At 37.6% G+C, this 227703-nt stretch overlaps 1 protein-coding gene, 1 long non-coding RNA gene and 1 other non-coding gene across 3 annotated transcripts; all 3 read right to left on the bottom strand.

Annotated features, from left to right (window-relative positions):
* Positions 1-4867: 4867 nt before the first annotated feature.
* AMMECR1 (AMMECR nuclear protein 1) lies at positions 4868-132800 on the bottom strand. Its single transcript, XM_032250943.1, has 6 exons — positions 132169-132800; positions 73319-73429; positions 27063-27177; positions 13164-13254; positions 11679-11775; positions 4868-9421 (listed from the first exon to the last, which is right to left on the bottom strand). Exons 1-6 carry the CDS (start codon positions 132636-132638, stop codon positions 9307-9309), a joined length of 999 nt encoding a protein of 332 aa, XP_032106834.1. The 5' UTR covers positions 132639-132800; the 3' UTR covers positions 4868-9306.
* LOC116531920 lies at positions 108289-111230 on the bottom strand. The gene is made up of 2 exons (XR_004260641.1): positions 110734-111230; positions 108289-109989 (listed from the first exon to the last, which is right to left on the bottom strand). It is a non-coding gene; the product is annotated as an uncharacterized LOC116531920 (long non-coding RNA).
* A 13820-nt stretch (positions 132801-146620) lies between the features above and the next one.
* Positions 146621-146760, bottom strand: LOC116531961. The gene has a single exon (XR_004260658.1). It is a non-coding gene; the product is annotated as a small nucleolar RNA SNORA67 (small nucleolar RNA).
* Between the last annotated feature and the right edge of the window lie 80943 nt (positions 146761-227703).

The raw sequence follows: 227703 nt of genomic DNA, 5'->3' as shown, positions 1-227703 counted from the left end.
CGCTCTTGTTACCCAGGTTGGAGTGCAATGGCGCGATCTCGGCTCACCGCAACCTCCGTCTCCTGGGTTCAGGCAATTCTCCTGCCTTAGCCCCCTGAGTCGCTGGGATTACAGGCATGCGCCACCATGCCCAGCTAATTTTTTGTAGTTTTAGTAGAGACGGGATTTCACCATGTTGACCAGGATGGTCTCGATCAAACCTATTTCTTATACATCACTTCTCTTCCAGCCACCTTGCGTATTCCTGCTAAGGAGCAAGAGAGCCACATTATGGGAACAATCTCCTTCACTCAAGAAATCATGATCATGCCCAGTATGGGGTGATTTCTGGTGCTGACATATTGGAGTGCAAGGAAATATAATTTCTCAACAGGGGCAGTTACAACTATGTTCTAATGCCACAGAGGTGGAAGCTATTTAGTGAAACCCTATAAAAAACTCTAATGTTACCTGGGCCCCAGTCTGAAGGACTTTACCCAACTAGACCAAACTCATATGCTCCTTACAACTTTTAGCCCAGAATGGATTATTAATTTATCTTACAAAATTATACTATATTTATTCTGGAACCAAGCAAGGTGCTGTGCCTCTGGAGGGACAGGCACTCAATAAATATTGATGGATCATGTTGAGCCTGACATTTGGGAGGAAAAGGCCAAAAAAAAAAAAAATCAAATGATGGCTTCCCAAAAGCTCTCAAAATAACTGGGTATGTTGAGGCTCCAGCAGTGGTTTTGATTGTCCTGTGGGATCCTGGGGTTCTGTCAAAACAGCCTCAAGTTTCCAGAAACTTTTTTTTCTTTTGATGAAGTCTTGTTCTGTTCACCCAGGCTGGAGTGCAGTGCGCAATCTCAGCTCACTGCAACCTCTGGTTCCCGGGTTCAAGCGATTCTCCTTCCTCAGCTGCCCGAGTAGCTGGGATTACAGGTGTGCACCAACATGCTCGGCTAATTTTTTTGCCATGTTGGCCAGGTTGCTCTTGAACTCCTGACCTCAGGTGATCTGCCAGCCTTGGCCACCCAAAGTGCTGGGATTACAGCGTGAGCCACTGTGCCCGTCCCTCCATAAACATTTAATTAAAAAAATGTGTGTGTTGAAATACGCTGTGTTTTGCAACTGTAATAAAAACAAAAGACACTTAACAAACATCTAATAAGTTATATCCAGAATGGCAACTGAAGACCACCAGTGCATTAGCAGAAGCCGTCAGATTACTCATTTGTCTTCAAACCTCAGGAGTCATGCTTCTCCTGCCCAGACTTCTTGTTAAGCTTCAGATAGCTGTGGACTGTGCTGGGTTTTTACACTTTAAACCTATTATGTACACACTTTCATAAAATTAAGCAATCTGATCTCTGTGCAAATCAGGACCTTCTTGTTGAATAGCTAAAACATAGAAATAGAGTGCTGAGACTATTCACTGTCATTCAACCCAATTGCAACATTTTATAGTCATCGAAACAACCTTGTTCTCATTAATAAGTAGCTTGTATACATTTGTGCTTAATAGCAATGAAATAGTGTTTTCAATCTGATTTTTAACATAATGAGGTGCCAACTAAGATTCTGATTGAAAAACCAAGAGCTTCTCCCGTCATGGAGGGAGACTAAAGGGGGAACAAATTATCCACCCCTTGTGACTTGGATATGTGCCTTTAGAATGGGAGCATGAGCTCAAAGATGCCATGGCAGCTGGTGAGCATAGAGGCATGTAATTCAGCCACTGCCCAGCTGTGTGCTGCAGACAAGAGCGCATACCCTACATCTCACTTCTGTCAAACTAAGTAATCGTCTGTCGTGATGAAAAGCTGCCAAGCGCACCTTGTTGGTTTACATACAGCATACACCCTCCACCAGGTCTCCGGGCGGGTCCATTTTAAGATACATAGTTAGTACCTTCAAAACATAATAAAGAGGTAATTTTTAATTTTTTAATCGATACATAATTGCACATATTTATGGGCTACACAGTGATGTTTCAATACGTACAATATATAGTGGTCAAACTAGGGTATAATTAGCAAATCTGTCACAGCAGACATTTATCATTTGTGTTGGGAACATTCAAAATCCTGTCTTCTAGTTATCCAAAGATTTATCTTTTTTTTTTTTGAGATGGAGTTTCACTCTTGTTACCCAGGCTTGAGAGCAATGGCACGATCTCGGCTCACCGCAACCTCCGCCTCCTGGGTTCAGGCAATTCTCCTGCCTCAACCTCCTGAGTAGCTGGGATTATAGGCATGCGCCACCATGCCCAGCTAATGTTTTGTATTTTTAGTAGTGATGGGGTTTCACCATGTTGACCAGGATGGTCTCGATCTCTTGACCTCATGATCCACCCGCCTTGGCCTCCCAAAGTGCTGGGATTACAGGCGTGAACCACCGAGCCCGGCCCAAAGATATATCTTAAATTCTTAACTATAGACACCCTATAGTGCTATAGAACACCAGAACTCATTCCTCCACCCTACTTGTATTTTTCTATTATTTAACCCAGTGGTCTCCAACCTTTTTGGCACCAAGGACTGGTTTCATGGAAGACAGTTTTTCCACAGATGGGGCAGGTGTCATTAGATTCACATAAGCAACACACAACCTAGATCCCTCAGACGTGCAGTTCACAATAGGGTTTGTGCTCCTATGACAATCTAATGCCACCACTGATCTGACCAGAGGTGGAGCTCAGGTAGTAATGCTTGCTTTCCCACTGCTCACCTCCTGCTGTGAGGCCTGGTTCCTAACAGGCCATAGATCAGTTGTGGTCCACGGCCCAGGGACTGGGGACCTCTGCTTTAACCAACCTCTCCCTTTTCACTCTTCCAACCCTTCCCAGCTGTTAATAACCACTATCCTACTCTCCACTTCTATGAGATCAACTTCTTTAGCTTTCTGTGTCTGGCTTATTTCACTTAACATAATGTCCTCCAGGCTGATCCATGTTGCTGCAGATGACAGAATTTCAATGTTATTTATGGCTGAATAATATCCCATTGTATATATATAGCAATTTTTTTTTATTAAGGGGTCATTTCTAAACAAGGTTGCAACCAAACTCTTGGGGTGAGGAGGTAGATTGGCTTCAGAACAGTGCTTGAGACCTAATGTGATTCTCTCCAATTCTTGAAAGATTTCTTCCAACAAGTTTAAGCCTTGGAATATGAGATTGTCCCATCTGGGGCTACAGGTGTCAAGGAAGGTATTTTAATGCAGTAGCCAAAAACAGTATACCCCTGGCTTTCCTCACTTTCACCCTCCCATTCGTTTCTTCCTCCTGTAGGTGAAAAGCTTGAGCATACAGATGGGAACCTATCAGAGCTTCCCCAGTCCAAACCCACACTTGTCTTGGCTTATGTGGCTGAAACTTCAGGAAGTGGGTAAAGCCATTCTCTGAATGGGCAGTCATTCATTGGCTCTCCTGGCTGGCAGCTCTGAATCCAGGTGTGACTTCCCCACTGCAGACTTCTCCTTCCCTCAATACTGATAGGACCTCTTAGATATGGTAGTATTTCCCAGCAACAGAGAGACACTGCTTCATCCTACACGCCCACACTTGCCTTCGGAAGCAGTAAAGCATTTAGACAGTGTCCAGCGGGGCATGAAATCTAAAGTGGAAATGCTGAAACTGTGGGAAGAATTTAGGTAGGTGGAGTGTGATTACTGAAGTTGAAATTTGTCCAGACCAGAGTTAACCACTAATGCTATAAAAAACAATGCTGTGGTCTCATTAAACTACTTCATTCTACCTGAACCTATTAATATTGTCTAAATGATTAAAAAATCTTACATCCCATTAAATATGAATGATGAAAATAGGTAAACCCTGAGCAGATGGCTGCCTTTATGGAGCACTGTTCAAAACCGCAATAGTCCTCCAGGATCTGTGAACAGTTTTTAGCCACTGTGATGGACATAAGCACGGGTCACAAAATTCACATGGTTACCAGGGCTTTGGGGCAATGTAACAGAAAGTCATCCTGGATATATTCAACTAGCAACGGATCTTAAAATGTGCATGATGAAAGTGAGACAGCAAATGTTTTAGAAAAAGCCAAAGGTATTTCAACAATGTCCTTGGTAGCCTTTCCAGAGAGAAAGGGATAAGGCAACAGTAGGCAGAGGCAGCACCCTGAGAGAACCCTTTCTTGACATAGGCTCTTATCTGGCCCTTGAAAGTCACCAGTTGCCCTACCCTGCACTACAGGTGCTTCCCCCAAGCACAAGTTGGGGTTACCAATCTGGAACTGGAAAAAATAAGTGGTAATAAGTGTAAGCATGTGGTATGCCTAGTGTGTGTATGGGTGCATACAAGCTCTGAAAATGCTCAATCGCATTTTCAGACTCTGTACTGTATTCAGAAAATGGACAAGCCTTGGTGGTAGGAGAGAGGGTCCCCACATCAGATGATTTCACTGAATAGCACTGCTGCTTCCCCCTACCAGATAACAATGAGGAAATGCCCAATAACCACTGACTGATTTGGAAGAAATCCAGAGCAGACCTAAGCACAGCAAAGCTCCTGCCAGAGTTCAAGTCTGATACTTGCCTGAGATCTATGGCAAAGGATCTGAAGGATTCTTAAAGGATCGATGTGGCCAGGTTAGGGTGTCCAAATAAAGGCTAATCTATATCAGCAAACCAGGATTCAGAAATAGACAAAAGGATAACATTGGCAAATCATATGGCAGGGAGCAGTTGCCAGCAGGTAAGGTTCCCCAAGTGTTAGTTTGGCAATCAATCAGTGTCTGTTCCTAACTATATTCCTTCAGAGCCTTCAACTGTTAACCTTTTAGTAAGAAGTACCAACGAGACCAAGATCCTATGATGAGACAGATTAAACTTAAAAAAGAAACACAAGCTTATAACTCAGTTTTAACATTTTATTGGGTAAATGATTTTAAAGGTAATAACAATAGTGTCAAAACTACTACAATATCTTTCCACAGCCATACCTTACAGACCCACATAAACCTTCTCATATTTTTTTCTTTTTGCTCATATTTAATATTTTAAAGCCATACATGTCATATAAAATGCCCATTTCCAATAGTTTCTTCAAACTATTAAGCAATTAAATGTGGAAGGAAGGAGGGCCTACTTATACTGGAAGGGGTTTCAGGTAATCTGCGATGTCTTACGGTAATCAAAAAACAGGTTGCTAAGAGAGAAGGAAAAGAAGAGCTACTCCAGGTAGCTTTTTGCTCATTACAAGTCTCACCATTGTATCACCAAGAACTCATTATTATGCTGGTGACCGATTCAAAGTAATTTTGGGGAACATATAAAACACTAAAATAACTTAGAAACTAGATCCAAATATTTCAAAAGTAATCAACTTTGATATACAAAAGTAGTCAGAGGTGGTTACAAAAGTTTGTTTGCTCAGTGCGTCTATGTACCAGCGCAGTTACTGGGTCCAGAGCAAAATAAAAGGTTCATTTTCTTCTGAAATAGTAATAAAAAACAAGGAAAACATATCTTTGTATATAAAGGATCAATGCTGGTCTTAAGAATAATGTCATCAGAAACCCTTAAATCGAGAGGCACACAATGGGTTTCCACTTTTAAAAAATAAAAGGAAAGTCACCAGTTTATTTAAATGGAGGAGGTGCTCACACTCCTCAAATAAACTTAATTCATTTTAACATCACTAGCAAAAATCACTTAGAAACTGTACAAAAATAAAAAAGTTAACACATTTAATCCTGCAAGGTTTTTGTAAGGACTGGAAGGCAGGCTTTTAAAGCAGCATTTGGGCATGGCTGGGGGCTTCTTTGGTTTGATCAATCACACATAAGAGATGGAACCTATTCCAGATGACAGTTTCAAATTTCCTGCACATTTGAAGACAAGAGGCCAGTATACAAACTTCCGGTGTGCTGGGCATTGGGACTGTATGTGCTGGACTGAAAATATTATAACTGCTTTAAGCTTTAAGGGTTGGGGGAAGCAAGCCTTGCACTTCCTCCATCAATTTCACCGACCTCTCATGTTAGGGGAGACTACAGAGGACAGTAGCACATTCTCGTGCAGTCAGAAGGCCACTTGAGGGGTGGGGGACAGTTTGTTCTTTTAGAATCTGGTACCTGGCTGACCTTGTTTCAGAACAAGAAAACCCTTCCAGAAATGGAAGCCTTTTGCTACATACCAAAGCGAAGTACATACTACTTCCAAGAAGAAAAATACCCAGTTGCATTTGAAAACAAAAAACTTAAATGGAACAAATTAACATTTAAAAGGGGCTATGTAAACTTTGTGCTACTCAAATGAAGTTCAAGTATTACTTCTGAGCTGTTTAAAGATCACTGAACTCATATAATATTCTGATGATAAGAGTGCAATTCACATTTGTGTTTCTGAACAAATAAACCACAATTGGCTAAAACACAACCTGTGCAATTAGAATCTTTGTCTGAGTTAAAGACATGCTACATATTTCAACATGTTCAAAGTTAATTCATACCACATATTTAACAGCTTTGTATATATGACAAAGGTGAAAGGGTCTAGCATTTGTTTGAAGCACACCATTACAGTTTGTATAACACCCTTTACACTACAAAATCTTTTAGTCAACAGCTACTTAGAGACAAAATGCACTTTGCATTAACTTGAATACAAAAGGAGACAAAACTATCCTTTTCCCCCAAGCCATGTTGGGAAATATTGCTGACCTCGTCCTTTGAAGCCTGCAGGATGGTTATTTCTTCAGTATAACATTATTACACTGCTAAGAAAATCTGTATAACATCTGCATATATCAAGGATTTTAAAAAATCTGATATGATTTTAGAGTCCGCATGACCAGTCACGTGACCTGCTCAAGATTGATTAGCACCGTTAAATACAAACACACATATATGTATGTATGTATAAGTATATGTACACACACACATCTATGTATGTAATAAATCTTTGCTAAAAAACTTCTAACCATAAGCTCACCCGGGACGAGGAGCCTGTTGAACTGATGAGATGATGGATAAGATGGATTTCACGATAATATTGGTCTATTTTGTCTCTCTTCAGTTTGCTTGTTTTATTTACTTTTTTTTTTTTTTTTTTTGCAGCAGACAATATCATTCAGCTTGTGCTCAGCAGTTTCCCTATAAGGGTAAGAAAGTTTCTATCAGGTAGCCACTTGATTTTATACTGAAAGACTAATCTGCTCCAAAATGCTCCCAAGTAGAAATGACAGGACTCAAAATCTCTTTCTAAAGTCCAACAGCTTTTTCTGACCAATCTCTAGATTCATTGAAACTGGCTACCAAGATTGCATTTCAGGCTAACAATTGGCTTCTTAGTTTAAGGCATCACAACTGAAAATGGTTATCTCAACAATGGATGCTGTGGATGAAGGAATACCAACAAACTTCTAAGAACTGTCATCAAAAACTAAAGCAGTTTGCTTTGCCCCAGTGGCAAGCAGAAGGAATTCAGCCAATTATATCACAAACTAGGAAAGGATTTTTGAATTTCGAACTAGCAGTCTGTCACCTGTCACAGCAACTATATGTATAAGCTATATCATTTTGATATTCAGTGATATTTCTTATAGTTTTAGAATATATATTCTGCAGCATACTTTAATTCATCACTTGATATGTTGGCTTCCTGTTTGAAAAAATTATATATATTTTTCCAAAGGTGTGTGTGTGTGTATGGTATATATATATGGAAAATATATATATATATAGATATATATATATACACACACACACACCATGTATATACACACACACATATACATGGAGAAATATATATATATGTACACCACATAGACACACACAGACACACACACACATAACCATAAAATGAAGGCCATCTTTCTCCAGAATAATCTGTCATTTTTCCTGGGGATATATGTATGGACCTCCTATTGACCTCAGTAAGTTCTCTTTGTATGCATCATGGGAAGACTATCCCTGCAGATGCTATTTTCTAACTATGGCATATCTGAATGCCAACTCCATTTTCACAGGTGTGACATAACATCTTATCAATGTAGTAAATGTGTTTCTATCAAAAGTATGTAGTGCAGAAAGAGATTCAAGCTATTTTATAGTATCTCTCAAACTCTAGTATTGTCCCCATGACAAACATATCTGAAATCACGGCAAATATGAACTTTCGTTTCACTCAATTATTTTTACCATATCTTTAGATGGTAGCTAAAATTGACTCTAGCCAATCATGATATATTGAAACCTAGAGCTAATGAATTTAAATTAATATAAAATAGACAAATGTCTCTTTTTGGTTATTTGCTCAAAATAAATTTTTTCAGCTTAAAAAAATACTTGAGTAAGAAATTTGTCTAATCTGCTGTTTCACATATAGAAACAATAAAATTTTACAAGAATATTTTTCTAAATTGCCTTTTTTCTAACCTTTCTTAATTCCACTTAATTATATTCTTCTCAAAGGCACTAAATTCTGTATCTGCTCTCTTCCTAATATTTGCTGCTCTTATAAATGATTCCTGTAGCCTTTTTGAAAGGTAGTTTGTACTTTCTCAAAACAGTGTTTTAGTTTGCAAATTGGTTCTATAAAGTGGTCGGGCAGTCTCTTCTATAGTAACCAGCACAATAGGCATAAATGATTTCTTTCCCTCTGTGACAAGCCCTATCATGGACCTTTGAATGCTCACGACTAGAACTAAAGTTCATATATCTTCACCATGGAAAAAACATATACTTAAGGAGTGAAGACACAACTACTAAACTGTCATAGCAAAGTGAATTTCAGACAAAAATCAAGAGTAATATACAAATACCTGAATTTGATATGAATTAATCCAAAACTCAGGTATCAAAAAAAAAAAAAAAAAAAACATAACTATCTTACTGAGGAAAACTAAAGACAAACCCAAGTAAAATCCCCAAAAACTGCACACTTTCTTCCATCCACAGTCAAAGGAAGGGAAGGAGGGAAGGAAGAAGGAAAACAGGAAGAAAATAGGAAAACAGGAAGCAAAACAGGAAGAAAGGCAAGAAGGATGGAAAAACAGAAACCTGACTGAGATAGCAAAGCAAAATTCCACATAATATTGTAGGGAACAAAAACCCCAAAGTTATATATGCTGCAAAAAAATCAATTATCTAAAATAATAAAACAGGATCTTAACAAATGCCATTTTCCTACCCGTTACCATGATGATCTTAACTGACGACGTCGAAGCTTCACCATGGCAACGGAAACTATCATCATAAAATGGTACAGTAAACGAGATAGCTAGACCAAGAAGGTGTAGGGTCTCCTGGGAAGAGGTCTGCAGAGAGGCCCAGTGACTGGTTGTGCGGCTCAGTGTCAGGAATAATGGTTGTATGGCGGAAGGGGATGCCCAATGCCATTTTGGAAATGATGATGCTGGCGATGAGCAAGGTATTCAGCATAGCTCAGGGTCATCTTTTCACTACGATACCTGAAAGAAAGTCAGGGAAGAGAAAAGTTAGCATCGAGACATAAGTAACATGCCATTGTCAGAGCTAGGAAGGACCTTAGAGATAATTTTATAGATCAGCAAATGGGGTCCAAGAAAGAAGCAGTGACTGCCCAAGGTCACAGAGGTAGTAACTAGCAAAGCTAAGATGAGAACCTGGAAATCCAAAGTCTGAGTCCAGTGCTCTTTGCACTCTACTATTCCTTGTTTAAATTGTTCTTTTAGAAATTCTTATTGCCCCTTCAGCCTCAGTTTTCTAACAGCAGTATGCATCTCTTCAGTTGATTCTTTTACTGTTCCTTTCTTGGTCCACACATCTACTTAGGTCTTACCATTAAGTAACAACAACAACAACAACTTTTCTTAATCCTGGTATCCTGAACTCTTGTTTTTCCCCATGTCTGGCTTTCTTTTCACTGCCACATTTCTCAAACAGTTATGTGTATTTTCTGCCTTCAATCCCCATCTCACACTACTCCTCAGCTCAGTGCTCCTTGGCTTCCGCTGCCACTCTTCCACAGAAATCGCTGTCAGAAGGCTGCCTCTGATTCAGCTTGACTTTTCTATTTGCTCACCACACCCTTTTTGAAGCTCTCTGGTACTATGGGTTCTATACCTCCACATGCCCCTGGTTCTCCCCTGCCTCTCAGATTGCTCCTTATCTCTGAATGCTCCTATCCCTGCCTTGTAGAATTTTTTTTGTTTCTGTATTCAGTTCTTTTGACTCTATACTGTTCACCACCCCCCCACAGTGAACCCTATCCTTATAATTTCAATCATCTCTAGCCATGAGCTCATATATTTTCATTGACCTACTAGACATTTCTATATAGATATCCTAAGAAGCACCTCAAATCCAAAATCAACGCATAAACTTACCACGCTCCTCTTGTCTCTACTTTGGTTAAAGGATTACGTTGGTCCCTTTTATCTAGATTAAAGCCTTGACTTCCTTATTTCTAAATGATGACCCAGTCCTTTCATTTCTTCCACAATATTTTCATATCGATCCCCACTTTTCTTCCCATCTCACTGCCACAGCTTTAGTTAAGGTCCCCGTTGCACCTCTTTTGGACTGTTGCCACAGATTCTTAGATAATACCAATGCTTCCTGGTCCTATTTCCAATTCCATTCTTTTACCTCCCCAACTCCATCTGATTAAAATCCTTCAATAGCTACCTACTGCCTATAGAATCAGGTCCAAACTAATTACTCTGAAACTCAGGACCCTCACTGGTCTGCCCAACCTACTTTCTGGGCCATATTTTTCTCTAATGATCAGCTTCTCTATTACACTGAAAGACCAGCCCAATCAGACTATTTTGCATTCTCCTAACTTGCTTTGTACTTCACCACACTTGACTCACAAGGTCTTCCTTAAGGGAATCCCTTTCCTCCTGCACATTCTGTCAAATATTCTACCAATTCTTCAAACCGAGTCTGCAATTTACCTCTTTGAAACCATCTGTTATCCCCCTCCCACTCTCTTAGAAGTCTTCTTTCCCTACTTCATGGGAATGGATCGCATATTATCCATTATATTCTGGCTTAGATTAATAATTTTGTCCATGCCCCTTCTATTTTCCTCCACTGTGAACTCAAGGAGAGCAGAGATGGATGTATTTTTGAATTTGTAACTCCTCAGAGCTGAGAATAGGCCATTTTCAGACTATAAGCATTCAATGTAGTTTTATGGAATTCAAATAAATGGAACCAGCAGCCCATTTTCCTAAAATGTTTGGTATTTTCCTTTTAAAATAAGCATTCCTATTTTGCCATGCTGAAATTTATATAGCATTTGAGTTTAGCTCACTTGTGTTTTTTCAGCAAGCTAGCAAGCTTTCATGGTAGACTTCCATCACTGCCAAAATTCTGAGGTTAAATTAGAATTTGAGGACTGTTTATCAGAATCCTGGGGTTCTGCTAAGTAATGTCAAAAGCTAGCCAATAGCTAATTCAAGTACTTTCTCCAATAAAGTAGTCTAAAGTCTCCAAGGGCTTGCTCGTACAAAAGCCAGAGTAATCACACAGAGCTAAAGATGGGAAAGATAGGCTCATACATCATACAGGGTTTACTGCCAAGCAGAATTCCATTGTATCCACCCTCAGTATGACCCTGTCATTCATTTCCACTCTGTTTCAGAAAAGAAAGTGTAGAGAGACCAAAGAAATCAAAGGATTATAGCGTACACATCAAAATGTACAAGTTAGCCTTGTGCTAGAAAATGCTTTCTGTACCTGGTCAGTTTTATGGTTTTCCTGAATTCATTAGTAATTGGAGCTTTGTATCCTCCTTTCCTCAATAAGGAGTCTATGGTCTGAATATGGTCCCATCCTGTGGAGAGTTGACCAGATAAAATATCCGTCAAGCACATGTAACAAACACCTTTCATTAAATGCAAAATGACTTTGTAGAGGTCAGCTATCACTGTTACCAAATGCCGTCAAATCTTTTGGTCCTAAAAACAATCACACAGAAGAACTAAGATTTCATCCTTTACAAGAGAAGGGTCATCAGCACATTCCTTAAATTCTAGCTATCCACAGTGTCAAACAACATTGGCTCCTTTATTTTCACATTTGAAGGCAAGGGGTCTAAGGGGCTGGCAGAAATTGCTCAGTCATGACTGTAACAAACCATATCTGTTGTACTTTCCTCTAACAGTGGCATCTTTAAAAGGGAGGGAAAAGCCTGTATGCCATTTTGCCAACTCAATAGTATTTAGGACTACCATACTACCTCACAGTAACTGTTGTCCCTTATGGTATCTTCTGTAATCATTCAAGTTTGTGTGCAGTATTCAAGGGTATTTTTATTAGTTCTGACATGGACGGTATATCTGAGGCACTCTATCTTTTACGTTTGCTTTACAAAGTTAATGATACTAGGAGATTAAGACATTTTCTAAAGCAACCCAAATAAATCTTCAGGTGACTGCCTTGAAGACTTTCTGATCTGCGGATTTAATGGTACGAAATTTTGCTATTAATGTATGTCACGTTTATAAGACAAACATGGGAAAACCGAATTACAAATGATTTCTGATGAGAAGAAAAGCTCCCCAAGATAAAAGATTCATGTCAACTAACATGAAACCAGAATTTAGTAGTTGCTAAGAAAGGACAAAATACTTACAGAGTGGAAAGTTATTTTGTGTTACAATGTTGGTTCATACAGTTCTATGCTCTATGTGTGAAATAGGAAAATTCTGTTTAGGAAGTGTAGACCAAGCATATAAAACACTAATACTTCATGTTTTCTCAATGCTCTGATCTTAATGGGAAACTTACAATCTTAATATTAGCAGGATGAGTAATGGCAAGCACCTAAGAATGAAACATTTGATACTTACAATGACAATGAACTATGTGGCTGATTGTCAAACAAAAAGCTTGTTTATGCCACAATGGAATATGGGAAAAGACATTTCAAATCAGTAGCAAATTGTTGCCTAAAATGAAACCTAACTAATGTAAATTCTGCTTTTTAAAAAATTTACACTTATGGGTTTATGCCATCAAACTTCAATGGAGGGATTCAACTGCTGTGAGTACTTCACCGGCTTGATACAGACATTGCAGTGGCAGTGATGGAAGAGTCATTTCTTATAATTTGACACTGTTCAATTATCAGACATAACTGCAAGGTCAGATAATGCATTTCAATTTGTATATTTGTTTAAATTCTTCACCAGATCATATGAAATAAAGTACAACAATGACCTTGCTCCTTTGCAACCTCCGGTAGGTAGGTGGCGGTGCGTTTTGATCCTTTTTCATTGATGAATTCTATTCTAATGCCATGTACACCCACCTGAAAGAAATTGGCAGTTTTATTAGTACAGTCTTCTTCATAGAATCAGAAAGAAAAGGTTATAATTTAATTTTCAAGAGAATGCAGTTCTTCCTTTCCCCTTGTTTTTAGAAGGACATATCAGTTTTCTGTTTCCAAAGCTCTGACGTTGGATTTGAAGGCCATTACGATGGCCATAGAGACGGTAAATACTGATTTGCATGTGCCCAACATGTACTAGGCTATGATATTGTGGTTGGAAAACCAGAACAACTATTCTGAAGCTGTGTGTAGAATAAGACGGTTGATGGCAAAAATCCTGCCCCCACTCCCAAATTGTAGCTCATGCCAATAAGGAACTAGAGACAAAGGGGACTGACTTCAAAGATATAGCAAACGACCATCCTGTTTTGCAGGTACTCACCACTTCTGATTAAGTTCCAAAATTTTCGGTGCTGATCCCCGCCCAAACTGTCTACTCCCTTTAAAACCTTAAATTATATGTAGGCAAGCAAACACAATCAGATAAGATTGAAAAATAATAATGAAAACAACCAGATCCTACGTCATCACCCAGTGTAGATAGTATTTCTTTATAAATGCATAATAGCTTAGAGTGGGCTAGTGGCAGACCTTCACTGTCCATCTACACCATTGTCTTCACACAGCTCTACTAAATTTAAGAATAAAGATTTCAAATCACTTCACTGTAGTGCATTATTGCTGTCTCCTTATATACTAGCCCAGAGACCACTGTAACTTTTTTATGTAAAACAAGCTTGTGGTGATATCCTTAAAAAGGGCATCTACGTAACTGTGGGCAATTCTTGCTGATTTTTTTTAAATAATGTGCTTTTCCCTTGATTAACATATGATCGAAAGGAATATGTTCTTTCCCCTCATATCTCACATAGAATAGTGTACAGAGCTAAAGATCAAAATTAAAAGTTCTTAACTTCTTTGTAAACATTGATAAAAATGAAATTTCAAAAGCATAATGACCCCATTCTGTTCTCTCAGATCTGTGGTTGCCTCATATCAATGGTTCCCAAGTGGAGGGTCAGGTTGTGCAAGGTACTGGAATGAAGATGTAGGACCAGGTAAACGTTATTACCCAAGATGGAGGCTTCTTTTCAGAGCACGTGAGTAAAGTCATAGCTCTTTATACTTTCTATGTGTATGGATGTAAAGGTCTAGAAGAGGAAAAGGGGTCAATGAAAACTTCTTTTGTTTCTTCTGCCCTCAGCCTCAGATTTTCCAATTTTTTCAGGAATAAAAAGTCCTCTGGGAAAATCCATTTCATTCTTTCCTCAGTTCTTTACACATCCATCCATTGGAGCCTGTCAGGTCTTCTGAAGAATTTATGTTTTTTTAAAAAAATTATTATTAAAGCACATCTCTGGCTATTTCTTCTATCTATTTAATATCAGTATTTTTATGAATCTCTTTCTACTAAAAATGCAACCAGGGCAGATATTTAAAAACGAACACAACACTGCCTCCCATGCCCTGTGGGAAATGACTTTACACAGCTGAGAAGAAATATGAGTGCTTAGCTATCAGACATTTCCAGGATAAAGGATATCCACTAATCTCTCCAGTGCCTGATGAGACAATGACAAATTTGCAACACTTTCTGTATACTGACTTGCTGATCAGTAGCTTTGATGTTTTTTCTTTGACAATATCAGATTCCTCATAATTTGTTTTAAAAATATATATATACAGCATAAGTAATTTATACTCCATCATCCACTGAAGTGAATTTTGAAACTTCAACTCTATTTATCAAAAATCTGTCATGTTAAAATTGAAAAGAATTTTGGTGTTTATTAAGGTGTCTAGTCAAAATTGTGATAGGAAGAATGTCTCCCTATCTGTGAGATGAGAGTGTCAGACAAAATTAATGATATTTAACTGGCATGGGGTGGGAAGGGGAGCTGCAACATTTATCATTAGTTCAGGAGGTTTCATGCTTCAAGAAATATATTTTGGAAAAAGAACAGCTCCCCAGGTAATTTTTACTCTAATTGAACTAGGTAACCTCTAATAAGCATTCTAGTTCTGACAAACTGTGGCTACATATTAAGATTTTAAAACGTGATTTAGGCAAATGGGGGTAATTTAGACACTTAAGTCCTTTCTTTACAGGAGTACATCCTGTATTCTTGAACAAAAATGTCAGATTTTTAATGTCTAGTAATTTAACAATTAGAAGAAGCTAAGAATTGTACGGTATGTGAATATCTTAATTAAGCTGTGCGTGTATGGATACAAAGGACACATTGGCCAAAACAAAAATTACTCACAAATAAGACTGCTTTATTTACTCTGCATTTTGAGAAGGTCCCACCATCAAATTTGATAAGAAAAAAAAAACCCAAATTCTCCAGTTTTGATTTAGTAACACATTTACAACTTTTAATTATTTTCTGGGTTCCTATGACTCTGAACAATTGAAAGCCACTGTAAATTGAACTGTAAGTATAGTGGTTTTAACGTGACTCCTTTTCATGAACTTTTTTCATAGGTGAGAAATACTCTCCACAAAGCTACAAAGCCAAAACCAGAGTGGCTCATTTTTTTCAGCTAGTAGAATCAGGAGAATGCTAATAATGATTTTAACAAAATCAAATCATAGTAGCTTTCTTTCTGTCACCTACTGAGCAACACCATTTTCTTTCCTCCTAGAACCACAAGCCACTAAATAGTCATACTGCACAATCAAAACAGGAGAAGAGGAATATGGCCTGCTGTGGAGAATGACCAATTCTGGCCAACCTGTGGAAATCACTGGCTTTGCAAAGTCAGTCATCTCCAATGAAATGAGCACCAAAACTAATTCCATATTGTTTCAGGGAGGCATCTATCACAGATGCAACTCTAAAATGTAACCCTCATGCATAATAATTGAATCTTCCCTTATACAGATTGGAGAATCCTTTGGCCCAACAACATCCCAAGAGAAAAAGGCTATAGCCGCAGTTATAAACTAAATAAAAGATCATCGAACCAGGGAACTGGGATTCCCCGAAGCAGATCTTTAAAACGCTACCACAGTAACTTTCTCTTTCTAAGGATGGATAAGGAGACAGCGTATGAGAATACCATGTCACCAAACATACCCTTAACTAATCCTGCCACTATCTGAAGTACAGACAGGTGGGTAAAAACTGGAAATTTGCAAATCTAGCCATATGGGTCTGCAGGTTATTTTCAAAATTACTAGAAGGTCTATGAAAATAAAAATGCTTTCAAGGTCCATCAACTGTGATAATATTCTTTTAATCAAGACTATACTTTTGCTAAGCAAAGCTATAAATCAACTCCAATGGTAGTAAATTAAATGTAGGACTATAGATAAGAGGATATGGAATTAAGCAGAGCTGTATCTGTGTGTGCTGATAGAACATTAAGACCAGTTCAACGGATTCATATTTCATGCTAAAAAAGCCATATTTATTCCGAACCATTCCATAGCAAGTGATTTTTATTAATGCTATTATACAATCTTTTGTTTTTAACATTGTTCAGAATGATTAAATATCAAGATTAATGTTAAGACCAAAAAATATATCTTGATTATTCTGGGGTTGATTATCCAGTTTAGGGATTATGCATCCCTAGCTCCACCTGGCCTCAGCCCCATCCTCTTTCATCTCTTGTCCATTTCTCTATTTTTTCACTCCTCTATCAGACAGCAGGTGATCACAGAAAAAATAGATACATACAAATTAATCAATTTTGCTACACAGTAAAAGGTTTGGTAGGAGAAGAGATTACAAATAATGGCTAAAATGAAGCTTTGAGACTGTCTGCAGATTTCATTTATCCTTATTATCTAGTCCCGTGTTAGAAATGTGGCTTCATTTAAAACTATTATCCTCTAATGCAGTGACCCTCAACACAAGAGCATTTTTAAAAAGTACCCTCTCCCATATTATATTCCTTATAATTGCACAGTCAAAACTTAATATTCCCTAGTCTGTCTAATAAGGCAAGTGCTAGCCTTGTAATCCACAAGCAGCACTACAAAAGGGTCTTATTTTTACTTGTGAGCCTTGTCAGCAAGCGAACAATGTGAATATGCTGAAACATTAAAAAAAGTCATCTGGCTAAAAGCATAAATGAGTATAAAATGTGCTGTTTGAGTTGAGTAGCCTCCATGTAAACCTGACAGTTTGAGTCCACAATTACCTCCACAGTCCTGACCCTCAAAGCTTAATCTTCCCCTGATTATATCCTGGCCAACAGAACCACTCTACTTCCTTGGGTGGCATCTTGTTTTAGCAAATACCATGGTCAGTTCCATTCTTCCCTATTTTCAGAACCAAATGCTGGGTTTCCCTGTAATCATATGGCCATGGCTTACTCTACTCATTTTCAGTGAGTTATCTGAATAACATAAAAAATATCGGGAGGTCAAAGAATCGAAAGTTGTATGACATGTCTTTTTGGATGAAATCATTTGGCAAAAATATGCTTTGCAATTAACAAAGCATCCAGTTGCTGGCTATTCACATAAGAGTGACCTGCCAGGCTCAATATGCCAGTCCAATTCAAGTGAATGAAAGGACACTGTTCCTAATGAGAGGAGCTCAGGATGTTTGGCACACCCCCTAACCTTTAGAGGCTGGTATCACAGAATAAATGCATGCTTTCTCACAAAACAACCCTGGGTACCACAGACAGAAACAAACACTGCTTTGGACAGTCCATGGGTCTGACTCAGAGTCTGGTGTTTCTTATATTCCTAGGAGTAAAAAATTGTATGTGCTATATCCCCTAACAGCACAAAACCTACGGCGCAGCATGGTCCACTCTTGAACTTACTGCCCCACAGTACCTTCTGTCATGGTCCAGCTTAGCCTTTTGAAAACGGTAACTCTTCCTTTTCCTAGTGAAAGCAAATTCAACATAAAAGAGAAAAATATTTCAAACTTAAGGCTACCCTAAGTTTATTCTCTTGAATAATTCTTTGAGCTACAAAAGTTAAGAATTTAATCATAGAAGCTGATAAGGTTTGCACAGATCCTAATGAACCACTTTTCCCAAATCTGATACTACCAAAAAATATTTAGATGACATATTATCTCGATCTTCCCATCAAATCCCCAGTTGTTACTCTGTATCACTTCAATCTGCCCATCAATTTGAAAAGCAATTCTGGAGTTCTGAAGGTACATATCTATCTAACATGATCCCTTCATAATTTGGCCAAATTGTAAATTTTTAGAACAGTGTTGCTGTAATTCAGCTTTTGTTTTTGCTCAGTATTATTTACTTTTGTAAACCTCAGAAACTGTAAACATGCATTTTTTTCTGCTTATAAAAGTAGTATGCGTGTCTTACAAAAAAATTCCCTTTAGAGCCAGGTATAGTGGCTTGAGCATGTAGTCCCAGCTATTGGGGAGGCTGAGGCAGGAGTACCATTTGAAGCCAGGAGTCTGAGACCAGCCTGGACAACAAAGCAAGACCCTGTCTCTAAAAAACAAACAAATAAACAAAACATCCTTTTAGGAAAGCATAAAGGAGAAAATAAAGATGGCCTGTAATCCTAGTACCATCTGCCTAGAGGTAACTCTTATCTTAGTGAAGTAAAAAATACTTTTCTCTTGAACCAACTGAGATACCACCACAGACTATATTTTAGGCTGCTTTTATCCATTATCTGACCAGTTCCTATACCTGTCTTTACTTTCAAATATCCTCTGAGATGCTTTTGGAAGCAGAATACCAGAAACATAAATCAAAAAGGATAACTGATTGCAAAGTCATCACCTGAGCATGACTAACCTTTTAACATACTCTAACACCTCTGCTTCATCATCTGTCTCAGCTGAAGGGTTTTTTCCCCCAGTTGTTACTTTGTAAAAAGATCCCCTTGACCAAAATATATATATGTTGCTCTTCTCTAAAATCCCTACAAATTAGTCACCTTTAGATTAGATATTAGCTCAGTCTCCACGAACCAATTCTTGGCTTTTACAGAGCTTACCAAAAGACCAGTTAGTGCCAATTTTGATTTATGTAGGAGACTTAGACATTTTGTCTATCAGGAACACAAACCTGCCAATTTATTTCAAAAAAAGCCACTGAACAACAATCGATAATATTTAATAGCTGACAAACACCCCTAAAATACCTGAACTCTCTAATAGTCACCTCCATAAACTTTTAAGTAAAATTTTAAATAAAGTATGGCTAATGAAAAGATGCTCTGAAAAACTCTGAAGCCAAACATGTTCATATATCTTTTGCAATGAAGGAAACTGTTCTTACTCTAAGGTTTTGCAGAGAACAAGTGACATCTCAGAGTGTAATTAAGGGGGAAAAAACCCAATTCTCTGTAATGATTAATTATAATGAGCATCCCATAAAAACTTAACATCCTAAAGCTTCCCAAGGAACATTCAGGCAACACAGGTGACCTTTAAATAAAATGTCTGCTTTCTATAAAAGTTAGAAAAATGCATTCCTTCCATGTTTTAAAAAAGGGAATAAAGGAGTGAATTTACAGACAAGAAAACTCAAGTTATAAAATTTTCTCAAAGCCTAGAGATGTGACTTAGTTTACTTTTCAAAGGCTAGTGGGGACAGTGTTGGGGGATGGTTGAGGAAGAAATCACCTCTTAGCAAACATACCTGATATGAAATAATGTTGTTTGCCTAATAAGAAATTAAGAAAAATTAAATTTTATTCAAGTTAGAACTGTACATTGAGTATCTGACTCAATACAGTTTAACTTAGTCTACAAATTTGTTCCTAAGAAATTACATGTGGGTTGAGTTTACATAAATGAATTAATCTTAAAGCAAAGAGGAAAACCATAAAATTCTACAGTGAGTCCTACTGCAAAGCAAAATATTTATTCATAATGTGAATAATTGCTCCCTAATATATTTGCCTAATTTAGATTTAAATGTATAATGTTGATTTAACACAGGATGATACAGTAATTAAATGGAGACATTAACGGCTTAGAGCATTTTTCTTCCTTAAGGGAATTCTTTTCATAAAAAGGAAATCTAAAAGGTACAACTTATAAAAAATGGACTATTTTTCACTTTTGTTGCCTACATTTAAGCTGGCAATGGCCAGTTTAAAAGTTAGGGACCTCTTCTTAGGACTTCTAAATGGCAAGTGGTGATTCATTCTCTGGACAATGAAACAGAAGCCATCTTTAAAAAGGGAGTAAGTCACAGAATCACATTCTGTCAGAGTCCAAAGAGATCTTAGGTATCACTTAGTCCAACTTCTTCAGGCTCCTGAAGAAACTGAGGTCCAAAAAGGTCACAGTGCTGGGCAGTGGAAGACAGGAACAGAACCCAGGTCTCCTTATTCCCAGAATTCAGCACTCTTTTAATTAAATGCTGAGGATACACACACACATACAGACAAACCATACATGAAAGAATAGGATATAACAGAACTACTAGCGAAGGGGCAAGGAGTTTATGGACTATGGGGGGAGCAGCAGGCTAACTCCCTCCAACCGGTAAACATGCTGCAAGTAAAGCTGAAGGCAACTTGAGACAGCCTGAGAAGGGACTAATAAGCAGCCCATTTTGCTAAGGGAACCAACAGCTAATGGAAATTTGTATGCATTAAATCACCTTCTAGGAAGTTACTTTACTTTGTACAGCTTGCTTCCCCGCTAGGCTTCTTATACACTGACTTGTTGATGCACAGCAAATTCTTTCTAGATGGCCAGGAAGCCTGAAGCCTTCCTTTCCCAATGCTCCACAGCACTTAAAAAAAAAAAAAAAAAAAAAAAAAAAAAAAAAAAAAAAAAAACATTTAAAGTAGAGCATCAAGAAAGGACTAATCATAATGACAGTGACATCTTATACAAAAATCTCAACGTCCCTGGGAAAATATGTACTGTGAAAAGCATTTTCCTGGATATATGAAGCCCGTATTTCTTTTTAGGTTAGAAGAGAGACAAAATATGATATATATTATAGTTGGGGAAAACTAACCAAGAGGGGAAACAGAACATATACAACTAGAAGTCATTTCACTGGGTGACTTCATGAGTCATGCTTACCATCTGCGTATGAAAAGGAACTCTGTTTTCAGTGGCACATTAAGAGGAGCTAAAAAATGTAAACCTTTAAGAGGGGAATGAGAGTGAAAAGAACATTAACTTCTAAAATATGTGGGAGATAATGACGGTAGCCAATTTATTCATCTCATCTGTTTATTCTCATGAAGGCTGTTACAAAAGCACCCTATTATTAACTGCAACTGAACACGTCATAATTGAGCTGTGATCACTCAAGAGGTGTGCTTTGGAGGTTGCTTTTAAAGTGAAACACAGCTTTCTGAGTACCAGGAGTCCAACAAGGCTCAAGTATAATGACAGATGCTTTGGTACTTAAGGGACAGAGTGACATTGGGGGCCTGAGGTATAGCTTTATAGTCTAGGGACAGATTTTTGGCATCATACAAGAACTGTGCTGGCCAGCCCCACCCAGCATGGGTTGATTCCATGTAAGTATTGTGTGCTACAACGGAGCAGTCTGTCTTAGGATCAAATGTATTGCCCAGGTGGCAGTTGTATAGACAAAGTGAGATACCAGTGATCCAGGGAGCCAGATATAGGAAAAATGACTAATGGTTTGTGAAAATGTCATTGATCTTTTGAAATCAGATCTAAGGAGTTACTTTAGAATACAGAGAATATTTTTACTTCATGCCTCAAATGATCTTGTCTCTAAAGCACAGAAGTAAAAGATGCTTGATTACAATTTAGAAAATATTTTGACTTCTGTCAGCAAATTGCTACATTAGCTTCTACAAAATCACTGGTAGCATACTTGCTATACAAATTCTTCTACAAACAAAACATTTATTCATTTACATCATCCTGAAAATGAGCAGCTATGAGGTGACACACATAGAATCAGCCCTCAAGTCAAGCTCCAGTCCATTGTAATGTCTGGTTTTATAACCTTTCAGATTTTTAAAAAGGAAACATGGCTCCTAAAAGTTTAACTCTCCAAGTTCCAGGCTATGTCATTTTGGCAGGCTCCAACATGCTACACGAGTTTTTCTTTCTTTATAAAGCACCATGTCTGTCAATCACCCTGTCATTCAGATTTAAGAGAATGCTGTCAACTGAAGAACACAGAACAATGGTGATGAGTTTCTGTGTTCAAACACAAGGCATATCATGTCAGATTTCTCTAGGGAAGCAATTTTCCTTATTTAACAACCATCTTAGCCTTGCAGGTAGATATTCCAATTTATCAGTTAATGAAATTTCTCCCAAAATTATTAACTCTTCATCCTTCTCATACCTACTAGGGCAATAAGTAGATCATGATGTGGGCAGTGATCAGTGATTCTTGGAAGGGTGTGGCCACTGCTCTAATATGTCCTTACTACCTTTTGTGGATGGCTGTTATTTTTAATGAATACCCAGATTCCTCCAGAGGCTGCCTATAAACACTTACTTTAAATGTTATAATTACGATTCTGAGGAAATACAACATAAGGAAGCATTGTTGATCAGTCTATCAATTCAATATTGACTTGAAATTAATTACATCTACTTGTAAACCCATTTATCAAACATCCCTCACATTATCAAACAGAAGCACTCTAGCTCCTAAAACAAGCGCTAAAGTAAATCCTACTTTCCTAATAACTATCAATATAAAATTAGAGACATGTTATCAAAAGAAAGTTCCCAAATAGACTGAGTTAAAAACCCTGAGTGAAAAAGACAGTAAGATGGTAGCCAGATTCATGGCAATTCATTTGTTTCCTGATCATCTGAAAATCAGGTAGCTATTACCACTGGTCATGGTCACATTCCTCATCCTCATGACCACAGGGATGTTTGTCTTGTCAGTGAAGGTATGTACCTCTGTGCTTTGGGGCTTCTAGACTTTGCCCTCTTCCTGCTTTGATCTGGGAATTTTCATCCATTTAATTAGGAATTCCACTGCAGTAACCAGTGGGGGTCAACCCTCAAACTGGACTTCCACCAGAAAAGTGCTATGTTAGAAGCTTCTGTTTGTATAAAACATGCTCATTATCTATCTTTGACTTTAAAATTCTGTATTATAATTCCATAATAATCAATCTCCTTGTTTTCCTCTGTGGCATAAACATACACAGGACTTCACATTTCAGGTTAAAATTGCATACTTATGGTGAATAGGATATTTAATTGTTGGATGAGAAGTTGTAGCTATTAGTGTGAAATTTCTTGTGAAGCATATACTTTCATAAGATACACTGGCTTCTCAAAAAGGAAATTCAAAATATAATTAACTTACACAAAGATAAACCATAAACAAAGACTTCTCCTCAATCTTTTAAATAATAATTGTATATTCAATATGATTTCAGTTATGTAACCAAATATGCAGATTTATTGATACAAAGACAGATAAAGAATGGGAAAAACATTTTTAAAAGACTTAGTATAAAAAAGATAATGGAAAGAAATATTCCAAAATGTTAACAGTAGTTATTCTCAGAATGATGTAATTATAAATGACTTACATTTCTCTCACTATATTTTTTAATTAAAAAAATTTTCTTCTTTGATAAATTAAAATTACTAATAAGAATAGAGTATATGAAGTTTATTTTCCATTTTTATTGTAGTAAAATACACATAACATAAAATTTGCAATTTTAACAATTTTAAAGCGTACAATTCAGTGGTATTAAATACATTCACCATGTTGTACAACCACCACCACTATCTAGTTCCAGAACTTTCCCATCACTCCAAAAGGCAACACTGTACCCATTAAGTAGTCACTTCCCATTTACCCCTCACCCTTGCCCCTAGCAACAATCTGCTTTCTATCTCTATGGATTTGCTCATTCTGGATATCTCAAATAAATGGAATCATACTGAATGTGGCTATGTTTCACTTCTTTCAGTTAGCATAATGTGTTCATGGTTCATTCATGTTGCAGCATGTAGTTCATTTCTTTTTATGGCTGAGTAATAATTGCATGAATATACCACATTCTATTCATCCATTCATTTGTTGATAAACATTTGGGTTGTTTCTACCTTGTGGCTATTATGAACAGTACCAGTATGAACATTCATGTACAATTTTTTGTTTCAACACTTCTTTTCAATTCTTTTGGGTATATACCTAGAAGTGAAATTGTGTCAACATATAATTTTTAATGCCTTTAATTCTGTTTTGGCATTCTGTGTCTAAAGTAGTAATGTTTTTTCAGAATCGTTAGGGATAGCCCTCAGAATATCATCCCTACCATACTATTACTCCATTTTCAATCACTGAGTAAGGTACATTTGTTTTAAGACCAAATCCCATTATTGTTCTTAAAAATATAATTTCTACCTTTACTCTTTGTACCCAAATTTGTCTTCTGCCAAATACTTGAAACAATGATGAACTAACTGAAAAGGACAAGCTTTTCCTCTTAGCATAGTCATTCTAACAATAACTAATTCACTTTCAAGTGCTTGTATATTAAAAGTACAAAAATGTATATTTTTTTGCTTCAACAGGAAAGTAATACTTAATAGAAATTAATATTTAATTCCCTAAAATATATTAAATACACAATGCCAAGTAGGAACAATATAGAATCTTCTAGAAATTCAGGCTAGTAGCTGGTGACAAAAGAGGATAAATATGCCTTGAAAGAGTATACAGTAGAATACACAGTACTACTTCTTAAGTATATAGTAGAGTACACAGTACTACTTTCCCACTCTTCTAACAAACAAAAAGCTGACATATCTTATGGATATAATAGCCCAATAATATCAAGGTTAATTTTAGCTACAGACGGTGATTCAAGTGGGCTAAAGATGATGATGGTGTACTCGGTGCTTAACCATCCCTATGTAACAGCTGTTGGATTCTTTCCTTTTTCCTTCCCCCAAAACACATGGACACACATTTATGTAATACTAGTACGTTCATGTTTGTGACATACACACATGCACACACACAGAAACACACATGCCAGAACTGTACTTCCAACTCAGTAGCTGCAAGAGTAGAAGTGTTCTTGCAGCTTGCTCATCCCCCTTAGATCTCAGGCTTTTCCCATATAATCACTCCCACCCCCACTACTACATACACAACACCCTGCAATCCAGAAAGCAAAAGTAAATCTGGCTGCGGAAGAAGAAACAGCTGCCTTAAAGCAGTAAAAGAACCATCCAAATTATAAAATATGTTAATAAGTAAGGAACATGATTTGGGACCACTTAAAAATAAAGTACTAGGGAATATTTCTATAATATATGTAGACTTCTCTTTAAGAAAAATCAAATAAGAGCAACAAACTTATAGAAATAATAACTTAGAAATTCCAAGTTTACAAAAGGTTTTCCACATTCTAACTTTGCTGGGAACAACAGTATAAATTTATTTTATTTCTTCTTTTGCAAAAATCATAAGATGTGTTCATATTCTGATAATACTCCAGAAAATCTTATCACAAAACCCAGAGGGGACTCTTGCATTCTACTCTCTGTAGAAAAGATTTTTTTAATGATACTCCCCCAAAATTTTTAAATAGCTCTGGTATAACAACAATAATTTATATCATAGAGATTTTTTTTTCAAATGAAGAACATTATGTCTTATTCTGTATATTAGAAAACGGAATTGCAGTGGAGTAAGTAAATTGTTCAAAGTCTCACAAGGAATCAGGGCAAATCCAAAATTAAATTCAAGTCTAATAAACTGTGAAGAGAGTGATCTATCCCCAAGGCAGAACAGTTTAGTCACTATGGGGGATGGTCATCTAAAACAGCAGTAGAATTAAAATCTGTCATAAGGATACAATAATGCCATTTATGAGTGTATGTGAGACAGAATGCTGTATGTATCACTGAGTTCCTATTGTTTCATTCTCATAGCACTTATGTCTTCATACTTTCTATACACATTTACTCTGCTACTAAATTGTGAGATGCTTCATGGTGGGAACCGAATCTTACCACTTTTGTATATGTAGCACATTGCCTGGAATACAACAGGCATTCAGTAATATGGGCGTTCTTGTGTTAAAATTTCATAGACCCATAGACCCACACTCAACATCTCCTCCCAGCCACCAAAACAAATCATGATGAGAATCTCTGAACTTCACTAACAATGTTAGCCAACCCCACATGCTAAAGAAGAATACAATTATGATCATTATAAGCTACTCTAATAATAGCAATACACAGAGATACCCTAGATATAACCTTATTTGTTAGGGTGTTTAAATGTATAAATTAATGTAGCCAAGAATGAATTCACATTATTTAACTCTAGTTAATCAGTACCTTGTTACTATCACAAGCTGATTCTGCCAAATGGTATATTATCCTAACTAACTATTTCTTCTTGTTTCTGAGATGTATCCTCTGACCAACTAGTTACATAGTTGGTGGTGGTTATACCAGAGTGCACCAAAATGAAAATAAGAGTGGTTTCTAAGATGTATCCTCTGATCAACTAGTTGTATAGTTGGTGGCGGTTATACCGGAGTACACCAAAATGAAAATAAGAGGAGAAATAAATTCCAATCAGTCCTTCTTACTACTTATCAGCAGCTTTTATGAGGTGCTTTGATGAGGTAGTAGGATAAAAATGAAAACCAGATTCAGTCTGGGGATTATAACAACACGTGACACTTTGTCCTTTAAAAACTCATTTACTTATATTTCAATTGTGAGGTTTATTTATCCATATTACTCTTGACCTCCATTACAACAGAGAATGGGCTGAAAGAGTTATTTTCTGGGCCTAATTTTTAACATCTACTCAAGAGTTACCTTCACTGTTCTTTAAAAATTTTTCTATAATCTTACCTCCCAGTCCAAATAATCACAGACATCTTCAAAGTTAGTGAGCAGAGACACTGAGCAGAAAAGCCGTGGCAGCTCATCCCTTGTCATTGGGGGAAAACGGCTATCTTTAAGGGCACTGTTAAAAACAAAGCAAATATTAAAGCAATCACTGGATATAAAAGTTCCAAATTTCAAATGCAAACAATTACTTGAAAAAGGTAAGAGTTTCAAAAAGAATCAGTAAAATGTCAAAGGTATCAATAAGCTTCAAATGTATTCAAAGTCCCCAAAGATTTTAGAAGTCACCTTTGGTTTTTCATTAAATAGATTGTGTTTGCTAGCCAATCTTGTGACCGCTTCAATTGTAAAGAGTGAATGATCAATTACATTTCCTGTACAGCCATTTCCTGGTGTCTTTCCCTGCTACTTGTGGAATATAAGAATGTTTTATTTTGCTTTTGAGAAGAATAAAAACTAGGCTAGTGGAAACTTGTAGGAAGATTTCAGAATCCAGTGCTGGTGGCAGTAAAAATAAATTATATATATGTATGTGTGTGTGTGTGTATGTGTGTGTGTGTTTACATATACATATAAGTGCAAACACACACACACACAAACACATACACACACAAACACACAAATATTGTTTTTAAAAAGATTACACTAGGTAAGCCAGTCACCATAGAACAGCACTCAAAGAATTCAAAGGAAGATGAAAATTTCATTTTCTTCAAGAAAAAAAAAACAAAGAAAATGGAAATAATCATGCAAATTATAGACTAAAAATAAGAATTTCAGGCCCCCTATAAAGGATAATTTAACATATGACTCAAAAATTGTGGAACGACAGGAAATAGGGCTAATCTAGGAAATAAAAGTATGATTAGGAGACCATTAATCACGTCAATGAACTTCTGAGTGCATCAACTCTGATTGGATCCTATAATCAGGTATAGTATATCATAGTGCCAAACTCTAGAAAAACCCCACTGTAAAATGTGGAAAAACCATAATTCTTCCTACAGTGGAACAGAAACTACACACACATACACACACACACACACACACACACACACAGAGTTCCTTGTACTTTTAAAAGAAACCACTTCCTCATCAAGAAAAACAAACATACCTCTGATTGCCTACTATATTAATGGCACTACTGGCATTCATGATATCCATCTTCAAATGTCCTAGATAGTAGCCAGGCTTAGAAATACTTTCACAGATTAATCCTCAGAGGTTACAAACTCAGACTCTACAAACTGCTTGGGTCATAACACAGTTCCATAGCCTTGAAAATAATCTAATTCATTTTCCAGTGATTTTCTCATTGCTGAATTTTCTTTTTTTCATTTTCCCATCTCTTTGTTTGCATTTTGAAGCTCACTCACTGCGTTTGTATATTTGCAATGCACTTGGGTGCTCATTTTATCCTGCTATACAAAGGAAAATGCTTATAGGACGATATAGAGATGTTATACATGTATAAAAGTATAAATGTTTTTCCCACTCAAGAAGCCAATATTAACCAAGAAAATCAGGAAATCTGTGATAATTCATACTCTGAAAACAGCATTTCACTATTTTGTAATTTAATGACGTAAACTCCCTATGGTTTGGCTTCTTTCATTTTTCTACTGACAAAAGTTTTAAAAAATACTTCCAAGTTTTCATTCAAATCCAAGATAAAGACATGTGTGTATATATTCCACCACCCCCTCCACATACAGGAAAGTTCTAAAACACAGACCAGAAGAATTGTATGCATAAAAAACAAAAGGCCAATCACATTTTCAGTTTTACTGTTAAAAGAAGAAAAAGAGAGGAAAAGACACGTTATTCATTATAATAATATAAAATGTAATTTTAGGGAGTTATGGATTTTTATTATGGTAAAATATACATAAAATTAGTATTTTAATCATTGGTAAGTATATAGTTCTGTAAAATTAAATATATTTGTAGTGCATCTATCGCTACCTTCCATCTCCAGATCTTTTTCATCTTTCCAAACTGAAACTCTGTACCCATCAAATACTAACTCCCCATTCCCCCCTCCCCTAGTCCTGGTATAAAATGTAATTTAAATATACTTTTATAATTTCAAATAGTTACAGTAATACAACACTAATGTTTTTAATCCATAACAGTTTTATTGAGATATAATTCACATACGACAAAATTCACCCATGCCTTTTAGTATATTCACAGTTGTACAACCATCACCATTACTCAATATTAGGACATTTTCATTATCCTTGAAAGAATCTGTATACCCAATAGCAGTCACTGCGTATTAGCACCACTCCCAGCTCCTGGAAACCATTAATCTACTTTGTTTCCATGGATTTGCCTATTCTGGACATTCTGTATTAATGAAATCATACAATATATTACCTTTAGTGTCTGGCTTCTTTCACTCAGCATATTTTAGATATTTCATCCATGTTGTAGCATGTATCAGTACTTCATTCTTTTCATTGCCTAAGAATATTTCCTTGTAGTTTTGTTACCTATTCGTGGGTTGATGGACATTTGGGCTATTTGCACTTTTTGGCTATTATGAATAATGCTCCTAGGGACACTGATGTATAAGTTTTAATGTGGGTATATGTTTTCATTTCTCTTGGGTAGATAGCTAACAGTGGAACTGCTGGATCATAAAGGTAATTCTACCTTTAACTTTTTGAGGAACCAACAAACTATTTCTCACAATGGCTGCACGATTCTACTTTCCCAGCAGCAATGTATGAATTCCAGTTTCTCCACGTCCTTACCAATGTTTGTTATTTGACCTTTTGAATACAGTGCTAGACCTCCTTTAATGAAGCACTTTTAGTACCTAGCTCTGGCTTTTTCATTTAAAAAATACACATGCTGAAGTAGCTATACAGTTAATTTCTCAATATTTTGAGGCAAGTTATCATTTTGTTTAGTTTCCTAGCAGACCAATTAAAGATAAGTTTAACTCAGTGCAATTCAAACTATTTCATATCAATGAAATTTTCAAATACTTAAAATATAAGTGAGGATCAGGCTACAATGCTTTTCTTGTGACATGGAGCCTTGTTGTTCAATCATTCTAGGCTTAAGAAAAAAAAAAGAATGTTTAGAACAAGGAGTTAGTGGGAAAATGGTAGAACAATTAATGGGATAAAATGACAATAGTGCCTCATCATGTCAAGATTCAAAGATACTGATTTCAAAGCTCTGAACGAGTAAAGGTATATTAGTCATGATGGAAATAGTTTGATTTTTACAGAGACATTTAAACAAGACTTTTGACTCTTGTATTTTTTAGCCAGCTCTAAGTATTTTTTCATTAAACTTATAAACACAGAAAAATTCCAAATGCAGGAAGCCCTCAGTGTCTCTAAATGTAAATTTCTAGGGAAATTAACTAGGAATGAAAGCCTAGCAAGGATTTAAGGGATTACAAAAAGATGAAAATGCAGCTGGAGACTGACCTCAGAGCTGCCAGGCTGGTGTGGAGAGCTGATAAACAACAAGATTCAGCTTTCCTTAACCAAGCTCTCTTTAGAATATGCTATGCTGAAATTGTGCTTTTAGAGAGAATATTGCAATCTGGAGTTGGGCAGTGACTTGCTCAAGGTGACCCAACTAAGTTAATGGCAAGGGTAGGAATACAACCAAGATTTTCTTACTGAAGTCCAAAATTCTTTCTAGTACCTACACTTTAGTTGTCACCTTTGCATGGATTAGTTTTCAAATTTTAAAATTAAATGCTTGCCTTACCTGGCAATTCTGATCTCATACCTGTGGTACCTCTACCTAAAGATGAAAAGTAATAATTCAGTAGCATTCATTAGTAGCCAAAGGGTAAACAGAACTAGGCTTCCTGTCTACTGGAAATCTGCAGGAGTAAAACAGATTTTAAAATATTAATATTGTCAATAGAAGGCATTTTATATCAAAGTAGTATCTGCCAATTTAAATTCTAGGCAGCCTAAATAACTGACAAGGGGGTCCTGTAAGTAAATTAATATGAATTTCTCTCTGTTAGAATAGGAAATCATTTTCTAATGTTTAAATATTGCTAGAAAAACAAAACAAAACACTTACATATAAAACCAGTTGGCACTCCATCACCCATATGATGGATGGGTAAGCTTTAAAAACTTACAGTTTAGTTCACATACTAAATTCAAACATACTCAATTCAAATTGGTACCTTCTCAGGAATACACCTCACCTAATTGAGAAGGAGCATTAACATTTGCCAAACTTAATATATAATGTTATATAGTACTTTAGTAAAAAGGAACATTTTAAGAAAAGAAATTAAGAGTTTAGCTTTGAAAGAACCAAGGAGTTCGTGACTCTATGCTAAAAAAAAAAAAAAAAACTATGCTAAAAAGAAAAAAAAAGTAGCTGAAAAGAGGCAAAACCTTAGATATTACAAGGTTCATCGTAAACAATAGAGCATGCAACAGAAATACCTTAAGGGACTCTGTCTAGCTATTCACTCATTTGTTCATCCACTTTCTAAAACATTGTTGACCTTATAACTGCAGGAAAGTTATCAAACTAAGAGGGGCTTCATATTACATGTAACCATTTTTCAGGACAAGGAAGTAATTAAAACCCAAATTAAAAATCCCTATTTAGACAGGCAAAGAGAAGCAAATCAAGTATGTAGTAGTCTAAAACTAAAAGCAGTTTCTTCATGAGGGGTTTCAACCACCAGGAAATTCCATATTCTGTCATTCCCTGCTAGAGCTTCTGGAATAGAATGCATATGTGGCATGTCTGAGCTCCAGAAACTCAGAATACTAGAATCCTAAACCCACATCTGAAAAATTATCTACCTCTTTCTCATTAAGTAGTAATTTTAGCTTCCTAAAGTTCAAGAAGTAATGCATATAAAACAAAACACAAAAATGTGACGACTATTCATCAAACCTAAGGGTAGAGAGGAAGAACAGAAGATACAATTATGGTTAAGGAAGAAGGAAAGGTGCCTTACTTTGGTGAGGGCTGTGACTCAAAAGAAAATTTTCCATTGTAAGCTACATGTACGGTGTTAATTGCGAGATGGTTTTCCTTTTATAGTAATAAACACAACCTACTTGCTGCTCAGTAAACATTAACATTTATTAATTTTAATATATTTGGTTAATATGATGGGTAATTCATGGGGAATAGAGGAAAGAACTAAGGGATGGAACAAGAAGAAGAGTAGACAGGAGAGAATGAAAAAGGAAAAAGGAATATATAAAAGGAAAAAGGAAGAGAAAAGCAAGAAGCTGAAAAAAGAAGTAGGAGACAAAGTACAGAAAAGAGGGACACCTAGAAAGGGCTCAAATAGAGACACATGCAAAGAAAGAAAGAGAAAGCAAGAAAGGGAGACTGGAAAGGTAAGAGAGAGGAGAGGGACATAAAGGGCAACGGGTTCAGTAGGTTTTGATATATATTATCTGGCTCTTATTCTATGAGATTTACTTAGGCTTTAGAGTGTTACCACTTACTGCCCTCTGAGTAAAGTTCCTGAAATGCTCTGATCTTGAATTCTTAAAAGCCTCTACTCTCTACGACATAGCCATAGCTGCCCACCAGGAAGGGAAAATACCCTGTGAGCTGCCAGCTGTGCTGACCAGCAAGTATCATCAGAATTTGCCTCCTGGGCCACAAATTCTTCCTCACTAAATTAAGAGAATTCGGTCTTAATTTGATTTAGTGGAGCAGAACTAAAACTGGAAAATAAAAGCTACATAAAGAAACAGATGGCTAAATGTTTGTATATACAGAAAGTATTTCTTATTTCCCTCTACAAAATGTCTACATAATGCTTTCTCTGCAGAGTTTCTAGATTTACTCTATCTTATTTTTAGAAATGAACTACTAGAAACTATTTTTGTTTAAATTATTTTTTTCTGATGAAAATTTGCCAAAGTAAAATGAATATAATTTAATTTTCTCTTTATGACTGGTTCATCTTTAAAATGCAATATAACTGGGTCATATGTTACTGTACACCATTGACAACAGCACTCTCAAGGCCTTAGCAAGAAAAAAAAATGTGTGGTTTGGAAAAGAGATTACGATATGACCACTAACAATTATAAACTTGGAAATGTGAAGATATGAGAATATCTCTACCTTGAAGAGACTGTGTAACACACAAACTGGCAAAATTTCCAGGGATCTCATCCATGTGTTCTCTTAAGTTAGGATACACTACAAAACTGAATGAACCACCTCTTGAACTGAATTGGAATTTAGAAACCTGGTCTACAGCTCCAAATTAGTATTATTTCCCCAGACCCATCAAAAGTGTGTCTCCAAGGTATAACAACAGTTCCATGTGACTTACTGCCAATAAATATACGTCCTAAAATGCAAAATTAAAGTCATCATTAATTCATGAGCACTATTTCACAGTTCTGTAGAACATAACATATTAGAATGTCCAAGAGCTTGGGTTCTGGAGTCAGATATACTTGCATTTGGATACTGGCTCCACTACACACTAGTTGTGTGACTTTTGGGCAAGTCTCTTAATCTATGCCAGCCTTCATTTCCTCATTTATGAAATGGTGATCATAACAGTACCCACCTAATGGAGCCACTGCAACAAGCAAAATTATAAATAATTGCATAAGTGCCTTTATTAACCTACATGCTCAGTAAGTAGTGGCTGTCAAAGAACTCTGATTGATCATCTGCTTATTTGGTAACTATATGTCCACAGGGCTGCCCCATATCTTGGCTCTGGTTAAAGGAAGGGAGCCACAGGACTAAGCTGTGCTATGGGAAGAACTAAAAAAGTTATCTTCTCCAGGAATTAAATGTGCCCATCTCAGGAGATAATGGCTACCTTTTCAGGTTCTGGGGTTTTCATTTCATTTTCTTTCATTTTCAAAATAAGTATTAAACACCTGCCATATGCTTTTTATTATGTAAGGAGCCATGGAGAATATAAGAATAGTAGATTACTAAATAATTTGTGTGTGTGCGTGTGTGTGTGTAAAATACTTGTTAAAATCATATGCCACAGGAATGCTGAGAGGAATAATCAGCAGGTTAGCTCTCTTTTTGGAAAGACTTCTTTTACAATTTACTACTGGTTTACTGGTTACCAACTGACTCAGAGTTACAGGGAGTTTTACAGAAATAAATAAGTAAATATATATATATATATATATATATATTTTTTTTTTTTTTTCCCAGAAACAAATCTACATCAAGTAAGGTGATTGCATCTTCATCAAGAGTTTCCATTATCCTGGAGGCAGGCATTCATACGCTGCTTTGAAACATTTTCTTAGTTTTCTTGAACTATAGTTTTTAAATCTTTAGGGCAGGAATTAGTCTTTTACTTCTGTAGAAGAAATATTTATCAAGAAATAAAGTTCCCTAAATAATGTTCGATGATTTTAGTTATATTATTCTCTATCCTACTATTTCCGCCATAGCAAAATTCTTAGGTAAATAACAAAACAAAACAAAAAAGGAAAACAAGAAAAATAATTTCTAAGCAGCAGATACAGAATGAGAGATGAGAGATTCCATAGGCAGCAACCGCTTTTCTCATCTAAAATAGCGGTCTCCAAGCTGTTTTTATTTAAATTAGTTTTCTATTTTTTTAATTAAAAAAATCCATGGAATCTCTTTAGAGCTGCAGGACATGTCCCCACTACCACATGGGGACTGATTGACAGTGTCGTCTGTCATCACCAGGATCCACACAGTTCTGACTGAGCATTCTTATCACTAAAAAAAGTTTGAGCACACATCCTCAATATGTATATTTATAAAGTATATACTTACACTACTATCACAGGCTAATATATCAAAGCATGATACTTAGAATAGGCTTTGTTATTCAAGACAGCAGGTATAAATTAAATAATGTTCTCAATCATTTCTTGTTTTGGGGCTGACATCAGATCTGATTAGATTATTTTTGTTTTTGCTTCATGACTTGGCTAAGAGGAAATTCATATATGTGTCAGATAGTTCACCATGTTCTCGCCCTTGCATTATTACTATTATTATCAACCCATTTTTTTTTCCTTGCAGGAATCTTCTTAAGCCACTTGTCCATTCTGTGTAGGTTAGTTTATCTAGCTTTGACTGACCTACACACAATACTCAAATAGCTTAAGAAGATTCCTGCAAAGAAACCACAGGATGAAGATTATACAGGTTAGAGTATCCCTTATTCAAAATGCTGGGGTCTAGAAGTGTTTCAAATTTGGGATTCTTTTGACATGTGGAAACATCTGCATTATACCAGTTGAACATCCCAAATCCAAAATTCTGAAATCTGAAGTATTTCCTGTTAGCGTTAGTTACATTGGTACTCAAAAAGTTTTGGATTTTGGAGCAATTCAGATTTCTGGATTTGGGATGCTCAACCTGTACTAAGAACCAGAAAGCTACTTAACCAGGTACATGTAAACTGAAACATGTTGCAATATGCCTAAAGTGAGCAAAAGAATGTGCATGCCACTATGAACTCTCACTAAATCAAGAGACTTCACACTTTTCTCAGGATCCCTCATTTAGAGTATATGACAGTGACTCTCCAACATGGACCAACGGAGAGCATCAGGGTCAATCCATAAATATTAGTGCAGTTTAAATACTTTCTTATATTTTATCTAAAATGATCATAAATAGAATTTCTAATTTTTTTTCTCACCCCAAAATGGATCTTTCAGGTGCATCCCTCTGTGGATGTCCTAAAGCTCCTAATCAAGCTCTAGAAGACTGGTCCCAAGATATTTGGACATGGCACTATGAGCAAAAGCAGCTTTAAATCTCAAAGAGCCAATATCTGCTAAGTACCTACTGTGAATCAGGTACTATACATGTATTATCTTGTTTAGTCCTCAAAACAACTCCATTCTGTAGAGGAGGAAGCTCAGGTTCAGTGATGATCAGTGAGATCAAGTAACTTGCCAACAGCTGTAAAAACAGGTAAGAGAGCTGACATATGAAGTCAGGACCGCCCGCCTCTAAATCCCATTCTCTTTTCATAGTACCACTTCCAGAATGTCAGTAGATCAACATAAATGTATACACATTTAATCAGTTTTAAGGAATTTTTCCCCAACTTATGTTTCCATTCACAGGATGTAACTAAAAGTATTTAGTATAAATGTGAGCAGTTTCTGAAAATGTCTAAGGAAAATGGTACCTTTTTAATGAAAGTGTTAGCTTGTTTTTGTTCTCTTCTTTCTCCATTTTGATATTGGTGACTCAGAGCTGCTGCCATTGAAAAACATCTGTTTTATCTAAACTTAATAAGCCTTATTAGTGGGATGCTAAGGCTTCCCTTATTCTGAAATTTGAAATTTAATCTGCTGGAAGTCATAATAGCATTACCAAAGTACTAGTTTTGGACATATCTAGGCTGGTGAGCATGTTTCTGATTTATTAGTTTTGCTTTTCCAACCTGAATGAATAAGCTCTCTCATACTCAGTACAAGAGTCATGCCATTCTTTTCCTTCCCTTTTTCCATGGTAAAACATGTGTTGTCACTCTAACTTATGTACCATGTTAGGCTGGTTCAGTTGTCCTTTCTAAAACTATTGCCAATCCTATCTGCTGAGAGGTAGGATACTGGTTCCTATCATGTAGCCTGTTTATAATTTCCTGTACGTGTCACTGATGGGAGACTAAAGGTAACTAAAGAAAAGAATGAAGTCAAACTTAAAGATGAGGTACAAAGTAAAATTATCAAGTCTGTCATACTGAGAAAAAGAAGGAGAGGAGCCCAATCTTCCCTACTACCTCATTGTAATGTTTTTCATCTTTTTTTTTTTTTTTTCTTCTCATCTTCCCTTTCCCCACCTTTCGGATGTTTTCCTCTTTTTGGTCCTCTTTGTACTCTAGTAGAAAGAATAGTAAAAGGTCACAAGAAGGACATGAAAGAACAGAATGTGGGTGGTGGAAGAGAAGAGGACCACAAAGACAAAGACATACAGCGACTGCTTTCACTGCTACCTAGTGCTGGTGAGGCTAACTCTGATAAGCCAGTATGCAAGGTGGCCTCGTGTTCTTATACTCTGCCACTGGGTCAAGATGACCCATTCCCTTCTGTACAGGTCTTAATGTTCTAGTCCAACCTTTGGGGAGTGGATGCGTAATAGTGACAGAGAAAAGAACATGATCCACTGCCTGCTTCTTTCAAACTTGACAAGCACAAGAGGGATCCGGAAGAAAAGTAGAGTACCTATCCCCACAGCCTAGCTGCCTAACCAACGAATATTAATGTTTATTGAATCACTCCTTGATCTGTGTATTTTTAAATGTCATATTTCTCTATGGTAAGTATAACTGCATGTCTGTTTTTATCCCCTCTGTAATTGCCCTCACATTCATTTAAATGGAATTATTTTAATTTGTATCACTATATGGTATCTTTGGAGGAAAGAATCCTTTAAACTACTCATATCATCTTTATTTTATATGATTCTTCATCGTTTCCAAAGCATCTTCACATCTTTTATCCTAGCTGAACCTCAAAACAGCCCCATGAAATAGACAAAGCTCATACTATGTTATATTAGAAATCATAATAGGTGTCCTCCAAGAACAAGGCCCCCTAAAGTCATGGGGTCAACCAAATGTCAGCTAGAAGCACTTAGAGATCATCTAGTCTACATCCTTCATTTGATTTTGGGGGTAATTAAGAGCAAAAATCTGCATGCCCAAAGTCACAAAACTACTTAGAAGTCAGCTACATCTCCTGACTTCTCCCATTCACTGATCTCTCCATCATTCTTTCATATAATCCAATAACACTCCAGAGCAGATGTTCAAGATGCAAAGAGGAAAATGATGCCTAGGGCACCAGGGAATAGCTAAAACAGTAAAACAGTGAGCTGCCCAACATAACTCAACACTGACAGGCACCTGGCACGTGTCAGTATGCTGAAGCCAAGCAGAACTTAGAAATTAAGCAGATAAGGGTGGGGGAGCAGCAGAGCACCAACTGTGTGTGTGTGTGTGTGTGTGTGTGTGTGTGTGTGTGTGTAGAATGTAGTCTTAACTAAGCAGATAAAGGTGGGGGAGCAGCAGAGCACCAACACTGTGTGTATGTGTAGAATGCAGTCTTAACTATTGCCTTCCTCTGCATTTCTAAACCACTCCACTCCCTCCTCATCTTGCTTCTTACACACTCCTAGTAGGGGCCAGTCTCTCCTCGCAGTTCATCCATTCTGTCCCATCATTTCTACTTAGCTGCTGAGTTACATAAAGGATTGTTCAAGGGAAAAAGTTATACATTTTAAAAATAGACTTTTAAATTTTCTTTTATCAAACTCTAAATAGAGAATCTGTCCCTATTGTAAAAGCAACTGTATGTTCTGGTTGTGCATATATAAAAAAAAAATTGGTCAGGGAAAGATAATCTCAACATTGATTTTCAAGTAAATAGTACAATGACATGGGTAGATTCTGTTCAGGTCAAATATGTGATTTTTGATGTACCACTAAAGTCTCATACTTTAATACAACCTACTTTCTAATCTCTCAACTTAGAACAGGTTTTACTTTACTACTTTCAACAAACATGATTACAATGAGCCTGAAAAAATATAATAGGACATTTTAACTCTTCATCTCTTGTCTGGTCATATCTTAAGAACCTAGTTTTCAAAGAAAAATCTCACTTATATAGTTTTCCATTCTATTTCTATTAAAAGTTATTTAATTCTCCCATTGAAAAGGTCCTACTTTTGTTTCCATGAGAGAAGCACATGGGGTAATAAAATATGTTGGAAAAGCTTCAAAATATGCTGCTGAAATAATGGCAATTGCTGATTCTGTACTATGCTACATATTAGGAAAACCACAATAGATACAGAAAGGAAATAGCATCATTTGAGGATGAAAAAAGGGTAATGGACAAAGTTCATGCAAATTAAATTACAGTCATGTGATAAAAGCTCTGTTACCCATAGTGGCAAAACTTTTCATGAATAACTGGCAGTCCTAATGATTACTGATATGAGGGCATAACCATGAACATGAACTATTTCAGCAAATATGTATTGAGTGCCTGCTATGTGCCAAACACAAGTATACATCCAGGAGCATGCTATGTTCAATTTCAGTCCTGTGGACCTCCTTTTTTCATGGAAGTTCTACTGCACTACAATAACATATATATGAATTACTCAAAGCACCCAATGAGTACAATTATTATAAACTAAGTCACATTGCAGAAATATAAAACAGGAAAAGAAAAAAAGAGGAAGGCACTAAACTCATAAGGCCTTGCTACTTCTTAAAGTTTATGGATAGTAGCCTATCTGCAGAAATGTATCACACTAAGAAAAATCCTATAGAAATCCAAATTAAAAATGAACTTTTGGACTCTTTATCCCCATGTATATGTTATAGGTATAACTTCAGCTCTAGGAGTATGGTGATTGTGCTCATTTTTACTCACCATTACATACCCAGCGCCTAGCACACAGTAGCTGGTAAACAAATATTTAGTGAATGAATGAAATAATATAGGAAGGTAGTTTTATATTTAATAAACATTTATTGGCAGCATAATAAACATTAAATGGCATTACTTGTTATATTTTAATAAACAGTTAATGTTTCCCTACATTCAAAATATCCTTTTATTCATCAACTTAAAAACTGTTCTGCTAAAGTGTGTCTTGCCCTGTTTTTATTTATTTAATGCTATTCATTTAGAAGGTGTTAACTGGTCTTTTTAAGTCTTTAGATTACTGTACAAAGTACAGCAAAGTTTGGAAACATTTTTCTATCTAAAACTCATAAGCTGCTATAAATAGATAAAAAAATATACTTCCATGATAAAATTACAGAATTACTTTGATCTCACAGCCTCTAACACCTCCCTGAAAAAAACACATAAACTTTGCATCCTGAAGGAGCTCCATGGCTTCTTATGTTTGTGGGGCAATTAATAATAATATTTTATTGTAGTTTGAAACACATAAGGATCCATATTAGTCTATTTTTATGCTTTTCTCACCTTCTTATAAAGGAAGATCTTATGAACTGGATGAATCATAGGACATCAAGGGCAGGAATAGACAAAAAAAAAAAAACATAAGGTAACAGAGTCTTTAAAAGAACATGGGCCTAAAGGAAATCTGACATTGGTACACAAATTTTTGAAAATCCTTCAAAAAGTCCTGTGGCTACTCTTCCTGTTCTCTGTGGGATTTCAGGTTAGTAGGCAGTCAAAGAGGAAGGAGGACTTGTTGAAAATCAACTCTCTGAAGCAATGAGAATTGTCTAGTAGAAGAAGGCCTGATTCTAGGAAAAATGGGTGGGAATGGTGCATGCCTGATAGGGCTACTGGGATATATGTCACCTAAGAGGTTCTTACAACTTGCCAGACTGATAGGAGTTAAAATATTACTATGCACCAGCACGCATTCTCTCAATCACATTAGACTTTAAAATTCCAAGGTCTGGTTTGCCATTTGCAAGGAATAATATTAGTTTAGAATGGTGCTCAAAGCGTGCTCCACAAATCTGAGAGACCAGGTTATAGCACCTCATTCTCCTTTGCCACTGCCATGTCTTCACTCTCACCCCAATGTAACTAAAAACCACTTCTTAAACTTTGGTAAACAACTTTAAGAAAACTGAGAGAATGCTTTCTGCAGACTTAACTTGCCTGGAAATAATTATCACTGATGGAAAACAAACTTTTCATAACAAAATAAAACCTCACTAATTTGAATTCTATTTCAAAATTTGTGTTAATTCAAACATAAGTAAACTGAAAGTTTTCCTTAGCAAGTTTGAAAAAGAAGGGTCTGCTAAGCAAATCAACTTTATAATTGAGGTTGTAAGGGAAGTACAGGACTTGCTTAAAGAGAACAAATTATTTCAAGGACTGGGGAATTAACCATCTACAGGCACTGTAACATCCTAATTGCAAATCTTTTGTGTAATATGTTAAAAAGCAGGTCTCTGGAGGACTTCTACTTGGTAACACACCATTAGCCCATTTTGAGTTACTGGTGACACTAAAGCAAATCAGTGTCATGGAAACAAGCAAAACTATTTTTAAAATAAATATTTCATTCATTCTTTATAGTACACTGGGCTTCCTGCAATTATTGTGAATTTGAGAGCTTTTACTTCCACATTGGTGTTGCTAGATCCTCTCCTACAGTCTTTGTCGCACTCAAAGATCTCTAAGTATAAATCTTACAGTCAGTCACTAATAAATGAATCAGAAATATAGCTCAAGCTCAGCAGGTGGTTTTCCCCTCACAGTGTAAACAAAGCCTCCAGGAAGTTCAAACTGGGCGGAGCCCACCGCAGCTCCGCAAAGCCTCTGTAACCAGACACCCTCTCTAGATTCCTCCTCTCTGGGCAGGGCATCTCTGAAAGAAAGGCAGCAGCCCCAGTGAGGGGCTTATAGATAAAACACCCATCTCCCTGGGACAGAGCACCTGGGAAAAGGGGTGGCTGTGGGTGCAGCTTCAGCAGACTTAAAACGTTTCTGCTGCTGGCTCTGAAGAGAGCAGTGGATCTGCTAGCACAGTGCTCGAGCACTGCTAAGGGACAGACTGCCTCCTCAAGTGGGACCCTAGGGAGACATCTCCCAGCAGGGGTCGACAGATACCTCATATAGGAGACCTCCAGCTGGCATCTAGTGGGTGCCCCTCTGGTACAAAGCTTCTAGAAGGAACAGGCAGCAATCTTTGATGTTCTGCAGCCTTCACTGGTGATACCCAGGCAGACAGTGTCTGGAGCGGACCTGCAGCAACCTCCAGCAGACCTGCAGCAGAGGGAACTGACTGCTAGAAGCAAAACTAACAAACAAAAAGGAACAGCATCAACATCAACAAAAGGATGTCCACACAGAAACCCCATCGAAGATTAATCCATGAAGATGAGGAAAAACCAGCACAAAAAGGCTGAAAATTCCAAACACCAGAATGCCTGTTCTCCTCGAAAGGATCACAACTCCTCGAGAATGAGTTTGACAAATTGACTGAAGTAGGCTTCGGAGGGTAGGTAATAACAAACTTCTCCGAGCTAAAGGAGCATGTTCTAACCCAATGCAAGGAAATTAAGAACCATGAAAAAAAGGTTAGAGGAACTGCTAATTAGAATAACCAGTTTAGAGAAAAACATAAATGACCTGATGAAGCTGAAAAACACAGCACGAGAACTTTGTGAAGCATACACAAGTATCAATAGCCAAATCGATCAACTAGAAGAAAAGATATCAGAAACTGAACATCAACTTAATGAAATAAAGTGTGAAGACAAGATTAGAGAAATAAGAATGGAAAGGAAAGAACAGAGCCTCCAAGAAATATGGCATTATGTGAAAAGACCAAACCTACCTTTGATTGATGTACCTGAAAGTGACAGGGAGAATGGAACCAAGTTGGAGAATGCTCTTCAGGATGTTGTCCAGGAGAACTTCCCTAACCTAGCAAGACAGGCCAGCATTCAGATTCAGGAAATACAGAGAACACCACAAAGATACTCCTCGAGAAGAGCAACTCCAAGCCACATAATTGTCAGATTCACCAAGGTTGAAATGACAGAAAAAATGTTAAGGGCAGCCAAAGAGAAAGGTCGGGTTACCCACAAAGGGAAGCCCATCAGACTAACAGCAGATCTCTCTGTAGACACCCTGCAAGCCAGAAGAGAGTGGAGGCCAATATTCAACACTCTTAAAGAAAAGAATTTTCAACCCAGAATTTCACATCCAGCCAAACTAAGCTTCATAAGCAAAGAAGAAATAAAATCCCTTACAAACAAGCAAATGCTGAGAGATTTTGTCACCGCCAAGCCTGCCTTACAAGAGCTCTTGAAGGAAGCACTAAATATGGAAAGGAAAAACTGGTACCAGCCACTGCAAAAACATACCAAATTGTAAAGACCATCAATGCTATGAAGAAACTGCATCAACTAATGGGCAAAGCAACTGCCTAGTATCATAACAACAGGATCAAATTCACACATAACAATATTAACCTTTAATGTAAATGGGCTAAATGCCCCAATTAAAAGACACAAAGACTGGCAAATTGGATAGAGTCAAGACCCATCCATGTGCTGTATACAGGAGATGTATCTCACATGCAGAGACACACAAAGGCTCAAAATAAAGGGATGGAGGAAGATTAACCAAGTAAATGGAAAGCAAAAAAGAAGCAGGGGTCGCAATCCTAGTCTCTGATAATACAGACTTTAAACCAACAAAGATAAAAAAAGACAAAGATGGGTATTATATAATGGTAAAGGCGTCAATGCAACAAGAAGAGCTAACTTTCCTAAATATATATGCACTCAATAGAAGAGCACCCAGATTCATAAAGCAAGTTCTTAGAGACCTACAAAGACTGATACTCTTCTTAGAGACCTACAAAGAGACTGAGACTCCCACACAATAATAGTGGGAGACTTCAACATCCCACTGTCAAAATTAGACAGATAGATGAGATAGAAAATTAACAAGGATATTCAGGACTTGGACTCAGCTCTGAACAAAGCAAACCTAACAGACATCTACAGAACTGTCACCCCAAATCCACAGAATATACATTCTTCTCAGCAGTACATTGCACTTATTCTAAAACTGACCACATAATTGGAAGTAAAACACTCCTCAGAAAATGCAGAAGAACAGAAATCATAACAAACAGGCTCTCCGACCACAGTGCAATCAAATTACAACTCAGGATTAAGAAGCTCACTCAAAACTGCACAACTACATGAAAACTAAACAACCTGCTCTTTGAATGACTACTGGGTAAATAACAAAATTATGACAGAAATAAATAAGTTCTTTGAAATCAATAAGAACAAAGACATAACGTACCAGAATCTCTGGGATACAGCTAGAGCAATGTTTAAAGGGAAATTTATAGCACTAAATGCCCACAGGAGAAAGCAGGAAATGCCTAAAATCGACACCCTAACATCACAATTAAAAGAACTAGAGAAGCAAGAGCAAACAAATTCAAAACCTAGTAGAAGACAAGAAATAACTACGATTAGAGCAGAAATGAAGGAGACAGAAACATGAAAAAACCTTCAAAAAGGATCAGTGAATTCAGGAGCTGGTTCATTGAAAAGATTAACAAAATAGATAGGCTATTAGACTAATAAAGAAGAAAAGAGAGAAGAATCAAATAGGCACAGTAAAAAATGATAAAAGGGAGATGACCACTGATCCCACAGAAATATAAACTACCATAAGAGAATAATATAAACACCTCTATGCAAATAAACTACAAAATCTAGAAGAAATTGATACATTTCCTGGATAAATACATCCTCCCAAGACTAAACCAGGAAGAAGTCAAATCCCTGAATAGACCAATAACAAGTTCTGAAATTGAGGCAGTAATTAATAGCCTACCAACCAAAAAAAGCCCAGGACCAGATGGATTCACAGCTGAATTCTACCAGAGGTACAAAGAGGAGTTGATGCCATTCCTTCTGAAACTATTCCGCATAATAGAAAAAGAGGGACACCTCCCTAACTCATTTTATGAGGCCAGCATCATCCTGATACCAAAGCCTGGCAGAGACAGAACAACAATAGAAAAATTTCAGGCCAATATCCCTGATGAATATTGATGTGAAAATCCTCAATATAATACTGGCAAACTGAATCCAGCAGCATATCAAAAGCTTATCTACCACAACCAAGTCAGCTTCATCCCTGGGATGCAAGGCTGGTTCAACACACACAAATCAACAAACTTATTCCATCACATAAACAGAACCAATGACAAAAACCACATGATTATCTCAATAGATGCAGAAAAGGCCTTTGATAAAATTCAACACCGCTTCATGCTAAAAACTCTCAATAAGCTCGGTATTGATGGAACGTACCTCAAAACAATAAGAACTATGACACACCCACTGCCAATATCATAGTGAATGGGCAAAAGCTGGAAGCATTCCCTTTGAAACCCGGCACACGACAAAGATGCCCTGTCACCACTCCTATTTAACATAGTATTGGAAGTTCTAGCCAGGGCAATCAGGCAAGAGAAATAAATAAATGATATTCAAATAGGAAGAGAGGAAGTCAAATTGTCTCTGTTTGTAGATGACATGATCATATATTTAGAAAACCCCATCATCTCAGCCCAAAATTTCCTTAAGCTGATAAGCAACTTCAGAAAAGTTTCGGGATACAAGATCAATGTGCAAAAATCACAAGCATTCCTATACACCAATAACAGACACAAAGAGAGTCAAATCATGAGTGAACTCCCATTCACAATAGCTACAAATAGAATAAAATACCTAGGAATACAACTTACAAGGGATGTGAAGGACCTCTTCAAGGATAACTACAAACTACTGCAGAAGGAAATAAGAGAGGACACAAACAAATGGAAAAACATTCCATGCTCATGGATAGGAAGAACCAATATTGTGAAAATGGCCATACTACCCGAAGTAATTTATAGATTCAATGCTAACCCCCCATCAAGTTACCACTGACTTTCTTCACAGAATTAGAATAAACTATTTTAAATTTCATATGGAATTAAAAAGAGCCCGTATAGCCAAGACAATCCAAAGCAAGAAGAACAAAGCTGGAGGCATCATGCTACCTGGTTTCAAACTATACTGCAAGGCTACAGTAACCAAAACAGCACTGTACTGGTAGCAAAATAGATACATAGACCAATGGAACAGAACAGAGGCCTCAGAAATAATGTCACACATCTACAACCACCTGATCTTTGACAAATCTGATAAACACAAGCAATGGGGAAAAGATTCCATATTTAATAAATGGTGTTGGGAAAACTGGCTAGCCATATGTAGAAAACTGAAACTGGACCCCTTCTTTACACCTTATACAAAAATTAACTTGAGATGGATTAAAGACTTAAATGTAAGACCTAAAACCATAAAAACCCTAGAAGAAAACCTAGGCAATATCATTCAAGACATAGGCATGGGAAAAGACTTCATGACTAAAACACCAACAGCAACGGCAACAAAAGCCAAAATTTACAAATGGGATCTAATTAAACTAGAGAGCTTCTGCACAGCAAAAGAAACTATCATCAGAGAGAACAGGCAACCTACAGAATGGGAGAAAATTTTTGCAATCTATCCATCTGACAAAGGGCTAATATCCAGAATCTAAAAATAAACAAATTTACAGGAGGAAAACAACCCCATCAAAACGTGGGCAAAGGATATGAACAGATATTTTTCAATATAAGACATTTATGCAGTCAACAAACACATGAAAAAAAAAGCTCATCACCATGGTCATTAGAGAAATGCAAATCAAAACCACAATGAGATACCATCTCACACCGGTTAGAATGGTGTTCATTAAAAAGTCAGGAAACAACAGACTCTGGAAAGGATGTGGAGAAATAGGAACGCTTTTACACTGTTGGTGGGAGTGTAAATTAGTTCAACCATTGTGGAGGACAGTGTGGCAATTCATCAGAGATCTAGAACTAGAAATACCATTTGACCCAGCAATCCCAATACTGGGTATATACCCAAAGGATTATAAATCATTCTACTGTAAAGACACATGCACATTTTTTTTTATTGTGGCACTTTTCACAATAGCAAAGACTTTGAACCAACGCAAATGTCCATCAGTGATAGCATAGAAAAAGAAAATTTAGCATATACACACCATGGAATACTATGCAGCCATAAAAAAAGGATGAGTTCATGTCCTTTGAAGGGACATGAATGAAGCTGGAAACCATCATTCTCAGCAAACTAACACAGGAACAGAAAACCAAAAACTGAATAAGTGTTTGGTCTTCTAGCTCTACACAACCACTCCCTCTGCGAGCATGCCTCACTGCCTAGGAGTCTTAGTTACCTTGTCACAAAGAGAGCCTAACTAATTATATTGTAAGCTCCTGGATTTGTACAGGTTTCTCTTAAGCGTAAGACATAGTCATAAGTGGGAGGTTAACAATGAGAACACATGGACACAGGGAGGGGAACATCACACACCAGGGCCTGTTGGGGAGTGGGGAACTAGGGGTGGGATAGCATTAGGAGAAATGCCTGATGTAATTGACAGGTTGATGGGTGCCGCAAACCACCACGGCACGTGTATACCTATGTAACAAACCTGTGTGTTCTGTACATGTATCCCAGAACTTAAAGTATAACAATAACAAAAAAGGAAATATAGCTGAAGCCTGCTGACATAGTTTGATTCCTTGCTTACTGTCTGACTTAAGGGAGTCACACTACCTTGTGGGTACCTCTAGCTGTAAAATAGGGGATTGGAAAAAAAGATTTATGTACCTGAGGTTATAGACTTACCCAAAAAAGCAAACATAATAAAAACCCAAAGCAACAACTAAACTTCTTTGGAAACCTGTAAGTTATATACTAAACATACAGTCATTATGAAATAAATATCAAATGCAAACTCACCGAAGTAGCATCACTGTCCAAAGGAAGCATCCCTGGAGGTTGTTACTCCTCACACATCCACACTGGCTTTCACTTCACTAGCACAGGGCAGTCTTCCAGCTCTCCACAACCACTCCCTCTACAAGCCTGGCTCACTGCCTAGGAGTCTTAGTTACCTTGTCACAAAGAAAGCCTAACTACTCTAATTATATTGTAAGCTCCTGGATTTGTACAGGTTTCCCTTAAGCGTAAGACACACAAAACTAGCACATCATGGGTGCTGTACAAATTTTGCTTGGTTTGAGGTGCTAAGACTCCTTCTTTTCATATACAGAATGGTAAATCAGAGCAATAACATTAAAAATGGCTCCAAGATTTCTTGTTTCTATAGAAACCTTCAAAATATCAGAACTACCAAATGTGTTTTCTTAAGAAAAGTTGGTACACTAAAATTGATAGATACCCTTTCAAAGGCCTATGCAAGAATATTGAATAAAATAATCACAGGCCAATGTTCCAACAAAAGTGAAGTGCTAGCCAGTAAGTTTCACAAGGAAAAAAAATCTCCAAAATAGTTTTGGGCAAGAAAGTCACCAAAAAAGTCTCCTCTCTTTTAAGATGTTAAGTCTCTTTGTATGCTGTGTTAATCATCTTTGTCATCTCTGTATCATCAATGTTAATTAAGAGTAACAAGAGGGCCCACAAGTCCAAACTCATCTACAACTTGACACCCTAAGCTTGTAACTCTTTAAATGAGAATTTTGCTTTTTAAATTATGGCTTGGCTTGGGCAAATATTTAAGGTAGCATACACAGGGCACAAACCAACTGCTGAGGCAGAGGGAGGCAGCTCTGAGTTTTTCCAGTTTGGTAACATTTTTCTATAGAACGTTATACAAGTCATAATCCATACCTGGCTAAAACTAAGCATTGACTACTAATTTTCTAAATAAATACTAAGAAATAAATGTAGTCAAAACAATTTGGACACTTATCTGAAATTGTTTCACTATTCAATGCTAGGCTATTACAACATATTAGCATTAAAATACATGTTTACAATCTGTTATTTGAAATGGTTCTTTTTAATAATGTGTACAATAGCAACCACCCTGTCATTTTCACTGAATTTCAGGGCTTCTCTTCTCTTCAGAAAATACAAGTCAACGTCTGTACCAAAGGAATTGTTTTGCAGTGCTAGCTGTTTTCACTGCACCATACGAAGTTGCTCAAAATTGAGTGACCCCAGAAGATAGCTGGAAATGTTAATTCCTTTGTTAATATAAATTACTACAATGAAAACTGGACTCTTTGCCTCCAGGAAACTTACCCCATCACCTAACTTTGAGAGTCTAGGCAAGTCAAAGAAGCCAAGATGTCACAGGGCATTCCTACACACATTGCAGAGGACCTTTGGATACAGTTACGCCAATCTGAGAGTTTCGTAGTTAGAACATCACTCAGCTACTATATAAAAACAACTCTTGTAAATTAAAATCATATTCACAAAACTTCTGGAAAATTCCCCAGAGGAGAAGAGATTATCCAAAAGCATTGTTAAATAGATGGAAGATGCTCACTTTTATCATAATAAAAAAATTCAGTCAGTTTCCATTGTACTAGACAAATCAACAGATGTGCTGTTTACCTTTAAAGATGCCTGGAATCTATTTTAGTTCAGCCTTGAAACCCAGCCGGTCTTAGGTAATAAGAACAGATATTTAAACTCCATAACAACCACCCAATGTTTACAAACATTTATTTCTTTATAGATTTCTCATCCACAAAATGTATTTTTGGTCAGAAAGAAGAATTTTAAGGGTTCAGCTGTATTTTCTAAGCTTTGCTTTGTGGCATGGCCTAAGAGAAAATAATGATATCAAGGGTCATTTCCCATTATTTTATTATAATTTTAAATAAAATATTGAATAAGACAATATATATAATACTCTATTTCAATATATATATTCAATATATAAATTACTCTATTTCACTGTCACTACCATATCCTGAAAGCAAACAATTTTCAATAAATTCTTAATTTAAAAAAAACTTCAACATTCAAATTCAGAAAAAATATAATCTAGGATTAATTCAAAATTACTTTCACATTAAAAATGACTCTTTTACAATGTGTCAAATGTGCTCCTCATCCTATATTGCCTATCACTTTTCATCTTATCATCCCCCCCTGCCCCCATCATCTAAGAAGGAACCTTTGGAGCCATCTTCAAGTCTTCCCTTTAGCTTACTTTACACATATAGTCTCATCTTGTTCAATTACAACCTTATCTCTGTTACATGTCTTTTTACATCCCTCCTGTTACTAACCCAATTCAGGCCTGTAGCATCTTTCATGTGGAATATTTAAAATTAGCTTCATAACTCTTTGGTCTCTAATCTCTATCCTTTCTATTCCATCCTACATATCAATATAAGCAGCCCAAGTCAGGGATGTGACTTGGGCTGCTTGTATATATTCCTCTCCTCATATATATTTCTCTGTCTCCTTATATTTGGCTCAGGAAGTATTTTGGATGCATAATGCATATCTTCTCCATATCTCCACTTCTGAATGTTGAAATTGAGTCGTATATGTCCATAGAGGTTCAGCTTACATGTCAGTTAGTCGGCAAAACCTTCCCCAATCTATCCAACCAGAGCTAATTTCTCCCACTTCCAGTAGCATCATTTCTACATTTAATGCAACATGTATTACATTCTTCCTTATAGTTCTTTTGTGCACATGCCAATTTCCCTTAAAAGACTACAAGCTCTTGGGCACAGACATCATGTATTGTTGATCTTTGTAGCTAGTCCATAGTACAGTACCTAGTACAGTACAGAGTTAAGTGCCCGATAAATGTGGAATTAAACTGACTATTATGTCAGCCTGATATAATTGAGAAGGAAGACTGTCAGGATTTATAATAAATTATGTATTTAACCACAGCTGTGTTGTTTTAACTGCTACATATTTAGAGAAAACACTGAATGCATCTTTCAATCAAGCTTTGAAATGATAGTAACTATTGTAAGTTTGAATTACCTTATGTAGAACAGCAAGAACACTGAAATCCGTAGTAACAGTGAATAACACTGTAGTAACAGTGAATCATGCCAGTGAAAAAAGACCTTTTACAGTAGATTCAGCTGTACAAGTTCAACCAATAAATGACAAAGGCCATATATTTTTTTAAATCCAGAATATAAAGAGGGCAATATTAAGCATATTAATGAAACCTAGCTAAGAGACGCTGGATACAGCACATTAGTTCTGAATCAGTCACTGCTCCATGCTGCAGCTGGTTTTGGATCCTTTCCCACTGAAGGTCTGAGTAGATGTGATCCCACTTAATTTCCAAGTCTGACAAAATCACAACTTGGAAGTGGCCTGACTACTGGCAATTGTTAAGCACAGTAAATCCCTTCTCCTTCTGTAACCCCCTCAAATGTCCTGCATTCACAACTCTTTTATACCAGATGTTTTGTTGAAATTAACACATTCCTATCAAATGCATATCAAAAGGACTTTTCTCCCTACTGCAAGGGAGCTTTATTATATTGAGCATTCCATTTAACCTCCAAACTGTTTATTTGTTACATAGACACTTATTGTATAGTATTTATTACAGGGGGAATGACAAGGGAAGCTGGGCTCAGCATAGGGTGGGATCCATTGAGGAGTGAATATTCCCACAGTTAATGATAGCAGACAAAAGCCCTTAGAAGACACATCTCAAAAGGACTTTTAAAAATTTGCTAAATACAAAATGTCCCAATCCCTAACCCAAATCTTCTTTGTGAAAGAGATGAGGTACTGTTTTGTTTGTTGAATGCAAGTTTTATTTTTGTATCAACACAGCATCTCTAGGTGGTTTCATGCATTAGCAGAATCAAGCATCATTAACTAGATATTAATAAATGGCAGGATGTGAACCTATGACCTAGGATTGTTCACCTGAAACTTTGGTCCTCCCAAAGTTTTCAGCCGTCACAGAAAGATCATTTCTGAAAAGCCATCACCCACTCACTCAACCTTTGTAGGACCAGGAACTACAAACAAACTTCACAGAAATGTCCATCTCTCTCTTGTAGGGACTTAAAAATAATATATGGACAGTAGTGCTACTGTGAATAAAATGTCCTTCATAAAACAATTCCAGTAAGCAGCCCTCATGGCACCTCTTCTTATACAGTGATTGTAAGTTACAATTGCCTGCTAGAGGTAATATACAGGATGTTAAATAGCATCCCCATTTCTTTTCTCCAGGCTATTTCCGTTTCTCATCTCATTTGTACAATTAGTATATATAGATTATTCCATGGGAGCATATCTTAAATTTATATTTCAATTGTTTCATTTTTTATAGTAGCACAATTTAATAGCTGTGACTAGAATACCTAAATATTCCATAAGAATTGAGTGTTCCTATCCTATATTAAGTGAAAACTGATCCAGTTATAAAACGAGTTACAATTTCCTTGATTTAAAACTATAAATAGAAAATAAAATGCCGATACATCTCAAAATAAATCACCTTTACAAATTGATGTTTTTTTCCTATGACTTATACTTTCAGAGATGCTTTAATCTTCATTTCTCACTTCCTGTGCATAGGCTGTGGCTCCTAACACTTCCTTTATCTTACTCAGCTAGTAAACAAATACTTCAGTATGCTAGATGAAATGACTCTCTTATTCAAACATTTATTTTGCTCTATGCCTAATCCCTCATAGCTACTTAGGGGATGCAAAGATGTGAAAAATATAGTCCAGGTCCTCAAGGGACTACCAATCTAAGTAGGAAAGACAATCATGTAAGAAACTACACTGCAAGGCAAGATGAAGCAAGTGCTGTAACAGAGGTTCCAGTAATGTGTTATGAACATACAAGGGAAGAAACAGTAACTCTAGGAAGTTAGGAGACATCATTGGGTGAGTCCTTTGGGAAATAGAAGAAATTTACAGTATAAAAGTATAGAACCATGAGCATTTACTAGTATATTTGCTTTGAACATTTTTACTTTTCTGGAAGGTCTTCTTAGTCTTGAACTAAAATGGGCTACACTTTAGGCAAGAAACAGAATCACAACAATCAACTCTAACATTCTAACTTAGCAGAATTTCTGCTTTACCATGTCCCATTACTCTTTCCTCCTACCTCTCTGACTTATGACAAAAATGGCACTTACATATGCTGTGTAGCCTCACTGACATCCCAAAGTCTAAAAATGTTACCAATTTCTGGGCTACCATCTATAGCCCTTTGCTGGTTTCTCTTCGACTACATCATTAATTTGTCATTTTGCCATGTCAGGTATGTGGGACTTGAATGTGTGAAATAAAAACTTCTTACTGTGGCAAAATCCTTTTAAAACCTATTAAGAAACATGTGACATGGGCTGGGCACAAATGCTCACTCCTGTAATCCCAGCACTTTGGAAGGCCAAGCCAGGTGGATAGCTTGAGTCCAGGAGTTCGAGACTACCTTGGGCAACATGGTGAAACCCCATCTCTACAAAAAATACAAAAATTGGCCAGGTGTGGTGGCTTGCACCTGTAATCCCAGCATGTTGGGAGGCCAAGGCGGGTGGATCACTTGAGCCCAGGAGTTCAACATAGTGAAACCCTGTCTCTATAAAAAATTCAAAAATTAGCCGGGTGTGCTTGTGCCTGTAATCCTACCTACTTGGGTGGCTGAGGTGGGAGAATCACTTGAGCCCTGAAGGCAGAGGTTGCAGTGAGCCCAGATGGCACCATCGCACTCCAGCCTGGGCGACAGGAGTGAAACCCTGTCTCCCCGCTCCCCTCCAAAAAAGAAACACGTGTGACATGGACAATGTCCCAACCAACCCTGCTATTAATTTATTAATTTTATTATTAACAGGCACTATATGAAAACAAGTTTGAAAAGTATTTTCACTGTCAAATTTAAAAATACCTATCCTGATAACAGATTTCCAATAATACTTGTTTCAGACAAAGAAAAGTTTTTAAATGGATCAGGAGCAAAACAGAAGGTACTGAATGATGCTTGTGACTCTAAAGTTTTCATTACTGTTTGCCACAAAATTTTAAAAGAATGCATCATAAAATACTTAAATACAATAGAAAGTACATTTTAAAAATCTTTGCCTTTCAAATACTCAGATCCTCAAATCCCAGCTACAGTACAATCTGAAGCTGACAGTGGTGGCTCACACCTGAAATTGCAACACTTTTTGAGGCCGAGGTGGGAAGATCACTTGAGCCTAGGAGTTTGAGACCAACCTGGGCAATATGGCAAAACAATGTCTCTACAAAAATCATGAAAATTTTGCTGGGTATAGTGGTGTGCACCTAGAGTACCAGATACTTGGGTGGCTGAGGTGAGAGAATTGCTTGAACCTGGGAGGTCGAGGCTGCAATGAGCTGTGATTGCACCACTGCACTCCATCTTGGGTGACAGAGCAAGATCCTGTCTCAAAAAAAAAAAAAAAAAAAAAAAAAAGAAAACGATGACTTTATTTTTTTGAACTTTACTATTGTAAGAAATCTAAGTTCAGTAAGATGGACATAGTCCATGATTACATACTTTCAATCCTTCCTGATATCAGTCATGGATATATTTGTGCTCCATTTATGTAACTGTTTTATGATAATTTGTTCTATCAAAAACTGCCCCTAAGGAACTTCAAATTGCAAAAATGAAAACTAAGGCAATATATTTGGTCTTAATTACTTAGAAACTTGAAATTTGTTTCCTTAATTATACTTTCTAAGGAACTGACTCACTTCTTAACTCCTCAATGATGTCTCCCTTTCAGCCAGTTGAATGAAGAGAAGAGCAGAGTCAGGACTTTTATTCACAGTTCTTTTATGATGAATCCTTCCCCTGAAGCTCTCTCGTAGGCAGTGGATTTCAGAGAGTTGTGTCTGGCTAGAATCTAAGGGCTAAACTAGTATTCCATGTAAATTTACTGATATTAAGTGCAAATGTTGTACAGAAATAAATTAATCACTTCTTGGTCTTTTGGCTAAGATCAAATTTAGAAAGAAATCAAAGTTTGGGGAGTATGTATCCCTGAGAAGGTGTTAAATTCTGATGGGACTATGGAAGTTCAGAATACCAAACTGAACTGGGAGGATAGCTGTGAAGAAAAAAGGCATATTGAGGGAGACAGTGCCTCAAGATTCTAAAAGGAAAGGGAACCCAAGAGAAGTTGAGACTGGAATTAATGGACTAGGAGTACAAGGGAGATTTAACTGAGTTAAGAAACTGAGTTCCCAAATGAAGAGAAAGGTTATTCAGTGATTGTTTTTTTCTGTAAGTGGACACCAGGGTATGAATATCTATTAAGTCAGTGAAACAAATGTCCATAAGAAGCTTTCACCAGGGAAGGGAGAGCGATATTATTGGAAGGGAACAGTATCGCACAGTGATTGGCAGCACAGGCTTTGGAGGTAGATAGAATCAGGTTATGTTATTAGATGTCATTCAGCAAATTACCTCACCATCTAAGCCCTAGTTTTCCCTAACTGCAATATAAGTAAAATACTTTCAACTTCATATGGTTGTTAGAAATATTAGGTGAAGTAACTTACATAAAATTCTTAGGAGAGTTCCAGCACACACACACAAAACGGAAGTTACAAGTACGATCGAGACATATAACAAGTAGAGGCATGTTTAAAGAAAAGTGAAATCTAAGATAATAAACTTAAGGTTTTGCTTTGAGTTTCTCTCATACTGATATCCTGTTACTCTTGCAGTTTTGGTTGAAGTCGAATAGTTCTAAGGCTATTGTTTATTTTATGGATGTATGCCTAAACTTGACACAAGGCAGATACCTCAAGAGTAAATCTTTACATTACAAAATGATTATTACAGGGTTCCTTGAAATTATATGCTTTTTTGAAGAAAGAAAAAGAAAGGAAGAAAGGAAGGAAAGAAGGAGAAAGAAAGAAAGAAAAAAGAAAGAAAGAAAGAAAGAAAAGAAAGAGAGAAAGAAAAGAAAGAGAGAAAGAAAAGAGAGAGAGAGAAAGAGGGAGAGAAAGAGGGAGAGAGAATGGAAGTCTTGCTCTATTGCCCAGGCTGAAATGCAGTGATGTAATCATAGCTCAGTGCAGCCTCAAACTCCTCACCGCAAGCCACCCTTCCACCTCAGGCTACCCTACCAAGTATCTGAGACTTCAGGCATGCACCTCTGTGCCAGGCTAATCTAAAATAAAAAGTTCTTTTTTTTTGAAAACTGTTTTCTAAAGTGACTGTCATGTTTTGTATTTCCACCAGAAACATATGAGTTTTGCTCCAGTTGTCCCATATATTCACTAGCATGTTGTATTATCAGTTGTTTTATTTTAGCAATTCTAAAAGGTGTATAGCAATTCTAAAAGGTGTCTTAATTTGATTTTATTTTGCACTTCCCTAATGAGCTATGATGCTGAGTATCTTTTCTTTTTTTGTGTGATTATTTTAATTTAAATTAAATTAAACATTTGATTTCTCAGTTGCACTAATCACGTTTCAGAGGCTCAAAGGCCACATGTAGTTAGTGGCTATCTTATTAGATGGCACTGATTATCAAACATTTCCTTTATTGCAGAAACTTCTGCTAGACAATAGGATGCCTTAGCTAAAGTCTTGAGTTCTTTCACGTCAGAATTCATGGCTAATCTTCAGTAGGAATAGAGGAATTTTATAAGACTATAACATTTAGTCCTAAAGCATTCAAAGTCCAATTTTCTCATTCCATGTTACAGTTAAAAATTTCTGTAGTTTTGATTTAAAAATTACCTGACCAGGCTGGGCGTGGTGGCTCAAGCCTGTAATCCCAGTACTTTGGGAGGCCGAGGCGGGTGGATCACGAGGTCAAGAGATCGAGACCATCCTGGTCAACATGGTGAAACCCCGTCTCTACTAAAAGTACAAAAAATTAGCTGGGCATGGTGGTGCGTGCCTGTAATCCCAGCTACTCAGGAGGCTGAGGCAGGAGAATTGCCTAAACCCAGGAGGCGGAGGTTGCGGTGAGCCGAGATCGCGCCATTGCACTCCAGCCTGGGTAACATGAGTGAAACTCCGTCTCAAAAAAAAAAAAAAAAAAAAAAAAAAAAAAAAAAAAAAAATTACCTGACCATATTTGCTATCTCCCCAACTAAGCTGGAAGCCTTTTAAGAATAGGGCCACTTTTTATCGAATTTGCCAGTCTGTGTCTTTTGATTGGGGCATTTAGTCCATTTACATTTAGGGTTAACATGGATATGTGTGAATCTGATACTGCCATTTAAAGCTAGCTGGCTGTTTTGCCCATTAGTTGATGCAGATTCTTCATTATGTTGATGCTTTTTATCTTTTGGTATGTTTTTAGAATGGCTGGTACTGGTTGTTCCTTTCTATGTGTAGTGCTTCTTTCAGGAGCTCTTGTAAAGCAGGCCTGGTGGTGATGAAATCTCTGAGTACTTGCTTGTTCACAAAGGATTTGATTTTTCCTTCACTTATGAAGCTTAGTTTGGCTGGATATGGAATTCTGGGTTGAAAGTTCTTTTCTTTAAGGTTGTTGAATATTGGCCCCCACTCTCTTCTGGCGTGTAGGGTTTCTGCTGAGAGATCTGCCGTGAGTCTGATAGGCTTCCCTTTGTGGGTTATATGACCGTTCTCTCTGGCTGCCCTTAGCATTTTCTCCTTCATTTCAACCCTGGTGAATCTAACGATTATGTGCCTTGGGGTTGCTCTTCTTGACGAATATCTTTGTGGTGTTCTCTGTGTTTCCTGGACTTGAATATTGGCCTGTGTTGCTAGGTTGGGGAAGTTTTCTTGGATAATATCCTGAATATTTTCCAGCTTGGATTCATTCTCTTCGTCACATTCAGGTATACCTATCAAACGTAAATTAGGTCTTTTCACATAGTCCCATATTTCTTGGCGACTTTGTTCATTCCTTTTTACCCTTTTTTCTCTAATCTTGCCTTCTTATTTCATTGAGTTGATCTTCAACCTCTGATATCCTTTCTTCTGCTTGGTCAATTCGACTGTTAAAACTTGTGCATGCTTCACGAAGTTCTCGTGTTGTGTTTTTCAGCTCGATCAATTCATTTATATTCTTCTCTAAGTTGTCTATTCTCATTAGCATTTTGTCAAATCTTTTTTCAAGGTTCTTAAGTTTCTTTGCATTGGGTTAGAACATGTTCTTTTAGCTCACAGAAGTTTCTTATTAGCCACCTTCTGAAGCCTGATTCTGTCAATTCATCACACTCATTCTCCATCAGGCCTTGTTCCCTTGCTGATGAGGAGTTGTGATCCCTTGTAGGAGGAGAGGTGTTCTGGTTTCGGGTGTTTTCATCCTTTTTGCACTGGTTTCTTCCCATCTTTGTGGATTTATCCACCTGTCATCTTTGTAGTTGCTAACTTTCAGATTGGGTCTCTGAGTGGACGTCCAGTTTGTTAATAATGAAGTTTTTTCTGTTTCTTAGTTTTCCTTCTAACAGTCTGGCCCCTCTGCTGTTGGTCTGCTGAGGTCCACTCCAGGCCCTGTTTGCATGGGGATCACTCGCAGCTGCTGTAGAACAGTAAGGGTTGCTACCAGTTTCTTCTTCTGCTATCTTTGTCCCAGAAGGATACCCGCCAAATGTCAGTCTGAGCTCTCCTTTATGAGGTGACTCTTTGGGTTTACGTGGGTCAGGGAGCTCCTTGAGGAGACAGTCTATCCTTTATAGGAGCTCAAGTGCTGAGCTGTGGGCTCCGTTTTTCATTCAGAGCTGCTGTGTGATTTCCCGTGTGGCGACCCACTGCACCGGCTGAAACAGTGGCGCTGAGATTCGTAGCGCTTTTTTGCCCAGGAATCTCCTGGCCTGGCTCGCTGTTTCAGTCCCATTTTTAGTCAGCTGAATAGGTGACTGTGCCTTCCTGGAGCTCCATTCGCCAGCTAAAAGGGCACACAGTCTCATGTATTTTGTATTGAGAACCGCTGCGCCAGGGCGCCGGCCAAGAGTCGCGCTGGCGACCCGTGGGGCTTCTCTGCCTGGGAATCTCCTGGTCTGTGGGCAACAAAAATCCATCTGGAAATGCAGCGTCCACTCACTCTCTGTGCTTTCACTGGGAGCTGCAATCCTGAGCTGCTCCTAATCGGCCATCTTGGATCTCTCTCGAAATTATATGCTTCTTAACTAAAATTAACAAACTCACATACTTTTACGGGTACTTTTTCACTTTTTAAACATCAAGTCACATATAATATGGGTACTTTTTATTCTGGAATTTGTATTGATAGACCAAGGCAATGTCAGGAGACCTGTGTTCTAACTCTAGTTCCAACTCAGTGTCACTGTTGGGATCACTAAAATATCTAGCACCAGATAACTTCTGGAGTTGGCTGGACCCTAGAGCCCAGAGATTCCAGCTAGAATCTTGGAATCTCTGGGCTCTAGGGTCCAGCCAACTCCAGAAGTCTAAGGAAGACTGTGAGAGAAGCTGTGGCAGCATTAGCTTCAACGGTTTCAATAATAAGGGAAGAATTAAAATTTGTATGGGTGGGTGGATGGGAGTGTAAAGCTGTGCATCTTACCACTCCTAAACTCCTAAAGACTCAGATATTACTCAGAGGGTTAAGTTTAACCACTGCTGGTTAATGCAGCTTTCTATCAAGAATAAAGTACTAACTGCAGGAAATCTTTGACTTCTGGCACTTCGTGGTGACTGGAGTTACGGCAGTAGAGTTTTGAGGTGTTTGAAAATGAAATGGGCTACTTACCTGGTAGTGACTTCCAAGTCTACAGAGATGTTCAGATAGAAACCAGATGCCCATTACTCAGGAAATTTTTAAAAGGGATTAAAGTATCTGGTAGGGATTAAACTAGATGACTTAATATAATCTCTTCTAGCTCTGTGGTTCCATGGCAAGAATCAATTCACATATTGCATCTTCAATCACTTATAATGAGATCAACCTCATGTCAATTTGCTTTCTAAAGTGTTCTGTATAAGGATCCTTGTCCTCTGGCTCAGTCTAACTCCAAGTGGCCTTAAACCACCCTTTGTACTATCAATCGGCATTGGCAACTCTTACTGGCTCAAGTATGCTGGCAGCAAGAAAAGGTAACAAATGTAAGCTAACATATGCAGACAGAAAGAAAAGAGAGTAGAATGGTTATCAGGATCAAGTAAAGTTGCTACAAAGCAATGAGACCGGTTTTTGTTAATTTGCTTTGATGTTGCTTGGTAAACTACTGTGGAGCACAGTTTCAAAAGGGAGAGACAAACATAAAATTAATAATTATAATCAAGTGTTAAGTGTTATAATAGAGGTCTGAACTAAGTGCCGTGTGAACTCAGAGACTGACCAATTTTCCTGGGGAGTGTCAAGGAAATTTCACAGAGGAAGTAATGAGCAAGCTGAGTCTTGAAGAATGAGTAGGAGTTGACTGGGTGGAAATGGGGAGAGGCAAAGAAAAAATGTTTGAAGCCAGAGAGACATGGAAGAATATACTTGGGAAGTGGTAAATAATTGTGCATGGCTGAAGCATGAGGTTAGGTCCTCAAGTGCTACACTTCTTAATAAAAATGGGTATTCCTCTCTGGTGATAAGGAATAACAGGCACTCTTTTAAGCAGGAGAGTGAGACAGATTTGTGTCAACAAAGATGATTCTCGTGATTTGTGTAGAAGGGCTTCAAAGGGAAGCAGGGAAACCAGTGAGCCAGAATAAGAACCCAGACAAAGACAGTGGCAGTGAGGCTGGAGAGGATGAGGTGGACTCAAGAGATATTTGTGGGGCAGAACCAACAGAAATATAGACTGATGGCATTTTGCTCAATGGTTAGTTACATATATGTGTGTATTTTTTAAAGAATTACATAAGCAGAAATGTGATGGTGACTATAAGGTCACTGATTTAGATTCTTGTTTCTTCTCATATTATGAAAATTCTTGCCTACCTACATATGTCCAAAAGAAAAAGAAAAATCGAAATTGCTATAAATATATTTAAAATTTCATTTCTTGGCCATTCTTACTACTTAATTTCTTCCTGAAGTAGAAATATAAATATTTACTATGCATGTACTACAATATAAATATTTACTACATACCTAGTATATATGATACTTCATATACATATATATATGTGTGTGTATATATATATATATCCTAATCCTCACAACAAGCTTACCAGTTTAGAATTATACCTATTTTACAGATGAGAAAATCAAGACACAGTAGAAATTCAGTAGCTTCCCTTGGGTCACAAAGCTAAGAATTGAGGGATTCAAAACTAGAACCCAGATATGGCTACCTTTAAAGCCCATGCTCTTTCTACAACCTCATACTGCCTCTGTACTTAAAAAACAAGTATCAAACAAAAATATGTAAAATGAAAAAGCAGCCAGGCATGGTGGCTCACTCCTGTAATTCCAATACTTAGGGAAGCAGGGATGAGAGGATTGTTTGAGCCCAGGAGTTCATGACCAGCCTGGGTAACATAGCGAGACTCTGTTCCCCACAAAAAGAAAAGAGAAAAAAATATCACTGTTATAAAAATGACTGCATCATTATAATAGTCTATTTTTTTGAGTATTTAAAAGTGTTCATGATAAAATGAGTTTTAAAACGGAATTTTAATGTCAAACCACTCACACACAAAAAAATGCATTCAATATGCACTCAATGAAAACTGTAAGAAACCAGCCACAAAAAGACCAGATAATTTCGCATCTAGGTAAAGTAATAAGACAAAGGATTATACTTTATAATCCACTATTTCTAAATGCTGATAAAAATAAGACATATTTATTCGACTAATATTTCCTGAATGCCTACTATGAACCATGCACTGTTGTAGGCCTTGGGGAATATTACAGTAGTCCCTGCCCTCATGGAACTTACATTTGCATTAAGAGAGACTCACAAATGTACAAGTAAATTTACAGTATGCCAGGTGGTGATAAGTGCTATGAAGAAAAATGAAGCAGGGTAAAGGGACAGGGAGAGCCAGATATCAAATGCAGGCCTTGCTATTTTACATATGTATCACTGATAATGGCATCATTTGAATAGAGAACTGAAGGGAGTAAGGAAGCCAAGCTACATGTCTACCTAGTAGAAGACTGTTGCAAGTAAAGAAAATCCAGGCCGGGCACGGTGGCTCAAGCCTGTAATCCCAGCACTTTGGGAGGCCGTGGTGGGTGGATCACGAGGTCAACAGATCGAGACCATCCTGGTCAACATGGTGAAACCCCGTCTCTACTAAAAGTACAAAAAATTAGCTGGGCATGCTGGCGCGTGCCTGTAGTCCCAGCTACTCAGGAGGCTGAGGCAGGAGAATTGCCTGAACCCAGGAGGCGGAGGTTGCGGTGAGCCGAGATTGCGCCATTGCGCTCCAGCCTGGGTAACAAGAGCAAAACTCCGTCTCAAAAAAAAAAAAAAAAAAGAAAAGAAAATCCAAGTGCAAAGGCCCTAGGGAGAGACCATGCTTGGTGTGTTCAAATAAAAACAAGGAAACCAGCCTGGCTAAGCCCAAGAGAATGAATGGAAGTGGGAAGAGGGGAGTGGGAGATGAGGAGGATGAGGAGAGAGGGGCAAGCTGAGCATGGTGGCAGCATTCATTGCAGAACATTAACTTTACTCTGAGTGAAATATATGTTTTTAAAATACTTTGGCTTTTACTCTAGGTGAGAAAGGTAGACACAGGAAAGCTTCTTATCTCAGATATAAGGATTGACACTAACTGAGGAGAGTTCAGTCATGCCAATGGGTGTGTTTGTGCCATTTCGGCTAATGGGGTAGATGTGCTGCTCTGGGCAACTGGTAAAGCCTATGAAGAGGAAGCTGCAACAGTATGAAAAAGTACATATTCTTACACAATAGCTACCACACCTTAGTGAGCTGATGTGTGAGGCACAGAAACATCTCAATACACAATAGAAGACAACTTTAAAATGTAGACTTTTTTTAAAAAAATGTACTTTTAAAAAGAACAATTACATTTTATAACATGTATTTACATATCCATGAATTTAACATAGCCATCCTTTTACCACTGAAATATTTAAGAGTTGCTTCAGCTGAAATCCAGTATTATCTGAGATGACTCTTATTCCTAGCCACTGTACTTTATTAGAGGCAGAAAGAAATCTCCCTTTTTGACCATACCATTTTCAGGCCTACTGAAGTCCAACCAGTGTTGTTAGTTCTACTGTGGCTCCAAAGGCCTTTTGTCTAATGTCACAATGACATTCTTCAGAGAGCTTGTGAAGAGAAATTAACATCTAAAAATACTCTTTTTTCTTTTATATTCAAAGCAATTATTATTATAATTAACTATTCATGAGATAGCTAAGTTTTCGGTAATCTCTTTTTTTCCCTAAAACTTTATTTCAAAATTATTCACTTCACCATTAATAAGGTGTATGATTAATGCTCTGTGCCATTATTACCAGGCCTGCCCATTGCCGGCAACGGATTTTGAGATAACCCATTTCCTGGCACCCAAAAGTTAAATTACTCTTTTCAAAGTGTACTGATCTCCCCAACACTTGCGTAAGTATTACATCTACGATTTTGTCACCATTCTTTAAATCAGAACTAACGTTAATCTACATCAGTGCATGTTAAAATGATGTAATTTTAACAAATTCTTACAGTACAAATCAAAACACTACTAGTTAATATTAGACAAGAGTATCTTACAAACACTACATTGCATATTACCATGCAATCTGAAACATTACATTTTATATTTTTGCATGTTTAAGTAACTGAAGTTTCACAGAATTTAACAGCAAATAAAGTTTAAAAAATTTAGTTCTGTACAATAGTTTCAACTGTCTCTATTTTACAATCTATAAGGCTCGTGTCATAGTTCAGCACCAAAAAGATCTACAAAATTTCTCATCCAACCTGTGTGATGGTTTTTGTTTGGTGGTGGTGTTTTTTACAATGAAAGTTTGAGAAAATGCTACTCTCAGTTCTTGAAGTGGAATACTGCTAGTCAGACCGTAAAAACTTGGGTTGTATCTTATTTTCATTGAACAGATATCAAAATAGGAAAGAAAAAAGAACTGTGTTATACCATGAATTTAGGTTGTCAGTCTATATGTTGAATTTATAGCACTGAAGTATCAGAAGTAACCTAATAATGCTCTGCCCTTATCCTTCCCTTCCATTTAAAAATTTTGAAAAGGCAATCAGAAAAATGTTTGATTTATTCTTTAAAATAAGGTGAAAAGAAGGACTACAACAACAAACTTTCTCATCCACAGCTCCAAACATCTCAATGTTGTTAAGCATTATCTACGCTGAACTGATTCAGGAGCACACCTAGAGCTACATTCACAGCTCCTGAATGTACCATGTTTTCTATACCAGAAGTCTGCTCAATGGCAGTGTCTCTCTGTTCAGAGGTCATTACAATAACTTTTGTCACAGCTGGCCTGGACTTAAAGCTGCATTCCAGATTCCAGAGCCAGTGTTTTATTGTCTTAACTCTATTCTTCCTCTTCAAGATTTGTCAGTTTTAGGGAAAGGGCACGGTTTTTTTTGCTACTTTCAAAGGATTTGTGCATACCTCGTTTTAAGATCACATTGTTTGGGGTATTCTTAGTGTAGCACATTTCATATGCTGCAATGATGCTAAAACTTGGGTTTGGTCCTGATTCACCCACATGCTCTGTCTGAGCCCCACTGTAATCAATGCCTGGGATCTAGGTTACAGTCTTTGATGTGGAACAAAACAAAAAGAACTGGTCCAAATAGGGATTGAACCCATGATCTCATTAGCAGTACAAGTCTAAACAGCAGTGTACATTTGTTTACTGTTCTTCATATGCAACCCAACTCCACTCATTTCAAAGGCTTAGGATGCTTCTCCAGACCTAGCTAGGAGGCAACTAAAGGTCATCTTAGAAGAATGGCTTGGGTTAAAAGCAGCCTGCAGAACTTGAAAGAGATTCTCTTTCCTGCCATCTTCAATGAAGTGGTTACAGTTGGAACCTTTTAAATCAACTTTGTAGAACATATAAAGTAGCCCTGAAGGTAGTTGTGTATAGCAACAAGAAGTTGAGTTCTGGGCAATACCTTTAATTAAAACTTCTGAAGAATGTATTTTATGATTTTTTTCTAACTTTCTCTTTTACTACTAGAAAGGATACAAAAATTAGTATTTCGATGTAGAAATAAAGAAAAAAACAGTGTTAAAAATGGAGACAATAACATGCTAATCTAATTTGAATAAGTCTATAGTTTCAGTATGTATATTTACAGGATAATTTTTTGAGCTGAAGTAAAGTTAATAAAAATGAGTTTTCTGAACATGAGATCAAGTATAAATCTGTACTTTATGAATCCAAATGTATTATTTTTACTTTTAGCTTTTAAATATACTGAGAAGAGCAGTGCACATTTGGTATTAACAATCATTAGAGTTTCATTCTCAAAAGAATGTATTCAATGCAGTCGTGTATTGCTTAATGGTGGGGATGCATTCTGAGAAATACGTCATTAAATGATTTCATTATTGTGTGAACATATAGAGTATACTTACACAAACCTAGATGGTATAGTCTACTACACATCTAGGCTATATGATATAGCCTATTTCTCCTAGGCTACAAAGCTGTACAGCATGTTACTATACTGCATACTACAGGCAACTGTAACACAATGGTAAGTGTGCATCTAAACATAGAAATGGTAGAGTAAAATTACAGTATTATAATCGTATGGGACCACTGTTGTATATTCAGTCCATTGTTGACCAAAATGTCATTATATGGTACACGACTATATTGTTTTCGATCTTTAGAAATTCCTAGCATCCATGATACAATTTTCCAATAGAAAATTTTTTAAATGTTACAATTTGTCCATGTCTATTTTCTTATATAGATACATTTTATTTCTTTGGTTAACAAGAAGTAGATCAGATAATGTAGTTCTTTAGGACATGATTTTTATGTTGAAAGTTTGTTCTTTATTTAAAAATTGAGAGAGAATGTAAGAAAAACCAGAGTTGTTTCTAAGAAAAATATACTTCTGATGCAAGATAAAGGACTTATGATGCAATAAGTATTTAGTATTTAAAGATCAACAAATTGTTATCAATAATGAAAAGTGAGTTTTTTCCACGGACTGCTACTTTGGATAGCCATATTTAAGACAGTTTAAAGTTAGAGAAAGGCAAAGATCACAGAGAAGGGCTTCATTTATTTTGCCTTGTATGGGATTCTTTCAAAAAGTATTTCTCATGCTCATAAAATCATAACTAAAATTTTAATATTTAATTGCTATACTAAAACCTCAACTTTCAATTATTTTAAAGTACTCAAATTCCTCACGTTGTCCCCTTAAAAGTGGTAAAAGCATACAATTTGCATGATACTCTAGACAGGAATAATCACCTTGAGTTATCCATCTTATTCTTCCAGAACACTAAGACACAAATCTGTCCTGTTCATTCAGGTCCTAATGGCTCAAAAACTTTAGATAATTATAAGTAAGCCGAATATTTATTATGTAAATATTCAGACAAAAGAAATACATTTTTAATGTCTGTAGTATCATTTTAGGCCACATCTAATGTAATAATTGCATACAATATTTGTGTTCTAATTTAGCTTTACCTGAAAAAATGAAGACTATCTCAGACAATGACTCTTAGGAAAGGAGACAGATACCAGTTTACTGTACTGAAACAAAACATGAATTCACTTTAACAGGATAAGAGGAAAGTGGAATCTAAACTATTTGCCAAGCCTCAGAGCTATCATCCAACTAGGTTCTAGCTAATGTTTGGTAAACTCTGTGTGTGTGTACATGTGCACACACTCTTTCAAGAGTCCTCTATTTCAAAGGCTTTTTCTTTTATGACAAGATCATTTTCCCGTTTAAAATATGTACTACAAATTTCTTAAAATATAAGTACCCAACACCTTATATATGGTTACTTTGATAATAATGATTTATACACATCCTTGTAATTTTGACCTTTTTGGCCCATGTAGGATAAAAACAAGTCAGAAAGTGGTATATACTGTTTTGCTTTTATATAAAGTGAACTAGGGATGAACCAAATAAAATAATTTCCTTTAAATACATTTCAGCTTTTATAACAGATACAGAGTAGTAATCATCCAGTGTCACCTCCTCTGCTTCTTGAGAAAAACTGCTTTCTACCTAGGATTACAATTATTTGGATAACTTCTTATGTCTCCTAATATATCATAAACTCCTAAGGCAAAATTAAGACCAGATTTGCAGTATGAACTGTTTAAACATGATTAAAACGGGAAACAGCCTCAAAGGACCAGAGAAGTAAAGTTTATAGACAGATTAAGAACAGGGTAAATTTCTTGTAGTTCACTTTCTCCCTATCAAACTTAAGAACCAAGATCCCTGGCGCTGAAAGAGCCCATTTTCAGCTTCCCCCAACACCACCTTTACACAGATGGCCTTTTCTGCCTCAGGCATTTTGCCTGTGGCTCTTAATCAAAGCAGTAGGGGGACTCCAACTGGCAACTCTGAGGATCTGAAAGATGTGATAAGGAATTAGAATCTGATGTACTCACTACACCTAATTTCTGTGGCAGTAGGTGCCATATGAATTCTGACAATTCTCTACAATTCAGGAGCCATTACCCATTCTGCAAATGGTTCCTGCTGTTTAGTTTCCACATTCTGCTGGGCATTTTGTGGCCACATCTCTGCACATTAGCACAACCTTGGGATAATGAAGTAGTACATTAATCTCATGGCTAACATGAGGATTCTAGATTTCTGCAGCTATTTCACAATGCTTTCCTATGGATAATTTTGAGTAAAGAGCAAACAACAACCAAGGTTCTAAATCGTACCTCAAATTAAGTACCTATAAAATCTGACAAATCTTTCTCATTTTGTAATTAACACACTGAACCTATCAAATTAGGTATAAGTTTTAGGACTCGGGCCACCATCTCTTTTATAAAAAGGCAACAAATGTAGGTTGTAAATTAAACTAATTAATTTTGCATTGTTTGTGATACATCTAATTTATTTCTCCAAAATGCATACTTTGGCCAGGAGTCCTGTGCCACAAACACTTGCCAAGAATAATTTGGCCTTAACATCTCCAGAATGAGCTTCCATAATAACAATGTACAGTGAGAGATGTTTTGTATAGTTTTTCTTTTCGTAAGAAAAATCAATCTGGGAGATGCTGCCATAAAGACTAACATTAAATGAGAGGGAGGAGGAACTTCTTTAATCTAATTATTCACAATGAGCCTAGAGTGGTTACCCAAATAATCAAAAATAAAAATGATCATAAGATGGTCTACCATGACAAGAGAAAACGTTATGCTGCTTATAATGGTTTTAAACTCATGCTGCTTTAGAAAAATGCCAGATTACAACACCAAAATATAAAAGCAAATTCAATTTACAATGAATCTAGTCACCCAGGAGTACTCAATCTAGCTAGGACCTTTGAAAGTAATAAAGTAGGTTGGTTAGCTATTTTCAATATCTCAAAAAATCTGATGGAAAGTGAACATTTGTACCACGCAAACAATTAATCCCCCCCACAAACTCCCCTGACACACAACCCCACTAACCCACACAAAACAAAATAAAACTCCAAAACAAAACACGGCACATCACCTTTTATATGGTCACACTGTTCCCTAGAAAGGACTAAATTTTCATTAGTAATTTCTCAGAATTAAGTATGCAACAAAAGTGGCATAGTTCAGAATCAAGCTCTAGAACTACCAGCACCTGCATAATTATTTCATTGCCAAGAGGTCTAAGTACAACAAAGTAAAGGAGAAAAAAAGAAAGAAAGTTTTTTAAGTATGGTGACAAACCACATTCCTGTTTTGCTGAATAAGAATACATCTATTAATTACTTACGTGTTCTAGAAAAATTACTGCCAACTTGAATTTACATGACGAAACAGATCTGCATCTTGCTGGAAAATTTATTAGCCAAAATGTTAAAGAATCTTTTTTGACAGAGATGTTTATATTCATCTATATTAGTTGTAATTCTCCTCTCTATAAAAGTATGTATCCTAAGTACTAAAATTGGGGAAATAAATCTGCCTCTGCTTTCTAATATGTAAAAGCCATAAACACAATACTGGAAATAATCTCCTTCAGCTCAAAGAATATTTCTTCTTTGAAGTCTTGAGCAATGATAAATAGGGTAATTTGTGGACTTTATCACCAAATTCTAAGGATAGACTTTTATCAATAATTCTCAGCTGTCCATCCTGCTTCGTATTTTCTATAATCTTTATTGCTTTTATCCAGATCCTTCAAGGTCAGGGAAAGAATAGTCTATTTATAATAGTTTCATGTACTTCTCACAAAGTTTTCATTATCTACAGAGAAAATAAGTATTTTTACAATTGAGAAGAAATCTGCAGCCTATTCATAATATTTTATTTCAATTTAAAATCAAAATTTCAATTAGGACAACATAGAACTTGACTATGACAAGTACTTTGCATTAAAAAGACTGTTTATATAAATACTCAATTCGGAATAGGCATTTCATTTGAAAAAATACCTGATCATATTTGAACATGCAACTTGACTATGACAAGTGCTTTAATTTTAAAAGTTTTAATAATTTTATTAAAATTAAAATTAAATTTTATTAGAATTAAAAGTTTATAATTTTATTTACAAATAAAAACCTAATTCAGGATAGGCATTTCATTTTTTAAAATACCTGGTCATATTTTTAAGAAAGATTTTAGATTTAAGGGACTACACACAAGCTAGATCATTGCCTTCTATAAACTGGTTAACTTTTAAAAGGAAAAGGGTACTCAAACGGATATTTTGTATCCATGTTCATTGCAGCATTATTCACAACAGCCAATAGGTAGAATCCACTCACTCAAACGTCCACCAATGGTTGAAAGGATAAACAAAATGTATCGCATACATAAGATGGAATATTCAGCTTTAAAAAGAAAGTAAATTTACACATGCTACCACATGGATGAACCTTGAAGACACTGTGCTAAGTGAAATAAGCCAGTCACAAAATGACAACTATCATATGATTCCACTGATATGAGGTACCTAGAGTAGTCAAATTCACAGCAACACAAAGTAGAATGGTGTTTGCCAGGGCTTGGAGGAGGAAGAATGTGGAGTTAGTGTTTAATGGATAAGGAGTTTCAGTTGGGGAAGATGAAAAAAGTTCTGGAGATGGATGGTGGTGATGACGGTACAATAATGTGAATGTGCTTAAGGCCACAGAACTATACATTTAAACACGGTTAAAATGGTAAATCTTATGTTACATATATTTCTGCACAATAAAAAAAAGATGTAATTGAGGAACATTCTGAAAATTAAACAATAGTCTATCTAATCACAGATGAATCAGATATCCTAATTTTTAAAAAGATGCCTATACCTAGAATGTCTTTATTGTAACTGTTTATTTTTTGTTTTGTTTTCTCTCTCCTTTATGCCCCTATCCCCTAAGTTCATTTAACTCTATTTATTCATTTTGTGAGTTACGGGTTTTAAGGTGGGATGACCAGATTCTAAGAATCACCAATTTTTATGTTCAAAAAAATTGTATTCTTCAAGTTTAGTCCATGTAGCCAAAGAATACAATTTCCTATCTACAGTAGTATTGTTTTGTAATAAGCTTTATCCTTTAATACAATATTAATTCAAGTCAATTTTCTTCTGTGTGGTCTATACAACTCTGAGTTATATACTCTCCATAATACTATCTATGGATTTTCTGGAATTTTAAATAGCTTTGCGAAATTTCAGTCTTCACTCCTAACTAGAATTTTTGAAGGATTACTGATCTATGATTTATAAAATTTATAGTAACTTGCTTTCAAGTTCATTATTTTCATGACAAAGCTGCAAAACATAAATTATCAGAAAATTTTGTCTCATCTTAAATGTATTGGTTAGGGGATGGACTTTGTAGACACATGCTCTGGGTTTGAATCCTGGATCTATCATGTAACAGATGTGTGAGTGGACAAATTATTGAAAATACCTAATTCTCAGTTTCTTCACTCTGAAAATGTAGATATTAGTACTTAAGAGTTGTTACAAAGATTATGCACGTAAAGCTCCTCAACAACGTCTGATGTAGTAAATTCTTAATAAATGGTAGTTGTTAACAAAAATAATCATAATAACATAACATATAAGAATGATAAGCACACTACTGGACAGAAAAATATTATATTCCAACTTTTAAAAAATGACTCCTTACAATTTTTGATGCTAAAGTGAATCCAGGAAAAAAGATTGTTATTTTGTAAGACTCATTTTCTTTTGTTCATCTTTTCCAAATAGTGTGATTGTTAATATCCTGTTAAACAAAAGAAATTAACCCAAACAAAAATGAGAAGTAAAACCAGGTATGTGCATTTGTGTAAGTAAATACACACACACACACACACACACACACACATATACAACCCTCTTTAATGTGCTATATACAATTTGAGGAAATTGTATAGAAACATGAGAAAAAAGTTGAAAAGTAAACAGAAGGGCCTATAGATTGCAATGAGGGTAAAAAGGTATACAAATGTAGGCAAATTTCCAAGTTCAACTATTTGAACAATTCATTCAGAATCACACTATTATCAGAAAATTATACTGTAATTCTTTTGGTTATTACCCTAGGATATAAATGGATAAGAACAGAAAAGTTGGATGTTTTCACCCCTTGCCAACATAGGCAAAAGAATATTTTTCTTTAAATAAAACCCAATTGCTACCACAGTTACTACTATGCAAGATTTCTAAGGTATATAATGTTTGATAATGGGATTTCTGATACAATTTCACTAAAAAGCACAAAGGGTTTCTATACTACCAACTCTTACTACTCAAATATAAAGTAATATTCTGTTTTGAAAACAGACTTGTGTTTCCAAAAACATGTTCCTTTGAACACTCAGACTTTGGGGTGAGAGGATAATAGGGTCCTATAGTCAAAGAAGCCTGGAATCTGCTACATTCTATTTCTCTCTTTTAGATATACGTAACACTATTCACATAAAAGGTTATGAGAAGTCCTACAGTGAGCAGAGCTGTTGACATTTTTTAACCAGTGTTTCCAAAACTTATTTGGTCACATAATTATTTTCTTCAGGTAGTGCAAAGGAACCAGCGTTCCTCATAACAACTTATTTTGGGAAATGTACAATAAATTGCCATTGATTAGTATTAAATGTGCAATTTAATATGTACCTATCCTAAAAAGGTAACCACTGGCAGAATTTGCTGAAGTCCCAAAAATGAGCCTGGTTATTTTTTTTTTTTTTTTTTTGGGAGACGGAGTTTCGCTCTTAGTTACCCAGGCTGGAGTGCAATGGTGCAATCTCGGCTCACCGCAACCTCCGCCTCCTGGGTTCAGGCAATTCTCCTGCCTCAGCCTCCTGAGTAGCTGGGATTACAGGCACGCGCCACCATGCCCAGCTAATTTCTTGTATTTTTAGTAGAGACGGGGTTTCACCATGTTGACCAGGATGGTCTCGATCTCTTGACCTCGTGATCCACCCGCCTTGGCCTCCCAAAGTGCTGGGATTACAGGCTTGAGCCACCGCGCCCGGCCGCCTGTTGTATTTTATGTCAGAAAAAAAAAAAAAAACTAACATGCCTAGACTAGTACTTATATTATCTTTAACAATTTGTATTTATTTCCAGAATATGTGTTTCAACCCTTACAGCCTGTATGTTATTTAATCAAGCCCAAACACCCAGTTTCTGATACCTGTGGAAAGCTGAAAAATGAATATGATCTTCCAAGCCTTTGCTTTTCTTTCTGGGCTTCACTGTAAGTGGAGAAAACCCTGCAGCTGTGAGCTACTGCATACCTTCAAATATGGGAAAAATATGGGAATACTAAACTCAGTTACAACATTTTATTCACTGGTGCTATGAGCCTGCATTTATGCAGTTCTACAGTAAAATAATGAATGATCCACATTAATCCTGAAATAAAACAGTGATTATTACTTCATTCTCCTAACAACTCTATTAAATATATAGAACAAAATACTGTAACTACTATTTTACATATGGAGGTTAAGCAACTTGCCCCAAGTACCAATAGTCAGCAGGGAGCAATTTCTTGTTGGACAGACACTGTGCATATTACAACTATAGAAACTGTATCAGATAATCACCCTAAAATGTGAACAAAAACAGGAAATTCCTTTGTTAATAGCTTATTATTTAAGGAATTTTCTTCTTTGAAAAAATTTTAGATCACAATTTGCTTGAAATCTAAACTTGAACCAAAAAAATCATATCGTGTGCTAGATAGCTTTTTGTGAATTCAGAAATTAAGAACAAAGTTTTAAACAACTGTAATGAGGAATTACTTTGTCCTTGTGTTAGATAAAAGAAAATAAGCAAGCTACAATTAATTCTAGGTGATGTATGAATGTGAATGATTATATTGCTAGGCTGTGGAATCACCTTCTTCCTAGGCCCTCCTTTCAATTTCAGAAGTACTTAAAAATGTAACAAAATGTGTAAGATGAAAGAGACAACAGTTATTTTAAAAAAACATAACAGGGAAGAAATAATGACTCTTATTATAGAAATCACATATTTTGGTAACCCATGGACATTTAGTCATTGGTTTTCAAGTTATACAAAGTAAGCTGGCCATTAGAAGAAAAAAAAAACACTTCAAAACATCGATTTCAGAATACATTAATCACAGTATTTTATATTATGATAATATATATCAGTAACATTTTACCAAAGAGGAATTAAATGGGCAAAGACAAGGAAAAAGCTGACATGAAAGGAATCAAGAACATTGACAACTCAGTAAAGGAAAAGGTGTTAAAGTATCAGATTCAAGTTTCATTAAGTTTTTGGTTTTTTTAAATGTAAAAGCAGAGGTAACAAAAATTGGTTTTCACCTGGTAAGTGTGTACTCCCTGAGTCCTGAATGCAAATTCATGGCAGAAAAAGTACCTATGCATCCACGTAATCTTTTGTCTCGACCAATCTTCCATGTTACAAACAGTGGGCTGTAATGGAAGATAAAAATAGGGTAAATCAATCAATTCAATTCAAGCAAGTATTTATTGAGTGTTGACTGTCTGCTAGGTTAGGTGCCTGAGATATAAAGACCAAAAGACAGGCCTTCAAGGGGTTCAGAGGCTACCCCAATAGGACTACATTTAGCAAAAATTATATTATACTACAGTATATTGAGTGTATCCTATATGTTAGGCATCTCAATAAGTGTTTTAAACAAACTAATTATGTTAATCTTCATCAACACCTCTAGGAGGCTGATACTAACATTCTATTTACAGATGAGGGAGTCTCACAGTTGATACATAATGAAGTAGGCACTCAAACGTGGGCAATCTTAACTATAGAGCCTTAACCATCATGGCTAACTGAGCAATTCCAAATTTAAACCTCAAGTTACTGACTTATTTATAAGTCTAATTTGGAAAATCAGGGGGAAAAAACAATGATTTTCATAAATACTTCCTGAAAATATCGGGGCTATGTACTGTGAAAGGTGCTACAAGGATGCCTAAAACATAGTCAATGCTCTTTAGGGGCCAGTAAAAGAGGCAGGCATAATGAATACACAGCTAACTAATACAAGGAAAAAGGAAATAGGTACTATAAACCATGTCCAAATGCCATAATTTAAGCTACTGAGATAGAAGAAAACTTCATCAAGCTTGACATTCTTTAGCTTGACCTAGAAAAATCAGTAGGGTTCAGAGAGATGAAGGGCAACAGCAGACATTAAAAAAATAATACCGTGAAACCAGAAAAATTATTTTAATTTTTATATAAAAGTATTACCTACAAATACAATCTCTCAAGCATCAAAGAACGAAGTGTCAATTATAATAAAATATCATCAAGAATAATGTGAATTTAGATGAAGTTTAATATAGTAGATGTTTGGATTCTGCTGCAAACTACTGACAGCTTTAAGTAATGGTTAAGTCTAAATACAATTATGTTCTAATTAGAGTAACTTTGTATGCCAGTTTTTATGAAATAATTTACCCATTTTAGGACATTTTGTAAAAAGATAAGTATCTTACAATTGGGGATGGTCTATGGTAATATGAGTATTCACAGTAATACTGGAATTATACATTTCTGTTTTCTAAAAATTTAAATTTTAAGGGGATATACCATATGTCATTTTTCCTCTAATACACTGGTGAGTTTAAGAATATTCTTTCTTTAAAATACTCTTTAGTGAGTCATCAGCAGATGGATGAAAAGATATCCCATTCAAGTACTTCAATCACCCACCTAAAACATTTAAATTATGCTGAGCTCTGAAAACCACAATGGCAGATAGATTCCCAAATAAATAATATATACAAACCAGGGTGAAGTACTAAGAGTTACCATCTTCCAAGATCCAAATGTCCAGTGGCATTCAAAAAGACGACTAAAGTATTAGGTCAAGTTACTGTCAACATTAGCATTCAATTGAAAGATGACCTACACTAACGATACTAAAATATCAAACAAAAGGTAAACGCCAGGTTTTCTGCTTACTATATCATATGTACTAAACCTCTTATAATTTGGTTCTAATGCTCCATTTGGAAATTTTTCTCTAACTGTTCTTGATCAGGAAGACAAGAATTAGATGGAATTACTTTCTCACCAATTCTTTCATTACTCATATAAATATCAGTATCTTAAAATTAAAACCTTATCTTTAAGGATGAAATTCACCTCTTCATTTTTCAGTTTCCAATATGGTATAATCAACATCAGCAACTTTTTTTTTTTTTTTTTTTTTTTTTTGAGCCGGAGTCTCACTCTTGCCTAGGCTGGAGTGCAGTAGCATGATCTCGGCTCACTGTAACTGCCGCCTCCTGGGTTCAAGCGATTCTCCTGCCTCAGCCTCCTGAGTAGCTAGGCTCACAGGCACGTGCCACCATGCCCAGCTAATTTTAGTATTTTTAGTAGAGACGAGGTTTCACCATGTTGGTCAGACTGATCTCGAACTCCTGATCTTGTGATCCGCCCGCCTGGGCCTCAAAGATGCTGGGATTACAGGTGTGAGCCACCACCCGTGGCCTGTCTCTTCTTTTAAAAAAAAAAAAAAAAAAAAAAAAAAAAAAAAAACTTTATTTTTTGATTATAAAAGTAGCATATGATCATAAATTAAGAAATCAGAAATATAGAAATATATCAATCCTCTCCCATAACAATGGCTCTACAATCTATGTAAGACAGGTCTTTTGGCAGCTTCAGAATGAAGTGAGTCTCACTGTAATATAGATAATAGCATGTTTTTAAAATACATGATAGTTTCTCAGTAACACAGAACTACACTGTATATTCTATTCCTCAATGACTTCCATGAGAAACCTAAAAGTGTGAGTGAATTCATTTCCTATCAAAAACACTAGAAATGAAAGTCATTTAAAAGTATTTTACCTTCTACTTTCTTATTTATCCCAGGAAATACATACATACACCATTCTTACTATAATATAACCCTATCTGCTCAAGTAAACATTCAAAACTTAAAGTATAAATAGAAAAACAACACAAACTAAACACTATACTATGAAGTATGTTGCAGGGCACTCAAACATATGATGGGAGAAATTATTTTTTAATACTTTCTTATAATGCCATGCTATCACTGATGAGGGAATCATTAATCCAGAGCTTAGGGTACTGGAGGACAAGCTGCATTTTGCAAGGCAGCCTGAGGAGCAAAGATGCTCCAAAACAAGCAAGGGCACGGACATGTAAAAGTACACAGCACATTCAGGAAACAGGAAGTAGTCTGATAGTCTTGATAACTTGCTATGGGCTCTTTCAGATTTAACACTTCTTTGAATTTGAAGTACTGTGGAATATGTCTTCTCAAGAGCCCTCTTAAGACGTATAGCAGATACAGAATAATCTATACTCTCCCTATCCTTACCTGCCCCAGGCAACATCCACTTTGGGAGTTGGGATTGCAGGGAAGTATCTGTGTCAAAGATGGGAGGGAGTGCTACTCGACAACCTCACTGTGTTTAGGACAGATGCCTGAAGATGGAAGAAATCAGACTTTTAGTAGACAGAATAAAACGATTCATTAAAAATCTGGGACTCTAATTTCTTATTTACAAATGCTCTAATATCTTTTATAAAGTACATGTGTATGGAATTAGAAACAACTAAAATACCTAAAAGCAACATTTAATGGAGGAAAAAACTCGAGAAGTTAAGCACTTTAAAGTAGACAAACATAATAAACATCACTGAGCACAAGAGATTGCATCTTGTGTGTGATAACCACTTTGTACAGGGCAATGACTATGAGAACATTCAATATATATTATATAAAAATAGGAACACATTTTTTTTTCATGTAACACAGAGCGAAGGAATAGGCAATTTCATTCATAAATGTGCTATGAAAACATGTATGAATTCCCAAAAAGACCTAAGACATCAGCATAATCGGAGGCAGATCAAAGTAGAAAAAGGGTTTTGGGCTGGTTGAGAGGAACTGCTCAATGAGAAGAAAATACAGAAAACAGTTCATAGTAAGACAAAGATTGACTATTTTGGGAAAATGCTTTTGCCATATGGTTTGAGGCCACCTACATACACTGAAAAAATACTACAAACTAGAAGAGGGCTCAAAATGAGATGAAAAATTAACAGAAATGTTTATCTGAAGGTAACCAGACAAAGCTTTTTAAGTAATTGTCCTACTTTCAAACATTTTGTACCACTAAGTTCTGAGAAACCTTTGGAGAAAAGCACTCCATTTTTTCATGTCTGTAGAAAGAAACAGGAAGTAACCATTTATTCTAGGTGAATCCTCCCTGCCAACTAACAGCCAATACTATCAGGTCAACAGTAGCTCTAAAGGAAATGTAGTTGCATAAAATCAGCAAAAGTATGAAAAACAATGTGAATCTGAACAGAACACTCCCCATCTATTGATGTGAGACAGAACAATTTAGAAATATGTTTGCAGGCGCAGAATACAATTAGGTGATACAATGAAAAAGGTGTTATTTACTTAATAATATTTTATCTTAAACCCTATCTCTCCTACCATATCTAGGCAAAATAGAGGTTACAAAAAAGTCTTAGTCTACTGCAAGCCTCCACTCTGCCAATTTGCTCTTCTTTAGAATAAGATTCTTTAGAATGAGATTTAAAGGATGCAACATTAACAAAATAACATCAATCTCTACCAATGCAATAATAATTAATAGAAGGGGATGCTCAGCAAGGTTATTTATATTGGAAGGGGGATATAGGAAAAGAGAAGCCCTGTAAGTTGTTCTGTTCTTCTGCCATGGATAATGATTATTTCTCAACTGTATTCAGGTTTCTCAGCAATCTAGCTCAAAATACAACTATATTCCTCATAACATCCAGCTAAAAATACAATAATTCCCCAGGATCTAGCAAGTTAGAGAAATACAGAAATGATGGCGTCTTCTTTCCACCACTAGGTAAAAATGTTTCACTTCCTATTTCAACAAAAAGAAGCTTTATATTTCATTTCTAAATCATATAAACTACAGATTCAATTCATAAAAACATACCTAATATGGTTAAATCATGTAATAGAGCTGCCATAATAAAATACTATAGACTAGGTGGCATAAACCACATAAATTTATTTCCTAACTCTTATGGAGGCTAGAAAACCCAAGATTAAGGTACTGGCAGAGTTCAGTTACTGATAAAGGCTCTCTTCCTTTACTAGGCTTTAAGGCTGCTATACGGCCACTTTGTACTCACATAGCCTTTCCTCTGAGTGTGTGCAGGGAGAGGGACAGCACGAGTTCTCCAAGTGCCTCTTAGAAGTACACTAATCCTATTGGATCAGGGCTCCATTTTCATGACTTCATTTAACCTTAATTAATTTCTCATAGGCCCTATCAAATACAGTCACATTAGGGGTTAGGGCTTGGACATAGGAATGTAGAGGTTGGCAGGGGTGGGGGTGGTAGTGGTGGTTACAATTCAGTCCATAACAAATCCCTAACCCAAACTTTAGTACATAAAGTGTATATAACAATGTATCTAAGGTCATTCACTGTGAATCTTTAAGAGATAATTCATTTGCTTTTCATTTTACAGGTGAAATACAAAAAGAGATCCAGGCAGACAGTGCAGTCACTAAACTGGTTATTGTTACAACCTGGGAAGTCCTCCAAAATTTCTTACTACTGGTTTAATATGGGGTTTTTTTCACCACTACAGGAAAAAAAAAATGTGAGTAACAAACTCAGATGTCTTCTAAAAACCCAAAGAATAGGAAAATCCTATGAATACTACATAGCACCACACAGGTGAGCATAAGCACAAATCTCTTCCTCCCAGTAGGGAAGAGAGAAAGATTAGCTGAGAAGCTACCAGGACAAACTAGAAATGCCGCATCAGCCTAGAAACACTATCCCCGATTTATAAGTTTCTACATTATCACCATTAGACACTTAAACAGCAAGGTCTACCATTTTATGTTTGATGGCTTCCCAACACGCTTTCTGATCTCCCCCAGCCTTCTCACTTCATTTTTTCCTATTCTCTAGCTGAACTTCATCAAACCCAGGTCTTCTGTTAAATACATATTTCCTCCAAGTCAAAATTTCCATTTATTATACCATTGGTTAACAACTCCTCAGCTAGGTATTGACCTGATTATCTGATTAAGTAATTCATATTATAGAGTGTATGAGACTCTTCCAGATAATTTGAAATTCAAATTGGGGGGAACAGAGAGAAATAGGAGGGGGCTAGTCTGAGGCAGGGGCAAGAAGGTACGATTCAGATGCATTTCTCATCCAACCATTTGCTGTAGATAAAGAAAATGCACTAAGTCACCACTGTATCCTTATACCACACTCCTCCCTCCAACCTTTGTATAATAAACAGCCTGTATGCCATAGGGCTTAGGAAAATAAGGTCACACTGCTTAGACAGATAGCATAAATTAGTATAGGAGACCACAAATATCTGAAAGTAGGGATCAGGAATGACCAATATTTAAGTACTTTTCTTTGCCTGGCGTTCAAAAAAATTCTATCATAGCAGCATTATATTCTCTTTCTCCCATTTGTATAATTCTAATTTAACTGACAAATACCAGAGGAAAGGAGGCAGACTTAAGTCTAACAGATGATTGGGAAGGTAGAATTTTTTGCTGTTGTTAATCAAGGGTAATCACCACAGACATACAACCAGCCAAAGCACAAGCATACTTCAAGGGATTAGCTTGATTCTGCCAACTTTTGAACTGAAAGAACCATTTCTTCCTTTAGCAAGAGCAAATCAATAATTTTCACCAAACAACAGCAACAAAAGTAGTCCCACACTTGATATGCTGAGACAATCTTATAGTTTTTTAGAGTCCTAAATTAGATAAGAAAGACTACCTTAATTGGAAAAAATAGTATTTTTGCACGTGTTTTCTTAGTTTACACTGCAGTGGGTATTAAATTTAATATATAGTAACATTTTAAGGGAGAAATAGCTGTGGTTTTTTTTGCCCCTAATAATAGGAACACACCACAAATCTCTATTACCTGGAAATCCAACTTATTGATTTTAAATGACACTTTGCTATAGATTTCAAAAATAATTTCTATTTGGAAGTCCTATTCTGAAGCCATTTGTTCAAAAGGCTTTAAGGTTTGAGACATAGCCTTTACTACTAAAAAAATTAATTATTTTAATATAAAACAAATCAGACAAGAAAAAGAGCTTCTATTGACGTCTTATGATTCTTAAGCTAAATGTTAAGCCAAACTAAGAAAAACCGAAGAACTAAGTCCAGCCATTTTAGAATGAATATTAATTGATACAGTCAACTCCTATTTTTTATGCCATTAAAAACCTGTATGGACCTTTGTTTTTGGTATTTCCATTTGACTGTGTTTGCAGGATGGTCAGGGAATTCATAACACTTAAAACAATGAAAACAGTTAAGGCTTTTTTGTTTTTATTTTCTTTTAGTTTCAGGGTTTACATGTGCTTGTTGTTACATGGGTATATTGCATACTGGTGGGGACCTGGTTCCTAGTGTACCCATTGCCCAAATACTGAACACTGAACTGGATAGGTAAGTTTTCAACTCTCACTCCCCTCACACCCTTCCCACTTTTGGAGTCTCCAGTGGCTATTATTATTTCCATCTTTATGTCCACATATACCCACTGTTTAGCTCCCATTTACAAGTGAGAAAACATGGTATTTGGCTGTTTCTTAGTTTACTTAGGATAATGTCCTCCAGCTCCAACCATGTTATTGCAAAGGACACGATTCCATTCTTTTTTTTTAATGGCTGCATTGTATTTCATGGTGCATGACATACCACATATTCTTTATCTAGTCAACTGTTGATGGACACTTACATTGGTTCCATGACTTTGCTATTGTGAATAGTGCTGTGATTAACACATGAGTACAGGTGTCTTTTTAATATAATGATTTCTTTTTCTTTTGGTACATAACCAGTAGTGGGACTGGTGGGTCAAACAGTAGTTCTATCTTTAGTTCTTAGAGAAATGGCCATCCTGTTTTCCATAAAAGTTGAACAAATTTACATTCCCTCCAACAATGTATAAGTGTTCCCTTTTCTACATATCCATACCAACATCTGTTGTTTTTGACTTTTTAACAGTGACCATTCTGACTGGTGTGAGATGATACCTCAATGTGGTTTTAATTTGCATTTCTCTGAGGATTCACAATATTGAATGTTTTTTCATGTGTTCGGTGGCTGCATGTATGTCTTCTTTTGAGAAATTTCTGTTCATGTCCTTTGCCCGGCCTTTAATGTTTTGTTTTTTTTTTTTTTCCTCTTGTTGTTTGACTTCCTTGTAGATACTGGATATTAGTCCTTTGTCAGAAGTGTAATTTGCAAATGTTTTCTCCTGTAGGTTCTGTGTTTACTGTGTTATTTCTTTTGCTGTGTAGATGCTTTTTAATTTGATTAAGTTTCACCTGTCTGTTTTTGTTGCATTTGCTTTTGGAGTTTTCATCATAAATTCTTCACTTAGGAAAATGTCCACAAGAGTTTTTCCTAAGTTTTCCTCTAGGATTGTTAGTTTCAGGTCTTACATTTCAGTCTTTAATCCATCTTAATTTTTGTATGTGGTGGGAGATAGGGATCCAGTTTTATTCTTCTGCACATAGCTAGCCAATTTTCCTAGCAACATTTATTCAATAGGGACTCCTTTCCCCATTATTTTTCACGACTTCGTTGAATCAGTTGGTTGTACATATGGGGTTTTATATCCAGAGTTCACTATTGTATTCCACTGATCTGTGTGTCTATTTTTCTACCAGTATCATGCAGTTTTAGTTTTAGTTACTATAGCCTTATAGTGTAATTTGAAGTCTGGTGGTGTGATGACTCTTGACTTGGTCTTTTTGCTTTAGGATTGCTTTGGCTATTCAGGGTCTTTCTTTGGTTCCATATGAAATTTAGGATTGTTTTTTCTAATTTCATGCCTGAAAAATGACATTGGTAGTTTGATAGTGATTGTGTGGAATCTGTAGATTGCTTTGGGCAGTATGGTCATTTTTTAAAATATTGATTCTTCTAATTCAGGAGCATGGGATGTTTTTCAATTTGTTTGTGTCATCTATGATTTTTCATCAGTATTTTGTAGTTCTCCTTGTAGAGATCTTCTGCCTCCTTGGTTAAATGTATTCTTAGATATTTTATTTTTTGTGTGGCTATTTTAAATGGGATTGACTTCATTATTTGGCTCTCAGCTTGAACATTGTGTATAGAAATACTGATTTTTGTACATTGATTTCGTAACCTGAAACTTTACTGATGTCACAAAATCTAGGAGTCTTCAAGGAGTCAGTTTTGTTTTCTAAGTATACAATCATATCATTGATGAACAGAAATAATTTGACTTCCTCTTTTCCAGTTTGTATGCCATTTATTTTTTCTCTTGCCTGATTGTTCTCGCTGGTACTTTCAGTGCTATCTTGAATAGGAATGATGAGTGGACATCCTTGTCTTGTTCTTAAGGGGAATGGTTTTAAATTTTCACCATTCAGTATAATGTTGGCTGTGGGTTTGTCATAGATAGCTTTTATTATTTTGAGGTCATGTATCTTCAATGCCTTATTTGCTGAGGGTTTTTATCATGAAGGGATGTTGTTATTTGTTTTGGATTTTGTACCTACATATTTCTACCACCAGCTAATGACCTATCTTATAGCATCTTGTCTTCCCCAGAGCCCACTCAGTTAGTAGAAATAGAGTAGAAACGAAGTAAATATACTAATTGATTTAAATATGAATATTAAAAGAGCTAGAAAACTATCCATCTTCTTCATTCCAGGTTTTTATGTTGTTTTCTACTCTAAAGAGATCTGATGCTAGCTTAATAAGTAAGACTTGCAATAAAACTGTGATGTGTTTGTTTTTCACATGTTTTCTGGATTTAGAAAGGTAACTGTTAATGAATTTAAGATCCTTGTATTGGATTACTCACTCCAATGAAAGAAAAGTGCTGGAAAGACAGCTTTATAGCAAGCCCCTCTCACTTTAGGGAGAAGAAGAAAGGCAAGATCAAGGGATAAAGTCATCAACAACTTGAGACAGTATTTTGTGTCATGGCTATGTGTGTTGCTTTTGCTTCTGCCTCCCCTTCCTTTACCTTTCAGTAAATAGTTCTGCCTCTGGAGAACCTCTACTATGAAATATCCAAGAGGTTGAGACATTTTTAGATAAAACTGATACCTTGTCTCCAAAGTGCTCCTTTTTAAAAACCAACTTTATTAAAATATAGTTTATATATAATAAAAGCACCCATTTTAAGTGTAAAGTTTAATGAATTTTGGCAAATACATACATATACGTAACCTAAACTACAACCAAGGTATAAAACATTTCCATCACCCCAAAGAGTTTCCTTGCATCACTCTGCAATCAATCCCCTCCCCACAGTTCTGGATCCTGGGGCAAACACTAATCTGCTGTCACTATATAGTTCTGCATTTTGTAGAATTTCATATAAATGGAATCATCCAATATACAATCTTTTGCTTCAATCTTCACTTAGCATAATGCTTCAGATACTCATTTATGTTGTCTGATATTTTCTATTGAAGAGTAATATTCCATTAAATGGATATGTCAGTTTTTGTCCACTCAACTATTGATGGCTTTAGGGTTGCTTCCACTCTGGGCCTATTATAAATAAAGCCACTATGATACCTGTGTTCAAGGCCTTTTTTACAAAAACAGCTTTCTTGCGTATAATTGATATAAATAGAATTGAACATATTTAATTTGTACAATTTGATGAGTTTTGATATATGCAAACAATAGTGATATCATCACCACAATCGAGGTATTAGACACAGCTAATACCTCCCAAAACATGTGTCCCTCTCCTTACATCCCTTCTTATTTGTCCTATGGTAAGAACACGTAGTATGAGATTTACCCTCTTAACGAATTTTGACGTGCACAATACTCTGTTGTTAACTATAGGCACTATTTTGTATAGAAGCTCTTCAGAACTTATTCATCTAGCACAACTGCAACTTTATACCTGTTGAACAAATCCCCATCCTCCCTTCCCCAATCCACTGGTAACCACAAATGTATTCTATACTTCTATTTGTTTAACTATTATGTATCTCATAAAAGTGGAATTATGCAGTATTTGTCCTTCTATGACTGGCTTATTTCACTTAGCATAATATTCTTTAGGTTGAGCCAGTTGTTGCAAATAACAACTGCTACACAATTTCCTTGTTTTTAAAGGCTAATATTCTGTTGTATGTATATACCACATTTTCTTTATTCATTTGTCTATTAATGGATACTTGGGTTGTTCTCTATCTTGGCTACTGTGAATATTGTTGCCGTGAACATGGGATCCGAGATAATTTCTTCAAGATCCTGATTTCAATTCTTTTGGATACAAACCCAAAAGTGGGATTGCTTTTTGGTAGTTTTATTTTACATTTTTAGGAACTTCCATGCTGTTTTCCATAGCTGCTGCACCGTTTTACAGTTCCACCAGCAGTGTACAAGGGTTTCGATTTCTCTAGCCTCATAGATTGAGTTAGGAAGAATTCTATCCTACTCTATTTTCTATGAGTTTGGTTTATTTGTTCCTTAAATGTTTTATAGGCTTTACCATTGACTTCATTGGAGGCTAGAGTTTTAGTTATGGGATAGTTTTTAATTACAAATTTACTTTATTTAATAGATATAAGGCTATTCAGATTTACTAGCATTTCTGAGTCATTTTGTTAAATTGTGTCTTTCAAGAAATTTTTCCATTTCATCTAAGTTGTAGAATTTATTGGCACAAAGTTATTCAGAATATTCCCATATCATCCTTTTAATGTCTGTAAAGCTGTATGTCTATTCTTTCATTGTGGCATTGGTAACTTGTGTTAATTTGTGTCTTGTCTCTCTTTTTAATCTTTATCAGTCTAGCTATTGGTTTATCAATTGTATTGATCTTTTTAAAGAGCAGGCTTTCATTTTTATTGGTTTTTCCCTATTTTTTGTTTTATATTTTCCTTATTTGAACACTTCTATTATTTCTGTTACTTAATTGGAGTTTAACTTGCTCTTCTTTTTCTAGCTTCTTAAGGTAGAAGCATATTGATTTCACTCTTTCTTCTTTTAAAGCTATAAATTTCCCTCTCAGCACTGTGTTAGTTGCATGTCATAAACTTTAATATGTTATATTTTCATTATCATTCAGTTCAAAATATTTTTAATTGCCCTTATGACTTCTTCTTCGACTAATGACTTATTTAGGGGTGTAATTTTATATTATTTCCTAATGTTTGAGAATTTTACAGACACCTTTCTGTCCCTGATTTCTGACTTAATTCCATTTTAGTCAGATAACATACTGCATATGACTTTGGTTGTTCTAAATATATTGAAGGCTTGTTTTATGTCCCAGAATATGATCTATCTTAGTGAATACACCTTGTGAATTTGAAAAGAAAATGTATTCTGGTAGTGTTAAGTCCAGTGTTTTATAAGTGTTGATTAGGTCCAGTTGGTTGGTAGTATTGGTCATGTTTTCTGTCTCCTCACTGATTTTTGTCTACTTGTTCTATCCATTTGTGAGTCAATAATGTTGAAATATCCAACTCTAATTGTAGCTTTGTTTACTTATCCTTTTATGTGTATCTGATTTTTTTTCTTTCATGTATTTGTGAGGATCTGTTAGGTACATACACATTTAGTATTTTGTCTTCTTGAGTTAACCACTTTATCATTATGACATGGCCCTCATTCCTGGTAACACTGCCTGTCCTGAAGTCCAATTCATCTCTTATTGGCATAGTAACTCTAGCTTTCTTATGAATATTTATATGATACATCTTTCTCTGTCTTTTTGCTTTTAATCTACCTGTGTCTTTATCCTTAAACTGGGTTTCTTATATACAGTATGTGGTTAGGTCTTGCATTTTTAATGCAGCCTTTTAACTGGAGTGATTAGACTGCTTACATTTAATATAACTGCTGAAAGAGCTGGGTTTAGGTCTACCATCTTTATATCTGATTTTTGTATTCTATATTTCCCATTTGTTCTCCACTTCTCTTTTTCTGTCTTTAAGATTAAATAAGTATACTTTAGTATTTTATTTTATCACCACTGTTAGCTGTTATTTATGCCCTTTTTAGTAATTTTTCTAGGTCATATCAGATGCATCTTTCTCTTATTGCAACCTACTTTCAAGTAATATTTTATCACTATAATGTAAGGACCTTAACAGTATACTTCCATTTCACCCCTCACATCCCTTGAGGTTACTGTTATACCTTTAACTCCTATATACCTTATAATCCTATAATAGATTATTAATTTTCCTTTAAACAATAACCTAACTTTTAAAGAATTTTTTAAATGAGGGGGAAAATGTTTTTTATATTTACCCTTCACTTGCCACACTGATCTGGCACTCTCTTCATTACTTTGTAGAGATCCAAGTTTCCATCTGTTATCATTTTCCTTCAGCCTGGACAGTTGCCTTTAAATTTCTTGTAGTTCTGGTTTGCTAGTGATAATTCTTTTCATTTCGGTCTGAAAAAATATATTTCACCTTCATTTCTTTTTGTCTTAAGTTCTGAAGGATATTTTCACTGGAATCAAATTTGAGATTGGCAGTATATTTTTTTCAGCACTTTAAAGATGTCATTCCATTGTCTTCTGGAAGCTTCCACTGTATCTGAAGGGAAGCATATGGTTCTTATCTTTGTTCCTCTGTCTGTAATGTGTCCTTGTTTTTTCCTAGTAGCTTTTAAAATGCTCTACCACTAGTTTTCAACAATTTGATTATTATTGCTTTAGTGTGGTTTTTCTGTTTGGGATACATTGAGCTTCTTGGATTTATGGATTTACATTTTCATATTTGGAAAATTTCTGGCCATTATTTCTTCAACTATTTTTTTCAGCCTATTTCTCTCTCTCCTTTTCTTATGGGACTCCAATTGCAAGTATGTTAATCTGCTTGATATTGTCTCACAGTTCACTGAGGCTTTTTTCCTTCCATATTTTCTATTGTTTCAGATAGGATAATTTCTATGTATACAAATTCATTGATATTTTCTCTGCAGCATCTAATTTGCTATTTATTTCATCCAATGAATTTTTCACTTTTTACAGTATACTTTTCAGCTCCAGGAGTTCTATTTGGTTTGTATATCTTCCATTTTTTTACTCACTATATTCATGTTTTCCTTTGAACCCTTCAATACATTTAATAGCTGTTTTAAAGTCCTTGACTGCTAATTCTATAACCATCATTTCTGGTTCTGTTTCTACCGATTGACTTCCTCCTGGTTATGGGTCACAATGTAGTGCCTCTTGAAATGTCTAGTAATTTTTTGTATGCCAGATATTATAATCGTCATATTGTTAGTGTTTGGAATTTGCTATCCTCCCTTCAAAGAGTGTTCAGGTTTGTTTTTTTATGCAGTTAAATTATTTGTGGATAATTATTTAAAGTCCTTTAAAGTAGCCTGTACTACTAAAATATGACCCTTCTTGAGTCTCTATGGAATGCCCTGGGCTATGTATAACAAGGTCTCACAATCTTTGCTCTAGGAATTCATATGTTTCTCAGGTGTGTATGAGCTCTGGTAAGTTTTCAACTTATAGCTCCTGAGCAGTGGTTTTCTGCCCAGCCTCAAGTGTTGCCCTTGATACATGCACAGATTCATATTCAGCCAGAGATAAAGGGAACATCTAGGCAGATTTCTGGAGCTATGTCTCTGAGTAGCTTACCCTCTCCAGTACTCTGCTCCATAAATTTCTGCCACCTAGGCCTCCCTGAATTCCTCTCTCTGTCTCACCAATTCAGCAAGATTACAGGTTCTGCTTGGGTTCCCCCTCACAATGCTGTGGTCTAGAAACTGCCTGCTGACAAAAAGTCAGGGTGATGATAGAGCTCACTTCATTTGTTCCCTTTCTCTTAATGACCACAGTCCTGTGCTGTCTGTTGCCTGATGTCTAAAAACAATTGTTTCATGTATTTTTCTAGTTTCCAGTTGTTTACGGGAGATGTGAGGTGGAAAGGAGCAAGTCTTGTACCAGTTACTCCTTTGTGGACAGAAGTAGAAGTCTCAAAGCCCTTTAACTCTAAGTCACATAAAGGTTCAAACTCTGTGGTAGGTTTCACATATAAAATGTGAGAAAACCTATCACAAATAAGAGAAGACTAGTGCCAGAAGAAAAATGGTTCAGGAAGTAAAAGGCAAAAGGGACAGATCTCTTCAGCTTTGACAGGTGGTGAACTCTTAAAGAAGAATATGAAATGACTCAACCAATTTCAGGGCAACACACTACTCAGAACCCAAAGGTTAGATATGTCACTCTTAAAAAATTTCATATACTGAGAACTCCAAAGTCCAAAGTAATGAAATTTTTAAAAAATCAAAGCAGTCAGGTAGAAACTGAACTTGACAAATATGTCAGTTACCAGTCACACTGATATTTCCTTCTTTAAGCCCATGCCAAAAATAGCTCACTCCTCTTATTCTCCCTCCGTGAGTTTAAAAAAAGTACAATCTAAACAACCTTATTTATAACTCTTAAAAAATCATGAGGAAGTCATTAATAATAATGCATTATGTCTAATGTATGTGTATTCTGTTACTGCTATTTTTAAAGAGCTATTTTTTCAGCTATGGTGATTTAAACAATCTTACAGCACAGCTATTTACCTCACTACTGTCGTAGAAAACACTGAATTTATCAGTCTTACCAGTACAAATCTTGCAATAACAATGCCATATCTATAGAAGGGCAGTCACCTAGGACAGGAACCTTACATTAAGAAAACCAGACATGAAAATTTCTTTTATGATGGAACAAAGAAAAAATAATGTGATGTGTACCATTAAATTATATCAAAAATTATTTTTAAAAAATTCCTCACTAACACATCAGGCAAAGGTTTGATACTTAAATATGTTCAGATAACAAATGAGCTAGCATGTAATCTGGGAGACACAAAATTAAGTAAGTTTCCACAAAAAATTAGGATAGCAGTAAGTAAGCCAATGTCAAGCCTTTGAGAAAGCTGAATTCATGAAAGACACTGGCTGAGAAACTGAGGTAATAAGGTAGTGAAATAAGGATAATTGCTTACCTATAAAGCAGACTTCTCTCTTTACACTTCTCTTTAGGCAATCCTATATAGCTGCCTACTTCAAAGCTTATAACTTTGTAAACAAATGAAACAGAAGCTAAACAAAGGGAACAAACTCCCTAGAAAGATAAGAAAGAACACAGTAGCCACCAACAGCACCAGTACAACAACTTCCTATGTATATTTAAATACTTAGGTGTAAAAAGCCTCCAGCTGAACTGCTGGGTACATGACAGAAGACAAATTAGTCAAAGGTAGTGTATATGGTCTGGAAATGGCAGGTACCTGCTCAGCTTCATCACATCAATACAAGAAAGCAAAATTTGCCACCTAAGCTATTGAACATGCTCATCCCTAAAAGCTAATTTTTCCCTAGACTTCCACCAGTCCTCTCCTTTCATCAGCAAGAACAAAACACCAAACCACTGCTTCTTAGATGAATCCCACAGATAAATCTACATGTACGTGTATAAATGAATTTCATACTCAATCCAGAATTTCTACATAGCTGTAGAATGAAAGGCCAAAGAATATAATTTCCTACAGGGACTACCTCTCACACTCCTTCTTGACATTAAATACTAACCAAATATCCAGCTAAAGAGGATATCTGGATTATCTATATGTGTCTCTGTTGAATATTACTAGATTGATTAAAAAAAAAAAAAAAAAAACTTTTGTATTTGAAAAGAAGCTTTCAGTGACCAGTTTCATGCTTTCAAACTTGCCCAGATTCTTTCTTTATTCTGCCAATACAAACATACCACAGAAGCACCTCTGTTTCAAAGAAATGAAACTGAATAATGGAAAAACTATTCCAATTAGTTATTTAATAAACAGTTTATCAGTTAAATATAAATTGTTTTCTATAGGAACACATTTGTGATTCTGTAGTCTAGGACAGTAAAACTGCCAAATGATTACTTTACTTAAAATAGTTTCATATTGGACTGCAGAATTATGTAATACATGTAAGTGTCTAGTCCAACATATGATTTAATAAAAGGTAGCTCTCTTTCCCCCCAAATCTGTCTGGGAATATCAGTTTGATTAGAGAAAGCCGGATTATAAAGTTTAAAAAGAAACAAATTTAGTTTTGTTATTTTGGGAGTATACTGACACCTACCCATCCCCCTCCTTCTCTATTTAAGCAGTACTTAATAAATGAGGTAAATAATAAATGAGAGTAACTGGTTATGAATATGCCAACTTTGTGTATGTAAGTAAAAGTTCTTTTATACTTAGAATGAAGTTGATCTTCAGTCCATCCAGCCCACGTGAATGATTAATTCCAAATATGGAAAAAATATGACTGGAAAACAAACCAGTAAGGTTTCTATTGCTGAAAAATTTTTGAAATAATTTCAAAGCATATAAGGAAAACTAATTTTATCTGAAAATAAGATAAAACCCTTTATTTTAAAATTAAAATTGTATAAAAGGCAGATATAAAAAGGCATTTTTCAAATTATCATGACAATATATATGTGTATATGGGTGCATATATACACACACACTACTAAAAATAGCCAATTTTTATTGAATATTTACTATACAGTATAACAGGCCTTTTAAAAATAAGTACTTAAATGTAATAACTCTTTGAAATCCGTATAACAACCCTATAAAGTAGATGCTATTTTTATCCCATATTTTAAAGATAGGGAAACTGAGAATTAGAGCCATTAACTTGTCAGTGGTCACATAGCTGCTAAGTAGTGGGGTCAAGATTTGGACCCAGGAATTGTGGTTCCAGAGCCAACTCTCTTTATCACATACTATGAATGTATGTGTACCACATATTATGAATGTGTGTGTTGTTTGATGTAAACCACTTGAAAAATGATATTCCAACATGGAACTGAATTATTGGCTTTAAAGAAGAATACCTAGGAATTAAAGTAAGTGGAAGTAAAATTGTTGATACTACGTGTCATAAAAATAAACATTAAAACGATAAAAACAAAAATTAGCTAGAAAAAACGCTCTAAAGCTGAAAATCTGGAAAAAATTATGTCATAATAATATAAATGGACTGGATATTCATAAAAGGCATCCTTACTGAAACGATCAAAATACTTACATAACATTTTTATTCACTATAAATTCAATACATGTTCATTATAAAAAAGTCCAGAAAATACAGAAAAGTAGGAAGGAGAAAATAAATATCATACACAATTTCATAACCCAAAGAAAATGAAAATTTACAATGTTTCCTGATACTCTTTCTATGGAAATATTTTCACATTTTTAAGATCATACTGTATGGTTTTGTTTTTCAACTGAATTGCATAAACATTGTCCTACATGGTTAATACTCTTCAAAAATATTTTAATGCCCCCATGATATATCATATAGGTAAACAATAATTTAAGTAACTATTTCCTTGATAAACTGTGAGGGACATTTTTATTTATTAAAGTTTATCCAGGTCTCAGATTTATTTTCTAAGGATATTTAAGAAACTGAATTACCAGATCAAAGTGTATGAACATTTTTTATTGCTCTTGATGCATTTTACCAAATTGCTTTCCAGAAAGTACCACTAAAAAGATTGACTTAGTTGAGTTAAAATTTCAAGAATATTTATTTACAACCAGCATTTATGAATCATTTTAATTGGTGGCAGCTGCTTTAAATGTTCTCATTGTTAAACCAGTAAAACACCACAATGAAAACAGACTGTCTTAATTTAAGGTCAAACGGCAGTTATAGTTTAAAAATTAAACTCAAGTATATTTGCCTCATGGTAAGACTGGCTTCTTTCCAACTTGCAGACTCCCTGGTTCTTCAAAACTTTTAAAACACTTAAATCAAAAAGAACTTACTCTACAGTAGTACACGATAAAACTAGAAGCATTTGAGGAGGCTGCTTTTTTATGTTGTGTTTTGTTAAACATAGTATAGCTAAATACATATTTTAAAATACATCTGTTTTCAGTGTTCTTGATGTGACACTCTATAAGGCAAGACTTTACATTTAAAGGATAAATGACAAATACAACTCTAATAGTATTTGCTGTGAGACTGTTTCTTCAAAGGTGCTTTATTCCTAACAGCCTTCCTCTACAATCTGTCTTTGTTTGGCCATGCCCTTACACTCCACTCGACCAGGGTTGCTCACAATCATACAAGAAAGCAAGATCTTAGTCTAAACAATGGAAAAGAAGGAAGAAACTGCACATGGATGTCAGAGACAATGTTCCTTTCCTGAGGCCATCTTCTCAATAACTGACTTTTTAGATGGTCTAGGAGGGGTCACTGACAGATACTACAATTTAGTAATCTCATGACTTGAGCAAAAACTTAAAAATGCTTTATTTTTCTTCACAGTACACATCAATACACATTTGTGTATTTCCTACTCATACAGCAGAAACTCCAAGAAAACAGAGGTTGTCTTTTGTATGGTCCTATTCCTATCCCGTGACACATAGTAAGGGCTAAATATGTTTGCTCAAAGAATAAATAAAATAGTTTAATACAAAAGAGCAAATGAGAATACATCACACTAGAGAGTTTTGTTATCAGTCCAGGCCCAAGAAATACTGTTTTTGGAATGTGTAGTATAGTCTAAGTATGGCACACAGAATTTACATCAAAGACATAAACAACTTTCTCTGACCTCTAGGTAGAGTTTAAAACTCCCACACTTAAGAACTATCTCTTAGGAAGATAAACATCTCAGAGATAAAATTAGGGGAAACCTAAGAAATATTTTGTCTTAGAGTTCTAGTAATTGGATAATCATGTACCAAAACCTCAGATTCAAAAAAAGAAATGTGGCATAGTAGGATAAAACTGCTGGAATAGGGCAGGGAGAGGAGGGGTGTCAGAAGACTTAGGCCAACGCCTCACCATCCATCAGTCAAAACACCATGAAGGAATCATCCATTCCCTTCATCCTTGGACACAGATATGCAAGATGGGGACTGCCTACTTGATGAACTTCTACAGGAATCCAAGGATACTATCCGTTTAAAAGTTCCTGGAAATTGCTAAGTATTATAATGCTGTCAATAAAGGTATAATTATTAATGCTATCATCATTTTAGGTCAGTGAGACCTCTACTAGGTAGACTCCCAATAATTGTTAATTTCCTTTCTTGGATACCTTGAAGAAGTAAGGTTGCTCTGAGATTATCATTTGTAATAATAAATATAATTTAGCAGGTAGTTCTTAAAAGGATTCCATATCTGGGAAATGTAAGATTCTGATGCTGATGGAGTACACCATGAGAGACTATGCCTTGCTCAATCAAGTATTTCAGGACTTTAAGAACATCAAGGAGGGAAGCGAGCATTAACATTCGGTGAGAGCATATTATGAATCAAGTACTATTAGGTGCTTTCATATGCATTTTATTCTTCTCGGCAAGAGTGGCTTACTTGCCCAAGACACTGTTAGTATGGAGCAGACATGACACTACCAACCAGGGATATCTGACTCTAAAGCAACAGAAAAGGTTTATCGTCTCCAGCTATGAGTGAGCTGGCACAACATTTCCTTTTTATTTCAGTCATTCTTATGGTTGATATATGCGTTAACAAAAAAATGTTGATCCACTGTATGCCATCAGGAACCAGGCTAGCAGGAAGAAAATTCTGAGTCCACAAGGAAAAGGAAATTCTTAATCTGGGTAAGGTAGTTAAATCTGGCCTCTATGTGCAGGTGGGTGTAAGAGACAGCCCATTAAGCATGCACTGGATAACTGTTCAAAACATTTCTCATGTAAACTAAAGATATCTTTGGCAACCAGAAAAGTCAATTTCTAATATTCCCCTTCTCTGGTTCAGGAATTTATGGAGAGATGACTAAGGAAGTCTATTACCAAAAAATGTATATACCTAGGCCAAGTGAAATGTTCTGCCTGAAAATACCTAGAGAAATATCTGTTATCTTAATCTGTTTGGACTATTTACAATAAAATACCATAAAATGGGTAGCTCACAAATAATACATTTATTTCTCATAGTTCTGGAGGCCAGGAAGTCCAAGATTAAGGAGCTGGCAGATTCAACGTCTGCTGCATGCCCATTCCTCATAAACAGCAACGTCTTGCTGTGTCTCACATGTTAGGAAGGATGAATGAGCTCCCTTGGGCCTCTTTTATAAAAGGGCACCAATCTCATTCATGAGGTCTCTACCTTTGTGATCTAATAACCTCCCAAAGAATGCAGCCTCTTAATAGCATCATCTTGGGAATTAGAATTCAACATATGAATTTGGTGGAGGGGGCGGTCACAAATATTCATGCCATAGCACCTAGTAAGAGTCTCTTTTCCTCCATAGGAACACAATACCAGAGAAAATGTTTAATCAAAATAAAATGAAGCTGGGCACGGTGGCTCACGCCTGTAATACCAGCATTTTGGGAGGCCGAGGCAGATTACTGAAGTCAGGAGTTCGAGACTGGCCTGATCAACATGGTGAAACTCCATCTCTACTAAAAATACAAACATTAGCTGGGCATGGTGGCACAGGCTTGTAATCCCAGCTACTCAGAAGGCTGAGACAGGAAAATTGCTTGAACCCAAGAGGCTGTGGTTGCAGTGAGTTGAGGTCGCTCTACTACACTCCAGCCTGGACAACAGAGGAAGACCCTTGTCTCAAAATAAATAAATAAATAAATAAATAAAAGTAAAAATGAAAAAACAAAATGAAACTAGATGGCAAAATGTCTCCGGAGGCAGGATGGATTCGACGCAAAAGCTAGTTAGGTCAGGGCAGGACAGAACCAGAGTGGGAAAAAAAAGAGTAAGGCATCAAACTTCAGAACTAAAAATCTGAAGACAAGAAATAATAATAGTACAGTAGAAAGTCTCTTTCAAATACCTAGAAGTTTTTCAGCTTTAGTCACCACAACTGGAAGGAGGGCTTGGTTTTGTGTTGCTCTGACACCACATGGCTTGTTAGACTGCAAGAATCTAGAAATCTTCCCTAGAGAAACCTAACATCAGGGTAGCTAAAAAGTTGTATGGATCCTACACTGCCACCCCTTTTTAGGCAAATTTGCAAGCTGGCAATTAAGACAGAATCTTAAGGCATCATTGATAGTTATAAGGTAAGGGCAGTGGCCATGAATGGCAGGTTCACAGGCACAATTCCTTAGCATATATTCTTCTCAAGCCATCATATACCAAAGAATTTGACCTAGGGGAAGCCAGAAGACAAAATTAGCCCACTCTTCAAATTCCTCTGACTTCTGTATCTATACTGGATGGTGGGGGAAGGTTGGGGTGGAGAGGAAGTAAACAATCATAAAGGAACTATGCAATCAAGCTTGGCCAAGGCCACAAAGTAGCAAAGAATGAGTTACACATACGTCAGTCGGAAATTCATGGAGTTCTCCCAAGGTAGTCATCACCGGTGACGGCAACAGAAGTTAGAGCTAAGAAAAGTCAAGGACGAAAGCCATAATGAGCTCTTCATATCCTTTAGGTCTTAGACTATCACCTCCTCAAAGAGACCCATCTGCCATCCTTTAGACAGGATTCTCAACCCATCTAAAGTAAAAGATAGCAACTCTGTTGTTCTCTATGGCAATCCCTGCTTACTTATCCCAATAAAATTAGTTTAGTCATCTGTCCCACTAGACTATAAGCTTTATGAAACAAAGACCCTGCCTAACCTTTTCATTATTATACCCACAGTGCTTAGCACAGTGCCTAGAACACCGTAAGTACTGAATAATGATTTGCTGAATAAAAAAATGATTAGTATGTAACAATGACTCAAAGTGTGATCCCTGGATCAGCAACATTGGCATCACTGGGAACTTACTAGAAATTAAGTTTTAAGCTTAATTTTACACACTTAATTCTCACACTTACTGAATCAGAAACCCGGAGTAACAAGCCCTTCAGATGGTTTTCATGCATTCTCAAGTTTGAGGACCACTGGTATACAAGAATAATGTATAAAACTTCACCTACCAAGAGTACAGAAATATGTATTTCCTGAGTTCTGTTCTATTATGGGGTTGGAATCACTGGTCAGTTCATCCACAATTCTAAGTCTGGTATGTGCACAACTAGTGTCTTATTGGAATGCAGCAAGGATTTCCAAATGCAGGATCTTGAAAAACTAACTTAACCTCTCTATTTCCTTATCTGTGAAAAGGGAACACCATCAACCTCACAGGTGGTTAGGATTAAATGAGATTTTTTTAAAAAGGTACCCAAGTTCTCATACAAAGTAAACCATAAATGGTAGTGGTAGTACTGCTTCTTACTGAATGTGTTTCTGGAGGCCTCTGAAGATAAGTATCTCACAGAACAGTTTTCAATGAACCCCAAAGTACCCTGGGAAAAACAAAAGTGTCACATTTTTCAAAAGAGTATATCCTATTACCAAAATGCTAGGGTACAAGTAGCTTTGTGAGAGTGTAAAAATACACAGTTTGCTGGACTCCAGAGGCAAGGAGACACCAAAGAAAAGAGATAAATTAACTCATAAAGGGTTAAAGTAAGGGGAGGAAACAAGATGGGAGCAAATTCAGAGACTGCTGGCAGTCAGAATGGCAGGGTTGAAAGAGCAAGGCTATGCTGTGATGAACTGTTTTCAGTTGGTAAGAAGGAAGTCCTTATATGCCTAATGTCCATATTTTCCAAGCCCAAAACTTACATAAAGTCTTATTAAGATAAGTATACTTATGGACAGAATGGGACAAAATGAAATCAGGGCTGTCCTGGGAAATCCAGAATATATGGTTGTTATCTAGAAATGATCTATTTTTAAAAGAACCCAACCCCAGCATGGCTAAAGAACCAGATAGAGTTTCACATTACCCTTATACAGTCTGTAGTTATGATTCACCTGAATTATGAACACTGAATGGGCACAAGACCATTAAAAAAATTAGAGCATGGGCCAGGTGTAGTGGCTCACTCCTGTAATTCTAACACTTTGGGAGGCCCAAGCAGGTGGATCTCTTGAGTTCAGAAGTTTGAGACCACCCTGAGCAACATGACAAAAACCCGTCTTTACGAAAAAATTAACCAGGCATGGTCAAGCGTGCCTGTAGTCCTAGCTACTCGGGAGGTTGAGGTGGGAGGATCACCAGAGCCTGGGAGGTTGAGGCTGCAGTGAGGTGTGATTCTGCCACTGCTCTCCAGCCTGAGTGACAGAGTGAGACTCTGTCTCAAAAAAAAATTTAGAACATATATGAAAAGTTACTTAGCATCATCTTCTCTTTCCTCCCATTCCACCAGATCCTTCTGATTTCATAAACTCATTGGCCATCTGGAGACCTTAGTTTAGAAAAAATCATGAGGCTAATCCTTAGTATCCTACATTAGTTACTACTGAATCTTGATACCAGTTCAAGGGTCCTTTTGGACTATCTGATTACCTTTGATAGCCAGGAGGGCCACAAGGTGCTTCAATACTAAATTATGCTCATAAGTTAATAGTTTCTTGAGATCCAATAGACAACTCAGTAGAATTTTCAACCACTGGTTAAAAGAGATAATGGTCTTACTGCCAATGATTCTGTCAACTGTGAGGCCTGCTACTATAATGTGAAAGATAGGTGGGTTTAAACAATTTGTCTTCTTGTGAAGGTGGTAGGTTTAAGAAAGATAAAAGAACTTCAGCTATGAGAACTCAAGAGTAGAGTGTCAAAAGAAGGGGTGAAGCATAAACTATTTCTTACTATTGTGTTACTTTTCCATATGGGAACATTTTTCTCAAATAGAACCAAAATGCAGAGACACACTAACTGGTGTAGTCACCTAATGTGACTGAGACTGACAAGGAGTTGTTGAATCAGAGGATCTTTTTACTTCAGGCAAGTGCCTCCAGACCCAGTTGAGAAAAAACTTTCAAATTGTTTTGGTTTCCTCTCCAATCCTGGAAAATACAAACCATCTTGTTGTAGTTGTAGGGAGGACATCTATTAGACCTCAGAGTTACAGTAATGAGGATGTCTTGTTCCGATTTCTATCCGGAGCAGTTCATACTTCCTTATGTACCCAGGGGCTCCCTGGTTTCCTGAATATCATAATCAGTGTGTATACTGATGCTCAGAATTCCTGACCTCAATCATTTCTTATACCTCAATCTTCTAAGTTACTAGTCTACATGACACTTTCTAGTACAGGGTAGAGTTGTGAATACTATACCCCTAAAGGACTTAGTCTGTTACCTGGAAGCAAGTCAAAACTAGGTATTCAAAACTTCAAGTTGTCTGTATTAAAAGAGACTAAAAAGAAAGCTAAGAAGTTTCCTTGTCCCATTCTTTCACAATACAGAGAATGGGTTAGACAGTGTACAAGGCCACCCCACAAGGATAAACAAGATAAGATGAGAAACTGCAGTTGAAGCGGTCAATTTAGTACAAAAAACCATTAGTAAGCACCTTCTCTACTATTTTTGCCATGCAAAGGACCATCCTTACTCTTCAGGAGCTTATACTCTAGTAACTGAAGGCGAGAAATACATGAATAGAATTTAATATTAAGCAGTAAATAAGAAAATAGCTATGAATGAGGAATTATAGGACACAGAGGACATTTACCTAATTTGGGAGTTCAGGGAAGCAAGAAAGGGGACCATGATTGGAGAAAGTACTTTAGCTCAGTATCTGTGTCTTGGAGCCATCAAATAGCATAAATCAAAAATAGAGTAAAAGGAAGGCAGGCTGGAAATCTCTCAAACAGCTGAAGTAGCACCATGGCTTCTGAAATTTTTTAGGTGGCAAACTTTGATGAGTGGAGAGTTCTCCCTTAGCAGAATGCCTAATCACCTACCCACCCTCATACACCTTTACAGAAGATTTGATTTGGTCGAAAAACAGGGAAGCGATGCAGTTATGTAAAACAGTCAGCAGGATGTACACCACATAATAGGTTCTCAGCAATTTCTCTTGATTTCTCCCTACAAGCTCTACCAGAATTTCAAAAGTCAGATTAGGCACTCTTAGAAACTGACAGAATACTAGAGCTCTTCAAAGTATACCTGCAAGCAAAATCACAGACATTACTCTGCAGGGCTTCATCAATGTATGGCTGACAGAACTCTCCAAATTCATTAGAAATGGTACAGCCCTTCTCTGGATGAACAATGCTAGCCTAACATGAGCCTCTAGATCACCACTCACATTATTCAGTTAAATGCCAAACTATACCATTTCTTTCCTGTACTATTATTTGTACTTATTCTTTCCTCACAAATCTAATTTCACAGCTAATTCTTATGTAGACTAGAGTCTACTCTGGACTAATATTTTCTTCAATAATGACTCTGATTTAAATGTGACTCATCCCTCAGTTATTCAACCATATAACTTCTACAGCATTCTCACATAGGTTAGAAAATCAAGTCAAAATGAATGAACAGATGCTTTAATTTTAAGCCACTCCACTCTTCCCTCTCAAGAATTCTCAAATAGACTTATTTCCCAATAGCTCTCTAAACAAAACTACTTACTCATCTCTGTTTATAATCCTTGCTGACTAGAATGTCTAGTTCTCTCCCCCTAAATCAAATTCTAAATCCTTATGATTTGAAACATAATTGAAAACTGTCCATGAATCCTTCCCCCAACAAATAAGTCCATTAACTTCAAAATGATTAATATGTTTCCCTCATTCCCATGTTTTATCACAAATACCCAACTCCCCATTATGCACATGTGGCTATTTCTACCTCTTTTAGTTACCCACTTGTGGCCACTTAAGTGAAGGCACTGGAGCAAGGCACATAAAGCCAGTTCACACAATGAGGGAAAAAGTCAAGAAAAGGAGGCAAGGATATTACGATTTTATACTATCTACACTAGGATCCCTCAAGAAGCAGAGATAATGAGAGATGATTCTACACAGACACATACAAAATTTAATTACATTAATGTATGTTAAAAACTGAAACATACCAGTCATAGAAATAGCCACCTGCTTAGTTAGAAAAGATAGTTTACTTACATATGTCCCAGTGGAAGAGCAAGTTGGTAAATTACTCTACTTATACTGGAAGTTTACAGGCCAAAATTAATATAAAACATGTATGTAGATAAACACACATACCTACTAATGTGCCCAGCCTATTCATCTCTGTAAGAATGCTTGCCAAATCAAAAATGCACTATTCTATTCATTATATTCCTATTAGTCCACAGTAAACTGTCAAATACACAGATGGCACTCAAATGGTAGTTGACAATGCTCTTCACTGCAAATCTACAGCCAAATTTAGGAAAAAATTAATCGTTAATCATAAAAATGCTCAAGAAAGCATCCTGCATGTTACAGCATTCTTATAATTGTACTGGAAGATATACTGTAATTTACTTAGTATAAAACCATGATTCAGAGTTGCACACAATCTGATTTCAGCACTAAAGCTGAAAAATAAAACATACTGGAATCAATCCAACTTGTTTTATTTCCTGGGATACAGGTAGAAACCCATTATAGTTAACATGAAGAAAACAAGAACTTCTATATAACAATGTAATATCCCATAGTGAACCCACAGTACTTTGTTTATTGGGTTACGAATAACTATTTGTAGCAAATAATCAAGGAAAACAAATACTCCAATGCTTTCCCAGTAACAGTTATTCCCTATAATGAAAAAATATTTATGTGTTGCTAGCAAAGCAATTCTCACTTGATGATCCACTGTGAACATTAGATCTAAAGAGCATTTCTCCCCCTTTCCTCCCCAGTTTTATTCATCCCAACTTCCCCAATGCTTACCTCTTTACATCATATATATAAGCAAACATAACCACCCAATATTGATGTCAAGCTACATTTGCAACTACTATTATCTATTTTAACTTGTCACTTGTATAAGATTTACATGCCAATTAGGCTGTATGAATAGTCTGCTAATTTTATTTAGTTACATTGCTAATATAAAGTCCACATAATAGAATATGCATTTTTTAAAAAGTACATGTCTATTCTCACATATCTGTAGCAGTCCTGATATGTACCACATATGATTCCAATGATGTAAGTTTTAGTGAAATATTTAATATAATTAAAATTTTATAAAACATTTCTGGTGCTTAACAGTAATAAAAAGGCCAGTGTTAAAAATGGACAATTTCCCTTCTAAATCAATGGCATATAGAAGAGTTGATGAAATTTGGAATTTTTAGGCCACAAGATTTATGCAACTTCTCAGAATTCTACTTATTGAACATGAGTGTACAATACATATAAAGTACTTCCCTGCTTGCAATGTCACAAGGTCCACTAGCTTATTTTCTTCAATACTACAATGCTTAATGTTTTTGAAACTGCAGCAACACATTATTAGTTGGTTGACTTAATAACACACTCTTTTTCTCTCCTACAAGTGTGGAGTGTGTGGGTAGTTTAATTGAAAATGATTTTGGTTAAAAAATTTCATGATACCTCTTGAAGTACTGAGAGGCAGATTTAAAAATTCACTCCTCTTAACTTCCTCACCTTAAGAAAATGTTTAAACAAAAATTCACTTAGCATGCTTATAAAAACAATGTTCTATGTAGATTGATAATAGTGGAGTGGGGAAGAGAAGGGAAAGAAAATATAATGATGAAAAAAAAAGAAAATATAACGATGAAGACAGGAGGCCTCTGGCATCAAAGCAGCTTACTATCCAATGTGGGAGGTACACACATACATAAATAATAGAAAATATAAGCCAGCCATGGTGGCTCACGCCTGTAATCCCAGCACATGGGGAGGCTGAGGCGGGCAGATCACTTGAGGTCAGGAGTTCAAGACCAGCCTGGCCAACATGGTGAAACCTGTCTCTAGTAAAAATATTTTAAAAATTAGCCGGGCATGGTGGTGCGCGCCTATAGTCCCAGCTACTTGGGAGGCTGAGACAAGATAATCGCTAGAACCAAGAAGGCGGAGGTTGCAGTAAGCCAAGATCACACCACTACACTCCAGCCTGGGTGACAGAGCAAGACTCTGTCTCAATAATAATAATAATAATAATAATAGAAAATATACAAGACCAAAGGTACTAAAGAGAGGTGACGAAGGTTAAGACGGGAGGATGGGAGCACATGCTAAATCTGAAAGGGACAGCTTCAAAGTTTCACATTGGAACACTGATGTCATATTGCAGAATTTAAATGACACTCCATTATCCTGCATATGTATTCCCACTTATGCACAAAGAGATATACATGCAGAGGTGCTAAAAACAGTTATCTAGGTTATATTCTACTTTCTCAAGCCATGTGCCTATGGGATTACAACCAGCCAGAGAGGACACTTTTTTCTAATTCACACAAAAGCAATGTAAATGCTAGCAGTGGCCCTGAATACACAGATTTTATTGTCTCCTATCTTTCCCTATACCAGCAATACTACAATTTTAATGCCCATCGATAAAGGACTGGCTAAATAAAATACCCATACAATGGAATATCTTGCAGGCATTAAGAAGAAACAGGTGCTGCAGTCTAGTTGATATTGTGACAATCAATATTTTAGTATTGATAATACACTATAGTTATATATCACCAGTGGGAAGTTGGGTGATGGGTACACAGGATTTTGCTGCGCTATTTTTGCAACTTCTTGTGAGCTTTTAATTATTTCAAAATAAATAGTTTTTTAAAAGAAAAGAACCAGGATTTGCAGGTGTGCTGATACAGAAGCATCTCCAAGGATATGCGGCAATAGCAGCTCTCATTTATTTCTGGTGGGAATGCAAAATGGTACAACCACTTTAGAAGACAGTTTGACAGTTTCTTACAACACTAAACATACTTTTACCATACACTCCAGCAATCATGCTCCCTGGTATTTACCCAAAGGAGTTGAAACCTTATGTCCACACAAAACCCACAGAAAATGGTGTTTATAGCAACTTTGCTTGTAATTGCTAAAACCTGGAAACAACACGTCCTTCAGTAGGTGAATGAATAAACAAACTATAGTACATCTAGACAATGGAATATTATTCAGCACTAAAAAGAAATGAACTATCAAGCCATGGAAAGATGGAGAAGAAACTTAAATGCATGTTGCCAAGTGAAAGACGCCAATCTAAAAACACTACACACTGTATGATTCCAATGATGTGACACTCTGAAAAAGGCAAAATTGTGGAGACAGTAAGAAGATAAGTGGTAAGGAGAGAGAAATGAATAGGTAGAACACAGAGGATTTTCAGGACATTGAAAATTCTATGATATTATACTGGTAGGTACATATAACTACACATTTGTCTAAACCCTTAGAATGTACAATACCAAAAATGAACAGTAACGTAAACTATGAAGTTTGTATAATAATGATGTGTTAATGTAGGGACATCAATTATAACAAATGTACCACTCAGGTGTGGGATGTTTTTAATGGGGGAGGCTATATACATGTGGGAGCAAGGAGTATATGGTGTATCTCTGCACCTTCCTTTCACTTTTTTTTCTTTTCTTTTCTTTTTTTTTTTTTTTTTGAGACGGAGTTTCACTCATGTTACTCAGGCTGGAGTGCAATGGCGCGATCTCGGCTCACCGCAACCTCCGCCTCCTGGGTTCAGGCAATTCTCCTGCCTCAGCCTCCTGAGTAGCTGGGATTACAGGCATGCACCACCATGCCCAGCTAATTTTTTTGTATTTTTAGTAGAGACGGGGTTTCACCATGTTGACCAGGATGGTCTCGATCTCTTGACCTCATGATCCACCTGCCTCGGCCTCCCAAAGTGCTGGGATTACAGGCTTGAGCAACCGCGACCGGCCCTTCCTTTCACTTTCATTGTGAGCCAAAATTGCTCTAAAAAATAGTCTTTTAAAGCGTATCTCCAGGCCGGGCACTGTGGCTCATGTCTGTAATCCCAGTACTTTGGGAGGCCGAGGTGGGTGGATCACTGGAGGTCAGGAGTTCGAGACCAGCCTGGCCAACCTGGTGAAATGCTATCTCTACTAAAAATACAAAAATTAGCTGAGTGTGGTGGCGTGCACCTGTAATCCTAGCCACTTGGGAGGCTGAGGCAGGAGAATCACTGCACTGCAGCCTGGGCAACAGAATAAGACCCAGTCTCAAAAATAAATAAATAAACAAAATAAAATAAAATAAAATAAAATGTATTTCTAGAATTGTCTATTAACTGCAAAATATATGTAGAAAACTGCGTATAGTATGCTACTCTTTATGCAAAACAAAAAGGTATGCATATATACATAAATTCTAACAGCATATGCATAGACTATATCTGTAAAGATACACAAGAAATTGGTGGCAGCAGCTGTTGCCTTTGTGAAGGGCAACTAGGTAGCTGGGAGACAGGAGTCAGAGGGACATCTACATCTCATTGTCATCTTGTGTTCGGATTTCACACCAGATGAGTATACTACCTTTTTAAAAAAGTTCATTCCAGGAGAACAGTTTCCTGTCAGAAGATTTTAAAGTATCCCCACCATCTGGTATATACTCCTTCATCTAGTTTAGAAGGTCCAGGGATCATGGGATAGGATTTAGGGATAAGGTCTTCCAATGATATAGCATTCTGAGTTCTCCTGCTAGGCTGTGAGCTACTGAAGAGCAAAGGACCATAGTATTACCTGTACCTGTCACAAAGTCTGACACATTTAGGGAACCTGATTTTCTTGAATTCATCTGACGTGTTATCCTGGCCATTCCTTTTGACCTACTCTTATAAACCCAGACACAGAAGGATTCTTTACCATTCACTCTGCCCCTGTAATGATGTTTTAAAAATTAACTCATTAGCATAAGTCATCGTCATGTCAACAACTGTCTATCCCTAAATATCAATGCTGAAAAAGATGGAGGCTTATTCTAGTGAAGGCAGGATTTTTCATGGAAATATGATTTATACATTTCCTTTTTATCTTAATATCTCTATGTTTGTGAACCCAATGACTCATAAGACATCTTAGCTAAAATCTCCCATCTACAGTCATCATCCTGTAACTTCTAGAGGCTTTGTTTATACCTATATAAGGTACTTACTTACTTGTATTAGTTATCTGAATTATATAACTTATCTCTCATACTAGAGTATAAACTTCTTAAGGGCAGGGGAGCCTTATCTATCACAGTATTCCCACAGTTACTTTTATCTAGGTCAATTATCTCTGAAGACAGTTCATTTAATTAAAATTTCATAATTTAAAAATTAAATAACTTTTAAAATATGATTTAAAACCAAACTAATTTGCTTAAAATAGTAAAGTGGGTTTGTTTTGAGGGTAGTTTTCCAAGCATATTATAGAAAGAAACTATGCTATTATAACTAGACCAAGCCTCATCCCTTGTGGATGTTGCTCTGTCTTCATGGAGGTGAGATCAGCACTTTTTCTATCTATATATTAGCACTGTGTCCTTTCTCCCTTCCTCAATCATGTACACCTTGCATCTAAGCTAAAACATTTCTAAAAAATTGCTAACTCTTTTGAAACTTGGTAAACAAATGCTAAATAAGGAGACTAAGGTCCCTAGCAGGGAGAGGGGAGAAGATGGTAGTCCCTTCTGAGAGTACCAGTTCAATAGCTTCCTACACAAGGAATCTTGTTTTATCTGCTGGACATTGCTGACCCTGACAGCCAGCTCCAGAAACACTGCAGTACTGGCTTGGTGTTAATAGCAGATGGTTCAAGATGCATTAAAAACTGCTGAAAGCTTTTATTCGTTTGGTCTGCCACGGTAGTTCTTTCTCAAATAAACAGAACTCAAACCAAGCTAAAAGGAAAGCTGATTTTCTCCCCAGAGGAACAAATCAATACTATAATGTAAGTTATAATGGTATTTATGATACTGAACTTTGTTATTCTGTAATTCATTAGGTGAGATAGGTTATACTTAAACTCCATTATAAAAGGTAATTCTTTTTCGTATTACAACTCTTTACACTTGTCCTTAATGGAAAAACACGCAATTACTTTTGCACCAACCTAATAGTAAGTCTTGATGAGGGCAGAAACCACATCTCTTCCATCTTTGAATCTCCCACGCTGCCTTAGGTATAGTAAATTTAAAAAATACTTGAATTAATTTTTTCAAGGATGCATTGAATCTGCTCATTAACAGATAACTAAATTCTAAAATCCAGAAACCTCTATTTAAAAAAAGACTCAACAGTTTTATTGATGTGCCGTAATTATTTCAGAAAAAAAATTTTCAGTTTATTTAGAGACTCCACCTGAGCTAAAACAACTTTCTGGGCAATAGCTGTATACATTTAGTGATGGACAATTCACATCAGACTGAAGATCTCTTGAAATTGTTCTGAAAGAAAGGCAGAGAAGCTCAGAGAGATTTTTTAACTGTCTTCAGTTTCTTGAGAAGTGTCATGGAATTATTAAAGATATTAACTTTAAAATAAAAAATAAATATCATTAAGCACCTTATAGGAGAGGGCAGGGACATGTAACTAAACCACACTTGAGTATTGCAACTCCCACAATATTAGAAATCATACTTGGAAGAAGCAGGCAAAGTTTAAATTCTCTTTGGTATAGTCTTCTCATTTCAAAAACTGGAGCAAGAATAAATTCATAACTCATGAAAATGTGCTGAGAATTAATTATTATACATTTTCTCTGTATTTTAGTACAGTTAATCTAGAAAGGTACCAAATATTCTACTTAGGCAATATACTTATACATGTTTACAACATATGAAATTGCCAACGAAAGCTTAACTTTGGAAATAATCCATAACCTCACTTTCAGAATCTAATCTGCATACCAAAGCACTGAAATTTCTAAAGCTAACTACCAATCCTTTACTTTAGTTTGAGTCTCTTTCTTAATGGCTGCCTTAAGCATTATAATTAACATTTTAACCTAACACAATCTAGTTCAGATTAATACCAACCAGTGTCAATAATATACAAAAATTCTGTTCCCCTATAGCTCTGTTCCCTCCCTCTCCCTCTTTTGTGCTATTGCTGTCATTCAAATTATATTTTTATATGAAATAAGCCAATTAGTTTTGTATTTTATGCAGCTGCTATCCTTTAAATCAAAGACTTATTAACAAACATACCTTTAAACTGTCTTTTATGTTTACCTATATAGTTACCTTTACAAGTACTCTTTATTTCTGTACATTCAAGTTAATAGTTTCCTTTCATTTCACCCTGAAGGATTACCTTTCATATTTCTTACAAAACAGGTCTGCAGCAACAAATTATCTGTTTCTGTTTATCTGGGAATGTCCTAATTATCTTGCATTTATAAAAAATAGTTTCGCTAGATATAGAATTCTTGGTTGACAGTCTTAATTTCTAGCATTTTGAATATTTCATCCAACTGCCCTTCCAACTCAGTTTCTGATGAGAAATTAGCTATTAGGCATATTGAGGCTCCCTTGTCCATGACGAGTCCCTTATCTCTTGTTGCTTTTAAGAATCTTTTTGGGCCAGAAGGCTCACACCTGTAATCCCAGCACTTTGGGAGGTCGAGGCGGGCGAATCATGAGGTCAAGAGATAGAGACCATGATGAAACCCCGTCTCTACTTTTAGTACAAAAATCAGCTGGGTGTGGTGGCATGCACCTGTGGTCCCAGCTAGTTGGGAGGCTGAGGCACAAGAATTGCTTGAACCTGGGAGGCGGAGGTTGCAGTGAGCCGAGATCATGCCACTGTACTCCAGCCTGACAGCTGGCGACAAAGCAAGACTGTCTTAAAAAAAAAAAAAAAAAGAATCTTTTTTTCTCTCTCAACAATTTGACTATCACTGTGTCTGGGTGTGAATCCTTTTGAGTTTATCCTACTTTGAGTATATGGAGCTTCTTGGATGTTATATTTAATATTTTCAACAAATTTGGGACGTTTTCAGCTGTTATTCCTTCAAATGTTCTTTTACCCCCTTCAGAGACTCCACCATGTATATGTTGGTATACTTCATGGTGCCCCACAAGTCTCTTAGGTTTTGCTACCCTTTTTTTTTCTTTTGTTCCACATATGATAACAAAAGTTAACCTATCTTCAAATTTCTTGATTCTTCCATCAGCTGAAATCTGTTGATGAATCCTTTTAATAATTTCTTTTCATTTCATCTATTGTAATTTCCAACTCCAGATTTTCTATTTGGTTTTTTATAACTTCTCTCTTTCTCTGTTGGTATTTGGTAAGAGCATTCTCATGTTTTCCTTTAATTCTTCAGCCATAGTTTCCTTCTGTCCTTTAAATAGGTTTACAATAACTGATTTAAAATTTTATCTAAGTAAGCACAACATCTAGGCTTCCTCAGTGACAGTTTTTATTGACTGCGTATGTCCCTGAATTAAGTACCAGTTTGCTGTTGGTTGTATTTTAATTTTTTTTTGTTAAAAACTAGACATTTTAAACAATATAAGGTAGAAAGTTTGGAAATCAGATCTCTTCACCCTCAAAGTTTGTTGTTACTGTTTGTTTAGTGACTTTCCTGGACTAGTTCTGTAAAGCCTATATTCCTTGTCATGTGTGTCCACTGAAGTATCTGTTTAACTACTTAGTGATGAGCTAATGACTGGCATATTTTCTAAAATCTTTTGAACCAAGAGATCTTTCATCCTTTGCCAAAGGGCCCTGTGTTGGGTATGCCTTCAATGCTCTTACAGTTTACAATTCTGCCTTAGCTTCACTTCTTGCTTCCACAGGGTCTAAAATTCAGCCAGCTCAGGCAGATACAGTATTAAACAATTGCTGCTGCTTGTTTTCAACAAATGTCCTGTGGATAGGACTTTTCCACTGAGTCAGATCAAATAAAGACAAGCCTCATGAATACGGCCTTCCCAAAGAGCTGCAAGACAGGTCAAATAGAGACAACTATCTGGGGATATTTGAGGAGCTTGCACCTCTCCAGGGGCTGCAAGTTTTCACAGCTACCATGGATGCAAGGTTACTAATTTCTGGGGATATTGTGGATCTGATGAAACGTTGATTGGATTAGGGCAAGTTAAAGTACAACAAAGCTAACTTTTTTTTAACCCAAAATCAGCTGTTTTATTGAATAAATGCTCCTTGGGTTGCTGGAAGCTTTGGGCTATTTTTAGAAATCTGAAAAACTTGTTTTTGACAATTGTTGTCAGATATTGCTTTTATAGAGAAGAAGATTTTCTGAAGTCCTTACATTAGTATTCCAGAAATCCGCTCTTTACTTGAGTTTGAAAACCATTCTGGTATTGGTGTCTTCTTAAAAGGTTGTAACCATCAGCTCTTAAAATTGCCTAACAAAATATGTGGGATATCTGGTGATATGTGCAGATAAGCTGCTAGGTAAAGTCCATAAACATCTATAGAATTAGAAGAGAGAAAATATGATAAGCTTTGATTTATATTCTATTTTACCTTTGCTGACCACAGGGAAATAAATGTATTTTTGAGAACAGATGCAATTAAAAAAGCATTTATTGTTATAAACATTTGGCTGTATTTCAACTATTTTTAAAATATTGCTTTTTAAAAGATTCACATACTTTAATTTTAAATAAAAGAACATGAGAGACTATAAATGATTCTAGTCATGGTAAGACTGACTGCAACGCATCTAGTTCAATGCCCGGAGTCATAACTAAACAGAAGGAAGGTTACTAAGGTCTCAGTGTATTTCTTTGATGAAATGAGAAAATGGTCATTATAAGGTCTGAGTCTTATAAGGAACCAAACATTTTTAAAATGCATTTTACTAGAACATTTACTATTTTATCTCATACAATTGATTATTCATTATAATGATGCCAAAACAAATTACAAGTTTGAGAAAGTTTGACAACAATGGTAGCATGATCCTAATACTAGATTAGGATATGTTAAACTACAAGTGGTTTCCCATTTACAAACTTCTGGAGTCCTGAATGAGTTTAGTTGCAGGTATGATATGAAAACAACCTTACACCTTTATGTGTGGCTGATGTAGGAGAGAGAGAGAAGAGTAAGGAAAAAAAAAAAAAAAGAACAGATACTTTCTAGATACCTGTCCTGTTTCTCTTAATGTAGCACCTACAATTGTATATGAGACTCTGGGTTTGGGAGTCATGCTGCAAGAGGAAAAATATTGAGTGTCAATCACAATGAATAAAATACTCTAAGAGTTATTACAAAGTCATTAAGAACTTTTCTTGGAAAATCAACTAAAATAAAGCAGATAATACAGAGGAAATCACTCATGAAAATCAACAACAGTAGTCTCAGTGATATTTATGCTATCAATTATGCAGAGTTTCAATGTTCTATACATATTTTAAAAGACACCATGAGCACACTATAAAGGCAAATAACATGATATGTTTTCATTACTATAAATCTTTAGACTCCATGGACCTAAAATCTGCAATTTCAGGAATTTATAAGCAACCATTAAGGTCCTTAATTAAATACTTTTCACTTAATTATTTTATTTATATTTTACATTAAATTTAATTAAGAAATTAATTTGAAGAATTTGAAACTTGTATATTTTAAAGCTAATAGGTGTGGATGAATTACTAAGTTGGTAATTATCCTATCATTTCACTAAGTTTGTATGTTTCCTTCGCATTATAATCTATGCAACAACTCTAGAAGTGATACAAAATTTTGTTTTTGAAAAAAATAAAGCAATTTTCTAGTGTTGGTGATTAACATAAGGAAATGTTTTAGTGTTGGTTCTTAGACAAAACATATTAATTTTGGATAAGTTAAAGTCTAATGTGTTAAATTTAGCTTTGACTCAGATCTATGAGATAAACAGGTCTACCATAAAATACTTCATGAGGGAAATTGCGCTTTCAAAGATAACTTACATTCCTTTGGCTCAGGCTTCTTCAAATCTGTTTTTCTTCATCTAAATTACATTAATGTAAGAAAAGACACATTAAGCATTTTCAAAACAAGAAATGTATTCCCTTTTTAAAACATTTAATTGAAAAGTAAAGATTTTATAGATCAAGGTATACAACAAAATTTGTTATATGTATACACTGTGTATATTCACAATTAAATTATCACACCCATCACCACCCTTGCTGTATATAAGATCCTAAGAACTTGTTCATCTTATAATTGAAAGTTTGTACCCTTGCTCAGTATCTCCCCATTTCCCTTACCCCTCAGACCTTGGCAACCATCATACTACTGTTTTGATGAGTCTCACTTTTTTAGACTTCACATAAAAAGTGAGACCATAAAGTATTTGTCTTTCTGTGTTCAGCTTATTTCACTTAGCATAATGTATTCCAGGTTCACTCATGTTGTTGCAAATGACAGGATTTCCTTCTTTTATGGATGAATAATATTCCATTTTATATATTTCTTTATTCACTTTCTGTCAGTGGACACTTAGGTTGTTATCTTGGCTATTGTGAATAATGCTGTGATGAACATGGGAACACAGATATCTCTTCAATATGTTATTTTCTTTTTTTGGATATGTACCCAGAAGTGGGATTGCTAGATTGATCATATAGTTCTATTTTTAATTTTTTGAGGAACCTCTATAACTGTTTTCCATAGTGGCTATACCAATTTACATCCCAACCAACAGTGTACAAAGGTTCCCTTTGTCCATATCCTTGCCAACACCTGTTATCTCTTGTCATTTTGATAACAGCTATCCTTAACAGGTGTGAGGCTCATTGTGGTTTTGATTTGCATTTCCCTGATGATTAGTGATGTTGAGCACTTTTTACTATAACTATTAGCTATCTTAGAAACTATTTGCATGTCTTTTTTGAAGAAATGTCAATTCGGGTGTAAAGGTATTACTTTTGTTCACCAAAGGTAGGATATTCAAAATATGAAAATAGCACAATAGTCAATTAGTGAGTATACTGTGGAAATCGGTTTTCTACTACAGTTATTTCTTATCTGTGAAATGCCCATTTGTTTGTAACATAGGATTGTCCTTGGTACATAATCACTGAATCAACACATCATTAAATTAGACTTTTCAAACTTTTCAACTGACTTACACCTTAGGAAAAGAAATTAAAGGTATGAAATAAGTAGGAATTGAGTGCTACCATAAGTGGCCCATCACAAATGGCAAATTTCTTCATAATGCTTTATTTTTGTGAATTTACAGTCTACATTATAACATACCTATGTTTGTTTCAATATCAAATTTATGCTTTGTTTTAATTCTGAAAATCTGACATTCCAAGAAAAGACACTATGTTTACCCTGTGGCTTCATTTATCCTCCAGCACACCACCACATAGCTATCTATAGTTTCCAATATGTTTAGATAAATGTTTCTTTCTTTCCTAATATGTCTAATATTATCATACTTTCTTTTATTTCTTCAGCCACGGTTTCCTTCAGTTCTTTGAATAGGTTTACAATAACTGATTTAAAGTTTCACCTAGTAGCACAATATCTAGGTTTCCTCAGTGACAGTTTTTATTGACTGCTTATGTACCTGAAATAAGTGCCACAGTTTACTGTTAGTTGTATTTTATTTTTTTGTGGAAAACTAGACATTTTAAACAATATAAAGTAGAAAGTTTGGATATCAGATCTCTTCTCCCCCAAGGTTTGTTGTTACTGTTTGTTTAGTGACTTTCCTGGACTAGTTCTGTAAAGCCTATATTCCCTGTCATGTGTGTTCATTGAAGTATCTGTTCAACTACTTAGTGGTCAGCTAATGACTGACATATTTTCTAAAATGTTTTGAACCAAGAGATCTTTCATCCTTTGCCAAAGGGCCCTGTGTTGGGTATGCCTTCAATGCTCTGACAGTTTACAATTCTGCTTTAGCCTTCATTTCCTGCTTCCACAGGGTCTACAAGTCAACCACCTTAGATAGAGGCAGTATTAAACAATTGCTGCTGCTTGTTTTCAACAAATGTCCTGTGGATAGGACTTTTCCACTGAGTCAGATCAAATAAAGACAAGACTTATGAATGGGGCCTTCCCAAGGAGCTGCCAAACAGGTCAAATAGTGACCATTATCTGGGGATAAGATATTTGAGGAGCTTGCAGGGGGTCTTAATCTGGAGTCCATTAGAAGGTCCTAGTCTACAGTCCAAGGATAGATTTCAGGGGTGTTAAGAAACAGGCTTGTACTTTCCCGGCCAATGTTAGTTGATAGTCCTTGAATATTCTTAAGAAGGTGGCACTTAAGACCTAACGCCATAAAAACCCTAGAATAAAACCCAGGCAAAACCATTCAGGACATAGGCATAGGCAAGGACTTCATGACTAAAACACTAAAAGCATTGGCAACAAAAGCCAAAATAGACAAATGGGACCTAATTAAATTTCAGAGCTTCTGCACAGCAAAGAAACAATCATTAGAGTGAATCAGCAACCAACAGAATGGGACAAAATTTCTGCAATCTACCCATCTGACAAAGGGCTAATATCTAGAATCTACAAAGAACTAAAACAGATTTATAAGAAAAAAACAAGCCCATTCAAAAGTGGGCAAAGGATACGAAGAGACACTTTACAAAAGAAGACATATACGAGGCCAACAAATGTGAAAAAATGCTCATCGTCACTGGTCATTAGAGAAATGCAAATCAAAACTACATTGAGATACCATCTCACGCCGGTTAGAATGGCGATCATTAAAAAATCTAGAGACATGCTGGAGACGATGTGGAGAAATAGGAACACTTTTACACTGTTGGTGGGAGTGTAAATTAGTTCAACCATTGTGGAAGACAGTGTGGTGATTCCTCAAGGACCTAGAAACAGAAATTCTATTTGACCCAGCAATCCCATTACTGGGTATATATCCAAAGGATTATAAATCATTCTATTATAAGGACACATGCGCATGAATGTTCATTGCGGCACTGTTTACAATAGCAAAGACTTGGAATCAACCCAAATGCCCATCGATGATAGACTGGACAGGAGAAATGTGGCACATATACACCATAGAATACTATGCAGCCATAAAAAATGATAAGTTTGTGTCCTTTGCAGGGACATGGATGAACCTGGAAACCATCATTCTCAGCAAACTAACAAAAGAACAGAAAATCAAACACCAAATGTTCTCACTCACAGGCAGGCATTGAACAATAACACATGGACACAGGGAGGGGAGCATCACACACTGGGGTCTGTGGGGGAGAACTAGGGTAGCGACAGCGGGGGGTGGAGAGTTGGGGAGGGATAACATGGGGAGAAATGCCAGACATAGGTGATGGGGAGGAAGGTAGCAAACCACATTGCCATGTATGTACCTATGCAACAATCTTGCATGTTCCTCACATGTACCCCCAAACCTAAAATACAATAAAATACATATTAAAAAAAAAAAAAAAGAACGTGGCAGTATAGAAAGCTTCTATGGAAACCTGAGGAAAGATATGAAACTTCTAATCAGAAAAATGCACTTATGCAAATATTTGCATGAATTTTCACTATCTCTGCCAACCCCTTAAAATCCATTCTTAGACACTAAATAAAAACCCCATGACTTTAAACATATTAGGAAAAAAAAATTATTTAAACATTTTGAAACCTACAGTTTAAAACTAAACAATAGAAAAAGAAGGAATAAATAGTACCAAATAGTTTTTCAAGCATTCCAATCTTCCATAGGAATGGAATCATAGAGTAAAAGATTAGCAGGTTATTAAAGCCTATGCCATACTTCACTAAGAACCATAAACACATAGTCCTACCATCTTGAATACACATACATGTAACCAGGTCAGTCTCTAACTAGCAAACAATATCAAATAAATCCACAATGATCTTATGGTTTCAGTTATACACATAAGAGAAAAAGATACCTACTTTGAGGTAAGGCACAGGAAGAGGAGGTACAATGGGACATCTCACTTATTCTCTGCTTTAAAATCACCCTAGAAAAAAATTCTAGAAACTTTTTAGATTTGTACTGCCCTGAAACCAAAATTCACCCAGTTAGACAGTATTTATACACTCCTGTAGACACCCAAATCCATTGTTTGAAAAAAAACTTGATAGTCATAAATTTACACCTCCCCATTCCCATCATTCCACCACAGCCCCAAAACGGAAAACCAGCAGGACCAGTAAATAACTTTGCTAGTGGTAAACATTGCTAGAATTCACATAGTAAAAATTCTATAATGAAGGTGCTACCAAACCTTCAAATATTCAAGATTATTGCTCTTGAAAATGGCAAAGCTCCAGAAAGAAATTAGGTTGAAGAAGGGGTAAGAGAAGAATTTTCCTAGGCCAGGCACAGTGGCTCACGCTGGTAATGCCAGCACTTTGGGAGGGGAAGGCAGGTGGATAGCCAGAGGTCAAGAGTTTCAGAGCAGCCTGTCCAACATGGTGAAACCCCCTCTCTACTAAAAATACAAAAATTAGTGAGGCATGGTGGTGGGCACCTGTAATCCCAGCTACTCGGCAGCCTGAGGTAGGAGAATTGCTTGAATCGAGGAGGCAGAGGTTGCAGTGAGCCGATATCACGCCATTGCAAAACTGTCTTGAAGAGAGAGAGAGAGAGAGAGAGAGAGAGAGAGAGAGAGAGGGGGGGGGAGGGAGAGAGGGAGTGAGAGAAGGATTTTCCTAAATTTATACTTAAAATTTGGGGTGGGAGAGATTGGGAGTAAAAAGTGATTAAATAAATATAACAATTCTGAGAAAATGAATGGACCTGAGGCTGTGCTGGACTGGTACTCCTCTTTTGTAAGAACTGATCTGAATTTCTCTAGACTGAGTGGAAATAAACAGAAGCAAAGGTTCTATGTGTAGCCGAACGGAGACAGGAATTGGGGACCCTCGGACCTATATCCACTTTTTCACTTCAAAATGGGTTTGCTTGTTCTCTTGCCACAGTCAAAACAGAAAAGCCCTGACTTTTTCTTCTGCCTGTGCTCTACACTACGGACATATCTGCCTATTTAAGATGCATGTTGTCTGAAGTCTGTGAAAAATGAAGTTGAAATCTAAATACTTAAATCCTGTATAAACAAAATTACCTCCCACTCCCCTGATGAGGGCATCCACCTTTGTTAATAAAGATTTGTGGATATTAAAAGTGATCAGGAACCTCTATGTGGTCTGTACTAAGAACCACTGGATTCCATGTGGCCTCCTATTCCATTATGTGGCAGGAGTCTATGATTATTACATAGGGTCACCATTCATCTCTTCTTCAACGACTTTTATTAAAAAATATTGTACTACCGCTATTTTCTTTTAACATCTGTTATTTTTTTCTCCTCACTGTAATGGTATATAATTCAAATTGCAGATTCTAGACTATGATATGAGGGAGAGTTCATTTACTTATAAACATAAACTGACTACATAGAGAACAGTTAGTGAGCATTATGCTAGTGTTGTTTTCTGTTTCCTGAGTATACTATACAATGATCATGCTTTAAAATCTGTCAAAGATTAGTCCCATATTTGGAAAATAATTTTCTTATATTCTAAAACATATTCTGGGGAATAACAGAAGGCAGTTACTAAAATAGGATTTTACAGTGATCACTGAAAAAGAAGTTTTAGGTTCTAAACTTATGTCTTAAAGACAAATCATCAGCTAAAATACTGAGAATTTTGCTTGCTTTTTCTTCAAAGCATAATCATTCCTCAACATAAAGTAAAAATATGCTGCTCTATGTAATTCAGGAAACTATTTTACAATTTTGTTTCTAAATAATAGTATGAAACCTTTACAAGTTTGCTTATATAGTTTGTTTATTAGAGTTGTAGCATTCTTAAAGCTCATGTGAAGAACCACAAGGATCATTCCCATTAGCCTAATCTATTTTTACAATCTTCCTGAAATTATTATAATCCCTAGTACCTAAAATATCTCCATTAAATTTGCAATATCCAAGTAAAATGGCTTCATTCACTTTTGGAGGAAAAACGGTGATCAAACCATTTAATTGTATCATAATTAGTATTTTTAAATTATATAAGTTTGTAGCTAGACAATTTTTCTAACTTCATGTTTGAGACACTGAAGTTCAGAAGAAAAAAAAAAACAACATAGAAGGCACGTGGGCAGTGTGACATAACCAATGTTAATCTAACTGACTTAAGCTGAATGTTTACTGAAGAATGAAAGCACTCTGTCTACACAGCAGACTCCTGCTTGTGTTATTTCCTAGTCTCTTGTCCAAGCTTCATGACATTCACAACATTAAAGGTGCTGGTGAGACATAATTAACTAGACAAAAGAGAAATTTTACCAAGAAAGAGGCCATTCACAGGCCATTAATAGTTTAAAATTGTCAACTGGTAGACCTTTATTTCTCAATGTCTGTTATAGCTAGTCTCCTGACAGGTCCCTTTGTTTGCTAGGTTCTCTCCCACTTCAACCTACTTTTGATTGGTACTCACTGACCACTGTATAATGTTCATCCTGACCTCTGTATCTAAGACGTTTCTCTGCCTAGACTGCTTTCTCCATCTATGAAAGCTCTACCTAGAATAAATCCTATTTTGTCTCTAAAGCCCTCCTGTGCAATCTTAGCCCACATTAGTCTATCCAAACAATGAATCCTACAGACATCATTGTCTCTGTCACTCATTTAGCTGTTGAATCGTATGTGACTTATTTGTTTCATGAATCTTGTTGTCTTTTTTTTCCCTCAGCAAGGCAATTTACTTCTATAAAAGGGTGCAGCTCACAGATGGAACAATGGCAAGTGCACACCTGGACAAGGGAGGGGAAGGGGTACTTATGTATGACAGAGGTCGCTCCTACTGCTGTGTCATTCCCCTATTGGCTAGGGTTAAACCACAAGGTCTAGTCTAATTCTGATAGACTATTTTAAAGGGAACAGGGTTACGAGCCAGAGTGGCGGGGTGGGTAGTTTGGCAGGATGGATGGTTACGGACAGGTCAGGGCAGGTAAGCAGGGGTCAAAGCAGGTGACCAGAACAGGTAACCAGGATGAGTCAGGACAGAGCAGGGGACAGGGGGAACAGGTGTGAAATACTGATTAGAACTGGTGGAAAAGGCTGTTTACTGAAACTACAAGGAAATTAAATTTTAAAATAGAGAATTAAAGAATAAGTGAGCTGAACATACTGACATACTGATTCTTTGAAGAGAAACTTGGGTTCACTATAGCTAACAATCTCCCCATTTTGAATTTTTACAGTTTTCTTTACTTTTTCTCTTCAAAATTCCTTAACATGTATTGGCTTAGTTTTTCTGCTATCCCTTTGACAGCATCCCTGGTGTAATTAATAAACTACTGTTGATCATAATAAATGTAATTATTTAATTTATATTTTTAAATTTTCGCCTACGAAAATATTGACTTAAATCCTGCATCGATTTGATCTTGGGTTTTAAATTTATTTAGTAACTCCAATAATGTTTATATAAAAATCGAGGTTAAAGGGCCCATGTGAGGCACTTCTTTTTTATGATTTTCTTTTTCTTTTCTTTTTTTTAATCGTGTTGACGGAATGCTAGGGTGAAAGGGATGGCCAATAAGACTAGAGCACATGTGCTGCTCCAATTACTTGGCAGAGCAACCAGCAATAGTCCCCTGCAATACCACCACACATTTGCCTGGGGATGAACAAGGGCAGACTGACTGGTAAGCTCTTGAAAAGGCTTGGTTTTACTGCACCCTGTTAAGTCTTCAAGGAATGCCAACATTTCCCCCTGCCATGAAAGGTACAAGGTAAAGTTAACATTGGCAGCTGGAGGCCAGATGGCCCTTGGGGGACTGACTTGCAGGGCTCTTAACCTCAGGGAAAAACAGTGAAAGAGTCTTACATGACCCATCACCCCAGGGTGTGGGGTTCTGGAAGAAAGCTACCATACAGCTCATGCCTGGTCCATGAGAGGACCACTCAAGTGGAAAGGGGACAATCTGAGTATCTGGCCTGGCTGTGGCACAAGTGTAACAGTTGCTCTTGCCTAGCTTGCAAACAGAATATCTACTCCATTCCAGCCAAGCATTTGCATCCTGATACTTTGTTTCAATTGCTATAGTTTGTTTTAAATCTTTAACCTCTACAGAAACTACTTTGGTTTTATCCTTGGGTAGATGAGAAGAGAAGGTTTGGTTAGTGGAGAATTTAGGAGAGGGAGAAGGGGGTGCAGGAAGTGAGGAGGCAATAAACCACATTTTAAAAGGATCTATGGAGTCCTTCCCTGAGACTTCTGTTCCTATATCATAGAAATGGCTTAATGAAAGGGAAGAGCTCTGGGGAGCAGAGATGGTAATCTGTCTGACAATGGGGAGGGAAAACCCCTTTAGTAAAATGAATATATGGTTTTAAGAAACTGCAAGTACTAGTTGGAGCAGTCCATCCTTGCTCTTTAGTGGTCCACAGGACATTGGACCAACTATGGCATAAAAGCTCTGTATTGAGGGGGCATGACTTGTGGTTGACACTAGGCTCTTATTGAAATTTTCCAAGACTAAATGGTCCCAATTCACTAATGTCCAGTCTGAGAAGAGCCAGGAAGGACAGAGGTATTTTTGTGAAGTGAAGAGCTGTCTTTGACTTGGCAAGTCTCCAAAGGGTATAACAAGGCAAGCATTAAATGTAACAGCTTGAGGCAAAATTGACTTTGTTACATTAATAACTAGATGGTCAGCAATAGAGAGAGGAAAGAAGGAAGAGTAACAGAACAAAGAGTAATAGAAGCTTTAAATCTTTCTTAGCTTTAGTTTAGTAGGGTTTTCCCCTGGGACTATGGCCCATGACTCCAGAGGGTTCGGCACCTTTTTGACTTGGGTGTGAGGAGTCCATCCTTTTTCTGCTGTCCAGACTGCCATCTAAGTAGTTAGGAACACCACGTAAGGTCTTTCCTAGGCCAGTTTGAGCTTTTCCTTCTCTCCAACTTTTGACAAGGACATGGTCCCCAGGCTGGTGCTGGAAACTCTGGGGGTGGCACCTTGGTCTGCCCCAACCACCAAGGAAATACTTTGCCAGCTCCTGGGCATTTCCTTCCTTGATATGTGCACAAATCTGTGCACAGATCTGCATGGTTGCCACAGTATGTGAGGATCCTTTACCCTAGGTCGCTAGCCAGTTTCCACATTGCTAAGAGTATGGGCTTATTCCTCACACAGGGTTAGTCCTGACTTTTCACTCATGAGGCCGCCGCAAGGAGGCAGTGGGGGGCAACCCTCCTCACGAGAGAGAACCAGAGACCACCCTAAGAGGGGAATGGAGTCCCGGTATGGGCCACCAAGATTGTTAATAAGTAGAATTTTCAATGCCGCAAAAGAAGTAGCACTCGAATATAAATTTCCTCAGCAAGGCGATTTACTTCTATAGATGAGTGCAGCTCACAGATGGAACAATGGCAAGTACACTGAGTCTTGTCTTTTCAACATGACTGCAAGCTTTTTAAAGACATGAAGCATGGTTTATGTGTATTTTATAGACTTCTCATCCATACTCATAAAAGAGTCTAGTGTAGTATTCTACCCATAACAGTTGTATTACTTATTGAAATGAAATATTAGAACTAGTCATAATATTAAGAGCAGTACTTACTTAGACTAAGAGATAGGTATTGATGTCAACTACAGTCTTAAGATAATACTGGCAAAAAAAGACTCAAGGCTTGAACAAATATTCAATTTAAAAGTCTGTAAGCAAAGGGATAATCATAGTAAAAATTCTACTTTTTTGTTTAGAACTGCAAAGCCATCTCTAAATGGAACAAGTTAGATACTGCTCCAAAACCTAAATTGATGCATTACAATTTAGTGATATTATTTTTAAAATATCTACACCCTAGCTAATGATACAGAGCCTCATACTGGTTATATAGAAAACAGGCCAAATAAACAACATTCAAGACCTGCAACCTGACCATATCTGTTATTTCACAGATGCCACTGCCACATTTAGATGAGTCTCTTATTAGAAACAAGTGTGTATACTACAAGAAGCAATTTCAAGAAGTGCTTACCTGAAGTGGTTTATATATACACATATAGACTTAAAGGCCCTACTTATAATATTCCATTATGCAACGTATCTTCTAATTTTCCATCTCTCTAGAAAACACATTTCCTCAGAAACATTCTTTAGAAACTGTCAAAATTGATGTTCTCCTTAAATGCTTTAACACTTCCACCTTTAAAAGTGGGTGAACAGGCGGGGCGCAGTGGCTCACGCCTATAATCCCAGTACTTTGGGAGGCCAAGGCAGGTGGATCACCTGAGATCAGGAGTTTGTGACTAGCCTGGCCAACATGGTGAAACCTGTCTCAACTTACAAAAAAAAAAAAAAAAAAATCAGCTGGGCATGATGGCACACGCCTATAATCCGAGCAGCTTGGGATGCTGAGGCAGGAGAATTGCTTGAACCTGGAAGGCAAAAGTGGCAGTGAGCTGAGATCGCGCCACTGCACTCCAGCCTGGGTGACAGAGCAAGATTTCATCTTAAAAAAAAAAAAAAAAAAAAAAAAAAAAGTTACTTCTAACTTTAATGCCTTTACTCTAGTTTACTCATAATCATCAACAGGTTTGGAAAAATAAATACCTCAAAGCCTAAATTAGGCTCTCTTGTAAAAAGGATTTGTGCACCTCTAATACATGTATAAGATTGATTTGTAAAGGATTTCCAAAATTCCTATAAGAAATTAGTTGTTTTAAGTAGAGCCACTATTATGTGCCTTTAAAAAACAAGCTAAGCATAGTGCTTCTAGTTAACATTACTATACACTTAAACATTCAGAAGAGAGTAAAATCTCGTGTTTTTTACTACAATAAAAAATAAGCGGCCAGGCGTGGTAGCTCATGCCTGTAATCCCAGCACTTTGGGAGGCCGAGGCAGGCAAATCACCTGAGGTCAGGCGTTCAAGACCATCCTGGCCAACAAAAATACAAAAATTAGCCAGGCATGATGGCAGATACCTGTAATCCCAGCTACTCAGGAGGCTGAGGCAGGAGAATCACTTGAAATGGGAGGCAGAAGCTGCAGTGAGCTAAGATCAGACCATTGCACTCCAGCCTGAGCGACACAGCGAGACTCAATCTCAAAAAAAAAAAAAAAAAAAAAAAAGAGTAAAATAAACTAAAATCAGCCTACATATATATAATTAAAGATAAACTGATAAACAAAAACTGGCTGACACTCTAGTTACCTGTGAGAATCTAAGACAAGGTACAGAAGAGATAAGTTTGTACCTTTGTATGACTGTATTCTGCAGCCAGTAAGAAATTATACCTGGGTCTATCCTTTAGTAGGGTCTGTTCCATTATCTTTGGTATAGAGAATAACTGAGAGCAAACTGTATGAAACAAACTTCACACATCTAAGTAAAGGCTATCAGGCCTAAAAAAAAGTAAGGATAATTACAGGAGAGTGGCTACATTTATGCTCTTTTGGGTAAAGCTACTTGTCCCAACAGCTTCCAAAGTTATGCAGAGGCCTCATTCTGAAAACATTGTACAAACAGTTTTCAATGTGGTCTCTTAGAAGCATTAAAAGGACACATAGCAGGTCCTCATATTATGAAACTTCATGATATGCATTTGTTTCTGCTAGGAGCTTTTTTTTTTTTTTCTTTGAGACAGGGTCTGACTCTGTCATCCAGGCTGGAGTTCAGTGGTGCGATCACGGCTCAATGCAGCCTCAACCTCCTGGGTTCAAGCAATCCCCCCACCTCAGCCTCCCAGGTAGCTGGGACTACAGGTGCGTGCCATTATGCCAAGTTTTAAAAATATATAATTTGTAGAAATAGGGTCTCACTATGTTGTCCAGGCTGGTCTGGAACTACTGGGCTCAAGCGATCCTCCTGCCTTGGCCTCTCTAAGTGCTGGAATTACAGGCGTGAGCCACAGCACCAGGCCAGAAGAATTATTTTTTTAACAAGAATGTTGTGGCCATTTGTCCTAAAGGAGGGATATCTAAGTTTTTATAATGTAAAACATGTCCCTTGGAGCACTCCTGCTCCAGATCAGATGCTCAATCTCCCTTTTCTGCCCTGAATCCATGCTTTACCTCACTTGAATACAATTCATTTTACTCCCTCCCCTATTCCTGTATGCCCTCTGTCCCTGCCTCAAGCCCCAGGTGACTCTCTTTCTCCACAAAGCCAATGCCTACAATGTGGGAAAGCCAAGTCCCACAAAAAAACTTCCCTGACAGGTTAATAGTTGGAGGAGTTTGTGGAGTAAAGTATACCACAAACCACACATCATCCACCTCATTAGTGTCAGAGAAATAGTATATCATCCCCTTTTGTTCTTGTGAGGGTTTTTTGAGTGGACAAGTAGAAGAGTGTGGGGTAGATGGATCTGTGAACTCAACAAAAAATTTTAACTACTGACTTCCTCAGTGCCTACCTAACATCAAAGAGCTGTTCCACAAAATCAAGTACCCAGTCAAGCTAGTGGCAAATTTTTTATTGACTTGTTTTGTTTTAATGCAAAAGAAGCTGTGACAAGTTTGGTTTTTAATTTGTTTTTGTCGTTATCATGGGGAAAACTCATGAAGTATGTTGAGAACACCTACTCATGGAAGAAAGGCCAAGACTTCATGAGATTCTTCTTTAGTGAATAAATCACCAATGCCATCTTCTAATTACCACATAAAAAGGATGTAAAAAGCACCCATCAATCTAAACACTTTAGTGTTGTTCAAAATCAGCATACACAAAGTGTTTGCCTTGCTACAATGAATTATGTACTGAGGCCCAAATTTTACCAGCTATATAACTTATTTGCACCCCAAACCACCTAAACCTAACCGTGTGGTTGTTAGGCTACTATAAGCAATAACGATGTCACAGAAAAGAAACACACGAATGTAACTAGCCCACTAGCCCATAAGAATTTCTTTGAGGCAGATACAGTGCTGTGGGACCCCTAGGCTAACAGCATCAAAATCAATTTTTCACAGATTCCATCCTATAAGAATGACTCAAAGATCCACTAACACCTAAAGCAAAGCAGAGAATCTAATGTCACCACCTTGCAGCAATCCTAGATCTCAATAGAAAATATGTTACTAAAGTTGTATGTAATATCCTTATAAATCACAGTGAAAGTATATGGAACAGCAAGGTGAACCATACAGGCTGTTAATTCAATCTCACTACTTTCCATTACTAGAGAACTGGTCAGCATCTTCTGGCAGGATATTGCATAATACAGTCAACTGTGCTCTCCCAGCACTGCATGTGGCTTTGGGTCACAATGTGGATTATCTGTAAAATGAAACAGGTAGGGAAAGGCAAGAATCATCAAGACTATCACAGACCTTATTGAAAAAAATTAATATTAGTAGGCCTGTACTCAAGCAGAACTTTTCACTTTTGCCCATCTACTGAAGATCGCAAAGATCCTAAAGCAATATTGCTGATCCCATCAGTTCATAAGATCCATCCTTCATCACTGAACAAAGCTGCAAAACAGATCCAGCTTGATTCCGTCTATTTTACTTTCTAAGCCTGAGGACACACAACCTAGAATCTCGCACCAAAAGGCACTTCTAGTCCTTCAAAAATTTCCTTTAAGTTCTAAAACTATGAGTTCCTGAATGGTCTGCCATGAGGATTTATTTTGCTCAAGGCTGTGCTATGATATACACATAAGAAAATGTAAAGATCACTGCCTGCTTTACAAATTGATAAGCCTGAAGACTGAGAAAATGTAAAAACCTACTTTAAAGAAAGCCAACGGTCTGCCAGGTACTTTTACTAGCAACACAAAGCTGAAAACTATCACTGATATCAACTTATCTGAGCAGTTCAAAGTCACAAGGTAGGGGAGTGATCCCAAAGGACCAACCAAAATATCACAATAGTTCTGTTGCTTCTCTGTAGTTCTGCTAATTCAAAAAGTAACATTTTATAACCTCCAACACTTGGAACTACACATAGTAAGAAATGTGACTTCATCTGCCCAACCATTTGTTTCTTTCCATATTCCCTCCATGTTTTTTAATGGCACCACCATCCTCATGGTTCCTCAGGCTTAGGAACTCTGAATTATCTTCAAAGCCTCTCTTCTTTCACTTCTGCCAAGCAACCAGAATGTTTTTTGTTTTGTTTTGTTTTATTTTATTTTGTTTTGTTTTCCTGCAGCGCCTCTCTATGCTTGTGTAGTCACCTAATCACAGGTCCTCACCTAAAAACTATTCCAGCTACCTTTATATTTGATACAAATTCTATAAACCAATGTGTCTTCTCATCCTTTCTCCCAAATTAGATACAGTTGGGAATAGGTGAAGAGGGAAAGGGGAGGAGAGTTCTTATATGTGTGATCAAATTTTATAGCCATTCCAACAGAGCTGTTTAACAAACTTTTCCTGAGCAGAAGAATAGCTAGGCACAGAGCCAAGAAAAGAAGAGGCAATGATGGAAGCCAAAAACAGGTGAGCTACAATCTTTCCACTCCTACACAAAACCTGGCCCTACAGTACAAGCCTTTGCATATGCTGATAACTTCTTCCAATTCTTAATTTTGCAACATTCCTATATTCACAAACTCTGCCCCTGGGGTGACTTTTTCACTTCCCAATGCCAGTTTTCCTACTGCCCTCATAACCTTAAGCCTAGTCTCCCCTATCCTGAGACTCTTCGCCCAATTCATCTATACTCTAAAGGACTCTTCTACAAATCCTGTTCTCTTCCTAATACAAGAAACTATATAAGCAGATGCAAGATCTCTTATCCAGCTTCCCCAGAGGATTCTCAACATGAAGGCTACTTTTAATTTCCTTTAAGTTTTATGATCTTAGAGACCAGAACAAGGGGAGTGGTATGAAGAATGCTGAGAGTGCAAGTTGCTGACTGAAGACAGCTGCTGGGAATCCCCAAGTACTGTGGCAAGGGGTGTGGTGGTGACAGCAATGGGTTTAAGAACAACCTAGTAAGACTTCAAGATTTACTGGTCAAACAGACTCTACCAATAATTTCTGTACCTCCTCCATTTAAAAACTTAGTTCCAGTTATTCCTTCTCTATAGCCTTCTCCTTGACCACTCCTTTATTCCGTGTCATTTCCATGCATATGTATTTTATGTCTATTTTATTAATCTACAATCATGTATATATTGCTTTCTAAGTATTTCAAGCAACTTTGATAATGGTATCATATCTTGAACAGGACTGTAAGCTCAGTGAGGATAGGACTACTTCTTCTATTTTTTGGTTTCCAACCATGGAACTTAGGATAATGTATATGCTTTTTTATAAAAACAGGGTTTTTTTCCAATGACATATAATTTCCACTCAGCTATTCAACACTAACATTTTTAACTTTGAGCAAGTATGAATGTATGAAACACTAAGAGCTGTAGAAAATACACCCACACTTGATACAAAAGATGCCACTTATAGTTGGACCGAACATAAAATATGCTCCACCCAACCAACTATACTATTACACTGTAGTTCTTCCTTCGGGTTCTTTTCTTTATACTACATAAGCTGTGGGTCATTTTTGCTCTTAGCAACACTAACTACAGAAGCTAAACTCTAAATAAGTTTACTGTTGGGAATCTACTCTTCCCACCTACACAACCACTGGTTTCCCACACTGTCTCCAGTGTCTTGTGAGCAACTGCCCAATTACTGATTGTGGAAAGACAGCTTACACATTGAGGGTCCATTCTTGGCAGACACTGGGTTTTACTGCTGGTCCTCACTTAGCGTAATTGATTCAGGACAGTATCAAAAAGAGACATTATTACACAAGTTTGAAAAAGAGACTATTTAACAAAATTTAAATGTAAAAGCCCTGGTTATTGTGCTACTTTATAACAGGCAAGCATGTGTGACTTCGAGAGTACAGAATAATGCCTATTGAAATCAGGAAAACTTGGGAACTGACTAATCTCATTACACAAGTTTTAGTGTTTCACACATAAATTCTCAAAAAGTAAAATTGTCTATAAATAGGAAATGCAACTCACTTCAAAAATATAATCCACTGAAGCTAAAGGTTTTAGTGTTTATAACACAAATTGTTTCAAAAAGCATACAGTTTTTAAAAAGGCAACACCACAAATATTAGCATGTGCCTGAGAAACACATACTTAGGAAAACAACTCATGCATGGGTAACAGACCATTTTTCACTTTTTCAGTAGTGGTCTTTCTTCCCATTGGACTGAGAGATTTCAGCAGAGATTCCTACTTGGCTGCCACCCGCTAACTGAAACCTGAATGCGGCACAAACATAATTCATAAGCAAGAAAAATTATGGGCTAAATTATCACTCCCTTTGGCCATATGAGGGAGAAGGCAAAATAAGCATTGTCTTTTAAACTAAATATACCTTGTCCCACATATACCTTTATGCATGGATATAAAAACAATTTTGTGATTTATATTTCTCCATCCTTCTAGCTCAGTCACTGAGGGCTTTTACAGAACAACTGACAACTGGGGACATGCCTGCCTTCTTTTCTATCAGTAATATACAACATCAGATTGTCTTCTAATGAGAATCAACACTGTTAAAAAACCACCATATTTTATCTTAAAAGACTCAACAATTTTTCTGATAGTGTTTTTCTTTTATAAGAAAAACTATGCATTATGACAAAAGAATGCAAGTTAGTACCATTATGTTAGTATGGATAAGGAAATCTGTCATGACCTCATGGCATTATGCGCAACAGACAGATACATCTTCTGGCTATTCTGGTCAATCTTCATCAAAAAGCGTATAATAAAAATACAATAACTTATGTATAAAATGCAAATTTAATATCACTTTAACCTGAGCTGCACTATCAAATCATCTTTTTGATAGTGCAATAGGATTACTACAGTTCTGGTGAAAGAAAGTGCCTACTCCCAATACAACCCAATTCCTCCCAAGCACACTGAAAAACAGTAACTTGACTACTGTGGCAAGACGATAAAGAGTTAACTGTTCAAACACCTCATCAGACTCTCAAAATCTGCATGTTTGGGAGTGGATTTTTTTTAAAATACATTTTATTCATTGCAATTTAAAACCATACTTATTGATGTATTTTAACAATAAAGAATCTTCTCTGTGCTATGGTCTATACAAAATGTAGTATTATGTTAACTTCAAAGGTGGTAAGATGATTAAAATAAAAAGTTCAAGTAACGTGACACGCAGCAGCATTAAAGATACAAGACTGAACAGTCCCAATGCCTTAGCAGAATCCTTTTATATTTTTGTTACAGTGGGAAAGTCTTAAAATGAAATCCAGCAACCATAAGCACACATAAAAGCTTTTAAAATCTTTTCACAAGACGTTAGTGAAAGAAAGAATCATAAGAGCATTTTTATGGGAACAAAGGGGGCTTTACTTATTAAAATCAATACTATTGACCTTAAGGTATCATATTTGTAATGTTTTTAACTACTAAAATGTATATCTTACATTTAACAATTTCTGAAAAAGGACCTAAAATCATACCACGGGTTTCCAAGAGTCACCCTCACCCCTCAGCTAAAACCATCCCAAGAACCTCAGACTCTTGGCAACACTCAATCTCCACGGTGCTAAGTTAGAATGAACATGCTAAAGCATAATGACACAGAAGCAGGAAGTTTTATACTGAAACATGGCCTTGAAAATTGCCTTTCCATTATAGTCGCTGAAGTACTCATTCAGGTCCTCACTTCTCTCTAGCCCAGTGGTTCTCAACATGTGGCCCTGGGAACTGTAGCATCAGCATCACCAGGGAACTTGTTAGAAATGCAAATTCACTGCCCCACCCCACACCAACTGAATCAGAAACTCTGGGAATGGGGCCCAGCAATTTGTGTTTTAACTAGCACTACAGATTATGATGTACTCCAAAGTTTGGGAACCAGTCCTCCTTAAACTTTAATGTGCAGAAGAATCACCTGGGGAGCCTGTTAAAATGTAGATTCGAATTCAACAAGTCTAAGGCAGGGTCTGAGAGCCTACATTTGTAACAATTTCTAAGGTGATGTCTTCTGCAGACTACAATGCAAGAGCTTCTCAAATCAGTTGTTTACTGAAATTACCCAGGGTGCTCATAAAATACAGATTCCAAGGCATTACCCTAGACCAAATTAATCCAAATCTCAAGAGAAAGATTCAGTAGAATGTAACCAGTGGTTCGCCACGTTGGCTGCACATTAAACTCACCTGGGGAGCTTTTACTAATCCTGATTCCCAGGCCCCATCCAAGACCAATTAAATCAGAATCTCTGGGGTTGGGACTCAGGCATCCATATTTTTAATAACTTCCCAGTGACTCCAATGTGCAGCAAGGTTAAGAATGGCTGCTCTAGAATCTAACTGGCTCAACACTCGGCACAGTGGATCCCTTTATAGTAGCAAACAGGTTCCTAAAAAATAGCTATCTGGGCTCACTGACATAAATTCAAGAGCTCTGAGTTTGAATAGCAAAATGCAGTAAAGTTTTCCTCATGTCTTGAACCGGATTTCTGTGCACAAACCTGCCTGTACAATGCTCTCTGCAATTGGGTAGGTACTTAAAAAATGGCAGCAACAGTTAAGAATTTGTATCTATAGAGCCTGTTCATATATTGACATCCCCTCGATACTGAAACATATAGATGACTTGAAATTTCCAATAATCTTTCAGAGTGGAAGGATAACTAACTGATGGGTCTAGAACTTCTAAACTTAGAAAATGAGGATTTCACCAGTTACAGACATTGAGAGAAAGGTTGTGGAGATGGATGAAAAGAGTGTGCTTTTACATGAAAAGTTAAAATTGTCAAAAGTGCATCTTCTGGTGGACAGAGACAGGACCTGAAATACACTGCTCATGACATGATAATCACTGAGAGAAAAAATCCCAATATATCTATTTATGTCTTATGGCACTTAGGATAAACCCACACTAGTAAGTACACAATGCTGTTAAATGTAAAACAGAAAGACAAATGTGTGGTAGTTACTAAGGCACTCTTAAATGCTTAGTTATTTCCCTCCCATAACCAACAAGTTTTCCTGAATTTTCCACAGTACACCTCAAACATGAATTGAAGATAAATGGAAATAAGGCAGTCCACTTTCCACTTATGTGAACTTTCATTCTCCACTTGGTCATGTTCAGTGTCTACTCTAAATTAGCTGTTTTATAGAATACATGACATATTCAAGGTCTCCTAAATAATAATAGTTATTATTCTTCCACCACTGTTTCAACATATCCACAGTGGTCAAAAGTGTGTCCTATCATCTGTTTAATTCCATGAAAAAGAACTACAGGGGCTGGTCAAAAGTGTGTCCTATCATCTGTTTAATTCCATGAAAAAGAACTCCAGGGGCTGGGGTATTTGAAGAGAATACGTGTGCAAAGTGGCTACTGTTAAAATGATATTTTCAAAAGCATTTTCTGTATGAACTGGTCAAGCTCACTTTCCTTTTAAAATTCTTGTTATAGTCATTGAGTTAACCCAAACTCACTTTAAAATGTGTGAAAATAGCACCTCCTGAAAGTGTGTTCTCATATGCTTTGGAGCAATGGAGCGTGAATACTAAAACAGCCTTTGCCAAACTCATGTAACAGCTCAAGAACTAAACAGGAGTGAATTTTTGCAGTCCCATGACTTTGCAGAGCCAACCTAAGTATCATCCCAGGACTAGCTTTAATACATCACAGACATCCAAGAGAAGGCAGGAAAGTCACAAATAAGTGACTCAAACTAATAAATATTTCACAGATTTTTTTACATGGCAGTCTTTTCAAAATGAATTTTACTTCTTAACCAAAAAAATTAATTGGCTAAATAAAGGTGTGGACTTAGGATTTAAGCGTCTAGAATTAACACTATGAAATGTATAAAGATACTTATTGGACAAAGTGTTCTCCTGGATGCTCTTTCTTGTACTTCTCATGAACCAATGCCCAAAGATTAACCAAGTCTAAAAGAAAAATGCACAGACCACAAAAGAGTCATACAAAATTAAAGACATTTAAAGCATAAAAGCCAAAGAAAACAAACAGTACAAATGCACAATTTCCAGGACACTTTATTGTAATTTCCACTTTACATATTAATTTAATATTTTAGTCTAGGCAGAAGTGTTTATACTTATCCAATAGTAGTCCAATCCTCTAATCTCACAAAATGAAAAGGTGCAATTTTAAAAGAACATCAATCCAGGTATTTATGATATGGGGACAAGGCACACTTGTTGTAGCTGGAAAAGGGGCTGAAGTCTTTCAGTACGAGTTTCACTGAAATTTTTCTGTATTATTATTCTTGTTGATGCTAAGTACTCAAATAAAAGCAATTGCACTTTTTCTCATTCTGCCCTCTCTTGGTCTTTACATTCTGTCTAGCATTTAACTCAAAAAGTCAGTTTACACTCAGTTTACACATTAAAAATAAACCATATGCCCCATCTCCCACACATCCAAATGGACAGGGATTAGAATTAACCTGGCTTTTAGCTGTAACAGTGCTTTCTTAAAATTTTTCAACCACACACTTGAAGGGTAAAATAATTTGAGGTACAAAACCAAAGGAAACCATAACAATTCCTACACAGTTACTATTTAACTGTTTTCAAATCGTCGAGTATAACATGGATTTCTTAAAAAGTGAAATCAACACAAAAGCGAATGCATGCTTAATGTACAAACTGACAGTGGCTCTGTGGGGACAGCTCTCTTTGAATGAGCTATTACCCAGGCGGTGGAATGAAAAAAAAGAAAGGTCTCTTCAAATGTGAGGAAGCCGGCAGTGCGCTCGCTACACGAGAAACAGATTTTAACGGGTGTATTTGGATAAAAATAGGTAGTAAGGGAAAATGTGTTCTAAGAAACCTCCCCGTTCCCTAGGGCACAAGGAAATCCAGAGGAAAAGATGGGTACCCTTCTCACAAGCTCCAGAGCTAAGTTCCATCACTAACAGAAGTTGCATAGTTGTTATTTTTCGCCCTGCAATGGGATAGTAGTTCTCCATGTGCAAGGTACGCGGGGCGGGAATACTGGCGGGGCTTTCACTTGGGGTAATGGAAACCAAAGTGAGGAGAGGTCGACACCTTGAGTAACAACCCAGATCTCCAAAACCCCTGCAGGGTGAGGGGTGGTGGGGGTGGTTAAGGAGATAAGGAAAGAGTCAAAACTCCTCGAAGTTATCGCAAAGAGAAAGCTAACACCTCTGGGAGCCCCGGAGCCATCCCTTGCAAGCAGCACCCTGCTCCAAGTGTGGGGTGCCTGCCTCGGAGGGCAGAAAGCGGAGGGTGCCCTTACTTCAGTTAAGTGGCTCCGGGGACCCGGGCAGCGAGAGGGCAGGGGCATCCGCCGGCCAGGAGGCGGACTCGCACTTTGCCTCAACTCTGAGCCCCATCCCGAGCGCAAGGGAGAGGGCGGCAGAGGGCACGGTACTCACTAGGGCTCGTTGGTGAATCGGGGGGTCCGGGGCTGCTGGTATCCGTACAGGTGACAGTAGAGCACATCGAAGCAAAAGCAGCACATCTCTGCTGACACCACCATCTTCCGGGAGCCCGGCGATGAGGACGAGGCGGCGGACGAAGAGGAGGGTGAGGAAGAGGTGGCGGCGGCCGGGGTAGAAAGTAGGGTCCCCACTCCGCAGCTCGCTGGTGGCGACAGGGCGATCCCCCCGCCGCCGCCGCAGCTCTCGGGGGGAGAGAGGGTACAGCCGCTGCCGCTACCTCCTCCGGTTAGACCTCCCAGCCCGTTGAGCCGCGTACCGGCGCCTCCTAGTCCCAGCTCCCCAGCTCGGCACTGACTCTCTCCGCTGCAGTGGGAGGAGGAGGAGGCGCCACCACCGCCACCGGAGCCAGAGGGGGGCGAACTGGACAGTTTCTGCTTCTTCACCCCGCAGCAACCCGCCGCCATCTTGGAACAGTCTCCCCCACGCAGCGTTTCCGACCCATAAGTGAGGCGAGCTGGCGGCGGGGGCGAGCACGCTGCGGCCCCGGCCGCCGGGGGCGCGCCAGAGGCTGGCGGGGCGCGCGCGCGCCGCTCCCGGCCCCGTCTGCCTAGACACGCGGCTGCCCCGCGCGCGCCCCCGCTTCGGCGCGCGCCCCGCGCTTTCGCGGCTGGGTGCCTCACGCCTGTCCAGCCCGACTCGTGCCGCTTCTGAGCTGCAGCCCCAGCCCCAATCTCAATCTCTGCGGCCGGCATAGGATGGAAGACAGGAAGCCGATTAGGAAGGTGAAGGAAACAAGAGTCAGGCAGTGGCGAGTGGGAGCAAAGGGAGGAGGTGGGCACGCCTGGGAAGGAAGGAAGGAAAGGGAAACTAGTGGGGGCAGGGGGGAAGAAAGGAGAAAGTCCGAGGTAAGCATCCAAGTCCCAAAGCACAGCTCAGTGACCCCCGCTGCACGTAGTATTAATGGCACTTAAGGCCATTTACGTGGAACTTGAGCCACCTGGCCTCAAATACACAGGTTTCTGAACTGTTTGAGTGTGAGCAAGCAGGTGCCCGGAGCTCCACACCTGAGACCGCCCCTGTAAAGTATGTACAAAGCAGTCGGGGAAATGGCCACGCTGCGGTTTTTAATTCTAGCCTAAGTACACACCAGAGGTTTTCCGAGATTACGGTAAAAAAGTAATACTGTTTCCTTTCCTTATAGACAAATATTCAAGTCTGATTGAATCTATGTATCTTGTAGTTGCTCCCCCGACTTAACACTCCTAGCCCCGTGTAAACATTTAAAAGCTAAAAATAAAGTCTTAACCAATACTTCACTGGTTCAAAGATAGATACTAATTGTGCTTTGGGACTTGCAGTGGTGGACTTTTCTGGTTTTGGTTTTTATTTCTTGGCTTGGAAACAAAGCAATTAGAAATATTATCTGTAGTTATCAGATCTTAGAGATAAATAGGGAAGGTAATGTACTTAGTCACAAATTGAAATATATTGTTCAAGTATATAATTAGCTCTTAATATTCATTTTTTTAAATTTCTCAGTTAAATGCTTGGATGGATGAGGAGGCATATGAGTCAGTCCCTTTCTGGGCGCCTTAGTGCAGCTTAATAATAAAAATAATGACAATAATCAAATGCTAAAATTCATAGAAATGAACCTGACAGAAATAGCAAGTGTAAGTTATTTGCATTGTATCTACACCATGCTAAAACATCCAGATAAAGTCAGGTATCTGCATATTTAAAAACTGCAGATTGATTTTTGTCACCTTTTATCTACATGCGTGGGATCTTGCAGGTAGCTGGGGGCTGTTCATTCCCCTCAGGGAATAAAAACAAAACAATTTATTCTTTCAGTAAATATTGAGCCTCTGCACCATACTATGTGCACAACACTACACTTCTGTTGAAATCCAGGGAATGCGCAGGAAGTATGCCTCCCACTCTTAAAGAGTTTATGAATTAAGTCAGATACATGCATGTAATCAGATAAATAGCTATTGTACTATGTATTGAACACTTTTTAGGTGCCCTGTACCATGCCTCATCTTACCCCATAATCCTTCAAAATAAGATACTATCTCATTTTATCTTCAGAGTGATGCTCTGAGGTTACTCATTCACAGATGAAGCTATTAAACCTCAGAAGTAATTTGCCCAACATCACACACCCAGAAAGTGACAGAGCCAGCACTGGAATGCCAGCATATCTGATTCCAAAAACCATACCATAATCCTATATTGCCTCTCACTAAAAATATGTTATAACAAGGCTAATGATGAACAAATGATAGTGACATTACACTCCAGCAGGTGGGAACCAAGGTTAAACACAAATAAAAACTTAGTTTTTATGGAAAAATTGAGAGACACTGAAATATGTTATCAAGGAAAGATGAAAAATCTCCTTCCAAAAAGAGGTTTTTTTTGTTTTGTTTTCGTTTTTTTGAGACGGAGTCTCGTTCTTTTGCCCAAGCTGGAGTGCAATGGCGCAATCTAGGCTCACTGCAACCTCTGCCTCCTGGGTTCAAGTGATTCTCCTGCCTCAGCTTCCAGAGTAGCTGGGATTACTGGTGCCTGCCCCCACGCCCGGCTAATTTTTGACTTTTTGGCAGAGATGGGGTTTTACCGTGATCGCCAGGCTGATCTCAAACTCCCGACTTCAGGTGGTCCACCCGCCTCGGCCTCCCAAAGTGCTGTGATTACAGATGTGAGCCACAGCACCCAGCCCAAAAATATTTTTATGAGATAGACAAATGAAAGTCTGGGATGGTTAGATGCAGCCTAAAGACAGAAGAGATAGTTTAATCAGTCGGCAATATGTAATTTCATCCTCTCAAACTTCATCACTGTTAGAATTAACCTTATGTTTGAAGCAAATAATTCATTGTCAACTACTAATAGAGTAAAAGAAATGCATTAATATTTTTGGCTATGTTACAGAAGAGAAAGTAGATTGTTTTTTGTTTTTTTTTTCTTTTAAAGCACCACAACAACTGGTACGTTAGAGTGTTTTGTACGTTGTACGTTAAGGTGTTTTGTTTTGTACTTTGTCCTTAAGTGTAACAGCCTACCTTTTAATTTGTTTGAAACTAGATTGAATATAGTATCAGAAAATAAGTACCGATTTACTCCCCATTCCACTAAAGTGATCATTTCTTGAGTAAAAATCCAGAGCCATTTAATGACATCACACAACAGTTTAGCACAGGAAGCAAAGTAGGATATCATGGATGGCTGCTTCTGCTAGGGGAATTTAGGAAAGCAGAATGTAATCTCCCAATATAGAATTTGGCCAGTAGACAAGAGTCTAACGCCCCTACTCTTGTGAAAAATAGCAAGGAATCTTTAATAAGCACCAGTAGTCATGTCCTTAGTTCTGCATTTCATCTAAAAGACAAAGCACTATCATGGCTATCCTGCCAGGCTAAGGGACTGATGCAATGGGAAAACCCAAAGACAAGGACACCCCAGCTGAATTACAAAAATAGCTTTTCCCTAGAGGATTTTCAATTCTAATTCCAAACCTCACTAGCATAAAGAAAATAGACAAAGTCAAATATGATAATTGTAGAAAAGACATCATTACCTGACTGATGGGGGTTACTATTTAAGTAGTTTGTTGTATTGGTGGGCTAAAAGAGGGAAAAATACTAACCTTTATCTTTGTATTAACTTCTGAGCCTGGCTGGTCTCCCATACTAACCTTGAGCCTCAAGATGCTTTATAAATTCCTTGGCAAGTAGTGGTGGTGGTGGTGGTGGTGGTAATGTCTCCTTTAGGCCTTTGAGGAAATGCCTCTCCTGGCCTTGTTTTCTTGCAAAGTCACCACCATAAAAAGAAACATATTTCACTGAAACATAAACGAAATCCACAGAACAAATTTTGTGAATTTTTTTTTAAATCTATGCAAAGTGCACACTGGGTGGATAGGAAAACCGACCTTGCTCAGGATTCTCTTGACTTGAAGTATAAAGATAAAAGTATGATAGAGCACACGGTTTATACCCACTGCTGATACTGGAATGCAGTGATAATACACTCCAGAGGAAACTTTAAGGTGCCTTCCTCTCTTTGTAACTGACTGTCAATCTGGGAGCTGAAGATTCCACTTTAAAAAAAAAAAAAAGGTAAATAGGCCATAGTCCCTTTGTCAACAAAGCACATTCAAATTGTGAGCATTTTTATTTCTGCAATTTAGAGGCAGCTCTAAATTGCTGTTAACTAACTCCTGTCAAAGGCTTTGTTTTACAATGGTGGAAAAAATAGTTGAACAGAGGTTATGCATATTATTTACTGTGCAGCAAAGCTAGTAATTGGATTAAGCCCAATAGTTACTTATATTATCATTGCCTCAATTTATTCTCATGTTTATAACATAGTTATATTTTCATTTCAGAAAATCAGAATAATTATAATTCGATGAGGTAGTGAACTTAATGTTGCAAAATTATTTTGGGTTTCTGGGGTTGTGGATAAAAGGGGGAACATTCACATATTTCATTGAAAAAAAGCCTGCCATTTATGTCCAAACAAGTGTTATTTTTATCCTCTGTCATCAAACTTTCTCAACTGTCATCCTTGAACAACTGCAGAATATAATATTCTTAGCTACCACTTTGATCTAACCTTGCACACATATAGCACATGCTTGTTGTGGTGGAGGTGGTAATCAGTTCCCTTTTATATTTGAATGAATATGTGAGTAAATACTGAAATTCTTTACCTACTTTTCAATTCAAATCAGTAAATCTGTTTTTTGTTTTTCTGATTACAAAACAGATCTTTCTTTCCAAAATTCTTTATCTAATGAACACGTTTATGAGCCAAAGCACCATGATCTACCTTGGATTGTTTTCTAGTTGTTTCGTTTACATCTTCTATTGTCATCTGGAGTGCAAACTAATTGAATGTTGTTTTGCTATTTCCTTTAGAGAAAGTTCTATAAACTCCTTAATGAGATTTAGATATGCTAATATCTACCCTCAATGTGGAAGAATTAACAAAGCTAGCTAGTTGTAGATTGGAGAAAAAGGTTTTTTAGGAAGAAGATGATCAAGCAGTGTTATTTGGGGCAGTTAGAGGAGTTGTGAACAAGGTGTCTACCATTATTTGGAAAAATCTTTACTTGACTGTTTTTCTCTTTTCTCTCGTTTTAAACTAATTCATCTACTAGCTTCTGTACATATATTGGGGTGTGAAAATGTACATAATACAACCCAACTGACCTCACCTCTAAATTTAATTATAAAAATAAAGCTGTTTAACTAATTTCATTGTATTCTGGGACACCTATTCCAATTGGTTGGAGATACAGTTTGGAGGGTGAGGATTAACACTATCAATTAAAATATAAAAGATTTTTCTGAATTAAAAGTCTTTTTTGTACAAATAATCAATTTAAAGTTCAGACTCACTCATGGCACTGAGGAGCAGAAATCCAATCCCCATAACTTCGCTGGATTCCAGCTGAAGCGTAGCTCATTTTGCCTCACTCTATCCATTGCTTAAATGTTCACTATTTGTGACTTATTCACTCAGCATGAGTAATGCACAATGATTGTGTCAGGAAGCTCAGTTGTCTCTCTTTGCTTACTATTCAGGATTCCTAGCTCCTGGTAGTGCAGCTAACCCTCCAAACTTCAGCCAGATCCTCCATCTGGCCCCTGACTTTGGCTATCCACCCTACAGCTTTTTCTTTGGGGCTATTCACCTCATGCCACAGCCACTGCCTGGTAAGTAGGCTGCTGCTTAATCCTCAGCTACCTTCTGCAACCTCCATAAGATTCCACAAGGGATTCTAGATTTCTTTCATGCCACTTGATGGTCTTCTAAAACCCCAAGCTGCTATTTCTACTGAAGATACCTCATGGTAACATATGGCTTTTGTAAGGGGCTTGAAATTTCCCATGCTACACTCTGCTGTCTCCTCCAGAATTCTCTGGTTTGTTCTTTTTTTCTTATCATTATTGAGATATAATTCACAAAGGATATAGTCCACCATTTAAATTTTACAATTCGATGATTTTTAGAATATTCGTGGAGTTATGCAACCTTCAACATAATCAGTTGTGGACAGTTTCATCACCCTAAAAAAAGACACCGCATACCCATTAGCAGTTACTCGCCATTCCTTCCGATTCCTCCTCAGCCCCAGACAACCATTACCCTCCTTTCTGCCTCTATGGATTTGCCTATTTTAAGCATTTCATATAAGTGGAATCATATAATATTTGCCTTTTTGTGTCTGGTTTATTTCAGTTTGCATAATGTTTTCAAGGTTTCTCCATGTTGTAGCATCTACCAGTACTTCATTCCTTTTTATGGCCAAACAGTATACTGTTATATGGATATACCACATTTTGTTTATACATTCATCAATTGATTGACATTTGGGTAATGGTACTTTTTGGTTGTTACGAATAACGCTGCAAAGAAAATTTGTTTACAAGTTTTTGTTAGATGTATGTTTTCATTTCTCTTGGGTATATACCTAGTGGTGGAGTTATTGTGTTATATTGTAACTCTGTGCTTAACCTTTTCAGGAACTACAGACTGTTTTCCAAATTGACTATACCATTTTAGAATTCTACCTTCAAAGTCTTAGTTGGGATTACAATTTTATACTTCTTTTGTTAAATTTATTCCTAAATATTTTATTCTTTTTGATGCTATTGAAGATGGAATCATTTCGTTAATTTCAGTTTGGGATTGTTCATTGTACTTTTTTCTTTTTTTGAGATGGCGTCTTCCTCTGTCACCCAGACCGGAATGTAGTTGGCGTGATCTTGGCTCACTGCAACCTCTACCTCTCAGGTTCAAGCAGTTCTCCTGCTTCAACCTCCCAAGTAGCTGGGACTACAGGTGCATGCCACCACACCCAGCTAATTTTTCATTTTTAGTAGAAATAGGTTTTCACCATATTGGCCAGGCTGGTCTTGAACTCCTGACCTCAAGTGATCTGCGCACCTTGGTCTCCCAAAGTGCTGAGATTACAGGCATGAGCCACCACACTGGGCCTCATTGTATAATTTTGATCTTGTATCTTGCACCTTAGCTGAACTCATTTATTAGTGCTAATAGTATTTTATTGGATTTCTTAGTATTTTGTGTACATAAGATCATGTCATCTGATAATTTTACTTCTTTCTTTACAATCTGGATGTATTTTTTTTCTCTTGTTTAATTGCTTTGCCTAAAATCTCTAGTACAATGTTGAATAGAATTGATGAGAGCAGATATCTCTATCTTATTCCAGATATAATGGGTAAAGCTTTCTGTCTTCTAGCATTAAGTATGATATTAGCTGTGAGTTTTTCATAGCTGTCCTTAGGTTGAGGAAGGTCCCTTCTACTCCTAGTTTGTTGAGTTTTGGTTTTTTTTAAATTTATCATGTCAGGTTGGATTTTTGTCAAATGCTTTTACTGTGTCTATTGACAGGATCATGTGGTTTTTGTTCTTCATGTTGTTGATGTGATATATTTAATATACCACAAAATTAATACTTTATATTAATTTTGGGAAAGTAAACCAACCTTCCAGTCCTGAGATGAATTCCAGTTGGTCATGGTGTATAATTATTGTTTGTATGTTGCTGGATCCATTTACTAGTATTTTTGAGGATTTTTACATCTGTATTCATAGTACATATACATTCAATGGTCTGAGTTTTCTTTTCTTGTGGTGTTTTTGTCTAGTTTGGGCATCAGGAAGATGCTGGTCTTGTAAATGATTTGGCAAGTTTCGTTCTTCTTCTATTTTCTGGAAGAGCTTGAGAAGGATTTGGTGTTTATTCTTTTTTAAATGAGAATTTACCAGTGAGGCTATCTGGCTGGTCCTGGGCTTTTCTTTGTTGAGAGTTTTTAAATTTATTTTTTTAATTTTGATTTTTTTGTGTTAATAGTGTATATATTTATGGAGTATATGAGATATGTTGACATAAGCATACAATATATCATAATCACATCAGGAAAATGGGGTACGCATCACCTGAAGCATTCGTCACTTCTTTGCATTAAAAACATTCCGATTATACTCTTTTAGTTATTTTTAAATGTACAATAAATTATTGTTGACTGTTGTGCTATCAAATAACAGATTTTATTCCTTCTATCTATATTTTAATAGTTATTATCCATCCTGACTCCCCTCTCCCTCAATGAGTTTTTGTTATTACTGACTCAATCTGGTTATTTGTTGTAGGTGTGTTAAATTTTTCTGTTTCTTGAGTCAGTTTTGATTGTGTGTTTCTAGGAATTTGTTCATTTCATCTGGTTTATCTAATTTCTTGTCATACAAATGCTCATAGTATTCTCTTATAATTCCTTATTTCTGTAAGGTCTGTAGTAATTTCTTTCATTTCTGATTTTAGTAATTTTAGTCTTTTCCCTTTTCTTGTCTAACTAAACACTTGTCAATTTTCCATTCTTTTCAAAGAACCAACTTTTGGTTTGATTGCATTCCCTATTGTTTTTCTATTCTGTATTTCATTTATCTCTATTTTAATCTTTATTTCTTTCCTTCTGTTTGCTTGGTGTTTGGTTTGCTCATCTGACTTCCTAGATGGCAGATTAGGTTATTGATTTAAATTATTTCTTCTTTTGAAATATAGGTATTATAGCTATCATTTTCTCTCTAAGCACTTCTTTAGCTGCATCCCATAAGTTTTGATATTTTGTGGTTTTGTTTACATTTGTCCCAAAGTATTTTCTAATTTCCCTTGTGATATTTTGACCTATTGGTTATTTAGGAATGTGTTGTTCAATTTCCACATATTTGTGAATTTCCCAAATTTCCTTCCATTGTTTATTTCTAATTTCATTACACTGTGGTAGATAATATATTTGGTGTGATTTCAATTCTTTTAAGTTTTTTGAGGCTTCTTTTATGACCTAGCTTATGGTCTATCCTGAAGAATTTTTCGTGTGCACATGAGAAGATTATGTATTCTGCTGTTATTGGGTAGAATGCTGTATGGGTATATGTTAATTCTAGTTGGCGTATAGTGTTGTTCAAGTCTTCTGTTTCCTTATTGAGGTACAGGAGTGGATCATTCGTAGCTATGATAAATAATTTGGCTTTTATTCAAAGAGCAATGGAAAGACACTGGACAGTTTAATGAGATCAGTTTTGCTGGTATTTGGAGAATGTAATGGAGGAGAACAGAGCAAAGATAAGGAGATCAGTCAGGAGACTTCGGCAATTCAGGATAGACCTGGACCTAGGAAGGGGAAGGTAAGATAAAAAGAAGGGGTATTTTCTGCGTAAATTTTGGAGGTAGAGTCAACAAGACTTACTGATACACATTTTGTTGAGGTCAGGAAAAGAGAAGAATTTATGATTATGACTATATTTCTGGTTTGAATAAACAAATAAGTGGTGAAGACATATTGACATGGAAAAAATAAGGACAGGAACAGGTCCAGGAGATATAAAGACTTCTTGGCAATATGAGTTTAAGGTGTCCGCTAGATATGCAAATGGAGATATCAAATAGGTATTGACAGATATGCATGTCATGAGCTCAAATGAAAGTTCTTGACTAGATAAATAAATTTGGGAGTTAGCATACAGATAGTATTAGAAGCCATGGTCCGGACAACATAACATAGAGAAGGGACATAAAGAAAAAGTGGAAACCAGGATTGAGTCCTGAGGTAACACAATATTGGGATGAATCTGCCAACAAGACCAAACAAGAGTAGCAACTGATGTAATCGGAAAGACAGCAGAGTGTTGTCTCACAGGCCAGGCATGGTGGCTGACACCTGTAATCGCAGCTCTTTGGGAGGCCAAGGCAGGCGGATCACGAGGTCAGGATTTCAAGACCAGCCTGTCCAACATGGTGAAACTTTGTCTCTACTAAAAATGCAAAAAAATTAGCTGGGCATGGTGGTGCATGCCTGTAATCCCAGCTACTCGGGAGGCTGACGCAGGAGAATTGCTTGAACCGGGATCTGGGAGGTGGAGGTTGCAGTGAGCCAATATGGTGCCACTGCATTCCAACCTGGGCTATGAGTCAGATGCCATCTCAAAAACAAAAAACAGAGTGTTGTGTTGTGTCACAATATCCAAAGAAGAAAATCTTTTAAGAAAAAAGAATGGTTAATGATGTTAAATATTGAAGGGATTTCAAATAAAATGAGGATAGATAAGTGTCTATTAGATTTGGCAACGTGCATGTTGCATGTTGCAATAACATGCTTAGTTTCATTAGACGTGCGGGGCCAGAATTCATACCAGAGTGCACTGAAAAGTTAATAGGGGTGGCTCACACCTATAATCCCAGCACTTTGGGAGGCCAAGACGGGTGGATCACGAGGTCAAGAGATCGAGACCATCCTGGTCAACATGGTGAAACCTCGTCTCTACTAAAAATACAAAAATTAGCTGGGCATGGTGGCGCACGCCTATAGTCCCAGCTACTTGGGAGGCTGAGGTAGGAGAATTGCTTGAACCCAGGAGACAGAGGTTGTGGTGAGCCGAGATCACGCCATTGCACTCCAGCCTGGGTAACAAGAGCGAAACTCCGTCTCAAAAAAAAAAAAGAAAAGTTAATGGGGACCTGTAGATGGTATGTATAGACAACTCTGTTGAAACACTTGACTCCGAACAGGAACAAAGAAATGAGATGGTAACTGGAGAGGAGCACTGGGTCAAAGGAGGGCTTTTACTTAATTAGGGATAGTTTCTAGAAATATTATAAGTAGTTGTTGTTATTATCATTATTAGTATTATTTCTTTGATGATCATCATTATTCAGTGAAATACACTTAAAAGCAATTATTGAACGGAAACACTTCTATCCTGAAAAGCACAAATACTGAGGCCTCAAAGCATTGATTATTATTCTTTTCTAGTCTCATAAATAAGGGGATCAATATAATAGGGAATGAGAACTGAGCTGCATGGAAATGATGAATACAGAGAGAAGACAGGCAACAAAGTGCTGTTTATAGAGTTATGGAATGAGAGAAATAGACAGTTAAAAGGTAAAGAGGAAGGGTGTTATTTTATAAACTAGCCTTGGTGTTCCAGTGAAAATTTTGATATTTTTACTGCTTCAGCAAACATTTGCTCCCCAGATCAACAATGAGGCCTAGTGATTACTTTGGGCATAGCTTGACTGGGGCTGTAGCAAACATCTTCTTAGGCCGTTAGCATATCACTCATTCATTTACTGCACAACTTCAAGCAAGTAATTTAACTTCATTTTCTTTATCTCTTAAATTGCATGTTAGTACATACTTCATAAAATGGTTGTAAAGATTAAATAAAAGAATATGTCTAACTAAAATGCCTGTATCAGCTAGATAGATTAAGTGTTCTAGCAAGTATACCCAAAGATATAATGGCTTAGTAAAACAAATGGCTATTTCTTTCTTTTTTTTTTTCCTATTACACTTTAAGTTCTGGGATACGTGTGTAGAATGTGCAAGTTTGTTACATAGGTATACACGTGCCATGGTGGTTTGCTGCACCTATTAACCCATCATCTACTTTAGGTATTTTTCCTAGTGCTATCCCTCCCCTAGCGCCCAGCCCCTGACAGGCCATGAGTTCTCATTGTTCAACTCCCACTTATGAGTGAGAACATGTAGTGTTTCATTTTCTGTTCCTGCATTAGTTTGCTGAGAATGATGGTTTCTAGCTTTAACCATGTCCCTGGAAACATCATGAACTCATCCTTTCTTATGGCTGCATAGTATTCTTTATACATTTCTTTATACAGTCTATCATTGATGAGCATTTGGGTTGGTTCCAAGTCTTAGCTCTTGTGAACAGTGCTGCAGTAAACATAGGTGTGCATGTGTCTTTATAGTAGAATGATTTATAATCCTTTGGGTATATACCCAATAGTGGGATTGCTGGGTCAAATGATATTTCTGGTCCTAGATCCTTGAGGGATTGCCACACTGTCTTCCACAATGGTTGAACTAATTTATACTCCCACCAACAGTGTAAAAGCATTCCTATTTCTTCACATCCTCTCCAAATATCTGTTGTTTCCTGACTTTTTAATGATCACCATTCTAAGTAGCGTGAGATGGTATCTCATTGTGGTTTTGATTTGCATCTCCCTAATGACCAGTGATGATGAGCTTTTTTTCATATGTTTGTTGGCTGCATAAATGTCTTCTTTTGAGAAGTGTCTGTTCATATCCTTTACCCACTTTTTGATGGAGTTGTTTTAGAAAAAAAAAACCATTGTTAATGAGGCAGATGACTTTGGAGGAAATATTTTTTTAAAGCTATCCAGCAGAACACCTTGTCATGTTTATAGGACCCACTTCCTGTCCCTTCAATTGTTTCTGTGTCTTCTCACCTTAAAAAAATGAAATACAATGTACAGTAACCTTTTAATCGAAACACAGCATTGTAGGTGGAGACTGAAAGCATGCCACTGTTTGTTGTTTAACAGCTGATCCAGGTATTCTGGTGATGCCACTGTGCTGCTTAGTTACACTGAACACATTATTTTGTCACTATACTAATGGTATATACTTTTTTTTTTTTTTTACTGTTAAGCACTTATGTGAGAATAAGTGTAAGAAAATGATTGCTTATCAGTAGCATATAAATTCAGAGTCAGGAATGATGGTGATGCCAAACAATCACAGAATGTCCACCTGGGTGGCTGAAATAATGACATCTTTGCTTTGTTCAATACAACTATACAAACCTTGTTTCATGCACAAAATTATTTAAAATATTGTATAAAATTACCTTTGGGTGGCCGGGCAAGGTGGCTCATGCCGGTAATCCCAGCACTTTGGGAGGTTGAGGAGGGCAGATCACGAGGTCAGGAGTTTGAGACGAGCCTGGCCAACATGCTGAAACCCCAACTCTACTAAAAATACAAATAATTAGCCAGATGTGGTGGAGGGCACCTATAATCCCAGCTACTCAGGAGGCTGAGGCAGGAGAATTGCTTGAACCTGGGAGGTGGAGGTTGCAGTGAGCCGAGACCACACCATTGCACTACAGCCTAGGCGACAGAGCAAAACTCTGTCTCAAAAAAAAAAAAAAAAAAATTACCTTCAGGCTATGTGTTTAAGGGGTATATGAAACATAAATGAATGTCATGCTTTTAAGTGCTGTTAAACATTTTTAAGTGCTTTCTGTGGGACAGTCAGTTTGTATACCTAGCCCACAAACGTATCGGTATTCCACCATATGTTTTCTCCACGCCTGCTATGAGGATGTAAAACTGTTAGGAAAAATAAATGACAAAATTGAGCTGATTAGCTCCATAACAAATTTATGATTTTCAGCCTCAGCTGGGCCTTCTCTATTGTTCTACAACTCTTTAATTCATCTTTATTCAGTTTCATTTCTGATTTCCCACAGCAGCTGTTTCAACCCATTACTACACTCCAATCCTCCCACTCCAACCTCTTCATCTTTTAATCATTTCAGAAAATGAAGCTTCTTACTTCACAACAAAGAAACGACTTTCAGGTGAGAATCCCTTCAACCCTTCTTCATTTCATTCCAAAGTTTTTTTCTGTTCTTCATCCTTTCCTGCTTCCCTCCTCTCTTGGAAGAAGGGGTGTTCTTTCTTACCTTTTTTCCCGCTCTCTCTACGTATGGTCTAGAATAGTGTTACTTAAAGTGTGGTCATGGACCCCTTCCAATCCACAAACTGTTTGATACTGATCTGCATCAGCATAAGCACTGAAATTAAGAGTAAGAACTTTGAAACTTCTGTAGCAATTTGATAAATCAATTTTATGTTCATTGGCTCTAATAATGAAAACTTGGGGTTTGTATTTTGAATGTCTTTGTGTTTGTACTGCATTTTTCTAGTAACTCATTTTTATTATATTTTACAGAAGTACCAGTCTGCAACAGCTTGCAGACTTCAAAATCTGATCCTTCACCACAGGTAGTTTGAGAACTGTTGGACTAAAACCCATCCTACACTGACTTGTCTGAGATTTGACTCCATGCATTAACCCTTTTCTCTCTCATTTCTTCACTCTCACTCTCCATACACATTCTGTTTTATTTTTGCCTCAAAAAGTGACATTTATTCAAAGAAAAAAAAAAAGTCAAAATGTCCATCCTTTGGCTCCCTTCCCTCCCAGCTCTTGCTGCTCTTCAGTCTCTCCAAGACTGAACTCTCGCTGGGGCTAGGTTGCAGGAGAGCCCCTCAGATGAGGTCAGCAACACTAAGGGGCATTAGCTCAATGGAGGTGTTGTAGAAGGTCTCTAAGTCTTGAAGAGTCCTCTTGTCTTCTTCTGTCACCATGTTAATAGCCACACCCTTACAGCCAAACCATCCACCTCGACCAATTCTGTGGATATAGTTTTCCCTGTTGGTGGGAAGGTCATAGTTGATGACTAAAGAAACCTGCTGCACATCAATGCCTCTGGCCTACATCAAGAAAGACAACTCTTCAGCATGTGCATGAGAATCTATTCCAAAGGGATGACATGTTGGTATCCATGTAGGCAGCCAAGGAAAGGAGAGGAAATAAGCATCCCTGTTCTCCAAAGACCTTAGACATGCCAGATTCTATTCCAAGTTGCTACTTTCCTGAGAGGGGCACTGGATGTCCCCTTGGAGAGGGAATCACTTTTGATGACATTCTTACATATTAACTTTGCCTACTGTATTGCCATCTTATTTCTCACTTTCTGTTTACTGCCAGCCTTCTCGAAAGAATAATTCTCATATACTGTTTCCACCCTCCTCATCTTCTGTTTATCCCTCAAACCATGGCAACTTGGCTTATCCCCCTACTACTGCTCCAGGAAAAGTCACCAGTGATGTTTAAATTGCCCAATTCATAATGGCCCTTCTTGTCCTGTCAGACCTCTACTCTGTGTTTACTGTGACCACCCCTTCCTTTGAGGACCTCTTCTCCTATGTTTCTCTGATAGCCCTCATCTGATTGTTGCTTCTTTCAGTGTCTTTTAGAGTCTTCTCTTACTCCAGCTACCTGTCATTCAGGCCTCTATCCTCAGACTTCTCCTTTTGCGCTACATTTATTGCCATCAATTTATTCAACATCTGTGTGCTGATGAATCCCAAATATCTTAACTCTAACCCTAACTTCTCTAACCAAGCTGCAGGCTGAGTTTTCAATTGGCTTACTAGATAGTTTCACGTGGATATCCCAAACACACCTGGAAATCAACTTATCTGAAACAAAAACTTGTTATACACAACCTTGGGCTTCTTAGGTATTCCCTGCTTTAGTTATTGGCCTCTCTATCTACCTGATTACCCAGGCCTGGGAGTCATCTTTAACTCTTACTTATCTCTCATTCTTATACTAAGTCCATCAACATTACCTTAAATCCATTCCACTTCTATTGCCTTATTTCATCAACCCCTACTGAGAGCCACGTGACTACTCTCTCTATATCCAGTCTATTCTTGGCACCTCTATCAAAAGGAATGTTCAGAAAACACTGTTCTGATCTATCATTTTCCTGCTTAAAACCTTTCATTAATTTCTCATGGCCTATAAGGAGAACCCCAAACTCTTTAGCATTGCATGTAGGAATATTTATAATCACATTCCAGACAAGTTCTCTAGCCTTGTTTTTCACCATTATCCCATTATTCTGGTCAGATTATTGGCAGTTCCTTGAGTATGCTATGTACTGTCACTTCTCTATTTTTATTTTAGGAAATTAATTTTATTCCCTTCTTTGCCCATGCTGTTTCCTCTTTCTGGAACGTTCCTCCCCACTTCTTTACTAATAAACTTCAACTCATCCTTTAAGTCCTAATTTAAATATTGCCTCCTCTATCAGGCCAGTCTGATGTTATAGATCTATTCCCTTCCGCCACCTAGTCTCCCTTTCTTGAGGACAAGGACAATGTCATGAATCTTTATGTACCTGGCCCCATGACTAGCATATAATGTTTCTTGAGTGACTACAAGAAGAAGAAAATAAAAAAGGAAAATAGTCTCCATAAAGGGTATTTCTTAATAAAATAATTATATCTGTGACATAATTTTTTTCATATTCTAGAGAAAAGAAAATTCTAGCCCCTTAGGTAGTGGCATCTGAAAGTTACCAGCAACAGACTGTCAAAGAGTATATTGTAGATTCATTTATTTAAATCTCAAAGACAAAAAATATATTTTTCTTCTAAAAATGCCATACAATACATGTAGTAGGAGCTCCTACAGTAGTAGGAGCATTGTGTGTGCTCAATAATACATACAATATTGAAATCAACTGCAAAAATGTAGATACATGGTTACTGCTGCTTACCAGTACCATGCCTCAAATTAAAAACTACCAACAAGAAATGTAGCAGGTCTTGGGGAAGAATTATGTATTCAAATATTATTTTTAAATAATTTGTCCTTGTTGCTGTAGATCTGTTTCTCTTCTCCAAATCAAAATATGGACGAGCCTTTCTGTTCCCCTTTCTTAGGTGCTTTTGTTTGCGAGGTCAAAATCAGAAGTTCAGGAAGATCACCTGAATCCAAAGATTTTGGTTTCACAAGCCTAGGCTCATTGAGGAAAAGTATGCTGACTTGTCCCTGAGGGTTAACAGGTGAATGCTTTTGAGTAGAGGTGGGAGAAGCTGTCTAACATAGAAGTTGAGCTTCTCTAAGACTAGAGAGGAGATGGGAGTAATGGTAGATTTCATGAGCATAAAGAACTACTTTTGCTGCCTTTTAGTATCCTAAAGAAGAGACATGATCTCAAAAGAGAATGGAGACATGATACACTTAAGAAAGTCTGAATACTAAACCATGAGGCTGCCAACCTCAACCAAAACACCCCACTATCACCGCCAATGTGCAAGAGTGGCACAGAAGCACTACCCTTTCTAAGTTTACAGGGACTTGCCTGACAAACATATCAACAATGATGGGTATGCACAAAAGGGCAGAGGGCCTACCCTGAAAGTTGTGTTCTGTGTATCATTTGCTAGGGTCGTCACACTACCTTGACGGAGGGAGATAAAATCATGAGTGAGATTGAATTTTTAGCCAGCTGGAAAGGTGAAAGGCTCAGAGCAGATTGAATTTTGTTGTAGGGATATAAAGAAATGTGACATTTTTGCACCCTGGTTGTGTGGACTAGATTTCACGGCTGCAATTCTAATTCGGTGTTCTTGGTAACTTACTTGCTCACTTTGTACCTTAAATTTATACTTTAAAAAAACAAAGATAACACCTTCCCTCTACAAGATTTTTATTATACAAAAATTAAATAAGGTAAGAAAAATTACTTTGAAAAGGCACAAAACAAATGAATATATTTCAGTAAAATGCAGAAATCAGTGTAAAAAAACATATTTGATAGCTTTAGTTCTATATTGAACCTAAAGGATATATTATGATAAAACTGATAGCACAAATATATTTATTATCTTAATCTAGGTTGCCTGTATTGAGATATGTTTTTAATATTTTCTGTACAAATGCACTAGTTGTTTTCCTCAGCTTGTCTTTAATTGTCTTGTGTTTAATCACTTTCAAATGAAAGAAGTCCAGATATATAGTTTCCATTATGAACTACATCTTCAATAATTTGATCTTTACTGAGGACAGTGTTATTCCTTGGGTGTAATGAACTATAACAACTGCATCATAACATATATTCACCGATGACTCATGTTCTGAACCACACAGAGTCAGACCTTGGAACATTTCTGCCTGCCTCATTGCCAGCTCCTTGGGCAAACCCTATAAGTTAAAAGTATCTGGGTTGCCAGAGTTTGCAGAATTAGATTGCCTAAGTGAAGGGAGGGCATATGTAATATATAGGAGGCACCATTGCACACTGAGGACAGTGACTCTGGATGGTGACTGCATTGCACAACTCTAGGGGGCACTTGACCCAGCTTTGAATCCATTCTACCATATAACAACTACATGATATTAGACAAATCATTTAACCTTAGTAACCCTTGTAAAATAGGGGTAATAATAGTACCTTCTTCATGGAGTTATTGGGAAGATTCAGTCATACAATGAATGTAAAGCCCTCAGCACAGTGCCTAACACTGTGCATACCCAATAAATGGCAGCTGGTGTCAATATAAAAGTATCAGCAGGTAGAGGCAGAGTGGTGGGGAGATGATTCCAAGACCACCTTGGGAGCAAAGATCTGCATTTACTGGAAAGTCAAATCATCACTAGGAAATGCTATCTGGGAAAAAATACCACGTGTCTGATTATGATGTAAAACATACATTCCTCACTACAGGGCAGGAACTTTGTCCTGATTACTGTGATGTCCGGTATAGAATGGTGCTCCACATATAGTAATCACTCGATAAACATGAAATAAATGAATCAAACTAGGAGTTGCTAATGACATAGGTCCCAGAGCTCTATAGCAGCCCACCACTGATAGTTTAGCACAATGCCCTGAATATAGTATGCGCTCAAGAAGGAATGAATGATGTAAGACCCTCAAACAGTGTTGTACTTTACCAGATCAGTTTCTACTTTACCTTAGTTGGATAAGTTACATCACCCAGGTTCAGCTTTTTTTGGTTGCCTCGATTTCATCAGCTCCAAAGCCCTATCTCAATTTTAGAATCCTAATTCATCATGTACATTCATTTGACAAATACTCTGAGTGCTTAGTACATGCCAGGCATCATGCTGGATGCCATGAGCCTCCTGGAGCTTGTTTAGTGGGAAGACTAGCAGCATGCAAGTCAACAAACAGATAAGATGATTTCAAATAGTGATAACTGACTGCTATAAGAAAAATAAAATACGGTAACTTTATGGGGGATTACCTTAGATGATGTGGTCAGAAAAAGGTCAGAGAGAGCCTCATCTCTAAGAATGTAACACCTAAGCTGGATGATGAAAATCAGTAGCTGTGGGAATAAAAGCAGGTTGCTCTCTTGGAAGTGCCCAATTTCTTCTGAAAAGCTGTGAAAAATCTCTCAAAAAATGGAGGACAGTTAAGCAAAACTGGAGACTGCAGGAGGAGAAAGTGAGCAAGGATTGGCAAATTGCCATCCTGCCTAAACCAGTCTCAACTTTTTGAGCTATTTTTAGAGGTTAGGTGTTTCACTGCATGTCAAGGTTAGAAAAGAACTTAGATATCATCCAGATCTGTGCTTTTCTATATGTGGTATACGTACCCCTGGTGGTACATGACATGATTTTAGGTGCTCAAAGGTGAACATTATTTATTTTGACGTGTATTTAAAAAAACATCCAGGCCGGGCATGGTGGCTCATGCCTGTAATCCCAGCAGTTTGGGAGGCCAAGGTGGGTGGATCATCTGAAGTCAGGAGTTCAAGACCAGCCTGGCCAACATGGTGAAACCCTGTCTCTACTAAAAATACAAAAAATAAAAAAAAAATAGCCAAGTGTGGTGGCACACGTGTATGTAGTTCCAGCTATCCAGAATGCTGAGGCAGGAGGAGAATTGCTTGATCCTGGGAGGTGGAGGTTGCAGTGAGCTGAGATCGAGCCACTGCACTCCAGCCTGGGCAACAGAGTGAGACTCTGTCTGAAAAAAACAAAAAACAAAAACAAAAACCATCTAATATCCAGCCCATGATGTCATGATTATTATTGTTTTGATGAAATTAATGTAGGAAGAGCCACGTCAAGTCACTTTCCAGAGATCAACTTGATTGGCCAAGAATGGACCCTGCATAGGCTTATGGGATGAACCTGAGGTAGGGGAGGCTGCCATCCCTACCCCCAGGGAATGAGGCAGAGCATGCACAAATACCCTTCCTGTAATTTATATTACCCTTGGATATGTCAAAAATCATGCAGGTTATACACAGATGGAAATATTGATTTGACTCTTTTGCCTTTGAATTCCTTCCACAAAGAAATTATTTTAGAGCCTATAAACATCTAAGGAAATGGCAGGTCCTCTTGGTGGTTAAGTGAAAAGCCTCTAGAGTTAGTCATACCTGGATTTGAATCTCAGCTCTGCCATTTAATAGCTATGTGACCTTGGGCAAGTAGTTTAAACCTGTCTACACCTTAGTTTCCTCATCTGGAGAGATGGGGATTCTAGGACCTATTTCTTAGAGTTATTGAAATGCTTAAATGAGATAATATACACTTTTCCCAGTGTCTGGGAAAAAAAGGTGTTTGAGCACCTATTTTGTACGTTCTCAAAATACATGATAGCTCTAATTATTCAAATTTTGGGGGGCAGTCTCCATTTCAAATACTCTGTTCCATTTTTAGATTATTCATACTCATTTGAAATTCTAAAATGCCATCACTGTGTATTTTTCTTCAGCATTTGAAGGAGGATTTTTTTTTTCAGGTATAAAGACATAAAACTGCCTCCACTATCTATACTTGATTTGAAACTCTCAATCCTAGTCAAAGACATAGACCCAAAGCATAGGATGGCTACTATCAATAAACAGAAAATAACAAGTATTGGTGAGGATGTAGAGAAAAATGGAACCCTTGTGGACAGTTGGTGGGAATGTAAAATGGTTCAACCACTGTGGGAAACAGTATGGCAGTTCCTTAAAAAATTAAAAATAGAATTATATGATCCATCAATTTTGCTTATGGGTATATACTCAAAGGAATTGAAAACAGTCTTGAAGAGATATTTGTACACCTATTTTCAGAGCAGCATTATTCATAATAGCTAAAACAGGAAGCAGCTCAAGTGTCCATCAACAGATGAATGGATAGGCAAAATGTGGTATATACATACAATGAAATATTATTCAGCCTTAACAAAGAAGGAAGCTCTGTAATATGCTACAGCATGGGTGAACCTTGAGGACATTATGCTAAAGGAAATAAACCAGTCATAAAAAGGCAAATACTGTATGATTCTACCTATATGAGATACTCAGAGTAGTCAAAATCATAGAGAAAACAGAACAGTTTGCCAGGGATTGAGGGAAGGCAAGAATGGGGAGTTATTGTTTAATGGGTACAGAGTTTTGGTTGTACAAGATGAAAAGGGTTATGGAGATGGATGGTGGTGATGGCTGTTTGACATAATGATGTGTTTAATGCCACTGAATTATACATTTAAAAACAGTTAAGATGGTACATTTTGTTTCATGTATTCTAATGCAATAAGAAATTCGAGAAAAAAGAAGACCTAAAGCAGACTTGTACCCACGAAGAATGGTGAAGGGAAGAAGAATTATCTTTGAACACAGAAGTACCAGGCAGTGAAATTTTGAGTTTTCCACAGAAGTACAACAATGAGTGGACAGACAGGAAGCTAGGGTGGGAGAGACCTTTCACTGGGTGTGACCCTTTACTTCCCGTTCTACTTGAAGATTTGGCTTTAATTAACACAAAGGTGAAGTTCTGATTGTAGATGGTCTGACATTACTTATGATCAGTCATTTTTCTAAATTATCTAAACCTCATTATAATTATACATATGAAATGCCTGGCAATAAAATTGCATTGTAATTACACAGCCCTTAACATCAGTATTCAACCTGCAGGCTCCAGCTGCCCTCTGATATTCAGTATAATCAGGTTTCACCTGTTTACAAATGGCAGAGGAGGTAAATCCACTCAATGGGTTTTGTTCTGGAATCTGTATGCCCTCCGGGGTCAGCCGAAACTCTTAGAAAATTGTCCTTTAATATTTGAATCAATATACATGTATTCAAACCATACCCTTCTTCTTCGTCAACTCTCTAGTTCTGCATACCTAATTAGACCCATCAATTCCTCCATAGCCTTCCTGAGACAGAGAGGAGACTTAAGCAATGGGCCAGCCAGGGTACTGCCTGGGGTGCCAATTTAAAAGGGATGTTTAAAAATCCCTGGAATAAAACATAAATATGGTACTGCATACCTTGGGTTTCTGCCAGTACTTCCTAAAGTAATTGGTGAAATGAAAATTGGCCACTTCTTTCACCTAAGGAGGCTGGGACCCTTGAGTAAAAAATTAAAAGCAAAAGCAAGCCAGTCTTCACTGTGCCAAACACATTATTTTCGTGACAAGCACGTGCAAGTTAAAGGGTGTGCCACCAACGGTGAGATTAGCAAGCTGGGAGTTGCTGAAAGTAGGCAACTCTCCACAATCACCTGATATTGAGAAACAAAATACTGCATGTTGCAATGCTCTTTATCAAAAATGAGGGGTTCATTTCCTTATGTAAATTTTAAATCCTCTAATATACCTTCCCCAAAGTTGCCTGGTTTGGAGAATTGCAAAAGGGACAAAATAAGAACTACAGAAAAGTGGGAAATGGTTTGTTGTCAAAAAAAAAAAAAAAAAACCAAAAAGGGGACATTCTAAGGTCTTTTGAATGTGATTTTATAACTATATACTTTTAAGTTACCTGATTTTATAATTATATCTCTGTAAGTTACTGCCATTATATTTAGTTTTGAGTGACAAAAGAAATGAAAGTAATAAATCAGTATTTAAAATGCCAATTTAGGATTTTTCGCTATAGTTGAAAGCAAAACACACACACACACACACACACACACACACACACACACAGACACACACACACACACACACACACACACACACACACACACACGGTGGTTAAGTTTGTAGACTCAGATGTGAGCCTACCAGAGATTAAATCCTGGCTCCACCACTTACTAGCTGTGTTATCTTGGCTAAGTGACTTAACCTTTGGGCCTCAGATATTAAATGGGGATGGTGGTGGTGGTGATGACGATGATGATGATAATGGTGCTCACCTCTTAGGATTAAATGAGGTAATGTATGTAAAGTCGTTAGCATAGTTCCTAACATATGGTAAACACTCAATAAATGACAGCTATTATTGTTATAAATGTAGGTAGTGAATTCTTTATTTAAAACATAAGGAAAAATGGCATACACTTTTAAAAACAGAAGCTCAGTCTCTCCCTACTCTCATTAAGTAAATGTGAGAAAATATTTTAAATATATTCAGGTGAAGAGGCACCAAAACAAAAGCCTGCCTCGGGCATCCACCTTGTCTCATCCAGTCTTGCAGAGGAGGGCGGCTGTGGTACAAGCAAAAGAACGCTAGATTTTTATAACTGGAAAATCTGGCTTCAGGTCGCATCTCTGCTGCTCAATAGTTACTAGTGTGACCATGAACAAATCATATAACTTCTCTGAGTTACAATTTCCTCATATGTAAATGAAGATACCTAATTTATAGATGAGTGGTGAGGACTGCAAATGGTTTTATGGAAAAGCATCAAGCACATATTAGGCACTCAGCAATTTTTATTGACTCTGAATTACAGAAATAAAATACTTCTATGGAGATTTTAATACTTATCTGTCATCAAGGATGATGGCTTAAGTTTCTGAGCAGCACTGATTTTGCCTCAAATTAGCTTCTGCCATTTCTTGTGAAAAGGTCAATATTGCTGTCATATCCACAAAGCTCCAGGATGTAATTGTGTATGCCTGCTAAGACTTTTTAAACTAGAGTTTAGCTTAAATGCCAGCACAGACCTTTCTAAATGTATGTAGTACTGAAAAAAAATGCTGAAATATTCCAAAGATGGTACTATTAATACCAACTTCAAAAATGATGAGGAAGTTGACGGTGGCAACTATAGTAACATATTTTAGTTTTTGATGGTTTTGTTTCATTTTGTTTTAAGTCACTGGCAAGATTATAGTCCAATTTGTGCTCTATTGACTGCTGAATGATATTGTTTGTTGAACATTCCTGGAATCTGTTTGACTGTAACATAATCTGGTTTTGTGTACATAAAATTAGATTTAATGCAGAAACAGGAGACGTGAAAAGCATCAAAATAATTCCTGAATTCTCATAGGCCTTATAAAAATATTTAACAGCATTACTGATTTCCACTCTGATAGATATGGAGCAAATTTAGCAGTCTCTAGAAGCTCTTACTCAAATATATAGTAATCTCCCTTTATACATGGTTTCACTTTCAGTGGCTTCACTTACCCACAGCCAACTGCGATCTGAAAATATTAAATGGAAAATTTCAGAAATAAACAATTCATACGTTTTAAATTATGGACGATTTTAAGTAGGGTGATGAAATCTTGCACCGTCCTGCTCTGTCCCCTGGGATATGAATCTTCCCTTTGTCAGGGTAACCATGCAGTCTAAACTACTCACCCATTAGTCACTTAGTAGCCATCTCAGTTATCGGATCGACTGTTCTGATATCACAGTGCTTGTGTTCAAGTAACCCTTATTTTACTTAATAAGCACCCCAAACTGTAAGAGTAGTAAGGCTGGCAATTCAGATATGCCAAAGAAAAGCTGTAAAGTGTTTCCTTTAAGCAAAGAGGTAGGCCTGCCACAGTAGCTCACGCCTGTAATCCCAACACTTTGGGAGGATGAGGTAGGTGGATCGCTTGAGTTCATGAGTTTGAGACCATCCTGGGCCACATGTCGAAACCTCATCTCCATGAAAAATACAAAAATTAGCAAAGCATAGTGGCACAAATCTGTAGTCGCAACAGCTTGGTGGGCTGAGGTGGGAGGATTGCTTCAGCCTGGAAGGTTGAGACTGCAGTGAGCTGTGATTATGCCACTGCATTCCACCCTGGGCAACAGAGTGAGACAGGGTCTCATTAAAAAAAAAAAAAAAAAAAAAAAAAAGTTTAAAAAATCAAAACCTAATCGTTCTCAACTTAGTAAAGAAAAAAATAACTTTTATTAAAATACATTGTTATAATTGTTCTATTAATCTCTAATGTGGCTAATTTATAAATTAAACTTTATCATAGATATGTGTGTATGGAAAAAACGTAGTATATACAAGGTACAGTACTATTTGCTATTTCAGGCATCCACTGGGGGTTAATAATGTCAGACGGATGACAAAGTAGTATATAAAGAGCCTTTCAGAATCAATAACTAAAAGACCATTAAAAAAGTGGGCATAGGCTATGAGTAGATTATTAAAAAAAGAACTACAAATGGTTCATATAATCAGTAAACATATGAAAAATGTCAAATCTCACTAGTATTCAAAGAAATAAGCCACAATAAGATATTATTTTTCACCAATATGGTACTGCTAAATATCATTTTTAAGATGCTATTAGAAGGGCTCAGGAAAACCAGCATTCCTATACATTGATGACACAAACTTTCTAGCAGGCAATATGTGTACTGGTACCTGACATATAGTATTTCTTCAGTAAATATTTTTTCATTCATTATGAATGAATAATTTCATTACTGACATTAAAATAAATTTTCAGACATTTTGACAACGTGCCTTGGCACAATGCTCTGAATTCATAAAAATTGCCACTGAATCTCACTATTGTTGGCTGCTAACCTTGTGGAAGTTTATAATATCCTGCTATTGTTAGCTTGCTTTCATGCCATCTTTCCCTTTTCTTCGAAGTGCTGTATGGCATATATATTTTTAATTAAAGTGCCTCATATATAACTTTGTTTTGAGATATCTAAAAAAAAAAAAAAACCTCATGTTGAACCTTAGGATAATTGTAGCCACCTTACAGGGTTGCAGATTTGGGGCTGGGAAGCACTGCTTGGCAGCCAGCTGTGTGATACTTTTCAATTGTTAGTTCTTTGCTAATTCTGTAATGTATTCTTCTCACAATATGAACAGATCCTTTCTGTCAATAAGGAAAGCATAATTTTGTTATTGATAGGTAAGCACTTTATTATCTGTATTTGGCAGGCTTAGACATATTGCTGTCTTTTGAAGAAAAACAGCTGTTTCCAGATGTCATTAAAGAAGGCATTACCACTGACAAAGCTTTCTCATAAAGTATCTTACAACAGTTCTGTTTGCTGTCAGAGCTGTTTGTACCAAAAAATCTGTGGGAGTTAGGGCCCTGTACTTTCTAATTGCTAACTGCTTTGATTACAACCTCCTGCTCAGATATTACAGTGAGTGACATTTCCATCTATACACATGATTCCATCTATACAGATTTTCTTCTCTTATAATCACATTGCTTCAGTGTTATGACACATCTGATCTTTGTGAATACTTGCCTAGAATTCTGACACCTCCATTAGTAGCACACAGACAGTTTGGACCTGTTGGAAATTGACACAATGTATTTTGCTTATTCTGGAAGCATTAATTTTAATTTCTCTTTTGTGAATTTATTTATGCAAATGTAATCATTTGACTACATGGCCTTTTTTTGGCATTTCTCAATTATGTTGCCTGGTTTCTCATCCAAAAGGATAATTATTATAGTAAATTCTCAGTACAAAAGATTAATTATTATAGTAACTTCAGTGCTCTTTTTCCACCTGATCAACAGTTACTTTGTATTTAATGAGCTTTTCAAGGCTTTTGTTGAACTTAACTGATTTCCACTTAAGTCTTCTTTTTCATTTAGTCTTTCAATATGAGAACCCACTAGGAAAAATTATTCAAAAGCTGATAATAATTTAGGTGACTTGTTTTTCCTTCCGACCTATCTAAAGAAGTCCCTTTTTGCCTAAGTACTTAGGTTTCCATTGTGTCCCTATAACCTAGAATTCAACAGAACACTCATCATGCAAACTATGAATTTGCCCTAAACTACACATTTACATACTACATTTTGTGTGTGTGTTTTATACTTTAAGTTCTGGGGTACATGTGCAGAACATGTAGGTTTGTTACATAGGCATACACATGCCATGGTGGTTTCTTGCACTTATCAACCGGTCATCTACATTGAGTATTTCTCCTAATGCTATTTCTTCCCTGGCCTCCCACCCGCTGACAGGCCCTGGTGTGTAATATTCCCCTCCCTGTGTCAATGTGTTCTTGTTGTTCAACTTCCGCTTATGAGCGAGAACATAGGGTGCTTGGTTTTCTATTCTTATGTTAGTTTGCTGAGAATGATGATTTCCAGCTTCATCCATGTCCCAGCAAAGGACATGAACTCATCCTTTTTATGGCTGCATAGTATTACATGGTGTACATGTGACACTTTTTTTTTTTTTTTTTTTGAGATGGAATTTTGGTCTGTCGCTAGACTGGAGAGCAGTGGCACAATCTCAACTCACTGCAACCTCTGCCTCCCAGGGTCAAGTGATTCTCCTGTTTCAGCCTCCTGAGTAGCTGGCACTATAGGTGCATGCCACCGCACCCAGCTAATTTTTGTATTTTTAGTAGAGACAGGGTTTCACCATGTTGGCCAGGATGGTCTCTATCTCTTGACCTCGTGATCCGCCTGCCTCAGCCTCCCAAAGTGCTGGGAGTACAGACCTGAGTCACTGCACCCGGCCACCAAATTTTCTTTACCCAGTCTATCATTGATGGGCATTTGGGTTGGTTCCAAGTCTTTGCTATTGTGGACAGTGCCACAATTACAAACATATGCATGTGTCTTTGTAATAGAATGATTTATAATCCTTTGGGTATATACCCAGTAACAGGATTGCTGGGTCAAATGATATTTCTGGTTCTAGATCCTTGAAGAATCACCACACTGTCTTCCAAAATGGTTGAACTTATTCATACTCCCACCAACAGTGTAAAAGTGTTCCTGTTTCTCCACATTCTCTCCAGCATCTGTTGTTTCCTGACTTTTTAAAAATATATATATATGTACTCTTGCTGTGTCACCCAGGCTGGAGTGCAGTGGCATGATTTCCGCTCACTGCAACCTCTGCCTTCTGGGTACAAGTGATTCCCATCCTTCGGCCTCCCAAGTAGCTGGAACTACAGGCACGTGCCACCACACTTGGCTAATTTTTTGTATTTTTTTTAGTAGAGATGGGGTTTCACCATGTTAGCCAGGATGGTCTTCATCTCCTGACCTCGTGATCTGCCCACCTTGTCCTCCCAAAGTGCTGAGATTGCAGGTGTTAGCCACCGCACCCAGCCATTTCCTGACGTTTTAATGATTGCCATTCTAACTAGTGAGAGATGGTATCTCATTGTGGTTTTGATTTGCATTTTTCTAATGACCAGTGATGAACTTTTTTTTTCCCCATGTCTTTGTTGGCTGCATAAATGTCTTGAGAAGTGTTCATTCACATCCTTTGACCACTTTTTGATGGGGTTGATTTTTCTTGTAAATTTGTTTAATCTGGATATTAGCCCTTAGTCAGATGGATAGATTGCAAAGATTTTCTCCCATTCTGTAGGTTGCCTGTTCACTCTGATGATAGTTTCTTTAGCTGTACAGAAGCTCTTTAGTTTAATTAGATCCCATTTCTCAATTTTGCTTTTGTTGCCATTGCTTTTGATGTTTTAGTCATGAAGTCTTTGCCCATGCCTATGTCCTGAATGGTATTGCTTAGGTTTTCTTCTAGGGTTTTTATGGTTTTAGGTCTTACATTTAAGTCTTTAATCCATCTTGAGTTAATTTTTGTATAACATTTAAGGAGGGGGTCCAGTTTCAGTTTTCTGCATATGGCTAGCCAGTTTTCCCAACACTGTTTATTAAATAAGGAATCCCTTACCATTGCTTGTTTTTGTCAGGTTTGTCAAAGATCAGATGGTTGTAGATATGTTGGTAGCTGGTTATTTTATCTGTTAGTTGATGCAGTTTCTTCATAGTGTCGATGGTCTTTACAATTTGGTATGTTTTGCAGTGGCTGGTACCAGTTGTTCCTTTCCATGTCTAGTGCTTCCTTCAGGAGCTCTTTTAAGGCAAGCTTGGTGGTAACCAAATCTCTCAACCTGTGTTTGTCTGTAAGGGATTTTATTTCTTTTCACTTATGAAAGTTAGTTTGGCTGGATATGAAATTCTGGGTTGAAAATTCTTTTCTTTAAGAATGTTGAAGGCCAGGCGCGGTGGCTCAAGCCTGTAATCCCAGCACTTTGGGAGGCCGAGGCGGGTGTATCACAAGGTCAAGAGATCAAGACCATCCTGGTCAACATGGCGAAACCCCGTCTCTACTAAAACTACAAAAAATTAGCTGGGCATGGTGGCACGTGCCTGTAGTCCCAGCTACTCAGGAGGCTGAGGCAGGAGAATTGCCTGAACCCAGGAGGCGGAGGTTGCGGTGAGCCGAGATCGTGCCATTGCACTCCAGCCTGGGTAACAAGAGCGAAACTCCGTCTCAAAAAAAAAAAAAAAAAAAAAGAATGTTGAATATTCGCCCCCACTCTTCTGGCTTGTAGAGTTTCTGCAGAGAGATCCACTGTTAGTCTGATGGACTTCCCTTTGTGGATAACCCGACCTTTCTCTCTGGCTGCCCTTCATATTTTTTCCTTCATTTCAACCTTGGTGAATCTGATGATTATGTGTCTTGGGGTTGCTCTTCTTGAAGAGTATCTTTGTGGTGGTCTTGGTATTTCCTGAATTTGAATGTTGGCCTGTCTTGCTAGGTTGGGGAAGTTCTCTTGGATAATATCCTGAAGAGTGTTTTCCAACTTGGTTCCATTCATCCCATCACTTTCAGGTACACCAATCAAATGTAGGTTTGGTCTTTTCATGTAGTCTCATATTTCTTGGAGGCTTTGTTCCTTCCTTTTCATTCTTTTTTCTCTAATCTTGTCTTCACACTTTATTTCATTAAGTTGATCTTCAATCTCTGATGTCCTTTCTTCTGCTTGATTGATTTGGCTATTGATACTTGTGTATGGTTCACGAAGTTCTCGTGCTATTTTTCAGCTCCATCAGGTCATTTATATTCTTTTCTAAACTGGTTATTCTAGTTAGCAATTCCTCTAACCTTTTTTCAAGGTTCTTAGCTTCTTTGCATTGGGTTAGAACATGCTCCTTCAGCGTGGAAGAGTTTGTTATTACCCACCTTCTGAAGCCTGCTTCTATTAATTTGTCAAACTCATTCTCTGTCCAGTTTTGTTCCCTTGCTGGCGAGGAGTTCTGATCCTTTGGAGGAGAAGAAGCATTCTGATTTTTTGAATTTTCAGCCTTTTTGTGCTGGTTTCTCCTCATCTTCACGGAATTATCTAACTTTGGTCTTTGCTGTTGGTGACTTACGGATGGAGGTTTTGCATAGTTGTCCTTTTTGTTGATGTTGATGCTATTCCTTTCTGTTAATTATCCTTCTAACAGTTGGGGCACCTCTGCTGCAGGTCTGCTGGAGTTTGCTGTAGGTCCACTCCAGATGCTGTTTGCCTGGGTATCACCAGTGGAGGCTGCAGAACATCAAAGATTGCTGCCTATTCCTTCTTCTGGAAGCTTTGTCCCAGAGGGGCACCCAGAAGATGCCAGCTGAAGCTCTCCTGTATGAGGTGTCTTTTGGCCCCTGCTGGGAGGTGTCTCTCAGTCAGGAGACATGGGTGTCAGGGACCCACTTGAGGAGGGAGTATGACCCTTAGCAGAGCTAGAACACTGTGCTGGGAGATCCACTGCACAGAGCAGGCAGGCAGGGACTTTTAAGTCTGCTGAAGCTGCACCCACAGCCACCCCCTCCCCCAGGTGCTCTGTCCCAGGCAAGTGGCAGTTTTATCTATAAGCCCCTGACTGGGGCTACTGCCATTTTTTTCAGAGATGTCCTGCCCAGAGAGGAGGAATCTAGAGGCAGTCCATACTACATTGTTAAACATGGACTTTGAGACAGAAAGCACACTGCAACTAGAGACTTATGATACTATCTTGAGAGCCATTACTAAAGATTTTTAAAAAGTAAACCAGTGATACTTCCATCTTGTGGGTTATTGAATAGCTATTAAAAAGAATGAGGTAGGTTTTTATGTGCTCAAATGGAAAGATATCAAAGATACACTATTGAGTAGAATTAGAAAATCACAAAACAATATTTAGTAAGGTTTAATTTATATAGAAATATATATGTATCTGCATGTGTTCTTATATATAATTCACATTTATGTATATGCATAAAAAAAGGTCTATAGGGATATAAATCAAATTCTTTACATTGTTGCTATCCCTGGGAAAGGGGAAGTAAAATGTGTGGGGGATGCATGTGAAAATAGATTTTTACTTTTCACTTTTTGTAAAATTTGAATTTTTCACAAGTATATATTACTTTAAAAAAACTAAAAGCCCCTTATAACATTTGCTGTTATCATCCCCAGGCCTGAACTGTTAAATGAGCAAAAGAAGTTTAGTGATAAGACCTCGCTGGCCTTAAAACAAGAAAATAAAAAGAAAGAAGTAACAACAATAAAAGTTGTCATTTGTCCAACAATTAATCTTGAGTTAGATATTTCACAGGAATTATCTAATGCATGCCTTGTAATAACCCTGAAAAGTAGGTTCTGTACCCTATTAGGAAGATAAAACTAACGCTCAGCGAGATTAATTCGTCAGAGGCCACATAGTTGGTCTCTTAGCCTGTTGAGTCTGCCATATCAAGAATACCACAGACTGAGTGGCTTAAACAACAAACATTTATTTCTCACAGTTTTGGAGGCTGAGGAGTCCAACACTGAGATTAGGGTGCCAGTGTAGTCAGTGTGGTGCAGGCCTTCTTCCTGTTTTCCTCACATGGCAAACTCAATTACCTCCCCAACCTAATAGCCTCTTAAAGGTCTAACCTCCAAACACTTCCACATTGGAGATTAGGGCCTTAACATATGAATTTTGAGGGGTTACAAAATTCAGTCCATTTGTATTTTTATACCAAATTCAGCTGGTAAAAGCAGCTGGGCAGGAATTTCCACCTGGATTTATCTGGCTCTTATACCCATATTGTTATTACTGAACAATATAACCTAATTCCAAGTACGTAAATGGAGTTTATGATAGTGTCAGGGACAATTTTAAGTATTTTTATACTGTCCTAAGTACTTTTTATAAACAATAATTCATTTATTCCTCACAATTATATGAGTTAGGTATTATTATAATTATTGTTTTATCATCTTAATTTTTCAAAATGAGGAAACTGAGATGCATACACATTACTTGCCAAATGTGTAAGTGGCAAAGCAAGGATTTGAATTATTCCAGCAGTCTTATCATACATGCCACTGCATCTTTAGGGATCATGTATAAGAGCGTCCTGTATGTGTCCCCCAGTTTCCATTCTCCCATCAAGGAGATTAAAGAAAAGATGACATATACTGACAGAACCCAGACTTAATCAAGCTAAATAAAGTCATGGCTCAACAAAAGCCTGCCATCTTATGTTTTACAAATGAATTCTTAAGTATCTGTACAATTCTCAGTAGGCTATCTTTCAAAAACACTGCCATCTGAAGTGAAATGTTCCTAGTTTGAAATCCAGAATAAGGTATAGGTCTGTCCCTTAAGGCATTCTCATCCTGTTTTGAGAATATGAAACAGAAGAATTGTGTCATACCAGAAGAGAGAAAATAAAAGTGGGCCTGAGGTTTCCATCATTGGTGAGGGGCTTCTAGTTTCAAATAAAGTTCACCTTACTCCTCAACTTGATAAAACGCACCTATAGAGACATGACAGATAGCATCTTACTTAATGGTAAAAGACTAAAACTCTTCTGCTAAGATCAGGAACAAGAGGAAGATGTTCACTCACCCCACTTCTACCTAACACTGTACTGGAAGTTCTTAACAGGGCAATTAGGGAAGAAAAACAAATAATAGACCTCCAGCTTGGAAATGAAGAATTCAAATGATCTCTATTTGAAGATAGCTTGATCTTATACATAGAGAACCCTAAAGAATCCACAAAATAACTATTATAGTAAATAAAAGAGTTCAGCAAAGTTGCAGGAGAAATATGCAAAAATCAGTTGTGTTTCTACACAGTAGCAATGAACAATCTGAAAACGAAATTAAGAAAATGATTTCAGGCTGGGCATGGTGGCTCATTCCTGTAATCCCAATACTCTGGGAGGCTGAGGTAGGATGGTTGCTTGAGCCCAGGAGTTTGAGAATAGTCTGAGCAGCATAGTGAGACCCCCATCTCTACAAATAATAATAATAAAAAAAGTTAGCCGGGCGTGGTGGCACACACCCTGTGGTCCCAGCTACTTGGGAGGTTGAGGCAGGAGGATAACTTGAGCCTGGGTAGTTAAGACTGCAGGGAATCATAATCACAATACTATACTCCAGCCTGGGCAACAGAATGAGACTCTGTCAAAAAAAAAAAAAAAAGTAAGAAAGAAAAGAATTTCATTGCATCAAAAGAATAAAATAGGAATAAATTTATCCAAGAAAGTGTAGGAATGTACACTGAAGACTATGAAACATTTTTGAAGGAGGTGGAAGAAAACATAAGTAAATGGAAAGAAATTCCATGTTCATGGTGTACAGGAGACAATATTCTTAAGATAGCAATACTACTCTAACCAATCTATAGATTCAACACAATCCTTATCAAAATCCCAGTGGCTTCTTTGCAAAAATTGACATGATGATCTTAAAATTTATATGGAAATGCAAGGGCTCCAGAATAGCCAAAACAATCTTTAAAAAGACAGTAGTTGGAGGATGCATACTTTCCAATTGTAAAATTCACTACAAAGCTACAGCAATCATTATGGTACTGGCATAAGGATAGACATATAGGTCAATGGAATGGAATGATGGGTCCAGAGATAAACTCCTACATTTATGTTTGATAGATTTTCATAAAGGGCACCCAGACATTTGAATGAGGAAAAGAGAGTATTTTTAACAAATAGTGCTGAGACAACTGGATCTTCACATACAAAAGAATGAGGTGTGACCCCTTCCTCACATTATATACAAAATTAACTCAAAATGGAGCAAAGATCCAAATGTAAGCGCTAAAATTATAGCACTATTGAGAGGAAACATAAGTGTAAATCTTCATAGCTTTGAATTAGGCAATACTTTCTTAAACAGGACAGCAGAAAGCATAAGCAATAAGAGAAAAACATGATAAACTGACTAAATCATAATTTAAAACTTTAATGAATCAAAGGAAATGAAAATACAACCCAGAAAGTAAGATGTGAAAGTGTTTGTAAACCATGTTTGATAAGCACTTGTATCCAGAATATATCATTCTTTTTTTTGTTGTTTGTTTTGTTTTTATTGCATTTTAGGTTTGGGGGTACATGTGAAGAACATGCAAGATTGTTGCATAGGTACACACGTGGCAGTGTGATTTGCTGCCTTCCTCCCCATCACCTATATCTGGCATTTCTCCCCATGCTGTCCCTCCGCAACTCCCCACCCCCGCTGTCCCTCCACTATTTCCCCCCAACAGACCCCAGTGTGCAGTGCTCCCCTCCCTGTGTCCATGTGTTCTCATTGTTCAACACCCGCCTATGAGTGAGAACATGCAGTGTCTGATTTTCTGCTCTTGTGTCAGTTTGCTGAGAATGATGGTTTCCAGGTTCATCCATGTCCCTACAAAGGACACGAACTCATCATTTTTGATGGCTGCATAATATTCATAATATATCATTCTTACAACTCAATAAAAAAAGACAACCCAATTTAAAAACAGGCAAGGCAAAAGATCTGAATGTACATTTCTACAAAGAAGATATACAAACGGTCAATAAGCACAAGAAAAAGATGTTCACCATAACTGTTAGAAAAATGCAAACCCAAACCACCATGAGATACCCCTTTATACCCTCTAGGGTGGCCATAATTTTTTTAAAAGAGATAATAACAAGTGATGAGGTGAAAATGGAACCTAAAGGGAATATAAAGTGGTACAGCCTCTGAAGAAGATTGTCTGGCATTTTCTCAAAAAGTTAAACATTACCATATTACCCATAAATTCTACTACTAGGTATATACTCAAGAGAAATGAAAATACATGTTCACACAAAGACTTGGATATGAATGTTCATGGCTACATTATAGCCAAAAAGTGGAAACAACTCCAATATCCATCAACTGATGAATGGATAAACAAATGGTGGAATGGAAATGAATGGAATACTGATACATTCTGCAACATATAATGCACCTTGAAAATATTATACTAAATGAAGGAAACTAGTCACAAAACGCACATATTACATGAGTCTATGCCTAAGATATGTTTAGAATAAGCAAATCTATATTGGCAGAAAGTAGTTTGGTGGTGCCTTAGGGATGAGGTGGAGAGACGGTTTGCCAGGTAATGGGAGTGACTGCTGATGGGCATGGAGTTTATTTCTGGGGTGATGATAATGTTCTAAATTAGTTACAGTGATGTTTGCACAACTCTTTGAATATACTAAAAACAATTTAATTGAACAATTGAAATAGAGAGAGTATATGGCATCAGAATTATGTCTCAATAAAGCCGCTATAAAAATTTCACCTTAAGTTTTCGTGCAGCTGCCAAGTGTGATTAGAAGCAGTGGCACAATTAATAAGAAGTTACCATAGATAGATATCACATAAATTAATTAATCTAACAAATATTTATTGAACATGCTCTATGTTAGCCACTGGGAATCAAACAGAGAAGGTGGAAAAAAAAAGTGCCACCATGAAGCTTACATTCTGGTAGATAGAAATAATAACAAAAGCTTATAGCATTCATTAATCACTTACCACAATGCTACACATTGTTGTAAAACTTTTATATGTCTTCTAATTTAGTCTTGGTAGGTTATATTTTTCTAGGAATTCATCCATTTGTTCTAGGTTATCCAATTTGTTTGCGTATAGTTGTTCACAGTAGTATCTTATGACCCTTTGTATTTCTGTGGTATTGGTTGTAATGTCTCCTCTTTCAATTCTGATCTTGTTTATTTGAGTCTTCTCTCTTTTTTTCTTTGTTAGTCTGGCTAAGAGCTTGTTGATTTTGTTTATCTTTTTAAAAAACCAACTTTCAGTTTTGTTAATGTTTTCTAGTATTTTTAGTCTCTATTTTGTTTATTTCTGCTTTAATCTTTGTTATTTCCTTCTTTCCTTCTGCTGTTTGGTCTTACTTTGATCTTCTTTTTCTAACTCCTTGAGGTGTGACATTACATTGTTTATTTAAAAGCTTTCTTCTATTATTATGCAGGCATTTATTGCTATAAACTTCCCTCCTATGACTACTTTTGCTGTATCCCATAAGTTTTGAAATCTTGTGTTTCCATTCTTGTTTATCTCAAGACATTTCAAATTTTCCTTTTGAATTTCTTCTTTGACTCATTGATTGTACAGGAACATATTGTTTAATTTCCACATATTTATGAGTTTTCAAGGTTCCTCCTATTATTGATTTCTACTTTCATGCCATTGTGGTCAGAAAAAATAATATAATTTCAATCTTAAATTTGTAAAGACATGTTTTGTGGCCTAACACAATCTACCCTGGAGAGTGTTCCATGTGTACTTGAGAATGATAGAAAACCCTGAAGACCCTACCAAAGTCTGTTAGAACTGATGAACAAATTCAGTAAAGTTGCAGGTTGCAAAATATGCAAAAATTAGTGTGCTTCTATATACTAACAATGAACTATCTAAAAAAGAAACTAAGAAAATTCCATTTATAGTAGCATTAAAAAATAAAATATTTAGAAGTAACTTGAACCAAGTAGGTGAAATATCTGTATAGTAAAAACTATAAAACACTGATGAAAGAAATTGAAGAAAACACAAATATATGGAAAGATATCCCATGCTCATGGATTCGAATAATTAGCACTGTTAAAATTTCCATACCACCCAGAGTGATCTACAGATTTAATGAAATTCCTGTCAAAATTCCAATGTCAATTTTTACAGAAATAACAACCTAAAATTCATGTGGAACCAGAAAAGACTCTGAATAGCCAAAGCAACTTTGAATAAAAACAAGGCTGGAGGTATCAGATTCCCTGATTTCAACATACACTCAGCCCTCTGTACCCATGGGTTTTGCACCTGTGGATTTGACCAACTGTGGGTCAAAAATATTCCCAAAAAAGCATATGTGCTGTACATGTACAGACTTTTTTCTTGTTATTATTCCCTTTAAACAATATAGTATAAGAACTCTTTACATAGCATTTACATTGCACTAGGTATTAAAAATAATCTAGAGATGATTTAAAGTATACAGGAGGATGTGCATAGGTTATATATAAATACAGTGCCACTTTGTATCAGGAACTTGAGCATTTGTGGATTTTATTATCTGTGGGACATTTTGGAATCAATCACTTATGGATACCGAAAGACAGCTGTATATTAAATAAAGCTATTGTAATCAGCATGATACTGTCATAAAGACAGACACATTGACCAATGGAACATAACAGAAAGCCTAGAAATAAACCCAAGTATTTATGATCAATTGACTTTGAACAAAGGTGCCAAGACTGTACAATGGGGAAAGGACAGTCTTTTCAGTAAATGGTGTTGAGAAAACCAACACGCAGAGGAATGAAACTGGACCCCTATCTCTTACGAACTCAAACTGGATAAACTTCAACATAAGACCTGAAACTGTAAAGCTACTAGAAGAAAATAGGGAAAAAGATCCACAACATTGGTCTGGGCTATGATTTATCGGCAGCAACAAGAAGCAGAGGCAACAAAGGCACAGACATAGGTGACAAAAGCAACATTAGACAAATGAGACTGCATCAAACTAAAAAGCTTTTGCACAGCAAATGCAACAGTTAACAGAGTGAAGAGAAAACTCACAGATTGGTAAAAATATTGGGAGATATACATCTGACAAGGGGCTAATATCCAAAATACGTAAGGAAATCAAACAATTTAATTGCAAGAAAACAACCTGATTAAAAAATAGGCAGGGTAGGAGTTTAAGACCAGCCTGGGCAACAAAGCAAGACCCCTGTCTCTACACATTTTTTTTTTTTAATTAGCAAGATGTGGTGATGCATGACTATAGTCCTAGCTACTCAGGTTGCTGAGGTGGGAGGATCACCTGAGCCTGGAGGCTAGAGGTTGCAATGAGCTGTAATTGTGCCACTGCACTTCAACCTGGGCAACAGAGCAAAACCTTGTCTCTAAATATTTTCTAAAAATTTAAAAATATGGGCAAGGATTTGGACAGACATTTCTTAAAAGATGTGACTTGCTGACAGATATGTGAAAAAATGCTCAACATCTATAGTCATCAGGGAAATACAAATTAAAACCACAATGAGGTATCATCTGTTAAAATGACCATTATCAAAAAGATAAGTGATAAGTGTTGGTGAGAATATGGTGAAAAGGGAACCCTTGCACACTGTTGGTTGGAAGGTGAATTAGTATAACCATTTGGAAAATAGTATAAAGGTTCTTCAAAAAACTAAAAATAGAATTACCGTATGATACAGCAATGTCACTTCTGGATATAAATCCAAAGGAATTAAAATCAGTATGTCAGAGATATCTGCACTCCCATGTTCATTTTAGTATTATTCACAATAGCCAAGATGTGGAAGCAACCCAAGTGTCCATCAACAGATGAATGGATAAAGAAAATGTGGCACCTATACACAATGGAATACTATATAGCCTTAAAACAGAAGAAAATTCTATCATTCAAAACAATGTGGATGGAACTAGAAGATACTATGCTAAGTGAAATAAGCCAAGCACAGGGAGACAAATATTGTGTGATCGCCTATGTGAAATCTTAAAATGTGGAGCACATAGAAACCAAGAACAGAAAGGTGGTTACCAGAGGTTAGTGGGGAGGAGGAGAGTTGGGGAAAGGGAAGATGTTGATTAAATTATGTAAAGTTTCAGTGAGACTGGAGGAATAATTTTTTTTTTTGAGATCAGGTTCCCCTCTGTCGCCCGTAAGATTAGGGGCTCAATAATAGTAGAAATTTATCAAGTGCTTACTATGTTCCAGGCTCTGGGATCAGCATTTTATTTTATTTTTATTTTATTTTATTTTAAGACAGAGTCTCACTCTCTCTGTCACCCATGGTAGAGTGCAGTGGCACGATCTCAACTCACTGCAACCTCTGCCTCCTGGGTTCAAGCGAGTCTTCTGCCATAGCCTCTGGAGTAGCTAGGATTACAGGCATATGCCACCACATCCAGCTGATTTTCATATGTTTTTTAGTGGATTCGGGATTTCACCATGTTGGCCAGGCTGGTCTCAAACTCCTGACCTCAGGTGATCCACCTGCCTTGGCCTCCCAAAGTCCTGGGGTTACAGGTGTGAGCCACCCCGCCTGGCCAACTGGAGGAATAACTTTTAGTGATGTATTGCACTGCATGGTAACCACAGTTAATAATAATATATTGTATATTTCAAAATTGCCAAAAGAATAGCTTTTTAATGTTCTTACCTCAAAAGAATGATAAATTAGTGAGGTAATAGATATGTTCATTAGCTTGATTGAATCTTTCTATAATTTACACATAGATCGAAACATCACATTGTACCTCATGTATATATACCATTAACATTTGTCAATTAGAAATAATTTTGAAATGAAAAATAATATTTTATATGTATTATATTTAACTTCCACATCAACCTTACGACATATAATATTATTATCCTCATTTTACAGATGAAATAACTAAAGCTCAGAGAAGTGAAATTACTTGCCTGAGGTTACATAGCTAGCAAGAGAGTAGAAGGAAAATGGAATCACTTCTCCCTGATTTTCAAGTCTGTGTACCTAACTACTACCTTATAAATTTTGCATTCTTATGTTAAAATATTGAAATGAGTAGCTCAATGAATTTAGCATCTATTTTTAAGTATTTTTAAGAATTACTTTTCAAAATTGTTTGAGACTTTGGCTATAAATCATTAGTCTGAATTTTGCAAATAGAAAAATGAGAATTGAGTATACGTTACCATAGATCTATTAGTATAGATCACACATATACATGAAATTTAACACTATTTTTGAAAGATTTAAATGAAAATTTATTTAAAATTTTAGATAATACATGGGAAAATCAAGTATTTGGTGGACCTCCAAAGTAATGTAGGAACGTCTAATATGTTTCATAGAAAATATTGAGTTTTATATATATATATGTATATATGTATGTATATATGTATATATGTATATATGTATATATATATACATATAATCAGAAAAGAAAAATAACAACTTCATAAATCTTATAAATTGTACCTTTTTACACTTTTCAAAATTATTTCAACTTTTATTTGATTAGAACCATTTGAGAGACTGATTCCTCGATATGAAATGCAAGCACACTCATTAGTGATCATGATCAAGGCCAAGTGGCCAAACAGTTTCTGCCAGCAAACGATTAGCTTTGATGACAGATGTGTAAACCAAAAATAATTAAATTATTTGGTAATGATTCTTCCTTGCTGTAGACATTAAATAATAGATCTTTAGGCATGAAATGTATTTAATCCAGTTAGTAGATATTGTTACATTTTCAAAGCTGGATGAATCTTATATTCTCACTGAGTACAGTTCTCCAACTGATGTGTCAAGGATGATGCTTGTATAGCTATAGGAGGGAAATCCTCTGTGATTAATACATGGATGCATGGAGGAGAAAATACTATACTCTTCCCTGTGGGTGCAGGGCATGTTTCTATACATCCACATTGTGTGGGAGGCAGAATGGTTATACTTTCCCTTCTTGGATTTCTTCTCAAGGCAAGACTCTGACGTCATCCTCCAAATGCGTGCTCCAGTTCTCTCACAGCAAGAGTGCTTACGAGACTCTCTTGGATAACTTTTGCAAAATATACTTGCCTGGGCCTCTGCCTCCCCATTGGAGATTTGTTTCATGAGGAGTATCATTTCTAGGGTAAAAGCAAGGATTTTGAAAAAAAAATTGTTGTTGCCATTTTATAAGAAGAATTACATTTTAAATTAAAAATAAAAATAAGTGACTTTGATGTTCACCCTAGGCTAAGAGGACCTCTGCTGTCTTTGAGGCATTCACAGACATACAGAAATCTGAAGCATACTTAGAGTTGCTGGCTCTTTCTCTGTAACTCTTTTGAACTGGGCACAAACCTCAAATGGAGTGTAAAATGCAGAGTGTTGTCAACTTATCACTCCAAGAATATTTTTTTTGCACCTTTTTAGTTTGGAAGGGTCAAATTGAGATGACAGAGGAACAGTGGATGGGAGCTATAGTGCTATTAAATTACATTCTACAGTTGGGAAAATCGAGACTCATAATCCTAGGAATTATTAATGATAAGAGCTCACACTTTCAGAGTGCGTACCACATGCCAGGCCCTATACTGAATGCATCATGTCCGTTTTCTCATTTGATCCTGACAACCACCTGTGAGGCCTCATTTTATAGACAAGCAAGCTGAGGCTCAGACCTTGGATTTGTCCAAGGTCACCCAGTTGGTCATTTACAGAGCCCTGATTCAAATTCTTTTTTGCTTGATTACAAAGTCAGTGCTCAAAAAGATTAGATTATACTGTCTGTATTTGGTTCTGGGAGCTTATGGAATTCACTCCTATCTGTTCTCACAAGAAACTCTATTGGGTTTTGAAAAAGGCTAAAGAATTGAAAAGAAACTTTGTAGGCTGGGAAACATAGTGTCCTTTGAGCAGTTAGATAGGCTAACCTCGGAGGACTGGGCTCTGGAATGTAGAAAGGAGACGTGCCCACTGGAGAGCAAGTCAGAACTTCCGTGAGCCCTGCTCCAGGTCCCAGGATAAAGTGCCAGCCATGAGGATTGGAGTACTGCCTGGTAAGGAAGAGATCATTGTTTCATCTAATACTTTCTTCTATAATGTTCTATGTGCTAGGCACTGGTCTGCACTGCTCTAAGCACTTTATAAATATTAACTTCTTTACATTTTATGACACCTCCCTGGAAATAGACATTATTATTGCCCCCATAATATGTATGGGTAAACTGAAGTTCAGAGATGTTAAATAATTTGTCTAAAGTCACTTAGCTGGTTAAGTGCCAGAGCCAGGATTTGAACCTAGGCAGTCTGCATCTAGTGGCTGTGTTATTACTGCTTCACAATCTAGAAACTTCATTTTTCTTTCTTCTGTGTTTATCATCCTTTCTCAATAACTCCTGGGCAAGTCTACTTTGCTAGAAAATTTCCCTTATCCCTTTGGCTTTTTTTTTTTTTCATCCATGAATCCTGTAATGTTTCCTGCAGCTTCTTTGAGCTCATTCTTTATCCTCCACACTGCCTCCTTTGGCATTACTCATGAACGACATACTCTTTCCATCTGCCAAATATTTTTTCCATAAATTATCCCATCTCAACTTGGGAAGTCACAATGGGAAGTATTGTTCCTATTTTGTGAATGAGGCAACTAAGTCAAGCAACTTTCCTGAAGTCCCACACAACCGTCTATTGGCAAACTGGACTAGAATCCGGATTTTCTGCTTCTGAATCCAATGTTCTTGTCCATTGCACCATCTGATAGAATTTAATTATCTGTTCATTCATTAATCTGTTTACTCTTAAATAAGTAAATAAATTTGTAAATAAATACTGAATGCCTTACTGTATGCTAAGACACTGGGTGCAAAAGTAGGTATAAAAATCATTGCTCTTAAGCAACAGACAACACAACGAGATAAGGTCTCACCATAAACAACTGAATAGCAGCAAATATACTAAGTGCCAAATGAGTGGTCTGGTCACATCATACAATAATTTTGAAGTTGGATATATAGCATCGAAGGTTGCTTTATCAGAAAGGTGAGACTTGCACTTGGCCTAGAAGGGTACTTAGAACTTAGAGAAGAGAATGGAGCAGTGCTTTCCAAGCTGTGGGATTGGAGTGCATTAAGGCAGTCCTTCATAACCTTTACTGTTTCATGGCACACAGAGAAAAGCATAGTATTTGTAAAGCACACTAGGGTGAATGGAGGAAGCAGTTTGACATCCAGAGGTAAACATCCTAGGAGTTTCAACAGCACTGCCTCTGGGCTCAGTTTAGGACAGAGGGGAAATCTCATAGCCTCAGACACTTGCAGTATGCTTGGGAAGGTCTGCACTAGGTATTGGGCACACTGTGGTCATTGTGGGTATAAGGACCACTGACAAGGCCACAGGGATGAAATGAAGGGAATTTCTAGAAAAGCCATAGTAGATACCATTGGAAAGAAAAGTTATGGCCAAATGATGAAGGGTTTTTGAATTTTATTCTGCAGACCTATCTATTCTGCAGAATAGATAGGCAAAATATAGATAGCACTGTTTTAGAAAGATTCCCCTGGTTTCCATATGGAAGATTAACCAGAGGGAAGAAGAGTAGTCAAGAGGCTATTATCATTGTCCAGGTGGGAGGTGATATTATCTTGAACTAGACTGATAGTAATAGAGGCAGAGAATTGTGGGCAGAATTGAGTTATATTTTGGAGGTAAAAATGTCAGGGTTTGGTAATGGAGAGTTTAAGAAAGGGAGGTGATGCGGATTTAAAATTTTCAACTTTGAGCAAACGCCTATGAATAGTGATGCCATTCTCTAAGGTAGGGAGCCCAGGAGAAGTAGAAAAAATTTTTTGGAGGGGAGGGACAAATGAGATGACGAGTTTCAAGTTGACATTTGGAGGCAAGTAAATCAGTTAGGAGGCTATTATAAAAGCCAGGTAAGACAAGGTGGATTCCTGGACTAGAATGGTAGCAGTGGGAATGGAAGGAAAATGCTGAGTTGAGAGACATTATATAGGAAGAATTGGTAGGATTTTGTCATGGACTAATTTCTGGAGTTGAAAAGTAGAGGAAGGCTTAAAGCCTAAGATCTCTTCTGTCCCTTATCTTCTTAGTGATGCTCTCATCTTCATGGCTTAATATACTATCTATTTGCTAATGAGTTACAAATTTGTATCTCCATACTTTTATGCCCAACTGCCTGCTGGACATATCAACTTGCATGCCTAATAGGTATCTCAAACTTACCATGTTCAAAACTGCCCCTGCCCACAACCTCCAACAAAACCTGCTGCACTCACCACCTCACTAAATACCAATTTTATTTTTCCAGTTGCTCAAGCAGAAGATCTAGAAATCAATCTTGATTTTTCTTTCATATCCTACATTTATTTGATCAGCAAATTTTATTGGTTCTACCTTTAGAATATATCTAGAATCTGACCAGTTTTTCATTGCTACTATCCTGGTTTATGGCACAGTGATCTGCTCCCTGGATTATATTGCACTAGCCTCCCAATTGTTATCCTTGCTTCTGTTTTTGCCACCATCACTCAAGTCTATTATTCTCTCACTGTTTTTTGGAACCAGACTAATTTTATTACGTGAAAGTCAGATCATGTCACACCTCTGCTCAAAACTTCTCCAATGGCTTCCCATCTGACACTCAGTAACAACAAAACTCCTTACAATGGCCCACAATGTTGTATACAACCCAGATACTGACATACTCATGTCCTTCAGGTGTTGGATCAAATATCCTCTACTTGGTAGAATCTTCTCTGACTACCATGTTTAGTATTGCAAGTGCCTTCTCGCCATTCCCTATCTGCCTTCTATGTTTTATTTCTTTATTCTTTGAATACTACTAGCTGTTATGTGTTTATCTATTTATTTGTTTATCATCTATCTCCTTCTGCTAGAATAGGGGCTGGAAAACTTTCTGTAAGGAGCCAGATAATAAATATTTTAGGTTTTGTGGGCCACATAGTCTTTAACACAACTACCTATCTCCAACACTGTTATACACAAGCTGCCATAGATGAGCATGGCTGTGTTCTAATAAAACAATATTTACCAAAACAGGGGCTGGCTAGATTAGCCACATGGGCCATAGTGTACTGACCCCTGCTGGAATGTAAATTCCAGGAGGGCAAGGACTTTTGTTTACTTCTATATCTCCAACATCTAGAATAGTACCTGACACATAGTAGGCACATGATATATTTTACTGAATGAATGAATCAGTGGGAGATTGGAGGGCTATGGAATAAAATATATATAAAACAGAGCCATTTGCAGAATCTTCAGCAAAATCTAGCTTTGGTTAGGTTTGCAGCATATCAATTTTCTTTCCTTCTTCTCCCTACACTAATACTTAAGCTTGTCATATAAAGTAAAAGTTGCTTTCATCGACTGTGCAACTCTCTTGATGTGTGAAGTTTCATCTGACTTCCTTTAATGTTGTCATTTGTCTATTTAATCCTCCTGACTCAGACTCCCTCTGATAACAAAACTCAAGTACTCTGTACTAAGACCAGAATGCTGAAATCAGTATTTTTAATTAATTTGAAACAACTGCCAGCAATAGCTTCTATTGACATCTCTACACTTTTTAACGCATAATCATATTCTGAAGTACTCTCAGAAGTGAGGCAACCGTTGCTGTTATGATATGAGATGATACTTTCCTTCCATGCATTCAGTGTGAATTGTTTGTTTTGAAAAACTTCAGCTTTCATGTATTCCTAATGGTAAGACTCACATGGTAGGAAATATGATAAATGAAGTATTTATCAGTTCTTACTGACTATTCTTTCTTACTTTCCTGTATCTCTTACAGGCACTGAAGATATCTTATAGTTATATGCCTTCCTATTGAAAATGCACATTCACTCATTCATTATTTCATATAGTCTTCTACACATTGCTAACATTTACCAAATATTCACTATGTATGTAGTATCGTGCTGGGGGCTTTATATATATACATATATGTATCTATCTATCTATATATAATATACATATATATATATATATATATATATAAATTCATTTAATTCTTATAAAACACCTAAGTGATAGATACTATCATCTGAGGTACCAAAGGCTGAAGTAATTTGCTCAAGGCCCCACAACCAGCAGAAAAGGAAGCTAGCATTTCAACCAAGGTTTGCTTAAATCCAGAGCCAAGATTTATCCTTTGTTTTTCATGACCTCAACGAATATTCACCATATGCCATGCAGCACACTAGGCAGTACCTCAAAGATGAATAGGGCATGATCTCCCTGGCCTTCCAGAGGTAACACTAGTTGGTGATATATCAGTGGCAATGGAGTGTCAGATACAGAAACTAAGGAATTTTCTGTTTACAAAAAGGTAGGTGAGAAAGCGGACACAGCACTATGAATTTGTGGAGTTCTGAAAAATGGACAGAGGGTTACAGACTGAAACAGAATAGGGCCCCCAACTCTAGAATTAAGGTCAACCGATAGGGTAGAAACATGCCACTCTCAGGGGCTTAAGCTGACAAAGAAATTGCCTACTGTAGAAATCAGATTGGCTGCCCACAGGAAAGTATTTACTGATAGATAAGGGACCTCCCTATGTGTCATTAAGAAGTAATGCTCTAAAATGTAATCAGTGTAAAACATTACTGTAGCCTTGGAAATGTTATGGCTGGGAAAGTCCATAATAACTAAGAAGGGGTTCATGATATTGTGACATGTACAAACAAGTTATTTGACCATTATAGGGAAAAAAAATAAAAATAATTAGAAAGAGAAGCTGCTTTTCTTACTCTGTGCCCTGGTCTACTGATACATTTATTGGCTTTCTGATACTGTGATGGGTGGATGGATCAGACTGAATAAACTACATGTCTCTGTCTTCTTAGATCATCCCACACCATATACTATCTCTTCACTCATCAGTAACAACAGTCACCATACAACAAGTGCCTACACTGAGCCAAACACTTTACATAAATTATCTTATTTAATCTTCAAAGCAATTCTATGATCTCGTAGAGTTCTAATATTAGTTCCATTTTCAAATGAGAGAACTGAGGCTCAGAGAGGTTATGTGACTTAAGCCCATAAAATGAAATGAGTGGTATATTAGTTTCTTGTGACTGCCATAACAAATTGCCACAAACTTGGTGGCTTAAAACAGCAGAAATTTATACTCTCACAGTTCTGAAAGCCAGAAGTTCAAAATCAAGGTGTTGGCCAGGCCATGCTCCCTACGACAGCTCTAGGGGAGATTCTGTTCCTTGTCTCTTCCTAGTGGTTCCAGGTATTGCTTGGCTTGTAGTAGCATCACTCCAATCCCTGCCTCTGTCTTCAGATGGGCTTCTCCCTTGTCTCTGTGCCCTGTTGCCTATAAGGACACTTATCATTGGATTTAGAGCCCACCTTAATCCAGGATGATCTCATGTAGAGATCTTTATCTTACATACATCAGTCAAGAGTCGTATTCTAAATAAGTTCACATTTTGCGGTTCCAGTTGGATGTAACTTTTGAGGGTGGGGGACACAATTCAACCCGCTACATGTAGCCTAACTGGGACTCTAGCCTATCTGACTCCAAAATTGTAGCCCTTTCCACTAACTAAAGCAGGCTGCTCCCACCAAACAAAGCTTTTTGTCTTTACTTTGTTTCCTAAGTAGATTTCCTACTGAGAGTTATCAAGGTGAATTAATAAATTGAGATTTTGGCTTCCAAAATATTGCCTTATAAATTTAGGTTGTATGAAATTTGTCCCCTAAAGCCTGATCAATCCCTGGTAAAACAGACAAAATTGAGTTTTGGAACCGACCAAAGTCCATTTAGAGTATAAGCATTCCACAGCCTACCAGCCATACTCATTTCTTTACTATATATGCAACCATAATCTAATGGGATAGCACAATATTCTGAGTCTACAGAAGAATGCCTAATCATCTAAGAGCTTACAGGGGGGAATTTTTGTGCACCTTAATATTATATTCCAAAAATATTTCTTGTAGTGCCTACCGTATTTGTTCCTGAGCCTCAGCTCCGTGCATCAAGCCACAGGGAAGGACATGTCTCTAGGGGTCCATTATCACATTAAGACAAGGATTCTGTAGAAAAATGGAAATCTAGAAAGAGTAGGGACTTCCTGTGCCTCTACATCAGTGTCTTTGCAGGGTAATTGCCATAGCTGACCAGTTGACACTGGCCTGCTCACACCTTAATTATGAAGAGAATATTCCCAGGGATGTGTTTCTCAGATTGTGGTCAGTTTGTGGGCTGCCTATTGTGGTGGTCCACTGAGTGACACCTGGGGATCTTGTTTAAAATGTCAGTTTCCTGGTCTTTATAGCAGACTTACTGAGTTAGGATATCTGAAGATAGGGTCAGGAGCCTGCATTTTAAAACAAGATTCTGGAATAATTCTGATAAACATTCAAGTTTGAGAACCATTACCTTCTGGTGAAATCAGGCTTCTATGACATTGAATCACAGATTAAATTCCAAATGTTCATTTGCAATTCCAGCCAATAATCACTTACCGTATTGCATTCTTGCAGCATGATCTGTATGCTTTAGTTCATGTGACAATATAATTTCATATGGCTTAATGTAAATAAAAGCAAAGGCAGTTATGGCAAGATTTCTTAATCTTGCTCTCCTGAGACAATTTACATAATAACTTTTGAGGAGAATGCAACAACCTCTAATATCTTAAATTGCTCTCTAGGTTTCCTTTTGGCTCCAACATTCTGATTCTATGAATGATCCTAGGGCTTCAAATCTGTTTGTACAGAACACATTGCTTGTTACAGACTAAACTTATTTTTGTTCTTCCAGGCAACAAGTTTCTGAAGAAAACTGGTTGTTCATGACCTTGCTGTGTGTTTTCTAATAACATGCCTTCTCACAATATTATTGCAAAGAGTGAGTGAGGTGATATATGCAAAGTGCCAAATATGGTGCCTGACACAAGGAAGTGGTTAGTAAACATGAATGCTGTTTCCAGTGTATTGTGACAATACTATCTCTTGAATTATTGAAAATATAGGCCATGCACGGTGGCTCATGCCTGTAATCCCAGCACTTTGGGAGGCTAAGGCGGGCGGATCACCTGAGGTTGGGAGTTTGAGACCAGTCTTATTAACGTGGAGAAACCCCGTCTTTACTAAAAATACAAAAATTAGCCAGGCGTGGTGACGCATGCCTGTAATACCAGCTACTCAGGAGGCTGAGGCAGGAGAATCGCTTGAATCCAGGAGACAGAGGTTGCAGTGAGCCGAGATCATGCCATTGCACTCCAGCCTGGGCAACAAGAGCAAAACTCCGTCACACACACACACACACACACACACACACACACACACACACACACAGACACACACGGGAACTAGATAGAACCCAAATCTCAGCGGACTGGCTTAGCTGCATAATAGTGAGATGGCCTGGGGAGGATATGTATTGGTTCCTGCCACGCATATTGTCTTGGAGAAAAGCTGCTGTGACACTGGCCCAATGAAGGTTTTGTCCTAAAAGTCAGCTTCCAATCCCCAACATGCTTCCTAAGCTAGCATTTCTCAAAATGTATTCCATGGAGTACATTTCTGAGAATGGATGTTGATAGTATTACATAAAGAGCTCCAAGAACAAGCAATGTTACAAACCACTTGATTAGTCAAATGTGGTTTCTTGGCTGCGAGAATATTCAGAGTCCTTTTTTTTTTTTTTTTTTCCGAGACGGAGTTTCGCTCTCGTCACCCAGGCTGGAGTGCAATGGCGCGATCTCGGCTCACCGCAGCCTCCGCCTCCTGGGTTCAGGCAATTCTCCTGCCTCAGCCTCCCGAGTAGCTGGGATTACAGGCATGCGCCACCATGCCCAGCTAATTTTTGTATTTTTAGTAGAGACGGGGTTTCACCATGTTGACCAGGATGGTCTCGATCTCTTGACTTCGTGAACCACCCGCCTCGGCCTCCCAAAGTGCTGGGATTACAGGCGTGAGCCACCACGCCTGGCCCTATTCGGAGTCCTTAATAGGTCAACAGGTAATGTGAATCTCCAAGAACTAATGGGGCATACTTGATTTTAAAAAATTTTGTGATCTCACTCACAGGCTTGGTGGTGAGGGACTAGTGGTTCTGAGAAATGCAATTATGAGAACACTACTCCAAAATGACTAGTGACTTGCTTGCTCACAAAGTGACTTGCTAACAAGAATGGACAGTTTTCAGCCCTTATGTTATAAATGTTAAGAGAGCAATTATATGCTAAACTATAGAGTTCTGTTCCTCAGCCCCCTAGTGTCTCCATTTTCTTCTTTGCTCAGCTTAGATTCTATATCAATCCTTAAAGTCACTCTTTAACATACATCCTGGCTTCCCTTGGCTCTCTCTGCTTTCATAGGATTTGAATAACAGACATCCAATCCTTGTTAAATCTTACTCTCTTTATTCCAAACCTGCCCCAGCAGCTGAATGAGATTGGATAAAAGCTTATAACTGTGCTAACCAGTCTTGCTTTAGATTCATGACCACTAACTTCAAATGGTCCCTTAGTACTATCTGCTAATTTCACTACATTTCTTTCATCCACTCATTCTTGAATGCTTCCGGATGGCTGTTTTGCATATTTCCTTTCCTCAAACTTCCAACACTTCTTTCTGCATTTTCCCTTTCAGCTGCTGACCTTGCTTCCTATTGCACTGAGAAAATAGAAACTGTCAGAAAAGAGCTCCCACCAACCTATTTGCGTTTGTATCCACACACTCTGCCTTCCCTCTTGTCACTGTGGGTGAACTGTCTGAGATTCCACTGAATGCTGACTCCTCTACTTATGCACTAAATTTTATTTCTTTTTGCCTAATCAAGGTCATTACTCAAGTCATTTGCCCCTCCCTCATGACATCAATTTTTCTCTCATCAAATCAAAATCTTCAATGTTTAAAAAAAAATCTGTTCTCTTCATGTTACCATAGTCCCATTTCTCTCCTCCTCAGAGCAAAAATTCTGAAATGAGTCGTCTCCGCTCATTAGTTCCAATTTCTCTCCTCTCATTTTCTCTTGAATCCTCTCCAATCAGGCTTTTGCCATCATCACTCCACCAAAATGATTCATATCAAGGTAATAATATATCCTCAGTGTTCAATTCAATGGCCATTTTGCTGTTCTCATTTCTCCCCCCACCCAACCGTGGCATTTGACACAGCTTATCACTCTCTCCTTGAACACTTTTTTTTCCACTTGGCTTCCGGGACATCACACAATTCTTGGCTCTCTTTGTACTTCACTAGCTACTATTTCTTAGTATCCTTTATAGGTATGCCTTCATTTTCCTGAAAACTAGGTTGTCTGATTGGCATCTTGACTTGAAACTACCCAAGGTCAAAGTGACTATTTTCCTTATACCTGATTCTCCCACAGCCTTCTTTATCAGTTCTTCTGGTTGTTTAGGACAAAGCCTTGGAGCCTGCTTTGACTCACCTTTTCTCACACTCCAGATCCTATCTAGCAGCAACACTTTCAGCTGAACAGTTCAAAATGTATTTATTTATTTATTTAGTGACAGCATTTCACACTGTCACCCAGGCTGGAATGGAGTGGCACAACCATAGCTCACTATAACTTCAGACACCTGGGCTCAAGCGATCCTCCCACCTCAGAATCCCTAGTAGTTGGGACTACAAGTACTCACCACAGTGCCTGGCTAATTTTTTTTTAACTTTTTTTTTTTTTTTTTTTTTTTGTAGAAACAGAGTTTTTGCTTTATTGCCCAGGCTGGTCTTGAACTTCTGGCCTAAAGTTATTTTCCCACCTCAGCCTCTCAAAATGTTGGGATTACAGGTGTGAGCCACTGCACCTGGCCTGAAAGTTTATTTAGGATCTGAACACTTCTCTACTGCTACAACCTTAGCCCAAGCCAGCATCATTTCTTACTTGGATAATTACAAAATCCATTAAACATGTAAATCAGATCATGTTATGCTTCTGATCAAAACCATCCATGGCCTAAAAGCCAGTCTTTAGAATGACCTAAAACACTCTACATGATCTGCCTTCATTCCCATTACCTCTCTGACCTCATGACCTGCCACTCTCCCTTTTGATTACTGAGCCCAGCCATATGGCCTACTTGCTGTTTCTCAGACATGCCAAGAAAACTCCCAGAGGTCCATTGCTTTTCCCTCTAACTAGGATGTTTCTTCCTCATAGAGCATCATGCTTACTCACTTGCTTCTTTCAAATTTCAGTGCAAATGACACTATATCAGTGATATTTTCTGTACCATCTTATTTAAATATTGCCATACTCTGCATGCTTTTTGCCACTTTACCCTGCTTTGTTTTTTCTCCATAATACTTGTCATTTTCTGGTATATTAATATTGATTTGTTTGTTTACTAGCTATCTTCACCATTAGAATGTAAGCTTCAGGAAGGATTTGATTTTATTTTGTTGCTGCTGTATCTCCAGTGTGTAATGTGGTGCCTGGCACACAATAGGTGCTGAATAAATGTCAAATTATTATAATAAAGAATGATTCCAAGTACAATAGGAGTTCCAAGATTCCTGACATCTTCAGATGGACACAGATATCCCTCATCATCTACAGCAATCTCCCTCCCAGTGCCAAACTCTGTGACATTGCACGTCTGGTAGTGAGTTTAGTCTTTACATGAGGACTTCCAGGAAGTTTCATACATTCTTAAGAAAGTGCTCCATTATTGAAGCTATTTAATTCCTTAAAAGATCTTTGCCAAGGGTCCTTTTCTGTTACATAATATTTTTAGAATAGGTATTACGTGGACATAATACAAAGTGCCAAATGTTCAAAGAGCAAGTAGTGAAAAGTGTATTCTACCACCTCCCACTGCTACCAACTTATTCCAATCCATCCACATTTTTTAACTGAAATTATAGCACAGTTTTTTAAGAAACAGAAGTTAGATGATATCGCTCCTCTGCTAACCTCAGCCTGGGGTATGTCATCACACTCAAAGTAAAAGCTAGAGTCTCCCTCTGCCCCCAGCCACCGAGGTCCCTTCCTAGAGACAACTACTTTACTAGTTTATTGTGAAATTTTCTAGAGATAGCATATATATTATTAACACATCTCTGTGTGTATAATTCACTTTTAAGCTGTACACACTATTTTGTATATTTCTTTTTTCTTACATCATTCTACCTCATTCTTTTTAATGGCTATAATTGTATTAATATGGCTACTGTATTCTCCACTGATTCTTAGTCTGGAGTCCATGTATAGGTTTCACTGAGTCTATCAGTCTCCTGAAATTGCATGTTGACACTTGTGTGCATGTGTACATTTACATCTTTTAGCAGAGCAGGCCCATATCTTTGATCAGATTGAAAGGAATTTGAGACCCAAAACGAGTAAGAACTACTAAACTGAGTCTGAATCTGCCTTCCTGAAACATCTACCCTTTAGCCTAATTCCCGTTTGGAGCAGTTCTGTCAGAACCTGGTACAGAGAGGACATACAACAAATAATTTGTGAAATGGATGAAGGAACAACATAAAATGAATCTATTCTCTCTCTCTCTCTCTCTCTTTTTTTTTTTTGAGGTGGAGTTTCACTCTTGTTGGCCAGGCTGGAGTGCAATGGTGCAATCTCGGCTCACCGCAAACTCCAACTCCCAGGTTCAAGTGATTCTCCTGCCTCAGCCTCCCCAGTAGCTAGGATTACAGGCACCTGCCACCACACCCGGCTAATTTTTGTATTTTTAGTAGAGATGGGGTTTCACCATGTTGGCCCGCTGGTCACAAACTCCTTACCTCAGGTGATCTACCGGCCTTGGCCTCCCAAAGTGCTGGGATTACAAGCATGAGCCACCTCTGTGCCTAGTCTATTCTCTCTTCTTTATATTAGCTTTGATTAGCCTGAGGAAACTATCGTGTTCTAAGTCATCCCTTTTCTATATTTTCTTTTTTTTTTTTTTTTAAGATGGGTTTCACCATGTTGGTCAGGCTGGTCTTGAACTCCCGACCTCAGGTGATCTGCCCGCCTTGGCCTCCAAAGTGCTTGGATTACATGCGTGAGCCACCACACCTGACCTAAGTCATCCCTTTTCTAAAGTTAATGACTTAATTTTCTTAACCTTTCCTAGTTTGACATGGTTTCCAAACCTGTAGGCTTTCCCTCCCCAGACATGCTCTAATGTGGATTCGTTTCTTCCTTAAATGCCATCGAGGCAAGTTGATAATTGTAAAAGGTGAAGTGGATCAGATGTGAGACAATGGCAGGTGGTTGGACCTGTGGAGTCCACTTGGCTAAAATATTCACATTCAAACTCACATATAACGCATACATCAATAATCAAACCAAAAATATTTTCAGGCCAGTTTTGGACTATGGGCAGGCAGCTTGCAAATCTAAAAAATTTGGAACTTGTGCAGTTTGCTGATACTCCTTTCACATCTTCTGCATTCTGTCAGTTCACTTTCGTCCTCCCCATAGGCCTGACAATTTAATCACACTAAGGTAGTGCCTGAATCTCAAATACCCCTTAAGATTCCTTGCTATTACTCCTTTGCCAATATGGCTCTCTCTGTATAAAATGCCTTTGTGGAATATTGTCTTTGCCCCTCAAGATCCACTTTTAAAAATAGACTTTATTTTTTAGAGCAGTTTTAGGTTAACAGCAAAATTGAGAACATACAACGAGTTCTCATATAGTCCCTAAAGATCCAGTTTTCACCCTTCTCCATCCTTTTTCTGTACCCCCTAAGACTGACCTTGAGAGACTGCATTTAAAAAAAATACTTTTAGTTATTGTGGGTACATAATAGGTGTATATATTTTTGGGGTACATGAGATGTTGTGATACAAGCATGGCAATGTGAAATAAGCACATCATGAAGAATGGGGTATCCATCCCCTCAAGCATTTACTCATTGAGTCACAAACAATTCAATTACAGTCCTTATTTTTAAATGTACAGTTATCACCGGCTATAGTCACCCTGCTGTGCTATCAAATATTAGATCTTATTCATTCTTTCTATTTTTTGTACCCATTGACCATCCCCATCTCTCCTTAGCCACCCACTACCTTCCCAGCCTCTGGTAACTGTATGAATTGGCTTCCTTGTCCTATGAATTCTTCTTGTATAAGGCCAATGTAAGGCACTAGCAGGGGATTGGAGATCAGAGAAAGGTTAAAGTCTGGGTATTTATTCTCCTGGTTCCTTCTTTATAAGTGGGTGCAGATTGGCTGAATCCTGCTGGAAGGATCTGCTGTGAGCCCCAGACTTTTTTGGTGGTCATCTTCTATAGCTAGGGCTACTCTGTCTAGGTTCTGGTTAACTGCTGTCTCCCCTTGGCTCTTCAGCTCTCAGGGTGGTAAGGGCTCCCTAGGGTGCTTCACCATCCTTTTTGCTTTCCCTTAACGATGCTCACACTGTTATAAACAGTCCCACTCATTAAACTCCCCTTACTTCCCTGTTGAATATGCCCTCTGTTTCCTACTAGATCCTTGACTGTTGCAAATGCCTTCAACTCCCTTGTTTACTTGGTGTATTTCCCATTGTTAAGGTCCCAGCTCCTGGGACAATGCGGCACATTCCTAGACATCAGTCCCACTGAGAAAGTAGGCTATTCCCCTACCTCCTTGAGAACATTTCTTACGGTACTCTGTGTTTAGATCTTGGGCTTCTTATCATTGGGAATGAAGCTTATTCATCATTGTTTTCTCAGCTCCTAGCCAAGTAGATGTTTGGTAAGTGTTGGTTATTTTTTTTTCTTTGTGAGGAGGATATAAAATCAAGGAAGGAGGGTATTTGTATTTTATTTATTTCAAATTATTTAATTTTTAAAAGAAGTGCCTATACATTATTTTTTTAATTAAAACGAAAATAAAAATGTAGTAAAAGTGGCACTGTCCTTCACATCCATGCTAGAATTAACAGTGGTAATGGTTTGTGTTGTGCATCCTTCCAGTATCTTTTTATGCACATAAAGGCTTAAGTTTGTATACACAAAATGTAGACTCATATATTTCTCTGCTCCTTTTTTTTTAACAACACACCTGTCTTTCTATATTAGCCCATGTAAGTATACAGACCTACTTCATTATGTTTTATGGCTGCATTATATTTCATTTTATAAATGTACCATAATTTAACAAATCCTGTATTATTAGTTAGTTTATCTAATATTTTCACTGTTAAAGGCAACATAACTTAAAACACAGAGACACATTGGATCAAATTTAAGCACAAAAATATATGGCTGAACTCCAGAAGCAAGAAAGGAAAACTGTCAGATTCCAGAGACAAAAGAAAACTCACAGTCACAGCAATGAGCATAAATTGAAATTTCACCACTCATTAGAAAAATGAGACCAGGTATATTCCTTAAAGGATGAGGTTATAAGTCCTCTGTAGGGCTTAGAATTGAGTTAGAATTGTGCTTCCTGCATAAAACAATGAGTAGAAGGATGCTGCCCCATTTATGATTTAAAATCAGATTTCCCAAACAGCCAGAGGTGCAATAAAAACTCTTATTTAGTATTTACTGTGTGCCAAGCATTGTTCTACATGTTTTACATGAATTTATTTAACCATCACAGAACCCCTATGATATTAGGTAGTATTATAAACTCCATTTTATAAGTAGGGAATACAACATTTAAGTAACTTGCTTAAGGTCACACAGCTAGAAAGTGGCAGATTTAAATTTCAGACTCAGGCATCCTGACTCCAGGACCCATGCCTTTAAGTAACTGTGCTATACTGCTTCTCTATAAACAGGATGTAGGTCATCTTCCTTAGGATGATGTGGAAATAAACTGACACAAGGAATTTAAAACTCTAAACCTGAGCTGCACACTAGTATGAAACCAAAATTTCACTACCCACATAATGCAGAAACCTCAGGGTGAGAACTTAACATAAAACCTGGCTCAGAACCAGGAACACAATAAAACTCTGGCAGAGGCAAATGAAAAACTGCCTGTAGACCCACCTCCATAACTCAGAGTCCAATTCTTACAGAAGGGTTCTTACAGAAAACAACTCCTGCAGAAGATAAGCTCACATGCAAAAAAAATGATAAAGCACATGAGGAAATTGACTGGAATGAGTTAGTGAGTATATACAAGAAATGGGAGAATTATGTCTCAAGGAACTACAGATAATACAGTTATCTGAAAGGACTTTATTTTTTTAGTTTTTCCCTTTTTTTCATAGCCTACATGTATAAAAGAACTTAAAAATGTTGTATGTTTGAAGGTTTCAAGATATAAAAAGGGAAAATAATACATAAAGCAAGAGCACAACTTCTCTCTGTGTGTGTATCAAATAAATAGTCCAGAAATGAAGAATACAGAAAATTTGGGATGAGCATTGTAAGATTTTAGTTCTAGCCCAAATGAAATGTTTAAAAAGCCAATTGACAAGTTAAACTACTAATAAGATATGAGTGAAGAGAGAACAAATAGAATAACAAATAGAGCTGGGATAATCATAGAATATAGCATGGCACTATAAAAATGCTAAATATGAAAGGGAAAGTAGAAGGCACACATCATAGAACAAGAAACTCCACATTATCTAATGTAAGCTCCAGAAAAAAATAGGAAGAGATAATGTTCAAAGAGAAATAGCTGATAATTTTGTAAAAGTGAAGAGGATATTAGTCCTCAGATTAAAACCATGTACCTAGTTCTAAGCAGAATAAAGACCAATTCATACCCTGTAGATGCAACATTGGTGAAACTATAGAACATCGGAGATAAAATGAAAATATTGAAGCCTACTACACACAAACAATACTGCAAAATATTTCTTTATAATAGATTCCTAAATGTGGAATTTCTGGGCCAGGGGATATGCACATTAAAAAAACAGTGAATATGTTTTAAATGAATGAGTGCGTGAATTAATGAGTCTAGTAGTATTTCTGTCAATCTAGGCATATATTTATTTTAGTACCACCTGAGATTGCATCCCCCAGGTATCTATTTATTTATATATTTGCAACTGCATCACCACTATTGATTGCTATTGAGCATAAGGCCAATTAAAATCCCCAGGACTTTTTCAAATGAAAGGCTGTCAAATGAGGTCCTTTTTAACATGTATGTAGGTAATTAATTTTTAATACTTAGAGGCAGGGTTATTAAGATATTGGTGTGATCATTGAGAGCTAGAGCCGTTAAAGAAGGCTTCATAAAGGAAACAGGACTTAGGCTGAGTAGAATTTATTTTTGGTGGAGGGTACAAAGGACAGCTTCTATGTTTGTGGGATAGAGGTAAGAAGAGTGATAAGTTGCATGAATAGACCATAGGATAGGAAATGATCTTGGGGTGGATATGTGGAGGGTGAGTGAGTAAAAAGATAAGGTTCGAGGGAAGGGGTGGGACAAGATTAGGGAGGGCCTAGAAAGCCAGGGAGAGTGTCTGGATTTGATATCATACATGGGCAATTGGAAGTCCCTTTAGCCTTTTTAAAGGAAATTGTATATTATCTCACAGGCCAAAGAAAGGTTAACTAACCCAGGAAGGAACAAGGAGGCTGGGTGAAGTAATACAGGCCCCTAGTTCTCCTATTTCTGGGTTACTGGATAGGTTATATAGTAAGTAGTCAAACTTAGGAAACAGCCCAGGGACACTAGAGTGACTTGATGTTAAACTGCCTGATTAGTGAGAACTAAGTGTAATAAAACGAACTTCAAGACTAAAAATGGTATTTAGGCAGAATAGTCTACTAGCAAATTCAGGATGCTTTAGAACTGACTGGGAAATTATAAGAAAGTTGCTGGATGCAGTGGAACACGAGATAGAATGAGAGAGTAGAATATATACTGAAATGAGTAACAGGAAACCTTAGTTCTGTCCTAGCTCTATCCCTACTAACCACACAACCTTGTGCAGATTACTTAAACACTGACACTAGTTTCCTCCTCTGAGAACAACCTAGAATACAAACTCTAGAGGGTGGTAACCAGATCTGCCATGTTCCTCATTGTGTCTCTAGTCCCTGGTATAGGGCCTAGCACATAGTAGGGGCTCAATAAATATTGGATTAAAAGGTGAATGAATGAATGAATGAATGAATGAGAGCCTGCCCTGCCTGCCTCACAGTTATTATGAATTTCAAACGAAATCAGTAATGGGAAAATATTACATGAACTTAAAACACTGAGTAATCCGATGGTAAAATACTACAGCTACTACTCAGAATTATTGCTTTTTAAATTAAATTAGAATGCTATTTGTAGTACTTTAAGGGTGAAATCATAAGTGGGCTAATGATTTGAAGTTTTCTTAGCATGGAAAGTAAGAAGAACAAGAAAAATAGAAGACATTTTTGAGTGAGGTAAAGAACACATCAGGATCTGTGTTCTGAACCATGTTCTGTCATTCGCATTCAATGTGCTCATGGTAGGGATAATATTGATGTCAGTTATAGTTATGATTCATTGACTACATACAATATACTATGTTCTGTCTGTTCTTAAAGAAAGAAAAAACAACAGAAAAACCTTCAAAGGAGGTAGTCGTATTCTCATTTTAGTGATATGGAAACTGAGATTCAGAAAGGTTAGATGACTTGCTTAAAACCATGGTAAGGAGGTTGCAGAACCAGACATTTTCTCCCAAATCTTTTTGTCTTTGAAGCCAGTGGGAAAAAACTGCAGATAAATAGATTTATTTACACCATAAGGATGCCTTTGCTAAGAGACAGCAATTCAAAGATGGAACGGGCTGCCTCCTGAGCTAATGAGTCTCTCATCACTAGAAGCAGGATAGCTATGTAATTTGCAGGGGCCACTGCAAAATGAAATGGACTTATGTCCATGAAGCTGGCCTTGACTGGAAATTTGCAAGCAGAACTTAGCCTGCCTCCAGACAAGAATGTCAGAGTGAGGTGTCAACATGAGCTGATGCACAGGACCAGATGTCCTTAATCTGAGACTCCATGACTCTATTCTATTAGCTTACATGGGTAAAGGGAACATCCCAAGGTGGCTGACATGACACCTTAGAGACTTCAGATGAGAGAGAATTCTGCAAGAGGACTTGGAGAGAGCCATGTTGCTATGATCATCTGGGGCACTGAAAACATGCTTTGCCCTATGAGGCAGCACCAACACTCAGAGGAAAACAAAAAAGAAACTCTTTTAGTGCAGGTGAAGTGTAATGAAAAGAATTAGACAGATGTGAGTTCAAATCCTGGCTCTGCCACTTACTAGCTAGCTATTTGCCTTTGAACAAATCATTTAAACAAACCTCTTGGCGACTGTTCTGTCATCTAGAATATGATGATAGTACTTGCTTTGCAGGGGTGTGGGGAAGGATACAAGTGTATCTGGCACTGGGTAAGCACTCCATAAAGGTTAACTGTTGGTTGTGTTTTTAAACTATTGGGAGTGGGGATGTTATGACATGTCTTGAGTCATTTGCCTTTCCTTGAGCACTTAATGGACCAGTAGTCAAATTTTCCAGAGCCACCTAGGGGCATGGAAACCACCTTCCACTTCTAGTGCTGCTAATTACAGCACTGCAGGGGTGGTAGGCAGTGGGTGAAAGTGGAGTGGGACTACTAGCAGATAGTAATAACAGTAAACTTTTCAGGAGAACAGGGCCCTCAAGGTTTTCCCCTAGCCTTGAAGATACTCACAAGAGATAACTGCTTACGTCCAACCTTGGAATCCTGCTAGGGGAGTGTTTTACCCACAAGGACGTTTCATGATATCAGGACTAAGAATAAAATTCACTCCTGCCCAGTAGAGCTATATGCATTAGTCACTTGTAATAGCAACAACCTTAATATCTTTCTATTTGTCTGCAAACCCCACTGTGTCACCTCTTTAAAATTCTGTGAAATGGCCAAAATAGTGAAACACAGATACCTACAGTTTTCCAGGAACTTCAGTGTCCCTTATGCAACACAGAAAGAATGGTATGAGAACTAAGGCAACATTGCAGTAAATCACTGAATTTCTTGGCTTCTTTTTTTTTTCGTTAATAATGAAAAGCACCCCAATCAAACTATTAATTAACTTGGAAAAGGCTGGAACCATTATGTACTAAACCCCGCCCATGTCCATGTGCTGCACAGTATTTTCTTACTCAGGACTGGTGGAACATTTCATTTGCTTTTGTTTGAAAAGCTACTTTTTATTTGGCCTTGGGCTGCTATCATAACTTCTCTTTTCACTAGATTGCATAAGCCATACATCTGCACACATTTTTGACTTGTACAGGGAGTTTGAATTTTAATATCTACTTCCATCTCGAAAACCTCTCCTCTTTTGTCCTTTCATTCAAGATCCTTATTTCCTTGTGGACATTCATTTTGAAATCTTATATAAATCTTACATTGTTGTGCCCATTTTCTGGCTACAAGGCTCAGCTTTTGGGCTATAAATGTGAAATATTTCCATCATAACCTATCTTTGGGTATAGAGAGGTCCTTAATGTTGGAGGGAGGAATGAAGTAGGTCATGGAAGTCCATTGAATAATTACTTATTTTAATAGATGTTTATTTTCATTCACATCTCTCCCTCCACTCCATCCCTTGGGGCAGTACCCTAGATCAGCTCTTCATCCACTCTCTCCTTGACTGTTGCGATAGTCTCATAAGCAGCCACTCCACATCCAATCTCCCAATATCCAAAGTGTCCTAAACATAGCTACTAGTCATCTCTCTAAACCACAGCTTTTGGCAAAAGATCCTAAACGTCTCCTTTTTGCCTAATGAGGAACATAACCAGCTCCTCATCCTCACATTCGAAGCTCTCTATGTTTATATGTTTGCTTATCTTTCTTTTCCACCTTCTTTCCATTACTCATCTGCACATAGCTTTAGCTTCTGCCAAATGACCATTCTGTGTTTTCAAAGTGCACCCTATACTTTTGGGCATCAGTGTTTCTTCCACCTGGAATTAACTGCCTGCCACAGAGATCTGTGTTTATCAGCCTATTCATTCTTTAATGCCCAAGACACATGCCACGAATTTCATTTGAATGGTCCTTAGAGATACTGAAATGGCACCTGCTGTACACCCACATCCCCAAACACCTCTGCCCGCTGCTGGCTCTGCCAGTCTCATGAAACATTAACCTTTCCTAACAGCAAGCACAGCTTCTTCATGGGGCCTGCTCACTCTGTCTCTCTGGTCCTACCATTTTTCTCACTACTCAGATAAAATTTGGAGACCTTTTCTTGAGTTTTTAGGAACACTCCAGCTCTTTCGTGATACTCGTTATCACACCACCCCTGTCCGCTTTTCATTGTACCTTTCAATTGCTCTCTGGTGTTCCACTCTTGATTGTTTTCCATTTCTATTGTGGCTTTCAAGGAGAGTCTTTAGTTGGCCTACTTTCTTAGTTAATGGTTTGGTGAGATTCTGATTTTCATCTGATATTAATTCTTTCTTCATGAGGGACAGAAAAAAATGAAAAAGTTCTTGCCTTCAGTTATTCTTCTCTTGTTCTTTGAAATTCTAAGTCACAAATGTCTTCTCTCAGGCTGCTACCTTCATTTTAAGAGACTCTTCCCTCAGTGACAAGTTGTGGCTTCAGAACTAGAGAATATGGCAGCCTCTCATGGCTTTCTGCACAGTCCCATTTTTCTTTTCTGGATCCCCTCTGGGCCTTCTTTAGAGTTACTCAACTTCCCAAGCATGTGATTTTACCTATTTTAAAAACAAGTCTTGTTTTTTCAACTCATTCTCAAATGTGGCTGCCAAGGAAAATACCCAACCCTCTCCAACACATACATATGCTCTTTCACACACACATGCACATGTAAACATACTCCTGAGGGATGAGGAAAGCAATGGTAAATGGGAAATATCATTTTCATTTAGACAGACCTCCCTGATGAACTAAAAATTCAGGGATTTGTGATTTGAAATGCATGGATGGCCTTTGAGTGGTCTTTTCAAATCCCCTAAATATATCAATTTAATAACTTATTGATCAAATACCACTTGATGGGTGCTGTGTAGATGTATCTATATATGTCATATAATTAATTTATTTCTTGCTACAACTTTCAGAAAACATTATTATAATCCTCATTTACAGATGAGGAAACTGACTCTCTGTGAGAGGAAATGGCTTGCCCAAGATCCCTCAGTCAGTGAGTAGTGAATCTGACTTTGAAATACAGGTCTGATTTCTTATCCCCATCAGATCTCCCAGATGGGAATGGAGCAGGGTGACAAAGATAGTATGAATAAAGATACAGACACAGGAAAGTGTAGCTACACATAGGAAAGTAGTAGGAATTAAGGTTGCAAAATTGTGTTAGGGACAGAACACACAAGAATTTGAAACTTGAACTTCTTTTCATTGCCTTGAAGGGACAACAAAAGATTCTGTAGTAGGACAACAACATAATCAGAGAACCAAATCAAGAATGCAATCCAATTTACAATAGTCATACGATAAAATTAAAATACCTAGGAATATATCTAACCAAAGAGGTGAAAGATCTCTACAGGGAGAATTACAAGACACTGCTGAAAGAAATCAGAGGTAACACAAATTAATGAAAAACATTCCAAGTTCATTAATTAGAAGAATCAACATTGTTAAAACAGCCATACTGCTCAAAGCAATCTACAGGTTCAACACTATTCCTATCGAATTACCAATGTCACTTTTCACAGACTTAAAACATTTAAAATTCATATGGAATTTAAAAAGAGCCCAAATAGTCAAAGTAAACCTAAGCAAAAAGAACAAAGCTGGAGGCATCACATTACCCATCTTCAAACTATACTACAAGGCTACAGGAACCAAAACAGCATGTTGCTGGTATAGAAAAAGACATATAGGTAAATGGAACAGGATAGAGAATGCAGAAATAAAGCCCCACACCTACAACCAACTGATCTTTGACAAAGTTGATAAAAATAAGCAATGGGGACAGGATTCTCTATTAATAAATGGTTTTGGGATAACTGGCTAGCCATACACAGAAGATTGAAACTGGACCCCTAGCTAGCACCATATACAAAAATTAACTCAAGATGGATTAAAGACTTAAATGTAAGACTTCAAACTATAAAATTCTAGACAAAAACCTAGGAAAATACCTTTCAGACATCAGCCTAGGCAAATAATTTATGACTAAGTCATCAAAAGCAATTGCAACAAAACCAAAAATTTACAGGTGGGATCTAATTAAACCAAAGAGCTTCTGCACAGCAAAAGAAACTATAGACAGAGTAAATAGACACCCTACAGAATTGGATAAAATATTCATAAACTATGCATCCAACAAAGGACTAATACCCAGAATCTATAAGGAACTTAACAAACAAAAAACAACCCAATTGAAAAGAAGGCAAAGGACATGAACAGGCACTTTTCAAAAGAAGACATACAAGTGGCCAACAAACATGAAAAAATGCTCATCATTACTAATCATCAGAGAAATGAGAATCAAAACCACAATGAGATACCATCTCATACCAGTCAGAATGGATATTACTAAAATATCAAAAATAGCAGATCCTGAAGAGGTTGCACAGAATAGGGAATGCTTATACATTGTTGGTGGCAATGTAAGTTAGTCAGCCACTGTGGAAAACAGTTAAAGATTTCTCAAAGATCTAAAAATAGAAATACCATTTGATTCAGCAATCCTCTTACTGCGTATATACCCAAAGGAAAATAAAATGTCCTAAAAAAAAAGACACCTGCACTTGTGTGTTTATTGCAGCACTATTCGCAATAGTAAAGACATAGAATCAATATAGGTGCTCATCGATAATGGATTGGATAAAGAAAATGTGGTGCACATACATCATGGAATACTACCCAGCTGTAAAAATGAACAAAATCATGTCCTTTATGGCAACATGGTTGCAGCTGGAGGCCATTATCCTAAGCAAATTAATGCAAAAAAATCCAGATATCACATATTCTCACTTATAAGTGGGGGCAAAACCTTGGTTACACATGGACATAAAGATGGGAACAATAGACATTAAGGACTCCAAAAACTATCTGGGTGATGGAATCAATAGAAGCCCAAACCCCAGCATCATGCAATATACCCTTGTAATAAACTTGTACATGTACCCCCTGAATTTAAGATAAAAATGTAAAAAAAAATCTTAAACAGCTGCATTGTAGACAGATTAATCTGATTCAGGTCTGAACCTATTCTGTTGATAGTATTTTTAAAAATTCTTTCCTAAGGATTCTTTATTCACTCCAAGCCTATGCTTTGGTCAGAATTCTCTCTGTCTCTCAATACTTTAGTGACAATTCAGAAGGCCTTGTGGAAAAAACATCACAGTAGAAACAAACTGCACACAAAATAATTATATACAAGTCTGGGAAGAAAGAGGACAATGGGTCATGATGAACTTTATTGAACAGAGGGTGAATAAGCAGTGTTCCAATTGTACAGGAAAAAACTCCAGCAATCCAAAACCACCAACAACAATAAGATACAAAGGCAGCCAGGATCTGAAAGACAGATGAAGCTTGTAAAAATGGGGCTTTAATACTTTCTGATTCTCTTTCTTAAAAGAGCAGAAGAGAAACTAAAAATCATGAAGGGGAGAACCATGGATTTGAGGGTTAAACTAGAAGGAAAAATAGAAAGGAAATAGGAAGGAAGGGTGTAACTCATAGCTGGTTTTGATGTATCATCCCAGTCTGAAAACCAAGGCAAGGCTCACTGCATTAACAGGCCACACTAAAAGTAGATGAGTTGTAAACAAACCTCTCACTGGTAATTAGTTTGGCAAATGAGTGCATTATCTCTTAGAGTCCTCTTTTTCTCCTTCCTTTTTCCTCTACATTCCATTTGTCAACACTTCCTACAAGTCTACCCCAGAAGGGTCTCCTGAATCAAAGCCCTTCTCCCCATTTCCACTGACAGGGCCACTGTGTTAATTAAATTCTATGTTGTTTCTCAGCTGGACCAGGCTTCACTTCCTTCCTCTAATTAGTTTCTTCTTCTCTCAAGCTGAGGCTTCAATCTGTCTCAATATTGAGCTTCCTATGTTCTCTTGCTTATAAACTTTAATTGGTGGCACATGGCCTATAAGATGCAGTAGAACTCACTTAGTTTTACATGATGCAGTGGGAGTGGAACCAAAGGATTCCCCTAGACCCACGGATGAAGAGACGACTAAGGAGCTAAGTCTGGGATGAGAAACTCTTGCAAAAAGCCAACTAATAGCTCTTTCCTCCTCATCTCAGAACTGCCCCTCTTCCCAGAATATGCGTATATGAGATGAGTTACTTAAGATTGCACCCAACCTGATGGTAGATGGGAGAAGGTTATCTGTCCCTTTCTCAGTTGAATATATGAGAGTCTTGTTCCCAGGAGGCTTCTCCACAACAGTCTTCTTTCCCACCATGGCCCATCTCCTTTCCAAAAAGTACACACTTCACACCCTCCTCCCTTCAAGAACTCCTATCTTTGCTTAGCAAAATTCATTTCCCAAGCTTGGAGAGAGGAAAAGGGCCTGTTTCTAAATCAGGGGTAAATAAAAAGGGGTAGAATTTTACAGTAGACATCATATTAGAGCTCAATTTGATGAATCCTTCTACTATATATAAGGTCCTTCACTTTCTGATTACTCAGTCTACCACTCCAGTTTCATCCTCCACTTTTACTGCTTCTCCCCACCCTTTCACAATCCGGACATATCCTAGACTCCAGTCATACTGAACTTTTCAACATTCCTCAGATAAATCAAGCCTTTGCGGAAATTCATGCACAAGCTGTTCCTTCTGTTTAGAACATCCTTATTCTTCTTATCTCTCCAGTAAATTCCTACTCTCCTTTAAGACCCTGCACAACTATTGCCTCTTTTGGGAACTCTTTCCAGACTGTTCCAGATAGAATTAATTAATCATCCTTTGAGCTCTCATAGCATTATTCCAAACCCCTATGATAACACCATCCTTATCATGGCAAAACAATATAACAACTAAAGGGATGGGCTCTGGAGGCAGACTGCCTGAGTTTGAGTTCTTACTCTGCCACTTACAAGCTATGTGATGTTGAGCCAATTACTTTGCCTCTCTTTGCTTCAACTTCTTCATGTATAAAACAGAGTAAATAAGATGATATTTGTAAAGCCTTTAGAACAGAGCCTGTCACATTGCAAATGTTAATAAATATTAGACATCATCGTTTCTTCTATTGCTATCATATGTATAACCTACTTTTATATGTAATATACATATTTTATTATATAGCATTATTATAGTATTATTTAACTTTTGCTGTGTCTGTGTCTTATCTTCCAAGCTGCTTTATTTTTTTATTTTTTTAATCTGAAGATTTATTTTTTTTATTTTTTGAGACGGAGTTTCCCTCTTGTTACCCAGGCTGGAGTGCAATGGCGCAATCTTGGCTCACCGCAACCTCCGCCTCCTGGGTTCAGGCAATTCTCCTGCCTCAGCCTCCTGAGTAGCTGGGATTACAGGCATGCGCCACCATGCCCAGCTAATATTTTGTATTTTTAGTAGAGACGGGGTTTCACCATGTTGACCAGGATGGTCTCGATCTCTTGACCTCGTGATCCACCCGTCTCGGCCTCCCGAAGTGCTGGGATTACAGGCGTGAGCCACCGCGCCCGGCTCCAAGCTGCTTTATAGTGATTGAGGGCAGAACCCTTGTATTACTCTCTCCCCCATAGTGCCTGATGTTAAGTATGGGCTTATTAAATATTTGTTGCAGTCAGTATATTGTGGTGAAAAAAGCACTAGGATCTGAGAGATTTGGGTTTGGATCTTGATTCTGCTCTTAATTATTGTATGATCTCAATCTTCCTGAACTTCAGTTTCCTCATCTATAAAATGACAGTGATAATAAGAGTACCTACCTCACAGGGATGTTTTAAGGATTAAACAACAATATATATAAAACCTAGCACATTATAAGCTCTCACTAAATGGGTTTTTATTATCAACTTTGTATCCCTTTGGATTTAACTTAATAAATACGTTTACTTGAATGAATGAACCCAGCCATCTTCTGGAACTTGAAGATCAAGGGAATCCAGGCAGATACTCCATTTGTTCCTAGGAATCCAGAGGGAAATGTGAGTCATCTTCATTCTGTATCACGGTCCACTCTGAACTGGGCCACCATCCTCCAGAAGATGACAGATGTGGCTGACTGAGTCACTCTAAGAGCTTTTCTGTAAGGATTTGCCCTAATCCCCTACCATAGCTCAGTGGACATAGGATCTTCTATATTAGGTGCAAGGTGTATACCTTTCCTGAAATGGGCAGAATAAAGAGGTGCAAAACTACCGGAGATCAGAGTGTCTATAAATTCACTCCTCTTTCCTTTTCTGTTGGCTCTTCCCTTTGTTTTGTTTATTTGCTAATCAATTTTTCCCACATTCACATCTAGTGTAGCCCAAGTCTGTGCAGAGAAGACAATTTCAAAGCCTAAGTCTCTGTCATGGTTCCAGCAGAATAACAGAAAAATTACAAGTGTTGACTATTCAGTTCCGATATAGCACTGTATTGAAGAATATAACACTCTAGATCCAGATGGCCTGAATTTGAATCCCAGCTCTACCACCAACTAGCTGTGAGACAGGCAAATTACTTAACGTTTGTGTCCCCCCATTTCTCCATCTGTCAAATAGAAACAATAAAAGTACTTACCTATCTCTTAGGGTTTTGTGAAGGTTAAATGAGTTAATACATACAGAGCACTTAGAAGAATGTCTGGCACATAGTAGGTGCTATATAAATATTAGCTTTTAAAAACAGCTTTACTGAGACATAATTCACATACCATAAAACCACAAAATTCACCTATTTAAAGTGTACAGTTCAGTCATGTTTAGCATTTCACAGAGTTGTACAACCATCACCACAATCTAATTTTAGAAAATATTAATCACCCCAAAAAGGAAGCTCATACCCACTGGCAGCCATTTCCATCCCTGCAGCTCCCTCTCCTGCTTCCCAGCTCCGGGTAATTGCTAACTGACTTTCTGTCTCTATAGATTTGCCTCTTCTGGACATTTTATATAAATGAACTCATACAATAGGTGGTCTTCTATGACTAGCTTCTCTCCCTTAGCATAACTGTCTTTTAAAAAATTTCAACTTTTCTTTACATTCAGGGTATACATGTCCAAGTACATGTCCAGGTTTGTTACATGGGTATATTGCATGATGCTGAGGTTTGGGGTACGACTGATCCCATCATCCAGATAGTAAGCATAGTATCCAATAGGTAGTTTTTCAGCCCTTGTCTACCTCCCTCCCTCCCTCCCTCCCCCGTCTAGTAGTCTCCAGTATCTATCGTTCCCATATTTATGTCCATATGTACCCAATGTTTAGCTCCCACTTACAAGTGAGAACGTAGCATCTTTTTAATGTTTATCCATGTTGTATAAGAGCTTACTTCCTTATTAAGGCTGAGTAATAGTCATTATATGAATATGTCACATTTTATTTTTCCATTTATAAGTTGATTGACATTTGGATTGTTACTGTCTTTTGGCTAGTATTAATAATGTTGCTATGAATATTCATTTACAAGATTTTGTGTAAAGGTATGTTTTAAAATCTCTTGGGTATATATCTGGGAGTGGAATTGCTGGATCATATGGTAACACTATTAATGGTTTGAGAAACCACCACACTATTTTCCAAAAAGCCTGTACTATTTAAAATTCCCTCCAGTAGTGGGAATGAGGGTTTCAGTTTTTCCACATCTTCATCAACACTTGTTATTTTTTATTTTGGCCATCCTATTGTGTGTAAAGTAGTATCTCATTGTGGTTTTGATTTGCATTTCTGTGACAGCTAATGAAATTGAGTATCTTTTCACATGCTTATTGACCATTTTTATATCTATTTTGGAGAAATGTCCCTAGAAATTCTTTGCCCATTTCAAACTTGGGTTGTCTTTTTATTATTCAGTTGTAATAGTTCTTATATATTCTGAATGCAAATCTCTTGTCAGATATATGCTTGTGATTATTCTGTCATTCTGTGCAGTATTTTTTTCACTTTCTTGAACCTATTATTATTAAATAGAAATTTATAAGTTCACATATAATAAAGAGGACAGATTGTATTGGAAAGAATGCAATCTAAAATCAACCTATGTCCCCTAAGGTACACTACCCTGCTCTTCTCTCCTTTGAAATTAAATCCAAAACAGATCAAGCTTCTCCTCTGTGCCAGGCACTGTGGGGGAATAAGACCTAACCTTTATTCTCAAAGAGCTTAGTAACTCAGAAGAGAAGATACAAACATGTGGAAGTCTAAATAATTATAACATATTTAAATAACAGTTCAGGACCACAACAGAAAAGATGCCACAGGGCACTGTTTGATTAATTTCCAAATGAATTGCATGGAAAAGAATTGCTATGGAAACTCAAGGGAGGGAGAAAGCACTTGGGGCTGAAATGGTCAGGGAAAGCTTTAAGGAGAAGGGTTCTAAGCAGTCTGTAATTAACTAAAGCCATGCCTGTGTAATACTAAACAAAGACTTGGGGAGAAAAAAATATCGACTGTTTTTGAGGTGAGGCATCTTAATGATTAAGTTGATACCACCATTTCTTTTCAACCTCTGCAGAAATCACCACAGTTCTACCTTTCCAATGAAGACTTATGTGGCCTCTGTCTAGTCCAGAGGTTACCAATTAACAAAGTTAACAAGCCACATCTGGGTCACAAACACATTTGGTTTGGCCCAATTAAAATATTAGAACTAGCTGCTAAGACATTTCAGTGGACAAATTTCACATAAAATATTAATTTCCAGTTTCTCTAGAAAAATCAGAAGACCTGGCCACCCTGCGTTGGAACATGCATTCTCTAGGACCTTGGCCAATGGCACCCCTGCTTGCACCTGCAGAATTCAGGTTGAGGCTTCCTAGAATCATAGGTCTTAGACTATAAGGTATCTTAAGAGTGGATCTGTTTCTATTCCCTGCCTTTGGGAATATATGGTATTATAATATTACCCTTAATTTACAACTCCATTTAGAATATCAACTAAAACCCACAGAGGTTTTGACTTGCTTCAGGCCACAGGGATATTAAGTGGAAGAGGGAGGGCTAAAACCCATGTTTTCTGCTTCTCAACTGAATGTTCTTTCAACAGTCTGTCTTTATAGTTCGATGCATATTGTTTAGTAGCATTCTTCTGGCACTTCCTAATTACTGCTTGTTTTGTTGGACAGTTTTTGATATGATCGTTATCCCTCTTAAATGGCATTGTAACATCCCAAACTTGCGGAGGAGCCCACATCAAGTTTTTCTATGAAAGCACTTACATGGAGCACAATGCTTTGTACTAAATAGGCACTCAGGAGATATTTGTTATTGATTGATAGGATTGCGAAGAACTCAGTATGTAACCATCCTTTCAAACCTGGGTGTGTTAAAATGTATTTATTGTTCAGACACAAAGGTCTGGTACCTTTAAGAAGTCTCAGCTTTGCAATGAGTTGGTGGGATAGCTGCTTGGAGTATTAGATACTTGGAAGGAACAGGGAGGAGACCATTATGCAGGCACATGTTGGTAGGATGTACCTTACTTTGTCTTGGCTGTTTTCTGATTAGAGGAAGGATGAAATAATAGCAGGTATAAGCCTTGCCTTAGAAGACCAGTGGTTCTCAGGCCTGAGGGTGCATCAGAAGCCCCTGGAGGGTTTCTGAAAACACAGATTGCTATATCTCAACACTGAGTTTCTGATTCAGTAGGTCTGAAGTGAGTGGTGTCCACAAATATGCATTTCTAACAAGTTCTCAGGTGATGCTGATGCTCCTGGTCCAGGGACCACACTTTAAGAACCATTGCTCTGCCAAGTAGTTGGCTCAAAAGTAGCTAATTAGAGAAATCTGAGCAGCAGTTAGCAACTGGAAGCAAAAAAGTCCACGATGAAACGATGATGTATGTAGTGGGGAGAGTGTGAACTGGCTAGGAAACCAGAGGGCCGGATTCCAGTACCAGGGTATCATATCTTTTTAAGCAGTGTCCGGAGAATAAGTACATTTTAATTCACATATTTCTGATTCATTTTACTAATGTTTCCCAAAATGTGCACTATGGAACCCTAGAAGATGTTAATAGGTATGCAATGAGATTAAAAGGGATCCATAGTCAAAGAAGTTGGAACATTTTGAGTTAAAGAAAATTGAACTGGGTTCTTTACGACTTCTAAGAGCCTTTAAAATGTGAATGAATGCACTGCAAATCTCCAAAGAAATAGAGAATATGCAGTATTTATTTTATTAATTTATGCAGAATATTTAGACTTAGTTGACCAAGGATCCTTTGTTAATACTTGGCTATCTTTCTGTAAAAGGTTGCTTAGGAAACCTTCATTGGTTTGCACCTAAAATGCCACAATATTTTATCAATAGATGAGGTTGCTTGCAACAGTGGATATGACACTGGACTGGAAGTCAAAACATCTGGGGTTTTGTTCTGCTTCTGCCACTTAGGTCAGCCACAAGTTGGCTTGCTCCCATGAAAAAGATGGGCATGACTGAAATTTATCATCCCTTTGCAAATGGTAGCTCCCAGTAGCTCCAGCCAAAATAAATAAATAAAATCTCACACAACAGTGAATTTTTAAAAAAATTTAGTTAACCATGCCCTTAAGGTTATTCAATCTCCTTTTGTTGTTGTTTTTCTTCTCATGCTACCTTGTGTAACAGGTATTCAACCTTCAAAGCCAGAAATATGAGAAGCCTTATGCTGAGAGTTTGATAGAAAGGAAGGGAGGAAGAGAGAAGGTAGAAAGAGAGAAAAGGAGGAAAGGAGGAAGGGCGAAAGGGAGGAAAGGAGGAATAGCAGAAAGAAGGAAGGAAGGAAAAATCGGAAGTCAGACAGGCCATTGCAGACCATGATTCCATCTGCAAAGAAAAGGATGAAAGGCATAGACACATCCTGTATTTATTTGATTCCTGGCTCTAAAAGAAAGTTTTATTTCACCAAGGACACTGAGTCAGCTAGTTTGTTTACCACAGAGTATTGGAAGTATATTTGTCCCCCAATTAACCATTAGTTGTTTTCTTTTTCCACTTGAACAAGATAGAAACTTGACCCAATGGAGAAACATTTCAAGTTGTATGTGGCAGGATGCCATAAAAGATCTACAATGATATTTAAATAAGATACATGCCTATGTTAAACAATGTTTGAAAAGAAACTGATGGGATTCAAGGCTGAATTATATTTACTGAATTCCTACAAGATACATAAATATATACAACATGGAGTCCCTTGTAGATCCATGATGAAAACATTTTTTTTGAACAGAAGGGTCAATTCAAGTTGAAAAATAAAATAAATGTTTACAAGCTTTGTCTCTGTTTAAATTTGAAAGTGAAATAATATTTAATTACATTGAAATATATATTCTAATAATTGATTACTTATTTGATTGCATAAAAGAATGACAAGAACATCAACACTGCTTTTAACTGCAGTATTTGAGAAGTAGCAGCTCAGAATTGTTTTTAAATATTTTATCTTGAAATCAAATCTCATGTATCTAAGGTGAACTGAATATGCCCAGAGGATCTCAAGGGACTCCCGACTACTGTAGATCCAAAAAGCAGAGGGATAAATAGAAATCCCACATTTGTCATCTAGCAAAATAGAGATGGCTCTGCTGAGTTCTTAGATCATGTTTAGTTTTAGGAGGGGTTGAGCTGTAGTGACTAAATTATCTGGTCACTCTAGCCAAGCAGCTAACTAATCTAGTCAAACAAACTTACCAGTCATGAAGATTAAATTGTTTTTTCATCTAGAATTTGATTATAAGGGCATTCAAGAAAAAAAAGCTTCTTTAGTCTCCCTTGTAAACTCTTGCTCAGTATGAGTTTCTTTCCCACGACTGTTGAAAATTATTTAATCTTGAACCAGCTTCAGTGGTGAACAGCAGCTGGTTGCTACCCACTCATACCCACTTTTCGTCAACTGGATCATGGTTATCAGAGTAGCCTTAGCTTCAGAGGGTGCCTGATTTACTCTGGGATTGGGAATGGGGAAAATAATTTTGAAGCTCTTTCTCTTTGCCTATTTCCTTCCTTCCACAACTTTGGGTTATTTTCTAGTGATCCTCAGTATTTTTTTTTTTTTCTTTCTGAGACAGAGTTTTGCTCTGTTGCCAGGCGCCAGGCTAGAATGCAGTGGCACGATCTCGGCTCACTGCAACCTCCGCCTTCCGGGATCAAGCAATTCTCCTGCCTCAGCCTCCCAAGTAGCTGGGACTACAGACGTGCACCACCACACCCAGCTAATTTTTGTATTTTTTAGTAGAGACGGGGTTTCACCATGTTGGCCAGGATGGTCTCAATTTCCTGACCTTGTGATCCACCCACCTCGGCCTCCCAAAGTAATCCTCAGTATTAAAACGTGTACCGAAAGCTCTTTTCTTCCAGGCTGCTTTTCAGCATGTCTACTGAGCCTTTTTGGGTTTGGCTTTATAGAATGAAATCCCCTTGTTTGGTTTTCTCCACACTCACACTGAGGCTGTGAATGCCCACCAACTCAGTTCTAAGCTGCAGTTGAATAGTGTATTAGGAATACATGTGACTGCCACATGGGGCCTGGACTGCTGAATTCATGGTCAAATCATTGTTTTCCCAACCATTATGCTTGGGAGCACCACATCAGACTACAGTGAACATGGATTAATAAGTGCTGATTTAGACTAGACAGTTGTCTCATAAGTGGTGCATTAAAGATTTCTCTTCCCCATTTTATGATTTGTATATTAGTCACAATTTTCTATATTATTATTGCAGCCTCCCAGTACTACTTTAATGTAGAAATCTTGCTTACACATTCCTACCTCTGGCTTTGGCTCAGGCTAAGACTCTATGGCAGTGGTAGAACCATTTTAGGAATGTCTTCTGCCGTAATTTTCCCTTTGTCCCACCACTTCTACTTTAAACTTCTGATTGCTTTCATATATTCCCTCATCAAAGAGGCATCTAAGTCGTCTTTAGTGAAAAGCTACCTGTATATACAAAACCATAACATGTGGATGAAAAGGACATACTGTCAACTCTCTTGTGCCAATCACCCAGATGTTGGTAAGTAGTACTTGGACCGAATAGCTTAAACATTGAACAGCATCATCTTCCTTTTTAATTCATCCAGATGTTTTGGAATCATAAACACAGATTTCATCCCTGATTTTGTCAAAGGCTTAAAAAAATGTGAAACATATTATGCTTCTCCTCTGGTGAACAGTTACCAATGAACTCTATTCAAAAGAGAAAACAGATAATGTTTCATTTTAAAAGACCAATAATATTGAATTAAGATAAAGTTCCTGTGAGAGTATATTTTATATTCTCATGAATCACGGATAAGTTTATTATGATCCATGGTTGTAGGAAAGAATGACAAATGAATTCATATTGAATTGACATTTAAAATAGCATGTCTAAAATTGTACAGCATCACATTAAGTACTAAGTAATTATTCAACTACCGGCTTTAAATGTACATCAGAGAAAATGGGTCCAGAACCCAAAGTGTAGTGAAAGATTTAAATGATCACCTTTTTACCACAGTTTTTTTTTGGACAAGGTCTCGCTTTATCACCCAGTCTGGAGTGCCATGGTGTAATCATGGCTCACTGCAGCCTCAAACACCTGGGCTCAGGTGATCCTCCCATCTCAGCCTCCCAAGCAGTTAGGACTTACAGTCATATGCCATCATGACTGGAAAATTTATTTTATTTTTATTTTTGTAGAGACAAGATCTTGCTCTGTTGTCCAGGTTGGTCTTGAACTACTGGCCTCAAGCAGTTCTATCATTTCGGCCTCCCAAAGGACTAGGATTACAGGCATGAGCCACTGTGCCCAGCCTTCTACCACAATTTTTTAAAGAAGCCAATACCACACATTAATCAATTTACAAGGGCTCGTGCAAGAGTGTCTTTTGAGCCTGTGTTTTACAGGAAATTTATATTCAGATCATTTTGCCTAGAGTATATGGAGGTGTTACAGCAAAGTGCTGTACTATGAGTTACAGCAAAGTGACTCAATTGATGTACCAAGATATAGATCATTTACACCCTTTAGGCCTGAAAAATATACTTTTCTATGTGTTCCATGAAATTAAAAAGGCAGGGAAGCATTAAAGAGACAGCAATAAAAAGAGTTGATGGTATGTATATGTGAGTTTGAGTGTTTGAGCTGGGGTTGTGAGTTTGTGGGTGGATTAGAAAGCATATGACTAAAGACATGAGCGACAGATGCAAGGACCTGGACTTTGGCCTTCCCTCTGAAAATTCTTTATGGGGACATGTGCAGAAACAAGCCTTGCTTCCTGGATTAAGACCACATTTGCACCATTTGCATATTGTCCCTATTCCTGGGCTTGCTTCCCACTGGAGATTGCATCTCCCATGAAAACAAGGCAAGAAGTAGAGAGCTTAAGAGAGCTGGTTGTGAAGTCCAACTACATGGGTTCAAATCCTGGTACCATCATTAATTAGCTGGGTCATTTTGGGCCAGTTAACTTCTAGGACCCTCACTTTCCTCATCTATAGAAAGGGCTAATAACAGTATTTACCTCATAGTTGTTATGAGAGATTAATAAACTAAGGGATGTAAAATGCTTATCCCAGAGCCTGGCAGAGAGCAGATACTAGTTGACCATTATGATTATTGAGCAATTACTATGTACCAGGTGCTTTATTTTCATCTCTGATCCTCACCACAGCCCTACGAGGCAGATACTATTATCCCTGATCTTCAGTTTGCAAGTGAAGAGGCTGAAGCTCAGTGAGATAAAATACCCTGCTCAAGGTCACACAACTAAGAAGACCAGAAACCAGGCTTCAGGCCCCTCTGTCCCTCACTCGTAAGGCCTGTGCTCTTTGCCATATCATCATCCCACTCATGCTTCTAAAAGTTTCTTCTTCTAGGGTTCATTCCTCTTCTCTCCTCATCCTCCTCTTGGCCCACCCTGGTCTGAGAACTGCTTGGCACAAACCTACACCACAGGTCCTTGAATAATGTTGTTTTGTTCAAAACCATTTCATTATAATATTAATGGGGAAAAATTGATTTTCCCCAGGGCCACTCTCCATGGACAGGATGGCATCATGTCCAGGGTAGTTCCCACCTTTTGTGCTCCCTGCGCTGCCAGGATGGGCTCTGGCCACCTGTGACCCTGAACTGGAATCAGCAGGCTAGAAAATAACTGAATGAGTGAATACAAATTATTGGAAAATGAAAACTCATAAAGTACACGATAATCATACAAATGCATGATAATAAACGACACAATAGGAAAGCACTCAATGAGCCGCCACTTTTGTGATTCTTCTGGAACTGCTGGGTGGCAGGAGATGTTCCTTACGATTTTGCTTTGCAAATCTTTATTTCTTGACCTGACTCACCATCACTATGACCACTGTCACTCACTGATTTACCAAAAATTAGGCAAATAATTATCTTATATTTTCTTATTAATCTTTCTTAAATGCATGTATAGCTCATACTTAATGTTTAATTAACTCATTCATGTTGAATATTGGAAGTGTTTGTATCTTTTTTTTTCTTTTTAAGACAGGGTCTCACTCCTGTTGCTCAGGCTGGAGTGCAGTGGCACAATCATGGCTCACTGCAGCCTCAACCTTCCAGGATTCAGGTGATCTCCCACCTCAGCTTCCTGAGTAGCTGGGACTACAGGCATGTGCCACCATGTCCAACTAAATTTTTGTATTTTTAGTAGAGACGGGATTTTGCCATGTTGCCCAGGCTGGTGTTTGTATCTTTATTTAGAAGTTTGGTGATATTTTTGTGGCCAGAAATATGCTGTGGGAACTTAACTCTTGTTTATATCAATTAGCCTACATTAAAATTGGTTTTGTTATTCATTGTTTCACTTAAAGTCCAGTTTCCAAGAACCTGTCAAGGACATTCAGTGAAGATAGCAGAAAGCAAAGGGTAAGAAGGCTGGTTGGAGAATGAGGAGGCCTATACCCCCTTCCCTGCTCTTGCACATGCATCTGCTCCTGGTGGATGACCCACCTAACCTCTCCATGCTTCTGCCTCTTCAACTGGAAAATGGAATCTGTAAATTATGACAACAGGGTTGCTTCTGTGACATTCTACTTGGCCTCCAGAAAGAGGAGGCCATCCCTCTATATGTCCAGTCAGCATATGGGGAACAGAGGAGCTGTGTGTGATTCAGCTGGTGGTGTGCCAGCCTCATACTAGGCTTATACTCCCAGATCCAGAGCTAGCAGCTGGAGCTTTGGGATCTGGAACTGTTACAGGGCCAAAGAACCTGCTTAGCTTCAGGGCTGCTTCTAAATAACTGCCAAGATGTGGGAAAGCATTTGTCATGGAAGGTGGGGAGTGTATGTAGGTTGTTTCAGGGGTTGCTTTGTGGGAAGCCAAACCTTTTGACATGGGCTCAGAACTGGCTTTCCTTCTTGGGTGTCCTCTAAATTCTGAGGGTGCCACCACACTGGAAGGTCTCCACTTCTGCTATCCGTAGCCTAGTGGGGAGGTGAATCTGATCTTTTGTCTCAAAGCCCATGTGAAAGGGAACTGTTGCATCCTGCATCAACAGGCTGTGACTCTGAGACCTCAACTCATGTCTTTTTCCGTCTTCACCAGGGCAGAGGCTGGACTGTTTACTCTCCTCTCCCTGAACAATAGCAGTGCCCAGATTTTGGAGGCCATACCTTCTATTTGGCACTGTGCTAAGTACTTTGCCTGCATTTCCATGGCAATCCTCATGTAATCCTACAAGGGAAGTACCATTTTGTCACGATTTAACAGAAGAGGATACAAAAGCTCAAAGCCTGGAGGTGACTTGCTCAGAGTTGCACTGATAGTACTTGGTAATGCTGGGATTCAAATACAGGTCTAACTTTTGAGACAACCTTTTCTTTCTACCTTATTTCAATTACATAATCCTGTGCATGTTTGAGGGGGAGAGACAGGTGAGGAAGTGAGACAGCAATTTGCTTGTGACCTAAAGAGGCCCTGAAATCTCCTGTGGATGAGGATGGGGGGCCTACACGAGTTGCTCAGGGCACTGGAGATGCACCCTACACCAGAAGCCAGTGATCCCCAACGTGGAGGGCTCCAGGCCTTCCTAGCTGCTGGCTACTGGAGGCCAGAAAAAGACAGCTTCAGTGTCCTTCTATGCTGGGAGTGGCTCTTGCCTCCAGGGTTCTTGCCTCCATGGAAGAACTTATCAGACAAAATCTGACCTTTCAAGCAGAAAAGTACTTCACAAAGAACATGGAAAGGCCAAGTGGGCACTTTTCATGGTTTGTCTGAATATCTAATATCTAAAAGCCTCTTCTTTACTTAGGAATCCTGACCTGACCTGTTTTATGTCCCATCCGCCCACCACCACTGAGTCAAAGCTCAGGGCCTGGCATCCAGTATTAGTCATACCTGTTTGTTGCCCGAATGAATGGGACTGAACCTTGGTCTGACTCTAAAATACATGCTTGAAAAGAAAATTATTATGGAAATTTTCAAACACATACACAAAAGTAGAAAATATAGTATAATGAACCCCCAGGTCTCCATCACCAGATTCAACATCTATCATGATTTTTCATGTTAGCTTTACCTATCTCTCTTTCTTTTTCCCTTTTATGCTTTACCCCTACATGTTTCATTATGCAACTCAAAAATAGGGATTTTTTTTATACAATGACGAAATTATTATCCCCCCCGTCACCAAACTAACAATAATTCCTTTAAAATCATGCTCTTGAGCACTACACTGGAGTTCCTCCGTTCTACTTTCTTTCTCAGTCCCCAACAGGAAGCATTTCTCAGGCATCTGCTCTTGTACCTCCTCAGAGCTGGAATTACAGTTTGATGTGTATTGGGTACTCACAACGTGCCCTTTTAGGTAAGCAGGGGGCCAGATTCTCCTCTTCCTGTTTTACAAAGAAGAATGGAGACACAGAGCTATTAAATGCCTTGTACGAGGTCACAGTCAATTAGTGGCTGATAAATGCGACTCGAGCACTGTGGCTAGGTCTATACAGCCCCAAACACAGTTTGCAAGGAAATTAAGTGAAGGAACTCCTATCCTGGGGACAGTATCATATGTTTTCTGTTGCTGTTGAAATCATTGCACTTAGCTCGTCAGGCCAGATTAATGGGATCAGTTGGACTCCTATGTTTGTTTTCCTCCATCTGATTGGATTGCAACAACCACCTACAGGTAGGCTGGCCACACTGGTGAGTTTTTCCTCTTCTTTTTTCCATGTTCCTGGAGCTGACTCCAGAGCCCTCATTTCTCCTCTCTTTCTAGGCATGCACTTGCTCTCTGCCAAAGCAGATGACTCCCAGAGCAGCCACAGTCTAGGACAGGGCAAATGTGAGAAGTAGAAGGACTAGCTTAACTGCTTTTCTGTTCCTGCCTCCTTCTTGTTTCAAAAACTTATTCTTAAGTGCTAGGCTCTCTTGAGCTTGTCCTCCTTGTCTAATGCTCTAGATCTCTTTCACTTCTCTGATCTCCCACCCAAATTTTCCAAGTGAGTTTCTCAGAGCCTTGTGTTCCAAAATAAAAACTGGCTCGTGTAAAGAAGGAGTCACTGCTATTGGCTAGTGGAGGATTGATCAGTCTGAGTCCAACGAGGAAAATAAAAATCACTGAGTATTTATTTAAGGGAAAAGGAATTCAATGCAGGGAATTGATTATACAGGTGATGGAAGAGCTGTGATGCCAAGCAGAGAACAATGAAGCAACCTAGAGATTAGTCATAGCAGGGAGCTGCTACTGCTCCTCTGCTAGAACCTCAGGGCTGGGACCCTTAGTAGAAACTAGAGCCACATTAACCTGGTCAGCAGTGCCAGAGCCACAAAAAGAGACACAGTCAATGCTGGGGATACCACATGAAGCAGAGGGGGAGGGAGATAAATACTCTGGTTTCTCTTTTCCTTTTGCTTTCTAATGTCCTAACAGTGCCTTCCACTGGCCAAACCCATCAGAGCCTGGGAAACAGTCTGCAAAGGCCAGCTTGCCCCACCCGCTTCCCTGCTGCAATAGACAGTAGAGATGTAAAAAGGAAGGAATGGACTTGGGGGGCAAACAGCCTGGGGACAGCATAGATCTCTTCTTCCCCACCCCCACCCCGCTGAGTTATTTGGATATATCAGGGTCTATTTGGAAACAGTGCATTTACTCAGCGGAATGATTCTAAAGCAGACAAGAAAGAGTTTTAAGGAAAGGGGGGTGGGTGGAGCATGAACTGGCTTCCTTGACTACCTGCAAGTCTTAGCATCCAGATTTTACCCCACTCCTCTTATTTCACTTGCTCCTGCATACTCCATCCCTCCTCCTCTGATTAATAGGCTGACTCCTACAAAGGCAGGTGGGCCATTTTGCTTTCTGTCAATGTGTGATACATTCATTGGCTCCCAGGACTGTGTAAACGCAACCTTTTTGCCTGCAGGGCTTCAGCTTGGCAGCCAGGCTCTGAACTGCAAATGCTGTCAGGCAGGTGAACCTCCTGGCACCACAGTCCAGAAAACATATCTCCTGATTTCTCAGATGTTCTACAAGTTTTAATGTGTAGGCGAAGGCAGATGGCTGGGAGGGGAAAAAGAAAGACACTAAACTATGTGCTTTCCCCACACCTTATTTCATTTACTCTCCACAACTACTCAAGGCAGATGCGTTTCTGCCCATTAAAAAAATAAAATTTTAAATCTTAGAATAATTTCAGATTTTCAGGACAATTGCAAAGAGAGTACAGAGAATACCTATGTATTCTTCACTCAGTTTCTCCTAATGTTAACATCTTACAAAATTATCTTATGTCTGTTTTTACAAATGAGGAAACTGGGGCTCAGAGAGGTCACAGAGCTAAGACTGTTGCCCAAGGTCATAGAGCTAAGATACAGCAGAAGAAACAGGCATAAATCCAGGTAGATCTTACTGTATCACACCACTAAGCTGAATTATTTTTTTCCATCTCATTATATGGGAAGTCACTCTCTGAACCTAGAACCCTTCACTTCACCTCATAGTTGGGTTGTAAACATTATCTTCCATAGATCCATAGAACGTTAACATTAAAAGGTACGTCTAAGATTATGTAATTTCAGGAAGGCAAATAAGTTTCATTTTATTTGCCAACTTTAATTGAGCAGTAGAGGCTGTTTGGAATCCAGTGCTGAGAATGATTCTAAGTCTATGTCTTTGCTCACGAGGAAAAAATATGGTATGATTGATTATTGAAGCCTGCCCTAGATGTTGACTATGAGAGTGGTGGAACTCATGTTACCTATTAACCATCTCTCAGTGAATGTCTCTGTCTCATTAGTGGTACAGCTAAGAACGGAACTTGGGTTCCTGACCCATGGTCTTCTGTTCTTTCTGCTTTACAATGGATTCACAGTAACAATAATAATAGTAATACAATGTATCACCTAATGAGTGTCTACTCACTGCCAGGCACTGTGCTAAGCATGTTCCACTTTCTGTACCTTACTTTTAATTCTCACAACAACCCTTCAAGGTTTGTTTATCCCCAAACTTAGAAAGGCTGAAGCCTAGGCTCAGTGAAGTTTTAGAACTTACCTAAGGCCCACAGTGAGCGAGTGGTAAAACTGGAATTTAAACTTAGGTTGGTCTGGCTCCAAAACCTAAAACCTGGGGTCTCACTTCCTGCAAACAAAATGTTGAATTTCCCCTCACAGCAGGTAGAGATGACCCTAGTCCCACTGCTTTCATTAATACTAAACTGGAGTGAAAAAATCATTTGGTTCTTACTAATTTTCTTAAAAATATTTGTTCACAGGTCCTTAGATGGAACTGATTTCTTTGGGCTGTTTTCTATTAGGTGTGTTAAAAATTGATATGTTAGGAGAGCTGGTGTGAAAGGCGACCTGGTTCACTTACAAATAAGTGATTAATATAATCTTACTGTGCAGCTAGTCTGGATTACTGATTTTCTCACTTGGGAGGCTCAGAAAAATAACAGGTCAGACAATAAAATCCATGCTAGTGTAAGACCATAGCGTGGGATGACCATGGATGAGTCAGGGAGAATAGGAAGATAATTAACTAAGAGGGAGTTCTAAGGAGTCCAAAGATAATTAAAAAATGTTCCTTCTCTATCCTAAGAATATCTGACATTATTAGCAAAGGCAATGGATAGGATAAGGGGAAGAAGTGAGTTAATTAGAATTATGAGAAACAACATTTTACAGAAATTGACAGGGATCACATTTCAAAGGAAAGACATTTAATTCAACTGACTTCATTATAGAAATTCAGCATTGATTAGGGACATGTTATGCGCATGGCTGTGCTCTGTGTGCTTAGAGGAGCTACTGAGATGCTGTAATCTTCCTCCCTGACATTCTATTGAATAGATACCCAAGTTTTGGCAGGACAGTAAAGAATGTCTTACGTACCGATTTGGGTGCAATTTCTAAAATTGTTTCTGCAAAATATTATTATGTGCCACTGAGTACATATCTTGTATGCCAGATATTACTGTTCCTGTCAGGCTAAATGTTCAAACAACATGGAAGCCTTAGTGATAGCGAATCTATTATTTATCTACTTATATTCACTTCAGTTGCCAAAAACTATTCTAACTATAAGAAACCCCTTCCTTAGAGGCCCCAATAGGCTTTCCTTATTGTTCTGGGTCCTTTCTAATTGGTTACTGCCCATGCCATACTGGTTATCATAAATTTTGAATATCATCTTTTCTTTGCTCAGAGGTGTCGCTCAGTAATATGCTACCTCTTCTGGTTCCTCCTCCAGTATAAGCTCTCACCAGTCCTCACTACATCCTGAGCTCAATGTTCCAGCTCCACTTAAATCTCTCATGTTTTGTTCCTTAACGTATGCTATTCCCTTTACTTGGAATACACTTTCTTTCCTTGTCTGCCTGACAATTGCTGCTTGTCTCGCAAGTATTTTCTCTGTGAAGCTTTCTCAGTGCCCTTGGGTACCCTCATAGCCCTCCTAAATTTATCTCTATTATAATGTTTTATATTGTATGACAAGAGTTTGTTGGATCTTTGTCCAATGTGAGCTCCTTGAGAATAGGGACTATTTTATTTATGTCTGAGTCTTTAGGGCACAAGAGAGGGATTCAGGGCTTATGTGGTAAATGAATCAATGAATGTTCCCAGTTCTTCGTCATCTTTAGAGACTACTTCCAGGGCTTTTAAATTTGGACTCCCTTTTCTTCCAAGAGGTGGTGAGAGCAGGGTATATGGACATGATATTTAAGGAATTTCTTTTAAGTACCAGACATTGTGCTCAACCTTTTACACAAACAATCTCACATCTCAAGTCGATGTTTTATTTCCACCCTCGTTTTACAGATGAAAGTGAAAAATTCAAACCAGTGACTTGCCACATTCAGAGCAGTCATAAAGACACACAGCTAGTGGGCTGCAAAGCTAGGATTTGAATCTAGGCTCCAATAGCTACATCAGCTCCCTTGCTCTGTGCACTCTTCCCTTGCTTGTGTGGATGGCGAGCAGAGTCAGCTCTGGGCAAAATGGTGAAATAAGCCAAGTTTGTCTTTGGTGTCTTCAGACTCCCAGTGTGTCCCAGGGAGTGCTATAGTGCCATCTACATGTGGTAACACTTACTATGGCTCCTACAGGCAGCACATCCTGCTGAGAACTTCTCCTTCCCAACTCCTCTAAGATCTTGACCTCTGGTTTGTGTTTTCTGAAGGTAAACTGCCTTAACCTAACCTTTTCCAGAGCACATATTACATTTATTGGTGCCCTCCCGAAAGCACTCTTTGGCTTAGGAGCAGGCAGCTCCCATGGGATGCACGTAGGTGTTTCTGTGTTGTGGTGAGAGGGAGGGGTTGTCTGGGGGGGCCTCTATTAAGATACACTGGGGAGGCTCCTCCTACAACCAAAGGGTGCTTGGCCCCTTTGTCAGATGGCTGAGGTCCCTGGAGTCAGATCAATAAGCATTTGAAACTTGGTTCTGCCATTCACTGATTGCATGAGTTCCCACAATTAATCTCAGTGAGCCTTTGTTTTCTCCCCTGTAAAATGGATCTGATAATAGTTCTCATCTCCTAGACGTGTTGTGAGGATGACATGAGATAACACAGTTACAGTGTTCAGCACAATAAGCAAGGAAAAATGTTAAGTGTTTCCTTAAATCAATTTTTACTAGTCTTCTGCCTCACCCCCATAACCATCCAAATGTCTCTTTGCTTCTTTGGTTCTCTTTTCCTCTTCTCACCAACAAGTCTCTTTCTTTAAAGTCTCCCCTTCCTTTCCCAACTCCCTCCCTCCAGTATGCTCAACCTTCAGCAATCCTCTGTCCCAGAATTTCCAAGTCAACCCCAATTCCAGATAATCTCTCTTGATATCCAACTGCATGACCTGATTTGAATCAGAAAACAGAGTGAAAGAGAGTCCCTTCTTTTGAGGAATGTTGCTATGGTCTATCTTAGATCAAGAAGACAAGAGCTGACTTGGTGACCCTACATCATAATCTGATGAGCATTAAGAAGGCTCACCTTGCCTACAAATATTTTTTTGCCTATGTGTGATGCCAGAAACTGTCTTGGTCACCGTACGTTTCTTTGAGTCAAATTCCAAGCGGTAGTCTGGCAGGATTGCCTTGGTAAGGCAGGGTTATTATTTATATCTGAGTGCAAATTCCTTGATCAGAGTCTTTCCTGCCAGGGAGAGGAGACGGAAGGGTTCCAGGGAGCCTAGCCACTCCCCAAGGAAGAGGAAGGCTGTGCTACCATGGGTGGGGCATGTGAGTGTGGGAACTCAGCTGACTGAGAGCTGTGTCCCCAGCTCCATTTTGCCTAGGGTGGGCCCTGTGTGTTGCAACAGATGTGTGCTTTGGAATCACCAAGGTTGGGAAGCCAGGCCTCAGAGGGAGTGGCTGGAGGCTGATCTCATCCTCAAATAATGTAGCCTTGGACTCCCAGAGGGTAGAGAGGAGGACCAGTCCAGAGAGGAGAACATGCTTTTGGAGGGAGGTCTAAAGACGTAAAGAAGGCTCTAGTTTTTTTTTTGAACTTAGGTGTAGGTGATGTTTGGGGGTAAGTAATAAAAAAAAAAATAGTTCCTGAAAGGGAGGTGTCTCCTTTTATGATTAGGAATAGAAGAATGAGCTCAAGGACTGTCCCCTTTTCTTCAGGAAGCGAACAACTTCTGAGGGTGTTGACAGGGTTCACTGGATGTTCCCCTTTAAGGGAGGTTAGCCCCTATGTGAAGCTGCTTGGCTGGTAGAGGATAATGGGGTGTTCCCTAATCCAGATAAGCAGAAGCTCAGGTGCCCCTCCCTGTAGGCTTTTCTGCTTTCTTTATCACTTGCTAGGCAGGCCCTGCCATCCTTGGGAGTAGATATCAGAGAGGGAGTTGGGTGGCCAGGCTTTCCCTGCTTCTGCTCTTCACAGAACACAGCTGAAAAAAGGCCAGAGATGTGACACCCCCCCCCAACCCCAGGGGTTCTACCACACAATGCAACCCTCACAGAGGATGCTTATTCTACAAAATTTGTGGGCATATTAGTAGGGGCTATGGAGCTAAATAATTTGAAAACAATAACAAAACCCATTTACTGACCATTTGGTTAATAAAGATTTCATTCCTTCAAAGCATGTCGCCAGGAGCCACTGAAAGTGGACTTGACCTGAGGAGCAGCAAGGAGCTTCCTCCCGCCTTATACACAGACACAGACAGACAGACAGACACACACATGCACACGCTCACATCCTTCTCCAAAACATGCCCGTGATACCAGGGCAGCAGCATTGGAGCACATTAGAGACACAGGCTCTGCCTGCATTCTGAAGCTCCCTATCATTCCCAGGTGCTGGTGCTGGGCCAGACTCTCCTCACCCAGACTCATAGTTTCATAGTTATCATTCCAAAACCCCAAAAGCTCTGGAAACTGAGAGACTTTGTCAAGTTTATGACAAACTCATTTGGCAGTGCAACTTGAACTGGCATGAGGTTATTTATAGTCTTTATTTTTCACAACCCATGTGAATATTCATGTGTTTTTGCTCCAGAAATATCAATGTACTTGATTACTGGGTACTGCCTCAGACCCCAGTGGAGGTGACACATATGTGCTGTATAGATCCTATTGCCTTTTAAAAGTCCAAAGCATTCTGAATTCCTTTTATTATGCTACGCAACCCACTGTCTTGTAATGATCTGTCTGGTATGCCTCCCTCATTAGCCTGTGAACTTCTCCAGTGCTCAGCACACAGTCCAGCATGGGGTGGAAGCTCGACTAATGTTTTAGGAATGAAGAATGAACAGTCTTTAATGATTCAGGAGACTTGTTGTCATGTCCTTTCTTACATTTAAACTAAAGTATGTCATGCTACCATTCGTTTATTCTGTGCCATCAATAGCAAGGAAGAACAGTTGGTCAGGCTCTTTCATTTTTTTCCTCTTGAGGCTAAATCGTCCTTATAATCCTAATACCTTTAACCTTTTCCCCTAGATCCTCTTTTCCAATCCCTTAATCATCTTCATTGCTGTCTTCTGAAGTCTTTACCGGTTTTTTCCTTCTGAAATTGTAGCCTAGTGCTTAGGATAGGGCTGCAAAGAGCCTGTCTATTACACACAATAGGCCTCTGGTTTCTATGGTGCTTTTCCAATCAGTTTCATTTGGCTGGGCTAAGAAGCTTTGCCTTTAAAAATACACTTGCAGGACAAACTCCAGGGGCATGAACGACTTTCTCCTGAGCATGCTGGTTGGCAATAGGAAGGGAAAACAGCACTGTCTGATCATAAGAAACTGTAATTACAGAAAGCTGAAAACAACAGGTAACACATACAGTAGGCACCTGCATGCAAAAACCACTGTTGATAATTACAGTACCTCAGCCTATTATTTTTACGTTGGGAGAACCAGCCTTGTTTGTGTGCATCGTGTGCCTTTTCTCTAATAAGGTTGCTAAAGGCCATTTCTGACCACTTCCCATTAAATGCGGGGAGTGAACCTGACTCTGTCAGGGTTGTTGCAAAATCACCAGATTAAGTTAAACTCACTAATTAAGCCTGTTAGACTTCCTGTAACTCACGATTTTTCTTGGCATAAGTAAAAACATTTGACTCAGAAGCAAAATGTTTTATATTAATAACCAGGAAACAACAAAATACACATAGTAGCATTTTCGGAGCCAAATTCTGTCATCCACGTTCTGTTGGAACTGCCATTGTTATTTCTCCTGACAGCCCAAAATGTTTACTTTTGAGGTGGAAACTATACATACTGTGATGGAGATTCAGAGGTACATTTTTGTCAGTTAAATTTGAAAAATAAATTCAAGTGTGCTTGTTGCTTCCCCTAAGCATGAGTCAGAGGCTTTTGTGGGGTTTTGTGTAAATGTATTTTCTAAGAGGCGCTGTTAGGATTTTGCATACAGGTCATTCTTTTTAAAAAGGTCACATTGCAATTTTTCTGTCCTTTCTCAGTGTTGTTATTCCTCAGGGAAGAAGATGTAGAATGCCAAATTGCAAAGGGAGCTTGTAAAGAGGGGAACATTAAAATTGGATGATCAAGAGCTCCCAGAGAGAGGGCCTCAATGGCTTAAAGGAACCCCTCCTGGGGAAGTGGGTGGCAGCATAAAAGTCAAATTAACCTAGGAGAAGGAGGTATAGAACTTTTGGAGAAACACTTTTGTTTACCTCACCATCTTACCATGTCCAGCTGGCTCTTTCTCCAAGAATGTTAGTGCTCCAGAAGGGAAGGAAACCTGTCCCCATTGCTAATAGAAGAATTTGGAATTGTCTTTCAGACTTTCCAGATGTCCTTGGCAAACGCTAGCAATAGTCATTCTCTCTCTTTTTAATGATTATAATAAGCTGCCTTTTAAGGAAACATTAACTGTGTGGTACGCTCTATGCTAAGTGTTTTACATAAGGTATCTTTATTAATCTTCATGATGATCCTTCCAAAAAGGTATTGCTATTACCCTCAATTTCCATAGGAGGAAACTGGCTCAGAGAAGTTAGACAATCTGGGCAAAGTCACCCAGCTAGTAAGTGGAGGAGCCAGAACTTAAACCCAGGTCCACCTGACACCAATCTGGTTCTGAACCATTGTATAAGTCCTTGTAAGGTCAAATAGCCCCATTAATAACCTTGACTGTATTTTCTCTTTTACCAAATTGCAGAACATCTGGTCTGTTTAATTTTATGAGACTATAATCACAGCAACGAAAAGGATGTTAGCCTACTCTGAAAACCCTAGTGAAGGGCTTTCTATTGCTTTGTTTAGGGATTTGTTCTTTTCACTCCACTTCCACCCCCCCCCCCCCAAATTTGATAGTAAGTTCTTCAAGGAAGGTTCTGGAAAGTCCTATTCTCCTCTGGTTTCTATAGTTCTCATAGTGCCTGGCATATAGTGTGTGTTCCATAAATATTGATTGATTCATGAATGTGGGATGTTCCATTCAATAGTTTTTCGGGTGTTCAACACCAGTTCTTAATGCTAAGCATACAGGTTAGAACCTTCAAGATATCTGTTGTCTTAATCTAGCTGCTTGCACTGAGATAGCTTTCTAATATCGTCTCTGCACAGGAGCTGAATGCCTTTTTTGGCACCTGGATGATTGATTGTGTTTTCTCCTTTTCCTCAGAAAGCTCTAGTATTGTGCAGATGCTGCTTTAGGTGATTAACAATGCCACTAACTTCACTAGCTACCTTTGCAGACAATTCTTGAATTTTATAGGAAAATGGGAACCTGTTTAAGTATAGTTTCTAGTTAATTCTGCATCTCCACCCTGGTTTGCTCAATGGCTGCATTAATGATTTTCTTTGTAGAATGAGACAGAATAGAAAAAATAAAAATACATTCTTGATGGCTGGGTGAAGAGAGTCCTTAAGATTTTACCAGCTCGGTTTTCTCACTGATGGAACTTCAACCCAGGATGTAGTTTCATTCTAGTGAGCCTCACAAAAAACTCTGCCTTGGTCTAGAAGATACAGTGGAAATATATAGGAGAGGACAGATAAGGTCAGCAGAAGCTAGTTTTCAGCACATACCATGTGATTGCCAGAATAATAAAAAATGACCATTACTAGGGGACTACTATGTGGCAGGTACTGGGCTAAGCATCTTACAGACATTCATTATTGTTGCCATTTTTCCAGGTGAGCAAATTGCAGCTAAGAGAGTCTAAGCGAATTTCTTTGTCTTTAAACAGTATGAGAGAGACCCTGGACTTGAACTGAGGTCCGTCTGATTCCAGAGTACCCAATCTTAGCTACAGTGCTTTGCAAGGAGCTGGGCTTTCTCAAATGGTTTGGGGCTATCTGTGTGAGGCTGACAAGAAACCTATTTATTTATTTACTTATGTATTTTTTGAGTCTGAGTTTTGCTCTTGTTGCCCAGTCTGGAGTGCAATGGCGTGATCTTGGCTCACTGCAACCTTCACCTACTGGGTTCAAGTGATTATCCTGCCTCAGCCTCTTGAGTAGCTGGGATTACAGGCATGTGTCACCATGCCTGGCTTTTTTTGTTTTTCCTGTATTTCTAATAGAGACAAGGATTTTCCATGTTGGTCAGGCTGGTTTTGAGCTTTCAACCTCAGGTGATCTGCCCACTTCGGCCTGCCAAAGTGCTGGGATTACAGGTGTGAGCCCCCGTGCCTGGCCAAGAAAGCTATTTAAAGGCTGGTAGAAGAAAAGCCCCAAAAGAAGGGGGCTTTTTTCTTTCTATTTGCAGAAGATAATTCTTTCCTGTTTCAATGTCAGAAGGGGATCTAGCTGCAGGCAAAAGTCCACAGGGTTCTGGTGAGGCACAAGTTCAAACCTTGCTGTATTTGGACCTGTTCTGCTGACTATCAACAGTCTAGGTCTGTGGGTGATGATAACGTGAGGGGCTGGAGATTGGAGGTGCAGAGTGAAAGAGGTGACATATACCACAGAATACACCCTCTTTGGATGGAGCAGCAGGCTCAACTGTAGCTGAGTTTAGTGGGGCACCCAAAGCGAGTGGTAACAACAGGTTGCAATTTAGAGAGGCACTTGGCTTTGGTGGAAGTAGAAGTCCAGCCCAGCCTAGCTGAACTGAGCAGGAGCAGGTGAGGCTTAGGAGTCCTGCCAGATGCTGGTAACAAGGATGGAACTCCAGTCCTTGGAGGCATGGGTGAAGGAGTTGGGAGCCTGGGGCGAACCAGACAAAATCCCAGTTCTACAGAAGCTGAATGACTGGATCGTGGCTCTCAACTGAAACAATACTGCCCTCTAGAGGACTTTTGGAAAATGCATGAGGGCATTCAGTGGACGAAATGGGGATGCTAGATGTTCTCCAAAGCTCACGACAGACTTGCAAAATGAAAAATAATCCAGCATCCCGCATGATTTTTGAATGTTATGCTGGACTTCCATGGAGGTGAAAACCGCTTTTCTAATTATCCGAACTTTTACTATAAATGTTTTATACATAAGCACAAAGGGATTTGCTCTCCCCGCCCCGACCCGACAGTTTTAATGAACTATTCTGTAAGGACATGGAAGATTACATGGTTACAGAGCTTCACACAGACTCATTCACCGTTTCAGGAAATCATGTCAACAATTGTGATGTTGCTTTTGGAATTAGAATAATCAATACAGCATATCAGTTTGTGTCCATAACTTTTGCATTCATGGGGATTCTATATAAAGGCACAAGCTTCTGACTACTTCATTTAATCTTTCAATGTAGTCCTGTGTGAGAATTTACATAGTTAAATAAATGGTATTTTACCATATGTTGCTTTCATTTACTCTTTATGTGGCAGGATATATATCTATCTTTTTTAACTTATGCATATAGGTGGGTTATAGTATCTAAACATTTAATTTTAGGATAGTAAGAGGGTGAAGCAAAAGCAGATTTATTATTAAAAGAGGATGTTAAGTCTGATAAGGTTGAACACCATTGTGCTAGCCTGATGGCTTTGTGAGGGCCAGAACCATGCCTGTTTTGCTTCCATTTGGCCTAATTAACTGAGGTGCTTATAAATAATAAATAATGAATGTGGATGCAAGCACACAGCTGGAGTCAGGCCTGTAGGTCCGCATGGTGGGATATATAAAAGTGGCAGGAGATAGGGACTTTTGATCACCAAAAGAGGGCAGGATCCCAGTTATCAGAAGAGAAACTGTAGTTCAGAGTTTGCATCAAAGCTAGAGTGTTCTAATGTCAAGGCCCAGGGCTTCTTACAGTCCTCTTATCTCGAGACACGCTGGAGCCGAGGGACTGACGTCAGATGGTCCCAGTGGTGAAGAGAGTTGTGTTTACATTTTCACTTGCTGGTATCAACTGTAGGGGCCCAAAGACCTCACTACTTAAAAGGAGGGCTGTTTTCCAGCTTGGCTATACCTCTTTGCATTGTTTTGTCTGGCCAAGACAGAGAGGATACCAGGGAAAACGAGGCTCAGGTATTGTATGTATAATCTGTCCATGACCTCCATGCCCCCAGTAGGATCTCAGGCTGTCTTAGCCTTCAGGCAGATCCAGCTCCCCCCATTTTTCTGTTGTTGCTGCTGCTATTTTTGTTTTGTTTGTGTTTGTGTTTTTACTCCGCTGATTCCATCAATAATATGCGTACCCCTTCCTTCTGGGTCCTGTCCTCAAAGGTGACTGATAAATATCTGACAAATGAATGGCTAAAGCCTTCAGGGCTCCTAATGAGAGAATGGGCTCCCCCTTAGCATGAAAGGCAGGGGCAGCACCTCCTAGAGATATGATACATAAGTACAGAGGGAGGTACTGAACCACCTGTTGTCAGGAGCAGAAGGGACCCTGAGGTCATCTGGTTCACTAGATCCCAAACCTGGCTGCACAGTGGAATCATCAGGAATGCTGCTGATATACAGATACAGTGTGGCTCCTAATCTTCAGTCTGATTCAGTAAGTCTGAGATGGGGACTTGGATTATCTGCATATTATTAACAGTATCACTGGTGATTTTGATGAGGAATCTAGTTAGGGAAATCACTCAAACTGACTTTCTCTTTTGATGCATAGCCAGCTGAGTCACTGACAGGGATGATGACTTGCCCCGGGTCACACAGCAAGTCATGGCAGAGTTGGAAATGGAACTCAGGGTTTTTTCTGTGCTGTATTGGTGATGGGACGATCTGACATTATTAGTGTGGGAAGAAGGACCTTGAATTTCACTGTACAAGCTGCTGCTTACTCTGCCTAGAGGTACAGGATAGAGGGCATGTTAAAGGTTGTTTTTCCTTATTATAAGCAATACATTTACTTGAGAGTTTGGAAGTGAATCAACAAAATACCCATCAAGATTAGTAGGACAAGAAGAACTTGCCAATCACTTTGATGATGTCTATCCATGGAAAGCCAAGTGAAATAATGGAGGTAATTATCCACCTATTTTGTTCGAACACTTTGACCGAAAATCTCCTGGTAACTGAGGGAAAATAGGAGCTTTTAAAAATTGTTATCTTAAGTAGGCTGAATGACTTCAACTCCCACTTCACTCTTCTTTTTCTCTGAAGATGCTCTCCCAGATGCCTGTCTCCTGGGGATAGCAGCTTTCTACAGAAAAAATGTCCACAGCTTTGGGAAATTTGGAAGGAGAAGGGAAACGTTAAGTGAAATGGGATGTGAGGTCAAGCTGCGTGGGTGGTGAAGTACTCACCTGTCCTTTCAGGATAACCTTTTGGATCCTAGGTCTGTTGTAGCTGGGGCCTTGGGACAAGTCCTGGCAGCCTCTAAGCCACCAGTTTATCACTCTGGCATAATTCAAGGCAGCCTCCTTGAAAGGCTCCACAATGGCAGCTGCTCCATCAGCAACTGGATGAAAACAATGCCAAATCTATTTATTTAAAATTAGACACTTCATATTTTGGTTCCTAAATGGCAAATCTATCTGCCTTCTGCCTCCAGTCTCCTGTGTTCAAAGCTGCCCCAATGTGAGGTATTTCAGCCTATTTACAAGTAGCAGAGCTGCTATGGGTTACAGCACTTGTATCTTTGAGCAAGAGAAGTCAGGGAGCTATTGGAAAGGATAAATGCTGTGGCTGCAGACAGTGAACTTTGGCGTGGATCAGGGAAGACCTTTCAAGTGCATGAGAGGACGGAGTTGTGATAAGTTGTGTATCACTGGCACGGAAGTCAGGAGCCCTAAGATCTAGGAAGAGTTTAGTCACCATTGATTTGCTACATGACCCTTGGCAAGGGTCGTCTCTTCTCTGGACCTCAGCCTCACCATTTCTGGGGGAAAGGATGCACCATTTAATACACGGTGCCATTTACTGTGACAACCATCCTGCCGCCAAAATATAAAGCTGAATCTTTATCTCACTCCTTATTCCAAAATATAATCCAATTAGGTCAGATTTAGATGTGAAAAAGAGAAACAAAAGATTAGAAGAAGGCATAAAAGAATATTGAGGCAGGGAGTCTTTGCAAAGCAGTAAGAAAGCTATAGAATCTATAAAGAAAAAGAATGATAGATTTGACTATGCAAAAATTCAATAACTTGAGTGTGGTGAACGGAATCTCATGCAAAGTGGAAAGACAACATATAAACCAGGATAAAGTCACAATATAGAAGGGAGACAATGATTTATTATTCAGAATATTCCAACAGCTCCATTGTAAGAAGTGCACTATTTTCTTTACAGCACATATCAAGATTTGCAATGACGTTATTTAACTATTTGCTGATCTATTATTTCCTCTGCTTACCTGTCAGCTTCATGAAAGCTCAGGCTTTGCTTACTCACTATTGTATTTCTAGTGCTAGACTGTTGCTGGCATACAGTAGGTACTCAATAAATACTTGTTAAAGGAATGAATAAATAAACTTCTATAGATTATTGAGAAGATGATGAACAATTCACTAGCAAAATGCTCAAAGAATAATGAACAGGCAATTCACAGAGGAAACACAAAGGGTCTATGCCATATTAAAAGGAATATTAATCAGTAATATTTAAGAAATGCAAATTAAAACTATATTGAGATGATTGAGATGTCAGTTTTCACCTCTCAGATTGGAAAAAATGAAAAAGGTCACTAAAACCCAGGGTTTGTGAGAATGTGGTGAAACAGGCACACTCTTTCACTCTTGATGTGTATCTGGAGGGCAACCTGAAAAGTTATTTGAATCAGCAAGTCCTCTCTTAGGAGTTTATCTTTTCAAAATGCTCCATGCATAAGGATGTGCATTTACACATTATTTGTAAATAGGAACAAATTGAAAAAAACTAAAAGACCTTGGTGAAGTACTGGTTAAATCATTTATAATACATCCCAATAATGACATAGTAAGCATTACAATGCTAATGATTAAGAGTTTTAGCCTTGGTTTGACTTCCTCCTCTAGCTTTTATGAGCTATGTGACCTTGACCAAGTTTCTAACTTCTCTGTGCCTTTTCTCCTCTGTAAAATGGGAAAAATAACAACTCACGAAATTGTGAAGAATAAATGAGAGAATCCATATGAAATATTCAGATAGGACCTGGCACAGAGCATTTAATGATTGCTACCCATCCCTATTCCAACTACTAGAATAATAATGATAATGACAAGGTAGCCACCAATAAGGACACTAGATCTTCATATACTGATGTGCAATGATATCTCCAATATAGTATTGTGACAAAAGCAAGCTGCAGAATAAGTATAGTAGGATCTGATTTTTGTTAAGGGTATTATATGTTACACATACAGGAAAAGTCTGGAAGGATATACAGACTGTCAGCACTAGGGAGTGGAATCGGAGAGAGAGATTTTCCCTTGAGCAATGATTAGAGTTGTTTGAAACAAGCATGTGTTACTTTTATAATAAACAAAAGATGTAAAGAGGAAAAAAAGCTCCATTTGGAATTCCGAGGACAGTTAATCCCACCAGGCTTCACATCCCCCAGTTCTTGGCCACAGCTCAAACGTTAAGCCTCCTTGCTCGTCATCTGTCCTCTCCCATACCATCCTCATGCTGTTCGGTGCTCCCATCCCCGTCACCCCGACTCATCCACCTTCCCACTACCGCCCTCTCTCATTCTTCTCAGCACCCTCTGGAAGCCCCCACCTTGCAGTAAACAATTCCCCCTACACCCTGGATAAATTTTACAGAACACTATCGTCTACCTCCCGGGCCTGGAAGTGCTGAAACCTGTCTTTACGGCGGAGCTCACGGCTTTGCCACCAGCGCCCTCTAGTGGACACTGTCCACACTCCCACACTACAAGCACCTTAGGGCTGGGAGGTGGGGTCTGTGCTCTAGCTTTCCCCTGTTTGCTTCCAGGCTGTTAGTCCTGCGTCCTCAGCCAAGAACTCCTCCTTCTCATGCCATCTGGCTAGTTCTCTACTCGTTGATGGTTCTTTATAACCATCCCCTC

The sequence above is a fragment of the Sapajus apella genome, unplaced genomic scaffold (assembly GCF_009761245.1).
Source record: "Sapajus apella isolate SASKATOON/1434 unplaced genomic scaffold, GSC_monkey_1.0 scaffold73, whole genome shotgun sequence".
Taxonomy (NCBI): domain Eukaryota; kingdom Metazoa; phylum Chordata; class Mammalia; order Primates; family Cebidae; genus Sapajus; species Sapajus apella.
Note: the sequence above shows the minus strand (reverse complement) of the source record. Positions and strands in the feature narration are given on the sequence as shown.

Bases quoted from the DNA above. Each gene is read 5' to 3' on its own strand.
- AMMECR1 (XM_032250943.1), bottom strand. From the start codon at position 132,638: ATGGCGGCGGGTTGCTGCGGGGTGAAGAAGCAGAAACTGTCCAGTTCG. The intron at 27,178-73,318 runs GTGAAAACCAAT...TGTTTTTAACAG, and splicing joins AGGGAGTACACACTTACCAG to TGCCCTTAAAGATAGCCGTT. The intron at 13,255-27,062 runs GTAAGATTATAG...AATTTCTTTCAG, and splicing joins GTGATTATTTGGACTGGGAG to GTGGGTGTACATGGCATTAG.